This window comes from Felis catus, chromosome B4 (assembly GCF_018350175.1).
Source record: "Felis catus isolate Fca126 chromosome B4, F.catus_Fca126_mat1.0, whole genome shotgun sequence".
In the NCBI taxonomy this organism is placed as follows: domain Eukaryota; kingdom Metazoa; phylum Chordata; class Mammalia; order Carnivora; family Felidae; genus Felis; species Felis catus.
This window is the reverse complement of record NC_058374.1, coordinates 2,414,384-2,702,741: the sequence shown is the minus strand read 5'-3', so window position 1 is coordinate 2,702,741 and position 288,358 is coordinate 2,414,384. Positions and strand designations below refer to the sequence as shown.

Genomic DNA, 288,358 nt, shown 5'->3' with positions numbered 1-288,358 from the left:
AAACCCGTTCTGCAACTTAATGCACTCTTTCCTCAAATCGGTGTTTTGGAAGAGACCAAGTGATCTCTCACCTGTATCCTTACATACTGGTCTTCCTCCCTTACCGCCCGTGCAGGCTGATGACAAGGAACTTTACCAATCATCACTTCTCATCCAGCACAGAGGACGTGGTTCTTTCTTCATGCTCACTATTCTTCAAGATTCTGAGGCGGTTTGCCCTGCACACTTTCCAGCTCTGTTTGAGAGTTTACCTCCGTGGTCACACATTTTGCGGACCTCTGTCTATCCTTTGCTTAACTTCATGTGTTAATGCAGCAAATAAGGCATCATCCTTACCGTGCTCAACGTAACCATTCCTCCGAGACAAGACCGTCTCTCTCACTGTAGACTTGTTCGCTCACGTCCTTAATTTGCCCAGTTCCGTCACGTACTCAAAGCTGAGACCATGAAAACAGAGCAACAATATGGTGACTAATTACGCTTGTCCAGTTGGCAGTAATGACTTGTGAAGGGCATTTACTTAACATGCCCCCTCCGAAGCTTTAGGACGTGATTGCGAATGGCACATGTGACATGCAGTAGTTTTGTTTTTGTTTCCAAAATGTTTGCAAGTTACACTGGGAAGTGAGAACACGGAGGCAAAGTGACAGCTCCCGTCACTTAATGAGACGTTTATTAAGAAACCAGGACTGATGATAAGCTGCAAATTAGCCATAATATAAGTAATCAGCAGAGATGTCACATTGGTGGAGGAAAAATGATAAACAGCCAAATGCTCATCCCTGCGCTCATCAAAAAGTACCTGCAGTTCATTACAGACGGTAATTTGCTGGAATCCCAAGATGTAGGTAGAGGAAGTGAGTGTTTTTTCTAAAGTGCATTCATCAGTGCTAGTCTGTGGTTTCAATGCGGATTTCAGAGATTCCTCAAATCACACCTTTGAGCTTTATAATTTTACCTAAGTACGATCCGTGTGAGTTAGTCTGCTCTCAGTAGACTCTGAGACTTCAGGATGTGTCGATAAAATTTAAAGAAATAATATTCCAGGAAAATAATTCAATAATATAAATATTTTCAAGTACTCCCAGTGGGCACATAAACATATTGGAAAAGAAATCACTAATTGCAATTATAATGGATTTCTAGGCTATGTGTTTGCCCCAAAGAAGGATATAGAAGGGAGAGACGTATAAAATGGGTCATTAAAATCCTTATTAAAGGACTCAAGATTAAGGTGTTCTAGAATGATGGAAGATGTCACAGGTAACGTTTCTTAATTTCCTAAAAACTTGATCAATACCTTTGAAACACTTGCTGGGGCCATCCCCAAACAGCTTCCGCCTGGAAAAATCATGTTATGCATACCAGGCACGTTTCATTTTGTTTGCATTATAAAGTTACCCCAAATGAGTATTCATCCTCCCACCCCTCCAACCTAACCACCTGGCACAGAGCCACAAACGCAGAAAACAACTAACAAATACGCTGATGTTTCCTATGTTGGCGTAATGCTATGGATATGGAGACTGGACAATCACTGTATCCAGCCTTTTACCAAGTGAAATTTATGTTCCTAGAAAGCTATTTATTCAAGCTGAACACTCCTCACTGTTTCAACCCAAAGATATCAAATAAATATTAATTTACTCAAAGAATAAACAAAGGAAAGAAAGTGGGGGGAAAGGAGGAAGGAGCAGATAAATAAACATTAACTAGGTGAAGTCAGAACCACAGAACAGTATTTTGTCTTACCAGTAATTGCTGAACCCCAGTGGTCCCTGCAGTGCAAGGATCTGAAACCAGTGGATGTATTCAAGTCTTCTGCGTATGTTTTTTTAGCTTCCATCCGTAGCCATTACTGAATTATCACTTACTATGTAGTCCCCCAAAACACAATTTTCAAAACTCCGTTTGAATTTGTTAAGTGCTTACTGATCAGTATTTTCTTCTTAGACCAACCTGAGCAAAACCCCCAAAAACTTTCGTAGTAAAGTTCATCATTTCTTCTAGTGTTTTTAAATGTCCGTACAAATGGGAGGGGATTATATAATAAAACAGAGAAGAATATTTACATGTTATGTACACTCTCAAATACTTCCATGTAAATGACATCATGTAATATCATCTATACGACGATGTGTTGTAATTAAGTTGTTATAATTAAATTGTTTTCATCGGAACTCATACTGAAATCATTTCCAGATTGATTTCTTTCACTTAGTGACATGCATTTAAATTTCCCCCATGTTTTTTCATGGCTTGATAGCTCATTTCTCTTTAGCGCTGAATAATATTCCGTTGTCTGAAAGGACCACAGTTTATCCATTCATCTACTGAAGGACATCTTGGTGGTTTCCAAGTTTGGGCAATTATGTATAAAGCTCCTGTAGACATCCATGTGTGGCTTTTTGTGTGGACATGTTTTCAACTTCTTTGGGTATATATTAAGGAGCATGATTGCTGCCTTATACAGCAAGAGTTTTATAAGACTTTTGTCTTATAAAAGGCAAAAGACAAAAGAGTTTTGTAAGAGTTCATTTAAGACTTTTGTGAGTAACCTGACGACTGTCTTCCACAGCGGGTCGGCCATCTTGCATTCCCATCAGCAATGGATGACATCCCCGCTGCCCCACGGCCTCATCAGCATTTGGCGTTGTCAGTGCCCTGGATTTGGGGCATCCTAATAGTTGTGTAGAGGTGTCTCATTGTTGGCATCTCCCTGATGCCCTGGAATGTGGAGCATCTTTCCATACTTGTCAACTGTACACCTTCCTTGGCAAGTTTTCTGTTGAGATGTTTTGCTCGTAATTTAACCGGGTTACTCGTTTTCTTACTGTTCAGTTTTAAGAACTCTTTATTGTCAGTTACGTCCTTGCAAACTGTTTCTAGAAGCCTGTGGCTTGTCTCCTGCTTCTCTTCACAGTGTCTCGTGTGAGAATGAAGTTCAGTTTAACAATTCTTTTTCTCATGGATTGTATCATCATACCCACGGTTCTCTAGATTTCCTCCTATATTATCCCTAAAGGATGCTATGCTTTTGTGTTTTTACATTCAGGTCTGTGATCCATTTGGAGTTAATTGAGGCAAAGGGTGTAAGGTCTGCACCTGCATCTGAATTCCGTTTTGGTTTGTTTGTCTGTCTGTTTGTTTTGACATGGTGACGCACACTTGTTCCAGCGCCATTTGTCAAAAAGACTGTCTTTTCTCCATTGTGGTGTTTTTGCTTCTTGGTCAATGATCTAATTTTACTAATAATGGGCCAGTATTGGCTCAGCAGTTGGAACAAATGAGCCACACCAGTAAGAGAGGACAGTAACGGGGGAGTCTGTGGGGAAGGGTAATATGGCAATTGTCTGTACCTGCAGCCACTTCTTCTATGAAACTAAAACCGCTCTTGGACAAAGCCTTAATTTCTCAAAATGCTGGTGGCAGCATCCGTGCTCTGTCTTCTCTAAGGTCACGTAGATACGGAGAGTGAGAGTGGGCAGAGGTAGCAATGAGGAAGGACGCGTGAGCTGGATCACGTGGCCAAACTTGTGCCACGTTTTCCCCAAGGAAATAGCTAATAACCTGGAAGAAATGATGAGAAGATACGGCATTGTCACACTTCAGTGGCTTCGGACGGGCACGCTGGAATTAGCACAGCCTCCGAAGCACTGCTCCAGAAAAGCCTTAGGGGAGAGCGACGCCATCCAGACCACTTGCTGTGGTGTTCTGTTTACAGTACTCCTCTGTCTCACTCCTGGCTGTAATCCACGCAAAACACCAGCCCTCCACCACAGAAACATAAAGTAGTAAGTGGCACCCGATTCACTGAACTTCAAAGGTGTTACAGAGTTAATAAGCCAATTAATTTATCATCTTCAACCAGAAGAGTAATTAAACTCCAGAAGAAATCTGACTCATAATTGAAAATGAGTAATGAGCAAGCAGGATGTGAAGAAAAATAAATAAGCAAAGTCATTAAGGGAGGAAGTTAGCCTAACAAGGGGGCACGATGTCGAGTATTTGTCACCTACAGCATGGAACATCCTGCAGCGGTGGGGTGGGGACGCGTGGAGGACGTGGCCCAGGGCTGGACGGGGCCGGGGCTCTGTCGGAAGGGGCGAGATGCTGTGGTGTGCAGAAGGCAGGTGCCTGGACACCGGCCACACTCGGCCCTGGACGCCAGTGGGACATTCTCGTCAACAGCCGTGAGCATTTTGTTAGAAAATTACACGCAGCTACTATGCCCAGAAACTGTAACAGAGTTTCTGAACTTAATTACTTGCGACCGGTGACCTCAGCCCACCAAAGTTTCCGCCAGACTTGCTGAGGATGATCTCATGAAAGGCAAGTTTTTGTAAATTTAAAGCTGAATCTGGCATTTTTGGAATTTTGACCAGATTTTGAATACCCAGGGATGAAAAGATGTAATCCGAAAATGTCCTGCCTTCTTTTTGTCAGTTCATGTCAATGGAGCAAATTGGGTCTGGTGTACGTGCCCGGCACTGTCCAAGGACCTTGTAATTCTAAGTAATTGCAATGAAATGGGAGACACAGTTGGGGTAATTAGAAAATAAGATTAAATAAAGCACCAAAACAGTTAAGTAGATAACACCGTAAGCACTTGCCAGGTAGAGGCCGATTGGGTCAACAAGGATTATTTGGATAAGCTCTTTAGACAAGAGACGGGCGTGAGAGATGCTTTAAGGGGTGGGGGCAGTCAAGCCACCACACAGGAAATGTATTTTAATAGGAGCAGGTGCGCCTAAGCAGCCACGGCTGGCTGGTGGTTTGTGTGGACAAGCCGGGTCCGGAGACGGGCAGGTGCACTTTATAGGTGGAAGAGACACTGAGCAGGAGAAGGAGATGAGAAAATGGGAATCTGGCTTCCCTGCGACCGACAGAAGAGGTGATTCCACCTTTCGACCACTGCTGCTGCTTTCCACGTCTTCCCTAACCCCGCAAGAATGTGACTTGTCCGTCTTAATCACCGACTTCTGATTGGGTTACGATCAGTTACCGAATTAGTTCAGAGATGGGTAAATGTCTGAAACACCATCCCATTTACTCTCTTGGCCAGCGATACACGAGTTTCTCATGCCGGGGTTTCTGTTCTTCTGAAGCAAGCCGTTGGCATCAGGGAACCAGCAGCAGGGTATTTCTTTCTCCAATTGTGCCTCTGAGACTCTGCGAAGGGGCTAATCCTCTTAATCGCATGGTAACTTTGACCTGCTTGTACACAGCCTCTCCTTTTCCCAGCCTTTTGTGTGGAACTTGGCTGTGCTTTGAAAAGTTATTAAATTACTCACTTAAAAAAATTTTTTATTCACCACCCACTGCCCTACGCTCTTTTTTGGAAAACGTAGATTTTTATTTTTTATTTTTTGATTTTTTAAATGTTTTTTTATTTATTTTTTGAAGGAGAGAGAGAGAGAGAGAGAGACAGAGCATGAGCAGGGGAGGGGCAGAGAGAGAGGGAGACGCAGAATCCGAAGCAGGCTCCAGGCTCTGATCTGCCAGCACAGAGCCCGACGTCAGGCTCGACCCACAAACCGTGAGATCATGACCTGAGCCGAAGTCGGACGCTCAACCGACTGAGCACCCAGGCTCCCCAAATTTTTAAATATACTCTTCCTGGAATTGCTTTAGATGCACAGAAAAATTGCAGTGATAGTAAAGATTCACCCTACAAGCCATACCCATTTTCCCGTTAGTAACGTCTTGCATCGGCAGGGCACGCTTGCCATGATTAATGAAACAATATTGAATGTTATTACCAACTCCAGTCCATATTCTATTCTGATTTCCCTGATTTCCCTCATGTCCTATTTGGGCTCCACGATCCCATCCGGGAGCCACCATACATTTAGCCTCCGTGTCTTCCGAGGCTTCTCTTGGCTGTGACCTGCCAAATACTGGGAAGGACTAAGATTCCGTACAGAATGTGTACCTGTTGGGGTGGATCTCACATTTTCTCCCGATGAGACTAAAGTTACGGGCTTTGGGGCACAAAAGAATGGAGGCGAACTGCCATTTTCAGCATGTCACATCAAGGTCTACACTGTCAACACCGGCCATCACTGTTGACGTCGTCCTTGCTCCCCTGGCTGAGGCCGCACGTCTGGAAGCTTCCTCTGTTGCAAAGTTACGCCCCCACCCCCTTCCAGACAGCCGGCAGGGCGGGAAGGCAACAAGGTCAGGCCACACTCAGCGAGCCAGGAGTTAGGTTCCAGCTCCAGGAGATTTGGATTATCTGTATAAAAGCTTTAGGGTTCCTCTGCATGGAACGTCTGTTTCATCACGGCCATTTACTTATTCAATTATTTACTGGCATCAGTATGGGCACGAGGCTGTTTATTTTGTGTTCTGCAAAGGAATCCAATGCTACTTTATGAACTTGGTGCTTCCCGTTATTCCACCATCAGCCTTTGGGAGCTTGGTCCGCGGTCATTAGAGATTTCGCTATCACTGCTTTTTTAATTCCAGTTTGTTTCCTTTCTCACTTTTTCACTTTCAGCCACTGCAAGAACCTCCAGGTTCATCTTCTATATTAAATAGTGATATTATTAACGAAGGCTCAGAGTTTGCTCAGGTTTTCTTTGTTTTTATGGGACGGCCTTTGTCCGACCCCCCGGGACCCGTGCTGCCTTAGGCAGAGTGTCGTCTTTCTGCGTGTTTCCTTTTGCTTTCCTCATAAAGGCTCATCTCCAGGTGACCTTCCCTGCGCTGCCTGCCATCACCCCTCAGGGAGGGTGATGTGTGCATCTGCATTACAATTATGTTTTCCTGTCATAGTGCGTATTCACTCCTGGAGCTCCCCAACCTCCAGATTTTTCTTAGTCTGTGTATGCTAAGATTCCCTTTCTGTGCTATAAAGTTCTAGGAGTCTGATAAATGTGTAACGCCATGCACCCACAACTGTAGTGTTACACAGAATTGTTTTCCTGCCTCCCCTTCACCTTCCCTTTCCACCACACGACTGCTATCACTGGCCATTTTGCTGTGTTTGTATTTTTACCTATTCTCTAACGTCATGTACTTGGTGTCATGCACCACGTAGCTTTTCCAGGCTGGCTTCTTGCACGCAGCAATATGCATTTAAGTTTCCCTTCCATCTTTCTGTGGCTTCATAACTCATTTATGTTTATCACTGAATCACATCTCGATGTATACACATGTCGAGATTTGTTTATCCAGTCGCCTATTGAAAGGCATCTTGATTATTTCCAGTTTTTGGTGGTCATGAAGAAAGTGTCAGAAAATACCCAAGAGCAGCTTTTGTGGAGACATACATTTTCAGGTCAGTCTGGTAAACGGTGAGGAGTGCTGAAGAATTGTACACTGAGACTATCTCCTCCAGAGTGGCTGCACCATCCCCCGTTCCCACGGGCAGCGAGTGAGAGTCCCTGTCGTTCCCCACGGTCACCAAGGCTTGGTGTTGTCAGTGTTCAAATTGAAGTCGTTCTAATAAGTGGGCAGCACGCTCTCGTGGTTTTAATGTGCAGTTGCCTAGTGGCTCACGACATGGGCCGTCTTCTCATAAGCGTGTTTGCCAATCTGTGTGTCGTCTACCGCGAGGTGTCTGTGCATGTCTTGTGCCCACCCTTCCTTTATTGTAACTTAACCTAAACTTTACACCTGTTAACAACTCCCCCACTCTGCAAACACCATTCCAGTCTTTGACTGCATGAATGCGACTATTTTATACACCTCGTCCAGGTGGAGTCATGCAGCCCTTGTCTTTCTGTACTGGGTTATCTCACTTAGCGTAATGCTCCAGAGGGCCATCCATGCTGGCTTCTTTGGCAGAACGTCCTTCTTTTTTAAAGCTGGATGTTGCTTCGCTGTCTTTGTGTTTGATTTCCGGCACTTTTCTGAATGTCGAATATGATGTGACCTGATGGTTTTGTTTTGTTTTGTTTTTGATACTTTCACAAGTGGCTAGCTGGGCATCACTAAGTTAGGGTTGCGGACCATTCTTCTGTGAATCTCACCTAATTCCTTAACCATGTTTCTTTTCTTTCTTTCTTTCTTTCTTTCTTTCTTTCTTTCTTTCTTTCTTTCTTTCTTTCTTTCTTTCTTTCTTTCTTTCTTTCTGTTTTTTGCTTTTATTCACCCAAGAGTAAGATGGCAGAACAGCGTTCTACAGTGTATAGGGTCTGGTATGTTGTAAATGCTAAATTTGTGATCATTACAGCCCTGATTCCCACTATTACCATTAGCGAATAAGTCAATGGCAGATTTGTAATTCGCCATTAATTGCTTTCAAGCAAAATAATTTTAGATCCATTTTACTTACAAACGTGCGTGTTTGATGTTTTGATGCCCTGAGAATAACACAGTATCACTTTTGTCCAAAATACGTGACCTCGTTCTAACCATGAGGCTGCTTGAAACAAACACAAATTGAAGGGTGTTCTCCCAAATAACTAGCCTGTGCGCTTGTAAAATGTCACGCTTCCAACAGAAGACAGCAGAGTGTGCAGCGAAGACAGATTAAGGGGGACGAAAGTGTCATGGACACCGAATGCGATGTGTGCTCTGGGACGGATCACTGATGCTTTTTTCTATGAAGACAATTATTGAGGAAATAGGCAAAATGTAATTAAGGTCTGTAATTAGAAAATAGTGTTACAGTAATGTTAATTTCCTGATATAGCTCATTGTAGAAGTCTGCAACTTACTCTTCGTGATTCACAAAAATAATACAGATGTATAGGAAGAACAACGATCAAGCGGACGGGGTAAGTGAACATAGTGACAATTGTGGGATCCAAGCAAAGGGGTCTGGGAGTTCTTGGTATTATTCTTGGAGCTTCCTGTGACTGATGTGATTTGAAAATAAATAATAATATAAAAATATACCGTGACACTGATGTGCTGTTGTCTTGAATTCTGAAATCAGCGATCTTCAGTTAATTACAGCTAGCGTGACGAGATTCTTCACGCTCTGTAACCACCTTTTCCTTTTTTATATGAATACTGTTCACCTGTGAGTTTCTGAACATTTCATTTGCAAAAAAAAGAAGGAAGTTCTACAGCTTAATTTTTGCAATGAAAACAAATCCTCAAAAATTTTCCTGTTAAATTTGCAGACAATGAGATCGTGGTTCTTTATTTACAGAAAGAGTCAATAATTTTATTCTGTTTGATGAACTGTAAAACAGGTTGGCTTTGGTGAGAAGACAATTATTATTGTTATTACTACTATTATTATTTGTAATATACAATGGCACCCTTGAACTCTGCTTTTGTGAAATCTTTTTTGCGGCAAAGGCACAGACACTGGCACACAGACATCCTTTTCTGGTCTTTGACTGTGCCTCTCTCTCTTTCTCTCAACCGAAACACTTCCAGATTGCTGCTGTGGTTACGCCGTGCTGCCTCTTCCCTTGAGTGCCTTTGTCTGGGACAGGGCAGCTCATCATGAAGACAGTATATTCCAAATTCCTGCATAAACACAAAAGGTGAAACTTACTGCCCTTTGGGCCGGTTGGAAATTTTTAAAAATAGATTTCTTTTCCCCTTGTATCTGATGACCTACAAGATTTGTATTAGTCAGGTAGGCTGAAGCTTCACAAGGGTAGAGCCAACTGCCTACAGTAGCTCAGGCTGAAAATTCACGGTTTGCTAACCCCCTAAATTACCTGGCACCCCGTGTTCCTGGTCTCCGCTACACATGGGAAAGAAGCAGACTTTAGGAAGGCAGCGTGGATTTCCAGCAATCTGCAAATGCAACAGAAACTGCTTTGAAAATCAGATTAATCCTTCAGATCGTATCAACGTGCTGGCAAGCCCCAACTTTTCTGGGCCACAATGCAATTTTAAATGCATAAATAACGGTGCTGGAGACGGTCCTTATGTAAAGGATTTGCATGACGCTGCACGAGTGAGGAGGACAGATGCGTACATCATACTTTACCATTGGGAGGACACAACAACGGTCTTTTCAAAGTGGCAAGTGAGTACTTAGCAAACAAACCCGCGTTTAGTTTTCTGTGTCCGTTACTGAGGGGATTGCAGTGAAAATGCAGGTTGCTAATAAATCTGAGAAATTGCATTTAGGATAAAAAGTAAGGAATTTGGAACATGACTGAATCCCAGTTTTGTCACTGCCCGGCTACCTCACCTCGCCTAAGTTACGTAACCTCTCTACCTACCACGTTGAACACATATTAAATGAAAATCCTATAAACACACACACGCATGAAACACTCCAAGATGAAAGTATCTTACACACTGGAAACAGTAACCCGGTGCCACTCAGTATCACCCAAACAAGGAAAGTACTGACCGCCCCACCCCCGGAGCTTCCTGTTTTATGCGTTTCCAAAAACCATAAATAATGTTAAAAACTTTCAGATTTTACAGTGGAGCAGGACCGGGAGGAATAGGAGAGTGTAGATTTCCATTCCTCTGTTGGGCCGTAAAGATTCTTGATTAGGGACTATCACTGCGAAGGCTCTTCCTGCGGCTGCTGCCCCCCGGCCCCCCTCACCTGCTGAACAAGCAGCAGCCCTAATTAGCTGGCGCCCGCCCCGCTGGCCCGGCCAGAGAGGCTCTCTCCCGAACTGGGACTTTTGAAATTCACTGCCATGCTTTGGGAACACTTCATCTCTGGAGCTGACAGGAGTGTGTGAGAAGATGCAAGAGATTAATAGCAGGAGGCAGCTGAAAGAAAACGCGCCTCGTGGCCACAGAGCATCTTTGGGAGCAAAGCGGAATCAAGACAAAACACCTTTTGCTTGGCTGTAAGGGACAGCTTGCTCTTAGGTTTTCTCCCCATCTCATCTCTTCCGCGGCGTGAAATGGATTTCACGGAAATGCTTTTCGTAAATAATTTTGAGTGGCAAGGTCTCTACAGAGTCCCTCCTGTGTCCGGGAGCTTCCGGTTTCCTCAGTCCCTTGACCTGTTTCGCTACAGCCTGCCTGCGAGGTCACTGGGACAGACCGGAGTAAACCAAGTTGAAAGGGTGAGCTGTGACCTCTGACAATGTGGAGAGTCATGTTCTATTTTACGGGAAGGCTGTCACCACGCGGATGAGGGCCGTATTAACGAGGACATGGTGGCCACCATAGGAAGGTCTTTCGAACTTTCAAATGCAGTCGGAACACTCGTTTTTTATAAATTTTTTTTTTCAACGTTTATTTATTTTTGGGACAGAGAGAGACAGAGCATGAGCGGGGGAGGGGCAGAGAGAGAGGGAGACACAGAATCGGAAACAGGCTCCGAGCCGTCAGCCCAGAGCCCGACGCGGGGCTCGAACTCACGGACCGCGAGATCGTGACCTGGCTGAAGTCGGACGCTTAACCGACTGTGCCACCCAGGCGCCCCTGAACACTCGTTTTTATGTGGGCCCATCCTGCTGGCATGTTAGAGGCTGGTTCCTTACACCTGTGTGCAGTAGCAGAACCCCCCCCGGTGATTCCCCCGATGCAATTCACCCGATGATTTTAAATAAACTACTATTTGCAATAGCTATACAAAAATATAAAACTTCCAGGCATAAATTTGAAAAACATGCCAGACTGTGCATCGAAAATTATGAAATCTGGCTAAAAACAGTGAAGCCTAAATATAGGTATTTACATACTACATGCTGGGTACAAAACGATAACTTCCTAAAGTTGTCTTTTCCCCAAACTGACATGTAGACTTCTTACAATTCCACTGTGAATTCAGCTCAGTCGAGTTTGTGTGTGCATATGTCCTGGTCTGCACACATGTGTTGGTGTGAAACTTGACAAGTTGTCCCTTAAATTTATACAGAAAGCCTAACATCAAGAGTAGCAAGATTTTCCAAAGGAGATGAATCCAATCCTGACCCAACTCCCTGAAAACTCCCGTAAAAATGCCCTGGGAACATCTTCATCGAGGCCGGCTCTAGACCCTTTTCCCTCCCCGCTGCGTGCGAGCTGGGATCTGGCTTCTGCTCGCCCCTGAGGGCAGCCCTGCCCTGCGGCCTGTGTCAAGGGTGCATCTCCCACACGTGTCTGTAAGGGTCTGGCAGCCCCCAGACCTCGGCATGTCCACGCCGCAAAGTACCCACGTCGCTCCAGTTTTCGTTTTCTTTCGTTCGAGAGCAGCGTCCACTCTCCCTTTGAGGAAATGTCTGTCCTCCAGCCACATTATTAGGAAGAAAAATCCCTTCTCCTTTAAAAAACAACTTTCCACATTATTTTGAAGAAAAAATAATTCCTTTGTTCTCAACATCTTTTTGGTACATAAAGGCCTAATATCTTTTTTCAAAGGTGCACATCTAAAATATTTTATTCCGGGAGCATCCATTTTATTGTTTATCGGTGTTTGGCTCCTAACGTTCTGGAGAACGTGATTTGAAATTGTCTAAAGTTGCCTAGAAAATGATCATTCAGAGGAATATTTCAATGTACATAAATTTTCTAGAATAACTGGGATATTTGTAATTTGCCTCATACTATTTATCATCAGTTTTGCAGAGCATAACTTCTTCAATATCAGTTCTAATAAAGAACCTCAGAAGTAGAATATCAAGAGATGGTGTATTCTGGTGTTATTCTGTTACTTAATAAAAATATTTGTCTGTTGATGGCCTCATTCTGGTGGTCCTGATGCAGGATAGTGTAAGCAGGAGGAAGATGTAGGTGTAGACATCAGACTCAGAGGGAGGAGCCATGGAGACACATTCCCGAAATCTCGTCCTGGAATCTAATGGAGGCATCATCCCAACACGGGCCTGGCTGGATTTCAGGGCTACTATGGGCCGGGGACTCCTTTCCACTTTCCTTTGGCCCCCATTTTGAGCTGAGCTGCTATCTTACACCTGTTTCACCCCCCCTCCCCCCCCCACTGAGGAATGGGTGGGATGGGAAGATAACGTTGTCTCCAATGTCACATTCAAAGGACAGAGACTGTCTGCCCCAAGAGCTGTACTTGACAGATTACAGCCAGAAGCCTCATCTGCCCTGAGACCTGGTTTTGATGATGAGATTTTGAATTTTGAGTGAATACTGTAGTGGGATAAACTGCTGAGGAGGCCAACACACTTGCATGTGAGAAGGACGTGAACCACTGCGGGTGGAAGGTGGGCTGTGGCAGGCAGACTTCAATATGGCGCCCCCGATGCCCACCTCTTCGTGTTTACAACCTCATAGAATCTCGCCTCCTTGAGTCCGGAAGCAACGTGCAACTTGCTTTCAGCCAACAGAATATGACAAAAGTGATGGGATGTCATGGCCATGATGACACAGTTTTATTATTATTAATTTTTAATTTTTATTTATTTTTGAGAGAGAGAGAGAGAGAGACAGAGTGTGAGCAGGGGAGGGGCAGAGGGAGAGGGAGACCCAGAATCTGAAGCAGGCTCCAGGCTCTGAGCTGTCAGCACGGAGCCCAATGCGGGGCTAGAACTCATGAACCACGAGATCACGACCTGAGCCGAAGGCAGACACTCAACCGACTGAGCCACCCAGGCGCTCTGTTTTTAGATGGGACTCCATCTAAAAAGCCTTATCTTTCTGGCTTTGAAGAAGAAAGCAGCCATGAGTCCTATAGTCCCAAGGACATAAATTCTGCCGAAAAGACAGAGTAAACTTGGAAGGGGACCCTTTCCTGGTGGAGCTTAGATGAGAACCCCGTCGTGACTGACACCTTGACCGTGGTCTCGTGAAGGACTCAGCTGAGCTGTGTCAGGACTCCTGACCCAGAGAAACCGTAGGATAGTAAATGCGTGTTGTTCTGGGCAACTACATTTGTGGTAATCTGTTACACAGCCCTGAACACTAATGCGATATCTGTGGTGGTGCTAGAGAGAATAATACTGTCCACAGTTTCTCACTTGAGCCTGGTGGACATTCATTGCCCACGGCTAACCACAGTTAAGAGGCACTATTTTGTTTCTGATAAGTTTTCTATATTCCTTGGAGAGAAATAAAGCGCTGTTCTGATTGATTTCTGGCCATGAGTTTGGGCTTAATATAAAGAATCTCCAGGAAGTCATTGAAGCAATCAACACATGCAAAATGGTGGCAAAAACACATTAGATTAACAGCTCATCCCCTCCAAGGATGCTATCAGAGAAAACAGCTGTAAACATGGCATAAATTCGATTCAAGTTAAGCACAGCAATCTAGTGCAGGCTATTGATCTTGTCCCTAATAAATTAGTGGGTGAATGCCTGGGTGGGCAGAACAAAGGTTGTTGAAAATTCCTTACCTCTAAACACTCCTGAATGATTCCGAACCCTGTTTTCCCGACCTGATTTTATCAAATAGAGCTTAGGAACTAATTCCCAGTTATTCAGGCAAAGGTTTGGTGTTCAAAGAAAGCAGTGCTTTTAACACCAATTAATGCACGGTTTATAGGGTCCCATATGGCACACATATTGGTGGAAGAAACGCCTGGATTAAACCAGAGATGAGAGTAAGCGAAAGCAATAAGTAAGCAAGCCTTTGCCAAATGAAAATGTGTGTATACTTGCTGAAATACTTCGAGGCAGGGACAAGATTGTAGAAGTACAGGTGGGCTGCTGGTTTATTTATTATACAAATAAATTTGGTCAACTATCATCAATGAAATGACCCGGTAGGTAAAAAAAATACCTTCTGGTCTATACTAGATTCTTCTAGAAAATGAACAAACACAGCTGTAAATAAAAGAACAATACATAAAGTTAGATGTACAACAGTACTTACTCTCCAAATGTGGCCTTCAGCAATTTATTGACTACTGAAAAAAACATATGACAGCATGAAGCCAGCAGGCCGCAGATAATAGACTATCTGGAAAGAGGAGCCTTTATTCTACACACAGCAGTAGGTGATAAATGGCTCTAATGCCAGTGCTTACCATTTTCTTGTCTCCCCCAGCCCCGACCCAGCGTATCTGAGATCAGAGACTAATAGCCCCCCAGGAGGAGGTGTCTTGACACAGCCCTTTTCATGGGTGAGAATGGCACTAATCAAACAACCATCAGTAACTTCCAATGGGGCCAGGCTGAGACTTGTTGTTTGTCTACCAAACACTTGCTATTTCCAGCTAGAAAACAGGGGAAAGGAACGTCGTGTAATTTTTTTTTTTAATTTTTTAATGTTTATTTATTTGAGAGAGAGAGAGAGAGCAGAGGAGGGGAAGAGGGGGAGACACAGAATCCGAAGCAGGCTCCAGGCTTTGAGCTGTCAGCACAGAGCCTGACGCGGGGCTGGAACTCACGAACCATGAGGTCACGACCTGAGCCGAAGTCAGGTGCTCAACCGACTGAGCCACCCAGGTGCCCCCGTTTTCTAGTTTCTTTTTTTTTATTTTTTAAAATGTTTTCATTTATTTTTGAGACAGCACGAGCAGGGGAGAGGCAGAGAGAGAGGGAGACACAGAATCCGAAGCAGCTCCAGGCTCTGAGCTGTCAGCACAGAGCCCGACGTGGGGCTCGAACCCACAAACCGCGAGATCATGACCTGAGCCCAAGTAGGACACTCAACCAACCGAGCCACCCAGGTGCACCTTCGCCATTTCTTTGTGTAAAGGGGAGAGGGTTAATGATCCTGCAGTCAGAGTACAGCCAGAAGCCCCTGTAGTGTTAACTGTTCCTGTTCACAAGGACCCACACACAGTGACGTCTGTCCTAAGGGGGGCCGGGGCAAGTGGGAAACTTACTTCTGAACTAGCTCACGGCAGGCTCATTAGAAAAGGAAGCCACATCACTCTTGATTCACGACACCGCATCGAGGGGACTTCCTTGTGTTCCAGGAGGCTCCGTGTGTGTCTGAGTATTTTACCCGAGCGGGTCCTAACGTCTCTTTGAGACGGTTGCCCACCAGTGCTCACCACCCCTTGCACGGCTTCATCCTGCGCACATCTGCCTGGGCCAGCGGACACACCTGTGAGTGGGCTGGGGGTGGGGCCGTCCCTGAAGGTCATCCCGGTGGCCGGGAAAGTGCTCCCCGCCCCCTTGTCCAGAAAACGCCTAAGGGTCATTGGAACTGGCTCCTGTGTGTTTGCTGGCCTTGGGGAGAGGAGTTTCTGGCCTGTTTCAGAAGGTAATGGCCAGAGCAGGGGGGGTGGGGCTTTCTCAAGAAGCTCTGTGGCCGTTGTTTGGAGGGAAGCTGTGAAGCCGTGTTGAGGAAGGGATTTTAGCGCCCTAATGAAGACGGATGGCAATTAAGGGCTCTTGAATCATTTAATAAAGAGAAGAGATTAAGGAAGGCTGGGACCCCTAGGAAATCAGCGAAGAGCGGCGAGGTGGTTAATTAGCGGCGCGGCCTGCGCTTGGGTGGACCCGGGGAAGTGCGGCCCAGATTCGTTTTGGGGAACGATGGGCTCTTCATTACCTGCAGCGGGGAGTGATGCGGGCACATGGCCATCCGGTGCCAGGCTCCACCGCCGTCTCCCAGGCGAGGAGGGTGGGCGAGACCAAGCCTCTTGTGGGCGGGAGCAAAGTCGGGGCCCCTTCCTCCGGCCCAGGATGGTGTGTGTGCAGGGCCATCCCCTCCCCAGAAGCTGGCTTGGCCGGGGCTCCACCGAGTCCCTCGGACCGTGATGAGAAGGGGCGGCCAGCCCCGGTTGACTTCACCGGTAGCTTCCAGAAAAGCGCACGCGGCACTGAGCCCGGAGGGGAGCACGTCAGAGTTTATGTACTGGGACACTCGTACCCAGAGAGAGGACAGAGCGCCCCGGCAGGGACCCGAGAGACCCTGGAGACGGGGTGTCTCCGCTGCATCCCACGCAGAGGTGGGCAGAGTGGGCCTGGCTGAGCGGAGAGGCCGCGGGCAGAAAACACAGCGCAGGCCTGGAGGTCGCACCGTGGAGCGGGGCAGTGAGGACCCACCAATGAAAGCGTCCCGGGAGGGTCTCTCCCGCAGGCCGGGGCCCATGGTGGGTGATCCGGTCACACTGCTGGCTTACACGGAGCAGCAGGGACGGCCCGTGATCGGTGGCGCTTCACCGTCACAAGCCAAATCGAGCGAACAGTTACAATGACCAGCAAGGTTGGAATGGCAACCAGGGAGTTTCCACCCACAGAAGGTTATGAAGATTGTTTCTTTTGTCTTTTTTAAACTTATTTATTTATTTACTTACTTACTTACTTTTGGTGGGGGAAATGGCAGATGGAGAGGGAGAGAGAGAGAGCATCCCAAGCGGGCTGTCAGCACGGAGCCCGACACAGACATAGGGCTTAAACTCACGGACCGTGAGATCAGGACCTGAACCGAAATTAAGAGTCAGGCGGTTAACCGGCTGAGGCACACAGGTGCCCCGTTAAGAAGATTGCTAATAACATACAGTGTCCCTGGTGGCACCCTCCTCTGTCTGTACAATCAATATAATTAAAGGAGGGGCGATCGGGATGCTGAGGGCAGTCACCTTAATAAAAGGCATAGTCCTTTGCCATTTTCCAAGTGAACCCCAGTTTTCAGGCACAGAACCCACTGCCTGGAGGAGAGGTTAAGCTTTTGCAAGTGCAAAATGAGCACTGTGACGATGTCATCAAATCCTTTCGGTGTCTTTGCCTGGGAGACGGCGCCCTGGGGAGCGGGACAGCCAAACATTTTGAGCACCGTTTGATGCAAATTCTTGTCACCCGTGGTACCTTTAGAACATTACAGAGTGGGGGCACCTCAAGGACATTTAGCAAATGGAGCACTGACTCATGTCCAGCTTGCATTGGTCCCCACTGGGTCATATGCACCTGGTGGTCATTTCCCTGGCTCCCAGATGTGCTTGAAACAACTTCCACACCTGTGCCTTGACTTGTGGGGTGATGGATAGTAAATGTAGGAAGACCAAGTGGGAGCCTCTAGAACTTTCTTCTCCCGGTCAAAATACTGCATCAAAAATAGTGTTATGAGACGGTGGCTATACTCGCGGTCAGCATAGTGTAACGAATTTAGCGACTTGTCCAATCACTAGGTCATACATCTGAAACCAATGTAACATTGCATGTCAACTTTACTTCAATCAAAAAAAAAACAAAAAACAAAAAACAAACAAAAAAAAAAACAGGATTATATCCTGGAGGGAGAGAGTAGAAAATTACTGCCACCACTAAAAACTTAAAAGCTACATGTGTGGTGGATGCCAAGATATCTCCATTTACTTCACCAGGATGGCCTCTGCAGAAACCCACACAGCACCTCGTAGGCATCTGAAAGCATGAGGTCACAGAGGTGGGTAACCAAGGGCGAGGGGCATCCAGAATGGAGAGTCGAGAAGGAGCAGAGTTGTCACCCTCAGAGCCATGACATTCAGGGGCCACAGTTCTTCCCATCGACCTCCCTCTCCCATACTTCCCCAGGAGAAGAGACCCACCCGAACCCTCAGGAATGTCTCCAAGAATCCACACAGAGCCTGTGGCTTGTGCCCATGGTGGACGATGACTATGTGCCCTGAAGAGCCCCCTTAAGGAACGGAGCGTCATTACCCCCACTGCTTGGAATGCATCCAGAAGACCTCCCTCAGCTGCTGCCCATTTCCAGGGACAGCCTGTGCCCCAGAACTGCCTTCCTAGTGTGTTCATACCCCTTGGGTCATGGTGGTCTGAGACAGGTCATGAGAAAGAGCGTTAGTCTCTCCCTTCGACTTGGAAAACTCTGGGTTTATGGGTTTATCTCGTCTCCAGATCCTCTGTTGGATGGGCTGAGGCTGCTCTTAAGACTGATTCACAGCTCAGCCTTCCCTCTCCTCCTCATTTTTCCCCACAGAACTCAGTAGGTAACACCCTTCTGTGTGCAATCCTGTCTTAGGATCTGTTTTCCAACCTGTAGGTATATGATGTGCTGGAGGAATTAGTCCAGTTCCTAAATGCAGTGATGGATTCCTGACCCATTTCCTGTCTCAAGTAATAGCACTTTCTTCATAAAGCACAGAAGTTAAGAAGATCTGAGTGATGGAGAAATCCTTGAGGCCTTGGTTTCAATGGACTGGCAAGGCTGAGAAGAATGTAGAGCTGTGTCTACATGAGTAGAAGCGTGTTCTTATTTATCTAAACCAGACTACAAGGTCAATGTGTCCCTTTGCCTAAACTGTTAATCCCCACTTGCCCAGGAGTTTAAGACACATTGTGGATCTACACCCCAAAGCAAGTTTATGACACACATAATTGTTTTAGAATAAACTCTTTCCAAAGAGGAACGTTAACTTTTCCCAAAGAATGACATTACCTCAGTCCCAGATAAATTTGTACGAATCAGGTGGACTGAAATATCAATTCGCATTCAAACTGGATTTATATGTAACAGAAATATTTGTTATTATCATGAAGACTAAACTTTAACTCCCCTCACATGGTATTTTTTGCCTCGGTCCCAATTTTTCTTTCTTGATAGTACACCTTGCTTCTATTATTTTATAAAATATGGACGGCATCATTCATTTTAATTCTTAAAACATAGTTCAAGGGGCACCTGGGTGGCTCAGTTGGTTGAGCGTTTGATTCTTGATTTCGGTTCAGGTCGTGATCTCACAGTTCATGGGATCAAGCCCCACATCAGGCTCTGCACTGACAGCACCGAGCGTGCTTGGGATTCTCTCTCTCTCTCTCTCTCTCTCTCTCTTCTCTCTGCACCTCCCCTGCTTGCTCTTTCTTTCTCTCTGTCTTTAAATAAATAAAATGAAATAAAAAAATAAATAAATGCAACACAGTTCAATTTAGGGAGTACGGATTGAGCACCGACTAAACAGAATTAACAAAACTGGCCTTTTACTTCAAAAAATTGTGAGATGAGATGTTAGTTGATGGGAATTTCAGGTTGTGTGTAACAAATTCTCATTTTCACCTCGCTGCCTCTTTCCAAATATTCAGATGAGGGATCACAGGTGCATTTGGTTTCCATTCTTGGCAGCTTCCTGGTAGCGTTTCATGGTGGCGGACAGACTGGAATGTTGTTCCCACTGTACTTTCTAACAGGCGCTTGCAAATCAGAGCTGCACCCAGAGCCCCAGAACTCATGCCATATCTGTTTATTGCAACGTAAACCTCCCTGGGGGGTAAGGGGTTATCTCCAACTCTAGCCATCGAGTGAGTCCTCAGATCACAGTTTGATTTGGTTTGATGTTGGAGGCCCTTACATCTCTAAGCTTGGTACACATTTAAAAAATCGCAATTCAGATTTACTTATATATTTTCAAACAGAGCCGTTTAAGCACCCACTGCCTGCTCCATTCCAATCTCTGTGAGAGATTTAATTAATGCACATTAGCAGAGAAAGTCTTTAAAAATGGGCCATTTTCTAAAGACCGTGAAAAGCAATCTTATATTTCAGGTGATTTATTTCAATTTTATTTTAAATCATAATACTTACATTGGAAAGAAGAACGAAATAACTTATGTGCACACGTGTATCATTTTATTTCAGAGAGTTCAAATACATTTAAACCTGCAATATTAGCTATTTCCCTGGAGTTGAATCCTGAATGATCACAAATTTATGTTACAGCTCTTTTACATGCATTTTTCTACTATCTTGTGCCTCACTTTCAATTTTGCACTGATCACAAAATTTCTGAAGCTTGAAAACTTCTGAGTTATAGATGTATCTTCCCCCCCTCCCCAAATCTAGAATCACAATTTTTTGTTTAAAACAGTTTTCAGCCAACAGAAAGAGAGGGAGAGAGAGAGAAAGCAAAGGAAAGACAAGAACATCAATGATGATACAACCTTCTTTCAGCCCCACTGCTTCTCGGTCACCGCCACATCGCTGCGCTCACCAAACTCCTAGTCCGAGTATTTCCCTCCAGTTGTTACAAAGCCATTCTGGTGAGATCGGTGCCCCACACTTCAAAAACTCGAGCTTTGTTAAAGCATCCAACGGCCTACACTTTTAGGGAACTAAGGGTCCAATCTCCACTCTTATCCTTCCTGCTCATCAGTAATACTTTGCATAGTTGGTGATTCACTTCCTTTGTGAATGCTTCCCTCCCCGGCCTCCAGGAAACCACATCCCTGGGTTTTCCTTTGGATTCATGGAATGCCCCAGTTCATTCCTGGATTGCTTCTCTCTTCATTTCCTTGGCGATCACATCCAGAGGGAAGGAGGGATGATTGCTTCCTTTCATTAAACTTTCCAAAGATGGCCTGTTAACCTTATGAAATAGATATTATACCAGGCAGTGTTTAGAATGAAAAAGATGTGTGCAAATTATTTCAGGCCACTTTGTCACTTGATATTAGAAACAGGAGAACAGAACATATGCAGAGACTGATTTCAAACTGTGCAGTGTTTTAGTGTAACTCGTCTGACCTGTATAATTAGCAGAATGGGAAGTGTTCCAGCCTGAGTCCATGGCAAGCAGATAGTTCATGCTAGATGATGAAGCACTCTTCTGGGCTTTAATCCTAAATAAAAATCTTTAGTGACAGAAGTCTCTAGGTTGATATAAAAGGCACATATTTAAGTCGCATCGGCCAAGGCAGGAAGATCATGAAAATGCCGCAGAGTAAGTGGACTTCACTTTTAAGGGCCACATTTCTCTGGGAATCTATGTGTCATTCTACATGAGAAAGTTTGTCATCTGACGATGAATAAATCAATCATCAATATGTAGTGAATGAGTAGCCCTAGCGTGTTTTCAAATTTGCAGCACAACTGGGAGAGTATTGAACGAAGTCAGGTTCCACAAACACTCCACACGGGGCACTCATGCTCTCTTGGGGAGAAGGGGAACCGCCAGTAAAGCTGAAACTGGATGGGTCCTTGCCTGCAGGCATTACCCGTATCAGCCTATCTCTGAAGGAAAACTTACAGTACTGGCCAATATCATAGAACTCACTCAAAAATTTTAGAACTTGAAAAAGGAAGACTGAAAAGTGCCTCCAGGTCAGTCAATATGTGCTTCAAATGAGCTGTAAGAAGCCTGAGTTTTGCACTTACTTTGTTTCCCAGTGAATGGCCCCGGAATGCCACCTACTTAAGTAAGGGGAAAGTCATGAATGAAAATATCAACTGCAAACCAGGAGCGCCCTATGTTTAAATGCGTTATAAAGCTTTGAAATGGAAAGTTGCTGAACAGCTGTCTGTATGGCCAGTCCTGATAATGAAAGAACTGTGAGTCTACTTCTGCATATTTGTTTTAATTGTAAAGAAGGATACAAAGCCCTTCCAAGTGGAGCTCAGCCCTTTGTGTAACTCTCCATTTCCTCCCTCCTTGGAGATAACCTTCATGCTGATCCGGATAAGGCGTGCGGAACACGCTTCTGTGCCTGGGCTGCCTGTGTCTGTAACCGTAAGGGACACGTGATACACCTGTTGCAGACACACTCCTTGTACAAAGGGAATCCTACTGTACAGTATTTCTGCAATGTCGTGCTTTTCCTCAACATTTCACATGTGAAATGTATCCCTGTGTAGAGGGATGAATACACTCAGTTAGTTAATTCGAACGACTACCGTTGACATAAAAATCACACAGTTCCTTCTATTCTCCTGAAGGATATGGATCTCGTTTCCGATCATTCCTATTACAAACAAATCTAAAGCGCCATTTCTCAATTCTATTATGCCCATGTAAAATGTTCTCTAGGAACTTAGAATTTTCTAGAAACATCGAAGTGGATTTCCTATAGCGTCCAATTTAATATTGCTGCACGATGCTCTCCAAAGTAATTTTGCCGAGGCACGTTACCGCCGGTGACGGTAAAGAGCTCCTTTTCCCTGGTCCTTTGTGCCAACTCTCTCTATGTCTCGTATTCTTTCTTGCAGATCTGATTAATAAGAAATGGACTGTCAGTTTTCTTAATTTGCGTCTCTTTGATTACCACTGTGGTTTTAATTCCCAACGACTTCCAAACTCACAGGGGCCGGCCTTGCCGTGGAGGGTTGTTGGGGTTTTAGCTTGAATATTTTCACGGCAAACCTGTGCCACCACGAGACTATCAATTTCCAGCACCGCTGACATACGTTACCGCTTCTAACATCAATTTTAAATCTGCTTTTGTACCTTTGGTCTTCTTATCTTTTTCTTCATAAACAGTGTATGTTGATTCAGCCTGGTTCTCTGTGCTGCTTCGCTTCTGGTAGAACTATCCTCTCTCCATGCACCACAGGGCCGGTGGACGTCTTCAGCCACGAGCGAGTCCGGCACCATTCATTCAAGATCAGTGGTAGGAAGACCTTCTTCCTTTCCAAGCATCTGGCCACCTTTCTAAGGGGAGGGCAAACAACACCTTCCTAAGCTGAAGCCATCGGTATTTCTTCCTCTGTTTCACACAGGGCACAAGAGATCATTCGCCTAACGCAAAGGATCCTGTTCTCACAGATGTACATTTAGAAGCCCCCGTTATTATTGGTTTACATCTGTAGAAGCAGAATGACTAGACTCCCCAGTTGGTGGAGGAGGTCATCAAGGGGACGTGGAGGCCGGTTGACCCATGAGGTGGCTCTGGGTAATCGTAGCCTCCTCACCGCCTCCCTGTCCTTGGAATGTATGCTCTGCCCAAAAGTCACAGCCTTGAGAAAGTAAGGGGCTGCTGAGACGATCTGGACTGAATACCTGCCTGAGCCCAGTTACAGCCTCCATAGAAACTTTTAAGATTCTGGCGGTGTGCCTGGGGATCTGCTTGTCTTGGAGCCACCCAAGACAGCCTCCCAAGTTCACTGGCTTATTACTCTTAGCACCCACCAATCCGAAACAGCTGCCTCTTTCTTCTGTCTTTCCCTGCCTTCCCTGTGCGGAGGCCAGTGTGGAAACCAACACCAGTGGGGCTCACGGTTCTCGTCGGTCACTTGGCACAAAAGTCGGCATCGTTTGATGTAATATGAGGCACGGGTGGGAAATGAAAGACACAGACTGCCCTGCAAAAACAACAACAACAACAACAACAACAACAACAACAACAACAAAAACCCTGTGAAATAGAGAGCCAGCTGGCACACTCCTGAGTGATGAAAGCCGACTGCCTCCAAATGGGAAATACGCCATAAAGCAAGGGCCATTCCTTTCCTCCTTGTCCCTGCCAGGTGGTATCAGACCTTTGTGTACCCATTATGGTGGAATTCAGGGACACGAGAAACACTCCCCACCATTCCTAAGGGGCGGCTTTTTGTGCTCTAATTTTGTTTCTCTGGGACTTTTCATGAGTATTGATATTGGAAGATGGAGTAAAGCCACACACAGCTAGCTAGCCTCCATCTGAAACTTCAAGCAAACAAGTGGGCACTATTAAGTTGAATAATGTCAGCTTATCCCATGAAAAATTCCAAATTACTACTGGAAAGCCACACGCATTCACGTTGAGAAATAATAATAATATGGCGGACAGGCGCAAAAATGATGAAGAGATATCGCCCATGTGCGAATCCCCGCCCCTTACCAGTCTTGTGACATAGAGCCCATTATTTAAGCTGCCATTACTTTGTTTCTTCCTCTATGCAAATAGAAGACTCCAACAGCCAGGTGCACTTCTGTGCTTAATATAAGTGGTTTCTTTTCTAATCTAGAAATAGCTGAAGAGAGGTAACCTCAAGAGATACTTTTTGCTGCCTTTGAAAAAATGGTCATTTCTTGAATATGGATTAAGGTTAGATTGATATTAAAGTTTAGCAGAGAATACTAGCAATGAAAGAAAAAAAATTGGATGATGTGATGAAAACCAGATCCTTTTTGAACCATTGCATTTCAGTAATGTCCCCATACTTAATTCTGAAAGGGTTTGTAAATTTAATGCTAAGACATTTTTCGTTCCCCTGGAATTATGAGCATTTAGTCTTAAGTAGTGTGCAAAGATTTCAAGCTAATGGTTTCTTTTACTGGTTCTGAAGACCCATATTACAAAGTTTCACTGTGACCCTGGTTAACAGAATAAAGTATCCGAAAGAACAAAGAGTTTTATGGGAAAAAAAAAAGTTGAAAAGAAATAAATTCTCATTTTAGCTCTGTCATGATAAAAATGTTGGCCCTGAGCCTTTTCCCCTAAGATCTCAACTTACCTTTTATAAAACAAAAGTAGTCATAATATCCAGAAAAACTTTCTACGTAGCAATTGTTAAGATCAAATGAGAAAACATGTGATGAGATACTTAATGAACATGAATCACAGTGGAAATATGTTATCATTGTATTCCTATCGCTATGGTCTTAAATGCCCATTTGTAACGTAAAGCCCATATTCAGGACTTTCTACTTCAGTTTTTCAGGGTTTGGATTGGGTGACTGTCTCTTTTTTTATTCAATTTTAACTTTTTTTTTTTTTTTTTTTTGCCTACAGTTGACTACCTTTTTGGCTAAGTGACACATTTGTTTTGATTTTAATTAGAACTACAGTTTTACTCTGTATACAGATATTCCTGGGAGTATAAATTCCAGGCATGATCAATTAACCTTAAAAAAAATCACCAAATAAGGTTTAATCGATGAATCTCCAAAAGATGAAATATGCATCAAATTAAATCACTCAAAATTATATTTAGAAAATGTAATGAAAACATGTTTATTTAGGTGTGTGGCTTATGTAAACTCTTGTTTCTAAATGATACACTTTATCCCTGGGAAAATTATGAAGGACACTGCTTATAAAATAATTACCACAGGTTTTAAACCTTTAATTGTTGAAATGTCTTTACCACCAAATGCACTATGATCAATTAAGTTTTGCATTTCATAAGTTCTCTTCAAAAAAATATTAGAAATAAAGATTTGCATTTTATGTTTATTTAAGAGGAAACATGGCCATAAAGTCCTTTCTACTCAACAGCAGATCAGTGGCCTAAATTCTGAACTACTAGAAGCTTAAGAAATAAAGCTTTTCTTTTATTTTTCTTTTCTTTTTTCTCTTTTGGTCTGTTCTTTGTCTTTTTTACCTCAACCTACCAAGTAGCGCTTATTTGTGTGTGTGTGTGTGTGTGTGTGTGTGTGCGTATGTGTGTGTGTGTGTATATATATATATATATATATATATATATATATAATCCTTGTGTTAAATTTTGTTAAACCAAGATAAGCAATTTTAAACTTCAAGTATTCTTAATTAGACATTATTTTGAGGAATAAATGAATGTCTTTTATTTTGAAATTTCGTAAGTCAGAATTTCAGGCTGATGTTAATTTTGTTCTTCTTCCCTCTTCCCCTTACATACCTAGAAAGTTCACATTGTTATTTATTAATGCAATCTGTTTTTAGTGAATAAACATATTTTTTTCAGAGACTTCCCTGCCGCATAGCCTAGCTGATGACCATGAAAGTTAGGAAATGTATATACATCTCGCTGATCAGAGAAAGAAAGGAGCAATGGCAAGAAAGAAGAAAGAAAACATATCTTTTCCCCCCAAATGGCTGAGTAACTGCGAGTAACAAGGTCAAATAAAGGACGGATGAACAGAGGTTAATGGAGAAGGTGCCACAGTCAGGGGCAAGTGGAGGCAGACAGACTGGGTACCCAAGATCTTCCTGTTTAAGGCAGGACTCCCCAACACCCTCATCTGATTGGAGCCAGGGTCACCCGTTTGTCTACTCCATTCCCAAACGGTTTTCATGAAAAATGAATAAAAGTTCAGGAAATTCAAACATGCTTAGAGCTAGAAAGCAAGTCTTAATATACATAGGGACCAACCTTGCTCTCAATTCACTTAGGATCCTGTGAACTTTTCAGCTACCAGAGATTGAATACTTCTGACAGCTGAGGTTATAATATAGCAAAAGGAAATTTGAATTGAATACTGTGTTAGAGTCTAAAACTTTATGTTTAATACATCTTATCTTGAAAAAAAAAAAGATAAACAATGGCTGGCATTTTTTGAGATAAACGCAGGTCCAGCCAGAGGGACAGGAAGAAAGTTAACCTGGGTTAGCAGTTTTGCGACAAAATGTGCCCAATGGCAAACGTGTAGAGTCTGCCGTGGGCGTGAATGCCGTCTTCTGCATAGAGCGAAATGAACTCGTCTCAGTGTATCCCAGAGATCAGCTTTTTGATTTGTGCAAGAAGTGCCATACGTGTGGTCTGTGTGATTTCTCTGACTTGGGCTCACTACGAACAAAAGCGGGAGAAAAGAAGTCCCTTCTGAACCACGAAAGCAGCTATCTATACACCACTGGAAAGTCACTTCATCTGCTCGGACTCAGATGCCTTATCTGCAAAATGAGAGGGTTTGGGGCCAAATGCCCAACACTCTCTATTACCTAAGATCAGAAGTGAATAAAACTGGCTACTCTGAAGAATGATATTTAATAATGCAGAAGCTAATTATGCAACATTAGAATCGTTGCAGAAACAACATAATACATGTCGTGCCTTGGTTTTGGCTTTGCTAACTCTTTCTTCCGAGAAAAGATTATGGCAATAAATCTAAATAAATATTATTCAGTATTAAAACTTAAATAACTGTTCCTTTGAATTTAAGCTTTTTTTTTTTTTAATATGTTCACCAATGCAAGAAAACCTTTAAGGAGCTGAAAGTGCCTGAATACAGGAAAGAGTGGAGGCTTTCCCATGTAATACCTCTGCTCTCACGGGTAATGGGTCTGTGAGGCCATTTCTCCCAGACGCAAAGCAATTCAGAAACGAAGATGTTTATTCCAAAAATGTAGCTTTACTATATTCTTTAGTGCTATGGCTGTATATTGAGTATATCATTAAATGACTGTATTTACATGAATGCAAAAATCCAGAAGAAGGCATAGCCTGATGGAAATCACCACCACAAGACTGTACATAGAAGAATGCCATGGAAGAAATGGAACCATCATCAAGGCAATCACACTTCCTGAATTTTTGAGCCCCAGAACAAGTGGCACTGTGCAAGGGGGGGAGGGGGCGAGAGGGAAGACTTACCATTTGTCCAGAACCTACTCTGGCCCATCGGCTTCTCTCCACCTCACTCTCTAGATTTGCACTGTTAATACGATAGTGTTGCGAAATTTTCCCAGATAAAAAATGTATGAGGGTCAGAGACTTTGAATAGGGCCTCGTAAGGCCGGGATGTGCCAAAGGTTCTAATCCGTATCATCCTTCTGTAAGTCAGGGATGCGTGTGGGCATCTCTGGGGTCATCATTTAAAAGAATGAACACACAAGGGTGTCCATCTAACTGGACAACAGAGCGGGAAAATGGAATAGTAAAAAAAATAAGTAAATAATCCAGGACAAGGGGAGAAAAGAGTAACGGGTACATAGAAAACATGGAAGAAATAGAACACGGACGTGAAATGGTTGCTACAAATCCAAACGCATGAGCACATTTGCTAAATTTAAATAAATGGAAACTTCCAGTTAAAAGGTGGTGATTCTGTTTGAATCAAGCCTGGGAGGCTGCTCCTGGGCCCCTCCTGCTCCCAGATGGTGGGACTTCTTGGTGGTGGGCCTTGGAGGCCACGGGTCTGATGTGGAGGGCGCCCCTGGGATGGAACCAGTGAGGTCTTTGATGAAATTGAGTCACGAAGCTGAAAGCACTGAATTGGCAAATGGGACACTGGCCCCCAGGGGACCAGTCGCAGGGTGGAGTCAGCGTGAGCACAGGCCTCTGAGCTGTGAATGTGGCCCTGAAGGACACAAGGGGCACAGCAGAAGCACCGTGTTCCCTGCGAGATGGCGTCTGTCGCTTCCTCCCACCACATGCCTCGCCTCTGGCTGTGATCTTGGGGGACCTTGACTCTACGCAGGACGTCAGCAAGGAGGCCCGGCCAGAGCAGACTGGGGCCGGGAGGGAACCACGGGCCACAGGGGGTCGTGACTCTGAAGACCACGGCACCGGAATGGTGAGCCATCTGGACACCTTTTTCTGCAGGTGTGGTTTATGTCAGCTTTGAACAGACAAGATAATGATTGTGGGGGGCGGGGTTGTCAAAAATACCTGCATGGTCTACACGGAAGCCATATGCATCTAGGCATACGGGATGGCTGAAAGAGGACAGGGAGAGGTTGTGACAGGCGCCCGTCAGTACGAGACCAGCTGATGTGCCTATAAGATTATCAGACAAACTGGAATTGAAGTCAGGAAGTGTTAGCAGACACGTTATGATGAAAGGTTGACATAACAATTCAGATTGTCTTTGCAGCTAATGGTATAGCTTCAAAATATATAAAATGTAGAAAGCCAATATGACAAAGAACTTTTCAGAAAGCACATCAAAAATCCCTAGAGAAGCAAGAGGAGGAATTGAATCCCACAACAAAAAAGAAATGTTATAAAAGAAACTCTCCAATAAGACAAGGAAGAGCTCTTAGAAAGTCAGCTGTAACTACTGTTGAATATCTAAGGGGCACATCGAAAAATGTAAATGAGGACTTTTCTCAGTAGTATTAAGAACTGTTGGAATGACAGCTACTAGGAAGGAAAATTTAAGACAGGTAGAGATCAATGCAGGGGACCCAGTATCCAATTTACAGGAATTCCAGAAAGACAGATCCAAGAAAGAGTCTAGGCAAGTTTCCAATTTTTATTGACATCAGAGAGCATGTCTTAACACTAAAATACTTCATTTTCCAAGCTGATGTTGCACACCCCATAATCTATTAGGATGAACGAATAAAGACCTAATCTGAAATTAGGAGAATACTCGAAAACCTTCAAACAGAGAAGAAGACGATTGTTCAAATATCAAAAGCCAGAACAGCCTCAGACTTCCCACAGTGGTCCTGGAAGCTGGGAGGTAACAGAGTAATGCCTTCAAAATGTAAAAGGGGGTGCTTTTCCCATTCAGAGTTTCTACCCAGCCAAAACATCAATCAGTTGTGCAGGTAGAAGAAGGGTATTTTAAGACGCGGGCGTTCTCAGAAAATGTATCTCCCACGGATCCTGTCTCTTGTAATGACTAGGAACCACGTTATGGTAAACGTGGAGGTGAGTCACAAGAAGAAAGACAAGTCCAGGAAACAGTGCTCCACACGGAGGACATCCGAGTCCGGAGATGGACCAGTTAGGGCTGGAAGGGTCTCTGAAGCCCCCGGAAGGGTGCATTGCAGCAGGAAGGAGCCCCAGAGACAGAGGCTTTTGTGTTTGGCCACACTTGGAGTGACTTCTCAGTGGAGAGCTGGGAAGGGATGCTGGGAACAGGCAGAGGGGAAAAAGGGAAGGAAATTCTGTGAACTCCAGGAAAAACAAAAGATTTGTAACCACAGAAAAAGGAACAAGATGGGGGCTCCTGGGTGGCTCAGTCGGTTAAGCCTCCAGCTTCGGTTCAGGTCATGATCTCGCAGTTGGTGAGTTCAAGCCCCATGTCGGGCTCTGTGCTGACAGCTCAGAGTCTGAAGCCTGCTTCGGATTCTGTGTCTCCCTCTCTCTCTGCCCCTCCCCTGCTCGCGCACTGTTTCTCTCTCAAATGTAAATAAACATTAAAAACAAATTAAAAGGGAAAGGAAGGAGATGTAATCACAACATACTGCCAGGTGAGTGGTGAAAACCAGTCACAAGGACCACATCAGTTGCAGTGAGTGTGAATTTCAGCAGCCGCCCTGTTTCCATGGATTCGAATGATGGAGACGTGAGCGGGGAGGGAGGAGTATGAGGTAAACCACCTTTTCTGTGAGAAGAATGGAAAAATGAAATGGTCGATGGGGATACATTGCAGAAACAAATACTCAGTATAAAGCGTCCTTGTCTGAGAGGAGACAGGCTCAGATGTTCTGGGTGCCCCGCGGGATCCCCACCGCACCCTTTGCCTCTTTAATGCCTCTGCTGCTTCCTCCCTGGGACAGCAGTAACAGAGCCACAGACCCCACCTTAAACAGAAGAATTCACTGTCTCATATCCTGGAGGTGGGGAGGCGGAGATCCCAGCTGGACAGGGCTGGGGCCTCTCTCCTGGACCTGTAGATGCTGACCTGTCCTGTGTCCTCACGTGGTCAGCCCTGTGTGTGTGTGTGTGTGTGTGTGTGTGTGTGTGTGAGTCCTGATCTCCTATTCTCATGAGGACACCAGTCAGATTGGATTAGGATCCACCCAGTGACCTCAATTCTGCCTTAACTGCCTCTTCAAAGACCCTGTCTCCAAATACAGTCACTTCTGAAATCCTGGGATTAGGACTTCCACATGTGACTTTGGGGGGACACAATTCAGCCTGTGCACAACTTTAATGAAGTAAAGATACGAATTAGAGTAGATGCATAGCAAGTGTATGTATTTACTAAAACACATCAAGTTAGACTCTTAAGTGCATGTAATGCATTGTTTGGAAAACATACTTCAGTAAAATTGATTTTAAGAGAATGTGCATGAGAGATTTGGAGTAAATTTTATTTGAACTAAGTGCTTTTTAAAAATTTTTTAACGTTTATTTTTTTGAGAGACAGGGCATGAGCAGAGGAGGGGCCGAGAGATGGGGAGACACAGAATCCTTAGCAGGCTCCAGGCTCTGAGCTGTCAGCACAGAGCCCGACGCGGGGCTTGAACCCACAAACCGCGAGATCATGACCTGAGCCGAAGTTGGATTCTTAACCAACTGAGACGCCCAGGTTCCTCCTGAACAAAGTGCTATTTAAGCAGCTTTTAGAGATACCTCCTTTTAGGGTTGTCCCTGTTTAAATTATCTAGACTAAGAAAATTAACTCTATATTCTGGGTTAAATAACCAAAATTTTAAGGACCCTGTTTATCCCTTTTTATTCATCCCTGTTTACCAGGCACATGCGCGCGTGCACACACACACACACACACACACACACACACTGAGTAGAAAGGAAGGAGAAACACACCGTTGTGAGTTTATCACCTGGAAAGTCCATCCCCAAGGAGACAGACAGATGGAAAGAGTCCGGGCGGCGGCTGGGGCAGCCCCTCCTCTCCAGTCCTGCCCCATCCATTACCTGCCACACGCCCATCCCTACCAGTCACTGTCGCTGTCTCCCAGAACGAGTCACAGAAAAAATGGGATGAGTCTCCTTCTCCCTCTCCATCAAGCATCAGTGATTGGGGTCACATCAGTTATGATTCTTTGGAGTGTCCTTTTCATATTTCCTGCTTTCTAACTTCTCTCCTGGGATAATAGCCTAAAACGTAAACTCCGTGCAGCTCCCTCCAGATCACCCCTTGGATAACCCGGTATCGCCACGTGGTATTAAAAATATGACAGGTTTCACTTATCAAAAATGCGTCTTAACAATGTTGATGGCCTGAAGTGAGGAAACAGCATCAACACTGACACCCAAGTTCAGCCTCTACACTGACGTACCCTGCAGCGTCTGTGAGTCTGGCTTTTTTCAACTGGAGAGTAAGTAATGAAATAGCGTGTGGCTACAGGAGCTCAGTGTCAGAAGGAGAACAAATGTCAGAGCATGTTCTTTTTCCTAGCCTAGTCATATCGAGTGAACTTGAACCAGTGCTCCGACATTCGTTTAAGTGTGGTTGTAGACCAGCCAGGAGGAAAACGTGTGTAACGGATCCGGTACGGGTCTGTTCACCGAGGCGCCACTGAGGAAGGGCTTTGAGACGAATGTACTCTCCCGACTTAATCCTTTACTAACGTTGACTGAAGAAGTTACAGCTTTGAGTATTTACCGTCTGGTAAGTTCAAGAAACATCCATCAAAAACCCATGGAATGGCTATATTTGGTTACACTTATTTTACTCATCTTATAAAAGAATATTCATTGGCCGTTGGCTGTTTGGAAAGCACTGTGTTCGACGTTCGAGACGCAACAGGGATACCAAGGTCTCTTTAACCTTATATACATTCTAATTAACAACATCCTTACGTACATGTGACACGATCATAAGGCAAAAAAAAAAATGAAACTGGCAAATATCAGGATAGGAACTCAGACAACATGCCGGGAAGACTTCACATAGTGAGTGACACTCTCTATTTGTATGACCAAGAACTGAAATGGTTCACAATCCCGGGACCGACTCCTCAGCTCGTGTGGGCTCGGGCACGTTCAGAAACGACCCAGGCCAAGCTCTGTAAACACATCCGTGTGCACGAACACGCTGACTTCATCTAAAAAAACAGGGACGCTTTGGTCTTCCCACTCGCCAAAAGCTAGCTACTATTTCCTTTGGAGGCGTTCGATCAAATCTGCTAGAGGGGGGAGCATTTTTTTCCCTTTTATTTCTTTTTTCTTTTTTCCATTTAGAAAAATGACCACCAGAGCTCTCTGGACAACGCACTCTGTGACGTGTGTTAAATGAGGCCGGTGAATTGGCAGGTGCCCACTCTGCATGTGGCAGGGACGTGGCTGAGTCAGCAGGGGCCCCCTGCGTTGAGGACCCTCATCTGCACAGCAGCCAGGGCCTCCGTGAGGAGCACAGCTCCCTGAGAAACCGTGCCGTTGCAGTCGAGACGCCTGTCTGGTGTCTCTTCGTTCACTGAAAGTGACAGGAGGACAGCTGAGGACTTCCCGTCTCGTGCACAGAGCAGGTGATGGGGGCTAATTGGGCAGTCACATGATCCCCGGCTTGTAATGCCATTCAGCAGGGCCAGCCGCCTGGAAATTGTGCATGAGGCTCCTGAGCGCCACTGCAGTCTAAGCATCTGTGGGGCTCGTCCCTTCTGGAGGCGACCCGTCCCGCCCTGAACTCCACAACCTGCTTCTCAGATGGTTCTTGCTCTTACCTGGCATTTCCTGTGGCACAAAAGGAGAAAGAAATGGCCGCTTCCAGAAGGTACTATAAGCTGTGTTGCTAGAAGAAAGACCTTAGGTCTGTGAGGTGCTCTTCCTGTAACAGCAAAGACCGTCGGGACCCTGCCCCCCACGTCCATGCGTCTCCGTGAAAGGCAGGGGCTTTTCGGTCTCCCTCTGTCACCATGGCTCCTGGTTCCCGTTTATGTTCCTTCATGCTCTACCCATGTTTCTACCCACATCCCGCCTTCTGGACACGTGCTTTTCTGCAGCTAGCAGTGTCTGTGCTTTGACGTGTAACTGATCCACCATCCTGACTTTTCCATCGCTGCACTTTTCCCACTATCACGACCAATACCAGGGACGCTCAAAGGGTGAGCATACAAGCACAGAGCAGGGCCAGATCGGGTGTCTCTCCCAAATGTAATTGTAATATTTAACATCCGAATACACAACTGTTGTGTATTGCTTCAAATAAATGTCAAGTCAACTTGTGCAAACATTACAATTTCCAGTGTACAGAAAGGGAAACGAAAACAGAAAGATTTTAACATCTTTATCCAAGAATGATGTCATTGGAAAGGGCAGACCCAAAATATCAACTGACGGCTCCCAGTTGTAAAGCTTTCTCGGATTGTGGCATTCTGGCAACCAACTTGCGGGATTCATTTCTCTAAGGATAGAGTTATTGTACGATCACATGTAAAATAAATATTAAGTGCCAAAAGAAATGCTAATCAGCCAATTAAGGAGCAAGTTATTCATAGATCTGTTATAGTTTCCAAACTTTGGGGCACTTACGATGTTTAGATATTACAAGATTTACTTTACATTCTTAAATAAGGACTTTTGGAATATAGCAAATGGTGTAAATTATTTTGTAAGGTAGAAGAAATATCTTACAGCTGAATCAAAACATGTGTTTTATACTCTAAGTTATTAGGAAAGAAATCTAGGGGTGCCTGGGTGGCTCAGTTGGTTAAGTGGCCAACTTCGGCTCAGGTCATGATCTCACCGTCTGTGAGTTCGAGCCCCGTATCAGGCTCTGTGCTGACAGCTCAGAGCCTGGAGCCTGCTAAGGATTCTGTGTCTCCCTCTCTCTCTGACCCTCCCCCATTCATGCTCTGTCTCTCCCTGTCTCAAAAATAAAAATAAACATTAAAAAAACCTTTTTTTTTAAAAAAAGGACAGAAATCTAATATATTAGAAAGAATCTTTATTTTATTCTGTAGGATTTTTTTTAATTACAAAACGTTTTGAAATAAGCATTTTAAATTAGAAGATTTTTAATGTTACAGAAAAAAATGCAAACATAATACAGAGCATTCTTACGTACGAAACACTTTATTTCTTCTGTTAATACCATCCTAGGTGAGTACGGTATGTTTGTTACAACGAATGGACCGCTGTTGGTATACTGTGATTATCTAAAGCCTCTGATCTGTTCGGATTTCCTTAGCTTTTCCCTAGAATCCTTTTTTCTGTTCTGGGGTCCCATGTAGGACACCGCATTACATTTAGTCTCCACATCCCCTTCAGCTCCGTTTGGCTGGGACAATTTCTCAGACTCTCCTTTTTTTGATGACCTTGACAGTTTCAAACAGGACTGGTGTTTCGTAGAATGTTCCCCATTTGTGGTTTCCGGGATGTTCTCTTGTGATTAGAACAGGGTAAGGAGTTCCTGGGCGCAAAGCCACAGAAGTGAGCGCCATTCTCATCAAATCATATCAGAGTATACACGGCCACACTCATCTGTCGTGGCTGGTGACACTGATCCCCTGGCTGCGGTGGTTTCCTGCCAGGTGTCTCCACTGTAAAGTTACTGTATTTTCCCCTTTCCTACACTTACTGAGTGGGCAGTAATAATTCATCCCGAGGGTGGAATTTCCACACAAAGTATTCAAAATTAATCCGAATGGGATGTCTATTTAACCCCATGTGTTTGTTCGGTTAACAATTAATTTATAACCGCGTGGACTCATGGATGTATACAGTTGGCCATGGGCAACTCCTTCAGTTGACTCCCGAGTCCCTTTGACGTACTGTGTTATTGTGATCATTATTATTATTTGTTTGGCCTTTGGTGGGTGCTGGGAGGGCTTGTTGTTACTGGACTGTCATAGTTTTGGGCTCTGTCTGCTGACAGAACAAGGAAATACAGCTATGTGTGCTAAATTGTGTTTATGCACATGCCTGTGAATATTTCTGTATGTAACCCTCTGTGTCTATATTAAGCTGTATGTGACTTCATGTGACGCCTCCACCAGGAATCCATCACCGCCTGGATCATTCTACCCTCCTCCCTGCTCATCTGTCACCTGCCTCCCCAACAATGAGGAACGTGGCTCCCACCATTCACCATCTAGGCACCATCTAGGCACAGAATTCTTCATTTCCAATGTACATGCACAGTGATGTGAGAGCACTTAACACACAGCCCTACGCGAAGCCTCCTTAACAACTAGAGTACAGTGTTCAGGTGCACTTTCTTTTGTTTTAGGTCTTATGGTCTCCACCCCAAAGTTGCTTGGGGCAGCACCCCAAAAGTTGCTTGGGGCAGCAAATGTTCCCGGTCCCTCTCAAGAGAGGGTCTTTTATATTCATTGTCATTCAGTTAGAATGTTTTTGTCACATTCTGGATTCCATTCTGGGATTCCCCCAACCTCCTAAATTTTTTTTTTTCTTTAGTGGACATTAAGGTTCATTCTGGGTGCTGATAGGGTCTACGGATTTTGAAACATGCATAATGTCACGTATCCACCATTACGGTATCATACAGAATTGCTTTTGTGCCTTAAAACGTCCACTCTCTTCACCTGTTCAACTGTCCCCTTTCCCCAAAACCCTGGCAAGCCTTTTTTTCCTTTTTACATCTTTTTTTTCAATATTCTTATAATATCCATAGTTTTGTTTTTCCAAAATGTCATAATTGAAATCATAGGCTTTGTTGTCTTATCGGACTGGCTTCTGTCACTTAGTAATAGAGGAGTCATCCGTGTCTCATTATGGTTTGATACCTTGTTGCTTTTTACTGTTGAATAACACCCACTGTATGGATGCATTACAATTCCATTACTCATTCACCTATTTTAGAACATCTCGATTTGCTTCCACTTTGTGGAGGTACTGAATGAAGTCTCTGAAAATAAGTTTACGTGTGAACAAAGTCTTCGGCAGTTGGGTAAATGCCTAGGAACTCAATCAGCAGATTGGTTTAAGAAACCGGTGAGCCTGTCGCGGGAGGAACGGTGTCACCCTGCCGTCCCAGCTGCCAAGCACGGACTTCCTCTTGTTCCACCGCAGCCCAGCTTCCTCTGGAAGGTGTGTGGCAACATCTCATGGTCACTTGCCATTCTCTCATGCCAAGTGATGTCGGACATCTTCTCATGTGCTTATTTGCATTATCATGTTGTCTCTAGTGAGTGTCTGATCAGATCTTTTGTCCATTTTTTTTTCTTTTACTGAATTGGTTTCTTATTAGTGATTTAAAATTTGTTTAGGTACACTTGTAAACAAGTACTGTAGCAGATATATATGTGTTTTGCAGATGTGTTTCCCAATCTTGGCTTATCTTTTTATTCTCTTAACAGTGTCTTTCATGAGCAATTGTTTTTAATTTTAGTCAAGTCTGTCTGCTCTGTTTGTACTGACAAAATCACGCTTCTGATATCGTATCTGAAAGCACATGACCAAGGGTGCCTGGGGGGTTCGGTTGGTTGAGCATCCGAGTCTCGTTTTTGGCACAGGTCGTGATCTCAGGGTCATGGGATCGAGCTCCACATCGGGCTTTGCGCTGAGCTTGGAGTCTGCTTGTGATACTCTCTGTCCCTCTGCCCCTCACCCCCTGTTCACCCTCTTTCTCTATCTAAATAATAATAATAAATTAAATAAATGAATAAATAAATAAATACAATAAATAAAAAATAAAAACACATAACCAACACAATGCCACCTAATTCCCCCCTGTGTGTTTTTCTAGCAGTTTTATAGTTGTTCCTCATACATTGAGAGCTAAGCTCCATTTTGAGTTAATTTCTTTGAAATTGTAACATCTGGGTCCAAGGTCACCTTTTTCTTCATAGGGATGCCCTCTTGTGCAGGCACCATTAAAAATGAAACAAAACAAACAAGCTTCATATTTTCGATGCTTCTCCTGTAGATACATAAGCCTTGTTGTTGTTATTGCTGCTTTTATCCACTCCTATCGTCTCCGTCATTGGTATATTTAAACCATTCACATTTAAGGTGATCACTGACTTGGTGGATTAATATGCCAATGAAAGACATGGAATCCTCAGTCCATTCCTCCCACCCTCTGAGATGGGGTCTCACTCACTTCACTTATCCATATGCTCTAATCAGTTTTGCTTACTTATACAATTACCTTTTATACCAATAACAAATAGGAAAGCACAGTGTTTAATTTTATTCTCACTAACTCTCTCTTTAATGCTCTTTCTTTTTCATGTAGATCTGAATTTCTGACCTGTATGATTTTGCTTCTGCCTGAATAACTGTTTTTAACAATTCTTACAGAACAGATCTGTGGCAATAACTCCCTTATATTGAGTTTGTCTTGGAAAGTGTTTATTTCTCCTTCACTTTTACTGGATGATTTTTGTCAAATATGGGAATTCTCGGTTGATGGTTTTCTTTCTTTTTTTTTTTTTTTAACATCTCACTCCACTGTCTACTTGCTCCCATGGTTTCCGAGGACAAGTTGGCCATACTTCTAACCCTTGGTCATTTACAGCAAAAGTTGTCCCTAGACTGTCCATAGCTGTACCTTCTCCAGAACTCCATGTAGTTGGCACCTTACCGTACGGAGCCTTTCCAGATTGGCTTTGTTCACTTTGTAATACGCATTTAAGGTTCCTCAATGTCTTTTCATGGCTTGATAGATGATTTCTTTTCAGCACTGGATAATATTCCACTGTTTGGACAATGCTTTACTTATGCATTCACCTACTGAAGGACTCTCTCTCTCTTTCTGCTTTTGTATTGTGGAAAATTTCCTCAGCACTAAATTCTAATTAATTAATTTCCTCCTTAACTGATGAATTTGCTATTTAACTTCTCTGCGTCAATGATTATATTTTTTTCACTAAAAATTCAATTTGGTTGTTGTATAAATCCTTTTTTATAATATCCAAGTTAGCTCATTATTTCTTATTTTAATTCATTATATTAATTTAAATCAATTATCTCTCTTATGTTAGTTTCCTATTTCAGATATTTAAGCTTTTATTAAATTTCTTTTTTTCATATGGTGAATTTAATCCTGGTGGCTCGTTTCCTCACGTAACTTCAAAATTTTACCATGGGTTTATCTTGTCAATCATTTTCTGCACACTGGGTTATTTCCTTGCCCTTTGGACAGTAAAGGTGTTATGCCAAAATTAGTTTTTTGAATGAGCCACTCTGAGGATGGGAGGATATTGATAATGAGAGGCGATACACGTGTAGGGGTCAGGAGAGAATGAGAAATCTCTGTACTTTCCGCTCAATTTTACTATGAACCTAAAATTGCTCTTTAAAAAAGATGAAGACAAAAAGAAAAAGAAAAAGAAAAAAAGTGATGCGTATGTTGGCACTTCAAAGAGTTCACTAACTCATAATCTAGTTTGCATATATGTTTTTTTGCATTTGGAGATTTCAACAGAGATAGAATGTGGAGACTTTATTTTTTAATCACGTGAAGCTATTACTAACCACAAACTTTCTTTTTCCTTCCTTTGTTCAGCGGCTGGAGACAGAATTGAACTGCTCCCTTTTTGCTCTGGAACACGGATTCCATAAAGGTCTGTCAGTTCCACATCTATCTCTCAGGAGAGACTGTCCAGTGTGTGAACTTCAACCGTCATCACTGTGTTCTAGGCTGTGTCCTCAATATTATCTCATTAGAAACCCAGGGCTGGTACTGTATCAACTTCCAGATCTCTAGGGGAAATACAGTAAGAACAGGGCAATATCTTCTTTCTTCTTGGGTCAGAGAATGCTGCTGGGGACATAGCGTTCTGGGAGTATAGATTTTGTGGCAGCATGTGGTAATAGAGATAGAAATAAGAATGGAAATAGACAAAGAGAAGTATCTCTCGGTATTAACCGTAATAAATTTCAATAAGACTTACAATACATTACAAGAATTGCCATCACCTAATGACCTTGATTCCTTTAGACATTTGAGAGAGAAATGATCTTTAAATGTCACACTGGCAGTGAATTGTGTTATTGGTGTGAGGGGAAGGTTCATGACTCTCAGTATTGCAGTAAGTTTTGTAGGAAGTTGAGGCTGAGAGGACAAGTGATTGGGAGGCTCTCTCTGCATTCTTCAGACCATGAGCACTGGGTGGGTTCTACCCGAAGAGTTTCGGAGACAAAGACCCTGGAGATACCCTCACGCTGCTGGGAGAAATGATGTCAGCGTTCACTCTGACAAAGACTTATTTGAACGCCATCTTTTAAAATATATTTAATCATAATATTTCAAGTGTTGTTTCATGTCTCCAGGGCCTCTAGAAACATTAGATGTACAAATAATTTACATAAGCAGTGACCTTACTCTTAAAAAATAACAGCACATCGATAATGAATGGACTCAAATATACTCTGGGGAAAACATATATTAAGAATATGAAATGAAGTCTCATAAGGTTATGAAAAGACCTGGTCATCAACCACAATCATTTCCACAAAGGGATTTTTTTTAAAGAAAGATATGCTTTTATTCTGGCAAAAATAAAATTAGACTCCAAGAAGAGTATACATAAAATGTGATCTCGAGACTCTAGGCAAGCCTGCCTCAGAGTTGATGGAATTGGGCTTTAGAGTGTGGATTTGTCTTGCCCATTAGTGTAGGGTTGGCAACTGAATTGAAAACCCTGAACCGGAACAGAGGCACGATCTATGTGGACCATCACAAAGGAGAATGGGCCAAGAGGCAGTGATATGAGCCTCAGGCAGTGGGACAGGTAAAGGCAGAGTGAGGGACAGAACACATTACAGAAGAGGGTCTATAACATTACTATGGAACACATTTAGCGTGTCTTCAAAATGGGCATTTGTTCATTGGTGTTATTGCTGGTTTGCCCATTAATTTATTCCTTCTTCCCCTCATCTTCCAGGCACTGTTTTAGGCACCACAAAACCGTGGACGAAACCAGACACAGCCTCCATCCAGGAGAGTGGGTGGGAACCAACACTTACGCAGTGTCGTGGGTGAACGTCCTAACAGGTATAGAGACTTTCCTTGGGGACACAGTGGAGTACCTAATCCCCCGGGTTCCTATCATCATGTCTTTAAGTCCCTCAACCCTCTCTTCTGTACTAATCATCCAGGATATTTCTTACCTCCGATGTTAGTTTTCACCGCTAGATATTCCATCTGGGTCATTGTCTATTTCCCATGTCTCCACATGCTCAACCTTTCCCGGGTACTTGCAGGTATGAAATACAGGTACACAAATGACTTCCAATGTCTTTAGTTAGTAATTCTATGATTGGTGCCATCTCTGGGTTGGTTTCCAGTGATTGGTTATTCTTTTCAGTATGGGTTATATTCCTCTGCCTTTGCTCATGCCTGGTAAATTTTTTAAAAATATTCATATATTTTTGAGAGAGAGAGAGAGCCCAAGCAGGAGAGGGGCAGCGAGAGATGGGACAGAAGATCCAAAGTTGTCAGCGCAGAGCCCGACGTGGGGCTTGGACTCACAAATGGTGAGATCATGACTCAAGCTGAAGTTGGACGCTCAAATAATTGACCACCCCCCACCCCTCCGGTGCCCCCGTGCCTGGTAAATTTTAATTGCTTGCGGGACTTTGTGAATTTTTTTTACCTTGTGGGGTGTTCCCACAAATATTCTACAGTTTTGTTCTGGGATGCAGTTAAGTGATTAGAAACTGTTTGACCCTATCGGGTTCTGTTGTTAAGCTTTGCTAAGTGGGACCAGAGCAGTGTTACCTCTAGGGCTGATTGTCCCCACTATTTATGCAACTGTACTCAGTCCTCCTCAAGAGAGAAGACTTTCCAGTCTTGCCGGTGGAATGTGATTGCAGGCCGTTGTTCCTCGAAATCCTTTCAAGCAGTTCTTTCCCCAGGGGTCTGTCTCCTGGCCCACATACGGATCCACCCCCGGGTGAAGATGCAGAGGAGAGACTGCATTCATGGCTCCTGCTCTGTGACCCTCCTCTTCTCCAGTGCTCCGCTCTGTAGACCCTATCAGCCTCGGTCTCCCCCCAACTGCTCTCCCCCCTCCCTGCATGTGGCCTGTAAACCCTCACGAAGCACCAAGACTGGGGAAGCACGCACTCGCCTCCTTCCTTCCTGTCTCTCGGGCCACTGCTCCCTCACTGCCTGATGGCCGATAACTTGAATCCTGTTGCCGCATACATTTTGTCTCTTTGTTTTGTACTAATTTCAGGGGAAAGGGTCCCTGCTACCTCATTTTAGTTGGTAGACTCCCATTCATGCATTTTTTGATGGTAGAACATTGAAGATATAATCCTAACTTAAGATGATCATATAGCATATGATAAAATGCAGAAAACATGACCTGAGATAGAAAGTGCTATTTCCTTTAGAAAAAAAAGTTGAGTGTTACATCTATCATGAGACAAAAGTTTGATAAGTTTCTTCCTTTCTGCTGAATACATAACCAACATTAATCTAGTTATATTCATATTGCAAATGCATTATGTTTATCTTCTCTGGACTCTATATATGAGAATGCTAATTAAAAAAATTTTTTAATATTTGCTTATTTGTGAGAGAGAGAGAGAGAGCATGATTTATTTATTTTTGAGACAGAGGGAGACAGAGCACGAGCAGGGGAGGGGCAGAGAGAGAGGGAGACACAGACAAAGAATCTGAAGCAGGCTCCAGGCTCTGAGCTGTCAGCACAGAGCCCGATGTGGGGCTTGAACTCACAAACTGCGAGATCATGACCTGAGCCAAAGTTGGACACTTAACTGACTGAGCCACCCAGGTGCCCCTAGAGTGCTAATTTTTATTAACATCTATGCACCCTATACAATACTGGGTTTATATATAAAAATACCTACAATGTATACATGTGTTTTTAATTGCCCCATTCAAAAGATGCCCATTTTGGTATTATTTCAAAATAAAGAAGGAGAAAAGTAAAATTTAGGAAAAAAATGGTTTATTAAAATGATTACCTAAGGATTACATAATCTGAGATACAAATCTATTGGTCTAACCCTTGAATATACTCTTATTTTACTAAAATATTATGCCTTAAATATCCTTACTTTTTTTCTTTTACAGATTTGTTTTAAAAGAAAAATAAATTTGAGTAATGAAAATGTTATCTTCCCTGCTGACGTCTTACGTTAAATCTAAGAGGTGAAGCTTAGGTTATTTTATTTTATTGTATTTCTCAAATAAAAGCATTAACAACCTAATGATGTAATTAAAAATCATACCTACAAGCCCTCATTGATGGAACCACAAAGGGAACATTTAAATTAATAACCCATGGTTAGTATTTGAAAGAGAAACTGTTTAAGATTCAAGCTTGACGATAAAGCAAGCCTGTTTCAGTAAAAGTTCTAAGAGAAAATTATGAGTCCGAACTCCTAAGGAGATTATGCTGCTATAGATTGGAACGTAAGTGCTCAAGAAGACAGATGATGAATATCCTTTAAAGTCTGTGAATCTTTAAATGCAGGCTGGAAAAGCAAGGCTGCATTGAGTTTTTATGATAGTCTATCGTTCCCGGATAAAAGAAAGCACAAAATCAATACTTTCACACTGTATCCAGTTCTTACTTGTAATTTCTAGCTACAACTCGATAATTAAATAAATATAAGTGCTTTTCTTTCCAAGCTATTTGGAAAAATTATTTTTAAAAACCCTAAAACCCTAGGTAGATACTGATTTAGATGAATAGCATCATATACACAATCCTGTATAGTACGTTTTTCCATTTGCAAAATTAATAGGAACTAAGATGAATACTAATTTGGAGACATTTGGTAGAATACAGTTCTTTCCTCCATTGATATATGATTAATAATTATCATATGTAATGTCTAAACACTGTCTAATGAGCCTGAAAACACTAAATTAAACAAACATATTAACCTTGTAGCATGAGTTGGTTAGCGGCCTATGGAACCAAACATTTCCCCATGACAAAGTCAATATTAATGGGAATCCAGGCCTTGGCTAAGACAAAAACCTTCTTTCTTCTTTTTCTATTTCTTTCACCAGTGGCTACAAGTGAACATTCAATTTTTTTCTTTCTTTTTTTTAGTTTAATAGAAACTATTTTATTCTGAGCAAAAAGTATACATGACAGTTTTTGGAAGGACATCTCATGGCTGAGAGCCATTTTGACTGTTGACCTGCAAGGGCCACTGAGGGAGAGAATCAAAAGGAAAGTGAAGGTTTTTTCCCTTTAATCTTGGCCGAGGGTTGTTTTCAACCAAGTCTCACGCGCAATCTTTTAAACAAAGTTTTCATCTCTGAATGCTCATGTTCTTCATGAATCTCAAAGAAATTTGGAAATAATTCCACTTGGCAGACAGACACCAGTCTAGCAGGATAATCACTTTTCATTTTTGTATCTGTACCTGCACAGGGACAAACCATCTGGAGAGAGAACTGGAGTAAAGCCAGGCTGTTCTGCTGTTACATTTAATTTAGACAGTTTTTATGTGATGTGAACTGCATCTGAATCCCTGACCACCCTCAAGTCACTGACTAGCAGTCCTCAAGCACGTCACGGTTTAAGCACCGATGGAGTATGTATGTGTACCTGCGGTTCTGACTTAAGTTGCTCATGTAATTCAATAGAAAGGAATAAATTCAGAGTAAATGCAACCAAATGGCAAGCATGGTCTGTGTCTACTGTATGTTGCAGAGTGCAAAAATAAAACACTTTTTCTGCCGCTGGCCCATTATAAACTAGTAAGAAGACAGATGTGCACACAGACACCGCCAATGTAGGGCAGAATACGATTCCGTGTCCGTCTTGAATGTGTCTTCTCCTGAATATGTCCATCACGATGCTAGTGAACTCATTCCTACGGAGGACATTGCTAGGGCCTCTGAGCTGATCTCGCTGGAATTAGTGCCCCCTTCAGATCAGCTGCATGAATTATGCTCTTCAAACACAAACCTCATCTTGCCTTCCTACTGACTGTCAACCTCCACAGACTGTACCTGCTTCAGGGTAACACACCATCTGCTGTAACAGCGTCCTCGCATCCTACCACCTCTGCGATGGCCATTCTTCAGCCACTTCAAGCATCCTACCTATGTCAGAGGTAGTCCTAACACACACACACACACACACACACACACACACACACACACACACTCCTCTAACGGAGCATCCCTGATTTTCCAGGATAGAGTCACTTAATTATTTGTTCAAAGATCTCATTCATCTTTGTATGCTTTCCGGAGTCCACAACATTGTCTGGGGAAAAGTAAATGTTCAGTAGTTTATTATACAAATAATTGTCCTAATAAAAACGTAAACTGGTACAGAGGTACATAAAAATAAATTATTTTTGCAACGGTGGTTAAAGGGAAATTTATTGAAGGTGATGGTGTATTAACTTTGCCTTGAAAAATGAATAGGTGTTCTTAAAGTCAAAGATGGGGGTGTGGAATAAGACAAGGACTCGCTGAAGGAAACAGAGGCCAGGCCCCATTTTCTCTTCTTTCAGACCGAGATTCGCAGCCAGGCCTAAATACAAGCAGCAGTCCGGGCTCCGGTCCCGTGCTGTGTGGACCACGGACCACCCCTCAGCTGCTCCCTGGCAACCTACCCTCTGCTCCTAACTTAAGAGGATCCCAATTTTGTCCGTGGCGGCGAGGTGGCTAGCTAAAATTTTGTCTCCTACATTCTTCTGAGGCTACTGATGATCATTTAACCCACTTCCGGACAAAGAGGCATGAGTAGAATTTTCTAGAATTTCTGAGGACACGTTGCTTTCTGGACACAGATGTTGCCTTGCCTTTTATTTCATGTGTCTCCCCTCCTCTGGCTAAGCTGCGAGGGCCGGCGCTTTAGCCGTCGTTGTCGGAGCATGGCAAGAGATGATAAAAGATGTCACGAGCATGAGTTGATAGGATGATACAAACACCAATGTATTTGCAGATTTCTTGGTGTTATAATGTAAAATTGTAGCCAGATTTGCTTAATTTACTCTTTGCCTCTCACAGCCAAACACAGCCTTTAACGGAAACAGGCCTACAGTGGATGTTGCCATGGATTAAGCAAAAGGAAATGTGATTCTTCCCCATTGCCAGCTGTGCTGATAAAGTATTTAGAGATCCATGCGGCAATTTATAATCCTACTAATAGTCTTGTGACTGTCTTAGGTGCGTACCCAGCAGCTGTTAACATATGGGAAATACGTAGAAGTGTATTGACAAAACGTGCCACTGATTGGCTCTGGCCCCGACGTCAGACTAATTACATATTTAAAATGCGGTATCCACAGAGTTGACCCTAAACACCTTTTCTCCAAAATCGGTAAGATGTGTATTGCTATAGGCTTTTGACAGCCCTCTCTGAGTGGACGGACCAACACAGAAACTTACACCTGGATTAATTATAAACCAACCAATCAGATCCTTCAATTTTGTGGCTTAAACTTTTTGGGGAAAAAAAAATCAAAATCTACAATCATGACACTAATGTGATACTCATTTTTCAGTAGAAACTCCAGGCAAATTATAAAAAGTCCAGGAGATAATTTGAGGTTGGAAAATCCCTGATTTCATACTTTATGCTGGATCATTGAAGCTCATGTTTAAAATTACAACAGGGATTCCCTAACACGAATTGTAGGCAAGACAAACTGATACGTTTGGGGGCGGTGGAGTTTTTACACGTTTTGCGAAGATTTAAATCTTTGGGCCTGAAGGTAGTTGTGGGAAACTGCACGTCTGCAGTCGCGGTCAAGACCGCTGGCCGACAGGGCAGTCTGGAGGGCTGTGTCTTTTATGTCACAATGCGGCTAACTTTACATAATTCCTTTGTTTAAAGTGAACAAAGTCTCTTCAGCATCACAGCTATAGATCTATCTGATTAAGGCACAAAGACTTAATACATCTTTATTTAGTAAAACAAATACACTCATTTTGTCATATCCTCCAACAATCCAGAGAATTTTATATTCTAATCTCATCCTGCATCTGTCCCATGGGCAGCTTTATTTCTATGAATTCTATTTGGGGAGAAGTTAAGTCAGCAATTATCATACAGAGATTGCTGTCGTGTTCGAAACCGAGCTCTTTCTCCCACAGACCGGATCAAAATTATGGTATGAGACACCTTGGTTTTCACGGAAACTGTGTCTCTTGGAAGCGGAGTGTTCTGGCGATTACAGTGCCTTGCTGATTTTCACGACTATAAAAGAAATGCAGGAAATGTTTTTCCCGGAAATGTCTATGTTCTTGTGATACTAACACATTTTTTAAAAATCTGGCTTATAATGTAATAAATGTTGCAAAGTCTCAGGGGCTCTAGGAGGGGTACAAGGACTAAAGCTGGAGTTTTGACCAGGTCCGGCAGAAAGGGACAACAAATGACAACACTTATACTGTTGTCTCCAAATGACAACACTTATACTGTGACGCGCCTGCCCAGTCAGTCGTTAAGTGGCTGATGGCAGAGTCACCCTGGACGAACACACAGAGCAGAAGAGGCTGAGAACTCACTTAATCCCAGAGGAAGGAGGGAAGTATTAGGCAAGATTGACACTATCCCATTTCACATTTGAAGAGGTTAGTTTATTACTCCAGGGTCACAGGATTCAAAGTCAAGTCTTTTGATTCCACATCACCAGCTCCTTAGACTACCTACACCATACGGCCGTCGAAGTTTCCTTCGTAAACCCCTTGCTTTCTTTAACCTCCTGTCCTCGTCCAGAGCACCGTATTCCTACCTCAGCTATCGTGATTTATTTTATCATGTTTTATTTATTTTGTCACATCCTATTTATGTTTATTCATGTGGCTTATTTGGGTTCTCCCACCAGAAGAAAAGCATATTTCTTTCGTTCCTAAAACCTCTGTTCATTCTTGTGAGCCACAGACAGCATGACAAACACAGCCCTCATCGAGAGGATTCCATCATGGTGGCACCTGTTTAGAGATATCTGTAGACACGAATCTTCCTGACGGCCCTGAAACGTCGCCTGTACAGTGAGGTGCTCGCTAAGTGTCCGCGGCATCGCCCTGTGGGCAGTTCCAGGGCGTCGGGGATGGAGGGCTCTGTCTTCAGAATGACACCCAGCATAAGCATCTGAACCAAAAGAAGATTAAATCGATAAGCATTTTGCATGGGAAACAGGCAGTCCAGGCCGGTGCTTGATTTGAATGTGCGAAGCACTCAGCGCAGAGGGAAAACGTTAAGCACGTTTTTAAAAAGCTGTCTCCGTGTCATCAGAAGAACAGGCAATCCCATGCTTCTAAATGCAATCAAATTGGACTCAAGAACACATATCAATAAACCGCTAAACTTGAAGACTAGTGTGTTAGACACTCCACGCACGTCTGCACTCAAATGCCAAGTGGGTGTGGCCGCGTGTACTCCATTCTCCCAGTGATTTCTAGTCCCGAGAGCCCTGGCGTGCTTTGTCCACCTGCGGAGGGGTGCGCTCTGCCTTTGGGTGGGCTCTGCTTGTCCGGGACCGTGCCAGCGCCCCTCGCTCTCCTCTCCCCTCTGGTACAAGAGTTCGAGACCCGGCAACTACTTTCTCTGCGGCTTCTGCTGGCTGAGCTTATGACCGTATCCATCAACGAAGCTTTGCGTCAGATTTACCGAGACGGAAGAGAATCAGAAACCATGTTATGTCTCTTTCAAAAACAGGAGTGCAAAGGACAGGATTCAGCAGCCCTGAAATTAAGCAGCAAGATTGGGTTTTTCCCTGCAGAGATGATCTTCCCGAGTGCATAGTGGCTGCCGTTTTCTGGCCCTGTGGCCACATCCTAGGGCGGTACCTTCCGTACTTTCTGATTTAGGTCTCTTCTGTGGGTTTCACAATCGCAGCATGGGCTCCCGCTGGCCCTGATACAACCACAAGCAATGGAACCATTGACCTCGAACTCCCTTGAATACCCTTGGGATGATCATTGTTGACGGTTGATTGTGTCATCTCCTCGGTGAAATTCCTTAATTTGAGTTAATCCTAAAACATTTTTATCTTTCAGTAAAGTTCTCCTGGCTGAATAGCGATCCTTCACGGGACGAAATTATTTTCTATGTAACTGAACAGCATAGTAAAGGTAAATACAAACACATGGACCTTACAAAGACTCACTCAAAGTCATCATTTACCCGTCATCAGAAAGGAGGTACTGGTGACACGATTCGACCCACACGCGCCTGACTTAGCTTCTCCCAGGTGATCATCCACACAAGGGGTGAATCTGCAACCAGGATGGCATTCCACCGTCCCCATGCATCCTTTTATGCCTGTTTTAGCGCACTCTGCCTCTGATTCAGCTCCACACAGTTTGGCTGAAGGCTGAGGACAGGTCCCTGGGAGGTAGTTTGCAGTGGAGATGCTTGTATACAGCCTCCACGAGGGGGTTCTCTCGGGAGGCACCCATGTGGACTGAGGGAAACAGGAGTGAGTAGAGGAGGGAAATCATCACATGCTGGTTAGACGGCAGTCTAGCCTCTCTCTGTCTGAGCCCACAGGGAGCCCCAGGGTGACAGAGCAACACTGTCCTCCCGGAGGCAGATACACCTTCATATCAGCTCACTATGGGCCCTGGGATGCCCCTGATTGGACTCTCCCGGGCATTTCTGGGGAGGCGGCTCAGGCCGGGGTGAGGGTGACTTTCTGGAAAAGGGTGCCGCTGCAAGCCACGAGCGGGCTCCACTCGCTCCCCCGAGGGTTCAAGGTCGCAGGCTGCTAACAGGGGTCAGAGCAGGTCACCGACAGGATCTGCTATGGAGCTCACTTGTGTGCTGTGTTTGAAGAGATCGCTAATATTTGAATGGTCTCAAAGCCAACAAACTGGATGTAAAAGACATGCGCTGATGAGTCTCCCGGATTCGTCTTTCCCCATCTTCCTCGTTATTTTTAAGATATAAAGAAAGACAAATATGTGTGAGTTTGGACTGTGCCCTTTTTGTAGATCTGCACGATATACAGCAGCGTATGATGTGAGAATCCACCGTTCACCGCTCTTTACTTCGCTTACCTCACAGATATGTTGGCACACAGATATCATCCTTTTTCCTCCAGCTGCGGAGAAATGCATGTTTGGGTGAAATATGACTCTTCCATGCAGTAAGCTCTTAGCAGGCCCTCACTAGAGAGGCGTTAGCTAGTGCATGTTGGTAGAGCTCTATCTCTTTGGATAAGCCGTCATCGATGTTCCTTTATTAGAGATCTGGTATCCGTGAATCAGTCAGTGTGTGGCGTAACCTTGTAGGTATGTGAGGTGTTAACATCTGATCACCCTGGATGTGTGCCGTGAAGAGGCCGATGTGCATGCCGCGGCTGTACCTGTGAACACCCTCCTTTGAAACTCATTTATTGATGAAACTCCTATGAATGCCGATGAGCTTACACAATTTACGAATAGTCCAACAGATGGACTAAGCAACAAAGGAATAAAAAGAACTGCAAAGTCATAAAATGTCTCCTTCTCTACCATGAGTAACAAGAGTTCCCAAGCGCTGCGGCAAGCTCATCTCATCAAAAGTTATTTGATTTATGTCAGTTTCACGCAATCGTAGTCTCATCGGCCTGCATTGCATTATATTAAACTTAATTTGTATCGATTTCAGACCTCTGATAAATCAGCTCTTAACAAAAGTCTAAGAATTAAGGGATATTTTATGATATATCATAACAGAACAGCTGAACTCATTGGTTTCTTATTGGGCCACCATAAACCAAATTCCTGTTGATAACTGTACAGGTGAAATTCTACCGCATGATTTTTCCACCCTTTATTCCACAATGAATAGAACATCTTGGCCTCAGAAACTGCTATGTAGAATCTAAGCAAAAGAAATAATAACAATGATAACCATAATTATAGTTACCTAACGATGAAGAAAACACCATGTCTACGCAAAATATAACTAACTGATAAGTGCTTCAGTGGAAAATGCAAGTCAAAAGGGCCACTTAGCTCGGTGCATTACGGTGTCTGAAGGACTTTTGTTGGTGGCACTTTAAACTACGCATCCTCCTCATGACCTCAACCAAGAGACCTTCATGTATGCTTGTCTTTCGCCCAAGTAGATTAATGAATTCAGGGTAGAAGAGATCCCTGGAGTGATTTGCATGTATTGATTAAATGTCATGAATGTAGTGCAGGAGGGGAAATTACTAGAGACACAGGAAATGGGGAAAGCACAATTGTGACCGCTGTTTAAGTAAATGACTTGGTGATTCTTCCTGGCATGTGATTATATTCTTTATATTTACCCCAACAGCTGTGGGAGCGGTGAGAGGACGCCCTCCAAGCGCTGTGTTTCTGACGGACTCCAGCGCCACAGGGAACCCCAGCTCCAGAAATTGCCTCGTTCCCTTCACAAACTCTGTGATGACTGAATGGTCCCCGGCTGTATGCTTAAAGCACATTCAATAAAAATCACATGCAGTGAAACCTTGGTCTGTGAGCAACATTCGTTCTGGAAACTTGCTTATAATTCAAAGCGCTTGTATATCAAAGCGTATTTCCCCACGAGAAACAATGGAAACGCAGGTGATTTGTTCCACAAGCCAAAAATATTCATATAAAAACGATGACAATACTGTAATAGAATACAAAATAATAAAGAAAATACAAAATATAAAGAAAAATAAACAAATTAACCTGCACTTCCCTTTGAAAACCTTCGTGGCTGGTGTGCAAGAGACAAGAGAGAGGAGGGTTATTGTGTAGGATGACTTTCACTATCACTAACAGAATCACTGCTATCTATTGGCTCCGTGGAATCTTTTTCTTTTCCTGCAGTTTTAACAAGGAACCTATCCAATGACACTTGCTTTTGCCTGCTTTTGAGGATTTAGCAGAAAAGTGACATTGCATTGTCATTAAACAGATTCGTCACTTGCACTGCTACAGCCTTATCCGGGTAGTGATTTTCTACAAAATTTTGCATGGTTTCCCACATTTTAAACATCTTCCTAATCCCATTTGAAGTGAGGAATTCCTCTTTTTCTCCTCCTCCTTGTCAGATGAGATGCAGACGTAGAGTTCTTACAAAATCTCGCAATTTCGGCCACTCGCATACCTCGTTCGTACTTGTCCATGATTTCTTTCCTTCTTAACTCCTATCATAACCATCTCCTTCTCACCACCTTTCTTTTCAACCTTTTTCTGCATGGGGTCCGTTTTATATGCTCACACGGATGTTGTCTACAGTACAGTATTAATAAACTCTTGTCATAGACTGTATTTAATGTAAATGGCAATAAGACAGCAGAGGAAAGTGTCTATATCTGCAGGCAGCCTGACCTAGAATGAAGCAAAGCGTTCCTAAGCTCACTCTTGGATGGAAAAGCAAAGAACGGTCCCGAAGTGCTTGGAAGTGACAAAAATACACTAGTGCCAGTTGTGGGCACTTTCCAACATTCTGAAAAATCACTGATTTCTGCCAAACACTGTGGCCTGAGACGGAGCATCTGAGCATGGGAGACGATCACCCACAATCCTGCAGAGAGAGAGAGAGAGAGAGAGACAGAGAGAAACTATTGGCTCAGTTGTGATCATGTGACATTCGGCATCACGTACTACTCGTATTGCAGGACACTGCTCGTTTATCAAGCTAAAATTTAGTAAATATGTTTGCTCGTCTTGTGGAACACTCGCAGAACAAGTTACTCACAATCCAGGGTTTTACTGCATTTCAAAATGGAGACCGGCACTGATGTTCACAAACAAAACAGAAGCACCATGAGAAGATGTGGGTCCAGGCGGCACAGGAACATCAGGAGGACAACGAGGAAAAGACCCACACACGGCCCGAGAGGTCATCAGAAAGGAAACATTCAGACTGCACCTAAGTGATGCCCAGTGTTTGCTTTGCTTGGCAAAAGAATACATCTCCGTAAGTCAAGGTAAAGAACAGTGATATTAAACATGAGGTACGGGGGACCGCCTACCTGTGCCTCTCTGAGAGTTCCTTACGAGGACAGGGTCCGGGTCCTGCCAAGTCACAAGAGCTCTGGATCCTTTCGTTTATCCCAAATCGCCCAGGAAACACACCAGTTACTTCCCAGCACCAGCCCCTGCCTTCCCCCCGGCGTCTGCCCACCTTATGGCTATCACAACATGCAGTCTTAACTTCTTATTTCTTATTCAGGAAAATATTCCATGGTCCCAGACTTCCCAGCACAAGGGCCTTGCGTATGTCAGAGGGCCGAGGCCTTTCTAAGGATCGGATCTGCTCATGGACTAACACGCCAGGACATATCATCCCATGATTCTTTCTGTAAGGCCACGTATAAAAGAGGAGATGCCAGAAGCACCCATGAGGAACACATCAAAGCCATCACCAAGCAGACAACGGGGACGTCAGGAAAAGAAGTCTGGTGTTACACTCCCAGCAGCAATGGCCTGCCCAGGAGACGGTATGAAAATGCACTTGAGTTCTATGGAGTATTTTCAATATGGAATTCTGTAGAGGAGAGGCTCCTGAATTTTGATTAGGATAAATGAAAACAACAAAAACACAATTCCATTGCCAGCCTGACTCTCTGTGATTTGATGTGCTGCTGGATGGGACATTTGGAAGGCATTTAAGTGAAGTCGGGGACACGAGAGACCGATTGTACCCTGAGTGCTGTCTAGCACATCGGCCCACACCAATTTCATAAATATCGACAGCACGGCATTACCTTCATTTGTCTGGGCTGCTACAACAAAATACCAGAGTCTGGGTGACTTGTAAGCAATGGGTGTCTACTTCTCATCCAGCTGGAGGCTGGTCATCAGCAACTGGAACAGTGCTCTCACAGGACCTCAACTATAGTGGCCCCCTGACCTCAGACTTCCAGCCAGTGATGGGATATGTAGAGGGGCAAGGGGGCTGTCTGGGATCTCTTATAAAGGCACCAGTTCCACTAATGAGAGCCCTACCCTATGGTCTAAGCACCTCCAAGAGGCTTCACCTTCTAACACACTTTTGGGGGTTAGGTTTCAACATATAAACTTGGAGGACACAGACCATAGCAGACATGAAACTCCTGGATCAGAGACAAAGGATGTTGTTGCTCATGACACAGCAGGCAGCCTGAGCTTCATGTTCAAAGAGGTGCCCTTTGTTCCCAAGTCAAATACCAGCAAAGACGAGGGACCAGGTGGGTGCGGCACACATGGGAGGTCCATGACACAGTTGGTGACCTAAGCAGAAGCTTCCAGAAGGAAGTGTAAACTATATTAGGGAACTTCCCCCAAGTCTAGTATAGTTGAAGTCTCAAAAGCAAAAATGAGGCTATGGTAGTACACAGAATGTGACTTGTAAAAGTCAAGAAAAGCTTAAATAGTGCATTAGTAAAGGTCACAGGCCAACCATATATGAAATATGTCATCCAAGGTAGGAGACAAAGCCAACAGAATTCAGGTGAAAATGTAGACTAGAATCATAGTGACAGAATGAATACGGCATCACTGTTTTGTTTATTTATTTATTCATTTATTTATTTTACACATTGACTAGAAACATATTAAGTGAAGAAGGTAATTGGTATATGGTTATTCACTCAATGGGACATAGGTAAGAAGACATGGACCAGAAACCCCTAACCCAATAATCTTTCTAAAGAGTTATGGTTCAAATATAGAGCAAACTGAACTGTGGGTTTGAGCCATCAGTCCTGCTCCAGAGAGAAAAGTGTACTTGAAGGCTCTCTCCCGGGGCTGGAAGCTCAAATATCAACCAAAACTTAGGCTGTGCTAATGATATAAAGGCTGTCCATTGATGTTTTCATTTGATATAGATCTACAGACAAAACATGCAATCTGTTATTTGTCATAAAAAATAATACACATGTGGGGCGCCTGGGTGGCGCAGTCGGTTAAGCATCTGACTTCAGCCAGGTCACGATCTCGCGGTCCGTGAGTTCGAGCCCCGTGTCGGGCTCTGGGCTGATGGCTCGGAGCCTGGAGCCTGTTTCCGATTCTGTGTCTCCCTCTCTCTCTGCCCCTCCCCCGTTCATGCTCTGTCTCTCTCTGTCCCAAAAATAAATAAAAAACGTTGAAAAAATAATACAAATGAAAGTAATTCTGTGAAAGTAAAAAAAAATGGCAGACAGTTGAAAGCAAGAAGGAGGGAAAAGTTGATAATATTGTCATCTTACTAAGTTAGGAATCAGAGCTATTGTGTGATGTTTGCGAGATAAGATGTGGAGGTGTAGGAATAAATTATAAATTATGAGCAGATTCAATATGAACTGAGGGTAATTATGTAGTTAAGTCATGAGGCATGGAAGAGAAAGGGGACAAGACAGTGGTGTAGGTAAACTACCTTGTCATCAACCAGAGAAAGAAATCTATAAGTAGAACTGAATTAAATAATCACCAAGACCTCGTAAGATGGTAACCCATGCGTGAAAAATAAAGGAGACTGCTCCGGCAGCTAGGTCAGTAGTGGGGAAACGGGACGGAAGTGTGGGTTTCAGTATGCACCCTCTGTATTCTTTGGTATTCTGTTTTTTCTTACAGAACAGATTTAGAAGATGAGACCCAGCTAATTGTTTAGAAAAGGGCTAGAAATGGGGCGGAGTTCTCAAAGTCAGGATGGGCTTTCTCCATCGTGGTCATCTGAGGAACTTGTTGGACATGAGAGATCCCCCCGGTCTCACCTGCTCAGTGCCTCCTCAGGAGCCCTGCGATTCTGTCCGCAATCTGCCTTTTGAACACACTTTGGGGTGGTTTTGCTTTCATAGATCATATGGTAGCCATGCCACATGTCTCCTACCCACAGCTATAAGTGTACCAAAATTCACTAATTCCACAGTCGGTGAGAAGTGGGCCCCTCACACTGCTCTAACAACCGCCGTGACATGAATATTGATGTGGATTGACATGCCTGGAGATGCATTCCTTCAGGAAGGTCGTGTCTCGTGTATTTTCTGTGACCCAGGTTGGGTCTGGGAAGGAAGCAGAAAGGGTTAGGTGGTGAGGTTATTGCTCTGTCACTCCATAACTGCTCTTCGGTCCATTGTATTGATAATAAGCAGCGTTGACAATAATAATCGCACAGAAGTGAAAGTAATCCATACTAATCTGTGCCATATGGATACACTTTTTTATCAGCCATCGATGACAAGATCATTCAGAAGAAGCTTTAGTAGTCAGATTTCATCGGCTGCACAGACACAAATAAATGGATTCCCCAAAGGTTTAGCCTACATGATTAATTTTCCTGCCCGAAGTGTGTGTCTGTGTGTGGGGGGAGGGAGTCACTTCCCTCTTTGCTCTGATGTGATCCTTCTTTCTCCTCCTCTGCTTTTGTTTCTTCTCAAGGTCGACCTTAACAATCCTAGAGGTTTGCTCTCTCCAGGTGGTACTTTGTTCCTGCCCTTGGTCCTTGAAGGACTGTTGAATCCTTGTTGGTTATTTCCAGCTTGCTGGACGCGTTCCAACCTCCAACTTGACAAATAATGAGTTCTTTTATGTTTCATGGTAGAAATCAATAAGTGGTGCTTTAATTGCTCAAAGGAAAAGGAAACTCAAGGAAAATTGCAAAGGAAGTTACAAAAGGGTTAATTTCTGTCTATTTGGAGGAGAAGGAGAAAGAGACTCCCCCAGGGTTTCTGCTTCATCTTAGTGGTATTGAAATGTAAGCTGCAACTAACAGTCTGGTTAATAACAATTCACGCCACTGTCAATCTTTTTGACCGATGTCATCAATATTTTACACCGCAAAATAACAACAATTAAGAATCAGGACCAGGAGAAGCACCTGGGGGCAAACGTGTTTCGAAGGCGACAGTGAAATTGACGATGTCGAGCCAGCGCTTCCAAGAGACGGTCTGAGAAAGGTTTGCTCGATTGTATTTTCCAAACAGTGTGAACAATCACTCGTTGCTACAAAGGGACATGATGCACGGGAGGGATACTGCAATTCCAGTCGGCAAAACTCAGATAAAAGTGATTCAGGGTCAGGTATGAACACCAGGAGTAGTTTGCAGGTACTTGGGACTAACACAGGTGAGGCACTAAAGAAACAACGAGTTCACGGGGCGCCTGGGTGGCGCAGTCGGTTAAGCGTCCGACTTCAGCCAGGTCACGATCTCGCGGTCCGGGAGTTCGAGCCCCGCGTCGGGCTCTGGGCTGATGGCTCGGAGCCTGGAGGCTGTTTCCGATTCTGTGTCTCCCTCTCTCTCTGCCCCTCCCCCGTTCATGCTCTGTCTCTCTCTGTCCCAAAAATAAAAAACGTTGAAAAAAAAATTAAAAAAAAAAAAAAAAGAAACAACGAGTTCACAAGTAAAAACTGACTTCAAACAGTGAATCTTGGAAAATTCCTACCTGATACACAAGCCAGCTTGCAAGGCATACCAAAATAAATAAATAATAAATAAATAAAATAATAAACTCAAATCTCTATTTTTCCTCCTCTCGATGCAACTTTGGTAAGTTTTAAGAGAGGTGAAATTGGACTTTGTTTTGTTTATCCAATTTACTAATGAAAAGGAAAGCAAGAAGGCATCAAATTAAAATTCCATTTTATTTATGACACGAGCTCGAGTTGAGCATTTACCCATTTTATGTCATTTCAGATTCAGATTTTAAGCATTAGGTTTTTTTTTTCTTTCAAGTTTATTTTTCTATTTTGAGAAAGAGATTGTGAGCAGGGGAGGGGCAGAGAGAGAGGAAGAGAAAGAGAATCCCAAGCAGGCTCAGCACTGTCAGTGCAGAGCCTGACCTGGGGCTTGAACTCACCAATCGTGAGATCATGACCTGAGCCCAGGTCAAGAGTCGGATGCCTCACCGACTCAGCCGCCCAGGCACCCCCAGGCATTAGTTTCGAAGTTTACAAATGAGACACAGCCAAAAACACATCTGTAGTCTGAGCAGAGTCATGGTCCCTTACCCAGCTGCAGCTCCAGGAAAGGGCCCTTTAGGAATTCAAGAGGGTCTCAGTGAGAGGATTCGGACAGAGCCTCCTGTAGGATGGCGGTAAGGGGGTCTGGGAGGCGGGACATTCTGGGCTGGATACCCTTACGGGTGCAGCCGTGGGTGACGGCTGTCTGTATACACCTCTGTCCCGGGTTGGGAATCATAACGAAGCCCAGGGTCATGTTGCTCAGGAAGCACTGACCACTCAGGACGTCTTGACTGTTTTCACAGCTCTGGTTCTATCTCGTTCATGTTCTGATAAAAACACTGCTTCTGCCAAAGGAAAAAAAAAAAAACAAACAGATTCACCAGGCCCCTTCTCCTTGTGTGGCTTCTCCTGTGGGACCTTTGTCAAAGTTCTCTTGGAGCTCTTACGTGAAACCACTGATAAAAGAGACATCATTTATGAAAAAGGCTCGAGGAGACGGTCACTGGTTTAACAGTTCATAAAACACGTGTGTTTCAGAATCATCATTTCATTAACGTGCACCTGCTATGTTGTCCAACAGTGTTGTCAGGGACATAGTTCAGTGCTCAGGGTTCTCTCTCAAATTCATTTACACTGCTATCTGCCAGGAAATCGAGAATGATTTTCAATCTCCTACCGATTTTGGCCCCTACAGATGGGCCCCACGTGTCGCACCTTCTCTCAGATTATGCACCACGTGGTTACAAAACCGTGTCTCATGGCGTGTGTGTGCATCACATTTCCATTCTTAGCAGTGTGGTGGGAACATTGCATGGAGGAACCTCACTGTTTTCATCTCACTTTCTGGCATGCACTTGGTACCAACACCTTCTCTACGTCGGTCTCACTGATGAGTCAGAGAGGAAGGAAAGACCAGCCAGGGGAGCTGCCCCCTCCCCCGGCTCCGTCATGGGCGTCATTGGCAGCTTGGGCGGGTGGCTGATGGGCAAGCTAACAGGAGCAGGAAAGGAAGGAATGGGTCCTGGGTGGTTGGTGTTTGAGAATGCCATCGCCTTCCTTCCGATCCAGAGTCATCTTTGTCCTGAAGGAAAGCGTGACCGTGGGGATGACAGCGACCCTATTTCGTCCTACATGGAACACACATGCCCGTTCTCCCCATGGTCTTGCAGAGTCCCAGGCACTGTTGGTGCCCCTGGGACATTCTGGGCGCTGAATGTGGATGGGAAGGCCAGGGAAGGGCAGAGCACCTGTCTCCTTCGCCCCAAGAATGCTCATCGTTTACTGGACTTCACTTCCTCAACCAAGTTCAAAGATGAGTTGTTAAGAACGCAAGATGGCGTCAGCAGAGCATGAGCCTGAGTGGGGCCCCCACACACACCCATGACGCTGGCCCTCCCATCAGCGCGTAGGCACACTCCTCTTCCTCCCACAGGGGAAACAGACAGACAAGAAGACCCTTGACTCCACTTCCCCTGCAGCTACCGCTCAGTTTCACTTCTTCTCTTACAGAAAAACCTTTGAAAGAGTTCCGCTCGCAGCTAACCTCCAGTCTCTCTGCTCCCATTCTCTACTGAGCCCGCTGACCCTGGGTTTTGCCCACACCATGGCCACAAAGCTGCTCTTCCCAGGGTCACTAGTGAGCCAAGTCCAACGCCAACTCGGAGTCCTAATCTTGATGTGCAAGCATGTCTTTACCGTCATTCTGTCCCCTGATTTCCTAGATGCCACTCTCCACCAGATCCTTCTATTCTCCCGTGGCAGCTGCCTCTTCCCCTGCCTTCTGAGCCCCCCATGCCCACAGCGCGTGTTGACATGTCCAGAGAGTGTCCTTTAAGCAAGAGGTGCAGGGCACAGCCTTCTCTGCCCCTCTAACATCCCGCTACCTGAAAGTGAATGCAGTCGCTGGAGATCGATTCAGCTGTCGTGGCTCACAAGGACTGTGGGCCACCACCGGGCATAACAAAGCTGGAGCTCTGGGGAGGACGTTCAGGACGTCACCGGACTGTCATTTATCCATGGCTGGTCTTCCTGACTTCTCTACATGAGAAATATAATCGTGGTGCTTGGGGTCTTCTGTAACAGACAGCTGAATCTGTGATACACAATCTGATAAGTTACTCCTAACTGCCACCATTCTCTAGAATATACAGCTTGTTCTCAAGATAAGCAAAACATTCACAAGATGAAAATTCCTTAGGAAGGAGAAGGCCAGTAAAACCGAGTAGGAGTGGGAGATACAACCTAGACATCCTTCTGCCCATTGCAAATAACTCCTATTTCTGAATTTTTGAGACAATGGGCGCTAAGTTTATATTTGAAAACTGATGAAATCTTGCATAGAAGTCTAACTTGAGGTTATATGTAAGAATTGAAATGTACTTTTTTATTATTCCCAAAACATTGGATTACTATTCTCATTTAGAGAAACAAGCCATTTGATATTGAACATTTTGTGTAAGGTGCTAGTTGTCCTCAGGATTTTTTTTCTCACATGCATCTTTTTTTGTTTGTTTGTTTTTGAAAAGCCTGTATTGTATCCATTTTCTTATAATGACAGCTTTGTCACAAATCACATGATTATAGGTCTGCTTCTGAAAGTTACATTTTGTCACTGACTACTGGTCAAATGGTCAAAACTTATACAATATCATACAGATTTGATTATTGTAGCTTTAAAATAAATCTTAGCACCCATTTGTTTATATTTTCCAGCTTTGTTCTTTTTTAAGGTTAGCATAGTAAATTACAGCATGTTCCATTTCCACATAAATTTTAGAATAAGCTTGTCAATGTTCACGACAAACATGCAGCAATTATGACTGAGACTATTTTGCATCTACAGATTTACTCGGTATTACATACTCTTTCTTAATTTTCTATAGTGATTTGTAGAAATATGATGGAATTTACTATGGTGACAGATGGTAAGTACATTTACTGTGGTGAGCATAGCATAATGTATAGAATTGTCAGATCACTACAGTTTACACCTGGAACTAATGTCACATTGTACATCGACTGTACTCCAAGAACAACAACAACAAAAATTGGTAAGTCAATCTGATAAGCTGATATAAGTCAGATCAAACTTGGACCTTCATTTGCAACTTTAGTGAAAGATGTCTTGTTTCTTTTATCTATAGAGATGTGAAGTGAGAAATAGTTCCCTCTCTTTTGGGATTCTTGCTGCTAATAATAAAAATAGCCTTCCTTTGTGTGGTTAACAATGCTCTCAGTTGTGAGGCACCTGGGTGGCTCAGTCGTTAAATGTCCGACTTCAGCTCAGGTTATGATCTCATGATGTTCATGGGTTCGAGCCCCACGTCGGGCTCTGTGCTGACAGCCCAGAGTCTGGACCCTGCTTGGGATTCTGTGTCTCCTTCTCTCTCTGTCCCTCCCCCACTTGCACTCTGTCTCTGTCTCTCTCTCTCTCTCAAATAAATAAAACATTAAAAATTTTTCAAGAAAAAAAGAGAACGGGTTGGCCCTCATTCTTTAAGGCTGAAATTATTATCTCCATTACTAATAAGAAAGAAGGTCAGGAGTCTAAATCAGTTGTCGATGAAAAGACAGTGTCAGAGGTGGGTCTTGAACATAGATCTTCTGACTCCAAATCCAGGGTTCTTTTTATGTAAAGATTGCTTTCTTAAGTAACATATATTTGTATCCAAACTCAGAAATGAACAAAGCAGGAGTCTAATGCCACTTTGACATCTGAATTCCAAGTTTGTTGATTTGTATCTGTCATCAGTGTAATCTGGACCCTGTGGAGTATTAAGAACAAACTGAAACCCTCAAGTCATTACTGAATGTGTCCCATTCGTAACAAACATTTATTTATTACTACCTCATGGACGAATCCCTCCTACTCCCTCCTGGACAAAGATGACAGTTACACAATGATAGCATGAACCGGGCTGTGGGATTTCGTCACACTTAGAGTGACTTAAATCCTATTGCCACACTTAGAGTGACTTACCCATTGCCATGAATGCCTTGACTTATTGGAACCCACTGGCAAAACCCACAGTATTCTGCTAGAATAAGATATTTTCACCGCAGTCAAGCAGAATAATGCTGGTAGGGATGAGAATTGAATATATCAGAATCCCTATTTTTCATGATTGAGGCTAAGGAAAAGTGGAGGGCCAAATCAATTTTCTGACCTGGTAAAATGGCTTCATATCATTTCAGAAATTGAAGACATTATAAATGTAATCCATGTTAAACTTTTTACACCAGGCGTAAAGTAGAAAATATAATTCTTTACTGGAAGTTCCCACAAAGAATCAGTATCGTTTCAGTCGTGACATGAAAATTAGCACGTTAGAAAATACTAATTTTAAAAAACAAAGGCTGCTGGTTCAAATAACCCACTCATTTTGCATATTTACAAATATCTTACATATTGACATTTCATACTTACATTTTTACATTTTATTTACATATTTACGTTTATGATACCTTGGATGAGGAAGAATACTGAACTGTAGGAAGGAAAAGACATGCTGACCAGCAGTTAGAATGAGTCCTGTTGTGAAGGTCTTAGCATCTGCTTGAGGGTAATCTCCTAGCGCTTTCATACAGATTTAGGACCAGGACTGAGGAGACAGGCTTCCAATCTGTGGATTTGAGCCAATCACACAAACTGTTCTGAAAAATAGTGGTTATAGCATTATCATAAGGTAGGATATTTTTCTTCTTTTATTAGAGAGATATCACTATTTTTACTCCAATCACTACTAAATTCAGAGCCATTACATTGATGAATATGTATATTCACGTTATATATATATGTGTGTGTATATATTTATATATATGGTGTGTATATATTTATATATATATGTGTGTATATATGGTGTGCATTTATATATATGGTGTGTATATATATTGAATATAAAAAACCTTGACTTCAAAGAACTTTACTATTTAGAACTTACAGTTTTGTTGAGGAAAAGTGTGTGAAATAAAATTGTCAGTGTCAGTTTAAAAAAAATTTTTAATGTTTATTTCTGAGACAGAGAGAGACAGAGCATGAGTGGCAGAGGGGCACAGAGAGAGGGGGACACAGAATCCGAAGTAGGCTCCATCCAGGCTCTGAGCTGTCAGCACACAGCCCGACGCGGGGCTCGAACTCACAGACCGCGAGACCATCACCTGAGCCGAAGTCGGACGCTCAACCGACTGAGCCACCCAGGTGCCCCAATGTCAGACAGTTTTCTTAATCAAAAGCCTGGGTTATCTACACACGACAATCTTGGTAGAAAAACGTAATATTCATCTCCACACTGTACTGAACTTACTAGAATCTAGGTTGTAGGAAATGCCATTTATGGGGAATTTCTTAAAGCACTAGGAATCTATTTGTCTGGATCAGGGGCTAGTCATTTGGAGCACACATTACCAGACAATAATCAGATTCAGGTATCTGCTTTAAGCCAGAACCATGGTGCCCAGAAACGCTCTATAAATTTTGGGTGTATTGAATCTCCCTTCTCTGGGGAGACACTTCATGCCTTTCCCAGGTCCTCAAAGATTAGAAAAATATAGATGATGCCATTTGGGCTCATAAAATCCCTTTCACCGAATTCTATTTTGGTCTTGTAGTCTATCATGAACCTTACATGCAGAACTCTTTGTGCAACGACCACACCGGTGTAACCACTATATTTTACTGTTGGGATTTCGTTTCATGAAGTTGTGTCCACGACGTGACCACAAAGGAGAATTGTGTCTCACGGTGGAGTGCCAGGGACAGCTGGGACCTTTTTCCTCCTCCGAGAAATGTGTCCCTCTTGTCTCGTGGACACTCGTTGTTTCAACGTGTCCTCATCAGATGCGGGTGGTAGCAGAAACTGCCGTAGGACTGGGGGCCTCGTCCTAGACAACACGATGAAAGCTCTCTTCTTCAGAGAATATCCTTCTTGTGGCTTCACGTATTTTGCTTTCCAGGGACTTACATGGACCCGAGCCATTTTGAAATGCAAAACTTGGGGCGCCTGGGGGGCTCAGTCGGTTGGGCGGCCGACTTCGGCTCAGGTCACGATCTCGCGGTCCGTGAGTTCGAGCCCCGCGTCGGGCTCTGTGCTGATGGCTCAGAGCCTGGAGCCTGCTTCCGATTCTGTGTCTCCCTCTCTCTCTCTGCCCCTCCCCTGTTCATGCTCTGTCTCTCTCTGTCTCAAAAATAAAATAAACGTTAAAAAAAATTAAAAAAAAAAAAGAAACACAAAACTGATGCATTTCTTTCCACACCGTGGCTGTGAGGAAGTCCTCGGCCTCTTACAGGCCTGATGTAGTAATTCTATAGGATTTTACGGCGCGAATTTCCACAAACTCACTTTCTTCCTTTATTCTATTTCCCTTCATCCCAATGTCTTTATATGTTTTGAAACCACTTTACACTTTTGGGGTACCTGGGTGGCTCAGTTAGTTAAGCATCTGACTGTAGGTTTCAGCTCAGGTCATGATCTCACAGTCTGTGGGTTCAAACCCTGCATCCGGCTGTGCACTGACAGCTTGGAGCCTGCTTGGGATTCTCTCTCTCTCTCTCTCTCTCTCTCTCTCTCTCTCACCCTGCACCTTCCCTACTTTCTTTCTCTCTCTCTCTCTCAAAATGAATCAGTAAACATTAAAAAAAAAAAACAACTTTAAATTTTCTTGAAAATGCAGCAACACAATTTAAAAGTAAAGCAATTTTGGTTAATTATCAAGTGATTTAAAGCAGAGTCTACATTCTTACTTTAATAAAAAAGATTTCTACTTGCATTTCAGGGAATTTGGATGTTATATTTGCTTCATTTCTCTAGGAATTTTGAATAACCCAGAATAAAGCCCTAGGTTAAGCAAAATAATTCATGAAAAATCTGAGACTTTTTGAAAAGTTTTTAAAGGATCTCTGCAGCAAACCCAAGTGCTTTACCAACAATTGATTTTATGCAGGACCAGTTACGTAATTTCTGACCCCCAGTGCAAGAGGGAAATGCAGGAGCCCTTGCTCACAGCATGTTAACAATTTTTAGACAGTGCTAGCAGAACATAAACTAAGGTCAGACTGTTCTGGATGAGGGGCCCCGTGTGACATCACGAATCCTACCCCCATGAATCTGATCGTGTCATGGATGTTAAAGTCTAGTTTGTGGTGAAGCTTAATTTTCCTTTTTTTTTTTTTTTTTTTTTTTTTTTTTTTTTTTTTTTTTTTTAGTGCAAGGTACGAGAAGTGCACCTTGAGAGAACTATTTCACAATGGGAACATGAAGACAGAAGTCATAGTGTCAGTTGGCTTAATTCCCACCCTGGGGGAGATCTCCAGGTGCGCCATGATGCCACAATGTTAGCGTGCCACACACTGAGTGCATGACCACCCAAACACACAGAGGGAATGATTACTCTGCTTTCCAAAGAACGGCTGGCAGAGACACAAAGAGGTCCATTGCCGTGTCTTTCAGCATCGAAGGAGCCAGGAAAGCACCTATTCTAATACACTTGATGGAATGACATTAACTTGAACTTGGAACAGGCAATTTCATCTCTTGGTGAAAAGTTAATAATCCTTTTATTCAAATATCATTGTTATTCTAAAGAGTATCATAGGCTGATGAAATACATTTGCAGAAAGTTAGGAAGATCTGAAGAAATTGACCAAAGTTAAAAAAAAAAAATGCTTGGGGCACCTGGGTGGCTCAGTCGGTTAAGCATCCGACTTTGACTCAGGCCATTATCTCACAGTTCATGAGTTTGAGCCCCGTGTTGGGCTCTGTGCTGTCAACACAGAATCCCCTTCAGATCCTCTGTCTCCCTCTGTCTTTTCCCTGCTTGTGTGCACGCTCTTGTGTGCTCTCTCTCTCTCAAAAATAAATATAAACATTAAAAAATAATTCCTGGAACTAATGAGATATTATAGCAAGGAAACCTCTCTCTCTCTTTCTCTCTCTCTCTCTCTCTCTCTCTCTCTCTCTCTCTCTCAAAAATAAATACTAACATTTAAAAAAATTCCGGGAACTAATGAGATGTAGCAAGGAAGCAGAACACAAGGTTCACATACAAATGTCAATCACTTTCTTATATACAGCAATGAAGAAATGGAATTTAAAATAAAAAATACAATACCACTTACATTAGCACTCCAGAAATAAAATACTTAGGTATAAATCTAACAAAATACTTATATGAGGACAACTATTCTGATGAATGAAATCAAACAACTAAATAAATGGAGAGATATTCCACGTCTGTGGATGGGAAGACTCAATTTTGTCAAGATGTTAGTTCTTCTCACTTGACTGTAGATTTCACACAATCTCCAATCAAGATCTCAGTGGGTTATCATGTGGATGTCAACAAACTAACTCTAAAGTTTACAGGTAAAGGCAAATAGCCCAGAGGAGCCAACACCAAAGAGGAGGAGCTAAGTTGGAGACTGCCATGTCTCAATGTCAAGACTTACTAGAAAACTGCCATCAAGACAGCGTGGTAGTGGTTAAAAAATAGACAAATAGATCCATGGAACAGTGCAGATCCACAAATAGAGTAAACTAAGTTTTGACAAAGGAGCAAAAGCCATGGAGCAAAGATAGTCTTTTCCGCAAATGGTGCTGAAACACCTGGACCTCCACGGGCAAAAAATTGATGTAGACGCAGACCTCGCACCCTCCACAAAATGAAGTCAAAATTGATCATAGATGCAACGTCCTAGGAGATGATGTGGGAGAAAAGCTGGATGACTTTGGGTTTGGGCATGACTTTTTTGATATAATGAAAGGCACGATCCATGAGAGAATAGATAAAATTAAAATCTACTGCTCTGCAAAAGACTCTGCCAAGAACATGAAGAGACGAGCCACAGACTGGGACAAAATTGTTGGAAAAGACACATTTGGTAAAATAGACAAAGAACTCTTAAAATCCAGCAATAAGAAAATGAAAACCCGATTTAAAAATGGGCAACTGATCTGAACAGACACCTCACCAAAGAAGGTATTTAAAGTATAGGAAAAAATGTTCCATGTCATATGTCATCAAGGAAAAGCAAATTAAAACAACAGTGAGATTCTACTGCACAGCTATTAGAAAGGTCAACACCCAGTATGCCGAAAATGCCAAATGTTCACGAGGATATGAAACAACAGAGACTCTCGTTCACTGCTGGTGGGAATCCACACTGGTACAAGCACTTCGCAAGATGGGTTGTGGTTTCTTACAACTAAACGTACTCTTACCATAAAATCCAGCCATAATGTCCTTGGTATATACTTAAAGAAGTTGAAACTATGTCCACACAAAAACCTGCACACAGATGTTTACAGCAATTTCATTCATGATTTCCAGAACTTGGACGTAAACAGGGTGTCCTTTAGTGGGTGAATAAACTGTGGTCATTCCAGACAATAGAAATTTATTCAGCGCTAACAGGAAATGAGCTCTCAAGCAGAAACTTAACTTTTTTTTTTTTTAATGTTTACTTAGTTTTGAGAGACAGAGGAGGGGCAGAGAGAGAGACACACACACAGAATCCAAAGCAGGCTCCAGGCTCTGAGCTGTCAGCACAGAGCCTGACATGGGGCCTGAACTCAAGAACCACAAGATCATGACCTGAGCCGATGTCGGACACTTAACCGATTGAGCCACCCAGGAGCCCCAAACACAGAAAAAACTTAAATGCATGTTAGTAAGCGAAAGAAGCCAGTCTGAAAAGTCTACACACTATATGATTCCAACTCTATGACATTCTGGAAAAGGCAAAACTATGGACACAGGAAATTATCAGTGATTTCCAGGAGTTGGAGGGAAAAGTGATGAATGAGTACAGCATATGGGATTTCTAGGGCTGTGAAGGGCTCTGTGTGACCCTATAATGGTGGTGTCATTATACATTTGTCCGAACATACTGGAAGGCTGCCCTAATGTCAAGTATGGATATGGGATGGTGATGATGTGTTAATGTAGGTTCATCAGTTGTAACATATATTCCACTCTGGTGCAGGGTGTTGATAACAGGGAGGCTGGGCATGTGTGGGAACAAGGGGTATTTAGAAACTCTCTGTACTTGCCATTCCATTTTGTTGTGAACCTAAAACTGCTCTAAAAGATAAAGTGAATTTAAAAAATCTAAAAACATAACACACACAAATTCAGTGACCATTATCCTTAACAATGTGAAGTCATTGAAATACTTGTTTATTGTGAATCTGAAATGCAAAGGCCAAGAAGCAGACATAGCCTTGTGCAAAGAATCTGGTTCCAGGCAAAGCATTGTGGATTGGGGTCTTTTTTAGGGTTACATTTTTATGTCTTAATCTCCCTAATTATAGATGCTAAGTCACCACATAAATCTGTTTCCCTTTTCTTCTGTCTTGGCTGCAACATCAATGTTGGACCCAAATGGTATTTTCTTAATTTTACAATTTACCCTCCTTCTGGGACTGGGGAAGGTGCTCACTGTCCCAGGAGATCAGGTGTCAGGCCTAGAACCGTCACCCTCGCATGGAGGACTTCTGAACCAAGAGTCAATAATAATTGTCATCAAGCTCTCCCCGGATAATTGTCCAAAAGCTGAACCAAGGACCTGAGAGCCGCGGCTTTCAGCGCGATTTGTGCCCCTGATTTTTCAATTTGAAAGAGCTTGTCAGATTTCTTGACATTCCAAGAAGATGCTTTTCTCTTTCTACTGTGGATAAATGTTCATTATCCTTAATTGGCATTAAGTGTGAGCATCTTGCTCGGGATTGCCCATCAGTCCACGGCTCCTATATCAGCCTCATTAGGTTTCCCGTTTACACTCACTAGAAGGAAATAGGTTAGAAATATTATAGGCAGGGGCTGAAGGCATTCAAAAAATATTTGCATTGTGTCAAATTGCCAGTTTTTGCACAAGCTAACAATTTATTTTCTCCTCAGCACCGTGAATGCTACAAATTTTGTGGCTTACACTGCAATTTCATTTAAAAGGCATTATAGCCTGCAATCCGAGTTCATTTGGTGCTAGTCTGGTAAATGGCCAACTCTCATATCAAAAATTTCAATCTAAGTACTGATCGGCGGGTTAATATTATAGAAAGTACGCCCCGGGGGGACATAAAGACATGGCTGGATTTTAGGTGAAATAGTTCTCCGCTCCAAAATGGGCACAGTTTAATCAACAACACGTCATGGAGTAAATATGCTCCTTCCTGGTGCCTCAGCGGGAGGGATACTTCACCAAAATCTTACAATTTTTTATCATGTACTTTTGTTTGTTTCAGATGTTAATTTTAAGTTTTTTATGTTTATTGATTTTAGAGAGAGAGAAAAAGCGAGCAGTGGGGGAGGGGCAAAGAGAGAGGGGAAGACACAGAATCTGAAACAGGCTCCAGGCTCTGAGCTGTCAGCACAGAGCCCGACTCAGGCTCGAACCCACAAACTGTGACCTGAGCCCAAGTCGGACGCTCAACACACTGAGTCACCCAGGCGCCCCTCAGACATTAATTTTAAAAGTTGCATTGATTTTCTAGAAGCATAAATTGATACACACACACACACACACCCTGCCCTGCAAATAGATAAAACAAGTTGAAATATTTTTGCAAGTATTTAGAAACCCCGTGAGAGTGTTGCTGGGGTTCACTGTGGGGTGAATTATGGTGGACACTGTCTCCCAGTGTGGTCTTCTACAGACCCACTCCCCCAACTTCTGTACGCATTTGGAGAGGTCCTTTAATCTCATGGTGGTATCGGATGCCTGTGTATTACTATTATTCGTCATCAAGAGCATTTTCCTGCACAGTCATCTTTCACATGGTTGGAGGGACTGCTCCCCAGTGGGCCCACGGCAGCCACACGCCCAGCACATCGAATCCCCTCGTGGGAGCCCCCTCGAGAGCCGCAGGATAGGCCTGATTATCTCCCATGTGCAGTCAGGTGCGGCGGGGCTCAAGAGACAGTCATTTGCTGAGGGTTCTGGGGGAAGCAGTGATGAACCGTGGCACCAGCCCCGGGTGTCTTAGGACTCACATTTCCTCCTGCCTTCACGGGCATCTCTCTGCGGTGATCTACCCTCATGGAGGGGACAGACCGGTTCTGATCTGGACTGGAGTGCGGTCACTGCTCGGAGAGTACAAAGTCGGCACCACGTGGCCCTGACGAAGCTCTGCGATGCGTCGTGAAGTCAGCCCGTGGTCCTTGTGGCATCACTGCCTTGTCCTTCTTTAGCACAAAAGAAGGGGTAGGACTGCCTTCCGAGTCTCCTTCCAAATCGCTGCCTGTGGCGACTTTAAATACTGGGGCGCGTGTGGCCGATGTGGTGGATGGAGAACCGAGAAAATAATACAGAAATAGGTAAAAATAAAAACAGAGTATTCTCTACAATAAGCTCTCTGATTGTGCTGGGTTTGCTGTCCACTCAACCAAACATTGTCAGACTCAACCAAACATTATTTTTGGCAACTCTTTCGAAATTTTTAGTAATTTTTAGTATTTCTGATTGCTTAATTACATTGCAAAATCTTCAAGGTCAATACATCCAATACTACATAGATTTTGCATTACTCTTAATGAATAGTAAGAATAAAACAAAGTGGGATGAAAATGAATAATGAGACTCTTAGTCTCATGCTAGAAATGAGGCACAGACAAGTTAAGTAACCCTCCCAAGGTCACATAGCTGTGCCATTGCGCACCAAAGAGTTAAAGGATCAGTCCTACTCTCCACGGAGTGTTTTTAACCACTACTCTCTGCTGCAAGCTTATTCTCTGCAGTGTCTGACCCACGTCTTACCAATGTATTTTGGGCCTGAAAAATGAGATAGTATTAGGGACTTTCTAATTCATGCTCGAATGAACATACAGATAAAAGCGTATCATTCTACATGAAGCTTCCTGGGATATTTTGTTGAAAAACACTATGCCAAAATCAAAATACAATTTGAGAGAAATAAAGGGGGAGGTGTTTTGAGAAGCTGGAGGACAGAGTGCCTCTTTAAGACTTCATCAAATTAATTTGAAAAACTGTTTTCCAAAATGTGTGAGCCACCCCCCCCATTAAACCAGAACATGGGAGTGGCCCAGCCAGATACACTTTGCAGAAGAACAATGTTACAGGACATTCAGAAAATTTATATTATCTTATTAAACATTTCTGCAAAAGATCCTGTGGTCATTAAATATTCCAGGCAAGCTGATACACAGTGTTGGGAATGCTGTTCTAGTTTGTCGTCAGCCGTTCGTAACACGACATTCCCAAAGACGGCGGCTCGTGGTTGAAGGCAATGGTCAATACTTGAAAGCTACGGCGGCAGCATTTCAAATTATTTTCATGTGTTAGTATCAGAGACAGGAAAATACATCCCCGATTATGTGTTTGTAACGTAAGTCACGAGAAGAGATCAAATGCAAGGAATTAGTACAAATGCTGGTTTAATCCATACGTCTTCATGTGAGGCTTTCTGGGGTCTATCGATGGGGCTGCACAAGCTGATGGGTAATTTAGCATCCCCTGGGCCATCCCGGGCACCCGTCTTCATCCCGGGCACGGCTCCATCCGCCCACAGAGGTGATTGCCTTCCTTTATTTGCTGGGCAAGCCTGACTCGCCTGTTTCATTTTCTCGCTCATTTGCGGCCAAGAGGACCTCCGGAGAAAACCCTTCCCCTGGAATGAAATATTGGCAGGATGTGGGAGAACTTGCTCATTATTTCCAAATTAAATATCTGTCTCTGAGACGCAGGACCAGCTCTGTGCCATGTTGCATATTAAATTCTAGACACACTTGGGAAGGAAGAAACCTCCGTGTTACAGATGGGCTTGTCACCACCGGGGCGAGCAGAAGTTCTCCGTGGCCCGTCTTGTTTCTTATTCTTTTCCTTCTCCTCCCACTGCCCCTTCTCTTTCAAGGGAAGCTCTAAGGCATGTTGTAGAATCCTGACATAAATGCATGATGCCCTGTGTGCACACACCTACGACAGGCCCAGGTAGGTATTTTGGCTCCACATTTGGTCGAATAAATAAATCTTTGACGTTTGGTGCTCAGCCTCGGGAAATACCTCATCCTAGTCCATTTAGGCTTCTGTGACAAATGCCAGAATCTGGGGGCTTACACACAACAGTCATTTGTTTCTCCCAGCTCTGAAGGCTGGGGGCCCAGGGTCCAGGGTCCAGCAGATTTGGTGTCCAGTCAGAACCTGCTTCCTGGCTCGCTAAGTTTTCTGGCTGTGTCGTCACATGGTGGGAGGGGTGGGGGGGGGGCTCCCTGGGCTCTCTTATGTGAGGACACTAACCCCTTGGGGTGGGCGGGGGGGTCTCACCTCCTAATACCATCACCTTGGGGATTCCCTTTCAACATAGAAATTTTGAGGGGAGGGGCACCTGGGTGGCTCAGTCAGTTAAGCATCGGAGTTCAGCTTGGCTCAGGTCACGATCTCACGGTTCCTGGAACCTGCTTCAGATTCTGTGTCTCCCCCTCTCTCTAAAATAAATTAAAAAAAGAAAAGAAATTTTGAGGGGACGCATTGAGACCATGGCTCACCCTAAAGGGACCTAAGGAAGTAAAGGCCACCAGAAATTCACATTCTCCTGTCAAGTCTTTTGCAAATTGGAAAAATATACAGATACTTTATAATTTTAGAAAATTAGTGTTTTGATGTTAAATTTATGATTTTTAAAAATTTTAAATTTTTATTTATTTAGAGAGAGAGAAGGTGAGCATATGTGGGGAGGGGAAGGGGCTGAGAGAGAGAGAGAGAGAAAGAGAGAGAGAGAGAGAGAGAGAATCCCAAGCAGGATCCATGCTGTCAGTACAGAGCCCGATGTGGGGCTCTATCCCACAAAGCATGAGATCATGACCTGAGCCAAAATCAAGAATCAAACACCCAACCGACTGAGCCACCCAGGCACCCCTGTGATGATCTTTCTTGATTAGTCATACAAATGAACATATACATACATACATGGGAGCTGTTACTGAACTACAAAAAAAGAAGTTAGAAATTGACTCTAAAAGATGTTCCCTCTTCCCTTCTGTTCATCTATTGAATAATTCTGACCTAAGCCATGAGGCAGGACAGACAGAGAAGCCTGGGCACAGGGAGGGTCAGTGGGTAGCAGGGCTGGGGCTTGGGGGAAATCCATGACGAGCCAGAGCAGCACCCCACAACACGAGGAGGGAAAGGAGGGCCCCCGGGCGGGCAGCCACCTGTTTTGGGAGAAACAGCCTGAGCGGGAAGAAGCCAGTGTGCTCCCCGTGGGGTGAGCAGCCAGTGTGGACGGTGCCCCGGCAGGGGGGCCGCGTTCCTAGGGCCACTGTTACACTCTACCACAACCGGCTGCTGAAACCACACAGACGTTTCCTCCTTCAGCTCAGAGGCCAGGAGTCTGAAGTGACTCTCTCTGGGCAGGCAGGGCACGCTCCCTCCCGAGGCTCCAGGGAATATCTGTGCGCTCCCTTTCCCGAACATCCCCTGGCCCCAGGGCCCTTCCTCGGTCTCCAAGTCTGCAAGCAGCATCTCGCAGAATCATCCCACCTTCTCTTTCTGGGTAGAATCTCCTTGATGACCCCCAGGGTGCCAGCGAATCTCTCCAAGTGGCGATCTGTCATCACGTCTGCAGAGTCCCCGTCACCACGTAAGGACCTTCATCTTCACAGGACCTTCTGTCTTTGGGGCTCATGATTCAACCATACCAGCGAAGAGCCGGGGTGCCCCCCGCCCCCTCCCACTGCATCTTAGCTGGTCATATAGGATTTCCCAATCATACCACTAAAAATAGCAACATGTGCTTTTAAATTCATGGCTGATTGAAGATATCTTTCCTAATATCTGTAAAAGAAGTGCCTTCCTCCTCTGGACACAGCCTGTAGCTACTTGGGCCAGTTTTTCGGGTGACGTGAAGGCGTCTGCTGTGTAGCACGATCCTTCGTCAGAGGTGCCCTGAAGATTTCTTCTTCAAGGGAGACAGGACAGAATAAAATGAAACACTCACTCTTAAAACTAAGGCAATGTCTGTTCAATAACAGTGAGTGAGGGGACACATTTGCGATATTAATTCCATTCTAAGGATCCTGAATTGCTTGGGATGCTCTCCTCCATCTACTCCCGAACACCGAACACCGGGGGATGCGCCAGTGTAACAGAGGAAAAAAAGAAGCTGCAGCTTGGGCGGAGGAAAACACAGAGGAGGGGAAATTCCCGTGTCGGGGACTTCACTTAAGGCACGGCTCAACGGCACGCTGATGACCTGTGTCACCCTTTCCTCGGGCCCTGCTGACCACCATCTGGGCGAGGAACACTTCATTTCTGGTCACGGATTGAAACCTCCACGCCTTCTCAGATGGCATAAACTCAGGGCTTCCAACAACGTACTCCTTACGGCCCTCTACAGTGTGCAGAGCTCTTGCAGACAAACGCATGGTCTCATCAGCGAGGCACGTCTGAAGCACGGTATGTGGTAAAGCCGAGATTCAAGCACATGTGTTCGTCTCCAAATGTCGACACTATAAACCCTGCCAGAGAAGCAAGAGACACACAAACTCACATCCTGCTTAGAAATCCCACAGTATCCTGAACTAGACCGGGGGCCATACACAGAGTCACCTTAAGAAGAAAGCAAGCCCTCACAGAACCCAGCTGAGCATAATCTGATGAAGAGGATTAGCATATCAACAGAAAGAATGTGTCAATAAGAATTAAGAGATAGGAACTGTGTCCATTCTTCCAATCCTTGGGATCCTTCTGGCTCTGAAATGATGGGTTTATGTGGCACATTCTAACTGCTGTGGGGAAGTGTCTCAGCCTAACCCAATCTCTTCTGTTGAAACCTCAAACCACACGGTTAACTCCCTGCGTCCTGATCCCATTCGAGGAAGAAATCGTCCAGCATTTTGACTTCCCGCAGCAATTTCCTCCAAGGATGGGGCATTCAGGCAGACTCCCTGCCCAGAAAGACCACCGCATTTTGCCTCATAAATTAGCAAAACGACCCTGCTTTTCTGTCAGTCTTCGGACAAACCCGTCACCTTCTAACGTCTAGAGTTGCTTCCATTATTCCACAGCACCCCACGGTCTGATGTGCACCCACTTATTATAGTTATTATTATCATTTTAGTTTGGTCTTACAAGATTTAATTTTGTGCTTGTGAAATTTTCCACTGATGTGATGGAATTGACTCAACCATTACCCTTCCAAACGTATGTTAGACCCCACCTGGTTTACTGCCTTTCTAAGTATAAAAAGACATCCTTTAACTTCTGTGACATCATTTCCAGAAGGTAAGTCCCCAGGGGAGGGATGAATGCATCCATCATGTACTACCCCATAGCTGCCATAACATCAGCTATTGCTGTATAAAGGATTGCATGGAGTTAGACGTGTGGATACTCCATGGCCAATTCAGGCCCCTTCACCTTGCTGTCTTCAGGCATTATCATTGAGCAAATACAAACCCCTGCCACCGGTGGACTTTTATCTTAATTTCTTCAATTATTATAGACGATTCAGTTTTCAGTTTCACCTTGTGTGGATTTTCTGTAGCCTTTCAAATGGCCTCGTTACTTATTTGACCAGATTTCTGAGTACTTGGATAGAAGCATGGCTTGAGGCAGAGATGATGCAGCTGTTATAAGTTCCACGACACAGTGAAGATGACAATGTGGTTCAGGGACTTTACTGAAGTCTTTACATCCTTCTCTGATCACAGATTGAAGTATTTGGAAGGTCTGTAGGTAAATCTCTCATGGTATTATTCAGAACTGCAATGTTTTTGCAGAAATGATCCTAATTCAATGTGCACTGAGACAAATGACCAGAAATGCCAGTAAAATGACATAAAACCACACCGATGACATTGCATACCCCTTTATTAATGTTTTATTAATTTATTTTGCATATATTGATCAGAACTTGGAACTCTACACTTACGTTGATAATCCAGTATCTTCTTATAAACTGGAAAGGAAATTCTTTTTCATCTTTTTATGGCTACTTTTTCCGTAACTTAAAGTTAAGTCAACAACTTAACCCACTTATTTGAGTCTGCTCGCGTGCTTGGGGGCTTCACAGAGTGTTTCACGCACCTGACTGAGGTCTCAGAGAGTCACTCGTGGGCTGTGCCTTCCCTGGTGCCTCCTGACCTCCTAGGTAATTAGTCACCCCCCTAAACCCCCTCCACCGGACACGCTGTCCTGTTCTCTGGGCGGGTTACCACACGCACAGTGAAAAGTCTCTCTTGGGCACAGACAGATTACATGTACTGTCTCTCCTGTGCAGACCTGCCCCTTTGCTACGGAGGGAAATTAAACTGCTTCGGCACATCCATCCCTCCCTGAGCACAGCTGACTATTCTCCACCACCTCACTTTCTTCCAGGTGACTGCACATGGATTCCTTGAAGGTATGTTCCAATTCCTTCCCAACTCTAGAAAATCTAAGCTGACCAGTTCATGATTACGAAGATAAAACTTCTTTAACTTTATGGGGTGCCTGGGTGGCTCAGTCAGTTGAGTGTCCGACTTCAGCTCAGGTCATGATCTCGCAGTTGGTGAGTTCGAGCCCCACGTCGGGCTCTGTGCTGATGGCTCAGAGCCTGGAGCCTGCTTCAGATTCTGTGTCTCCCTCTCTCTGCCCCTCCCCCACTCCTGCTCTCTCTCTCTCTCTCTCTCTCTCTCTCTCTGTCTGTCAAAGATGAATAAACGTTAAAAAAAACATTTAAAAAAAAACTTCTTTAAATTTCTAGAATGAGCAGTGTCATCAGTGCCCCCTGTGGCTTCAGGGACTGTGATTGCTGTGGGTTATCAGACACCCTGCTATTACCTGAGAGTCTGCGGTCAGGGCTCAGGGTCTGGGTCCCCTCCCTGTAAACCCTCTCTCGTCACTTTCTCTCTGCTACAGCCGACTGCAATCCAGCACGTGGCCCTCCATTGCTAGATTTTCTTGTCTTTGTTAAATGTATTGATGTTCGCACATAGAATCATCCATCTGATACCAAAAAAAGAGGGGTCAATTGGAGGAGTTAAGAGCTTTTACAGCTGAAATTCTTTCAGGCACTGGGATAGAATATTCACGTTAGAATTGTGCATATTTTTTTCCAGCGCTGCCTGACTTCCCAGATGACTGCTCAATTGACTACATATGTTGAGATTCAGATCGCCAAATAATTATTCACAGATTGTAAGGAAAAGACTTGCAGGGTTTTTATAGAATCTGTGATGAGGTGTGATGATAGGATTTCAGTTGTGTGATAAAGCACTCTAAAGTCAACAAATGTGTTCAAAGTAGTTAGCCAAATATTCTTGATAAGAAGGCTCCTCTTGGATTTTTGATTAGGGACCTTGGGAAACCATATTATTTTTCTAGTCTGTTGCCATCCAGCGGCTGCACCAGGAACAATTTGCTGAATGGCACATTTGCGTCCTGAACCAAGGGAAACAAGTCACAAAAGCACAGGACATTCACTACTCCCCAGGAAGGGTGGGACCACTGATACCCTCCAGAGCCAATACAAGCTACTGATGTGGTTCCCAACGCAGCACAGCCCTGGAGACCAAATGGTCTTCAAAACCTACATCCTTGCCAGAGTGGGATCTGAAAAAGAACACGAGTTTAGCGAGTAAAATCCTGCCTTATTCATTTCAAGGGCAAAATATTTCCATCTCTGAATCCAGTGTCTAACATGGTCACTGAGGCCTGGAAGACCTCTCTGAGAGCAAGAAAGCTGTGTTTGCACACAACTGGCTTCACCCAGGAATAGGCACCGCCATTTCTAAGAAAGCTGAGTTACAAGGCCAGGGTGGGTGGAGACATTGGCACAGCAAATGGGGAGAAATCTTAAGCACAGTCGATCAGCAACTGCTCATTGTGTATGCCACTCCCTTCTTTCTGTGCATTTGGTGGGAATATATTACAAAAAACCCAAAAGCACTCTGTTGACTATGGAAAAGCTGAACGATCGTGTTTTTTGCGGGGGCATTTGTCCAACCTCTCCTTTGATCACCAGTTCCTGCCTCATTTGATGGGTTGGCGGTGAGGACTCAGCCTTCGACCCTGAGAGCAAACAAATTCCAACTAACCAACCCAGTGACCAACTACACGCCCGCAGGCGCGCGCACACACACACACACACACACACACACACACACACACAACAAAATCAAGAGCAATGGACACTAAGAGCTAACAGGTGTTGGGTGGTCAGAGAAGCTGCTTTTGAGGATGCACTATTTCAGACTAACAGTAAAGTCTATGAGGAGTGGGCTGCTGAGTCGTGCAAGTGTCTGCGTAACTTGGACAGAACTGCTGACTGTTTTCCACTTCCGCTGTGCTCCTCAGCATCCCCACAAGCAACGTGGGAGAGATCCAACTGTTGCACATCCTTGGGTCATTTGCACTCAAAATTGTCAGGCATGTGCTGTGTTGTTTGTCATCTGCCCAGGTATACAGTGGTATTGCATTGAGGCTTCATTTGCATTTCCCTAAAGGCTGACAAAGATAAGCAGCTTTTCCAGTGCTTATTTGCCACGTGATTCTCTTCTCTGCTGCAGTGTCCGAATTGTTTGCCTTTGTTTTACTGGGTCATCCATTTCTTACAGGTGTATACTGAGAGAGTTTTGTGTACTGTCCACACAGGTCCTTCCTCAGATATGCATTCTGCAAACACTCCCAATTTGTAGCTTGGCGAATGGCATAGTGTGTGTTTTCATAGGGTTCGCTGTATCTTTGAAGAACAAAAGTCTTTAATTTTGATGAACTCTTGTGTCATAGGAAATACTCAACAAATGTCTATTAAATGGATAAATAACCCACTATTTCAAATCAACTCTTACCATTGATTTCCACCATTTACTTATTAAAGTTTTCCAGATATGGGTCATGCTTTTTGCGTTATAGAAATTTTTGCCAAAATCCAAGGTCATAAAAATTTTGTCTTAGGTTCTCTTTTCAAAGTTTTAAAGACTTTTTAGTATTTTGGGATTTAATGTTGTGGAAAGTATGTGTTAAAGCTCACTTGTTTTGCAGATGGCTGTTTTGTTGTCGTTGTCCCACACCATTTATTGACAGGGATATCCTTTCTTGATTAAATTGTGTATGCGTCTTTGTTGTAAATCAATTGAATACATATGTAAACACACATGTAGCCATATTTGAAATTCATCTTTGTGTCTCTGCCTTCATCAATATCACATTCTCTTGACGACCGTGGCTTAATAGTAAGTCTTGAAACAAGGTATGAATGATCTACACATTTGTTACTGTTTTTCAAAGTTCTTATGACTATTCCAACATCTTTGACTTTTTTTTCCATATACATTTTAGAACCATCCTCTCAGCATCTACTCGTCAATCATGCTGGAATTCTGACTGGTATTGCTGTGAACCAATAAATCAATCTAGGGAGAATTAATATCTTAACAATATTGAGTCTTCCAACCCATAAACATGACATCTATCCATGTGCCCAGTCAGCTCTCAACACAGGAGTGATGTACATACTTTGTGGGATTATTATCTAAGCTTCAGGGGTTTTGGTGCTATTGTAAATGGTACTGTATTTGCATTTTAATTTTCTTCTAATTTCTCACTGTTTGTATATAGAAAAGATATTGGTTTCCATATATTGACCTTGTATCCAGTAACTTCATAAACTTACTAGTTCTATGAGAGTTTGCAGATTCTTTGGTAAGTACTATGTAGTCAATTATGTTGTTTGAAAGTAGAAACAGTTTACCTCTTCTCCAGACTATTTAAATTTCTTACCTTTTTCTTGCCTTATTGCACTACTTAAAACTTTAGGCACACCACTAAGAGTGATGAAACAGACATCTTAGACTTGTTTGTGATGTGTGTTTTCATTTTTACCCAACACAAAATATTTTTTTAATTTTCTTTCTTTCTCTTTGACCCATTGGCTATCTAGAATTTATTTATTTATATATTTATTTTATTTTTTTAGAATTATATTTCTAAATTTCCAAATATCTGTGGGCTTCTCAGATACCTTTTGATTTCTTTATTTTTCTTGTCGGAGAAAATACTTTGAATGATTTCAAACATTTCATAGTCGCTCTGGGTTATTCTCTGTGACTCATGATAAGATACTTTGGTGAATGTTCTGTGTGTCCATAAAAATAATGTACATTTTAGTGGGGAGGGGCTGAGTGTTGTATACATGTAAATTATGTCAAGACAATAATTTTTTTGTTCAGATACTCTTAATCCTTGCTGATTTTTCATCTGCTATTACTTGGATTCCTGAGACAAGAGTGTTAAAGTGTTCGAGTGAAATAGTGGATTTCTCTATTTCTCCTTTCCATTGTGATGATGATTGTTTCTTTTTCAAAATAATTTGGGGATAACCATTTGCTTTGTTCATTATTAAACAGGGATATTTTTACTGATGGAGAACCTGATTTATACCCACAATTCCTTCTGCGAAACCTTGGGGGCCAGATGACTTCTGAAGCTCAGAATTTTGGGTGTTTTAGAAAGACGATATGGTGCTGAAACAACTATCTTGTAAGGCTTGGAATCAAACACATTAATATCTCTGCAGGGAAATACGCAGATATTGGCACTCAGTGGGTACAGAAAGACGTTCATAAACAGCCTCATTTAGCTCAGTCCATGAGTGTTCCCAATGAGTTAAGACAAAACTTCCAGTTTTCAAAGATGTTGGATTTGGGAATTAGAGATAAGGGACTGTGGGACTGAAGCAGCTTATATTTATAGATATTAATACTATAAATTGTAATTAGATTGCTTGCTATGTTTATTAAAAGCACAGGAAAAAAACAACACAAAATAAAGATTAATAATAAAATGATTGTATCAAGGTGGCTGATGGGAAATACTCATGAGCCTGTCATATCCATGCGCTTATATCCAATATACATATATATATTTTTCCTTTATTATGCCTATGTATCAATTCAAACCTATTCATACCTCTTGTTTTAAAGTGAGAGTTGGGTATCCAATAATGGGGCTATTAAATCTGGTCAATATTAAATTTTCATCGATCATTAAATAACCAGAATTTCCTTTTAGGCTATTAGGGGCAAAAATTATTTTTGTAATTGAGTTAGTCTTATGAAAGCAACCAAAAATCTTTTATTGTTTTACCAGTCTGCCAGTTTATTATGGGGAAACATCTGATTTAACTACATTTAATTGAAAACCACTTTCCAAAAGAAGAATTCTTCACGCTGTATGGAAAGGAGAATCAGGTCTCACCCATGCACCGCCCTCTTTAGATATTTGATGCTAATGACATTCCCTTACCCCCTTCCTTACTGTCAGTGCCAAGACTGGCTGTTTCTTGGCCTGGTCTACTGACCTTGTAATTTGCTTTATAAATGCAACTTCTGTTTCTTGCCATGTTTCTGTGACATTTGAAGAGTTGAAATGAGAATAGAAGCAAACTGATCTCGTGTAAATGCAATTAAGCATGTACAGATTCTCTGCTCTAATGAAAGTATATTGCCAAGTCAATCTCATGTTACGTTTTAACCTAAAAAGCAATATTTTCCCAAATCTGTTTAATCTTCAATTAATCATTCAGAGAGTCTGATAGACTTAAGGCTTAATCCACTCATACGCTTGTTACCTACAAAATGCCAGGTTCACAGGATCTTATTGATGACATCGTACAGGTTATTAACTAATTTAAAAGTTCTTACAAGTTAAAAAGTTTCCCTGATCTTTGCTCATGTGGAAGCTAAACACTCAGAAGTTCAAAAAATGTTCTTGTTGCAACACACACACGCACGCACACACGTGGGTATGCACAGGGTCATACAGGCACACGCATGGACACACACACACACACCATGAGGATTAAGTCCTTCATGTTTTCTTTGAAAACGAAATACCCACATTCTTCTGATTTCTATACAGGCGATTTGGAAAACAGTTTAAACAAACAGCTTTTTCAAGAATAAGAATCCCTGATGATTTAAAGCTTCCGAAATGCCAAGCTTCCTGCACTTAACACGTATTAATTTTTTCTCAAGATTTTGGACTGTCACTTCCGTGACATTTTAATCGAGTTAATGTAAAACCGAAGGACCGAAGAATGCTTGCAGGAAAGGAGATCTAATATTAGTATTTGGAAAATAATTTATTTTCTGTTATTTCTTCACAACGGGTCCTAAGCCTCCATGAATGATTCCTTACCGCGTGGTTGTGACAACAGCACTGTGTCTGAGTGTCTGTTCGTCTGTGTCTCTGCAAGGGTGACGACGGACCCTTCTTTCTCTGACAACATGGGAAAAGAAAGCTCAGCAGCTTCGAGAGAAAAAAGGCACGCGTGCTGAGCCACGGAGACATCGGATCATCTCCTCACTTACACACAAAGCATTTTTGCCACCTGAAGGTAGCTGACCTCGCAAGTTTTCCCTTCTCCGATCTTCTCCACGTGCAGCTAGAAAGTAAGTGCCTGATAAAACCCACCCCGACGGCCTCCATTTGCTGTGAGGACCCCATCCCCGCCTAGGGCGCAGATTCCCCGCCTCTGGGGCCAGGAAACCGAAGAGGGATTCAAGCGATGCTCTCCAGACCTCCAAGGGCCAGAGACACCTGCCGGACGGATTGTAATCTCCAGGCCAGAAATCTGCCTTGGGCTTCCGGAAAGTACACCAGTCGTTTCACAAAAAGCATTTCAAAGCCATGATTTTTAAAAGTAAAAGGAGCATCTCGTGCCAAAGCCCGGGATTACAGAGATTAAGTAAAATAGTGTCGTAGAGCAGTCGGCATGGAACCGCGCACGGGTAACCAGAAGCTGGTACCAGAACGAGGGTTGAGCATGGCGGCGGCGATGGAATCGCGACACTAATGACAGCGACAGTCGTGCGTGAGGGCGGTGGCTTCTCCCTGCCCTGACGCACGCAAGGGCGCACCTGTGGCTGGGGGGACACACGCGGGAGCCCCATGCCCGCAGTCCGCGCTCCCCAGCTTCCAAGTTTCTACTCCTCAAGCCCTGTGTTGCTCGATTCCGGATTCAGCGGGTTGCTGTAAGTCTGGGCCTTTTTTTCAGCGTTCTAAAAAAAGTTATTTCTGACAGTTTCTGCTTGTTTTCCGAAATTTCTGTGGAAGGATGTGTGTCTGCGGCTGCGAGCTGTGCCACGGTGCTAGCATCCTCCTAAATTTATTTTTAATGCCTAGTTTATAAAAGGAAGCTTCTCCTGCACCCCAGGCCCTGCCACCCACTACCTCCAAGCGTGGTGTTCACGTCCTAAGTGACACTTCCTTGTGCTCCCAGAGGAGGTGACACGATTCTCGATGGGTGCCACACGAGCCTTTGCAAACCGCTTTGTGGCCTCAGTCACGCTGCATCAGAATTACGGATTTCAAGTTCTGTTAGCGCGCATGCCCCCTCGGCTCCGGTCCTGCGTCTTATCCACACGTCCCCAACTTTGCCAGACGCAGAACACCTGCTCCCCAGATATGTCTTAGGCGATCAATACATGGAAATTTGCTACATGTCCTTCCATCAAAAGCATCCTGATCTTAGTTACTTTCGCTTTTCTAAAAGATCCAAAGGAATCAACCAGAAACACGTTACCCGTAATGATATAATTCAACAAGCTGTCCATAATGAAGGTAAACATATGCAAACTGCTGTTTCCTCACAGGAAACTGAGGTTTAAAAAAGTTGAGAAATAACTCTTTACACATGCAAACAAACTATAAGAAACGTCTTGTTAAGATATATATTAAAACTATAACCCCAGGGGCACCTGGGTGGCTCAGTTGAGTGTCCGCCTCTTGATTTCAGCTCAGCTCATGATCCCACGGTTCATGAGTTCGAGCCCCACGTCGGGGCTCTGTGCTGACATTTGCGGAGCCTGCTTGGGATTCTCTCTCTGCTCCTCTTCTACTCACATGAGTGAGCGCACGCTCTCTAAAATAAATGAATGAATGAATAAATACATAAATAAACAAACAAACAAAACTCTATCACCACACTAGTAATAGGATGATAAAGTACCTAAGGAATATGCTTCCTGATTTATAGGAAATACCTGTATAAAGACAGTTGTACAACCTTACTGAAGAGAAATGAATGAAAAATGTTATGTCTTCCTTGAGGGTAGGACACAAAATTTAAAAATAAAAATTCTTCCCCAATTCACACATTAATTCCAATAAAATATAAGCATACCTTTCGATTAAAATACCATTTTTATAAAGAAGGTAAGTTTGAGAAACATTTCTTAAATTGAGCTATAACTTAACAGCATGAGAACAGTATTATCTTTACAGTATTCAGAACTATTATTAATAAAGTTTTCACCACAAAGGAAATGTGTTTCTTCAGTGTACCCCAAAAGCAATCACTTAACATTTTAAAATTATTTTTGAAGTTGTTACCTTCCCTTCTGGAAATAATATCAATACTCCTTGGCATAGCAATTGTACAGCACCTATGATAGAAAAGGAATCAATTAAATTCCCTTTCCCACCAATTTCAATCATTTTATTATTTTGTCAGCATTTCTATTTGATCTCTTGTATGATACTGTGAGCATCTATCACTTCTTTTATGACATTTTGATTGTACCTATTGACTCTCTACTGTGCAATACAAGAACTTTATTATCCTTGGCCTTCCTTCCACATTCTCTATGTAACAAAAGTTGTCTGCTGTAACTGTTTTTTACGTTGTCACGGCAGATACCCTCTTACTGTAAGAGCAGTAATTGGCACATAATAAGCCTCGATAAGTGGCATGTACTGTTATGTCAGAAACGTTTAGCGGGGAAGACAGACCTTCATCCCGATGACATAGGAAGTGTCGGATTGCAAACGGTGAAGAATTCCACAAAAGAAAGCAGGACAGGGACACACGTACAAGCAATTGTCTGGAAAAGCAATTGGTGGTGCCACACCTGTGAGGAACAGTGTGGAGGGTCCTCACAACATTAAAAGGAGCACAGTCATAGGGCCGGCAATCCCACTTCTGGGTGTCTGCACAAAGGAATGGAATCAGGATCTCAAAGACACACTGCCCCCCCCCCCATGCTCATCACAGAACTAGTCACAGTAGCCAAGACATGGGACAACCTGAGTGCCCATGGGCACGTGGAAATGTGCAGAGAAGGGAAAGTCTCTCTCTCACACACACACACCAATACTGTTCAGTTGCAAAATCTTGCCATTTGCAATTAACATGAATGGACGTAGAGGGCATTGTGTTCAGACACAGGAGAGATATGGCATGGCCTCACTTATATGTGGAGTCTAAACATGTCAAAGTCACAGAACCAGAGAGCAGTATGGTGGTGCCAGGGGCTGGGGGGAGATGCTGGTCAAAGGGTGCCAAGTTTCAGGTAGAGGATGGATAGGTGCCGGGCAGGTACTGCAGAGAATGGAGACCAGGGTTAATAACATTTCAAGTGCTGTGCACGTGAAATGGGCTAAGATAGTGGATCTTAAGTGTTCTCACCACACATACTCACACACACCTACACACATGGAGAACCATGGAAGCTGATGGATGTGTTACCTAACTTGATTATGGTGATCATTTTCCAGTGTATACAGATAGCAAAATATCACATGGCATACCTTAAATATATACATTTTTTTTTTTTGGTCAAGCAGATCTCAACAAACCATTAAAAAGAGAAAAATAAGGGTTTAGAAAAGTAGGGTGTGGGAGCAGGGGAATGAACATGTCCAAATGTCCTGAGGTAGTAGGAGGCATGAGGTGTTTGAGTAACGAATGTGATGATACATGGCTGGATGCCAGGGACAGTGGGGATGAAGGTGACAATGAGAGCCTGGAACAAACCAGCCAAGTCATGGGAAGGGTTTGATGCTCACACGACGCGCACTGAGCGGACACAGGAGATCACAGCCAGGTTTGGTGGCAGAACAGCACGCGGGCTCTGCTGCGGTGTGCTTGAAGGAACCGGAACGTGGGCACTGGTGACCAGGCGACCGCAAGTGAAAGGAGCGGAGATTTATCTAGAAGGAAAATGTTTTTCATGTTGTCAAGACCCGAGATCAACTCCAAGAAGCAGTAGACAATAGTGACTACATTGACTCTTCAGGTGAATCCTGTTTGATATGCAGCTGCTTGGTGAGGTCTGGTTTCCTTCATGAAATCGATGCCACTTAAGTTCCCACAAGTTGTTCAAAATCCTGATTCATCTTGCTTTTGTTTTTGTTTTATAAGATATAATAACCTGTTCTTTGTTTGTTTCTGGAGCTCTGTGTGGTCCCCTAATGACATGCCTTTTATGTTTATTCCCATTATCTTTGCAGTTCTTACTTATCATCACTGTTGCTTGGACTGTATTTCATTATTATTTTTGAACTTATTCTTTTTAGAGAACGTTGACACTTTTTTTCTTATTTAGATCAATTGCCTTTCAGGCCTACACACTCCCTCATACCAAAGTTGCCTTTCATTGGATTCTTGTTATTTCTACAACTTTTTCTAGGTCATTTTTTTTTATTGGTTTTCTTTTTCCACCTAGCAGGATCAAGTCAAATTTTTTGTTATTTTTTTTTTTTATTTTTCAGAAGGGCAGCTTGTGAGCTCATATTCCGAGCCCTTACATGACTGAATACGAGTGTATCTTTTGAACTTGATAGGTTTGCTTGAGAGAAACTTCTAGAAGAAACTATTTGCTCTTGTACATTTGAGGGTCAAAGTCCTCCCTAGTCCAGAATTTATTATTATGTGTGAACACCTTATCCCTTTTCACTGGTAAGGATATTTTCCACCCCTAGATGCTTTTAGGGCACTTCAAACTTAGTGTTCTTTAAACTCATAATGATGGAGCCCAGGGATTTCTGTTTGCTATTACTACAAAAACATTCTGTAGCAAATCTATCCAGAACTTCAGTGATTAAAAGGGCAATCATTATCCTCATGGTTTTGTACGTTGAGGGAAAGGTCCTGTAGCCTCTGCTTGGCTACATGGCTCTGCTCTATCCTCCTGGTGACTCTCTACCCAACCCCAAACCCCCGCCGGACCGGTGCCTTAATGCACCTGGAGGGGCACACAGTAGCAAGTGCAATCGCACAGGTGTTCTTCAAGTCATAAGACGTGCCTCACACTCACCAGGGCTTGACCAGCCACAGCAACTCACATAGCCATGCCGAAAATTAACAAGGAAAATACATTCAACCCCTTTAGCGGGAGGAACAGCAAAGTCAAATGGAAAATACCATGGACCCTGGTAAGGGTGAGGATTTGAGGCCATGACAATACCCCACTGGATAAGGTTTCCACCACCTCCACCCGTGAACCTAAAAACTACCCCATGAATCTGGAAAAGCAGATGTTTCTAATGTTCAGCGTTCTCAATTTCCACATTCATGGATGACTCCTTCAGCTTGGAGTAATTTTCTTGTATTTTTTTTTTCTGTATCATAGGTATGATTTTTCTTCTCTGTTCTGTAAATGAAGTGTATCATAGTTTTTGACATGCAGATATTGAATCATCCTTGCCTGCTAGGGATGAATCCCACTTGATCTTGGTGTGTGATCCTTCTACAGTGCTGTGGGATTCAGTTTGCTAGTATTGTGCTAGGACTTTTGCATTTATGTTCAGCAGGACTATCGGCTGGTGGTTTTCTTGTGTCCTCGTCTGGCATTGGTATCAGGGTAATGCTAGCCTTGTATGATGGGTTTGGGATTGTCCCTCCTTTATCTTTTGAAAGAGTTTGAGATGCGTTGGTGTTAATTCTTTATATGTTTGTTAGAATTCACCAGGGAAACCATGTGGTCCTGGGCTTTTCTCTGTTGGGAGATTATGGATTACTGACTCAATCCCCTTACTCATTACTGGTTTGTTCAGATTTTCTTTTTCTTCATGAGCCACCTTTTCATCCATGAATTAAAACATATTAACGATGTTGTTGTTTTATCTTGAAATATGCCTCATTTTGGAAAGTGCTATAAACCAGGTCTCAGAATCTCCTGGAATCACATGGCATCTCGCCTCTGTCCCAGATGCTAATCAGGCAGTGCACTGAGTTTCCAGAGAACATGTGTCTTTTTTGTCACTATGGTGATGTTGTCAGTGGCATGGAAAAATAAGATGAGAAAAATGAAATAAATGAGAAAGAGAGGATGCAGGAAGGAGGGGGGAAGGGGAGAGAGAGACAAAGCTACCGCCTGGTCTGGTCCACAACTGATGTTTATTCCAAGATGCTGGCACTAGTAGTAAGTCCCAGGGAGTGATGAGGTGAGGGAATGCAAAAAGTAGACCCCTACAGATAAAATTTGACTAATAAAATTAGCTCAGAGCAAAACGGTTCTTTAGAGAAACCAAAACAGATGCATAATTAGAGATGGAAAAGTACTGCAAAGAGAGAAAATCAACTTGAAATAACATCATCTCTAATGGGTTGTGTTGATGTTTATAAATTGGATGTAAGCTATTTTAAAACACACACACACATTTTGTGACTTAGAGTAGCTAAGTGCCCTAAGGAATTGGGCACACAAATGGAAATATCTACAGTGCAAAATACTGAACACTAAAAGCCAATTACTTCGCATTTAAAATAAACACATCTTAAACAGACTGCCCGCAAGCCTATCAGTTTGGTGCATCTGACGAGTCATGTGTGGCGTCAGTTAGTTACTGAGAGGATGTGAAGATTCATGGGGTAGTTTTTAGGTTCAGGCCACTTACCCGCTCTCTTCCCAGTTTTTGTACTTTGTTAAACAATGGAGAAAGTTCAGCCTTACACATTACAGAGCTGCATTAACTCATATAGCTAATAATCTCAACTTACCTTCTACAATCCTTTCTGCTCAGTGTTACGTGCACTTCGAGGAAACTTTCTGAATACTGCTTATGAAGGTGCAAAGGGCACATCAAGAATTTGAGAATAGGGGCGACTGGGTGGCTCAGGCAGTTAAGCGTACGACCCTTGAGGTGGGCTCAACTCATGATCTGAAAGTTTGCGTGTTTGAGCCCCGTGCTGGGCTCCGGGCTGACGGCATGGAGCCTACTTGGGATTCTTGCGCTCTCCCTCTCTTCCCACCTCCTCCCACCCCCCGCTTGTGTGAGCTCTCTCAAACATTAAAAAATTAAAAAAAAGAATTTGAGAATAGAATTGAATTCCACATTCTGCTCTTCAAGAACCTCATAACATGATGTTACTTTACTCATCCAAATTATTTCCTGATTTAAATTGTTTCCTCCTCAGTGCCAGGATGACCACAGGGGTGCTGTGCTGTTACACACCTCTTCTCCGGAATAACTGAGGCCCAGTCTTCAAGGCCTCACCTGTTTGGTAAACCTCTGGAGCCTCCGAGCCCCTAACGATTTCCACGTCCATGTTACAAAGATAAAGAGGCTGAGAAAGGCAACCCGCCCTCTGTAAGTGTAGGAACTATTCAGTTGGAGGACACACACAGAAAAGTAAAATCAATAGTATTGAATGTATAATGAAAATATTTAAGAGCTTTGGGATTTCAGATATATCCACCGTGTGCACACCTTCCCAGTACATTTTAAAGACTAACCCAAATAATGCAGTTAGTTTTGTCACCCTATTTTACAAAGTAAAAGTGCATACTGGAAGATTTTTAATCTATTGACGAAAAAGGCGTATCACTCATCAAAACCCAGACACATGTCCTTACAAATGATCTTGCCCTCTGGAGTGGCGCTCACGATACGGTTATAAGCCCAGGTGGGCTTTACAGAAGAATCAACACAGAAAAATGTCATACACGATCTCTTGTTTCCACAAGGCAGCACGCAGTTTGGAGAAACAACTGACACATGAGTAAAGCCTTTCACATTTTTTTTTTTACTTATTTTTAACTCAAACCAGTCCATTTCCCTGATAATCCAAAGGTGTGGGGAGAAAACAGCAAATGATGAGGTCACCAGACACCATGGTTAGCCTGGAACCCAAGTCCACATAGCACTTGCTCTGAATTGCTTCCTTTTTCCCTGTGGAGGGTTTCAGAAACCACGTACCGCTGCTTAATTAAATGTAGGGAATTTTAGTAGCTAATTTCTTCAGCTTACAGTACAGAGAAAATATATATTTACTTCATTGGTGACAACATGAAATTTGTGGGTGGAACCTCTTTACAAATTCAAATGTGCACTGTGGAAAGTTCAGTTGATTTAGCGTCTGAGACTGGGAAGACTCCGGAAGTTAGGGGAAGCTAGCATGCCTTCTCCTGCTGGGAGGGACCCTCCCTTACACACATGTGCAAGGAAGGGAGGGAGGGAAGGAAAGATAGAAGGAAAGGAGGGAGGGAGAGAGGGGGGAGGAAGGAAGACTAGGACAACTTTTTAATTTTTTTTAATGTTTATTTATTGTTGAGAGACATCAGAGGAGGGGCAGAAAGAGAGGGAGACAAGAATCTGAAGGAAGCTCCAGGCTCCGAGCTGTTAGCACAGAGCCTGATGCAGGGCTCGAACTCACAAACTGTGAGATTATGATCTGAGCCGAAATCGGATGCTCAACTGACTGAGCCACCCAGGTGCCCCAGGACAGGACTTTTAAGCAAATACCGAAAACCTAGCCACTGCACCAAATCCACAATTACTGCATTTTCCTCATTGCTCTCCAGGCTTTGTCCTCTTGCCTGCATTTCATCACCCAGCTGCAAGGACGCCTTGTGATTTCTACAGGCTGGTTTTCACTAGAGTTTGTGACATAACCATGACCTTCTCATGTTGCCCCATTCACTCAACCCTGGTACACGATGGTGAGGATTTATTCCCGTTTCCTCACCTGGCGTAGCAGATCACCACATTTTCAACTACATCTGTGGGTTTGTATGTATGGGTGGCATCCTGCTGCTTTTAGGGTTCGAGACCTACTTCTTCCATGGGGTTGGCTGGAAGTTTGAACAGATAGAAGGAGAGAGGGTGGTGGGAGCTGCCAGCTGCTGCCAAAACCCCCATCCTCTCGGCATCCAAGCAGCCAGCCCTCGTTATGGAGCCTCACCGGGGGCTCCCAACGGCCATGGAGTTGAGCTTCCCACCACGGACCATGAACTAGAATGATGGTCCCCATGTCCACCACACTTGGGAGGAAACACCAGCCTGGACTTCTCTCCCCATTCCCCACCCTGAGCCCCAAGAATGGCAATGACTAAAGCAAATGGAAAAGGCAGCAGTGAGCGTGGGTAGGTGGTGGTCCACCGGGACCTGTTGTATCTGCACAGGGAGGAGCCACCAGCTTCCTCATCAGAGTGTCCTTGCGCCTTGGATCCCAGAAGCTCACTTCCATGTAACCGATGCACAGGGCCAATAAACACCATCTTTGGGTTGAGTGTTTGACAAATATTATTTGTAGTTCTTTCTTAGGATCTGCCTATGAATCCATTTAAATTTCAGACGGATGTGTCTATTGTCAAATCTGGTTGTATTTTCCTCTCACCTGTGTATTATTCTCTATCCCCCAGGCACAGGCTAGAGAGAACATGAGGAGGAAAGACTGCTGTAGGTGGCTGAGCACCTCTCGGGTCCCAGGTGCCATGTTCGTCTGCAGGAATGGGCACAGAACAAGTGACCGCCTCCCCCACCTCCCTCATTCCTCAGGTTTGTAATATTCTTTTACCGTATTTTATTTTATAAACAAATGGACACATATGCACATGTTTCTAATTATATAAACAAAGTCATATCAACTATGTATTTTTCATTTTTCTTTTCTGGTTGGGCTTCCCCTCTGCTTCTTGTCCACACATTACCCTGAGATAACTCACGCTAATAACCAAGCATTTATATTTCCCAATATTGTCTTTATGTTCATACAATTATGTAAAATCTTGTAACGATACAGATAAACACACACATACATCCACGGTTTTTGTTTTATGAAGTTTCCTATTTTATATACTTTTCTGCATCCGTTTTTTTTTTGTTTTTTTTTTTAATTTTTGAGACAAAGCACGAATGGGGGAGGGTCAGAGAGAGAGGGAGACACAGAATCTGAAACAGGCTCCAGGCTCTGAGCTGTCAGCACAGAGCCCGACGCGGAGCTCAAACTCACGGACCGCGAGATCGTGACCTGAGCCAAAGTCGGACACTTAACTGACTGAGCCACCCGGGCGCCCCTCTGCATCCACTTTCTTAACACTGTCCTGAAGGAGGAATTCTAGGAAATTTTAATAGGTCTAATCCATTCCTTTCAGTGACTGCAAACTATTTTATCCTATGAAAGCTCCGTAACGTGTTCAACCCACCGCTGTTGATGGGAATTTGCTCTAGCAGGTTAGCGAGTGCAGGGCAGTGGGGAAGTGGAATTTAGGAACAAAGTAAACGTGACTAAAAGCTGGGCTGCTTCTATGATGACGATGTCTGCTACTTTCAACAAAGCTGGTGACAAGGACCTCCCCTTGCTGGAGGTGACAGCTGCCACCACTGAGACCTCATGGCTGATCCTCATTGATGACTAGGTTCAGAGCTGAATGGAGTATGCTAATCACACATGGTCACTGACGAGTCATGCAGGCATGATTGCAGCAGAGTGGGACTGTCAGGTCAAAGGCGTGTGCATTTTCTATAGATCTGTTAGAACGTCCACATGCGCTCATTCCAACTTCTACCTTTGTTGCCTGAAGTGCACATCTCCGTGACCCCAACCAACAATGGGAATTGTTGTTTTAACTTGGGCCAGATGGACAAAAAAATTACTAAAAATTTAAGAGCATTTAATTCCCTACCAATGAACTTGAACATGTTTTCACACATTCGACGGCCATTTATTTGGACTTGCTTGATGATTTTTTTGTAGGTGTCAAATTTACTTTTAAATTTCACATTTGGTTAACTATTAAGTTGTAACTGATATGCCAAATGACACATATTTAACGTGTACAGTTTGATGCATTTGTACATATGCACACATTTGTGAAGCCATCAGCACAATCAAGGTAATAAACATATCCATCACTTCCAGAAGTGTCTCCTGTCCTTTCAGGGTGTGTGTGTGGTAAGAACACAACACGAATTCTACTCTTCTAAGCTTTAGGTAAACAAGACATATTGTTAACTACAGGCTTGACTTCATTTCATAAAGATTGCTCCCAAATCTATCACGTTTCTGCTTTGTTGAGGATACATTTTGCTAACCCAACAGATTACAGTTTTTCTATGAATATGTCCACCTTTTCTGGTATTTCTTCTGTGTCTCCAGTCTTGGTCTGAAAGTTCCGCACCCTGAGATTGTCCATCTTTTCCCTTACATGTCCTCGTAAGAATATTCTTGAACTACTACTTTTGCCTTTAATCCAACTAGAATGTCTATTAACATATGTCATAATTTTTTTTTCCTGGCAATCAGTTGCCACAGCACCTTATACATTTTCAATCTCCTACAAATAAATGTTTTGATGCATAACTTACCTCCAACAAAAGGCACCTATTTTAACAAATGATGAGTTTTGACAAATATACTCAGGATACCATGGCCACAATCAAGGTACAGACCATTTGCCTCGGGCCCAGCCCAAACATTCCCTTGTGATTTTGTGCAGCCAATCATCCCTACCCAAGGCTTCAATTTACTGAGATTTGTCACTGTAAATTAGAATGGTTTCTTCTAGAACCCCATGTAACTATGTGATGTGTAACTCATTCTTTTTTATTGCTAAATGGTCTTCCATGACCTGACTAGATCTCATTTGTTTTTAACCCCTACTACACTGCTGGATATTTGGGTTGTTTACATTTTTGGCTATTATGATAAAGCTTCCATAAACATTAATAAAAAGAGTGTCTAAGTAGACCAATGTTTTCATTTTTATTGGGCAAGTGTCTAGAAGTCCAATTGCTGGTTCATACGTCAAATACATATGGAATATCGTAAGAAACCACCACACTGTGTTCCAACGTGTCTGATCTTTTCACCTTCCCTCCGGCAATGTGTGTCAACCCCACAGTGTACAGCGGCATCCCACCGACATTTTGATCTGTGCTAACAGGGTTAAAGATGTTGAGTATCTTTTCCTGCTTATTGGGCTTCTGTATATCATTTTTGCGAATCATCCCTGTGTTGTATTCTAAACAAAAATCCTTTATCAGATACATGTCTTTGCAGACATGATCTCCCTATACATGGTTTGCCTTTTCAGTTACTTGATATTATCCCTCAGAGAACAGTTTTTATTTTGATGCTCAATATGTAACATTTTAAAAATGAATCATGCATCTGTATAATACAAACCACAGGTTGGGCTCACTTTATTTTTCATTTCGCTATCCAATTGTTTCTACACAATTTGTCAAAACATTTTTCCCCACTAGGTTACTCCCATATCTTTGTAAGAAATCAGTTGACTCTGTATGTTTGGGTTTATTTCTGGACTTTATTCTACTCGATTCATCTGAAGACCTAAATTTATGCCCTTTACAATCTTAATAGAGTTTTGTAGTGACTCTTGAAATTAGGAATTGTAATTCTTTCAATTGTGTTCATATCTTTCAAAGTTGTATTGGTTATTCTAGGTTTTTTGCAGATTCATATGGATTTTATAATAGGCTTCTCAGTTTCTATCAAAGTACTCTGAGATTTTTTGATATTACATTGGATTTATAGATCAGTTTAGGGAGAACTGATATCTAGGCAGTACTGAGGCCGTTCATCCATGAACATGGTCTGTCTTTCCAATTTTTAAATTAAAAAAATTTCAGCAAGGTTTTGTAATTATCAGAACATAGGTCTTATACATGTTTTGAATTAATTGTGAAGTATTTTATGTGCATAGATACTATTGCAATCAGATACAAATTTTCCAAATGGTTTTGATAATATTTATAAATAATTGGTTTGCGTATGTTGGGTATTGTGTCACAGTAAATTCACTTGTTATTTTGGCAACTTTTTGTTAATTTTCTGTGGCCAATAATCATATAACTTGTAAATAATCTTTATTTTTCATGTCTAATCTATAGGACTTCTCTTTTTCTCTGCATGTCATAGGCTGGCCCATCCAGAGCAATATCGAGCAGACGTAACGAGTAGATAGGACTGTCTGGGTCCCGATCTTAATGGGAAAGCATGTAATCTTTCACTCTGTAAACTGTGGGGTTTTCATATAAGACTTTTATCATGCTGAGGACATTCTCTACCTTTCCCCATTTTTTAAGAATGGCTGTTGAATCTTATAAAATTGCTTCTGTTGAGATTAAATGATTTGTATTTATTCTCTTAATAGAGTGAACTAATTATATGGATTTTAAAATGTCAAAGCAATTTTACATTTCTAGTATTTATACCACTTGGTTATAATATACCTTTCTATTTATGTGTGGCTGGATTCTATCAATGAAGGTTTTGTGAGGGGGAATGCTGTTTGGACTCACAGGGGATGTTTACCCTTCCTTTGTGTGTTGTCTTTGTCCTATGGAGTCAGGATAATACCAAGCTCATAAAACGAATTAGGAAGTATCCCTTCCACTTTTTTTCTGAAAGGGTTTTTTTTTTTTTTTTAATGTACAATTTAGCAGGAAATCAATGATGAGATTTTACTTGTGGGAAAATTTTAAATGATAAATTCAGTTTTTGTAATTGACTTGGGGCTGATCAAGTTTTGTATTTATTATCCACTTTTATTAATTCATATCATGCAAGAAAGCCTGCTGCATCTAAACTGTCAAATTTATAGAAAGAAAACGGTCTTAAATATTCCCTCAGTCTTTTTCCAAGTCTTTAATGTCTTTGAGGATTCCTCTTCCATTCGTGATCATGGCAATTGGAGTTTTCTTAATCTTTTCAATGTAACTGAAAGTTTCTCATTTTATGAAGTTTGTTCAACATTTGAGTTTGTTTCCTTGATTTTATGTTTCTTGTTTCAATGTTTTCCAATTTTGTTATTATCTCTCCTACTTACTTTGGGCTTAATCTTCATTTTATAGCACCGTTATGTGGAAGGTAATCTTATTGGGTTTCATTAGATCTTTCTTCTTTTTGAATGTAAATATTTGAACCAGGTTTCTCAAAGTGTGGTCTGGGGTTTCCTGACAACTCTCTGAGGGGTTCTGAGACACCAAAACTATTGTCATGACAATTATATCATCCGCCCCATCGTAGAATTATTGACTCTTGTACCTCCGGTCTAAAAAGAAACTGGCGGGTGAACCGTTGGTGCCTTAGCAGATCAGATGCTTTACGATAGCATCACTCAGTGCAATGCACCCACGTTTAAAGAATGACAGTATCAGTTAAGGTTGTTCTTGTAAGAGCAGTAAAATTACTTATTTTGTTAAATGCCAGCCCTAATACACGTCTTTCCAAATATTCTGTGGCATGAAATGGGACATTTGCATAAAGACTTGCTGCATGCCAGAGAGTGATGGTCTTGAGAAAAGCAGTGTGTACTTGAATCTGGGGCCAGACGGGTGGAGATTTTTTTCACTGAGCTCCATTTGACTTCAACCCCTACAGAGCTATACTCACTCAGGCTTGGCTATTTTGCAGACATTTTTTTTCCAAAAAAAGAGCAAAATGAATCTGTCACTCCAATACTAAAATTATTAGTGTCCAGTGATGAAATTTTAAAATTTGAGTGCTTGTCAGCTTCTCAATATTTAAAGTCTTTCCAACGAGAACATAAAGGGTATTAGCGACAATGTGTCAACATCTGGGAGATCTCGGTGACCCTGAACAGATGTTAACTGACCTGTGAATGAAGTTACAGGACCAGATGCTGGGAGAAGACTCATTTCTGGAGGTCGCGGGTCTCTCCCCGCCCCACCCACCTCACGGCAGCACGTTTAGTGCCCTTCACCATGACTGCGACCGCGATAACACAGGGTTCTCAGTCTGTGACATGCTACCAACTCCCGTGGTGCATCCGAGGGGGGCCTCCGTGGTCTGCATGCTCCCCCAAGCCCAGAGAAAAGTATTCTCTTGGTGGTATTTAAGTGACAAATCAATAACCCCTCCCTACATACACTTCTGGTTCCTGAAAAAAAAAAATTAGTGTTTGGCAGCTCAGGAGTAAAGATTTACAATCTGTTTAATGAAATCTTCTAATATAGGGTGTGTTGTGTCCAATTTTTTTTCTTAAGTAAACAAGCAGATTAATTAGTTTTGTGATCAACAAAACGATAAATGCCAAGTAAGACCCTTATGGAAACAAATATATTATTCTGAAGGGGGCAGCCCGTTTTTTCCCCATCATTTTAATTTAAAATTACATAATTATTCATTATTATAATCATTCACCCTCAATATGTCATCATTTCTTTTGTAAATCCTGTCATCAAAAACTCCTCCCGGTCAGACTTCCTACCAGGAGCGTATTTGTGTATGTAACTCATGTGACAGAAAGTTACTTTTCAGGAATATGGAAAATGAGAATTTGACAGTTATACGTGATTGTCCCTTCATCTTGTGCATATCGATTTCTTTCTTCTGCAAAAATACAAGAGAAAAAACATTTAAAACCTAATAAACACTGCCTATACTTATGTCTTGGCCATCTTTTACTGAAGAAATTTGGGAATTAAAACTAAAGACCAAAATTGAGTTTTAAAACACAGCTCATCATTTTGCACAATTTATCCATATATACCCCCCCTTAATGTGCATAAACTATCTTCATATTGTATTTTTGTCGCAGAAGACAATTCAGTTGTCCTGAGTGCTAAGAAAGCCACCTCAATCCCTCTAAATGGCCTTTGCCACAATCATTCCTCCCTAATCATTCTCTTCTCTCTTTCCCGCATGGAAATTTGTCAGTTTACGTCAATGTATCCCACATCTCCTAAAAATGACCCTCGAGAAAGAAGAAACAACAAAGCAGAAAGGTGAGAGCGGGGTTACACAGGAAGGAGGTTTTGAAGGCGTATCGCAATTAGGAAAAAGCAAGTGTTTCGAGTGAACTTTGGAAAATCGCCAGGGCAGGCTCAAGGGACCTGGAAGGGCTTCTACGAGAAACACTCGTTTTTGTTTTTTTCAAGAGAGTATAAAACAAACATCTGGAGGCTATTAACAGAGAAGCGATGCTCCATCTGATTTTTTCTTGTCCTTCATTCACAGAAAACCAAAGTGGTGTCCCTCGGGTGGGCGCCGTGCTGAGGACAGAGTTGTGGTCTGATGTTTCTGGTCCCGTCCATGCAGGAGAACATTGGGATTCACAAATACTCATGCGAACACGCTGCTGTCATCCCAGGGACTCTACAGATCAGATTTTCTTAGGTCTCTCGAGGAAAAGTCCAACCATGGCCGGGTTTCTCCCGGGTCCGTGGTGAGAGAGCACGTCTGTACCCTGGCAGAGTAGATGTAGTCAAGTGCCTTGTCTTATCCTGGAAGGTATGAGCAGAGATGGACAACGTCAGAGCAGGTGCACGATCTTCCACACTTTCTCTTCCCCCTCTGAGGGCGACCAGCACTGCTGCGGATGGCATCTGTGACGGACTCGAGAAGTGAGGGAGAAATCAGTGCTGTGCTCGGAGACGGTGAGGTTTTAGGGCGTCCAGTGCAGCACATCTAAGCCTATCCTGGTGGCCACAGAATCTGAATCAGGCGGAAGGTGCACAGACTCACGGCAAACTCGCATAAGATCTCGTCTTACCCCATTAGTCTGAACACCTGAAGAGATCGAGTCACCTAAGAATGAAGTGGTTCCCCCCCCCCCCCCATTCATCCATTTCAATTCTGGTATTTGGGATTGTAAGCAGATTCTTTTGACTTCCATCCCAGCTTGCTTATTTCTCCTGGTGATACTTCTCACACTCTTGGTAGGAAGCTATAAGCATGAGCGGCCCGTCAGCTGTCCATCTGACACTCCATCAACTTCCCCATGACCCCAGTTCTCCCGGAGCTGGGTGGACTCCGACTAGTTTCAGCCAATGAACTCCAGTTAGAGCAACCTGTATTTTCCTGAGCCTCCAGCCTTCTCTTCCCACTTCATGAGCACCCAGGTGCAGAAAGGAAGTGGAACATCGGTGAGCCTGGGTCCTTGAAAGACCGTGTGGCATGGAGCAAAGGACCACGGGCCACTGACACATCTGTGAGCGAGGCACGTGCCTTAGTTCTATCAACCCTTGGCGATCCGGTGTTATCACTGCAACTTAACCTAGTCACACCGGACAAACACGCTGTGTGAGGGTGTCTGAGAGGAGTCTGTGCACACGTGTGTGCTTGTGCCTGGTGTGGGGTACTTGCTGGAGGTGAGGGTGGGACAAAGTCTCAAAGTCGGGGATACAAATGAAGGACAAGATTCGCTCCCCAGAAGAAAATTATCTATACCCTCTAAGCAGACCAAGACTAGTGTATACGAACAGCAGGGCAACTAACTGCAATGGTCTTGCAGACATTGGGACACTTACCACTGCGGGGTGTTAGGTTCAAAAATTAAGATGTTTGAGGTACCTGGGGGGCTCAGTCAGCTGAGTGTCCGAATCTTGATTTTGGCTCAGGGTATGATCTCAGGTTCCTGCAGAGCCTGCTTGGGATTCTCTCTCTCTGTGCTCACTCGTTCTCTTTCCAAATGAACAAACATTAAAGAAAAAAAAAAGATGTTTAACAAAACCCATGTTCAAGTTGCCCTTTTGCAGGAATGAACATAGTCTTCACCATAGCAAATGTCTGATTATTTTTGAGAACAGTTTTGGAAGCCAGAGTTTTTAAAAATGTAGTTTCACTGAATTTTTTTTTTTTTTCCTCTATGACTGGAAACCATGTTGTAGGTGAGGGCAGGTGAGCTTAGATTCAGGTGTGGTTCCTTGGGACTTTGTAAGTTAAGGGAAACACATAGAGAATCAACCATCCACGGAAGGGTATCCAAATGCCACATTCTGCTGGAGGAATCCAAAATAACTCTGGGGAAGGTCGTGGGCAAATGACAGGGAAGGGGTTGCGGGGAAAGGGCTGTCGGAGAGCTCTGCCTGATTGTGGTAGGAGGTGTATCTCTAGGAGCAGAACCAGAAAGGGAAATCGCAGAGTGAGAGCACAAACAGCACAAAGAAAGCCCAACGGAACACTCGTATGACCCGTGAGGAACGCCACAGCGCAATCTGAACGTAGGTTCCCCCTAAGTCCGGAGTGAGCCACATTTCCATTCCCCTTGGTTGTGATTGCCGTAAGGCCGCAGCAACTTCCCTGAGCCTCCTGTGTCACGGCACACAGGGGTGGGACTGGTGACAAAACCTGAGAAAGACCCCTCAGGAGTGAACAGTCGACGGGGACCTAGCATGTTCTGTGATCTTCTGCAGGCTTATTAGTGGAAAGAAAACCTTCCCCCCACCCCGTCAATTGCTTTGAGCCCAACTTGACATATTTCACTTTCAGACATTTCACTTCCCTTTGTACCACCACTTACAATTTACAAATGATGGTCGCGATTCAAAAATAGTACAAGTTGGATAATAGTGTTAACACATTGCACTAATTCCATGCCCGTGGCACGGCAGTGTGCAATTTATTCTGGTCTCGCAGATCGCTATTTACCCTCTGTTGTATTTGCAGATATACATTTAGTAGTAAATGCTAATTGGAAATGTCAGGATTTTTCAATCTAATTAGTATAATTGCTTACACAAGAGGAGCAGAAGTCTTTACATTTTTGATGTAAATCCATTTTCAGTGATTGCCAAAAAGGCTAGTGTTGCTTCTGTTTCCTAGGTTACCGGTGAGAATCGTGCTTGTCAAGCCTCTGAGTCTCTTGACACACGAAAGCATTTGCAGAGATGAAACTCTGAGGAAGATGCCAGGCGCCTGTCAAAGACCACCCCCCCTTTTTTTTTCTTGTCTCATATGCTCCAAAAAGAATTTGTAAACTTGGACTTCAGGTGTTTCTGCTCTAATTGTGAATCCAGTCATGTATGAGTCAACCCCTGCTTAAACTGTGTTTAAACTCGGAGAGATTTTAAATCTGTCAGAAAGACACAGCTCAGTGTCCGCCGATCTCCATGTAGCAAGCACACAGCAGGAAAGGTGGACATCACAGGTGTGTGTTATTTCGGGGGGTGCGGAAAAACCGAGTTGGCGGTGTGAAAGTCAAGCTGTCTTTTGAGAACTTCATTTCCAAATTGCCAGTAACGTGACAGAAGTTCACTCGGAGAATTTTTTCTGCAAATAGCGTAGTTTCAGAAACAAACCTACAGAACCCGGTTCGGCTACATTTTTTCTTCCCGAGCACCGTGACCTGACACCGTGGATGACAAAAAGGACACGACAAATATCAGCCCCTCCTAATATTTCATCAGTCTGACCAGAGAAGACATTAAAAGCAAAAGAGGAAGATAGGTATTTGATGAGTTTTTGGGCTAGAGCGGCTTTGGCTGGCGCCGTTGTTCCCGTCCCGGGGAGAGGCCCCCGCGCCCTGTCGTGTGGCCACAGTGGAATGCACTCCCTTGTGGTCAGGCAGCACTGGGACCTGCCGGAAGTCTCTGTGACAGTCTCCGTTCCTGAGCAGAAGCTCAAAATATGATTTGTTGGGTTTGTCTTGACTTGTTGCTCTTCTGAAAGAAAGTCTCTTTGCCATGAGAATCGTGTGTTCCGGGTAAAGGATGCTTCCACCTGGGTTCTAGGAGGAGAAGGCTCAGGGACAGAGCAGCAGCCTTGGCAGAGCTGAGAACCACACGTGATCCCGGGGAACCTTGCACGTGATTTGGGACAAGCCTCTGAGGTTGGGGGGGGCGGTTTGAGCCTGGCAAAGTGGGCTGTTCCTGCCCAGAAGTCTTCAGAGACCCCCTCCCACCTCTGCTGCTGTCCGACCTGCATGGACTTACTCACCACTTACTCTCAAAAGCCATGCTTTTGCTTTTAAAAAAAATTTTTTTTAACGTTTATTTTTGAGACAGAGAGAGACAAAGCATGAACAGGGGAGGGTCAGAGAGAGGGAGACACAGAATCTGAAACAGGCTCCAGGCTCTGAGCTGTCAGCACAGAGCCCGATGCGGGGCTTGAACTCAGGACCATGAGATCATGACCTGAGCCAAAGTCAGCCACTTAACCGAATGAGCCACCCAGGCGCCCCATGCTATTGCTTTTTAATGCTTTATAATCTTCTGCTTTGAATCCTTCCCATGATCAAATCTTAGCTCAGACATCCCTTTCTTAGCCAAGGTCCCTGCCTGTTTATAAGACGACCATGAAGTCGATTAGGATTCGGGGACCGGGCTCGGTGTCCAGGTCTGTCCTGGGACCCCTCACTAGTCAGCATCTTTATCTCCAGACTGTGCAAAGTGGAGCTGGATCCTCAGTTTATTTTCCACTCGTGAGTCTTTCCGACTCTTCCTTCCTGAACCTCACATTTAACAGTCATCTTAGAAAAGCAAACTCCAATGAGGCAACTCCATTTCTTTCATCATTCCTATTTTGCCAGGCTAGTCATGAAGGAAAGCTCTGAACTGCTTGGCCGTAGGAGCGTTGCCCTACTGGTCTGCTCCCTTTGCAAGTACAGTGCACCTACTGGGTGCCACTGTTGCTGCAATGAGCCGACAAAACTCCACGAACGTCTGAACTGGGACAGGCTCCTCGGACTCGCCTTCCACCCTGCCTCCCGTGGAGCTGACAAGACAGCCATGAGCAACCTGTTCTCAAAAGTGGTTGGTCTTAACTGCCTGGAAAGAGAGAGAAATGCTATCCCAGGGCCGGGGGCAGCTCCGAGCCCAAAAACCCCACTGAGCGTGTGTCAGGGGAGAAAATAAAGTGAGGAAGGGTAAATCCAGCTTGGGAGGTGAGGTTCACAACTTGGCTAGAGACCCGTGTCGAATTTGTAATCATAATGCGATCAGCAGGATCTGGCCGTGGTTTCATTCAACTTGCAGTCCCCTGAGCACGATTCAACAACTGGTCAACATACTAAGAGAAGCGGTCACTAACTAGCTGGCTTGTCGTTGGGTAAACTTTGCTTCTCTGAACTTGGCCTCCCTCTGCGTGTATTGACTCACAGATAGTTACGTGTCATGTGGTCTGGCACATATCCATTGCTGCTTTCCACCAAAAGTTCATCATCTGAGGAACGATCGCACGTGGTAGGTTTGGGTGGCTGCTTTCATTTCTACCATTTTCAAGTGCACTTGCAAGTTTTTCATACTGTAATGTTTTGGCACAGGTAGCATGGAACAACTCCGCGAAATGAGGTCTTTTATCGGAGGAGCCAAGCGCAAGACGACAGGGAGGCAGGGGCTGTTTGCGCTGCCCTACAGAGTGAAGCCGCACAAACACAAGTTTGGACAAGCAGCTCTGTGTCAACCTGCCAGCAGCCATGCCCAGTGGGGGAAGCTCGGCAGGTGGGGGCGGGTAGAGGGGAGATGGGACGGATGTCACGGGACTGCTGTTGGAGCAGGATGATGCTGACAACTGGAAAAGTCACTAATAACCAGATGGAAAGACAAAGCTAGGGAAGGGTGTAGAGGGGTCACCTGCTGGTCTCAGCGGCTGACGGGGGAACAGGGTCTATGTCACATGGAGGGTGAGGTCAAGACCAGCGGGAAGACACTCACCTACAGCCACCTGTCCTTCCATGAAAAGACAAATGGACCATGAAGAAGCATCAGAGAGCACCATGACTTCACGTTCTCGGAAACCACTTGACTTAGATTTGTCTCAAACGCTTCCGATTCACCGGACGCAAGGCAGTAAAGCCGAAAGACACCTGGAAGCGGTGTGATGCGACAGTGTGTCCCCCCGGGTGCGAGGGTTGGGTGGGGATGGGGGACAGAGCCCTGTGGGTGAGGCAGCTGTAGACCAGGAGTCAGGCTCCGGAAGGAGCTTCTCCTGCAGCTCGCTGGGGCCAGAGGCGGCTCTATCTGGGAGTATTTGTGACATGTGCTATGTCCGAATTCTGCAATTTGCCTTCCAGAAACATTTAGGTCACTTCTTGACCAGAAATTGAAAGGATACTCTTCACAAAGAATGGATCACGGTATGCCCGCACCTGAAATTCTGCACTGCCGGAAGCTGATGAGGAGTTTCCAGCCAACCCTGGTTCATGCCGGCAGGGCCATGGATACGCCTGGAAGCCTCCAGAACAAAGGTGGTAAACAAATCGTGCGTTAAAGGGTCACTTTCAGGAAGCACGTGGAAAAACTCAGGTGTTTTTGGCGATAGAAAGAGTGGGTTTTCGTCCTTGCCCAGAACTATACACACGAGGCCGATCCCTGAAGCAGCAGGTCTCCTAAGGGGCCTGGCGTGAAATGCCAGCCTGATAATTGTCACCATGAGTCACTCGGTTCACGGTATCTTTCAGGTCCAGTTGGCAAATGTGCTTGGGAGGAACGATCTTTGATTGAGGTACACAAATTAGCATTTCTTCTCCTTCTACAGAAGGAGGGAGACAGCTCTGACACACGAAACAAGTGGAAGAATGTGTTGAAAAGAGGGATGACTCTCTTTGTCTTCAAATACACAGATTTTTTTTTCCTGGCTTTTCGAGACCCCGGGGATGAATGTGCAAGAGGTACTCACATCAACAATGGTTTTGCATGAATTGTACTTGTATTTAAAATACGATCACCTTTAAAACTAAGTGGGGGGAATCAGCCTACAAATAACACGTAGCTCAGCGGTGCTCTGGGCAGAAGTTGGGCACATCCAAGCGTGAGAATATAATCTGTCTTTCTTGCATTTCTGCAGAGCAGAACGGCCTCTGACTGTTCAGACCCCTTCTGAAGAGTGCTTCTCTACCTTCCTTCGCAAAGCGTTTTGGCAGGTTTGAGTTTCTGGCTGAGTGGTTCTGCTACTGTGCTTCCCATTCAGGATTTTCTATCAAGTTCTACTGTCTTGCTCATCAGAACCAGGATACTTTATGAGACTTGTATTTGTCACTTCACGTTTTAGAAGTTCAGAAAGGGTAGCAGGTGAATAAATCTTTTTCTAAAGGAAAAGAATATTAGATTTTAGGGGGGGCGTTCATCACTGATAAAAGCATGGAGGAAGTTTTTTTTTTTTTAGAGTTAAAAATTGATTTTTCATGCCATCTACCTAAAATACCATATAGGGTTAGGGGATGACAAAGCATCTGTCAAAGCGCAGCACTTATGTAAATAATAGGAGGAAATCTGGGAGTGAGATGTGTCTGCTTGGAGTTTCGTTGGAACGTCTGGCTCTTGTACTGGGCGCCTGGCTTCACGCCCCCGGCTTCATTTCACTTGAGCCACATCCATCTGACAGCCTCTCCTGGCCCCTCACGCTGCTGAGAAATAAAATTCCATTTCACATTCACAGCGTCCATCACTCCATCAAGTAAAGCAAATACCATGGCCTTTGTAAGAACTTAACGCACAGACTTTTACGGACCTGGGTCACATCATGTTTCCTACAACCTCCCGTCAGGGACCTGGTCTCCAGTGATTAGGCTGTGACACGTATTTAATCCTGCCCCCGGCACCAGCAACACACAGGAGAGACTCAGTATTTCAGCTTCCTCAAGGAGAACACAAACACAAGAACTACAAGGGAAACCATTTAAATTATTTAGAAGAAAGGTACTTCAGGGCTTTAAAACTACTAGTCACAGAACTGTATTACTGTTAAAGAATAATGAACATTTAAGACTTCGTATAAAGCCACGGTAATCGAGACAGGGTGGTATTTATGAAAGGACAAACGGAATACTGGAACAGAATAGACCCTCATAAATACAGGTGACTAGTCTTTGACAAAAAAGCAAAGGCAATACATCAGAGCACAGTCTTTTCCACAAAGGGCACAGGAACAACTGGGTGTCCACATGCAAAGAAATGAGTCTAGACCTGGACCTTCCAGCCTTCACGAGAATTAACTCAAGATGGATGGCAGACCCAAACGTAAAATGCAAAACTATAAAACTCCTGGAATGTAGAAGGAAGTCCAGGGGACCTCAGCTTGGATGATGACATTTTAGATCCAACACCAAAGGTGCAATCCATGAGAGAGAATGGACAGGCTGGACATCATTAAAATGAAAACCTTCTGTTCTGCCAAAGACACTGTCGAGAGAATGAGACAAGACACAGACTAGGAGAAAACATTTGCACAAGACACGTCTGGTAAAGGACCATCCACATGTATTTGTGTACCATCCAAATACAGACACACACACACACACACACACACACACACACACACACACAGACTTACAACTCAACCGTGAGAACACAAACAACCAGATTAACAAATGGGTCAAAGACCTAAAGGGCACCCCACCAAAGACGGCATTCACGTGGCAAGTAAGCACGTGAAAAGACGCTCTCCGTCACATGCCGTCGGGGAAATGCAAAATAAAATGACTGATATCACCACACACGTATGACGACGTCCCAAGTCTGGGAAACTAAAACCACCATGTGCCGATGAGGACGTGAAGCAACGAGGATGCTCAGAGCCAGTGGGAACACAAGATGGCACAGCACCTGGGAACAGTTTGGTGGTTTCTCGCGAGACATACTCTTGGCATACGGTCTGGCAATCGCTCCCCTTAGTGTGCACGAAAGGAGCTCTACGCTTATGTGCACACAAACACCTGCACGGGGATTTTACGGCAGCTTTACTCATAACTGCCAAAATTTGGATGCAACCGAGAGGTCTTTCAGTAGGTGATGGATAAGTGAACTGTGGTCCATCCAATGATTATTCAAAAAGAAATGAGCTCTCAAGCCAAGACATGGAGGAAGCTTAAATACTTATTACTAGGTGAAAGAGTCCAATCTGAAAAGGCTCCACACTGTAGGATTCCTACCACAGGACATCCTGGGAAAGACAACTTTGGAGACAATAAAAAGTCAAAAGATCAGTGACTATCAGGCTCCGGGATGAGACTCTCAAGGCAGTGACACTGCTGTGTGTGATCTTGTAACAATGGATACTGTCATTATACACTTGTCCAAACCCATACAATGTACAGCAGGCGTGAGCTCTAATGTCAACTGTGGACTTTGGGTGATAATGACGTGACATTGTAGGTTCATGGATTGTAACAAATGTATCATCAGGTGGGGGACGTTGACCAGGGATGCTGGGGCTATATGGGAAATATTTGTATCTGCCTCTCAATTTTGCTGTGAACCTAAAACTGCTCTAAAAATTATTATTTTCTAATTGCAACCACTTAAGGTCCTGGTCTAGACTTTCACTGGACAATGGATCTCCACCCCACATAGATGCTGTCTCTCTTGAACAGGGGTTTACAACCTGGAGACCATGGTTTTCACTTCCAGGTGAGGCTGACATGATGAATCAGATTTTGGAAACTCACCTCACAGAACAACGGGAAAGAAACCAGAGACACACCAGGAACTGGCAGAACTTATCTTTGAAAAATCATGCCTTTCAGGTTTTCATCACCGGTCAGACTACATCAGGCCTGCTACTGGGGAAAGGATCAGCGGACACGGTCCTGAGTTTTTCCAAAGCACTTTTGCTGGAGTTTCAGAGCAGTGCAGATGTGTGCCTCTGGGGTCCTTCCTCAGACCCTGCTTCAATCGGCCGAAACGCTGTGGCGATGAGACACAAGGTTTACTACCTCGGACATGGTATGTGTTGGTATGTAAAACAGTAAGCTATGGATTTTCTGACCTTACAATTGCTGTCCTGTGATGGCATTGAGAATAACAGTGCAGAGGGTGAAGGCTTAGCGGGTGTGTGAGTGCGTGGCTCTTCGCAAATTAGAAGAATAAGAATTTTTATAGAAGTTGTGACTATGATAAAAGTCAGAGTTTGTAGGGGTACCTGGGTGGCTTGGTTGAGCGGCCGACTTCAGCTCAGGTCTGGCTCTTGCGGTTCGTGGGTTCGAGCCCCATGTCGGGCTCTGTACTGACAGCTCAGAGACTGGAGCCCGGAGCCTGCTTCAGATTCTGTGTCTCCCTCTCTCTCTGCCCCTCCCCTGCTCGTGCTGTCTCTCCTCTCTCAAAATAAACACTAAAAAAAATTCATTTAGAGTCAGTTTGTAAATTGGAAGAGAAAAATCAGACTGAAATGCAGATATGTAGAGACTGTAGGTGATTTTAAATTTACATTTCTACTTTTATATTTAGCGTTATATATATATTTTTATATTTCCTAAAATGACTATGCTTTTTTATCGGGGAAAAAAAAAACTTCATTGTATATAAACTACCTTTATATACGGTGTTGTTACACATAATGTTCTTTAAGTATGTTTCCGTTTTGCTAAAATGTATAAAGACACGTTATAAATAGCACACAGGTATAACCATACAAACATGCTGATAACGTACTTATAAGCACAGAAATTGTTGCTGTAAGCTGAACATCGAATGTTATTAGCATACGTCATTTCCCTGAACATAATCACCCTGATGTGTACGCGAATCCAATAGAATCAAGATTAGAGTTTTAATAAATTACATTAATAAACTCTGTCAAAATTATACAGGTCTTCTTTTAGCTTTATATTAATTTTTTTTAATGGAAATGCTTTCTAAAGCATTTCTCACATCAGGCTGGTTTTATAATTTGGGGACTCTGGGTATAAAGTGGGAGACTGGGATTATAAGCTTGGATATACGTATTCTTACCCGCCTGCGTGTATTACTGGAATCCGACATCCAGATCAGAACAGCAGCATCTCTACACCACAGACCCAGGTTGGAACAGTCCTCCTTGAGTAAAATCAAAAAGATGCCCAGTTTGCGTGTGGCCTCCAGCAAAAGGAGATCTTCAGGTAAGCGACATGTGACCTCTAGGACTAAGGTTTATGAAAAGAACTGGCAAAGATCAGTGGGGGCACAAGACGTGGAGAGCCAGGAGGGGGCAAAACCAGGCACCAGCTGGCTGGTGGTGAAGAGTCCTGAAGAGGCCTGGCTGGTCCTCAAGAGTCTCACATGAACCCTCACGAATTCACATTTTACACTGCCACTTAGAGAAAGCGCAGGAAAGATGGAAAAACAGAAGTACGTTTCATCAGGGAACAAGTGACCCGACGTAAATGTTATAACCCACGCCATTTAGACTCTAAATAGTTAGCCAGGAGCTTTGGAATCAGCACAGGGAAGAAACGTCAGCCCTGCTCTCTCCTCCTGCCCCATTCCGAGGGGGGCTGCTGGGGAGGGCCATCTGGGGGGCTTCGTTCCTGGGCCTCTGCAGTCAGGCGGGGCCGAGTGACAGAGAGGGGCTTGTGCGTGGTGGACACGGGGATATACACCAGTGCGGGTGGGCCACCAGACCTCAGCGTTCCCTCGTCTCCCACCCCCGGCTGGGCATGAACACCGGGCTGGAAAGGTGAAGGAACAGCCACCAGCCTAGGCCTGAGTTATTCCATGATCAGGTACCACTTGCCCAAAGTCGTTAACAGGCCCAGATTAATATCAGAGGCACTTAAGGCACCCGGGGGCTCAGACAGGTTGAGCGTCCGACTTCGGCTCAGGTCACAATCTCGCAGTTCATGAGTTCAAGTCCCGCATCAGGCTCTGTGCTGACAGCTGGGAGCCCGGAGCCTGCTTTGGATTCTCTCTCTACTCCTCCCCTGCTCAGGTTCTCTCTCAAAAATAAACATTAAAAAAAAAAAAAGCATTAGAGGCACTTACATTTCAAGGTTTACGACAGCATCCAGAATTCATTCATGTAAAAATGGGAAGTAGAGTGCCAACACGGAAAGACGCTGAGGGACACGGCGTTGATGTCAGCCAGAGGCGTAAGGCACTGGTTCGAGATCGGTCTTGCACTGTGGCCAAAGCATTTGGTGAGTCTGCACAACCAGAGGCTGGCCAGGCTGGCCAGGCCCAAAACTCTCAGGAAAAGACCAGAAAACAACCGCATCAGCATGTGCCGGTTGGTGCTGGCTGCATTCAGTCTGGGTTAGAAAAACCAAATGAATTCAAACACAAATCAGCAGCTTCCCATCAGAAGTGAAGAAAACAGGGAGACCAAACGCTGGGGGCCCTGCAGGGTTGGAAAAGGTGGTTGCTTTGAGGACCCAAGTGAAAGGGCAAAGTGAGAAAGGTTTTCAGTGACCCCTCGTGGGCTACGCCAGGCGGCTGAGATCAGACAGAAGGCGTAGCTGCCTCACCTGCTTGCCCCCTGCCTCCCAGCCTCCTCCGCAGCGGGGTGGCTGCGTGATTCAGTTCCTCCACTGGAAGGTAGACGGGTGGGTGCCAGCACCCCCAGACCGGAGCCAGCATGCTTTCATCCCACCCTCTGCTGCCGGAATGTCAACACCCAGTGTGGTCTGAGAAGGCAGAAGTGCCTCTGTCATTCTGGGTCCCTGAGTGTCTGTGTGGAGCAGAGACCCACCCCCGTCAGCCAGACTCCCATCTACTTGGCATTAACTGATTGCGTCAAGCCAGTAAGTCAACTAACACTCAAATTCCCAAGACTAACGACACGGATTTCTTTCACAAAGGTTTTTAAATTATAAAAATGGACAAGCAACATTGAGTTCACCCGTGTGTTGTTTAAATACGCAGATGTCCGGGAGATCGCCGAACGCTTCACGCCAGCAGGGGGATACCATTTATTTACAATTGTTGGGACTAATTCTTGTTTTGTGTTATTTTCTAAATTGTGAATAAAGCCATTTCAGAGTAATTTCCACAATGACAATTTGTATTCAGTAAATACCGTTATTTAAAATAAAGATCCAGGGCGCCTGGGTGGCTCAGTCGGTTAACCGTCTGACTTTGGCTCAGGTCATGATCTCAGAGTCTGTGAGCTTGAGCCCTGTGTCGGGCTGTGCTGACAGCTCAGAGCTTGGAGCCTACTTCGGATTCTGTGCCTCCCTCTCTCTCTGCCCCTCCCCCACTCTATCAAAAAATAAACATCAAAAAAATTTTTTAAAAGTCCTCCTAGAGAACACAAAATGCCACACATACATATTTTTGTCTTTGTTCATTCTGCCACAGGTGAACCACTGTCTCCACAAGTTAACCAATCAGCAAAGTCCACGAAGTCCCACCATTTTGTTTCCTCTCCTGCTTTTCATGCCTTGGTTCCTTCAGATTCTCGTATTATCACTTTTTTTTTTCACCATAAGTGCACTCTTCCATCCCCATCACCTATTTCCCCATCCCTTCACCCACCTATCCTCTGGTGACCATTAGTCTGTTCTCTAGAGTTAAGAGTGTTTCTTGGTTTGCCTCTTTTTCCCAACATTCGTTTTCTTAAATTCCACATTTAATAAATCATATGGTATTTTTCTTGGACTTATTTCACTTAGCATTATGCTCTCTAGCTCCATCTGTATGGTTGCAAACAGCAAGATTTCATTTTTATGGCTGAGTAATATTCCTGTGGGTGTACAGGTTTCATTTTAATTATTACAGATAATGCCACAGAAAACACAGGGTGCATGTATCTCTTTAGTGTTTCTGTATTTTCTTTTTTTGGTAAATACCCAGTAGTGCAATTCCTGGATCACAGGGTAGTTCTATTTTCAACTGTTCCACAATGGCTGCACCAGTTTGCATTCCCACCAAAAGTGCACAAGGGCTCATTTCTCTCCACATTCATGCCAACACCTGTTTTCTGTTTCTTCTAGCCATTCTGACAGGTGTAAGGTGATATCTCATTGTGGTTTCGATTTGCATTTCCCTGATGATGAGTGGTGTGGAGCATCTTTTTGTGTGTCTGTTGGCCATCCATAGGTCTTTGGAGAAATGCCTGTTCATGTCTTCTGCCCATTTTCAAACTGGGTTGGTTTTTGGGTGAGTCCGTTCTTTATAGATTTTGGACAGTAGCTCTTTATTGTACATGTCATTTACAAATATCTTCTCCCATTCAGTAGGTTGCCTTTTAGTTCATAATATTTCAATAGTTACTTTTCGGCCTACACTACATAAAAGGTGAAGAACAGAGATGGATGAGAGCAAGTCATGGTGTGAAGGCATCCTAGATGAAGAGAAAGTCTGGAATCTGCAAAGCACCCTTGTTGGTGAAATGGCTGCTTCAGCTAAGTCTTAGTCATTGCTTTCATTCTGGAGGGTGACATTATCATCTAGTCATTAGCCTACAAACTTTTTTTTAATCTATTTTTGAGAAAGGGGGGGGGAGAGGGAGGGGGGGAGAGGGAGAGAGGGAGAGGGAATGCAAGCAGGGAAAAATGGAGACAGGAGAGAGAGAGGGAGACACAGGACCCAAAGCAGGCTCCAGGCTCTGAGCTGTCAGCACAGAGCCTGATGCAGGGCTCAAGCTCAAGAACCGGGAGATCATGACCTGAGCTGAAGTCAGATGCTCAACCAAATGAGCCACCCAGGTTCCCCTACATGCATACATTTTAAAACAGAAGAGTAGACTTGGTGGCCTAAGAATCCTCCTGGCAACAGATGAGGCACCTAGCAAATATGGTTGGTGGGACAGGACTGCCGGGCTTGTTGGTTTTGGGGGGGAGGCTTGCCACCAGAGTGTAACGGATTTCCTTTGAGGGGCTACCCTGTCCCTGCTACATTCAAACCCTGTCTGTCATCTCCTCGCCTTGCCCTCATGGCACCAGACCATCACAATGTTCTTTGCTGCTCATTCGAGCACATCAGAAATGCTGTGAAAGCAAGGCCTGAAAAGTGAGAAATCTGTCTGCCAGTGGGAAGGAGAAACAGAAACCGTTTTCTGGAGACGGAACCCAGGCTCAGTCAGGAAGGGGAATCGGGGAGAAGGGCACAGCACAGACACAGACCAAGGCCAAGCCGCGTCCGGGATGCACTTTTGGGTTCAGCCTTCGTGTCTTTTGCATTGGAATCCATTTGCTCCCAGTTTACAAGGCAATTTGGGCATCTGCCCCCTTGTTAGGGGAGGGCAATACCATCTGCTCAGATGCTTTGAGAATTCTCGCTGTTGTGTACCATGTGCAAAACCCCCACAGCAGGAGAGTGGATGTCTCGTTTTAGATAACACCTTCTACGGTGGACACCTGATTCTAATCCCAGCCACCCCCACGTGTCTCCTGGAACATGGCAAATGTCACTGGACTTCCCTGTCTGGGGTCATGGCTGCTCTGGGTCCCCCATCTATGCAGCAGCAGGAGCTCCTACAGACAGAATTACTCAGTGGGACTCCCACTCCACACCGTCCAACGGCTTCACAGCTCAGAACGAGGTAAATATTCTCACCGTCTGCACCATCAGGATGCAGACACCCCCCCCCACCACCTGTGGTTTCTTCAGCCCTTTGCCACTCATTTGCTTGAACTTGACCTGGGTCCCATTTCCTTACCTCAGGGATGGGCTCACTCCTCCCCCTAAGGTGAGTGCCTCCCTCTCGGGTTCCCACACCTGTGCTCTAGGCACCACACTGAACAAGCTGCCGACTTCTCCGAGGTGGCCACCTCACTCCTGTCATCCACTACAGACTGTGCTTGGTTTTCCTCTGCCACACTGACTGCTTCCCCGACCTAGCGCAGGCAGACCAGTCTGTCGATCATTGACCCCAATAATGAAAACTACATCCCTATAAGCACAGACACATTCTTCTCTTTACTGCATTCTCAGCACCTACAACCAGGTCTGGCAAACGATGTTATTTGTCAAAGATTATGAAGAAATGCCTGTTCCACAGATTCAGGACAGGGAATTTTTTAGAAAGTATGGAACGCGCTTACTGGCTAACAGAATGGAAAGTAGCCTGAATTATATCAACAGGTGAAAAACGTATGCTGCATTAGAGTCATCTTCAAACTATCCAGGAAGGGCAGACTGGCCTCGAGATTGCTCAGGGACTCCGAACAGTCAGCAGGATTAGGCTCCACTCACTCTCTCAACGACATGTACCTTCCAGCCTCGCTGAGGCCCGTCAGCTCTCCGAAGGAACTAAAAGGTGGTGTGTTAATGCTGTGACAGTGGCATTCTGGGTGCCATCAGAGCAGAATTACAGGAGTTGAAGGCTGATTCTGCTCATGGCATCAGAGGGAATCCTCAGAAAACGGGGGGGGGGGGGGGGGGGGGGGGGGGGGGGCTATGCATCTTCCTGCCAGGGTTTTTGGTGAGGGGCACCGGCCTCGGTGCCAGCTCACAGGAGGGGGGCCCCTCAGGTCAGCAGGGTGGGTGGGCTGGCCTCCGGCAAAGACAGGTTAGGGGTCCGCTCCTGGAACCACACGTGTGGCTCCATCACGGACCCGGAAGAAATGAATGAGCAGACGTGGAACAGCTGGGAAAGTGGGTGATGGGCTTGAGAGGTTGTTTTGGTGCGGGCGTTTGTAACAGACCACAGGTGGTGGCCTACACGGACCGGTTCTCGCGACTCTGTCCTGGGCTCATAGGGCCTGCAGATAGCACCTGCTCCCTGTGTCCTCACCTGTGTGCTCTTCTGAGAAGAGGCTCTCGGTCCTCTTCCTCTTTGGAGGGCACGATCTACAGAATGTTCCCCCATGACCTTTGACCTGTGTCACCTCCTCACAGGCCCAGTGTCCAAACACAGCCACCCAGGGGAGGGCCTTCTGCATAGGAACATGGGGGCACACTCGGTCCATAGGAGGCAGGTGGTCCCAACAGGGTGGAGAATGGCCTCTAGAGAAAGATACACGTGAAGGGAGAGCCCTGGCTGGAGTCTGTAGGAAGGAGTGACTGACTTGGGTTTCTGGGGTCCTGTCCCCTTCAGATGCTGCACTGTGGGTTTGTGTCACTCAGCAACACCAACTGTGCTGACTTGTGGCCTTTTTTTTTTTCACTAAAGAGATTACCAAGGTTTTACATAGCCTTTCATTGTGACTAACAGGCTGGAAAAAACTCTTTCCATGCACACCCGTCTTCCTTCCCCATCTCGTAAGTTTTATGACCTCCTGATCACCTTCTAGGCCTCCTTCTGTGTCTGTCTTGTCTTCAGTCCCTGTTCACACCCTCTCCCACCACATTGGGGGTCCTTTGTCAAATCAGGCACACAACGAAGACAGGACTTTGTAGAAATGGACTGGCCCGGGAGAGCAGACACCTTGCTTCTGAGAATCGCAGACGGCGGACGCAAAGCTTTGGTTACTCGTCATGTAAAGACCAAACCCAAAACCCACATTCATTACAGTTGATTTTCACAGCCAATTTACTCGCATTCATTCTTTTGACTTCCTCCTATGCAGAATTCAAATAAACTCCAAACTTACTAAGAGCAGTTTAACTTTTATATAGGACCATACAGCCCATCCTATCAGAACAGTGATCACTTGAGCATCAATGGCTTTTGGTAAGCCCATGCAAGTGCCCAGTACAAGTTCTAGGTTTCTTCTGATATATAAAAATTTTTGCCCCTCAGGTAAATGCTTCACCTATTTTGGGAAAGATAATGTTGATACTATCAAATGCACACTGTGCTCCCAACCTGCCCCTTATAAAATGAAGGATGCATCAAAATTCAAGGAAAATGGAAGCTAAAGGCCTTATAATTTGGGAAAAAAAAGTTGAATGTAAACCTTATATTGGTAAAGTTTTAAGTGTGCAGAATAGTACATAAAGCAAATATTTTTCAAACCCTAGAGAAAAATAGTACATATATAACTTAAAATCTGCCAAATCTCAGGGCTTTAAAAGGAAAAATTATACAATATAGTAAAAAAAATCACACTGGATCTTCTGGTGGGGGGACTCAGTGGGAGCTCAATGCAGAGGTGGGGATCCCAGATGATGTTACACACATGTGTCCATTAGTCAAACATGTACCGTTAAGACTTGGGCATTCTGATGTATGTACATTTCATGTCAAAGGTTACAAAATACAACCCTCATCATCGTCTTCATCAAGTGAGGGGTGGGCAGCAGACAGCCATTAGAAGCTCGCAGAATGTGAGGGATCGTGGAGACTGAGTGATGCATATTTTCTGCCTGCATTTGTTTAAAATTTCCCATCATAAAAATTTTTTGAACTGCCAAAGCTCTGGTAGGAGGAAGATTTTCAAGGTTTTGCAATAATTGAAGAGGTCATAAAAATGTGGATTTCAAAAATATAGGTGGATGTGATAAATAAGTGAACAGGGAGAGAAAATCTGGGAAACAGGTTTAGAGCAACACAAAGTATGTATTTTCACTGTGTGACAAGTTCCTGTGAATTAAAACACACACCGAACCCTCACTCAGAAGGAGTAGCAAAACATTAACGTACTTCACACGATAGAAACATACTGGTAAATGAACATCGATAGACCCCTGCAAATAAGCAAATGCCTGTAAATTAAAATTTTCCACCTATTTTGTGAAATTTGTTAAAAAGCTTAATACTTGGTGCTGGTAATGATGGAATAAAACGAGCATAATTTTGAGATGAAGATTCACAGAAAGTTTTGGAAGGAAGATGGGGATTTTGTTTTGTAAATATCAAAAGTCCTAAACACATGAAACATTTTTACCCAATAATTCGAATGCTGGGAAATTAGTCTTAGAAAATAAAGCCTTTAGCCTAATTGTGGTTCCATCAACACGTTAAGATATTTAACTACAATTTGGTGTTAAACTCTGGTGCAGACACACTGACAGAACGTGACGTAACCCTCAAAAAGACTTTAATAAAATCCAGTCACAACGTGAAGCATACTTAATCCCCAACAGTTTCAAAAGCTGAAGAAATGGGACTCCACTCACAAGAAAGGAACAGAGTAGGAGACGGAGGGCGCAAATGACCAGATGGGCTCAGTGGCCAGGGAGTCCCCAACAGAGGGCATCCGAGGAGAGAAACAAGACACCAGTGGGACCACACTATGGAGTCTTGAAAATCTCCATAACAGGAGCACCTTTGATCAAGACACCGTACTGATCTGGCACATCCTTGACAGGTCGGAAGCCTGAAAAGCAAGAATGGTTCTAGGAAAGAATTCTCCAAGACCTGCTACTTCTAATTTCCATTCACTTGGGGCACCAGCTCACCAGCTCTGTTTACTCATACCCAAAACGTCCTTTAACTGGGGACTTCATGAAAAACCCCAAGAAGTGTTAAAAATGACTGGCCCTGAACTTTAAATACCTATGAGGCTGCAGTGAAGATTACTTTGCTAACAATTAAAATCCTTGAAATTTACAACAGCAGTAGCAGCCATCAATTTTTTTTTTTTTTTTTTTTTTAAGATTTTTAAGGTAATCTCTACATCTGACATGGGGCTCGAGCCCACAATCCTTAGATTGAGTTGCACTTTCCACTTACTGAGCCAGCCAGATGCCCCTATCAATATTCGGTCCTTTCTGATGTGGGTCTTGGTTACTAATATTATAGATAAGAGAGATAATAGAATACGGCAGATGTACAGGCAAATGAACTAGATTATAGAATGATAATCTTTAACCTGGAATATTTCCTCTGCCTGTGTTTTTCACAACACTGACATTTTTAGGTGTAACAGGCACCCGATGGAATGCACAGATTTTAAGCATACAATTCAAATGAGCGTTGAAACATCATACACCCTGGTTATCGTCACCCTAAGATGCCCAGCACACCTCTTCCCACCCTCCCCAGGAAATCGCTGGTTTCTACCACCACGTTTCTTCCAGCTGTTCTTCAGCCTCATATAACTGGGACCCCACGTGTGCTCTTCCGTATCTGACTTCACTCAGCAAAACATTTTGAAATCCATCTATGTCATTGCGTGTGTCATAGTGCCTTCCTTGTTCCTGCTGGGGAAGTGTTTCTCTGTACGAATAAACTGCTTCATTTATCCATGCGACTGCTCAGTGGACATCTGGGCTGTTCTCTACTCTTAATTGTAAACAATAAATGCTATTTCTGTTTATCACATGGGCATGCACATGCACTCGTGTCTCCACTTTTCTGAGATAGGTATCCAGAGATTGAAGCATCATGACGTACAGATGTGTTAAGCTTTACATGAAACTGTGTTCCCAAGCAGTGTCCTCTCCTCCTGTCTGATGGAGGGCGTGGTGGTGGCACTAGAAGGGCACAGAGAAGCGGGCTCCCCATGTTCTCTGCGTGGCCACTTCCTGTTTGGATTCTAGGCTCCGGGAACACAGTGGTGGACCTACGTCACCTCTGTTGGTAGGACTCTTCACGATTAAACCTAAACCTGTAACGTCGTCTCATTGTGCTCTGCTCTGGCATTTCCTGCCAAATGGCAAAAGTTCTCCCCCCAGGTCTCTAGTTAATTATGTCAACAGAGAAGAAATGTAAACAAGAAATCGGTTAACTATGGCTGCAATTAAGAATACTTTAAAAATTTGCATTAGATTTTTAGTGACCATACACATTTATATAGAACGCTTCTTCTAAACAACGATATGCAGGCATACCCTACTTTGGGTGGTACATGTCATATTGGATGCGGATTTTCTTCGGTAACACTCTGCCCTGTGACAACTATGGGGACAAGAGGATTGGTATTTACATACATTTAAAATTACACGTATAAAAAATTCATCACATGTATACCTCAATCCACCAGGACCCCCACATGGACCTTCAGGAAAAAATGATTTCACCTGACTACTCATGTACTTGGGCACACATAATCTAGGGTTTGCCTAAACTGTGCTAATCCATCCATATGCTCATCTCTAGAAGTTCCGGATAAATTCCCAGAAGGCAGAGATTGATTCAATCTCCCTAGTAGGCTTCTAGCTGCCTTGAACAAATCATCACCATCTCTCTCTTGTACACTTGGATTCAATTTCCAAGAGCCTTCAGTTTAGTTATATGATGTCCAGTTAAGGGTTACATGGCAGAACTGCACACGTCTTATTCAAGGTGTTTTTTTAAGTTGCTAATAACTACTTGGAGACAACAAATCCTGTCAGATAATTAGAGCATCTGTTTCTCATTGTTAGTGCCTGTTCTTTGTCTGATCTCATTAGAGTTAAGATGTTCTGTTTCTTGGTGTGCAAATAATCTTCACTTGCACCCTGGACATTTCAGGCATTGTGCTCAGAGACCCTGGGTCCTATTTAAATCTTCTCTCTTCTCAGGCCATTCATCCTATTTAAGTATAGAATACATGTACCTGGCTGCTTTGGGGACTATGGCTGAAAGGTCGACTCGCAAGGCTGTTCTACCATGCTGGTGCTTGTCCCTGTTCTTAGGCACCAAACCTTTGGCAATGTTGGTTCAACTCCAGGGTGGCCTCAGACTTCATACGCTGTGTTAAAGGACCCTGTATTGTCCTAATATTCCTCCCATTCGGGGAGGGGGGGAGCAGCTCTACTCCCCACTGCCAAGCACACATGGGCATAGGGCTCGACTCTGCTCCCTGTGAGATAGGAGCCCACTGGGGAAGGGCATGAGTGGGGCATTTCCCGGTGCTCAGTTGGGGTAGGCTGGGCACCACTGAAGACCCATCCTGGGGTCCTAGCAGGTCCTTTGGCTAGACAACGTAGGTGTTCCTTGGGCTTTTTCACCTCTACCCACTGGGTTTCAGGGTCAAGGTACATAAGAGGCAGTGCTTCCCATGGTCAGAGGATCTAAAAAATAAAAATCTCTTTCTCACATCCCAATGCCCTTAGTCTAATTTTTACCCCACCTGTAAGAATTTTGTGACATTTGGTTTTTATGTTAGAGTTTTTAGCTGTTTGGAAAAGGAGTGGAATGCATTTACTCCATCTTGCCTAGAACCGGAAATTGCCTTTTTTTTTTTCCTGTACATACAAATGAATCTTAAGACAAAAAGTATCGGGAATCCTAAAAGGGAAGGACGAGAGGTTTCTGGGTTTAAGGCTTTTATTCCAGCCTCTGCCTCTCTCATTGCAGACACGGGGCTTCAGGAAAGCCAGATGCTTAGGGTAAACGTTCTGGACTGTGGTCTCCGCGTGACGCTAAGGCAGCTCAGGGACTAGAAACAGAGAAAAGTGCCAAGAGCAGAGACCAGAGCAGACCTTTGAGCTCCAAAGTGACATTGCATCTTTAGGAGCAGGAAAGGCAAGGAGTCCGGAACACAGAGAACTCCGCTTGTGGGCTTGGGCGTTTCACTGTGGCTTCCAAGTCCTTTGTGTTTCCTCTGGCTCTTCAGCCACAGAATGCCAGCAGTCACAGTTCAGAGGAAGACACCCCTCAAACACAGAGAAGCACAGATGTGAAGAGGGCCCACGGACACAAACCAGCAGAGGGCTGCACCTCCTTCCCCCTCCAAGACAGGCCAGTCTCTTATTCTCCGCCCCTTCTAGCAGTGGGATGATCGTTTTAGAGAATCCTCGTGGCTCCTCCCTCTTACTTGCATTAATTTGCTCCTGACCTGTAATTCAGTTTATGAATGCCCCTCCCTACAGTTTCTGAGGTGTTTAATAACACCTCAACTGGATTATAAGTAATTACAGATCTAGAAGTTCCTTCTGGTTTCATCATCTAGATTCCAATTCTTGGGTAAAATTTTCCACCTTGCCATCTAATTCCCTAACCATATTCATTAGAGTTAAGAATTTGAGACATAGAAATAATGTATGCTTTGCCTGGAGCCTTCCCCTAGGATGCAGTCACAGGCATTGCAGCTCACTGGGATGCACTTAGAGATGGAATGTCTTGTGTCTGCCCATTTTCAGAGTCGTGGGCTACTCTTGAAGCAGAGCCCTGAAGAATCTCTGTGGGAGCTCGTGGTTCTACTTTGCTGGGCTTAGGGTTTAGCTTCCTGGCTACTGTTTTCATTTCTTGGTCATTCACTCCTTAGCAGCTTAGAATATGGTGATTTCAGAAAGGAAATTCCATACAGAATGCCAGGCCTTGTATTTTGTAATCTTCTGGTCTCCAGGGTCTTGCCCCCTTAAGTCCTACTTGCCTTGACAGCTTTCTAATGCTCTCAAGTAGTTGGGGACTTTGTGCCATTTATCCAGTTACTTTGCTTATTCTTGATGAGAAAGTAGGTCTGATATAAGCTGTGACACAGGTGGAAGCAGGAACAAAGTATTTCTGAGAGTGTACACATGCAAGTGTGCAGGGGAGGGACAGGGAGACCGAGAGAATCCCAAGCAGGCTACACACTGTCATCACGGAGCCCAACATGGGGCTTGATCCCACAAACTATGAGACCATAACCTGAGCAGAAACCAAGAGTCGGATGCTTAACCAACTGAGTCACCCAGGCACCCCTGCTTTGTCTTAAATATTGATTTCAATGAAGTCAGGAGTCAACTCTTGTTTATAATTAGGTCACCAGCTATTGTCTTTGATTCTACACATGGCCAAGGTCCCATGTGCTTGAACTTGCTTAATGTATACCTTTTAACAAAGACTTCATTTTATTGCATTTCAATTTACACATTACACATTTATGTATTCAATATATTCATTTATATTTTATATGTAGATAAGATTTAAACATTGCTTTTAATTTTACATTTATTTTTGAGAGGGAGCGAGAGCATGAGCAGGGGAGGGGCAGAGAGGGGGAGACAGAATCTGAAGCAGGCCCCACACTCCGAGCTGTCAGCACAGAGCCCGATGCGGGGCTCGATCCCACAAACTGCAAGATCGTGACCTGAGCCGAAGTAACCAACTGAGCCATCCAGGCGCCCCTTAAACATTACTTTTAAATCTATGATGGAAAAAATTTATTTTCCACTCATACTCCACCCCCCACCCACCATTATTTTCCTTTTGCAGAAAGGACCTTAGTTTTGGGGTAGTTTCTATTGTTTTGTGTCCCCATGTTCCTAAGTAAACTACACCTGCTACTTGGGCAAAAGTAATGAGTTTACTAGAGACAGGGTTATAAATGCAGATAAGAAGTCAGTATATATAGGTTTGTATATCGGTATCCAAGACACCTTCCAGCTGTCACATCCAACGGGAAAGTTTAGTCCTTCCCTGAGTTAGATTAATATAAAGAAACCCATCGTGTTTGCAACATTACAGTGATCATGCCAAAGCAAGGTTGATCTCAGCATAAGACTTCCAGCATCCGGAGACAGATCTTTTCAAAGTGGCTGCAGTCCACAGCAGCATTACAGACACAACCCCTCCAACCTTCCATCCTCCGCTATTGGAATCCTCAACCCCAAAACACCCTGGGTTCTTTCTGAAGCCCTATTGTCCCAATCATTCTTTCCCACCTCCTGTAAGCCAGGACTGGACATGCACGGAGGCTAGACCATGGTGTGACCACCTTACTGCTGGGCCATTATGCCTCCACTCTTTTGCAGAAGTCCCAAAAGCAAACAAGACCAGCTGCTGTTCCATGCATCTATCATTCTTTTGGACACTGACCCTGACTCAGGAAAGGTTTCACCTGCAGACCCAAGTGTGGTCCTCTCTATCCCAATTAGTCTGGGAGGTTTTTTCCATTTGTTTAAATACAATGTAAACTCTAGAAAACAGGCGCTTATTTTTGGCACTGTACCCCAACACTCTATGTAATGTCTATCACAGGACTAAATATTCCTCTGTGAGAGGGTATAAATTAGTATAAACAATCCATTCAACAGCACCAACCTATGGCTCGCCAGTCCATACAGCTAGCCATACACCTGTCCCTTCTTTTCTGTTTCCTCTTGGATTTATGCAGGTTTTCTCTGGATCCCTTCCGTGACTATCACTTCCCTTCTCTTCCTCTTTGCATTGAAGCACACTGAAGTTCTTTGGTCTTAAAAATCAAAACCAAATAAAGCCACCAACCCTTAGAGTCCACATGGCACACTGGCCGCTCACGTCTGTAAGAGATGCCTGCATATCCTAAAATCCTCCACACCCTTCTCCCTATCGTGCTCCATCCAAACTGATAGACACACCAAAGAGTGTAAAATATTGTGAATTCATGCGGGCGAGGTCCTGCAGAATGTGTGCAGGAGTGGATCCTGGGAGCGTGCGAGCTGAGGACAGAGGGTAGATCAGGCTGAAATCACTTGCAGAGGACAGAGTCACTGGTACCCATTGCTGAGCTAGCCCGAGGTGCTCAAATTGGCTCTCAAGTACACAAAGTGACCCAAAGACTTTGACAGAATTCGTTTATCATTTGTGATCAGTAATCCCTTGTTCCCCAAAGGGTCTAGAATTTACTTCTTTTATGAAAACCTTGATAAGAATTTTCTGAAGGGAGTTGCATGATCCTTGAAAAATACCTGAGTTGCTATTGGGCCAAGGCAGAAGACACAGGTGAGAAGAGAGGGTATCAAAGTCATGGGTTGTATTTAATTGTCAGAAGGCAGGTCAGCATGTTCATAACAATGGGACAGGATGGACATAGCGACTCCCTCCGTGTGTGGTGCCTACTATGCTCTCAGTTATCTTAGAGAGTTTGTAGACCTGATTAAATACCCCCACCTGATAGATGTTGAATTAGGTATTTGTTCTTCTACGGAAGAATCGGTTTTCAAACTAGCAGTATTTTTCTAAATCTAAGAGGGTTGATCAATTCAGTTGAATTATTAGAAGGGGTGACATGAAGGTTCCGGTTTCTGGAATAAATGTGGCCCATGTACCAGGTACTTGGGTTATGCTGCATTTAGCCTTCCCACCGGCTCTGAAGAGGATGTCTATCCCTAAACAAGGAAATGGAGACTCAGCACATGCACATCTTATCTAAGTGTGCGCAGTTAGTGTGGGACATGGCAAAGCCCGGCTAGAGCCCGTGTTCGGGACCCCCGAAACCTTCATCCTCTCAACAGAGTGATGCTTCTGCCATTAGACTTTGGAGGAAATTGTTGGCTAACACTGCAATGCAACATCAAAGTCCATTACCTCATAATCGAGCAGGTCCTTGATTTTTGTGTGTGCATGTGTGCAATGCAAGTACTCTCTTGTTAAAAGACAAACATCAGGGGCCCCTGGGGTGGCTCAGTCGGTTAAGCATCTGACTTTGGCTCAGGTCACGATTCTCATGGTTTGTGAGTTCCAGCTCTGTGCTGACAGCTCAGAGCCTGCTTCAGATTCTGTGTCTCCCTCTCTGCCCCTTCCCCAACTCATACTGTCTCTATCTCAGAAGTAAACAAAAAAAAGCAAAAACAAACATCTTTAATGGGGAAACATGGAGTTTTCCCCCTAAAAAGGCAAGGACATCCACTTTTACTTAACATAGTACTAGAAATCCTAGCCGCAGCAACCAGACAAGAAAAAGAAAAGGCATCAAAGTTGGTAAGGAAGAAGTGAAACTTTTGCTATTTGGAGATGACGTGATACTACATGCAGAAAACCCAAAGACTCCACCAAAACGCTGCTGGAACTGGTAAATTAAGTCACAGGATACTAAGTCAACATACAGAAACATTTTGCATTTCTATATGCCAATGACAAAGCAGAAGAGAAATTAAGAAACCATTCCCATTTACAATTGCACCAAAATAAAATACTTAGGAATGAACTGAACCAAAGAAGTGAAAGACCTATACTCTGAAAACTATGAAACACTGACAAAAGAAATAGAGGACACAAATGGAAAGATACTCTCTACTCATGGATTAGAAGAATATTAAAATGTCTACCATTTAGGGGCACCTGGGTGGCTCAGTTGAGCATCCGACTTCAGCTCAGGTCACTATCTCACAGCTCATAAGTTCGAGCCCCGCATCGGGCTCTGTGCTGGCAGCTCAGAGCCTGGAGCCTGCTTCGGATTCTGTGTCTCCCTCTCTCTCTACCCCTAACCCACTCGCATTCTGTCTCTGTCCCAAAAATAAACGTTAAAAAAATGTCTACCATTTAGTAGACCACTTGGTCTACTACCAAAGCACTCTATACATTTAATTCAATCCCTATCAAAACACCACCAGCACACTCACAGAGTTAAAACAATCCTACAATTTAAATGGAACCAAAAAAGACCTGGAATAGCCAAAGTAATCTTGAAAAAGAGCAAAACTGGAAGCATCACAATTCTGGACTTCAAGTTATATTACAAAGTGGTAGTAATAAAGACAGTTTCTTCAACATAGGGTGCTGAGAAAACTGGACCACTTCATTGTATCTTACACAAAAATAAACTCAAAATGGATTACAGGCCTAAATGTGACATCTGAAACCATAAACATCCTAGAATATAGGCAGTAACTTCTTTGATATCAGCTGTAGCAACATTTTTCTAGATATGTCTGAGGCACAGGAAATAAAAGCAAAAATAAACTACTGGGACTTGGTCAAAATAAAAAGCTTCTACATAGTGAAGGAAAGAAATCAACAAAGCTAACAGCCAACTGATGGAAGGGTAGAAGATAGTTGCAAATGACATCCCTGATAAATGGATAGCATACAGCATAAAGAACTTAGAAAATTCAACACCCCAAAACTAATAATCCAGGTAAAAAAAGAGGCCAAAGACATGGACATTTCTCCAAAGACGACATGCAAATAGCCGACACATGAAAAGATGCTCAATGTTACTCATCAAGGAAATGAAAATTAAAACCACAATGAAACAGCACGTCACAGATGTCAGAATGGCTAAAATCAAGACAAACAACAGGTGTTGGCAAGGAAGTGGAAAGGAAGGAACCCCCTGCACTATTGGTGAGAATGTTAATTGGTGCAGCCACTGTGGAAAAAATACTCAGCTTCCTCAGAAAGTTAAAAATGTAACTACCCAGTGACCCAGCAATTGCACTCCTGGGTATTTACCCAAAGAATACAAAAATATGGATTTGAAAGACAGATGTACCCTGATGTTTAGAGCAGCAGCATTGACCATAGCCAGGATATGGAAACAGCCCACGTGTCCACCATTTGATGAATGTATAAAGCAAAGGAGATATACATACACCACGGACTACTATTCAGTCATAAAAAAAAAGTTTGGGGCACCTGGGTGGCTCAGTCGGCTCAGGTCACGATCTCGTGGTTTGTGAGTTTGAACCCCGCGTCGGGCTCTGTGCTGACAGCTCAGAGCCTGGAGCCTGCTTCAGATTCTGTGTCTCCTTCTGTCTCCATCCCTTCCCTGCTTGTGCTCTGTCTCAAAAATAAACGTTAAAAAAGTTAAAGGAATGAGATCTTGCCATTTACAACCACACAGAGCTAGAGTCTATAATGCTAACAAAATGAGTCAGAGAAAGACAAATACCATATGATTTCACTCCTAAGTGGAATTTAAGAAACAAGCGGGGGGGGGGGGGGGGGAGGGAAAGAGAGGTAAACCAAAAAAAAAAAAAGACTCCCTCTATAAAGAGAACAAATTGATGGTCACCAGAGGGGAGGCAGGGGGGTGGGGAAAATAGGCGATGAGGATTAAGGAGGTTAAGTGGAATTAAAATAACGCTATTCAGTGATGCGGTTGAAACTCAAGCACACACAACAGAAAGGGGAATAGCTACAAATGCCTTTGGAGTGGATGGTTTTTGCCTCCAGCAACATGCCGGCCAGGATGAGGAAAATCCTGAGTCGCACAACAGCAGGGGGGAGAAACGGGAAGACAAAGGAGCCTGCTAATACGCACACCCCACGTGGAGAATCCTTTTCTATTTTGGGTTCAAAGTTTCTCCACACCCTCATGGTCTCACACGCTCGTGCACACCAAAAACAATCTGATCTCGCGTTGCCCATGGAGAAGACCTGTGCCCAGCTCTCTGACAGCTTCTCAGCCACGGTCAGGCTTTGGCGTTTTCTGGAATTCCCCAGACAGGGAGCGACCCCTACCACATAGACGGCCGTACGAGCTGCCCAGAACATCTTCACGCGGATGGGGATGCCTGTGCACCATTCAGCCTCCTGAATGATCACGTCTCCCCATCTCTGCTCACCTCTCCTCAAAGGACAGGCTATCAAATGCACAACACTTCCATTGCAAAGGGAAAAATGGACTGCTTTTTCTCTCCAGGGTTTGAGGAAGCCTTCCTGTCAGCCTGAGCGGACTCGGCATGGTTGCCTGGATACTCACTCTCCTTCACTCTTACTCTGATTAAATAGCAATTTAGATTTTTTTTTAAACCGATCTGTCCTCTAGAAATATGATCAGCCCTCCCTTACACTGATTTGTCAAGTGGCGGGTTGAGCATCGCTATTCAGGGATGGTTTTTCAATAGGGTAAAGAAATGGACTCCCCAGTTCCTTTATCCCCATGGAATGTATACAAACTAAACGCAGTGAAGCTTCTAAGGGTAAGTGGGTCCAGCAGATTTTGGGGTTTCTAGGGAGTAAGGAGGGCACAGGTGTGAGCTAAGACATTTTGTTTCACAACTTGAAAAAAAGCATTGTGAATAAATGTCCATCGGAATAGTTCTATGGGTGGGGGAAGGACAGAATCCCTCAAAACCAACATTTTTAGAGGGCTTTCAAAACACTGGTCTCTGATATTGTTATCAACAGACAAGGAAGTCAAAGCCCCAATGTCCAGATTCAGAGGAAATTCGGGATATAAAAATTCATACCTGCGATCAACATATTTACAAAATCCGCACGTGATAGGATATACACATTTCAGGTGCATGATAAACCGTGATAGGATATGGCCTGTGAAACCATTACCATGGGCCAGAGAACCCACACTCAGCGTCCTGTGTTACTGTGAGACATATCCCTCCCACCCTGCTCAGGACCCTCATCCTCAAGCATGAAGAGTCTTTCCCTACAGACCCCTTTGTTTTCTCAATGGGTTTTCATAACAGAAAGAGTGTGCGCTCTTTCTTCAGACTTCAGATCACTTGGACAATCATTCATGCTGTTGAGTGAAGTAACAGTGCACCCCATCCAAGGATACAGATCATGTTCATTCCCTTCAACTGTAGAGACCTTGGAGTTATTTTCAGTGTTCAGCTCTTACAAATGAGGCATTTATAGGTCTCCATGCTCATTATAAGGACATATGGCTACGTCCATGGGAAGTGTAGGCTTAAATTTTAAAGAAGTCGCTAAATCCTTTCTCACAAAGTGGTTGTACGATATATTCCCACCAACACAAGAATGCCAGTAGCTACATATCCATGCTAACATCTCTTCTGGTCTTTTCTAAATTTTTAGTCATTCTAGAAGCCATGTGCATCACAGCTCTGGTCTGCAGTTCCTGAATAATACATTTGAGTTTTTTTTTTTTTAATGAATTTGACATCTTTGATGAAATTTGTTGAACTCTTTTACATGTTTACTAACTGCACTACTTTGACATTTGAGAGTTCTGTATATATTCACACATCTGGAAACAAATCCTCTATCAGATAAAGAGGGCTTGTTCTTTGCAAAAATATCTTCAGGTCTAACGTTTTCACTCCCCTAACAGTTTCTTTCAAAGAATAGTTCTTAGTTTTGGTGTCTAATTTACAGAGGTTTTTAAAATATTACAGACCATGCTGTTGGTACATTAAACTCTTTAAACCAAGATGTAAAGGATTTTTCCATTATTCAGCTCAGGTCATGATCTCACGGGTTTGTGAGCTTGAGCCCCGTGTCGGGCTCACTGATGCCAGTGTAGAGCTGATCCTCTGGCTCTTTGGATCCTCTGTCCCCTTCTCTCTGCCCCTCCCCTGCTTACGCTCTCAAAAAATAAATGTTAAGAATAAAATGAGATCTTTTCAATTCTTAAGTTTTTATTCCTACCTTTTTTGACTCATGTCTGTTCTAGTTTTTCTTTTTTTGGTATGTCTAGTTATCCCGGGGGGCTGTCAGACCTTGTGGGTATTTCTCGAGTGCTGAATTAACAGTTTTCTTATAATTATATTTTGTTCTAGGATACAGTTACATTGCTTGGAAGCAGTTGGATTGTTCTGGCTCTTGCTTTAAGGATTTTTGGACAAGCCCAGAGCATGGGACATTAGTCTAGTTAGATCACCCACCCCCAGGACAGAACACCCTCCCACATTCCTCCACACGGCACCCCGAGTTATGAGGGTATCTGTCTGTGCCGTGGCAGCAGCTACACCTTCTGAACTGGAGCGCACCCTGAGCATGGTTCTTTGATCTTCCCAGGTCCTTTCCAGGTCTTAGTACTTCCCTCCAACACGTGTGGTCCTTTACACTTTCCAGAGCACTTCTTGGGCATTTATTTTCAGCACCTATCGAGAATTCGCGGTCCTGCAAACTGGAGCTGTTCTCACTGAGCTGGAATCTCAACTTCCTCTCCTCACCACAGGGAACCTGCTTGGTCTTGGCTTCAGTTCCCACTCCCTGGACCCCAGCCAGAAAATTCTCTGAAGGCCATAATCTCAGAAAATCATGGGCTCCTTTGTTTATAGTCACTTAGGAAGGAATCCAGGGTTTTTTTTTTTTTTCTTTCTGGTTTTATATATTCATCATTGTGGGCAGGATCATCAACCTAGTCCCGGTTATTCGTCTTGGCCAGAAGTATAGGTTGTCTTTTTTTTTTTTTTTTTTCTAAGAGGAGACTGCTATAATCTAAGAGTAATTATTAAATACCTCTCCACATTATAATCAGCTAAAACCACCATAAATGTTGCTCTCTGCAAATCACTGTGCTTTTATGCCAAATCACTTTGTGGGTTACCTCATGTTGAATGTTATGAGCTCCAAAGTAGGTCAGTTCTGACATGCTAATAATTTGTCTTGGGAATAAACACACAAAATCCGAGGGAACAGTTAGCAAGAGGCAGTCTGTGCTGAAGCAAGGGTGTTGGGAGAAAGCCAAAGGAGGGACAGAGCCGGCGGACAGGGGCAGGAAGAACAAACAAGAGGGAGAAGGAGACAAAAGTAATCTTTCCACTCTGGGGCTCTTAACACACGATGCAAACCATGGAATGCCTGAATGATTAGTCATTGTGCATTCCTGATGCTACGCGTGTACTCAGCCATTTCAATTCAATGTAGTACTTGTCCATTTCAATAATTGACAAACAACATGGTAAGAGGAAATAGAAAAGGCACATTTAGGGGGAAATGTCTGGATTTTAGAGAATCCCCCATGGAAAGCTTTGAAAAAAAAAATCATTTTGGTAATAGTTTCCTAGCCCATATGCCAAGTAAGAAAAGTGGATGGACACTTTTCATTTAACTGGTTTAAATATAATTTATACTCTGTCCTGTCCCATATTGTTTTATGAAGTCAGCACTCACCAGATGGCATTTGAGAACTAGTCCAGTATCACGGTTTATCTGTAAACTAAATATTCTCATAGAAGTTCTAGGCAGTATCCCGTCTCCTATTAAATTGAGTATTCTTCTCAGCATTCCCATATGAATTCGATGTAACAGTTCTCCATTAGAAGGGCTTTAAGACATTGGGGTCAAGTGTGAATAACATTCTATTAAGGTGAAGGATCATTGTCAATAAATAATTTTGAAGTGAGCTGATTTAGTTAAGCAACCATGAACTGGACAGCTGCATTTTATAATTGACAGTAGAGAAACCAGAATAGTAAAGATAATCAGAGATTAAAGGTAGGTACTTCTCTTCTCGGCCTCTATGTACCTGAATTAAGACACCAGTTCCTGCTCCTAAAGAAGTTTAGGGATCAAAATTAAGAGACGTGTCTGCAATTTTGCAAAATTTCAACAAGGTCCCTCAGTTCTGCTTTTTGAAAAGCTCAATTTCTATTCCAAGACATGTAATTCATCATCAAAATTACATCATTAAATAAAGACATGATGGCTACGTCAAGCACTGGTCGACTTTAATTTGGTGAGAGACTAATTTAGAAGTTTCAGGATATTAGGGACAGGACAGAGAGGCCCATGAAACATTGGAATGGACCCTGAGGTGCAGGGACCTTAGTATCATCTAGTGTTAGGAACTAGTTTTGTTTGTTGCTAGGGAGGAATTACATTCAGCCCAAACTCCATTTAGGGAAAAAGAAAAGGCTTTTTCAAGGTCACAGGGTACAGAAGCAGTGGCCATCCCAAAGTCTGATTTTTTTTTTTAAATGAAGCAGAATGTTCCAGCATGGAGATAGGTGACCCCTGTGTTTAACCACAACCCTTCAGCTCTTGGAAAGAACTTCAATCATGAATACAGAGGCTTGCTGGGGCAATCTGGGCTAGATGAGGCATACAGTGGCATGCACACAGAAAGCATTAATGCAACAGCCAAAAGGAGAATTAGAGAAAAAAGGCAAGATGAAACTAAAAGAACATCACCTAAATCAGGCCTCTACCATACTTCGCACTGCACTAATAACAAAACATAATTCTAACCATTCCGACCGCCTCCAGTAGCGGCCCAAGCCCAACCCATTCTTCTCACGGACCTGTGTTCGTTTCTACAGACAACGTACAATACCACCCTGATCTGGAAATCAGGGCAGTGTGGCCCGGGAAGGCAACCAGAAAACGCCATGGAATGTTGGTTTGCCCAAACTGACAAGATCCAAGCATGTTATGAACCACACACCTAAGGACCAGGATGAGAGACTAAGAGGAAAATTACCAGGTGCACTCACAACTGCAAAGAAAAGATTCCTCCCCTGCCACCGCCATTCCCGAAACCAGCCAGGGCGTGCCCGGTTGTAGTCTGACCTAAAGGTGGGAACCAATCAAGTTCTGCTGAGTGGTTTGAAATAAAGGCAGGAACCAAACAAGTTCTGCTGAGCGTTCAAATTTAAATGTCAACCAATAACAGCTCTGTAACCTCAAAAAAAAATCCCTAACTTGTTTGTGCCTGTCTATAAAAGAAGCTGTAAGATCCTTGCTCGGGGCCTCTTAGCGTCACTGGCAACGAGTGCGCGGAGGACCGGGTTCAAACCTGCAATAGACGACCCTTGCCACTTGGCTTTGACTCTGGTGGTGGTTTGTTTTGGGGGGGGGGGGGGTCTCTCAAATCGGGGCATATCATCTGGGGGCTCGTCCGGGATCCCCCCAAACCCACCAGACCCCAAGTCAACGGGTCATCCCTGAGACCGATCGGTAAGTGAGCCGGCTCTGTCCGTTTCTGTTTGTCTGTTAGTTTCTGGCTCTGTCCATTTCTGTTTGTTCATTTTTGGCTCTCCCAGGCAGGATCTGTATCAGTGACTGACACAGCCCTGGCGGACGCGCTATAGGGCAGTCGGTCGGGTCCAGTAGGAGACGTCCACTGGCACCCGTCTGGGGCACATTTTTGGGCCCATTGGAATTTTTCTGTTCGGGTGGCAGACACCCAAAACGTGCTAGCGATCTAAGTGTTGTGTTCTCTATTCTGTAACTTTTAAGTGTTAAACTCCTTCTCTTTTCACAGGTGACCTGGCCTGGCCCAGCCAGAAATCCTCATAACTTTACTGTTTCTCCTTTTAATCCTTTCCTCCACCTCCAGGATACAGATGGGCCAATCTCAAAGCACTCCTCTCTCTCTCTCTCCTCATTGCTTACTTCAGGGATGTTAGAACCAGAGGACAGAATTTGAGTTTAGACAGCCGGTGGGGAAAATTAATAACCCTCTGCCGCTCCGAATGGATGGCCAACCGAAGGAGCTTTCTGCCTCCCTACAATTGCTAAGGTGAAATCAAAGATTTTTCTACTGGGTCGCGAGGGACACCCGGATCAGATTCCCTACATTCTTGTATGGCAGGGTTTAGTGGAAAATCCACCCCCTTGGTTGGCCCCCTTCCTATCCTCGGGAATGTGTAAGGTCCTTGTCATGCAGCCTGCAGGTCCCCCAAAATCAAGGACCCCAGCCGCGCCCTTGTATCCCATATTGCCCGAGAGTCAGGACCTACTATCCCTAGAGCCTCCACCCTATCATCCCCCTCCCCTCGCACCCCAGGCCCTGCCCGCAGCAGCCGCCCCACCAGTAGCCCCGCCAGTTGCCCCCCTAGGGGAACCGGGAGGACGGGAAGTGGCAGCTACGCCAGAACCAGGAGGACGGGAGGCGGCAGCCGCGCCGGGCCCCATTGAAAATGAAACCGACCGCGAGGGGCCAGCCGGCCGAACCCGCGGGCGCACCCAGCGTGAGCCAAACACCCTCGCCTCCCCGACTCCACTGTGGCCCTACCCCTGCGGGAAATAGGAACCCCCGATGAAACAGGCAACCCCCGACTCCAGTACTGGCCCTTTTCCACCAGTGACCTTTACAACTGGAAAACGCAGAACACTCGATTCTCTGATAACCCTAAAGATCCAATAGCTCTTTTAGACAGTGTCATGTTCACCCACCAGCCCACCTGGGACGACTGTCAGCAGCCCCCCCGCATCCTGTTCACCACAGAGGAGCGAGAGAGGATCCAATTAGAAGCAAGAAAGCTGGTTCCCGGAGACGACGGTCAGCCGACATCTAACCCTGACCTCATTAATGCGGCTTTCTCCCTAACCAGACCTCCACAGGACGAATGGGACTACAACACGGCAGAAGGTAGGGGAAGGCTACTCATTTATCGCCAGACTCTGATGGCGGGTCTCCGGGCTGCAGCTCGCAAGCCCACCAATTTGGCTAAGGTATATTCGGTCGTACAGGGAAAGACAGAGAGTCCAGCTGCTTACTTAGACCAATGGAAGCCTTTAGACAGTTTACCCCCATGGATCCAGAAGTCCCTGAGAACCAGGCTGCTGTCATTATGTCCTTTGTAAATCAAGCAGCTCCTGACATTTAAAAAAAAAAAAAAAAAAAAAAAAAAAAAAAAAAAACTCCAAAGGCTAGAGGATTTAGAAGGTAAACAGATCCAGGATCTGCTCCGTATAGCACAACAGGTCTACAACAACAGGGACGCCCCAGAAGAGAGATCAAAGCCACAGAGAAAATGACTAAAGTCCTGGCTGCTATAGTCCAGAAAGAACAGCCACCCCCAGAAGGCATTCAAACAATACGCCCTCCCAGGCAGCACTTAAAGATCAATGCGCCTATTGTAAAGAAAAAGGCCATTGGATACGAGAATGCCCCAGGAAGAAACAACCCCACCCCAGCCAAGGGCAATGGCAGCCTAAAATAGCCCCCATACTGTTTACCCAAGATACAGAATAGGGAGGACGGGGTTCGGATCCCCTCCCTGAACCTAGGGTAACATTGCAAGTGGAGGGGACCCCGGTCCAGTTCCTAGTTGATACCGGGGCACAGCACTCAGTTCTGGTCAAGCCCCATGGAAAAGTATCTGAAAAATCATCCTGGGTACAAGGGGCCACGGGAATAAAGAAGTACCCCTGGACAACTCAGAGGACTGTGGACTTAGGAACTGGGAAGGTAACCCACTCCTTCCTGGTCATTCCCAACAGCCCCTGCCCCCTGTTGGGGAGGGATTTGCTTACCAAAACGGGGGCCCAAATTCATTTCCAACCGGGGGAGCCCACAGTGACTGATTTCCACAACCAACCCATATCTGTACTCACTGTGAAACTAGAAGATGAATATAGGCTCCATCAGGAACCCACTCCTCGGGATCAGGGCATCGAGCCCTGGCTTCAACGCTTCCCAGACGCGTGGGCAGAAACAGGTGGTATGGGACTAGCAAAACATCGCCCAGCCCTATTTAAAGAGGTCAAGCCCGGGACGGACCCCGTCCGCGTGCGCCAATACCCTATGCCCACGGAAGCCAAAAATGGCATCACACCGCACATCTGCCACCTCCTGACTTCGGGGTCCTACGCACCTGCCACTCAGCACGGAATACCCCCCTGCTGCCCGCGCGCAAACCCAACAGCGGGGAATACAGACCAGTGCAGGACCTGAGAGAAGTCAATAAGCAGGTGATGGACATACATCCAACCGTTCCTAACCCCTATACTCCCTTGAGTGCCCTCAGCCCAGAAAAACAATGGTATACTGTTCTGGATCTAAAAGATGTTTTCAGCCTACCACGAGCGCCTAAAAGTCAAGAGCTATTTGCATTCGAGTGGACAGATCCAGACAAGGGCATAAATGGCCAGCTCACTTGGACCAGACTGCCACAAGGATTCAAGAACTCTCCCTGTTCGACGAGGCTCTACACGAAGATTTAAGTGAGTACAGACAACAACACCCTAATATAACTTTCCTACAGTATGTTGATGATCTCTTAATCGCTGCCGAGACACCCGAAACCTGCATCCAGGGAACCGAAGGTCTCCTGCAAACTCTGGGAACCTTAGGCTACCGCGCCTCAGCAAAGAAGGCTCAGATCTGCAAGTCAGAGGTAACTTACCTGGGTTACTTACTGAGAGGGGGGCAACGCTGGCTAACGGATGCCTGGAAGGAAACTGTCCTTCGTATTCCCAGACCGCAGACACCACGACAGGTGAGGGAATTCCTAGGGTCGGCTGGGTTCTGCAGGCTATGGATACCAGGGTTTGCTGAATTAGCAAAGCCTTTATACCAGGCAACAAAAGATCAACAGCCTTTTAGTTGGACGGAAGAAGCCGAACAGGCCTTCCAACGAATTAAGACTGCTCTGCTATCGGCACCTGCCCTGGGACTCCCCGATGTCTCCAAACCTTTCCACCTATATGTAGATGAAAACCGAGGCATAGCTAAGGCAGTGCTAACCCAGCATTTAGGCCCTTGGCACAGGCCAGTAGCCTATCTGTCTAAAAAGCTAGATCCAGTGGCCGCCGGATGGCCACCCTGTCTCCGGATGATTGGGATGATTGCAGCCACTGCCCTAATGGTAAAGGACGCTGATAAGCTGACCATGGGGCAAGAGCTACAAGTCACCACCCCGCATGCCATCGAGGGCATCCTCAAGCAGCCGCCTGACCAATGGTTGAGCAATGCCCGACTCACTCATTACTAGGGACTGCTGTTGAACCCCCTCAGGGTCATCTTCACCCCCCCCAACGGCCCTGAACCCAGCATCACTGCTGCCAGACCCAGACATGGGAACCCCACTTCATGACTGAGCCGACATACTGGCTCAAGTTTATGGGGTCCGGGAGGACTTGCAGGATCAGCCACTATCGGATGCAGACGCCATCTGGTTTACCTACAGAAGCAGCTTCATTCACCAAGGACAAAGGTATGCGCGGGGGCGGCCGTGACTTCAGAGACCGAGGTGGTGTGGGCAGAAGCTCTACCCCCCGGAACCTCGGCCCAGAAGGCTGAGCTAATAGCCTTAACCCAGGCCCTAAAGTTAGGAAGAGACCGCAAGCTAACCGTGTACACTGATAGCCGATATGCCTTTGCCACTGCTCATGTACATGGGGCGATATACAGAGAACGGGGGCTCCTCACAGCTCAAGGGAAAGACATCAGAAATAAAGAAGAGATTCTAGCCCTGCTAGCAGCCTTATGGGAACCCAAAAAGCTAGCGATTGTGCATTGCCCAGGACACCAGAAGGCAACCGACCCAGTTTCCCGGGGCAACAATTTGGCCGATCAGACTGCAAAAAACATAGCTCGGCCCCCAGCGCAATTGCTGACCCTACAGCTGCCAGACCCCGGACCCCGGGAATTGCCCCCCAGCCCTGAGTTTTCAGAAAGCGACATTCAATAGATGAGTAAACTTCCTATGACCTGAATCAAAGATGGTTGGTGGAGAGACTCTAAAAGCAGCATTATACTCCCAGATAAACTAGGATGGCAAGTTCTAGAGCAGATCCATCACAGCACCCACTTAGGTTCCTGGCGAATGTTGGACTTACTGAGACAGACTGGACTAAAAATCAGAAATGTCTCTGATAAGGTCGATCAAGTAGTCACTAAATGTACAGTGTGCCAACTCAACAATGCGAGCAGCAATCCTCAGACAACAGGGGTAAGAAAGAGGGAGCAGACCGGGGACCTATTGGGAAGTAGATTTCACTGAGGTAAAACCAGGAAAATATGGATATAAGTATTTGCTAGTTTTTGTAGATACCTTTTCAGGATGGACTGAAGCCTTTCCAACCAAGAATGAAACGGCACAGATTGTAGCCAAAAAGATCCTAGAAGAAATCCCGCCCCGGTATGGTTTTCCAGTAATGATAGGGTCAGACAATGGACCTGCATTCGTCTCTAAGGTAAGTCAGGGACTGGCTTCCATACTTGGGGCTGATTGGAAATTACATTGTGCATACCGACCCCAAAGCTCAGGACAGGTAGAGAGAATGAACAGAACCTTAAAGGAGACCCTAACCAAATTAACCATGGAGACTGGCGCTAATTGGGTGGTCCTTCTCCCCTACGCTCTGTTCAGGGTGCGTAATTCCCCATACAAACTGGGACTCACACCCTATGAAATAATACATGGCTAACCTAAAAGATAACCTTGTCAAAACTGAGAACGATAGTAGTCTTGAATTCTTGTTCTCTCTACAAGCCCTGCAGAGGGTCCATGAAGATGTATGGCCCAAATTAAAGGAACTCTATGAGACTGGACCCCCGCCTATTCCACATCAATTCCGGCCAGGGGATTGGGTCCTCGTCAAACGTCATCGGCAGGGAACTCTGTGACAACACCTACTGCCATCAAAGTAGACGGAATCACCACCTGGATCCATTTCGCCCACGCCAAACCAGTGGACCCATTCTCAGACCTCATCAGACCTTCAAAGACAACCTGGACCGTTGATCGGACTAAGGACAAACCCTTAAAATTGACCCTACGCCGCCAACAGACTGAGCCGTAACTATGGTATTTGCCCTTCTCTTGGTTGTTCTGCAAATTCTGTCTGTAAATCCAAACCCCCACAACCCCTATAATTTGACATGGGAAATTACTAATTTAGAGACTCAAGAAGTCTACAACAGAACCCTAGGAACTGCCCCCATTAAATACCTGGTGTCCAGATTTATATTTTAATTTAGAAAAAATTAGTCCATTAAAAGAAATGGAAGGAGGTAAATGGAGGCAACTGCAAAGGAGGGTATCAATAAGTAGAAATGGATTTTATGCATGTCCGGGATTTAGGATGGGGGCGATGAGGCGCACATGTGGAGGGTTTGAAACCCTCTATTGCGCAGCCTGGAGTTGTGTCCCCAATGATGGGGAATGGAAGTGGGAAGTAAAACCCCAATTTATTGAAATGTCCTATGTCCAACCATGTACCCACACCAGGTACGATGAAAACTGTAACCTTATTCATGTAAGATTTACAGAGGAGGGGAAAAAGGACAGGCAGTGGGTCTTAGGACTCACTTGGGGACTCTACTTATATCAATATCCCCTCTTTGGGACTGCCATTCAAATAAAAAGTCTCCCCTCTTGTACAACCGGTGGGGCCAAATCAGGTATGAGGAAAAAAAAAAAAAAAAAAAAAAAAGAGACAAGCCTATCCCCAGGCAGATCCCCACTACTCCCTCCAGCAGGACCCCCGTCCTTATCCCAGGAGTAAAAGCACAAGCTGTCCAAAGAAATCAGAACCCAGAAGGCATAGACTCCCTATGGAAATTGCTAACAGCAGCGTATGAGGCCTTAAACCGATCGGACCCTGAGGCCACAAGGGCCTGCTGGCTATGTTAGGATATAAAACCCCCCTTCCACGAAGCCATAGGTCTAGCTGCCCCTTTTTCACAGTCAGGAGAGGAGTCGCCAGCAGCTTGCAAGTGGAATCGAAAGGGCCCCCGCCTCACACTGCAAGCGGTCACTGGCAATGGGACTTGTATAGGAAAGGTCCCCTCTAGCCAGATCCAGCTCTGGGCCCTAATTACTCTATGGGTGAATCTAAATGGACAATTCCAGCTCCTGACAGTTGGTGGATTTGTTCTAAGACAGGGCTCACCCCACGTGTTAGCAGGGATGTTTTTGTCACCCGAATATTGTATCATATTAATATTTCCAAAGGTTATTTACCACCGAGAAAATGTTGTATGATCTGTGTACAGAAGGGACGGAAGCAAGAGAGTCAATAAGAACAAAACGGGAACCCTTTATGGCCATAACCTTGGCCACCTTATTTGGCCTCGGTGCCATAGGGGCAGGAACAGGGATCTCATCACTAGCCATCCAGCACAGAGGGTTCAATAGCCTAAGGGCAGCCATTGATGAGGATATAGCCAGACTTGAGGACTCAATCTCGCACCTTGAAAAATCTCTGACCTCCCTTTCTGAAGTGGTCCTACAGAACCGAAGGGGGCTAGATCTAGTCTTCCTCCAACAGGGAGGTATATGTGTAGCCTTAAGAGAAGAATGTTGTCCTTATGCTGACCACACCAGAGTAGTCCAAGAGTCCATGGCTAAAGTTAGAGAAGGCCTGGCCAAACGGAAGCGTGAACGAGAACAACAAGGCTGGTTTGAGTCTTGGTTCAATCAGTCCCCATGGCTAGCCACTCTGCTTTCTGCTCTAGCTGGACCCCTTATACTCCTCCTTCTCCTCACCCTCGGGCCTTATATTAATAAACTAGTTGCCTTTATCAAAGACCGAGTTAACACAATCCAACTGATGGTCCTTAGGACCCAATACCAACCCGTCATTACCAAAACATTTGAGTCAGACACATAAGATCCAAGATTGGCTCTTAAGGCACCAAAGAGAGGGGGGAATGAGAGACTAAGAAAAATTACCAGGTGTACTCACAATTGCAAAGAAAAGATTCCCCCCCCCCCCCCCATTCCCGAAACCAGCCAGGGCGTGCCCGGTTGTAGTCTGACCTAAAGGTGGGAACCAATCAAGTTCTGCTGAGTGGTTTGAAATAAAGGCAGGAACCAAACAAGTTCTGAGCGTTCAAATTTAAATGTCAACCAATAACAGCTCTGTAACCTCAAAAAAAATCCCTAACTTGTTTGTGCCTGTCTATAAAAGCTGTAAGATCCTTGCTCGGGGCCTCTTAGCGTCACCGTCAACGAGTGCGCAGAGGACCGGGTTCGAACCTGCGATAAATGACCCTTGCTGCTTGGCTTTGACTCTGGTGGTTTGTTTTCAGGGGGTCTCCCGAATCGGGGCATATCACAGGACTCTGGATAATTAGGCTTGTTTGACTCTACTCCACCTTGCATGTTGACATTGAATACTTGAGTCTCTTCAGGCACAAAGTTCAGGGATCAAATTTAAATGATCTGTAACAACACTAGTAATTCTTCACTCGTGTGCACTTTCCTCTGACCTGATACATGGAAGGCCCAGACTCAGGCACAGGCAGTGACCACAGAAGGGGCTTGGGAAGGAGGGCGGGGACAGGGGTGGGCACGAACGTCTGCCACACTTAGGCTCAGGGGCTCCGTATCTACGTTTTCTGGACCAGGGAACTGGATAGTTCTTTGTTGTGGGGGCAGTCCTGCCCACCGTAGGACTTTTGCCAGCATGTGGGGACTCTGCCCCCTAGAGGCCAGGAGCACTCCACAGTCATGACAACCCAGAGGTCTCCAGATAAAGCCAAACATCCCCCAGGGGCAGCGGAGGGACACTTTTCTTGTCGCTCATTAAGACTTCCTGAGTTATTGGGGGCCTCACCCCCCCCTCCTGAGTCTCAGGGATGAGAGCACTCTCTACCTGAGAGCTGGGAGAATTCTCAGCAGGTGATCCCGGCTTTCCTCCAAGAGCATTCGTCATCTGTATTGGGGTGAGGCATTCTCACATCCCTAGGCTTCCTTGATGCTTAAGATATTCGTCGCTGGGACAGGGTCTGTACCCACATGGATTCATTCAGGAGGTAACGTCAGACGTCTCTGTGGCCACTGCAGCAGGGAAAGCAAGACGGTGACACCACCCCCCCCCCCCACCCTGGCTTGAGGCGTTGGAAGGCAAGAGGAGAACGACCCCCCGTGGGTTATAAAAGGCGTTCTGAAGATACTCTCTCGGGAACTTACACATTCCCCAGCTGGGCACGGAGCACCTTGAAGACGAAGCCAACATCACCCTTTGGAGTTCCAACATACACACACTCATGGCCCACACGATGCTTGGTGAGGCTTACATTTGTTGACGTCATAAGCTTTTGAGACAGTTACTGAGAAGATGACCACCACCGAGAAAATGTCACCAAAACTGTACCTTAAACCCAGGACTAGCTACTGGGTCATGAATCAAAAAACCTCCAGAATGTCTTCCCGCTAGTCAGACATAAAATTACAGACAGGGTAGGTCTCCTCACGTCTCCTCATGGTCACTCTAGAGTAACGCACAGACCATGGTACCATTTCTTTCCAGTTAGGAAATAAGAATCCCACATGCATGTACAACCATGTTTCTACCATTAGAAACAACCAACCATCTGTGAAGGCATAAATTTACTTTCTTTCTCGATAAGGAGAATGAAAGGAAGTATAAACAGTCTCTGTAGTACTTCATTTAAGATACAGAGGAATAAAAAAGATTGTTGATAATTAAGAATATGAGTTATACCAGTTGGGGTTTACAAAATGAAAATAGTTTAAAATCCACAAGGTACCTTCAGCTTGTTACATCTTCAAAGCAATCCTAAGAGGTAGGGTTTTTTTTCCCCCATCTTTAATTTAAGACCTGAGCAAATTCAGGTAGTTACTGATGAGCATGGAGTCCATTAGCCACAAATACGAAGATCTGAATCCTGAAATTCCCCCCAATCCTCTGCTCCTTTCTTCCCACTGTGTCCCGCTGGAAAGTAAGTTTCCTTGTTGCTGCCATGAGATTAGAAGGCAGCGACGTGTAAGTAGAGAGGGAAGTTCGCTACTGGACCAGGGTTCCGGAAATGCAGAAGCAGTTCACCGGCCACCTGCGGCAGACAAGGCCCTTGAGGGGGTCCGGGGGTCGTGAGCTCATGAGGGATTCAGAGACCTGCACTGCCTCATCCATTCCTAGGGTTAAATGTGCTCAGTCCCATGGCATGTAAGATTCTGAACATAATGAAAAGGTGCCATTATTGGCTTAGTATCAATTTCTAAGAAACTTGTATGCATTTACATACTTTGACAATCAATGTTCTAGGACAGGCTTTTTCTTTATAAATTCAGTCGAAGATTTACCCTCTCAACCAAAGCCCTCCAATTTCTCCAGTTTTGTATTAATATACTGGATAGGAGATAGAGGATATGTATAGTAAGTTTAAGGCAATTATTTTTTAAGATTCTTTTTAGGCAGTCTCTACACCCAAATAGGGCTTGTGACTATGAGGTCAAGACTCAGACTCTTCTGAGCCAGCCAGGCATCCTCAAGGCAATTTGATGTACCTGGAAAATCCAGCTTTCCTTTCCAGACAGAAGTTTTATAAATTCATAATCTTGATTAAATAGTATTATTCATTGGAAGTTTAGTATCACAAAGGTCTCTTATGATAGAGTCAGTGACAATACCCAGGTTATAGATATTGCCAGAGTGAATAAAAGAGGTCTAATGAGATCATGAAAAAAATCACTTCAGGAGATGAATATCTTAATACCTAATCTACTTAAGGTGATTCAAATTTGATACGTATACACTCATTTTAATTAAATGACCAAATTATAGGGGCACATGGGCAGCTCAGTCAGTTGAGGGTCTGACTCTTGATTTCAGCTCAGGTCATGATCTCATGGTTTGTGGGATGGAGCCCCATGTTGGGCTCTGTGCAGACAGAGCAGAGCTTGAGATTCTCTTCCCCACTCTCTGCCCCTCCCCCCATTCGTGCTCTTAAAAAAATGACCAAATTCTATAGAAAACTTGTTATGTGACACAGTAGGCACTGTCCTTTCATTTGAAAATAAGTAACCTAGAGAATATTTTACATCTTTCACATATGTTCATGAATCATTGTTTTTTTATCCTATTACAGTAAAAAAAAAACAAAAACAAAACACTAGAGATAGCTTTCTCTCTTCAACTTGGACATGGGACGTCTGGCTGCTCGGCACTGAGGCCCAGGGGGTTGACTAATCATCCACGGCCACCCACATGTTACAGGAAAGAGGCCAGGAAGTGACCCATTTCCTTCCCTGCAAAGCTCATATTTATATGCTTATGCCTTTCCTATCTAGGCTCACATTGAGAAAAATGTAGACCTATCCTAGTGAATTTCCATTCCTAGAAGGTTACTAAAATGTTTCTGCCAATTTTATAATTTCTAGAGGTGAGAAACTCCCAGTAGCAGGAATTAAGCAGCAGACCAATAATACAAATCATTGCTCTGAATATGAAGACATACACCCCCTTTTTTTGGAGATTTCCCTGGTCCATAGTTTCCTAGGTTGTTTTAGATCCTAATCAGACAAGTCCTGAGCTTTCCACTGACAGGAATGTTGACTTCCATGACATTTACCAAGATTTGCCCACTGAATCGTTTTTACTTAAATGTAGACACAAATGTCCTTTTATGATGTAAGGTCCACACAGTCTTCATCATAAATTTACAAGTAGTTTATTATGCCCTGTCAGTAGGAAGCTGATCTCTTGGTATTAACTGAACCAGTCACTCTGGCATGTGTTTAAGATCAGTTTTGTCCACTGGGTCTCACAACTTAGGCTTTTGAATCTTCAGTATTAACCTCACAATTGGAAAAGTTTTTGTGTTTGTTCTTACCCAAATTAACCTATGAATCTGGGTTAAAGTCCAAAGCCAAATATTTAATTGCCCTGGCTTTACATTTAGAATATATTCCTGTACTAAAGAACATTAACATGTGGACTATTCCCCAATCCTGCATCTACAATCAGAAAAGATGAATATTTCAACATTTTCTCGTTCAAATGTTGCAAGTTCTACAAATGGAGCCTGATGTGATCCTGGATTGGAAGCATCACAGTCTCCTCATACTATTTACCCCATTCTCTTTGAACTTTATATAGGATTTATTTTGATAGAGGTATTTTGGAGTTAAATGAGAAAGTCAAAAAGTTGAAATCTGACAAATGTGTGAAAGTCAGATGACATACATTTGAGTTAGGTGAATTTGGAATAAAAGGAAAGTGTGAGTTAAAAGTTTTACACACATCTCCCTCTCTCTCTGCCCTTCCCCTGCTCATGCTGTCTCTCTTGGTCTCAAAAATAAAAACATTATTATTACATTATTATTATTATTATTATTTTTTTTTTTTTTTTTACAAAGTTTTACACATAATGTAAAACATGTAAATCGTCAACCCCAATGGTCTGGTGTACAGGAGAATGGATGGAATTATAGACTGTAGTCCATATTAGTGTGACCTTGGTGTCTTTTTTTTTTTTTTTTTTTTTTTTTTTTTTTGCTTTTCTCTCAGTCTATGCAAACCTTTAAGAACCACTTGGAGGGGCCAACATGGAGGAGAAGTAGGGGGAATCCATACTTCCCGCGCCTCTCAAACAAAGAAGTGTAGAAACCAAAGGACTTTGAACACAGAAGCCTGGGAGGAAGAGAGACTAAATCTACTAGGAATAAAATGGGAAAGCTGGAAAATAAAAAAATAAAAAAAAAGGCTGCATGGGCACAGAGGGGAGGGGGCCCCTGCAGAGAGACAAAGGGAAGAGAAAGAGGGGCTAGGGTAGTGGAGGACAGTATCTGGACAGGAGAAAGACCTCAGACTGACACGGAGAGGGATCTGATCTCTAACTGCCGGATTTCTTTGGACTGGGGCTTGGGGCTGGCTCCCTGTTCACACACCTGGGGAGGAGGGGGCCTGGGTGCAGGTGTAGGTCAGGGGCTCAGTCCGCAGATGGAGAAAGCGATTCCCTCCCTGGAGGGCTGTGCAACAGTACAGAACCCGCCTCTGCATAGAGGACAGCAGAGAATCTATTGCTACAGAGATCAACGGACTAAAAAATAGTCATGAGGAATTAAAAAAATGCTATAAGTGAGGTGTAAAATAAAATGGAGACAGCTACAGCACGGATTGAAGAGGCAGGAGAGAGAATAGGTGAATTAGAAGATAAAATTGAGAAAACGGGAGTTGAGAAAAAGATTAAAAAAATCCAGGAGTATGAGGGGAGAATTAGAGAATTAAGTGATGCAATCAAACAGAACAATATCCATATCCTAGGATTTCCAGAAGAAGGAGAGAGAGAGAGAAAGGGGCTGAAGGTGTACTTGAACAAATAATAGCTGAGAACTTCCCTGATCTGGGGAAGGAAAAAGGCATTGAAATCCAAGAGGCACAGAGAACTCCCTTCAGATGTAACTTGAATCGATCTTCTGCATGACATATCATAGTGAAACTGGCAAAATACAAGGATCAAGAGAATTCTGAAAGCAGCTAGGGATAAATAGGCTCTAACTTACAAAGGGAGACCCATAAGACGACTGGCAGACCTATCTACTGAAACTTGGCAGGCCAGAAAGGAATGGCAGGAAACCTTCAATGTGATGAACAGAATACGCAGCTGAGAATCCTTTATCCAGCAAGTCTGTCATTCAGAATAAAAGGAGAGATAAAGGTATTCCCAAACAAAAACTGGAGGAATTTGTCACCACTAAACCAGCCCTACAAGAGATCCTAAGGGGCACTCTGAGTGAAATGTTGCAAGGACCACAAAGTACCAGAGACATCACTACAGGCATGAAACCTACAGACATCACAATGACTCTAAACCCATATCTTTCAGTAACACTGAATGTAAATGGACTAAATGCTCCAACCAAAAGACACAGGGTATCAGAATGGATAGAAAAACAAGACCCATCTATTTGGTGTCTACAAGAGACTCATGATTGACAGTGAAGGAATGGAGAACTATCATGCTACTGGAAGTCAAAAGAAAGCTGGAGTAGTCATACTTAAACAAACTAGACTTTAAAGGTTGTAACAAGACATGAAGGGCATTATATAATAATTACAGGGTCTATCCATCAGGAACAGCTAACAATTATAAATGTCTATGCCCCAAATATGGAAGCCCCCAAATACATAAAACAATCACAAACCTAAGCAACCTTCTTGATAAGAATGTGGTAATTGCAGGGGACTTTAATCATCTAGACATAGGATCAATAAAGAAACAAGGGCCCTGAATGATACATTGGATCAGATGGACTTGACAGATACACTTAGAACTCTGCATCCCAAAGCAACAGAATATACTTTCTTCTTGAGCACACATGGAACATTCTCCAAGATAGATCACATACTGGGTCACAAAACAGCCCTTTATAAGTATAAAAGAATTGAGATCATACCATGCACACTTTCAGACCACAATGCTATGAAACTTGAAATCAACCACAGGAAAAAGTCTGGAAAACCTCCAAAAGCATGGAGGTTAAATAACACCCTACTAAAGAATGAGTGGGTCAACCAGGCAATTAGAGAAGAAATTAAGAAATATATGGAAACAAATGAAAATACAATCCAAATGCTTCGGGATGCAGCAAAGGCAGTCCTGAGAGGAAAATACATTGCAATTCAGGCCTATCTCAAGAAAGAAGAAAAATCCCAAATACAAAATTTAACAGCACATCTAAAGGAAATAGAAGCAGAACAGCAAAGACACCCCAAACACAGAAGAGAAATAATAAAGACCAGAGCAGAAATAAACAATACAGAATCTAAAAAACTGTAGAGCAAATCAATGAAACCAAGAGTTGGTTTTTTGAAAAAAATAAAATTGGTAAAACTCTAGCCAGGCTTCTCAAAAAGGGAGAGAATCCAAATAGATAAAATCATGAATAAAAATGGAATTATTACAACCAATCCCTCAGAAATATAATTAGGGAATACTGTGAAAAATTATATGCCAACCAACTGGACAACCTGGAAGAAATGGACAAATTCCTAAGCACCCACACACTTCCAAAAACCAAGCAGGAAGAAATAGAAAGTTTTAACAGACCCATAACCAGTGAAGAAATTGAATCAGTTATCAAAAATCTAACAAATAAAAGTCCAGGACCAGATGGCTTCCCTGGGGAATTCTACCAGACATCTGAAGCAGAGATAATACCTAGCCTTCTCAAGTTGTTCCAAAAAATAGAAAGGGAAGGAAAACTTCCAGACTCATTCTATGAAGCCAGCATTACTTTGATTCCCAAACCAGAGACCCAGCAAAAAAGACCTACAGGCTAATATCCCTGATGAATATGGATGCAAAAATTCTCAAGATACTAGCAAATCGAATTCAACAGCATATAAAAAGAATTACTCACCATGATCAAGGATTCATTCCTGGGCTGCAGGGCTGGTTCAATATTCACAAATCAATGTGATACATCATGTTAATAAAAGAAAAGATAAGAAGCATATGATCCTGTCAATCGATGCATAAAAGGCATTTGACAATTCAGCATCCTGTCTTAATAAAAACCCTCAAGGAAGTAGGGATAGAAGGAACATACTTAAACATCATAAAAGCCATTTATGAAAAGCCCACAGCTAATATCATCCTCAATGGGGGAAAAACTGAGAGCTTTCCCCCTGAGATCAGGAACACAGCAGGGATGTCCCACTCTCACCACTGTCGTTTAACATAGTGTTCGAAGTTCTAGCATCAGCAATCAGACAAAAGGAAATCAAAGGCATCGAAATTGGCAAAGATGAAGTCAAGCTTTCACTTTTTGCAGATGACATGATATTATACATGGAAAACCCGACAGACTCCACCAAGTCTGCTAGAACTGATACACGAATTCAGCAGTCTCAGGATACAAAATCAATGTACAGAAATCAGTTGCATTCTTATACACTAATAATGAAGTAACAGAAAGACAAATAAAACTGATCTCATTCACAATTGCACCAAGAATCATAAAATACCTAGGAATAAACCTAACCAAAGATGTAAAAGATCTGTATGCTGAAAACTATAGAAAGCTTATGAAGGAAATTGAAGAAGATATAAAGAAATGGAAAAACATTCTGTGCTCATGGATTAGAAGATAAGTATTGTTAAAATGTCACTACTACCCAAAGCTATCTACACATTCAATACAATCCCAATAAAATTGCACCAGCATTCTTCTCGAAGCTAGAACAAGCAATCCTAAAATTTGTATGGAAACACAAAAGACTCCGAATAGCCATAGTAGTATTGAGGAAGAAAACCAAAGCAGGAGGCATCACAATCCCAGACTTTAGTCCACTACAAAGCTGTAATCATCATGACAGCATGCTGTTGGCACAAAAACAGACCAATAGAACAGAGACTCCAGAATTGGACCCCTTTGACAAAGCAGGAAAGACTTTCCAACAGAAAAAAGACAGTCTCTTTAACAAATGGTGCTGGGAGAACTGGATAGCAACATGCAGAAGAATGAAACTAAACCACTTTCTTATACCGTTCACAAAGATAAACTCAAAATGGATGAAGGACCTGAATGTGAAACAGGAAACCATCAAAACCCTGGAGGAGAAAGTAGGAAAAATAAAAACCTTCTTTGACCTCAGCCACAGCAATTTCTTACTTGACATGTCTCCAAAGGCAAGGGAATTAAAAGCAAAAATGTACAATTGGGACCTCATCAAGATAAAAAGCTTCTGCACTGCAAAGGAAACAATCAACAAAACTAAAAGGCAACCAATGGAATGGGAAAAGATATTTGCAAATGACATATTGGCTAAAGGGCTAGTATCCAAAAATCTGTACAGAACTCACCAAACTCCACACCCTAAAAACAATCCAGTGAAGAAATGGGCAGAAGACACAAATAGACACTTCCTATTGAAGACATCCAGATGGCCAACACACATGAAAAGATGCTCAATGTCACTCATCAGGGAAATACAAATCAAAACCACACTGAGATACCACCTCACGACAGTCAGAGTGGCTAAAATGAACAAATCGGGAGACTAGAGATGCTGGCAAGGACATTGCACTGTTGGTGGGAAGGCAAACCGGTGCACCCACTCTGGAAAAGTGTGGAGGTGCCTCAAAACATTAAAAATAGAACTACCCTATGACCCAGCAATAGCACTGCTAGTAGTTTACTCAAGGGTTACAGGAGTACTGATGCACAGGGGCACTTGTACCCCAATGTTTATAGCAGCACTTTCAACAATAGCCAAATTACAGAAAGAGCCTAAATGTCCATCGACTGACGAATGGATAAAGATGATGTGGTTTATATACAGCAATGTGGATGGAACTGGAGGGCGTTATGCTAAGTGAAATCAGTGAGGCAGAGAAAGATACCATATGTTTTCACTCTTATGTGGATCCTGAGAAACTTAACAGAAGACCGGGGGGGAGGGGGTGGGACAGTTACAGAGAGGGAAGGAGGCAAACCATGAGAGACTCTTAAAAACTAAGAACTGAGGGGTTGATGGGGGGGGGGGTGGATGATGGGCATGAAGGAGGGCACCTGTTGGGATGAGCACTGGGTGTTGTATGGAAACCAATTGGACAATAAGTTTCATTAAAAAAAAATCCTTTGGAAAACATACGTTTTAGCATATTTTCCAGTACACGATATAGTATACTGATAATCACCATGCTGTATGGTAGCTGTCTAGGACTTAATCTTGAACAACAAATTTTGGAACCTCTGACCAACCCTATTCCTCCTCCAAGTTCTCAGCAAAAACCATATTGCACCTTCTGAGTTGGATGTTCAGGTTCCTCATAGAAGTCCCACCGGGTAACATTTGTTCTGTGACTTATTTCAGCCGTTGTACTGTCCTCCAGTTCCATCACACTGTCACAGATGGCTAGCTTCCTTTTTTATGGCTGGAATTCCACCGTGTGTACACACATTGTTCTCTATCCATTCATCCATCAATGGACACTTAGGTTGTTTCCATGTCTTGGATACCGTGAAAAACACTGCAACGAACACGGGCTATAGAGATCTTTAAGATCTGGATTTCATTCCCTTTAGATACTTCCAAGTAGAATAACTGGGTCATAGGGGAGTTCTACTTTTAATCTTGTGAGAAACCTCCATTCTGTTCTCCAGACTGGCTGCACCAGTTTGCATTCCCACCAACAGTGCATGAAAGTTCCCCTTTCTCCACACACTGACTTTTTAATATCTGTAACAGCCATCCTGACAGGTGTGAGGTGACATCTCATTGTGGTTTTGATTTGCCTTTCCCTTATTAGTGATGTTCAACATCCTTTCATGAACTTGTTGGCCACTGTAGATCTTCGTTGGGGGAAAACATGTTTATTCAAGCCCTTAAGAGTTCTTCGCCCATTGAACAGTTGGTTGTCTCTTGTGTTGTAGGAGTTCCCTACACATTTCAGATACTGAGAGGGTTGCATCAGATAGACAGGCTGAAGATATTTTCATCCACTACTGCTCTTTGGTGAAGTGGATGGAGGAGGTCTCACGTGGGAGTCAGGACATCTTGAATGGCTTTCACTCCTGTGCTGAGATCTGAACCCTGTCTAGTTTGCCAGAAGTTCCCAACAAGGTCCTTTTAGTTTTGAAGCAGGGGGCAGCCAACAACACACAAAGGAAAAAGTTTTTCTCACACCCTCCTCCTCAAAGCACGCCTACAGTCACAAGACAAATGGCAAAGTCATACAACTGATGTCTGTAAAACCACAATGCTCTGTAACAGACGCTGGCCAGAAAGTTCTCTATGGATCGCTTCCAACGAGCCCCAGATTGAAGAGCAAGGGTTTAGGTACCACAAGCCATGGTTTTCTCCTTATCTGGTGAAAGAGGACTTTTTTTTTTTTTTTTTTTTTTTTTTTTTTTTGGTAAATGTGCTTTTAAACTGTTGAATTGTGGGATTTCTCATTTTAAGCATCTTTTCATTATGTTTATTGCTGACTTGTGGGAATAGTTCTCAGAAGCTGATTTTAGAAGCACAGCTCTGATTTATATTGTGGGCAAAACAGAACACCAGGTAAAGTGCCTTCTCCACTCCTGTTCGCCTTGTTCAAGGTAAACGTTACTGTCTTATTACCTGTGTGCTCTTCTGGATTATAAGAGAACATGTTTTAATATCTTACACAGGCAGGTAGCTGCTGGGAGATAGTCAAAGGTGTGTGTTTTCACACATACTCAGATATATACTCACCCAAGTGAAATTTTACTTTCGTAATTGTACAAACATGTAGTTTAAATGAGAATTAGAAAACGTGTGGAGGATCTAAAATGCATAGTGTCCATATTTCCTCAAAAAGAAATCCCTGAAAAGATTTTTGAAGAAATCTGCATAATGACTTTTAGCATACATTTTCTTCAGTAAGATTTTGAGCATCTACACCAGAAGGCAAAGAAATTAAATCTACAGTTTTAGGAACAGTTGAATTAAGTGGCTTTAAAAATTCTTAGGATTTTAGATTAGTTACTCCTACATATTTGAAATTCTAGAATTTTTTTCAGGTGTTTTATAAATGGATTCAGGTGATGTTTTTCTATTTAACTTATTTGTAAGATTTGTAGTATTAAGGCATGATCCCATCCTCCTCTCTCCTAGATATCGTTTTAAAATGTGCTACAAGACCAAATTTGTAACCACTGAATTAAGAATTTTACATCCATGTTAATAGGAAGGGGTCTGTAAGTCGTCTTCAAATCTGAGTTACTGGTTATTCAGTCTACCACCAACAAATAGGAAGCTGTACATTCACATGTGCAAGTGTCCTATGTAAACCTCTCCCAGGTGCACACACACATTGCCTACATAGTCATGACATTTCTTCTACGCTCTAGGAAATGGAGGTCTCATTTGGTCTTTCTCCCCCCAGATTTTAAGTTCCACGAAGCCATGAGCAACACCTCACCTTGCCGGCCATGGTTTCCTTCTTTTCTAAGCACAGAATGGGTGTTAACACCGACATGTTGAATGAGCAGAAGGTGGTGTGATGGAGGGCAGGTGACAGCTCACATAACAGACAAGCGAACACACCGGCTAAGGCTTTGCCAGGGTCGCAGACTGGAGCCCGGCAGACTTCAAACAATACGCTGTCTTGTAAATATCAGAGTTTAAGTTAGTTACCATACAGTGTCATCTTCGCTTCAGGAAGTAGAATCTAGTGATTCATCACTTACATACGACACCCAGTGCTCATCCCAGCAAGTGCCCCTCCTTAGTGCCCATCACTCATTTAACCCATCCTCCCCATCCCCCATCCCATCAACCCTCAATTTGTTCTCTGTATGTAAGAGTCGCTTATGGTTTGTCTCCCCCCGTTTTCATCTGGTTTTTCCTTCCCTTCCCCTATGTTCATCTGTTGTGTTCCTCGAATTCCACATATAAGTGATAGCATAGGATACGTCTTTCTCGGACTTATTTCGCTTAGTATAATACACCCTAGTTCCATCCACACTGCTGCAAAGGCAAGATAATCAACAAAACTAAAAGACAATGGATGGAATGGGAGAAGATATTTGCAGATGTCATATATAAAGGGTTAGTAACCAAAATCTATAAAGAACTTACCAAACCCAACACCCAAAAAAACCCAAATAATCCAGTGAAGAAATGGGCAGAAGACATGAATAGATACTTCTTCCAGATGGCTAATAGACGTGAAAAGATGCTCAACATCACTCATCATCAAGAAAATACAAATAAAAACCACCATCAGATACCACCTCACACCCATCAGGTCTAAACAACTCAGGCAACAACAGGTGTTAGTGAGGACACACAGAAAAGAGACCCCTCTTCACTGTTGCTGGGAATGTGAACTGGTGCAGCCGCTCTGGAAAACAGTGTGCAGGTTCCTAAAAAAATTAAAAATAGAACTATCCTACGACCCAGCAATTGCACTACTAGGCATTTATCCAAGGGATACAGAAATGTTGATTCAAAGGGAAACATGTACCCAATGGTTATAGCAGCACCATCAACAGCCAAATTATGGAAAGAGCCCAAATGCCCATCAACATATGAGGGGATAAAGAAGATGTGGTTTATATATATAATGGACTATTACTCGTTGCAGGTTAGAAAATTAGCATAGTTTTATTTTTTTTATACTTCTTAAATTTTTTGAGAGAGCAAGCAAGCTGGGGGAGGGCAGAGAGGGAGATAGAACCCAAAGCAGGCTCCACACCATCAGTACAGAGCCAGACATGGGGCTTGAACCCATGAACCAGATCATGCCCTGAGCCTAAATGATGAATCAGATACTTAACTGAGCCCTACCATGTGCCCCCTAAATATCAGAGTTTAGACTACATTCAGTCTTACAGGTCTGTGCTCCCTTCCCCTGTTAAAGGCACGTTGAGTTGTAGCTTGTGAACAAAACACTCAAAAACAAGACACCACAAACAACCTTTCCAACACCAAATTTTCCCCATCACGTTGACAGGCCTCTTTCAATTGATTTGATCAACTGCCCCACCAATGGTTGGTAAGCAGCCTGCAATTAAGCCTTAGCACAACAAGCGTGCAGTATTTGTTCTGAACAGATACAGAACCCCTAGGAGGCCTACAGAAAACCCTTGAAAGTCTGGTGGTCCTGGAGGGGGAGGGAGTTCTGTCAGATGCACCTCTGAGCAGTCCTGCATCCTGGGCGTTAAGGTACATAGCACCCACTCAATGGTGGTGGCACATGGGTGGCCCATGACTGCATGCCCCGAGTGGTAATGCAACAGGAAATGATGGTGCCTTCCTCCAACACTGCATGGAGGACTGAACCACAGCAAGGCACTGAGAATGACATGCATGTTCACTCCGTAACAAGCACAAAACGTAACATACAGACACATTAGCTATAGCCACCCGAGTTTTGTACAGAGGAGGGAAGTGAAATGGACCGTTGAGCTTATTCATCATCACACTAAAAATGAAGAGTAAAAGACACCATAGTGATTTTTTTTTGGGGGGGGGGGATATCTCATCTGGAGTCAATTGACAGTGATTAGAAGCTTATAAACACATGATCTGTATACATAAAATAAAAATACCTATAAAAAATGAAAACCATCTCTCTGAAGGATCCTTATTTCCTCTTTTGTATTCCCAGTGATAAATACTCAAATCCATTATTTCTGGCTTTAAATCATGTCCCTAAATACAAGTTTTATGTTGTTTAACATCAAACACTGTAAATAGCATCCCTACATTTTCAGGATTCAATTAACTTTTCCTTTCTGTAGATTCCTCTCTAAATTAGAGGTATGTTACTTTCCAGTATATATATTTTTTTTCAACGTTTATTTTTGGGACAGAGAGAGACAGCGCATGAACGGGGGAGGGGCAGAGAGACAGGGAGACACACAGAATCAGAAACAGGCTCCAGGCTCTGAGCCATCAGCCCAGAGCCTGACACGGGGCTCGAACTCACGGACTGCGAGATCGTGACCTGGCTGAAGTCGGATGCTTAACCGACTGCACCACCCAGGCGCCCCATTTTCCGGTATTTTCAACTTTTTATATTAATCCTGAATTTTATTTATTTCATTATCTATAGGTATTATCTATTGACTATTTTGTAGGATGGTGACATCAATACCCCCTTCACTAGGAGGGCTCATGAAAACTGCATACCTATCACCTATCTATGTGATGTGATAGGATCACTTTTTCTACACAGAGGCCCACTAGATAACCCGACAAGAAAATAGCAGTTGGTAATAAGAACACTTTTAATTAGGGCGAGTTTTCAGATTCTGTCCTGAGTCAAACAAAAATTTGATGATTTTTGAAACTTAATTGTGAAGCAGGCACCCTCAGCTACCACACTCCATCAGAACAATAAATGGGATTTAAATGGAGAGCTCTGCTCCCAAAGATTCCCGTTTTCTGTCCATTTCCCTGTTTCTCAATGCTTCTGCTCAATTCTTTGTATGTTAAAAACTAGGCTATCGAAATATAATGCCAATTTAAGGTACAACAATTATTTATATTAGCATTACTGGGAAGAAAAAAATGCGATGTGGTAAATTAATCTTTGTGTGGCAAAGTACTTCTTAAAATAGGTTTTCAGCGTGCATGGTAATGAACTATTGCTATCTCGGCCGAACAGACATCTTGAAATAACTATGTCCGAAGTTGTTTAAAATCCGTTCCTGAAAATTTCAGTTTCAGCAACGCAGGGAAGACGGATTTCTCAGTTATAGCACCCAACAACACGAGCCCCCCCTCCCGCTCCCAAATCCTTCACTCCACGCAGGGACTCAATCAGCAGTGACTTTTACATGCCTCCCTTTGACCTTCCCATGATCATGATGGTGCCCGGCTGCCAAGGATCAATCAGCCCTTCATAAAGGCGGCAGCCTCCGGATTCATTTCCTATTATTAATTTTACAAGTTAAAAAGACAAGCAAGACAGGATTGCTCTCGGTGCTGTTTGCTCCCCTAAAATTACTTGCTGTGGACAATAAACAAATTTCCAATTTGGTGAGGCTATAAACGTGCAGGCTTCATAAAAATTAATTTAAATGGATGTGATGGAGTTCGGGATTGTACAGATTAGGCAGACGCCTGTCGTTCTAATTGCCTGCTCGGTCCCTCTGTCACTCAAGAACACCACAGCTGCAGCCGCAGGCTCATCACTGCCTAATTCTCAGATCAAATTCCCATCTTCCATATACCCTTTAATAAGGCTCTCATTCTCCGTCTTTTAGCCTTAATTACCACTCCCTGTCTCCCCTGACAACCAAATTAGAAGGTACATGCTACAGCTCCATAATGATCATCATCATCATAATACTTTAAAAATCAAACTACTCGACTGTAAATCCAGACTAACCTTGTCAAGGTTGGAGGTCTTCTGACAACTAGATTTTCTATGGATAGCTTCAGCACTGGAAGATAAGAAATACAATTATATAATCTCCTATTGATTTTTTTCTTCTCTCCTCCCCCCCTCACTATTATGTACAATTACCTGAGAAGTTGAAGATAGAAGTGGAAAATTTACAGTCACCCGAAGCAGCAGGTTTTAACTCGTGGTTGAGTACAGGAAATTTCTATCGGGTGGGGGCAGGGAATAAGCCATGGCCACCTGTGTGATGAAAAGACTTTTGATTTTGTCACAGGGCCTTCTGAATCTCCACAGGGACTTTGCTTTTTGTGTGACTTTGTGAAGGTCGGAGGATCCGTCTGACATTGCTGGATCTTAAATATCACCAGTTGGCCACGGTACCTTTACAGATACACCAGGATTCTAGTTTGGGGCTGCGTCCTAACAAACAGGTGACCTCTATTTCTCAGGTGTTTTTAACCATGGTTATAATTTTTCCATCAGGCTGCTTGCTTCTAATATTTTGGTTTTGAGATACATAACCTTCAGATCTCCCCTCATGAGCCCCTTGGCATGAACATCCAAATTTGGTTTTTATTCTCTTTATCGGCATCAGGACCTTCCCTCAACCACCTGTCTGAATTCCTACCACCCAGGACTCCCTCCTGACCAGCACCATTTTCCATTAACTCCTACGGGGAGGGTGGTTGGTGGCGGGGAGGGTGGTTGGTGGCAGGGAGCAGAGACCCGTTCGGATGCTAGTGGTGCGTGGGTGGTGGTTGGTGGCGGTCAGTGATGGGGCAATCGTTGGCCATGTTGTTACTTTTGTCAAGTCACATGATAGTCTTGACTAAAACCATGTTTCCTTTTCATTGCTTCTCTCCATGTTCTCCTTCATTTCCTCTCCCCCATTGATCCTGCCTGTGGACTCGTAGTGATGTAGAAACAATCTGGGCTTTTAGAAGATTAAGTCCGATCTTACTGACATCCTGCATAATTTATAGCAAACCTTCCAGCCTCCGTGAGTGGAGATGTCAGAGGAAATATGTCTGAAGTATTTTTCAGCTTCTCACCGGGCCTCACAAATCAAAGATCTCCTCAATACCTAAATATAACTACAGAGTTGGCTTTTGCCACCAGATGTAAAGTAAGGCAATTTTTATAATGCTTTGGGATATGTGTAATATCACATATTCATATATTTGCAGTCGTGCCTATGCTTGGCTGAATTTTTCATTTTTAGTGGAGATATTGATCATCACAAAGGTAGAGCCAAAGCAGAAGCTTCTGAAACTTAAGGGGATTTTCCAGAGTCACTCTGTCAGAAAGCTAACAGATAGGTAAACATAATTCAACAGGAATGCATTTATTCCTCCGGAAGAGATTTACGAGGAGTCGAAGGGAATTCGGTTTAGTACTAGGATAAGAACACAAAGCAGCCGGTGCCGTCCAGTATTACTAGGGTGGGCCGTGGTAATGATTGTAGGAGCAAAGAGCCTTCCAATAGTACACCTGACATAGTCGATCTGGAACAAAAACCAGCAACGGGATCGTTGATTGTGGCTGAGGAAGTCAAGGACGGTGGGAGCAGATGTGCAAGGCAGTGTTTCTGCAGATAAGGGGAGCCCGCCAGAAGACCAGAACTTCAGACCTGCGAGCCTTTAATTACCACGATGCCCATATTGATCCGGGCATCAAGTGCAGAGATGAAGGCCGGGGAGCAGACAGGGCAAGCAGGGTGGCTGGTTTTTTTTTTGTTTTTTAAGCAGTTTATCGAACTATCTGCATGGTCTCAGGCGATTCTCACTCTAATCCCAGGCAATTGGAGGAGCCTTGGGGAAGCAAAAACGCAATGAGACCTTGACTGAGGGAGGCTTCCCTTAGAGATGGAGATGATTTATGGTGAGAAAACACACACAGTCCGGGTCAAAAAGCATCGAGAGAGATTAAAAGTCAAAGTGCTACTCACAAGTGACTGGGAAGCCATCTGAAAGTGACGGGGCATTTGGAAATCACCCCGTGACAACTTGAGAATCACAAACTTAACTCTGGGATAATTGAAGGGAATGCACCAGATGAATACTAAGAAGAGCCACCAAATACTGGCCTGGCCACCAGACAGGTCCCTGTTCAGGAACATCTATACATTAATGTAACTCTCCCTACCGGCTTATGAATTAGAGTCTCTCGCCCACATGCGTTAGCAATGAAGTTAATGGATGTTCAGCCAGAAGAAATTTCCCCACGGACGTAGTTAATAGCCAAGATGGGTTTTTAAAGGACAAGCTGCCACCATATGGAAAAAAGCTGAACAAGTAGGAAAATGCCGAGGCCTTGACAGCTCAGATTTCCGGATACTGTGGTTACAGATGGTTTGAGCAACCAAGGGTCAAAGATGGTCTTATGTAACTGCGGGATATGGAGCTCCCTCCTGTTTGCGTCCGTGTGCACAGGCATTTGACAGGATACACAGGAACATCAAACTCACCTGGATGGAAGTGCGAGCATCCTCATAGTCTAGCCGGATGGCCTTGTGAAGTATTTAACCATGCTGTACCTCAGTGTCCTCATCTGTGAGCCAGAGGATGATTATGGCTCTCTTGCTGCACCGCAACGAGAAGTTAGCGCCTGTGGGGCGTTTGGGAGACCACTCGGACTACTCACACTCCACGAAGGGGACAAGGCTGTCCTTGACGGCCAAGTAAAATCAGCCGCGTCAACACTGGTTCCAGGACCTCAAGAAACGATGCAGCACCAGGAGGAAACGTTTTTGCGCTCCTCTCTGAAACAAGATGGTTGAGGAGGGGACTGGGGACCAGTTCAAATCTGGAGATTTTTTGCATCAAAATTAGCAACTTGCCTTTCATTTGAGCCTCATCCACTCACGAACAGGGGTGGTTATAGTTACTGCAGAGGCAGAGACTCAAAACCACTCCTGTTCGTTCAACCTCGCCAAGCCCCTCACACCAAGCACGCCTCTAGCTTATGGGGATCAGCCTCCCACACCCCCAGTGAACAACTGTATGTGCTCATTTTTATTATTCAAAGGAGCTAAATCTTTTGAGGCTCCAAACCATGATCTGAAATTACTAAAATGCCAGCATAAACATATAGGCATTATAAATGACCCAGCACATTAGTAAGCCCACTGAAATACCAGCACATGCCCTCCCCATCCACACGTGATACTTCATTTTGATTCAAACGGGGGGGGGGGGATTCTAATTATCCTTCTTGAATAATCACCTAGAATTAGAGACCTCTCCCATGCCAAGAATACTTCGATCCTGGTCATAAAAAGCAGAGACCAGGAGAGTCTGAGAGGGACTGCCAGGAGAGCTCTGTTCTGACAGCTACACGGCGTCTCCAGGCCATTTTAGGGGCCCGGCACAGGGCCTGTAACCACTGCCCACAAACCCGCGTTCGGGAAGTCTGGGCTGGAGCACAGGTCTCCGTTCTCAAGGAAGTCTGAGGGGGACTATACCATCAAGGTCACAAAGTTTAAACCACGGGGAATTTTCTAGAACATCCGTCACTTGCAAGGCCTTGGCAGAGGCCCTGTCAAAGGACACACTTGACCAGGTACTCTGTGAGGTTTGCTAAGGCGAAATATTCTCTCTCCTCCTGCCAGTGCCCCTTGCTCGGTCAGAGGGCTGGCCGCCGGTCTGAGCAAAGCCTCTCCTGTGCCATTTCCCAATGGGGGCTGTGGGGACTCGGCTAGGGAACTTCAGGTTCAGGGGGACGTGGCTTTGTGAGAAAAGTCCTCACATCGCAATCCGGTTAGAAGCTAGGGACAGCTTCTAGATCACTCACTGCCCCATTTTTTCCCGTGGTTCTACGGGGCCAGACCTGGAGTGTGTGTGTAGGGCTGGAGCAGGGGGAGGGGGTGAGCAAAAGGTGGTGATCCTGCGGCCCAGGCCAGAGTGAGCGAGCACACACGCACACAGAGAAACAGGGTTTGCAATGCAGCGAGGCAGAAGCCAGCTCACAGAAATCATGCTCAAATCCTATAGCTCGTAAAATGCATACTTGACAGGCTCCCCCCCCCCCCCGCCCAAGTAACAGTCCAGAAATACTTGTAGGACATTACCAACATTTTAAAAATTTAATGCTCATTTTTGTGAGAGAGAGACAGAATCTGAAGCAGGCTCCAGGCTCTGAGCTGTCAGCACAGAGCCCAATGTGGGGCTTGAACCACTGAACTGTGAGATCATGACCTGAGCCGAAGTCAGACGCTCAACCGACTGAGCCACCCAGACACCTCCTGGACAATACCAACATTTAAATGATCTGACATTTCAAAAAATTTCTATCAATGGTTTTAAGACCAAGCTTCTAACTCCCTGTGTAGAAAATCCCGTGAATGGAGAAGCTAGTCCAGACAGCAGCACACACAGGGGAAGTGGGCTCAAGATGTCCGTGAACACAAGGACTTCGTCACTTCGTGTTGTTTGGTGTTCAGTGTGATCTCACATGCTGGATCCCAAATGTACTGCCCTTCCTAAATAATTTCACAATATGATTTTTCTTAAAGGAACCCCCTTCCAGTTATAATGCTAAGAATCAGACCCACCCTTTAAGAAAACCTGGGAAGGTTTTAAAACAGAAGACATACAGTTATTTGAAAGCCAAGGCTACAGAACAAGGGTTGGCAAAGTCCTGCAAAGCCCAGACCATTTCCCATGTGGCCCGTTTTCTGAAAAAGTTTGCTCATCTCTGATAGCATGTGACATGATCAACATCTACGTACAGGCTCTCACTCCTGGGAAGGACCATTGAGAGTCTGCTAAAGTTTAAAAATAACGTTTAAATAAAATGTGTAAAATAAACACCGTATGTTAAATAACCATGCCCCATTATACCTTAGATTTAAGCAGAAAATCCAGGGATGCTTGGGTGGCTCAGCTGGCTGAACTTCCAACTCTTGATATCTGTCATGATCCCAGGGTCATGTCAGTCTCTGCACTAAGCACAGAGCCTGCTGGGATTCTCTCCTCCTGTGCCCTGAACTCACTCTGAAATGAAAAAAAGAATAAAGAGAAAAGCACACTCAAGAGCATGTATTTAGAGCAGGTAAGTTGATTTTCATAGCAAAAAAAAAAAAAAAAAAAAAAGTTGAAGATACCTTAAGGTCCTTACATTCCTGCCAGCTTTAGACCAATTAATCCCATGCTGCCTTTTAAAGGTCTTGTGATTTCCAATCCGAAAAGTTTTCATCCAATATTTTTATGGATTAAAACTCACTTTGCATTTTTTTTTTGAGAGAGAAAGGGGGAGTGGCTGAGGGAAAGAGAATCCTAAGCAGGCTCCGAGCTGTCAGCACAGACACCAATGCAGGGCTCAAACTCGTGAAGTGTGAGATCAGGACCTGAGCTGAAACCAAAGTCAGATGCTTAACCAACTGGGCCACTCAGGTGCCCCACTTTGTATTTTTTTAAATCCAGCATGAAGTCAAAGATGGATATTTGTATAATACTAAGAAAATACATTTTTAATCTTAGTTAAGTGTTTATAACTCTCAAAATCCCCAAACCAAGTCTCCTTAATGGTTTATTCAGGAGGAAATTAGAATTTTCAGTAGAGAAAACACACTAACATGCGACAAACGTGGCCCAGCGTCCACACACTCCCACACATGTGGTTCTGAAATCGTTCTTTATTGCTCCTGAAAATAGAGAAAAAAGATAGCTTCAGAGTGTGTCCCTAATTAGTATAGGCCTTGGCTTTCTCTGCATTCTCAATGTGATGTTAATAAAGGGTCGCTGCTTTCCGACAAAGACATCTCCCACACTTGATACTGAAGCCATAATTAAAATGGAAAAATTGCCCAGCCATGAAGAGTAAAGCAGAATATAGGAGAAAACACATTTTTTATCACCTTGAGGTTTGGTGAGATGAAAAACAGTATTTTTCCCAGAGCCAGTCTCAACTGGTCACAGGACACAGGACACTTTTGCCCACAGATGTGCCACAGGTAGCATCCGGTCTGCCGTCCCAGGAACACAGGTGGTTTTCTGAAGGTCTGATCACAATCCTCTCAGTGTAACGTGAATCCTTTTATGTAACATCTCACCCATCCCGGGCATTCGCTGAAGGATGGCACAGCCTCAAGAAACAGTCTGACTTTAGGAAAGCCATTAAAGCTTTTACAAATCCACTGGGAGGGATCTCTTGTTCAGACCCGCAGTCCGAGTCCTTCTGGAAGCTCTTCACAGGTAATTCATGCTCCCACACGGCAGCTGGTCTCAATATCCCACAACAAAACCCTCTCCTTGCTCTGGGAAGGAGTCCAGATTGGGTTGCACAGCACAAGAGTATGGAAACTCAGAATCAAGGATGTGCCCTTTCTGCACTGAATATTTCTGGAGACTGGAGACAGTCCTGATCAACAGTGGGTCAATATACAAGATTATATAGGATTGTATTCAATCCCAAGTGAACAGCTAGAAAAGAACTTAAAAAAGGGATTTGGGGATTTCTGAAAAATATTTTGGGCTTCTGGGGGAAAAAAGGCAGAGTAGGACCCTAAGCTTGCCTGTCCCATGGATATACCTAGAGAACACATCAGTGTAAATAACCCGGGAAATGACTGAAGATGGGAGAACTGCCCACAGCTGCATGTGGAGAAGAGGGCAGGAAGGGCAGAGACACGGTAGGCAGCTACATGGAACCACGGGACAGTGTGTGGGAGGGGCTGTGCAGGCACAGGGAGGGGTGATGGGAGAGGACCAGACCCCACCCCAGGCACCAGGATCCGCACCGGGAAGAGGAATCCCCATAACATTAGGCTTTGAAAAGCAGAGGGGGCTTAACTTCAGGGGTTCTCACCATCAGTGGAATTAACACCATCAGTAGAATTTTAAAAGTCAGCAGGCTCAGCTCAGGCAGAGCCAGGCGGTGAGAGGAAACGGAGTCCGCGCCCTTAAAAAGACAGAACAAAGAGCCCTACTGAGACGCGGCATAGAAGCAGCAGTTTGAAAAAATGCCTGGGGTCTACAGGAGGGATAGCGGTTTACTAATCTCAGATCGTGGGCTGGAGGGGCAGGAATCTTTGGGAGACTCTTCCAAGAAGAGGGCTGGCTGGCACTATTCCCCACCCCCACTCCCACCTGGATACACCCACACCTGCAGGAACCAGCACAATGTGAAACCTTGCTAACACTGCCCACCCAGACCTTGTTCTCTTCTGTGGACCCACCCCCTTTCCCAAAGCAGCCTGCCTCAGTCCCCTCTGGCAGTGGACACTTCACAGACCCTGAAGACGGTCTGCCTCCATCCTCCGCACCACGGACACACTCCCCCGAGCACTGCAGAGCTTCCTCAAGCAGCTCCAGCACACCCCCCCATCCCCCAACAGACCTGCACAAATCTTGCCAGCACCATGCACTCTGCCCTTGTGATGTCCTGTGGACCCGCCCCCTCCAACGTGACCTCGGCAGGAGTCCATCCAAAGTCACGCCGCAAGCACGGCAGTGCGCAGGCAGCCTCGACAGGGGCCAACACCACTCCACAGGGACCCAGGCCTTGGGGAGAGGGGAAGAGAACCACACACACCAGTCCAACTGCAGCCCCAGCAGGGGGCTGGGGGCAGACATCTGGTGTGACAGCAGGCTGCACCCACCGACAAAAGCCTCTCTGGAGAACAAGGAAAACACGCCGCAGCTGTGGCAGACACCTGGTCAGACTCTGCTCAAGCCCAATGCATCCCCAGGCTGGCCCCCGCATGCAAGGACCAAACCCTCCCCGTAACAGGCAAAGGGAGCCCTTGTAGAGGACCAGACTCCAGGAAAAGTCCACTCAGCCAAAGCTCAGCTAAAAGAGTAGGACACACACACACACAAGACCCTCCTGAAAAGCCAGGTTTTGGTGAACAGGGGAGACCACACTCCAGGGCAGGACAGGACCTCACCTTCAGAATGATGCTACTTTCAAGAACAGGGGCCAGAACTGACTTACCTAACACACAGAAACAGACACAGAGTGAGACAAAATGAAGACACAGAGGAATATGTCCCAAGTGAAAGGAAAGGACAAAGATCATAGAAATAGCAACACAAAATAGAGGTAAAGTAATACGAGTGATAGAGAACTTAAAGTAATGGTCAAAGACACTTCCTGGACTTAAGATTGGAGGACATCAGTGGGACCCTCAACAAAGAGAAAGAAAACAAAAGAACTAGAGACCAAGAACTCAATAAATGAAAGTAAAAATCCACTAGAGGCAATAGATAGACTACAAGAAACAGAAAAAGGGATCAGCAACCTGGAGGAGAGTAATGGAAGGCAATTAAGCTGAACAGGAGAGGGGGAAAAAAATGGAAACAGATTTAGAGAACCCAATGACTCCATTAAGCAAAATAGCACTTGTATTATAGAAATCCCAAGAGAAGGGGAAAAAAATAGTTGAAAATTTACTGAATCTGGGGAAGGAAACAAATCTAGATCTAGGAGGTACAGAGCGCCCCCAATAAAAATCAACCCAACGAAGTCCACACAAAGACACATAATTAAATTGGCAAAACAGTGATCATTTTTAAGCAAAGAAAAACTGTTACATACAAGGGAAACCCCATAAGGCTATCAGCTGTTTTTTCAGCAGAAACTGCAGGCTAGAAGGGAGGGGCATGACATACTCAAAGTTCTCAAAGAAACAAAACCCTGCAATCAAGAACACTCTAACCAGAAAGAAATTCACCAGAACTAAACCAGCCCTATAGGAAATGTTAAAAGGATGCTGAGTGGAAAGAGAAAGGCAATAACCAGATTAAGTATGAAGCACAAAAGCATTAAAGTTTATCTATAAACATCAGTCAAGGGATTCACAAAATAAAATGATGATGAATAGGACACCATCTGCCTAAAACACGGTGGGGCCAAAATAGGTTCAAACTGAAGCAACCATCAACTTCATATAGACAACTATATGTATAGAATATACAAGCTTAGGGATACCCACAAACCAAAAACCACTGATAAAAAACAAAAAAAAAACAAAAAAACAGTAAGGAATCCTCCTACATCGGTTAAACAAGACAGCAAACTGAACAAGGGCAGGAATGGAAGGCACAGACAGGAACCACAAAAACAATCACAAAACAAGAAATCACACAATAGTAAGTACACACCTATCAATTAAGTTGAATGTAACCAAAATGAACCAAAAGCTTCAATCAAAAGACACAGTGTAACTGAATGGATTAAATAAAACAACCTATATGCTGCCTACCGGAGACTCCTTGCAGACATAAAATATACTTTAAAACAAAGACAGTAACAAGAAAGGAGGAAGGACACCATATAAAGGGAACAATCCAACAAGATAGAATTTTAAATATTTATGCACCTAGCATGGTAGCACCTGAATACATAAAGCAGCTAATAAGAAAGTAATCAATAGTAATACAATAGGGGACTTCATCCCAACAAGAAATCGATAAGGTAATGACTTTGAATGACACATTGGGCCAAATGGACAGCACATATATACATTCCATCAAAAAACAGCATACACATTCTTTTCAATTGCACATGGAACATTCTCCTGAATAGAGCATATATCAGGCCATAAAACAAGTCTCAAATTTAAGAAAATCAAAATCATACTATGCATCTTCTCCAACTACAACTGTATGAAACTAGAAATCACAAGATAAAAAAACTAGAATACACACCACATGGAGATTAAACCTTAGGATACTAAATAGCCAATAGGTCAAATTAAGCAATCAAAGAAAAAAAATCAGAAAACACATGGAGCAGCACCAGGGTGACTCAGTTGAGTGTCCGACTTCGGCTCAGGTCATGATCTCACACTTCATGAGTTCTAGCCCTGCATTGGGCTCTGTGCTGACAGCTCAGAGCCTGGAACTTGCTTCAGATTTTGTGTCTCCCTCCCTCCCTCTCTCTCTGCCCTTCCCTGCTCACATGTGTGCATGCTCTTTCTCTGAAAAATAAACATGAAAAAATTAAAATAAAAAGTACATGGAGACAAATGAAAACACAGAGGTCCAAAATCTTTGGGACAGAGTGAAAGCATTTCTAAGAGGAAAGGATATAGCAATATAGTCCTACATCAAGAAACCAGAAAAAACTAACCTTATGCCTAAAAAGGATCTAGAAAAAAGAACAAAGCCTAATGTGAGTAGAAGGAAATAAAGGGCAGAAATACATGATGTAGTGACTGAAAAAATAGAAAATAAGTTGATGAAACCAAGAATTGACCCTTTGAAAAGATTAGATTGACAAACTCTTAGCCAGACTCAGCAAAAAAGAGAAAGGACCCAAATAAAATCAGAAATGAGAAGTAACCACTGACACCACAGAAATACAAAGGATAAGAGAACAATATGAAAAATAATATGCTAACAAACTCGGCAATCTAGAAGAAACAGGCAAGCTACTAGAAACATGCAATCTTCCAATACTGAACCAGGAGTTAATAGAAAATCTGAATAGACCAATTGATTATAAACAAAGTTGAATCAGAAAACAAAAAAACTACCAGACATTGAAAGAATAGTCCATACCCATCCTCCTCAAACTAGTCCAAAAAAAGAGGAAAGCAAGCTTCCAAGTACATTCTATGAGGCCAGCATCACCCCAATACCAAAACCAAAGACACCACACAAGAAAACTACATGCCAATATCCCTGATGAGCAAAGATCCACAAAATCATCCAACACAATCGTGGGCTTTATTCCCAGGATGCAAGGATGGTTCACAAATCAACGTCACACGCCAAATCAAGAAAATGAAGGACAAAAGTCATACTATCATCTCGACAGAGAAAATGCATTTGACAAGACGCAGCATCTGTTTGTGATAAAAACCCTCAACAAAGTAGATTTAGGGGAAAAATACCTCAACATAATAAAGGAGATCCATGAGAAATCCACAGTGAACATAAATACTCATTGACGAAAAAAAATTCGCTCTTCCCCTAAGATCAGGAACAAGACAAGGATGTCCATGCTGGGAACACTGAACAGCCACATGCAGAATGAAACTGAACCACTTTCTTACACCATGCCCAGACTGAAAATGGATTTGGAACCTAAATGTAAGACCTGAGATAATAAAAATCCTGGAAGAGAGCACTATAGGCAGTAATTTCTCTGATGCATCTTTCTAGAGGTCTCCTGAGGCAAAGGAAACAAAAGCAAAAACTATTGGGACCACACCAAAACAAAAGCATTCTGCACAGCAAAGGAAACAATCAACAAAATTAGAAGACAACCCACCGAATGGAAGAAGGTATTTGTAAACAACATAACCAATAAAGGGTTAGCATCCAAGAGTGATAAAGAACTTACGTGCAGAGGACCTGAATAGACATTTCTCCAAAGACAACGTTCAGATGGGCAACAGACACGTGAAAAGATACTCCACATCACTCACCAGGGAAATGAAAATCAAAACCACAATGAGGTCTCACCTCACACCTGTTCGAATGGTTAAAATACAAAACGGTAAGTGTTGGTGAGGGCAGAGAGGGAACCCTCTTGCACTGCAGGTGGCAATGGAGACTGAGGCAGCCTATATGGAGGCTCTGCAAAAAGAATAGAAATACCAATGGACCCAGTAATTGTGCTGCATATTTATCCTCAAAACACAGAAACACTGGGGCACCTGGGTGGCTCAGTCAGTTAAGCGTTCATCTTCAGCTCAAGTCATGATCTCACAGTCTGCAAGTTCGAGCCCCGTGTCAGGCTCTGTGTTAACAGCTCAGAGCCTGGAGCCTGCTTCAGATTCTGTGTCTCCCCCTCCCTCTGCCCTTCCTCTGCGCATGATCTGTTTCTCTCAAAAATAACAAACATTAAATAATTTTTAAAGATACAAAAACACTAATTCAAAGGGATACATGTGCCCGTATGTTCATTGCATTATTTGCAATGAACCAAGTCATGGAAACAGTCTAAGTATCCATCAATAGATGAACAGATACAGAAGATATATACACACACATAATGGATTATTCGCCCATTACAAAGAATGAAATATTTCCTTTTGTAATGACATGGATGGATCTAGAGGGTATAACAGGAAGTGAAATAAGTCAGAGAAAGACAAATACCGTATCATTTCACTTATGTGGAATTAAATGAAAAAAAAAAGACAAACCAAGAAACAGATTCAACTCTAGAGAACACACTGACAGTCACCAGAGGGGAGGCGAGTGGGGGATGGGGGCAGTAAATGATGGGGATGAAGGAGGGCACTTACCTTGATGAGCACGGAGAAATGTACAGCATTGTTAGATCACTGTGTCGTACACGTGAAATAGAACATGGTAGGTTAACTACACTGGAATCATAAATGAAAATATTTTGAAGTGACATTCATATTTAATGCAAGTTAGGTAACATTACTCAGTCCTTTCTGTGACTAAGAACCAGGAGTCCACTGAAGAAGGCTCTCTCAAATATTCCAATGCTAATATAAAATATATCATGCAACTATCATCTTTAGAAATATTTCTAATTCTGGATAGCAAATTCAGATTTTGTGAGCACTATTTTTAAAATGTTTTTTGAATATTTTTGAGAGAGAGAGACAGAGCATGAGCTGGGGAGGGGCAGAGAGGGAGGGAGACACAGAATCCGAAGCAGGCTCCAGGATCCGAGCTGTCAGCACAGAGCCCGATGCGGGGCTCGAACTCACGAGCTGTGAGATCAGTCAAACGCTCAACTGACTGAGCCACCCAGGTGCCCCTTGTGAGAGCTATTAAGCTCTATGTTTCTGCTTGGTAATACCGAATAAACATTAGTTTATGCGTTAACATGTAGTCTAACTTGAAAGTCCTTTACTCAGCTATTTCTAAGTCCTTAGTAACACTTTACTCACTTTGTGGAGAGAGATTTTTTAGTAAGGATGAATCCAGACTAAATACACAGAACATAATCTTAAAACGGGCCAAGTCTCTCAGAGTGTCAGGATCGTGGCACGAATTTAGTGTTTCACTGAAGATTCCAACAGACATTTGTAAAATATCCGGTAACAGTACCTAATTTTAATCGTTTACATTAATTTCAGTCCACAGTCCCTAAGCAAGAGCTTCATGGTCCCCTCCAACACAGGGACAGAAAAGTTTCCAGTTAGTGTTTGTTGATCAAATGAACGACTCTCCAATTACATCAGCTGGTTCTGAAGTGTTTACCAAAGTGATTGTGTAGAACAGCACATGCGGAAAGCCATTACACATTTCGTCTTTCTAAAATTTAAGAGGTCACTGTAGGTTTTCCATTAACAGTGAAACTTCAGCTGGCCTGTTCTCACAAGGTTTCACTCGCTTTTGCTGAGTTTTTTCTGATAAGCAGGCATCGGCCTTGCAACATGACAGAGCTAAGTAACCCTGCTCAAGAAAAGTATTGCAGAAGCTTTCCGTCTTCACACATTTCTCTCCAAGTAATTGAAATGGAAAGAAAAGGTCTTCGGGGCACCTGGGCGGTTCAGTCAGTTAATCTGGATCCTCAGTCCTGCTCTCTCCCAAAAATATTTTTAAAAAAATTTTAGGGGTACCTGGGTGGCTCAGTTGGTTGAGCGTCCGACTTCGGCTCGGGTCATGATCTCACGGTTGACAAGTTCGAGCCCCGCGTCGGGCTCTGTGCTGACAGCTCAGAGCCTGGAGCCTGCTTCGGATTCTATGTCTCCCTCTCTCTCTGCTCCTCCCCTCCTCATGCTCCCTCTGTCTCAAAAATAAAAAAAAAAAAAAATTTAAAGGAGGAGTCTTCAGAAACCTGGTCTCTTTCCATACAGCCCTACACAGGGATATGGTTTAGGGGCTGGCTTCCTCCATTATGGGTGTGGACCCTGAGCTGCTGTACTAGACACACAGATGGGCCCTGGGCTGAAGCACAAGGTCTGATGCTGGTTTGCAAACCGGGCCCCACAGGAGGAGGCTGGGAGAGATGTAAGAGGCAGGCCCACTCAGAGGTAGGTGGCAGGTTTAGTAAGCCAGGGAACTTGCATACGATGGTGTCCTGGGCAGCAAGAGGGAGACATCACAGTCTCCACATAACAGACGATTACAGAGGCCTTGATGGGGTCTTGTCCCCTATACCAACTGCGTGACCTCAACAGCACGTTGCTCTCTCAAAATTGCATCCTTGGAACAGCACCGGCCATGGGAATAGTGGGCAGTCGTGTCCTGTCAACGACGACCTCCAACAGTCCACCCCTCGTGACCAGCTCCTGCAATCTCAGATGCCCGCCCCTCCTCATCTACAAGGATGGCCCTGAGCTGTCAGAAGCTCTTACTAGCTGGGAGATGCTCATCTGGTGGCTCTGTGGCCGCAGCAGAGGCACAGCAACAACACAATGTGTGAGAGAAAATACAGATCGAGATCGTGATTCCCCAAATACTTCCCTTCCCACCAAGAGTCCCCATGACCCAAATCAGGGGTTTATTAAGTCCCTTGAGCTGGGGATCAGAGGACTCGGGGGATTCTTCTGTGTCCTCAGGTGAGGAAGGAAGGAAGATACATTACACCCATCAGGTACGCACACACCACATCCTATTTGAATAGCACAGGTGCCTCTTGGGGAGGCAGTGATAATGTCCAAACCCGACCTATTTTGGAGAACAGCTCTTCTCTTATAGACATTTCAGTGCTCGGAAGTGACAGGCTGTGTGGACTCTCATTCCGGGTTTGCTGGTGGATTTCGTAAAGGCTTCCACGAGTGCTCTAATGTCCTCCAGGCCAGCGGGGGAATATGGTGGCCAAACGATCCTAGGAGTGAACCAGCAAAACCTCCCCACCCAGCCTTGTGGGGAAAAAGGTCGGCAGCGTTAGGAATCTGACCAGGTTGCTCACACCATACCTGCTGGTGCCGGGGAGGGGGGGGGCGGGGGGGCTGCATGCCAGGTGTGAGGGGACTGGGGACAGGATGTGCAAGACCAGGACCCCCTCCCTCCTCCCTTTTGATGGTGCCCATTCCATTGCCCATCTAGTACATTTCCACAGGACCACCTGCAATGGGACAGGAGGAGCCCAGTGGAGACTCACACAGGGGTACCGAGTAACTCACCCCTCCCAGGAAGACTTGCCAGTACAAATTCCAGTAGAGGAGATCCTTCCCAGGTGTGAGGCGGCTCACCGCTCCCAGCAGCATAGCCATGGTTTCTTAGGACTTCCCGAAGTTTATGGTATCGGATGCCCAGAAGGGGGCCCAGTCTGGCCTGTGGGGCAACAGCCCTGATGCTGGTTGTGCAAATGCACTAAGGCCTGAGGTGCTTTGCTAATCCACTCAGTAAAAGTGGTTTTGTGTATTGGTAATTCAATCTGTAGTGTTCCGTTTTTCCTTTCCATTAACCCTGCTTGCGGGTTGTAGGGGAGACAGTACTTTCATTCAAATGTCCTGGTTTTTGCCCAACCTTGTACATGATGATCTTTGAAATGTGAAGCCCCCAATTCAGTGAAGGCACCCATATATGGCACTCTACAAACTAGGAGATGAGAAAAGCATAGTGAGGAAAGCTTGGGTTGGTGCCCACGTAGCATCCACACAAACCAAGACCTATTTAGAACCCTCACTTGGGGGAAGGGGGATGCAGAACCACGCTGTCAATCCCTCGCTGGCTCGGAACTCCGGGGGATGGTCCCACACACCTGGAACATTAACCAAGTCTCTGCTTCAAGGGCAATCTGGCATCCTTGGCAATAGGCAATCCCACCTGGGTGTTACAGCGGCCGCTCCTTCTATGTACCTGATCGGCTGGATCTACCAAAGGGTCAGTAGCCAGGACTCCCACCCAATGTACGGCTTTAGCTTCCTGACCGCAAGGCAGGGTCAGCGACTTATGAGCCCTAAGGCAGGGAGGATGCCTAAGGCTCTTGCAGAGGAACACAGATGTCTTTCCACATACATTCTGGACCCACGAGGGCTTTTTCAGGATCATCTACCCCTCCATTTTCCATTATCCAAGCAATAGGGTCAGTCCCTTTAGAGCTGTCAATGCAACAGGCCAATGGCCAGGGTTCATGGGGGACCACCAGCCAGACCGCTCTGAGCTCAGCTCCCTGGCCGCTGCACTGGCTGCCATGTGAGAGGGGAGCTCCTGTTCTGTGGGGGCAGCTCAGGTTTCTGTCCCCTTCCAGAGGTGGGACTCAAGTCCCAGGGCACAATCTCCTGTCTCTGCCACGGTGCCTGACCATATCTTCCAGAGTCACAGACGCATCTAACTCACGGCAGCCCTGCTCAGGAGCTGCCCACAGCTTTAATCTGTTTTACTAGTTTTGCCCTCTCAAGGTGGCTTGCTACTCTGATCCCATGTCCCACGTGTGCCCTCTCTTTGCCAGGCAGCATAAGGGACAGGAACACTGTCTGGTGGCGAAGCAAAGTCCACTACCCTCCCCCCCCCCCACCAAATCCCTAGGACAGCTTGCACCTTAATCCCAGCTTTTGGGCCAACAGGGGTCTTCCCCGACCAGATGACACCCCAAATCATACAGCAGTGCACATACCTTCGATTTTCCACGTTCACCACCTATCCTCTCTCTCACAGAAGTTCCAGCAAAGCCTGGAGGGTGTCCCACAGCAGACACAGATCTTATGTTAATGTTAGATCATCGGTGTAATGGGCCCATTTCACTACACGGGGTAGAGAACAGGTCTGGGGCCACCATCCCGTGATGTGGGTGGGGGGGGACTTGCAGGTGGTCCTGGGGGAGCAATGGGAAGTACATCACCACCCCTCCCACATCAAGGCACCAGGCATCTCCTTGAAGATGAAGCCACTCTGCAGGCAGACTTTTGCAAAAGCATCCGAGTACAACAGTAACTGCAAGTGACAAATCTTAAAAATGGCCATAATTAAAGATCTGATAAGTTCACTGTAATGCCATGGATACCGGAATTTGATCTCTGTGCCACATAACACTGAGATCACGGAAATTATAACTGGTAACATACCAGGACCATACTAGATTTTCAAGAATTTCGCATAAATATAACCTAAAGAAAGCTTAGCATTTCTTATTTGACAACACTTCTCATGTAATCTAACAAAGAAACCTAATTAGCTCTCTTCTATATTGACACAATACAGATTTTGAGATATTCCAGGGATCTGGTGGAAAAACCCCCAAGTTAGTCCAAGGTCAACAAGACTTTAAGATCTTTTTTTAAAGTCATTTATTTTGAAAGAGAACAACAAGGGGAGGGGCAGAAAGACAGAATCCCAAGCACCACACCATCAGCACAGAGCCCAACACGGGGCTCGAACTCATTACTGGGAGATCATGACATGGCCGAGATCAAAAGTCAGACACCTGACTGCACTACCCAGGCACCCCCTATGTAGAGTTTGACTTTTAAAAATGTTCAAAAAACATCAAGAGACTTTAAAAACTTGATTAAGCAGGATCACAAGGCACTAACTGTTGTTTATCCATTTAATCCAAACGACAGACTTGGCAGGCAAATACGGAAAGTTACCTCGTGTGAAAAGAAAGTTAACTCTTTCAATAAAGGCTGTTTTGCAGAGTCATCAGGCTCTTAAGTCAAGAAAACACAAAGCACGGGAAAAGCACACAAGACATGCAATCTGTTTCCCAGGTATGTTAAGGAAAAAGCATTCACGCTCCATACACATAGTCCGAAACACATCCATAGTCCAAGAAAGCTGCATCCTTCCAGCAGGTAAAAAGACTCAGCTGTAAATATGTACAGTATCGGTATTAAAGCTTATTTTTCTGTAAGTCAAGTCAGCAGAGCGCCTTTAAAAACGGATTTTGGGGGCGCCTGGGTGGCTCAGTCGGTTAAGCGTCCGACCCTGGATTTCGGCTCAGGTCACGATCTCACAGTTTGTGGGTTCGGGCCCCACGTTGGGTGTCGCCCTGCCAGTACAGAGCCTGCTTGGGATTCTCCGTCTCCCTCCCCCCTTCTCTTCACTCCCTACTCATAGTTTCTTTTTCTCAAAATCACCTTTAAATACAAAAGTTGAACAAAACCTGGTTTTGGCACCCGGAGGCAGAAGATCGGATGTGTGGCGTCTCCACAGGTGTTCACGAGCACACGGACCTCAGAGCTTTCGTCACAAACTTTCAGCCACGAATCAGTTGCGACGACACAAGCGACTCATCCCTTTAGGACAGTCGGCTCCAAACGGCGCACCTGGTGCAAGGGAGCGCTTGCGGTCTTCTGCGGAGGGCGCCTCGGGTCCTTGCTTGGCCTCCCCGAGCATCGGGAGGCCGAGCTGCTGCCACCGTCTGTGTTCTCCGAAGCCTCTCTGCCCTTCAGGCCTCTGGCCACCCTGGGCGAGGCTTTAATTTGCTCCTGGCTGCTTACACTTCAAACGCGAGACATACAGCTTCCAGACCGCCAAGTTCCCTCGCAGCCGTTGGGGCTGTCACTCTACCGTCAGAGGTCCAGGGTCTTTATGTTAGAAGCGTCCCCTTCTGTTGGGGTGGGACAGCACGGAGCACCGTTTTCGCTTCCTCCTCCACCCGCGCAAAGACTGCCCCCTGCTTGTACCCTCCCAGGGTCCCCGGCCAGGACGTGTCCCACACACATACCCCCTTCGCCCGGGGCAGCTCAGTCGTGCCAGCCCCGCACACCGGGCCCCCAGCTCACTGCCCTGCCCCCCTCAGGCCAGACTAGCAGACGCCCACGCGGCCTACGAACCTCAGCTCTTCTCCAGACCTTCTGTTCAGAGCCTTGGTGTCCAGCTGGGCATCGGCGGCCTGGCCAACACCCACCGCAGGGCCTGCCCGCCGTGCCGCTTCTCAAGCACGTTCCATCGGCTGGCACCAGAGGGGCCCCCGTGCTCTCAGGGTGATCCACAAGCATCCAACACAGAAGCCGCCAGGTCTGGACGGCCACCTCAGGATGTTCCCCACGGCCGCCTCTTCCCCGAACCGTGTCTTCAGTCTCAAGCCTGGCTCAGGCTGGCCCCTACGCGCAGAAGTCAGGGAGGCACCGGAGAGGGGGTCACTCCAGACTGGTAGGTGGCACGTTTAATGGGCAAGGACACTCACATACAAGGTAGTCTTGGGTGGCCACGAGAGGAGTGTTGATCCACCCTTACCGACCAGAACCTAAAGCTTAGGGACCCCTTCCCCCTGGGTTCGGTCCCACATACCATACAGGTGGGTCCTGGCACCTTGCTCTCACAAGGTGCATCTGTGAAAATGGCTCCTGCCCTGGGAACGGTGGGCAGAGCTATGTTCCAAGGATGGAGAAGGCGAGGGGCCTCCACCTGCCTAGGACCAGCTTGTGGGGAAGGGTGGTCACGTCCTCTCCGTGACCCTCAACAGACCAGAACATAAGCTATGGACTTACTGTTCTATCAGAACTTCGAGAGGACCGAGTGTGTCCACACAGTCCTAAGCTTGGTCCCGAGGGCCCCTGGCTTACACGGGCCAGCTCTCTGGTCAGCACCACCACCTCCCACAAAACCCGACGTTCAGCTGTTTTCCTGGACACCGCCTTCCCTCCGGGTTCACGTCCCCAGAGGCATTCCCACGGGATACCCCCATCATCCTCCCAACTTCTTTGCTGTAATGGACAGCAGAAAAGTAAACGTCCCTACAAAATCCAAACAAGGGCCTGATTTATCTCCTGAAAACACTGGTATTAGGTACAGATCAAGAAAACAATGTAAGTGCATTAATACGGCAATTACAAGGATCAAAAGTTTTAAAACTTTACACTGGGAGATCAATGGAGTTAGGCTTTTTTTTTTTTTTTTATAAATGGCATATGGTGTTTGGCAGGGATCATATAGATGAGACATGGAGAGACTTACCTTCAGACATGGTTGTGTGTAATTATAAGTCAGAAAAGCCAAAGAAACTGAAGAGAATCCAACCAGCACATTAATAGCGGTTGAGAAGTTTTCCATGTCTTTTTATTTCTGCAAGTTTTGTAGTTTTCTTTACTTCTGACTGACCTGAAATGCTCATCTTTTCTTATCTCCAAGAGCAGCTTGGGACCCTGAGGCAATTAAAATATTGATTAGCCATTGCCTAAGTTTTAGCATTACTGTTAAAAATGGAGGCATGTTAAAAATTTTAAGAGTTTATTTGAGCAGAAATCGATTGAAATTGGGCAGCACAGAGCTGTGAGTGGGTAGGAGCCCCCCACCAACAGAAGACTTTTGTAGAGAAAAGGCAAAAGCAAAGGGGATTATTGACTGACTACAGCTGGAAGCCTAGCCCACCTGTGATTGTTTGTCCTTGGGGGGTCTCCGTCCAGTTACCTTGAGGGATCACAGGGCTGGGGTTCGGGTTTGTGCAGAGAGTTGGCCACGGCCTTCGAGCCATCTCAGGCTGCTGGGCTCTTGGACATAACTTAATTGTATTTCCTCACAAAGCCTCTGCATACTCCCACGAGCACTGTATTTTATGTCGTTGGACAGGATCCACAGAACATTTGCTTTGGCAAAAAAGATGAAAGGTTGGCTGGAAACAAAACCTGATGCCCCTTCTGTCTTCAACTGGGCTGTTATCAATCACTTCACCCATCATTAGCGCTCAAGTGCCCGCCTGCTTTCACATGTGCTCAAAGGGACGTGTGGATCCACATGTACCAGGGAGGACACTGGAACTCGGCCTGTGGCAGCAACGAGATGACAGTTACTGAGCGCTTGCTGGGCGTCCAGAGCACCTGTGTTTTTCTTCCAGCAGCCCATTTAAACAACAAACCGTGTGAAGGTATTTGTCCCAACTTATAAAGGGAAGCAGGGAGGGACTTGCAAAGTCACATGTCTAAATAGGAGCAGGAAACATCCGATACCTTTTAGAGGTTTAGTGACTATTTAAATTTTAATCCTCAAGGGGCACCTGGGTGGCGCAGTCGGTTAAGCATCAGACTTCAGCCAGGTCACGATCTCGCGGTCCGTGAGTTCGAGCCCCGCGTCAGGCTCTGGGCTGATGGCTCGGAGCCTGGAGCCTGTTTCCGATTCTGTGTCTCCCTCTTCTCTGCCCCTCCCCCGTTCATGCTCTGTCTCTGTCCCAAAAATAAACGTTGAAAAAAAAAATTAAAAAAAAAATAAAAAAAAAAATTTTAATCCTCAAAACAAAATCTCACACCCAAGCTCTATGGGGGAAGGTCTGACCATGTGTTCAAGCACGTGCTTCAATTCCAACTTGACCACTTTGGATTGCATTATTTTCCCCTCCAACTCACTCATTCAGTACTTACCAAAGTTCCATGCTAGAATTAAATGGGTTTCCAGAAAGGGCCTCCAATTCTAATCCCCGAAGTATCACATTTTGGGTCCCAGATTCCAAACCTCCTGAGAAGTTAGATTTTTTTTTTTTTGGGGGGGTCTGATGAATAGGTTAGTGTTTTGGACTGAGCAAGCCCCTTTATCCCTCGGAAAAACGGCAAGTGCTGGGAAACCAGCGAGGTCATCCAGAGTAACTTTGATACAGATGTCCCTTAAGGGTCTCGCAGACTAGGGAAGATGTGCTATTTAATGGATTTCTTGGTTTTTTCTTTCACTTTGCTCCATCCTGTCCTTGCCATATTCCCAGGAATTACACCATTGCTGGAGGAGGATTATGACGACCTCCCTGGAGGAAAGACTGATTCCTGGGGCAGGTTTACTGGTGCCCTGCTTCATCTATACTTTTATGGATTCCAGCAGGCAGCCCCTACCACTTGGGGGGCAGGGAATGTTGGGTCCCAATAAGCCTCTTTGGGTGGGGCTCCTTATATTATCACATAGCTTTTTATTTCAGTTGACCTTACATTAGTTTCAGATCTACTGACTAGTGATCCAACAAGTCTAGGTGTTACGCTCCCAAGGGTAGGAACCATCCATCCCCATAGAACACCTCTACAATCCCCGACTCTATCCACCCCTTGTATTTCGTGAACTATTCACTCCCTAACTAGAAACCTGTACCTCCCACGCACCTTTACCCATTTTGCCCAGCCCCCAACCCCCCTTCACTCTGGCAACCCGATTCTCTATAGTCCAATTCATGCTTTTTGTTCACGGTTTAAACCCCACATGTAAGGAAAAATCACACAGGTCTTTTTTCACTTACCATAATACCATTTAGGTCCATCCATGTCATTCAAGTGTCAGGCTCTCCTCTTATTATTTGCATAATATTCCACTGTGGTGTGTGTGTGTGTCTCCAATCATCCATATAGGCTTTTAAGCAGTCTTCACTGCCCTGGTTTCTCCTTCCTGTCATCTAAGATGGTTGTACCTTCCAACACTTTTCCTTAGACAATCACTTCGAGAGTTCATTCTGTACTTATTTAAGCCATGAACAGGAGCACCACCTGTTTCCTGGTCTCAGGTTTTTGTTTTTGAAAAATCAAGGACATAAGAGTAAAAGCAAGTCTGTGTACTATTTATTCAACATAAACAGAATTTTGATAAGCCTCTAAGATCCTTTTTGATCAAGAACAAATAGGATTCTGGGTAAAGGAGCTGAAATGGTTGAAATAATGTGAAGTATTTTACAAAATCTCACTTTTGTAAGTACTATTATTTCAACCAACACCATCTAGACTAAAAAATGTTAACATGGTTGCTGTAACAAAATACCACAGGCTTATGGATAGAAATTTCTCCATTCTGAGGCTGGAAGTCCAAGATCAGGCACCAATATGGTGTCTGAGAGCCCCCTTCCTGGTTCATAGGTGGACTCCTCATGGTGTCCTCCTATGTGGCAAGGGGACACTCTGGGCTCTCTCATATCTAATCCCAGTATGGGGGCCCAGCTTCCTGATATAATCACTTACCCAAAGCCCCTCGCTCCTATACCATTACTGGAGGGTGGAGGGAAGGATTTCAACATGTCGATTTGGGGAGATATAGGGGCCAGAAAGTTTTCCCTTCTCCCCTCCCCCGGCTTCTTTTGCCAGTCTAATTAAATTGGCATGAGATCAAATAGCCAATTTCATACATACAGGAGCCTCAAAAACAGGCTCCCAGCATCCAGGAAACAGACTTATGTGCTATCCCAAGGGGAAGAGTTCCGAGGCTTCCAACAGGAGGAAACCCACGCTCAAGGAAAGAAACAGATCTGCGAATCCTTTGTGTCCAGTCATACACACAGGTCTTCCTGACATAACAAGCCATTTCCGGGAACAAGGTCCCCTAACTGAATTCTTTTAGGCAATTAATGGAGAGGTAACTAGCTTTTCCCAAGTCTACTGGGTGTTACCAACCCACACGTCAATGGTGGAACCACTTGGGGTGGCGTGGTCAGCTCCCCCCCAGCCCCACCACTGAAACTTCTCCAAGAAGAGTCCTAGTCCAGAAGCTGAGGTGGCAGACTGCTTCATCTCATTGAATTAGTCCTGACAAGAGGTCAGTTCAACTCCTCTCAAGAGGTGGTGATTTAGGCGGGCTCCCCAAAGTAGGCCTGTATCACACAAGCAAAACAAAACGATGATTCGTGCTCAGAACCATACATCCCATACCATTCCAGCATCCCATTTAAGGCAGTCAATCCATTTTAGAGGTCAGGCTTGAACCATCTTCAGGTGGAGTGGGGGCAGGTATGGAAGGACAATGCTCTTTGTAGTTTGAAGGTCTCCAATGACCAGAGCAGCCACAAAAATCATCTGTACAGGAGCAGTTTGGACGGGTTCTCCCAAGTTTGTATCAAGTTGTCTAGCTATAGACTTGCTGGGCTTCAGGTAAAGGGCAGTTGTATTTTGTGATTCCAAGTGAGGAAGGTTGGGGAAGATAGAAATGGTAGTTTGAGGGGAAGTAGAACCAAATATTGAAGAAACTAGGGGAATTCAGGATCCAGTTACTTTGTGGTAAGAAAACAAAACCTCACAACAGTACTAGAATCTAATATCCAGAAAGAGTATTACAGAAACACCATCCCCCTCCAGTTACCCAGACTGATTTCTTTACAAAGTCTCAGTAAATTTGGCCTCAAAGTGCAGCATGAATACTGAATGTCCAAACAGGCTTTTCTAGCTCTGCTTTGCTCGAGATTTTTTTTACATTTATTTTTGAGAGAGCACAAGTCAGGGAGGGGCAGAGGGAGAGGGAGACACAGAATCGGAAGCAGGCTCCAGGCCCCGAGCTGTCAGCACAGAGCCCAACGCAGGGTTCGAACCCACGAACTGCGAGATCATGACCTGAGCCGAAAGTCGGACGCTCAACCGACTAAGCCACCCAGGCGCCCCTTTGCTGGAACTTTTCACAAGAGAGGTCAGATTGGCTTGGCTTCCCATCCTTGAGAGCCTTTTAAAAATCCAAGGACTTACCATCAGATTTCACCCATCATATATACAGATTTAAGTGAATTCCTGTCTTCTCAAGGTCCCCCCAACATCCTGAAGTCCCAGGGCCTGTCAAATGGAGACTTCACCAGTTGTGAAATACGCATCCAAGGCTTGCTATTTTGTATTTTGGCAGCAATGTCAGTGGTCAAGAGTTCTTCTTGGTGGGGTCTTTCCCATAATTCTCACTTTTGCCAAAGCATCTAAGTAAAACTGTAAACGATAACACTTTAAAATGTCCATGGTTAAAGTTGTGATGAGCATTCATTTTATAAAAAACATACGGGGGCGCCTGGGTGGCGCAGTCGGTTAAGCGTCCGACTTCAGCCAGGTCACGATCTCGCGGTCCGTGAGTTCGAGCCCCGCGTCAGGCTCTGGGCTGATGGCTCGGAGCCTGGAGCCTGTTTCCGATTCTGTGTCTCTCTCTCTGCCCCTCCCCTGTTCATGCTCTGTCTCTCTCTGTCCCAAAAATAAATAAACGTTGAAAAAAAAATTAAAAAAAAAACGTACAGATTTCTGTGGCATACAACCAACTAAGGAACTAACTAGTATTGACAAGCTTCATATAAACTCCCAACAATTTCCAGACTGTCTTAGTGGCATATCCACACATATAACCCTAACGATACTTCCCACCTAGTATAACATACCCAATAAACCCAAGTTATGTAAAATCTCAATGTTAGTTTGAGGTCAGAAACTCCACTTAGAATTAGGTTTTGGGAAAATGTCAAACTCTCTGAACATGTAATTAAATAGGATCACAGTTCATTAGGAAATAACATTTAGTTATTTAACCAGAGTGAGAAGAAGGTGGTAAGGCAAATACAGAAGGCTATACAGATGTGGAACACTACTCAGCCGCCCCCACATTCAGAAGATTGGGTTTTCTTAGGAAATCAAAGGCCTGAGAAAGACTATGCAAAGCACAGAACGTTATTTTGATAAGTAATCTCCCAGGACAGCAAAGATTTTTGTCTTAAGAAAAAAACTTCAGCTATAGTTTCTTAGAACAGATCAATAATCTAAAAACCTTGTCCTTTCAGAAGAATCTTCTAATTTTGTACCAGTGTTCTTTTGAAATTAAAACTAATGCTTTGAAAACTGAAATCCATTCCAATCTTAGTTTGGCCACACATAACATTCCTTTCCCCCCGATTCCTTGGCTATGAACCTTCCACAACTTCTCTCCATATTTTGTTCTAGGTTTTTTCCTTTCGATTTTTCATTACTTTTCCTCTTTTTATGCAAGAACACAATGTTAAAGCTTTAGGAAAAAAAAAAACAAAACACGAATTTCAGTTAGCTTGACCACATGAGAAAAATTCTTTCTCCCCTGGCCATCTATATTTGTTTTCCTTTCTCATCTGAAATAGTCCGTGTATTACTCTTTCCTTTAACAAAAACACATCTTCCTAACTCAATGTTTCTTCTCTAAAACACATCCCACTTTCCTCACAAAATTTTTCCCTTATTTCTAGTAATCTTAATTACATTACAGTAATTAGCTCTTCAGAGTTCTTTATCACTAGTGAGAAGTCAGCAATTTTGAACTGTACAATTCAACATTCTTGAAATCACCAAATATATTTTGCAATTTCTGGAAGCATGTCCTTTCAGTACATTTTTTTGAAATATGGCACAAGACCTGTTTACTCAGATTCATAGATCTAGCTTTTCTGTAATAAGTACCCCAAAGTAGGTAAGACCATGCTCAGTACTAATACATCAGTATGTTATTTAGATATCTTGTAGATGTTCCACGGATTTCCATCATTTAAATTAGCAGCCCTCGGGGCACCTGGGTTGTTCAGTTGATTGAGCATCCAACTCGATTTTGGCTCGGCATTGGGTTCCTCACTCACAGCGAAAAGCCTACTTGGGATCCTCCCTCCCTCCCTCTTTCCTCCACACACACTCTCAAAATAAACGTTAAATAGAAGTAAATAAATTTGCAGTCCTCTAAGGGCAAAATTTACAACAAAAAAATGGGGAAACTAAGACATGCCATAAAACACATCAAGTGTTAAAAAGTTCATTTATAAACTTTTATTCCACTTACATCTACATAATTAACTTGTTCTTTTATTCCACTTACATCTACGTAATTAACTTGTTCTACTTCGATTACTCATGAAAAGTTCATGAGACTTTCAAATGTGAACTATGTTACCTTTCTTGTGGACATTTTGCAGCAGAGGTGACAAGCTTATTTGATGAACAAACGCACATGGAATGGGAGTTGTAGGCCTGCATTGTATTTCCTCTTGAGAATTCTGAAGACATGTCTTTTAATTAAGCCAACCAATGAACTAGATTTACTGAGGATTATCCCAAATAATGTTCTTAAAAAAGCAATTGGGTTAGCTCCTATTGTATTTCTGAGCACCTAAAAATAAGTTGGTGAGCATGTATGCTTCTTTAAGCTACCTAAAGGCAGATTAATTTTGGTGTTACTGTCCAAAGGTAGAAAATACTAGCACAGGCATACCTTGGAGATACTGTGGGTTCGGTTCCAGAACACAAAGCAAATGCAATAAAGTGAATCCAAAGAATTTTTGGGGGGTGGGGGGTTTCCTGGTACATATAAAAGTTATGTTTATGTTATACTGTAACACAATTCTGCAGTCCATGATGTACTATAGCAGATCTTAAATACCTTAATTACTCAAAAATGCTAATCATGATCTGATAGTTCAATAAATGGTCATTTTCACTGGTGGAGGGGTCCTCCTTGCAGGTTGACGGCTGCAGACTGACCACAACTGAGGATACAGTTGCTGAAGGCTGGGGCAGCTGTGGCAATTTCTTAAAAACAAAACTTGCCACATCGATGGACTCTTTCATGGGTTTCTCTGTAGTGTGCAATGCTATTTGACAGCATTTATCCACAGAATTTCAAAATTGGAGTCAGTCTTTTCAAACTCTTCTGCTGTGTTAACCGAGTTTTGGAATATTCTAAACCCTTTGTTGACCTTTCAATGATCCTCTCAACACCTTAGCCAGTAGATTCCGTCTCAAAAAACCACTTCCTTTGCTCCTCCACGAGAAACAACTCACGTGTTCAAGTTCCATCCTGAGATTGCAGCCATCCAGTCCCACCTTCAGACCCCACTTCTGATTCTGGTCCTCTCGCTGTTTCCACCTCCTCTGCAGTGACTCCCTCCCCTGAGGTCGTGAGCCACTCACTGTCATCCTTGAGGCCTGGAACCAACTTCTTCCAAACTCCTGTGAATGTTGATATTTATACCTCTTCCTGTGAATCATGAGTGTTCTTACTGGCATCTGGAATGGAGAACGCTTTCCAGAAGGTTTCAGTTCACACTGCCCAGATCCATCAGAGGAATCACTATCTAGGACAGCTATAGCCTCATAGAACGTATTTCTCACGACTTGAAGGTTGAAGTGACTCCTTGATCCACGGGCTGCAGAATGAGGTTAGCAGGCATGAACAACATTAATCTCGCCCATTTCCATCCGAGCTCTTGGGGGCACTGTCAACAAGGAGTCCTATTTTGAATCTTTTTCTGAGCAGGTCTCAACAGTGGGCTCAAAATAAACCATGTTGTAAACAGCTGTGCTGTCATCCAGGCCTTGTTCCATTTACAGAACACAGGCAGAGCAGATTTGGCAGAATTCTGAAGGGTGCCGGGATTTTCAGAAAGGATGAGGAGCATAGGCTTCAACTTAAAGTCACCAGCTCCATTAGCCCCTAACGTGAGTGAGGCTGTCCACTGAGACTTTAAAGCCAGACATCGGCCTTGCCTGGCTGGTTGGGATCCTCCTGCACCACTGTCCACCTCCACCCTCCGGCTGGGATCCTCCTCTGCACGATGACAGCCTCCACCCTCCGGCTGGAATCCTCCTCCGCACCACGTCCGCCTCCACCCTCCGACTGTTTCGTCTACGTTGATCATCTGGGGAACTTGCTGCTTCACCTCTCACTTTTCTCTTGTGGAGGAAGCTTCTTTCCTTAAAGCTTAGGAGCCAATTTCTGCCAGCTTCAAGCATTTCTTCTGAAGCTTCCCCACCTCTCAGCCTTCATGGAGTTGAAAAGAGGTCAGGTCTTGCTCTGGATGAGGTTCTGGGTTAAGGGAATGTGGTGGCTGGTTTGATCTTCTATCCAGATCAAACTTTCTCTTTATCAACAGGAAGGCTGTTTCGCTTTCTCCTTATTTGTGTGTTCACTCCAGAACTTTTCCTTTTCTTCAAGCGCCTTTCCTTTGCATTCACCACTGGGCTGTTTGTGCAAGGTCCCTAACTCTTGACTTACGTCGGGTTTGACACACCTTCTTTGCGGAGCTTAATCGTTTCTAGCTTTTGATTTAAAGACGAGTGACGCCACTTATATGTGAAGACCCAGAGGCCGTCGCAGGGTCACGAGCTGGCCCAAGTTCATTATTACTGTAGCTCAGGGAATAGGGAACCTGAGGAGACGGGCAGAGATGGGGAACGGCCAGCGGGCAGAGCAGTCAGAACACGCACCTTTATCGATTAAGTTCACCGTCCCAAAGGGGGTGTGGTTCACGTCTCCCCCAAGTATAGTAACGTCCAATAACACAGATCGCAGGCGACCGTAACAAGCATGAGGAAGTCTGAAATACCGGACGATCCCCAAAACACAACAGAGCCCAATGCTAGTGGAACAACGGTGCCGACAAACTGACTCAAGCTAGTTTGCCTTAAGTCTTCATTTTAAAGAAAAGCTCGATCTGTAAACCACAATAAAGCAGAACCCGGCACAGGAGTACGCCCTTCTATGCAGGACACACAAAGCTGAAAACACAGAGACCCCACAGCTCCCGTGGCAAACTCTCACCACGGAGCAGGTACAACACGCAAAGCACACGGTTTACAACCACGAACTGAATCCACCTTTGTCACTGGCAGATGTGACCATACGCTCACACGGCTAACGTTTCAGTTTTTACTAGCGTTTACGGAGATGACTTTTCAGGTAGGTATTTGCCTCCTGCCACTAATCTTATGGAGACTGCCTTATGATTTTGGTAGTTTTTATTTTTAAAAAGCCTTTTTCCTCTTGTATTCACTTATAGGTGATGTTCTCAGGGCTTTAGTTACCTCCTGGGGTATTTATATTTCAAAGACCTGGGGAGATTTACATCTTCAAGGAACAGAGAGAGTGTAAGTATACCCCTAGGAGTTTTGAGGTGTAGTTCTGTACTATGGGAAATCTAGGGGGATTGGTCTTTAAGGCTCTATTAAGAGCAGTGCAGGTCTGTCCCCGAAGTCCTCCCTTTTACAAGGTCTACAAGCACAGAGGTGCAGAGGGGTGGTTTTAAGGATGGCAGCAACCGCTCTGAATCGTTCCTAGAGCTGTATTTCTGGTTTTGTAGCAATTTTGAGGACAGTTACTTTGGGTTCCTGAAAGCACTGGGCTGCAGCCTGAATGATACCAAGGGCTACATCTCCAACTACATTACTTTCCATCTGCTTCTTTAGATCAGGGAGTAGATCCCCCAACCTGACAAGTGAAAGGATTTCTGGGTCTTGGAGCTCTTCAGGGTTGGAGGGAGTCCACCTCTACGAGGCCAGAGCCTCTCATTGTTTCCCTTTTTCTGAGTGTTTACCTCAACCTTGGAACAACCCCCCCTCAGGAGCCAAAGCCTCAGCTACTGCTTCTATCATCCCTGAACACTGGCCTCCAAAATGATGCGTTTCCTGACATTTGGAGGAGGGCCTGGGAGATTCTGGTCCTGGGTCATGTGCTTCCTCCGTGAGGTGGGGGCCACCTGGCTGGTCTCAACTTCAGTATAATCACGATTGTAGAGACCATTCTTTAAACAGCTAGTCAAGTTCCCTGGATATAGGGATGAGACCCTGTCATTTTAATTCTTCTCTGGATAGAGGAGGATCTTCTGAGGACGTGTAATTTCAAAGATCTGCTGCTGGCCACAGGTCACAAATTCTTAAAACCGGGGTTGGGGGTGGGGAGGGAGGTCCAGGAAATGCCCATGAACACCACCTGGGAAGTCCTGGGTTACTCCTGTCCTAGAGCTTCTGCTCAGCGCACCCCTGAGCTTTCAGCACTGACACAAACACCTGCTTCCCCAGGTGTGGAGATCAGCAGGAGCGCTCTGAAAGGCCTACAGGGACAGGGGAAAACAGGCAGCTTATAAGGGACCATTTGGGCAGGGTGGAGGACTTTGGAGGAGGGAATGGACGTTGGATGTAGACTTTAATTGTTGCTCTATAGTGTCTGTCCTTTGGTCTTGTTATGGAGTCTCCCTAGACTAGTGATTAAATGTTCATGTCCATTGTTATTTTGGTCTTTCCACTGGAACCAATAAGACACTAGTTGAGGAGACAAGTGCTCACAAAATGGTTCTCAAACAACAATTCAGGGATTCCACCATCTGGCCATTAGAAAGTAGGATATTTTCTTTTTAGTTTTTTTTTTTTTTTTTTTTTTTTTTTACAGTTCTTATAGAGAATTTGAGCAGAGAGAGAGAGAATCCGAAGCAGGCTCCAGGCTCCGAGCTGTCAGCACAGAGCCCGACGTGCGTCTCAAACTCACAAACCGTGAGATCATGACCTGAGCTGAAGTCAGACACTTAACCAAGTCAGCCAGGCACTCCAAAAGTAGGATATTTTCTTAACCTCAATGCAACTCCAACCAGTAGGATAACAATTGACACAAAGGGCATCCCAGAAGGGTGCGGAATCTGTGGCCTCAGAAGATGTAAGAGCTCACGTGGCATAGGTAGTAAGAATGACATCCTATAAATGGTGTCCCCCATCCCCCAGAGGATGAGACACCCCTCCAGTCACAGACTCGCCAACCTGGGAACCTGGGGCCCTGGGAAGGTGCTACTGGGATAGAACCTTCCCAGCATTAACAAGACAACATGGGTCAAGACGACAAAGGCCCTTGCAGACCAGGACCCTTAGGACAAACCCCCGAGTATCAGCTTGGCCAGACAGAGTGCTACTGGTGACTTCCTGTCTGGGATCTCAATCTACTCAACTGGCCACCAGGGTCACCCCAGTAAGCACACCCTCCAGATGACAGGGGCCAGAGGGCATATGCTCCCTGATCACGGAGCCCAGCTCTCAGACACAGAGCACATGGAAAATTTCATCTGGTTTTGACAGAGGGGACCTGCAGCAAAGTTGGTCTAAACAGACACCTGTCTGGTGAGAACTGTGAACTCACCAGTATGGGGCCCAGCTCCAACAACAGGCTAATGGGGGTGTGCCATGCCTTCTGCCCCATGGTGTCCCTCCCTCGTGACAAAGGACACAAGACAGACCAAGGAACAGGGTGGCCAGCTCTGGGAGGAAGCCATAGTAACTCACTGTACTCAGACTTTACCAGAGTCTGCCTACCCAATACACTGGCTACCCCAAGTATTCCCTCCAGCTAATCCTGGTTTGGAGAAGGAAAAGGGACTCTCAGCAACCCCACTGCCACCAGACCCTGCAGGCAGAGATCCAGGAGACCCACATGGCAAGAGTTCTTGCTGTCTGCCAGCAGTCCCAGGATGCCTCTGCCTACAGCGCCCCCAGAAAGAGGGGTCCCTGGTGGAGAGAGAGAAGTTGCCCATCTGTCGGGCTCCTTGGTCTAATCAGGAAGACCGACGGACAGGAGACGAATTCTGCATGTATGGGAGGCCCCTACAGATAGACTCACAAGCACTCAGGCAACTGAGCCCCATATACCATCCTTAGGTAAGAAGGGGTAGGGGTCCAGGGGGTACATGGTGGGGGAAGAATCCTCAGGAAAAGGAGAAAAGCCGATGTTTGGAAATCAGACATCTACCACCCTCCCCCACCCCCCAGAACTGGGATCACAAGAACTTCTGAAAACAGCTCCTCCTGGCGTGGAGTGAGCTGTAAATTCCTTCAGGCCATCAAGAGTCAGGTAAGCACCTTTTCCAGAGTGTGCTGGGTCTTTGATGCCTTCAGCTCCCCAGCAATCCACATGCCAGCACGGAAACCCTTGGGGTGAGGTGGTATGCTTCCCCCTAAGTCCCACCTTTGAAACTTCTCCAGGTAGAAACTTCTCCAGAAGCCCATAAGGCAGATGGCTCCATTTTGTTGACTCAACCCCACAGTGCTGATAAAAAGTCACTTCAGGAGGGGCAGGTGGGCTCCCAGGTTCGGTCTATACTACGCAAGCAATCCAGTGTTTAATAAACCACATTGTATGGAAACAAAAGAAAAAAAACCACTAACGATTGAAACAGCCCATAACCCAGGTTCTGAGTCCTGAGTGCAGCCAGTCATGAAGCACCCCAGACGTCAGGCCAGAAGCATCTGCATGTGGAATTAGGGCAGGCAGTGGCCATCTGACAGATTTTGCTGGTTCTGAGTTTGAACTGCTCTGGTGATCTCTGGGGGTACACACAACAGGCATGCAAACGGTCTATACAAGAGCTGTTAACTCACGTGGTTTTGCTCAAGTTCATATCAAGTCTTCCCCTTCAGAAAAAAGGCATTCTTTATTCTCAGCGACTCTAAGACATAGGAGTAAATTATAAGTCTGGGGAGAGTTAGATACAAATTATTAGAGAAACTTGTATAGGAAGAAAACGGTACCCTCGAGAGACTATTAAAAGCCTTAAGGTCATTAAATAATTTTTCTACAATTACACTTATGCTATTCAAAGATAATCAAATTAACAGGATTGCTGAACAGCCAAACATGGCCTAATCATGTGTATAAATGCAGCAAAGAGAGTGGTTGACCATATATAGCTGCTCTTAAATCTGCTTTGCTGGATTTTTAAGGAATGTCAGATTGGAATTTTTAAGTCTCAAGGGGAGGGAGCCGATCCAAGGAGACTCACCATCAGACTTTGCCTGCAACAGCTATAGACTTGGGTTTTCTTCAAAGTACCCCAAATATCCAGAGTTTCCTGAGCCTGCCTGGACATGACCTTCCTTATTTACTTTGTCACGCTGCTGGGAACCCTGTAAGCAATGTACCAGGCTGATTTTTCCAAGGGGTATTATTGGCTCCAAAATTCAACTTAGTTCCTTAAAACTGTTGGGTCACTGGAGTATGTATGCTTTCTCAAACCGGACATCCTGGTCAAAGTCTTGCCCACATAACCGATGTTTCCATTTGTGTCCTGTTAGAGGACATACTCTTATTGTACTTTTGCAAATAGCTGTATCACCGTGAAAATACTAAGCTTCTGCGTTCTGGAGAGATCAGGAAAGAAAAAGATAAATGTTCTGTCTTTGTTCACATAGGTAGACTTCACCCAACTGTTGACAGCTTGAGAGAAAAATGGTTTCTATAGTCTGGAAAAACAAAAGAACCAACAATGCTTTTAAAAAAAAGTCCTACGTATTTTAATCTTTATCAGTTCATTCAGGCTCATGTAATTAATTCTTGTTGATCTTCACCTTTTGTTGGCAATTGTACAAAGCCCTCAGTTTCTCCACTGGGGTTCTGCAATCCCTTATCCACTCAGTGGTATGATCTGAGAGTTTTCAGAAACCTGTCCTTGTCAGGGTCCTTTCCAGGAGTCTCCCTGAAGACAGAATAGTTTACATACACACTTTCCCAATAGTATCGGAGTAAAAGTCACTATAAATGACAAAGACTTTAGAATGGCCATGGCTAAAGTATTGGTCAGAGTTCACAAGATAAAGGAGTTATTTCTGAGGCAACAATTAAGCAGCAATTTAAGGCACTAGTTGGACAATATCAAGTTTGTATGAACTACAATTTCTAGAATACCTGTATTAGTAATATATCCACATATAGAACCACAGGTTTATCATTACTTGACAATGCTTCCTACATAATTTAGCACACCAAATAAATCTAGTTAATCTAACATCTCTCTGACACGTGAAAGACAAATCTTTGAGATTATCCAGTGGGTCCCTGGAAAATCCCAAAAGTTAATTTGAGCTCAAAACAACTATTTAGAATTTGACTTAGGAAAAAGTGAACACTTGATTAAATAGCATCACAGATGACAATGATCTACTTGGCTGAAGTGGCAATATAGGAGATTGTAAAGGCAAATACTGAACTAAGTAGGTGTGAAACCACTTAGCACCCCTAATCACAGAGACTGCGTTTTCCTTAAATCAGAGGATAAAAGACATGAAGCTAAATTATTAGATAAGACACAAGTTTTTTGCCGTCCAGATTGCTTAAAAGGAAAAAAAGGGCTCCTATTAAGGGAATATCAATAATCTAAGAAAACTTTTAATTAGAAAAACCCAAATCCTAATTTTGCACTAGTGTATGGATATCAAAACTCTTCTTGAAAACTTAAAATCCAATCCAATCTTCACTCAACTACACATAAAATTCCTTTCCCACAAACCTCCTAGAGTTTTTTTTTTTAATGTTCATTTTTGAGAGAACACAAGTGATTGGGACAGGGGGGGTTGGGACAGAGACAGAATGAGAACAAGAGTATCCGAAGCAGGCTCCAGGCTCTGAGCTGTCAGCACAGAGCCTGACGTGGAGCTCGAACCCACAAACTGGGAGATCACAACCTGAGCCGAAGTTGGGACAGTCAACCGACTGAGCCATCCAGGCACCCCTACAGCATTTTTATATATGTTCAGGGGTGGGTGGGTGGGTGGGTGGGTGGGTGGGTGTGTGTGTGTGTGTGTGTGTGTGTGTGTCTTTTCCCCTTTCTCATTCTGGAACAAGCCATCATTCCATCTTTGTCTTCCTGTACCCTTTCATATACAGGTTTCCTTTCTCTGATTTCAAGGTGGTTTTAAGTACCTATATGGACTACAGTTTTTAACTCTTAAAATCCTTAATTCCTAGTGGAAAATAAGAAAGCAACTCTGGACATCACACTGTGTTCTGTGGACTGGCAAACTTATAAACACACTTCTGGAGTTGCACAAAAGCACGTAATTCCTCACAGTAAATTGTCCAGTGTGGCCCTATTTTGTGATTTTAGCCTCTCGGTAAATAATGTCGTGGCTGGACCAGCCCTTGTGGTTCTATGACTTCAAGACCCCCTTCAGCAATAACCATCAGGAAACCTTGGGAAAAAAAAATACAGGTTTATTCCTTACAAGATCTGGAAACGACAGAACACACTTGGGGTTCCACAAAGAGGCCACAAGTTGAGGGACAGCACACCCATGGGCCTGCGGCTCTGCCTCTTTTGAGGGCAAGGGTGGGGACCTAGGGCTTCCCAGGCACATGGTTTAATGGTAAATTTAAAACCCAAGAGCAGTAATTTAAAGCATGGGAAGAAAAAAAAAAACCCAAGTGGCCCAAAGGGTCAGTTACCAACATCAACCAAGATCTCCAAATAGAGAAGCCTCGCTGTGGCGGGGAGCCTGGCTCATTGAGTCATGTGGCTGCAGCGTGGTGACTGGAGAGCACCATCATTTCCGTGTCTGAAGGCAGGCACTCACGTTACAAGAACGGAGTGTGCACAACTCTCGGGGCTTACACACCCAGATAGACTTTGCTCCTCTGTAAAAGGAAGCCAAGAGTGGATATGCCTATTAACGTTTCAGTATCTCATTGCATTCAGAAATAATCGACATAGTCAGTGACTAGAACTCTAAGGTTGAGTCACAAGAATTCTGAAACTCTTTCGAGGCGACCTACCACAAAGTTTAACTTCAAAGTTTGCTTGTGAATTTCCACCTTTCAGCTATGTAATTTACTCGTTCACAATTAGGTTTAGGTTGGTCACGAAAGTGTCACATTAAAAGCCAGCTGTCTTATCTTTCCTCCTGAAAAACAGAAAATTCAGTTTGATGCTGGTAATCCTGAAGACATACCCATTTTTAATTGAACCAACTTAAACTAGCTTTTATTTACCAAAGATTATTCTAGATCACAAGATTCTGAAAAATATAAAAACGCTTGTCCTTACTCAAAATAGAACTCCTCACAAGTTTTGGTGAGCCCATCCAGAGGTGGAAATCACATTTATAATCCACATAGCCATATAGAATTATACAAATGGAATCAGATTTCATCTTAAAAATTTTAGCCATGAGACCTTTACAATAACGTACAACTCGCTAATCTATAAGAAACAGATGGCTTCACACTGCAGCTTCTGGCAGATAGAGTAAGTTTACCCGCATAGACAGCTAATGCTTTTTGGCTAATGGTGGTGGAAGAGACTGAAGACATTTCATGAGGCCTCATTTTCCAAGCATCCTTTTCATTTTTTAAGCTTCTGGAAAGAATAACCTTGTTTCTAGAAAAAAAAGGTACAAAGAATGCCAAGTTCCATCAAGAAGGACTTCTGTTCCCCAAATTCAGATCTTTTATAATATCTGAAAGCCTTTTGATAGGAGTAAGGGTGGTTTTGGCAAGAACGCCCACCGAGCCAATTACACGATTCTTCAGTTGGCTTCCTTATATCAGGGAGAGGACCTCAGAGGGAAGTCAGAAGATTCCTACATTCTAGATGTAGAGCTGGGTTTCTTTGTAAATCTTAGGAAGTCTTTCCTCAAAAGGCTTAGAATGTTTTTCCTTCCTTCTTGGTTGTACAAAGTTTTATTTTAGCTTAGGGGACAAGACAGAAAATAAAGTTCTTATCAGGCTGTGCATGTAAGCTTCCAGTCTGGCCCACTTCTGACCTTAGAGCCATTTACCAACAAAACGAACACCTTTCAAAACAGTACAAGTTCCTGGCGATATTCAACAACTCCTTGGATGCAAGAGGAATCCCTAAAGAGGATGCAAACACACTACCTTCCTCAGACCAGAGCGACTCCCAATGTTACCCAGAACGATTCAGATAATTCCCCTGGTGGGGGTGGGGTCCAGCACAATTCGGTAGGGCCCCAGCACAGATGTAATACAACTGACCTCCCTGTTCAGCGAGATTTGGGGGGCCTTCCCCCAACCTAATGGTTATCAAACCAAGTTCTCAGTACACAAAGCAAGTCAAACAAGGTGGCAGTAACTATCTGGGAGTGGGGTGCAAAACGACCAGTGGCTACCTGAAGGCAAGTTCAGGAGTCATAATTCAAAGATTTAATTCTTGCAAGTTCCCCCCCATCCCATGTAAATTTGGAAAGGAGGGACAACAGGAATCTTACCTTCCTCTGGTGGCCCGGCAGCACCACCACAGAGATCCAGGAGAGCTGGCTTGAGTAACAATGGTCACTTTTTGCTGGCTTCTGCCATTTTTCCCCACAATGCCATCAGGAGTGAGTGGTATGTCCAAGTGGGTCTCATCCTGGTCAACCAAAATACGTGGAGAAGGAAAACTAATTTTCCCTTTTTTCACTATGGTGAACATTTTGCTAAGACCCCTTTACCCCTAGGATACCTCAAATAGGGAGTAAGCTTATCCAGGCTGAACATTCTCCTCCGTGGCCACTCTAAATCAAGATCTTTCATAACGTTGACCTGCTTGTTCACCTTAAAGCAAAATTTCATTCACCTCAGGCTTCACAGTGGATCCACCCTGTGTAGGATATGGTCTTTGTTTTTAAGTAGGACCCAGTCTCAGCTGTGGAGCTAGGATCCAGGATTTGCCAGACTTACCCGTGACCTCCAGAGGTGGTGAGAAAGCACTTAGCTCAAGGGGCTCAATGGGTACCTTTGCCTGGCTGCTTGCCACTCCTAGGGGCCATGGGGAGACTCCTTTGGTGTCCTCTTCTGATACCAGCATGGCTTTAAAATGCAGCATATTAAAATTAAGTCTATTTTTGCTCAAAACACCCTTAAAAGTCAGTCAACATTCCATCTAGCAAATAGGAGTTCAACCTGTTACATAAAACGAAAGACTTTTATAGGCATAAGGGAGGCAGAAAAGTAGGTTGGTGAGTGCAAGGTCACTTTCCTTGGGGATAGGAGTCTGTCAGGCAGATGACCTAAGTCATGCAGATCAGCAATACCTGGTTGAGAGGTTTAAGATTCCATTTCTGGAAAAGGTACAACTTTAGTCTTGATTTGGTGACATGGAGTTCAGCATAAGGTACTTCACTTTGGGTCTGCCATCTTGTTTTTAACAAGGAAACATTCACAATCTTAAGAGCAGGCCAATAGTCCAAGAAGTTCATCTTTCATCCCTGAAAGCATAGAGTTTTAGTTTATAAAATACATTGACACTAAAGCTATAACAGCCCTGGAGCAGGGACCAACCACCCGTGGTGCCCCAGCTGCAGGGGGACCAACTGTTCCCCACTAGCTCCTTTGGGCTGATTATTAGTGGTCATTAGCAGACGACAAAACAGACTCCTAGGCAGCCAGGCTGATGCTGGCCCAGCCACAAAGTCTAATATAAGACGTTAAGCTTTGGGAAGACCCTCTTCCTCATACAGGCCCCTTGTCTAAGCTTTACGGTTTTTAAAGGGGGGGGAGAAGGGGAGTTAACAAGCTCTGAGTTTGCTGAGTGTTAATTGCTCTCGCCCCAAAGAATCCATGTTCTTTGAGATCTGAAGTGACACATCTTGGACAGTAGGTCGTATTCTCTTCTCAGGGGACACCACACTCAGTCCCTAGTGTAGTGTTGCATGCACAGAATACAAGCAGCAACAGTACCCCTCCCACACGCCCTTCAGGTTTGAGCACACAAACTTTGGGGGACTTTCCGTCTACAGCACTTAGATTTTAGGAAATCTGGTTCCTGTTTCAGCCTAGCACTAAACATTAACAATACCAATAAGGGCAAAACATTTACCTCACCCGTGTCCTAAGGTGCTGTTGTCAGAATTGGTCATTGGTCCAATGAGAATTAGTCATTGGAAATGTGTGAAGAACAATACAAGATGACCTCTATTTTGGATTACTACGGGTCCTTCCTTCATCTGAAAGAATCTCCCAAATAAGATACAAGCATCATGGTTATTTGAGAAGACACTGAAAGGAAAAAAAAAAAAAAAAAGTGATGCATATATTTTCTGTGAGGTTGATCAAACTTCCCAGCTTGAAAAACCAGCTTGTCAGTGGCTACCTTGGAGCTGCAAGCAACCTCTGATTATCGTCAGGAAAGGGTCACTACTCAGCAGGCATCTTGTGGAATGAGACCAGCTTCAGCTCCGGGCTCCACTGTTCCTGGCTTGTTCTGGAGGCTTCTCTAGGTCTTACTTTTGTCATCTACAAGTTTAAGGACAGGTTACAACAACAGTATCTTAACTCCTAGTTAAAATAAGTAGGAAAAAATCCTTGTACAAGGTCTGTTGCAGAAACTAGATCCATTTTAGCTATTAGAAGAGGTAGCCTAGTGGTTTAGGATTGAGACCCTGAGCCAGACACAGCTCCATACGCAGGGCCTGCCCTTCACTATGCATGTGGTGATGAGGTTACTTGGACCTTCTGTCTCTATGCTGGTTAATTCATAAAACGTAGACAGTAGTAATGAAGCCTACATCATAGGACCATCGTAAGAGCTGTGTTAATATCTGAGCTCTGAGAACAAGGTCTGGCAGGTGCTATCCAGTATATAAATGCTAACTACATGGTTGTTCACAGGAATCCATCTTGAAGGAAGGTCCAGAGGATCTTATAGAAGACCAGCAAGTATGCAAAGTAGAGACAGCACTCCCTATCCCAACCTTGTAAGGGTAAGAACACCCATAGATCGATACAGATGTGAAGATTTAGAGCTCTATATGGATATCGATAGGTATATCACCATATATGTGTATATACGTGTATCTACACCATATAAGATACGTATATACACACAGGACTATATCAATATATGTATATACCTATACATGTGTATCAGCAAGTGCTAGAAGAGGTCTGAATGTGCAAAAGGGCAAGATCAATTCTCATAAACTGTACCCTCAACTAGAGAAATTCATACAGTAATTCAATATGCCTCTGAGTAAACTTCTAAACTTCTTTAAAAGCTGAAACATGCTAGAAAGTATATAGGAGATAGTCCTACTTATAACATAGGTCTGAATCATAAGATAGGACAGTACACAAAATCATCTTTGTAAGAAATACCTGAAAGCAAACCTTATACACGAATGCATTCAATATCAACTCAAATGGTGAAAATTCTAGTGTAAGAGAATCGGGAACTTTAACGCTTTCTGGTGTGCTTCTGGGGGGCAATCGGATTGGTTTCACTGAATTTTTGCCAGGAAAAAACTATGAAACGTGCTGAAGGTTTACAAAATCTCCCCAGGCTAGAGAAACAGGACATCCCAGAATGTCAGAGACCCATAGTGACATGTTTGCCCCGATTCTCCTTTTGTTCAGTTTCAAATGTGTGCCTTCAAATTTTAATACTAACGTAAATGTACTCACCTTTGATGACACTTAAATGTTGGGCAATACTTGTTATGGCAAATCTCCCGAAGGCTCGTTCATGACCATTCATCTATTTCTTGATTTTTATTAGACTCATTTTATCTTTTAAGATAGAATTTTCTATGTTTTGAAACACAGAAGGTTTTTGATGTTCCATAAACCACTGTAATTTAGGTCATATATGTCTTTAGGTTTTTTTTTTTTTTAGCCATTTAAAAAAAATTGATGTGCCTAGGTCCTTAGGGTTTAAAAAGCAAAAGGCTTTAAGTTAGCAGGAAGTTAAGACAACAGTGATAATTAAACCCCAAAATCAATTTAAGACACACCAAAGTTTTACAGGCACCGGGGTGGCTCAGTCAGTTGAAGTGTCCAACTCCAGATTCAGTCATGATCTCGCAGTTCACGAGTTCAAGTCCCGCAAAGGGCTCTGTGCTGACCGCTCGGAGCCTGCTTCGGATTCTGTCTCCCCCGCTCTCTCTGCTCCTCCTCCACTCTCTCTCAAAAACAAACATGAAAATTTTAAAACACACCCAAATTTTAATGTACAAAATGAATTCTAGCATCCAACTACACAGCCATTCATCAATAACTCAACTACAGCCCAAAGGTCAATGACCAGTACCCCTTGGAATTTTGAGCACCTGGATCCAGGCTACTTACCCCTTTATGTTAGAATTATTCTTGGCAAGCGTGTAGGACACAGGAAAAAAGTTGGTCTTGATGAAACAGCATCACTGGATACACATGTCAAATTGATTCTTGATTTCATACGTAGAAGGTACAGCAAACACCTTTTCCCCCCACCATGCTGTTTAAGGAATAGAATTAGAAGTACACCTCTGAGGGACACCTGGGTGGCTCAGTTGGTTAAGTGTCTGACTTTGGCTCAGGACATGATCTCACAGTTTGAGAGTTTAAGCCCTGTGTCAGACTCTGTGCTGGCAGCTCAGACCCCGGAGCCTCTTCAGATTCTGTGTCTTTCTCTCTGCCCCTGCCCCACACACACTGTCTCTCAAAAATATTTAAAAAATTTTTAAAAGCACACCTCTGAAACTCCTTGTTAACTCATTTCTATCATGACCTTCCTCAGAGTCAAGGTGCACCATTATGAATTTTGGGTCAAATGATTCCTGTGTTTTCCCTTAGAGTTTTACTACCTATGTATGCATTCCTATTAATAGGTTAAGGTTTTTTTTTTTTTTTTTTTTTTAAGTTTTCTGTATATCTACATACATTTATGCATGACATTCAGATACACACACGAGTTCATGCGTATGTGCTTATATATACATGTGTATGTAGTTTTCTGTAAGTATACACTGCATGAAATTTTCTACAGCTCATTTTTCCTCCTCCCCCAGGGCCTTGGGATTCACTTATATCAATGAGGGAAGATGAAGTTCATGACTGTCATGCCCTTCTGGAGTTTTCATTGAAGGGGTAGGTCAACTGCTTATTTTAATACAAATATATTTAAGGTGTACAGTGTGGTGACCCGATACGTAGATTGACATGATCACGACTGTCAAGCTGATGAACACCTCTCCTCACATAGTTACCACCGTGATGGGCACACCTAAAACCTACTCTTCGCACAGCCAGTATTCAGTACAGAATTGCCAACCGCCATCCTTGTGCAGTTTAGGAGCTCCCAGGACTCCGTCATTCCACAGAGCTGCCACCTTGCGCCCATTTCCCCACCACCTACTGTCGGCTTCTACATGTTCAACTTTTTAGATTCCATGGGAGAGGTTTTTCTTCTGGGTCCGGCTTATTCCACTTAGCATGTCCTCCACATTCATCCACGGTGCTGCAAGTGACAGGGTCTCCTTTTTCACAGCTGAGCTTTTCACTCTACCACAATTTCTGTATCCATCTGTCAACAGGCACTGAAGTGGTTTCCTGATTTAAGCTATTAGGAATAGTTCATTTGAACTTGAGGGTGAATTCCAAAATCCCGATTTCATTTCACCTGAGTAAATACCCAGAAGTGGTGGGCTAGATCACCTGGTAGTTCTGACTTTTTGAGGAACCTCTATACTGTTCTTCACAGTGGCTGCACCAATTTACACGCCCCCCCCAACAGTGCATGAGTGTCCCTTTTTCTCTATCTCCTCACCAACATTTGTGATCTTGTATTTTCTTAACGGCATGAGGTGATGGAGCTCACTGTAGTTTGGACGGATACTTCCCTTGATCAGTGGAGATAAGTCCATTTTCATATCCCTGTAGGACATTTATACATAATTAAAAATGGGGAGACATTTCTCAAAATAAGTTTTTCCCCTCTTTACAGCTATTGATCCATGAGTTCGTTAGACATTTTGAATATTAACCCCTAATCGGTTACAGGGCTTGCAAGTATTTTCTCCCATCCCGCAGGGCGACTTCATTTTATTGACGGCTCCTCCTCTTGGTAGGTCAAAGTTGGTAAGTTTGATGTAGTTGTGCTCATTCACTTTTGCTTTTGTTGCCCGTGTCTCAGTCACCTCCCAAGAAGTTACTGCCAATGCCAATGTCAAGGAGCTATTTCATGCTCTCTCAGGAGTTTTGATGGGTTACTATTTACATTTAAGTCTTTATTCTGTTTTAGTTATTCTGCATGGTTTAAGGGTCCAATTTCATTCTTTTGCATGTGGATACTCGGTTTTCCCAGTACCACTGAGAATATATTGTGTATTTTTGGTGCCCTTGTCAAAAGCTGGTTCACCGTATTTACTTGGATCTCCAGGCTCTCTATTCCCAAAGTCTATGCTAGTTCTCATGCCAGCGTCCTACCGTTATGATTAATGTTCACTTACAAAAAGCCCACAGCTAACGATCAACAATGGGGAAAGGTAAAAAGCTCTTCCTCTAACACTCAGCCCAAGGCAAGGATACTCACAGCACTTGTATTCAACACAATACTGTATTTGAGAGCAAGGGCTAGCAGGCCAAAAAAGAGAAGGTATTCAACTCAGAAGAGGAGTAAAACTATGCTTGCAGAAGACACGATCTCGTAGATAGAAAACCTTGAGGACTCCACAGAAGCACTGCAACCAAAATTCTATGAAGTGGAAGAACAGAAAGCATACAAAAATAGTTGTCTTTCTTTACATAAATAATTTCCATTAAAAGGAAACCAAAAACACTCCCATTTAAAGTTGTATCAAGAGGAGTTCTGGCTTAAGATGGCAACATAGGAAGAGAACTCCTCTCCACAGAACAAACCAAATTCCACCTACTAACCAACCATTCCTCCTGAAGAAAAACCAAGGGCAGGACAAAAAGCTTCCCAACTGAAGAGAGAACTGCAAGGGACGTGGACATGGTATTAAGAGGAACCCCCAACACTGCCACTGGGGATGGACAGTACGTAGGGACCAAGAACAGATCCCTCCCCGTCCTTGGGCAAGAGAAAAAAAAGCTGCAGTATTCAAGAGAAAGTAGCATGCAAAAGAGACAACACTAGGAACTCTGGGAAGCAGTGGAGAAGTTGCAGGAAAGTTCTCCAGGTCAGAGGGACTAGAGAACTACATGGTTTATGTTCCCACCTGACCTCGGGACAGAAAAGCATTGGTCAAAGAGACATGAAAAGGAAGCTGGGTTGCAATACATGTATTTGACAAAATACTTGAAAAAAGGCTCAAGAGACAAAGGAGGATAATATATAATCCTGAAGGGAATAATCAACAAAGAGATACAACAATTTTAAGTATTTATGCACCAATATATAAAACTAAGAAATAGCAACACAGTAATAAGAGACTTTAACACCCCCCACATACATCACTGGATAGCTCAAACAGAAAACAAGGAAATGGCGGCTTTGAAGGACACATTCCACCATATAGATCTAACATACCTTCAGAACCATCCATCCTGAAATAGAATATACATTCTTTCTGAGTGCACATGGAACACACTCCAACATTCTCTAGAATAGATCACCTAGTAGGCCACAAAACAAGTCTCAACCAGTTCATCAAGATTGAAGTCATACCATGCATCTTTTCTAACAAGGCTATGAAATTATCAATCACAAGAAGAAAAATCTGGAAAGAACAGAAACACATGGAGGTTAAATAACAGTTTAACAATGAATGTCAACCAGGAAACCAAAGAGGAAATAACAAAACACATGAAGACAAAGATGAACACACAATGGTCCAAAATCTTTGGGATACAGCAAAAGCTATTCTAAGAGGAAGTTTATAGCAATTCAGGCCTACCTCAAGAAAGCTCTCAAGGTAACCTTACACCTGAAGCAGCTAGAAAAACAAAACCGAAAACAGTAAAAGGAAATAAAGATTTGAGCAGAAATAAGCAAAATAGAAACAAAAATGGATCTATGAAACCAGAACCTGGTTCTTTGAGACCAACAGAATTGATAAATCTTTAGCCAAAATCCTGGGCTGGGGGGGAACCACACACAAAAAATTCCACAAAACTCAAAATCAGACTAGACCACCACAAAACTACAAAAGCTTACAAAGGAGTATTATGAAAAATTATATGCCAATCCAGAGAAATGGATAGTTTCCTAGAAAAATATAAGGTCCCCAAACTGAATTACTAAGAAATAGAAAAAATTTTAACAGTCCAATTGCCAGCAATGAAACTGAATCAGTAATCAATTCCCAACACCACCACCACCACCACCCCAGGACCAGACCACTTCACTTATAGACCACTTCAATTATACCAAACATTTAAAGAAGAATCCATACTGCAGCACCTGGGTGGCTCAGTCAGTGAAGTGACCCACTCTTAGTTTTGGCTCGGTTCATGATCTCATGGTTTGTGAGTTTGAGCCCCATTTTGGGCTCCATGCTGATGGTGCAGAGCCTGCTTGGGATTCTCTCTCCTCCTCCCCCCTTGTCCTCCCCCAAAATAAACTTTAAAAAATTCTTTTTAAATATTTCAAGAAAAATCTATACCTGTTCTTCTCGAACTATTCCAAAAAATACAACAGAAAGAAAAGGAGAGCTTCCAAATTCACTTTGTGAAGCCAGCTTTACCCTGATACTAAAAGTAGATAAAGACACTGGAAAAAAAATTCTACAGCAGGTCACGATTTCTGATGAACATAGATGCAAAAATCTTCAGTATTAGCAACATAAATCCAACAACATTAAATCATTCACCAGATCAAGTGGGATATTCCTGGAATACAAGAGAGGTTCAATATTGGCAAATCAATCCACATGATACATCACATCAACAAAAATAAATCATTTCAACAGATGCAGAAAAACATTTGACAAAGTATATCAATTCATGATAAAAAACCCTCAACAAAGTTTAGGGGGAACATAACATGGTGAGGACCATCTATGAAAAACTCATGACTATCATTCCTCCTCTATGGTGAAAAACAGAGCTCTTCCCTCAAGATCAGGAACAAGACAAGGATCACATTCACCACTGTTTCTAAATGTAATACTGGAAGTACTGGCCACATCCAGCCAAAGAGGGATTTTGATAAAGAAACACTATCACTATTTTTAGATGACTGAATAGTACACATAGAAAATCCTAAAGATACTATATCAAAAGAAAAACTACTGGAAGTAATAAAATCAGGCAAGTGGCATGATACAAATTTAACGCCCAGACACTGGTATCATTGGAAACATTTCTATCCCTTAACAAGGTTGCAGAAAATAGAGACAATCCCATTTACATTTACACCAAATATAATTACCTAGGAATAAACTTAACCAAAGAGGTAAAAGACCCGTAACCCCGAAAACTAAAAACAAAATAAGCACCAGTGAGAGAAATTGACACAAATGGAAAGATATTCCATCTGCATGAATCAGAAGTCATGATGTCAAAATGTCCATATTGCCCAATCTACAGATTCAATGCAATTGCTATCAAAATTCCAATGACATTTTTCATAAAACTAGAACAGATTAATCTTAAAACTTGTATGGAACCACAGAATACCCCAAATAACCAGAGCAATCCTAAGAATAAAGCTGGAGGTAACATTTCTAGATTTAATATGTTACACAAAGCCATAATAATCAGAACAGTATGGTGTTAGCACAAAAATAGACACATAGATCAATAGAACAGAACGGAGAGCTGAGGAATAAACCTACAATTATATGGTCAATTTGTCTTTGACAAAGACAACAGAGATGGCCTACGGACACGTGATGAGCAATATCGAGCAACTTCTCATCAGGGATATGTAGAACAAAACCACAATACTACATTACCTCACAGCTGTTAGAATGGCTACAATCACAACCAACAACTGATCCATCCATGTTGTTGCGAATAGCAAGATTTCATTCTTATGGCTGAGTGAAATAAAAGTCAGGAATAGCATGATTTCACTCTTATGCAATTCAAGAAAAAAGAACCCCCCCTCAAAATACCCCGACTCTTAACTATAGAGAACCAATGGTTATCAGAAGGGAAGTGGGTGGGGATATGAAGTATGTGGAGGGTATTAAAGAGTACTTGTCATGAGGATCACCCAGTAATATACAGAATTGTTCAATCCCCAGATTGCACACCTGAGACTCATGTAACACTGTATGTTAATTATACTGGAATTAAAATTTTGAGACTGAAGTACTTAATACAGCCTCTTCAGATAACCACAGTAGTTGTGCAGCAAAATTAAATTGAAAGGAAATGGCCATAAGTGGATTATAAGGAAAATATGAATAAAAAGGTGTAAAATATGACAATGTATATGTAAGATGTGGAGAAGTAAAAAAGGGAAGTTTTTTTTTTTTTTTAAGAATAGGACTGAACTTAAGTCACCGAATTAATATGGACCCCTATTTACTTAGGTTATGTATGAACCTCATGGTCTCCACAGACCCAAAACCTAGGATATCCCCCTAAAAAAAAAACAAAAAAAAAAACAAGTCTAAACATTACACTCATTGATTGGAAAGAACAAGATGAAACTTCGTGCAAAACACAAGAAAACAAATTTTTAAATGGTAATTAAGTACATATCAAAAAATACTTTAGATTATCTAAATTCTTGAATCTAAAGACAGAGTGGAAGAATGGAGAAAAAAAGGATCTGTATGCTGCCTATAAAAGGCCCACATCAGACCTAAAGATCTATATAAACAAAGTGAAGGAACATTCACCATGCAAACTGAAGTAGAAAAGGAAAGCAAGAGTAGCAATGCTTATAGCAGACAAAATATACTCTAAAACAAAGACCATAACAAGAGACTAAGACAACCACTACATATTGAATAAAGGGACCTAATCAACAAGATGACATTACATTGTAAATATCACAAGTGCTCTCCTTAATACCCATCATCCATTTAGCCCATCCCCTGAGGGGCACTGGGTCTTTTAGGTAAGAGACGAATCACTAAATTCTACTCCTGACGTCAACATTACACCATATGTTAGCTGGAATTTAAAAACTTGATACAAAAAAAAATGTAAATGCCTACGTACCCAACCCTGAAGCATCTAAATACATAAAGCAAACATTGACAAAAACTAGTAGCAATGCAATAGTTTGGGACTAAAACTGCATTTACATCAATGGGTAGATAATCCAGAGAGGAAATCAATGAGGCAACAAGGTCTTTGACACATTGGATCAGATGGACCTAACATATCCAGAACATTCCGTTGAAAAATGGAATACATATTCAAGCACAGATGGAACATTTTCCAGAATGGATTCAGCTGTAAAACAAACCTCAATAGATTTAAGTTTGAAATCATACTATGCTTTTTTCTGGTCACACCTGTGTAAAACTAGAAGCTTAAAAAATAGGACAAAAACCAAACACATGGATACATGGAAGCAACCAATGGGTCAATTAAGCAATCAAAGAAGAATTTAAAAAATACATAGATACAAATGAACAGTCTGAAAAACCTCTGGGACACAGCAGGAATAGTTTCAAGAGGGAATTCTAGAGCATTACAGGCCTACCTCAAGAAACAAGTTCAAACAATCTAACTTTACACCTATAGGAAATAACAGACTAAAATACAGAAAATTAGTGAAATCAAGAGCTAATCCTTTGACAAGGTTGACAAACCATTAGCCAGACTCAAGAAAAGCTCTCAAATCGTATCACACAAATACAAAGGATTATAACAATACTATGAAAAATCATATGCTAACAAACTTGGCAACCTAGAAGAGATGGATAAATTCTGAGAAACAATCTTCCAAAAATGAACCAGGAGGAAATAGATCTGGACAGACGGATTACAAGTAACAAAATTGAACTGGTAGTCAAAAAGCTACCAAAAAACAAAAGTTCAGGACAAGATGGGTTCACAAGTGAATTCTACCATTTAAATATGAGTTCACACTTATTCTCCTCAAACTATTCTGAAAAAAAAAAAAAAGAAAAGGAAAGCATTACCCTGATACCAAAACTAGATGAAGACCCCACACAAAAAGGAAACTATAGGCCAATTTCCCTGAAATAGAAAAATCCTGAGCAAAATAATGGCAAAATACCTAAAACAATACATCAAAAAGATCATTCACCACAATCAGGTGGGATTTATTCCTGGAATGCAAGAATGGTTCAATACTCACGCTATTGGGTATTTACCCAGGAAAAACAAAGCCATTAACTTGAAAAAATATGTACCTCTACGTTTATTGCAGCATTATTTGCAACAACCAAGACCTAGAAGCAACTTAAGGGTCCATCAACAGATGAATGGATAATGATGCGTGTATATACAATGGAACATTACATAGCCTTTAAAAAGGAAATCGTGGCATTTCCAACAACATGGATGGACCTTGAGGTTACTATTCTAAGTCAAATAATACTAAGACAAATACCATATATGTTTCTACTCATAAATGCAATCTAAAAAAGGGAAAAAAAATGAGAACTATAGAGAATTGATGGTTGCCAGAGAAGAGAGTGGAGGGGGAGGGGATGATCAAAATGTGTAGAGGGAGATACAGGCCTCCTTGTGGATTAAGTTCCAGAAATAAAAAGCAAAGCATAAGGAATACAGTCAATAATATTGTAATAGCAATGTAGTAGGGCAAGTGATAGTTCTACTCATGAACACAGTATATGGTATAAACTTGTCTCATCACAAAGTTGTACACCGAGAAGTAACTGTATGAACTATACTAAAAAAGGCCATTAGCATAACAAGTTGTATGAAATAGACATTTAGGAGTCCATTTATCCAAGGAAGATCCATACACTGAAAATTATAAAGACGACTGATTAAAGACATTGAAGACACAAATGAAAGATCTCCCTATTTCATGGATTGGAAGAACATTATTAAAAAAGTCCTTCCTATGCAAAGCATTCTACAAATTCAATTTAATTATCCAAATTCCAAAGAAATTTTTCACAGAAAATTCTAGAATTCATATGTAATCATAGACCCTGAATAGGCAAAGTAATCCTGAGATAAAGAATTGGTGAGGGTGGGGGCGCCTGGGTGGCACAGTCGGTTAAGCGTCCGACTTCAGCCAGGTCACAATCTCACGGTCCGTGGGTTCGAGCCCCGCGTCGGGCTCTGGGCTGACGGCTCAGAGCCTGGAGCCTGTTTCCGATTCTGTGTCTCCCTCTCTCTCTGCCCCTCCCCCATTCATGCTCTGTCTCTCTCTGTCCCAAAAATAAACAAACATTGAAAAAAAAATTTAAAAAAAAGAATTGGTGAGGGTGAAGATGGCAGAACAGCACGGGAATTTTTTTGCGTCTCCCATCCATGAAATACAGCCAGACCGACACTAAACCATCTTGCACACCTAGAAAACTGATCTGAGGATTAACACAACAATCTGCACAACCTGAACCACAGAATTGAGAAAATTTTTTTTTTCAATTTCTATTAAAAATATTTTTCCTTAAGTTTTTACATTTTTTGCTTTTATGTAATTTTTTCAAATTCTATTTTACATCCTTTTTTTTAGTCTACTACAGTGTTCACTTTTTCAAATTTTAAAATGATTTTTTCTTTTTCATTTTTCTTGAATACAGAAAATTTTTATTTTTAATTTTATTAAAATATTCTTTAATTTTTTCCACTATATTCTTTACTTTTGTGTAAATTTTTTCAAATTCTATTTTACTCCCATAATATTTTAGATTTCTCCCTTTTCCTGCAATCTTTCAAACCACTTTCAACACCCAGACCAAAACACACCTAGGATCTAGCATCACTTATTCGATTTTGTGTATTTTTAATTTTAATATTTTTTTTAATTTTTTTTAAATTTTATTTTCTACCTCAATTCCTTTTCTCCCTTCAAAATGACAAAGCAATTCACCCCAAAAGAAAGAACACGAAGAAACGACAGCCAGGGATTTAACCAACACAGATAGAAGATGTCTGAGCAAGAATTTAAAATCCCAATACTACTAGTTGGTAGTCAAAAATAGATTAGAATCTCTTTCTGCAGAGATAAAAGTAAAAATAGCCAGAACAAAATTAAAAATGCTCTGAGCTGCAATCACGGATGGATGCAGCGGCAGCAAGGATGGATGAGGCAGAACAGAGAACCAGCGTTATAGAGGACAAACTTCTAGAGAATAAGGAAGAAGAAGAGGGAGATTAAGTCCAAAGAGCAGTATATAAGAATTAGAGAAATCAGTGACTCATTAAAAAGGAACAACATCAGAATCATAGGCATCCCAGAAGAGGAAGAGAGAGAAATGGGGTAAGAAGGGTTATTGGGAGATCATAGAATACTTTCCTAACCTGGGGGAAAGACACAGACATCAAAATCCAAGAAGCACAGAGGACCCCCATTAAACAAAAACTATCCACAAGGCATATCATAGTCAAATTCAAAAAATACTCAGGCAAGGAACCACAAAAGCAGCAAGGGGAAAAAAAAAAGTCCCTAACCTACAAGGGAAGACAGATCACATTTGCAGCAGACCTACTGACAAACTTGGCAGGCCAGAAAGTAGTGGCAGGGTATATTCAATGTGCTGAATCAGAAAAATATGCAACCAAGAATTCTTTATCCAGCAAGGCTGTCATTCAGAATTGGAGAGAAAGTTTCCCAAACAAAAATTAAAGGTGTTTGTGACCACTAAACTAGCCCTGCAAGAAATTTTAAGGGGGACTCTCTGAGGGGAGAAAGATGGAAAAAAAATATATATATATGTATTCAATGGGTGTGTGTATACCAATACACACACACCAAAAACAGCAAAGATTAGAACACCACCAGAAACTCCAACTCCGTAAGAACACAATAGTAATAGATTCATATCTTACAGTACTCTCTAAATGTCAATGGACTCAACCCTCCAATCAAAAGACACAGGGTAGCAGGATGGATAAGAAAACAAGCTCCATCTATATGCTGTTTACAGGAGACCCACTTTAGACCTACACACACCTTCAGATTGAAAATAAGGGGATGGAGAACCATCTGTCATGCTAATGGTCAACAAAAGAAAGCCAGAGTAGCCATACTTTATTTTTTTTTCAATGTATGAAATTTACTGTCAAAATGGTTTCCATACAACACCCAGTGCTCATCCCAAAAGGTGCCCTCAATACCCATCACCCACCCTCCCCGCCCTCCCACCCCCCATCAACCCTCAGTTTGTTCAGTTTTTTTTCCAAATTTTTTTTTGGGGGGACAGAGACAGAGCATGAATGGGGGAGGGGAAGAGAGAGGGGGGAGACAGAATCGGAAACTGAGCCATCAGCCCAGAGCCTGACACGGGGCTCGAACTCACGGACCGCGAGATCGTGACCTGGCTGAAGTCAGACACTTAACCGACTGCACCACCCAGGTGGCCCTGTTCTCAGTTTTTAAGAGTCTCTTATGCTTTGGCTCTCTCCCACTCTTTTTTCCTTCCTCTCCCCCATGGGTTTTCTGTTAAGTTTCTCAGGATCCACATAAGAGTGAAAACATGGTATCTGTCTTTCTCTGTATGGCTTATTTCACTTAGCATCACACTCTCCAGTTCCATCCATGTTGCTACAAAGGGCCATATTTCATTCTTTCTCATTGCCCTGTAGTACTCCATTGTGTATATAAACCACAATTTCTTTATCCATCAGTTGATGGACATTTAGGCTCTTTCCATCATTTGGCTATTGTTGAGTGCACTGCTATAAACATTGGGGTACAAGTGCCCCTAGGCATCAGTACTTCTGTATCCCTTGGGTAAATTCCTAGCAGTGCTATTGCTGGGTCATAGGGTAGATCTATTTTTAATTTTCTGAGGAACCTCCACACTGTTTTCCAGAGTGGCTGCACCCATTTGCATTCCCACCAACAGTGCAAGAGGGTTCCCGTTTCTCCACATCCTCTCCAGCATCTCTAGTCTCCTGATTTGTTCATTTTGGCCACTCTGACTGGCATGAGGTGATATCCGAGTGTGGTTTTGATTTGTATTTCCCTGATGAGGAGCAACGTTGAGCATCTTTTCATGTGCCTGTTGGCCATCCGGATGTCTTTAGAAAAGTGTCTATTCATGTTTTCTGCCCATTTCTTCACTGGGTTATTTGTTTTTCAGGTGTGGAGTTTGGTGAGCTCTTTATAGATTTTGGATACTAGCCCTTTGTCCGGTATGTCATTTGCAAATATCTTTTCCCATTCCGTTGGTTGCTTTTAGTTTTGTTGGTTGTTTCCTTTGCTGTGCAGAAGCTTTTTACTTCATAAGGTCCCAGTAATTCATTTTTGCTTTTAATTCCCTTGCCTTTGGGGATGTGTCAAGTAAGATTGCTACATAGAGTAGCCATACTTCTATCAGACAATCTAGACCTTAAAATAAAGACTGTATCAAGAGATGCAGAAGGACATTATATCCTAATCAAGGGGTCTATCCACCAAGAAGACCTAACAATTGTAAACATTTATGCACCAAATGTGTAGCACCCAAATCTATAAATTAATCACAAATGTAAAGAAACTCATCAATAGTACTACCATAATAGACTTCAGCACCCCACTCACAGCAATGGACACATTATGTAATCAAAAAAATCAACAAGGAAACAATGGCTTTAGCAGAATATACATTCTTCTCCAGTGCACACGGAATGTTCTCCAGAATAGACCATATACTGGGACACAGATCAGCCCTAAACACAAAAAGATCAAGATCATACTGTGCATATTTTCAGACTACAACACTATGAAACTCAAAATCAACCACAAAAAAAAATTTGGAAACGTAACATACTTGGAGACTTAAAATCCTACTAATGAATGAATGGGCTACCAAGAAGTTAATGAGGAAGTTAAAAAGTATACAGAAGGCAATGAAAATAACAACCCAAAACCTCTGGGAGGCAGTCATAAAAGTATATAGCAATCCAGGCCTTCCTAAAGAAAGATCTCAGATACACAACCTAACCTTATGCCTTAAGGAGCTGGAAAAACAGCAAATAAAACCCAAAACCAGTAGAAGACAGGAAATTATCAATAAAGATTAAAGCAGAAATTAATGCTATTGAAACCAAAAAAAACAGAACAGATTAATGAAACCAAAAGCTGGTTCTTTGAAAGAATTAAAATTGATAAACCACTAGCCAGTTTTATCAAAAAGAAAAAAGACCCAAATAAAATCAATAATGAAAAAAGGAGAGATCACAACACAACAGAAATAAAAACAAGAGAATATTATGAGCAATCATATTCCAACAAAATGGGCAATCTGGAAGACAAATTCCTACACACACATACACTATCAAAATTGAACCAGGAAGAAACAAATTTGAGCAGACCCATAACCAGTAAGGAAATTGAATTAGTAATCAAAAATCTGCCAAAAACAAAAGTCCAGAGCCAGATGGCTTTCCAGGATAATTCTACCAAACATTTAAGGAAGAGTTAACACCTATTCTCTTGAAGCTGTTCCAAAAAACAGAAATGGAAGGAAAACTTCCAAACTCTATGAAGCCAGCATTACCTTGATTCCAAAACCAGAGACCCCACTAAAAAGGAGAACTATAGACCAATTTCCCTGATGAACATGGATGCAAAAATCCTCAACAAGATATTAGCCAACCGGCTCCAACAATACATTTAAAAAATTACCACGACCAAGCAGGATTTATGCCTGGGATGCAGGGCTGGTTCAATATCTGCAGAACAATTCACATGATTCATCACATCAATAAAAGGACAAGAACCATAAGATCCTCTCAACAGATGCAGAGAAAGCATTTGACAAAATATAGCATCCTTTCTTGATAAAAAACCCTCAAAGTAGGGATAAAAGGAGCATACCTTGAGATCATAAAAGCCATATATAAAAGACCTAGTGCTAATATCAGCCTCAATTGGAAAAAAATGACAGCTTTCCCCCTAAGGTCAGGAACAAGACAGGGATGTCCAGTCTTACCACTGTTATTCAACATAGTATTGGAAGTCTTAGCCTCTGCAATCATACAACACAAAGAAATAAAAGGCATCCAAATCAGCCAGGAGGTGGTCAAATGTTCACTCTTCGCAGATGACAGGGTATTTATATAGAAAACCCAAAAGATTCCACCAAACTGCTAGAATTGATTCACAAACTCAGCAAAGTTGCAGGATATAAAAATCAACACACAAATCAGTTGCATTCCTATACACCAACAATGAAATGACAGAAATCCAGGAATCTATCCCATTTACAGTTGCACCAAAAATCATAAAATACCTAGGAATAAATCATAGAAAGCTTATGAAAGAAATTGAAGACAACACAAAAAAGAAATGGAAAAAGATTCCACACTCCTGGACAGGAAGAATATTGTTAAAATGTTGGTACTACTCAAAGCAATCTACATAGTCAATGCAATCCCTATCAAAGTAACACCAGCATTCTTCACAGAGCTAGAACAAATAATCCTAAGATTTGTATGGAACCAGAGAAGACCCCGAATAGCCAAAGCAATCTTGAAAAAGAAAACCAAAGGAGCATCACAATCCCAGACTTCAAGCTATACTACAAAGCTGTGAACATCAAGACCGTATGGTACTGGCCCAAGAACACTCAGATCAATAGAACAGACAACCCAGAAATGGACCCACAAACATATGGCCAACTCATCTTTGACAAAGCAGGAAAGAACATCCAATGGAATAATGACAGTCTCTTCAGCAAGTGGTGCTGGGAAAACTGGACAGCGACATGCAGAAGAATGAACCTGGACCACCTTCTTACACCATACGCAAAAATAAGTTCAAAATGGATGAAAGACCTCAATGTAAGACAGGAAGCCATCAAAATCCTTGAGGAGAAAGCAGGCAAAAACCTCTTCAACCTCGGCCGCACCAACTTCTTACTCAACATGTCTCCAGAGGCAAGGGCAACAAAAGCAAAAATGAACTACTGGGACCTCATCAAAATAAAAAGCTTCTGCACAGCAAAGGAAACAGTCAGCAAAACTAAAAGGCAACAGAATGGGAGAAGATATTTGCAAATGACATATCAGATAAAGGGTTAATACCCAAAATCTGTAAAGAACTTATCAAACTCAACACCCAAAAAACAATCCAGTGAAGAAATGGGCAAAAGACATGAATAGACACTTCTCCAAAGACGACATCCAGATGGCCAACCAACACATGAAAAAATGCTCAACATCACTCATCAGGGAAATACAAATCAAAACCATGAGATACTACCTCACACCTGTCAGAATGGCTAACAATAACTCAGGCAACAACAGATGTTGGCAAGGATGTGGGGAAAGAGGATCTCTTTTGCATTGTTGGCAGGAATGCAAGCTGGTGCAGCCCCTCTGGAAAACAGTATGGCAGTTCCTCAAAAAACTAAAAATAGAACTACTCTATGACCCAGTAATTGCACTACTAGGCATTTATCCACAGGATGCAGTGTGCTGTTTCAAAGGACACATGCCTCCCCATGTTTATAGCAGCACTATCGACAACCAAAGTATGGAAAGAGCCCAAATGTCCATCAACAGATGAATGGATAAAGAAGATGTGAGATCACACACACACACACACACACACACACACACACACAATGGAGTATTACTTGGCAATCAAAAAGAATGAAATCTTTCCATTTGCAACTACATGGATGGAACCGGGGGTATTATGCTAAGTGAAATTAGAGAAAGACAAAAATCTTATGACTTCACTTCTATGAGGACTTTAAGAGACAAAACAGATGAACATAAGGGAAGGGAAACAAAATATAAAAACAGGAAGGGGGACAAAACAGAAGAGAGTCAAATATGGAGAAGTGAGGGTTACATGAGGGGTTGTGGGAGGGGGGATGTGCTAAAAGGGTAAGAGGCATTAAGGAATCTACTCCTGAAATCATTGTTGCACTATATGCTAACTGATACAGATATAAATTTTAAAAAGTTAAAAATTAAAAAAAAACAAAAGAATTTGTGGGGTACCTGGGTGGCTCAGTTAAGCGTCTGACTCTTGATTTCAGCTCAGGTCATGAATGTCACGATTCACAAGCTCAAGCCCCATGTTGGGCTCCACACTGAGCATGGAGTCTGCTTGGGATGCTCTCTCCACCCCTCCCCTGGCTCTCAAAAAAACTTAAAAACAGGCTCTGTGCCATAGGTCTTGGTAATGAATCTTTAGGTCTGACACCTAAAGCATAAGCAACAAGGAGAACTACAACTAAAAAGCTCCTACACAGTAAAAGAACAAAGTGAAAGGGCAACAGAGTGGCAAAAAAATATTTTCAGACCATATCTGATAAGGAGTTAATCTACAAAATGTATAAAAAAAACTCCCACAAAAGCAGGGAAAAATAATCCAATAAAGACACTCTACTAATAACCAACAGGTACACGAAAAATGCTCAACCATTAGAAAACACATCAGAACCACAACAAAGCATCACCTCACACCTGTTAGGCTATACAAAAGGGGTAACAAGATGCCGGTGTTGAGAAACAGGAAGTCTGTTTTTAAGGTTATTTGGGTGGGGGGGGGTGGGGAGAAGCAGTAAGGGAGGGAGAAAGAATCCCAAGCAGGCTCCACACTGTCAGTGCAGAGCCCAACGTGGGGCTAGAAGTCACAAACTGTGAGATCATGACCAAAGTCAGACACTTAACTGATACGGTATACATACACCTGCCCCCTAGAGTATTGCTCAGTCCTAAGAAAGGAGGAAACATGGCTATTTCCAACAGCACGGACAGACACTGAGGGCATTACACCAAGCAAAATAAGCCAGAGGAAAACCTGCCTGACATCACAGTTTGCATCTAAAAACAAAAGCCAAACCCATCAGATTTGTGGTTACCAGAGACCCGGGCCAGATGTCAGGGAATGGAGGAAGGTGGCAAAAAGGCATAGGCTTTGAACTGTAAGATAAGCAAGCATTCACGATGTAATGTAAAAACTGTTTACCTCTGCTGTATGATGTATGCCCAAGTTGTTGGGAGTCAATCCTAAGAGTTCTCATTCCAAGGAAAGACTAGAAAACTTCTGGTTTTATCTTACCTATAGGAGATGACGGATGTTAGCTAAGCTCATTGTGGTAATCACGATACACGTTGTCAAACCTTTCTGCTGTATGGTTTATTAAATTCAGTATTGACCCTCATGACTCTCTGGAGACTGGCAAGACCAGGATATGGCTCACGGGCACCATCCCCAACGTCATCCATCACCAACATAGACCACACGTCAACAAACCCCAGTGCCAGCTTCCCAGAAGCCATTCTTCCACATCACCCCATCCTGACTTTTACAGAAATCACTTTTCCGTGTTTTACCCCATCACAGGTGCTCAACACCAGTTCAATTTTGAGTTTCATGAAAGCGCGGTTTTGAGTTTAGTTTGCTGTTGTGCAAATACTAACACTCCACTGAATGTCCTACAACACAGGTATCTATTATGCTTTTGAGGCATTTTTCCCCCAGTCTGTGGCTTTTATAAATAACGCCTAAAGTACTCTTTAACATGTATACGGACACATGGTTCTGTAGGGAAATAGGTTTGAAAGGCTTTCCAAGTCAGTCTTAATTTATGCAACTCTAGTGGCCTATGCCAAATTGTTCTCAAAAGTGCTTGAAAAGGATTCAAACTCCATTTTCTGCATATGAGAGCACTGCTGGTTCTATATACATATTGCAAATACGTGTTACCCCCATGGTATGTCCCTTTATTCCAGTCTTTCAATAAACACAAGTTCTTAATTATAATGTCCAATTAGTTACTGGTTTCTCCAGACTTTTCTCCACAGTTTATGAAAATGTTCTAGAATTGAGAAGGCTATGCTATTTTGTATCCACAACACTTATGTTTGCAATGATACAGAGCAGCTTTTTCAAATATGGTTCTACAAGTAACCAGTTTCTGCAGGCCCCCTACTACATTGTATTTTTCCATCCTGGAGTAGTTTATCTTAATTACAGTAACTAAAAAAAAAAAAAAAAGCTACAGTAGGAGCACCTCAGTGGCTCAGTCAAAGTGTCCGACTCTGGCTCAGGTCATGATCTCAGTTTGTGAGCTCAAGCCCTGTGTAGGCATCTCCCTCTCTCTGCCCCTCCCCTGCTTGTTCTCCCAAAAAATATTAAAAAAAAAAAAAGCTACAGTAATCCAGTAGAGGAAGCTTTCCTACCAATTTTCTCCTAGATTTTTGGCTATTCTTGACCTTTCATCCCCATGTAGGTCTTAGAGTCATCTTATCAAGCTTCATAATCTGTTATTTTCATTAGAGATTCAAGTAGTCTATATTTGGAGGGATAATTAACATTTTCATAATCCCCTTTGTCTTGTTTTCGTATTAAGGCAATCCTGGCCTCAGACGGGTGGGGTTTATTATCTGAAAGTTTCAAATTTGCCTTTATATTTTGTAGAGTGTCCTGAAATATGGCCTCAGAAATTACTTCAGGTGTGTGTGGTGGCTCAGCTGATTGAGCGTCCGTCCAACTCGACTTTGGCTCAGACATGATTCACCGTTCACAGGTTTGAGCCCCTAGTCCAGCTTTGCTGACCGTGCGGAGCCTGCCTGGGATTCTCTGCCCCTCCCCCACCGTACTCTCAAAAACAATGTTTTAATTAGTTTAGATTGCATTTTTCTAGTTCTATATTTGATCTGAATTTAAGGTAATTAAGTCAGTCAAGACCTTAGTTTTATCTCAGTCCATTTGTATTTAACATCACCACTGACACGTGTTTAAATCTTTTTCGTTCTACTTGAATTACTTGTTCTTTGTCCCGTTTTAGTCTTTTAAAAACTTTTCGGATTTTCCTTCTATAGTCTATTAAACACAATGTTTGAAGAGAGCAGTGAGACGATTGGGTTATCTCACAACCAACTTCCACCTTTCATTTATCAAGCTGTAAATTCCATGGGACTTCTGGCTTGCCCAGATATTTGCCCAACCACGATCCATTCATCAGAGAATGCACTTAGAAAATCCAGGAACATTTAAAGTCTAGAAAAACCATTTGCAGAGGGATCAAGAGTAGGAAGGCATCAGAGTTCTTAAGTTTACCTGAGCTTTTTAGATAAAAGATGTGAGGCAGACGTTTAAGAATGAACATCGTGTAAAGTTCTTTTCCAGGGAAGCAGGAGTACAGGGGAGGCAGCGTGGAGAAGAACCGATGAAGGGAGGTACTGAGCAGACCCCAGCATCAGGGACAAGCATGGCTGACTGCCCAGTGTCCCAAGACGTTTTCACAAAGACCTTATGCAGGAGATTTAGAACAGGCGATCTAGGGAAACCAGAGAAGGCAGGCTCCAGCTCTGCCCTAATTCTCCCTCCTCCCATAGGTCAAAGGTCACCACTCTACACTTTCACATCACATCGCCCCTCCAGGAGGGCCCTGGAGAACCCAGGAATCCACTAAGCGCAGGACAGCCAGGAGACAGGGGCAGCGGTCTCACTCTGTCCATCTGCTGCTGTGTGTGGCTCAGATTCACGGCAGGAGAGGCCCAAACATCAACCCTGCTCTGACAGCTTATCGAGAACACCAACTACAGTGGTCTGGCCAAAACCCAAGTCTCAGGGAGAAGGGGAGACATGTGAAGGTCCAGGAGCAGGGTTATGTGTGGGACTGTTCACACTCTTCCTCAGACCTGCTGGACCCTATATCACACTTCTATCAGGGCCTTGAAGGGGATGCCCTCCATTCTCGCCCCCAGGAGACCTACATGTTCGATGCCTCAAGTGATGGCATGCTGTATTCTCCTACAGAAGACAGTCGGCAGATGCTAGTTCCCCTTACTGTAGGTGGTGCCGTGTTGTAAATGCTACCAATTACCTTCCCCCACCCCTGCCAGCTCGTTTAGATTTGCCCCACCTTTAACCAAAACTCAGGCTTGGGCTACAGGGGTGATGGGAGCACCGTCTTCTAGTCCCCTATCAGTTCTGATTGCCAGGATCTCCCTCTCAGTTTTGGTGAGCTGAGTACGCAAGCACAGAGAGCTGGCCTAGTGAATAGCAGACTCCCCCACGTCGGTCTAGAAGTCCTTTGTAAATGTGATGCTCGGCTGGGTTCTCTTCCCCGGTTTTCAGATTTTAAATTTCCCAGTTATGGCAAACTCTGTATGCTTTGCATTTATTTTGTACTTGACTCCTAGGACTTTTTGAATCCTGAGAGTATCAGCCTGGGAAAGTTTTTAGTCCTCTCCAATCCGTTGTTCCAATTTACCTGCTTCTCCAACTACATATACACCAGAAGTTTAATATTCATGACCTCTTTCATATTGATCATTTTAGAAGTTTTTTTCTGATATGTAATTTCACAATCATCCTACATAGCTCTTGTACATTAGGTAGAATACTAGATCTTATCAAAGTGTTTGAAGAATTATGGTTCTTCCTTTTTTAAATATTTTTGAAAGAGGATGCACAAGCAGAGGAGGAGCAGAGAGGGAGGGATACACCGAATCTGAAAAGCAGGCTCCAGGATCTGAGCTGTCAGCAGAGACTGACATGGGGCTCGAAACCCACGAACGAGGAGATCCTCACCTGAGCCAAAGTTGGAAGTTAACTGAGCCACCCAGGCACCCATTTGTCCTATTTTTAGACAATGTTTTGTTTCCAAATGTGTAAGAATGCTTAAAGGCCTTATCCTTCTGATTTGTTGTACTATGTTTTTAGGTCACATACCCTCAATGCAGACTTTTTGCCAAAACTCCTGGTCCTTGAAGTCAGATAGGAGAGACAGCAAATGTAACCCTTTACTAACTGTATGGTTACCTTTACCAGTGTTCTTTGCAGATTCAAGTTCCTCTCTAGTGTCTTACTTTTGCCTCAAAGATTCTATTAGTTCTGGAAGAAAAGATTTAGCAACTTAAGCGTTGGGCTATTTTCCCCATTTTTTTAGGTTACTTGTGATCCTTATTTTTTTTCCCCCTCTGATCTTCGAATATGGCATCCCAAGGACTCCCGGCCTCCAGAGTTACTGAGGAGAGCTAGGAAATAGGCTGGATCAGCTTGTAGGGGCTCCCTCAGAGACGAGGAGTCCTTTCCTCCTGGCTAATAATTGCTTTGGTTTTTGACAAGTAAATGCTGCATGCGTCCAGGTGTGACTCACTTTTGGTTTATTTCACTGGAGTTTAACATTTTTAAAGTTTCCAGCCATTTCCTTCAAGCATCCTGTTGTCCCTTTTCCCCCCTCTAGTACTGCATTATGCACACGTTTATGTTGAATAAGATCTCATAGGGCTAAATCTTCATTTTTCCTCATTCTTGGGGTTCTTTTGAGTGAATAATGTCAAGTATCTTCAAAATACTGATTCTTCAGGGCACTGGGTGGCTCAGTTAAGCATTCGATTTCAGCTCAGGTCATGACCTCGTGGTCAGGGAGTTTGAGCCCCGTGTTGGGTTCTGTGCAGACAGCTCAGAGCCTGGAGCCTGCTTCAGATTCTGTATCTCCCTCTCTCTGCCTCTCCCCACTCATGTGGTGGTCTCTGTCTCTAAAAAATAAACGTTTTTAGAAGTTTCAAAATACGGATTCTTTTAACTGCTCAAATCTGGTGAGCCTTTCCGTAAAATTTTTACCAAGTGTAGCTCCCATCTGTCACCACTCAAGGCTACTCTGACTATATTCCCTATACTGTACCTTTCATCCCTGTGAATTATTAATTCTGTAACTGAAAGCCTTTACCTCTCCAGTATCATTTCCCATACCGCCCCCACACTTCAGGCCACCATTTCAATAGGATTCTGTGACTGAAACAATCCATTTGCTATGACCCAGTACAGGTGATATACTTCATTGTATAAAAACTGAAGATTGAACACATGTCTCAAGAGGTGAATTGAAGTCCTTAAGTTCAACATTTGGGCTTCATGGATGATGGTTTTATTGATTTCCCCTTTGGGTAGTATTTCTTTTTAAACTTTTGGGGAAAAAATCCTTTCAAATAGTACACGGCAGCTCTAGAGATTTACCATCTCAAGAATTTTGTTTTTTTAGCAAGTGTCTTGAATCTACTCCATGTCATTGTGGCCACTGAACTTTCTGCTCAGCTCATTGGTCATCTAGTAACATAAATGCCTGGAATCACGAAGTCTCCCAGGCTTAGTGGAATCTGTATGTGTACAGAGGTATGCTTTTAACACTCAGGGAGCTGAAAACTCTGGTTTAGCCTTCATTTCATCCTTATGTGCAACCACCAAACCAGAAAGCCTCAATCTTCTAGCTTTCCTGAGCACACACATGGCCTAGGCATACACGAGACCTTCTGTGTGGTCCAAAGACTACACCGGAGTTTTTAGAGGATCCCTATGAATACTGCATTCCCCAGATTTTGCTTTAGGGTTTTTAACCCATTTTTCTCTGAAGTCTTTCTCTCAAACTCAGAACTATGATGTTTAACAGCAAGTGTCAGTTTTGTAATCAACTAAGAAAAGGCTCTTTACATTGGGCAACATTTGAATCAGGTCAAAGAAAGGGATAGACCTACAACTTGGAACTTTGAAGTAACCTCCAAGACAGGTCAAATGATGAGTCGAAGAATGGGATTTTAAAATAGCTCCAGACCCATTATGATCCTTTGGGCGGCTGCTGGGCTCCTAGTTTTCATGTGATTGCAACTACTTAAGACTGAAAAGGAACTTGGAAGGCTACTGAACAGAGCAAGTTAAAAACACCACAAAGTTCACCCTTCCAAGATTTTTTTTTTTTGGCATAGGTTTCAAGATTGTGCAAGTCTTTGGTTATTTTCTAGATTTCTACAGAAGTTTCTTCTGACAGATTCTGAAAACGTTCTCATTTTTGTGGAGATTTGTGGAGGTCAATATTCTGCAATTGTAGACACGCTTTAAGTCAAATACTTGGATCTACTCTTCAAGTAGTTACTACTCAGTGATTAAGAAGGAACATATGAATCCTAGGAGTCCCAAAAGATGGAGAGAAAAAGGGGAAGAAGTTTTATCTGGGCAAGTTACAGCAGAAAACTTTCCTAATATAGGGAAGGACACACACATTAAAATCCAAGAAGCATAGAGAACTTCCGTTAGATTCAACCAAAACTGATCATCACCAAGGCATATTATAGTCAAATTCACAAAAGAGACAAGAATTGTGAAAGCAGCAAGGGAAAAAAAGTCCTTAACTTACAAGTGAAGACAGAGGAGGATCACAGATCTGACCACAGAAACTTGGCGGCCAGGAAGGAGTGGCAGGATAGACTCAATGTGCCGAATCAGAAGAACATGCAGCCAAGAGTTCTTTATCCATCAAGGCTGTCATTCAAAATAGGAGAGAGAAAGAGTTTCCAGATACACAAAAACTAGAAGTTTGTGACCACTAAACCAGTCCTAGAAGAAGTTAAGAGGGGGACTCTTGTTTTGTCCTTTCTCCAAAAAGCCCAAAAAGCAAGAAAGACTAGAAAGGGCCAGAGAACTTCACCAGAAACACCAACTTTCCAGGCAACAGAAGGACACTAAATTCTTTCAGTACTTACTCTAAATGTCAATGGACTAAATGTTCCAATCAAAGGATACAGGATATCAGAATGGATAAGAAAACAAGACACATCTATTTCCTGCCTACAGAGACTCATTTTAGACCTAAAGACACCTGCAGATTGAAAGTAAGGATGAACCATCACGTAATGGTCATCAAAAGCAAGCTGGGGTAGCCATACTATTATGCAAACTAGACTTTCAATTAAAAAATGCTATGAGGTGCAAAATGGAAGCGGCCACATCACGGATTGAAGAGGCAGAGGACAGAATAGTTGAGTTAGAAAATAAAATTATGGAAAAAAGAGATAACTAAGTGATTCAAATGGAACAGTATCCATATCATAGGAATTCCAGAAGAGAAAGCCAGAAAGGGGCTGAAGGTGTACTTGATCATAGATGAGAACTTCCCTGATCTGGGGAAGGAAACAGACATTAAAATCCAATAAGCACAGAGTACTCCCTAGAGACATAACTTGAATTGATTTTCTGCAGGACACATCATAGTGAAACTGGCAAAATATAAGGATAAAGAGAATTCTGAAAGCAGCTAGGGAGAAACGGGCCCTAACATACAAAGGTAGATGCATAAGGGTAGTAGCAGACCTATGCACTGAAACTTGGCAGGCCAGAAAGGAATGGCAGGAAATCTTCAATGTGATAAACAGAAAAAATATGCAGCTGAGAATCCTTTACCCAGCAAGTCTGTCATTCAGAATAGGAGAGAGAAAGGTCTTCCCAAACAAAAACTGAAGGAATTTCACCACTAAACCAGCCATACAAGAGATCCTAAAAGGGATTCAGTGAAATGTTGCAAGGACCACAAAGTACCAGAGACATCACTACAAGCATGAAACCTACAGATATCACAATGACTCTAAACCCATATCTTTCAATAACACTGAATGTAAATGGACTAAATGCTCCAACCAAAAGACACAGGGTATCAGAATGGATAGAAAAACAAGACCCATCTACTATTTGCTGTCTACAAGATACTCATTTTAGACCTGAGGACACCTTCAGATTGAAAGTGAGGGGATGAAGATCTATCATGCTACTGGAAGTCCAAAGAAAGCTGGAGTAGCCATACTTATATCAGACAAACTAGACTTTAAATTGAAAGCCTTAACAAGAGATGAAGGGCATTATATAGTATTTAAAGGGTCAATCCATCAGAAAGAGCTGACAATTATAAATGTCTATGCACTGAATTCGGAGACATCCAAATATATAAATCACAAACATAAGCAACCTTATTGATAAGAATGTGGTAATTGCAGGTGACTTTAATACTCTACTTACAACAATGGATAGAAAATCTAGACAGAAACTCAATAAGGGCCCTGAATGATATATTGGATCAGATGGGACTTGACATATACTTAGAATTCTGTATCCCAAAGCAACAATATACTTTCTTCTCGAGTGCACATGGAATATTCTCCAAGATCACATACTGGGTCACACAACAGCCCTTCATAAGTATGAAAGAATTGAGATCATACCATGCACACTTTCAGACCACAATGCTATGAAACTTGAAATCAACCACGGGAAAAAGTCTGGAAAACTTCCAGAAGCATGGAGGTTAAAGAACACTCCACTAAAGAATGAGTGGGTCAACCAGGCAATTAAAGAAAAAAATATATGGAAACAAATGAAAATACAACTCAAGCGCTTTGGGATGCAGCAAAGGCAGTCCTGAGGGGAAAATACATTGCAATCCAGGCCTATCTCAAGAAACAAGAAAAATCCCAAATACAAAACCTAACAGCACACGTAAAGGAAATAGAACAGCAAAGGCATGCAAAACCCAGAAGAGAAATAAGATCAGAGCAGAAATATAGAATCAAAAAAAACAAAAAAAACAGATCAATGAAACCAAGAGTTGGTTTTTTGAATAAACAAAATTGATAAACTTCTAGCCAGGCTTCTCGAGAGGACCCAAAGAGATAAAGTCACAAATGAAAATGGAATTACTACAACCAATACCTCAGAAATGCAAGTAATTATCAGTGAATACTATGAAAAATCATGCCAACAAACTGGACAACCTGGAAGAAATTGACAGATTCCTAAGCACCCACATGCTACCAAAACTCAAATGCAAAGAAATAGACAAATAACTAGAAGAAATTGAATCAGTTATCAAAAATCTCCCCGAAAATAAGAGTCCTGGACCAGATGGCTTCCCTGTGGAATTCTACCAGACATTTAAAGCAGAGATAATACCTATCCTTCTCAACCTGTTCCAAAAAATAGAAAGGAAGGAAAACTTTGATTCCCCAACCAGAGACCCAGGGGGGGAAAAAAAAAACAAAACTACAGGCCAATATCCCTGATGAATATGGATGCAAAAACTCAAGATACTAGCAAATCTAATTCAGCATATCAAAGAATTATTCACCATGATCAAGTGGGATTCATTCCTGGGCTGCAGGGCTGGTTCAGTATTCACGAATCAATGTGATACATCACATTAGTAAAAGAAAAGAACCATATGATCCTATTTATAGATGCAGCAAAAGCATTTGACAAAATACAGCATCCTTTTTTAATAAAAACACCCAAGAAAGGATAGAAGGAACATACTTAAACATAAAAGCCATTTATGAAAAGCCCACAGCTAATATCCTCAATGGAGGGAAACTGAACATTCCCCCGAGATCAAGAACACAACAGGGATGTCCACTCTCACCACTGTTGTTTAACATACTGTTGGAAGTTCTAGCATCAGCAGACAAAAGGAAATTAAAGGCGTAAAAACCGGCAAAGATGAAGTCAAGCTTCCACTTTTTTGCAGATGACATTATACATAGAAAACCCGATAGATTCCACCAAAAGTCTGCTGGAACATATACATGGATTCAGGAAAGTCGCAGGGTACAAAATTAATGTACAGAAGTTGGTTGCATTTTTATACACCAATAATGAAGCAACAGGAAGAGAAAAATTGATCCATTCACAATTGTACCAAGAACCATAAAATACCTAGGAATAAAAACCAAAGACATAAAATCTGTATGCTGAAAACTATAGAAAGCCTATAAAGGAAATTGAAGATACAAAGAGATGGAAGAACATTCCATGCTCGTAGATTGGAGGAATATTAAGATGTCAATACTATCCAGAGCAATCTACACACTCAACACAATCCCAATCAGAATTGCACCAACATTCTTCTCAAAGCTAGAATGAACAATCCTAAAATTTGAGTGGAACCACAAAAGACCCTGAATAGCCAAATACTGAAGAAAACCAAAGCGGGAGGCATCACAATCCCATACTGTAGCCTCTACTACAAAGCTATCATCAAGACAGTATGGCATTGGCACAAAAACAGACACATACACCAATGGAATAGAGACCCCAGAATTGGACCCACAAATGTATGGCCAACTAGTCTTTGGCAAAGCAGGGAAGAGCATCCGATGGGGGGGGGGGGGGGAAGACAGTCTAACAAATGGTGCTGGGAGAACTGGACAGCAACATGAAGAATGAAACTAGACCACTTTCTTACACCATTTACAGAAATAAACTCACAATGGATGAGGGATCTGAATATGAGACAGGAAACCATCAAAACCCTAGAGGAGAAAGCAGGAAAAAACCTCTCTGACCTCAGCCACAGCAATTTCTTACTCAACACATCTCCAAAGGCAAGGGAATTAAAAGCAAAAAATGAACTATCGGGACCTCATGAAGATAAAAAGCTTCTGCACAGCAAAGGAAACAATCAACAAAACTAAAAGGCAACTGACAGAATGGGAAAAGAGATTTGCAAAGGACATATCAGATAAAGGGCTAGTATCCAAAAATCTATGAAGAACTCCCCAAACTCCCCACCCAAAAAACAATTCAGTGAAGAAACGGGCAGAGACATGAATAGACACTTTTCTAAAGAAGTCAGCCAGATGGCCAACGGGCACATGAAAAGATGCTCAACGTCACTCATCAGGGAGATACAAATCAAAACCACACTGAGATACCACCTCACACCGGTCAGAGTGGCTAAAATGAACAAATCAGGAGACTATAGATGCTGGCGAGGATGTGGAGAAACAGAGCCTTCTTGCACTGTTGATGGGAATGCAGACTGGTGCAGCCACTCTGGAAAACAGTGTGGAGGTGCCTCAAAACATTACAAATAGAACTATCCTATGACCCAGCAATAGCACTGCTAGGAATTTACCCAAGGGATACAGGAGTGCTGATGCACAGGGGCACTTGTACCCCAATGCTTATAGCAGCATTTCAACAATAGCCATATTATGCAAAAAGCCTAAATGTCCATCCACTGATGAATGGATAAAGAAATTGCAGTTTATATACACAATGGAATACTACTTGGCAATGAGAAAGAATGAAATCTGGCCTTTTGTAGCAACGTGGATGGAACTGGAGGGCGTTATGCTAAGTGAAATCAGTGAGGCAGAGAAAGACACCATGTTTTCACTCTTATGTGGATCCTGAGAAACTTAACAGAAGACTGGGGGGGGGGGGGAGGGAATGGGGGAAAAAAGTTAGGGAGGGAGGCAAACAACCTTAGAGAACCCTGAGGGTTGATAGGGGTTGGGGGAGAGGGGAAATTGCATGATGGTCATTGAGCAGGGCACCTGTTGGGATGAGCATTGGGTTTTATATGGAAACCAGTTTGACAATAAGTTATATTTAATAAAAAATAAAGACTAACAAGAAATTAAGGGATTTATATCATAATTAGGTGGTCTATCCACCAAGAAGATATAACAATTGTAAATGTTTGTGCCAACTTGGGAGCACCCAAACATATAATTTGTCACAAAGAAATTCATTTGTAACAATAGCAAGGGAGTTAAACACCCCACTTACAATAGACAGATCATCTAAGGAGAAAAACAAGTAAATGATGACTTTGAATGACACACTGGACCAAACAGACCTGATGCATATTCAGAACATTTCAACCTAAAGCAAATACAGAAGATCAAGTTCATATCATGCGTATTTTTAGACCACCTTATGAAAACTTGAGATCAACCATGAGGAAAAATTTGTTAAGATCATGAATACTTGGAGATTAAAGACAATCCTACTGAAGAATGAATGGGTTAACCAAGAAATTAAGAAGTACATGGAAGCCAGCGAAAATGAAAACATGACGGCCCAAAACCTCTGGGACGCAGCAAAGGCAGTCATAAGAGGAAAGTATATAGCAACCCAGGCCTTCCTAAAGAATGAAGAAAGGTCTCAGATATACAACCTAACCTTACACCTTAAGGAGCTAGAAAAACAGCAAATAAAACCCAAAACCAGAAGACAGGAAATAAAGATTACAGCAGAAATCAAGGATATTAAAATAAAAAACAGACCAGTGAAACCAGGAGCTGGTTCTTTGAAAGAATTAACAAAATTGATAAGCCCCTAGCCAGACTGATCAAAAAGTAAAAGGAAAGGATCAAAATAACATCACGAATGAAAGAGGAGAGATCACAACCAACACTGCAGAAATACAATATTATGAGCAATCATACGCCAATAAATCATGCAATCTAGAAGAAATGGGTAAATTCCTAGAAATATGTGAACTACAAAAACTGAAAAAGGAATAGAAGATTTGAACAGACCCATAACCAGTAAGGAAATTGAATCAATAATAAATCTCCCAACAAACAAGAATCCAGTGAGGACAGCTTTCCAAGAGAATTCTACACATTTAAAGACGACTAGGGGCACCTGGATGGCTCAGTCTGTTGAGCGTCCAACTTCGGCTCAGGTCATGGTCTCAGTTTGTGAGTTCGAGGTCCATGTCGGGCACTGTGCTGACAGCTCAGAGCCTGGAGGCCTGCTTCAGATTCTGTGTCTTCCTCTCTCTCTGCCCCTCCCTGGCTCATGCTCGGTCTCTCTCGCTCTCTCCCCCTCCCTCCCTCCCAAAAATAAACATTAAAACTGAAAAAAAAAAAAAAGTTAACACCTATTCTTTTGAAGCTGTTCCAAAAAACAGAAATGGAAGGAAAACTTCCAAACTCATTGTATAAGGCCACGATTACCTGGATACCACAACCAAAGATCCCACTAAAAAGGAGAATTACACACCAATTTCACTGATGGGCATGGATGCAAGAAATAACTCAACATACCAGCAAACTGGATCTAACAATACATTAAAAAGAATTATTCACCACAATCAAGTGGGATTTATTCCTGGGATACAGGTGTGGTTCAATATCCATGAGTCAATGTCATTCATCATATCAATAAGAAAGGGCAAGAACCACATAACCCTCTCAATAGGTGCAGAAAAAGCACTTGACAAAATACCTTTTCTCGATAAAAACCCTCAAAGCAGGGATGGAAGAAAAATACCTCAAGGGCCATACATAAAAGACACACAGCTAATATCCTCAAGGGGGAAAAACAGCATTCCCATAAGGTCAGGAACACAACAGGGACGTCCACTCTCACCACTGTTATTCAACATAGTGAAGGAAGTCCTAGCCTCAGCAATAAAATGCATCCAAACTGGCAAGGAGGAAGTCAAACTTTGTCTTCACAGAAGACAGGAGACTGTGGAGAACCCAAAAGACTCAAAAAAAGAAAAAGCTTCTAGAACTGACCCAAGATATAAAAAATCAGTGTACAGCAGTCAGTTGCATTTCTATACACCAATAACGAAGCAGCAAAAATCAAGGAATCGATCCCAGTTACAATTGCACCAAAATCCATAGAATACCTAGGAATAAAAAGAGGTGCAAGATCTGTGTGCTGAAAACTATACGACACTTATGAAGGCAATTGAAGAGGACACAATGAAATGGGAAACCTTTCACGCTCATGGGTTGGAAGAATATCGTTAAAATGTGTTATCCAAAGCAATCTACATATTCAATGCAGTCCCAGTCAAAATAACACAAGCATTCTTTAGAGATCCAACAGACAACTCTAAAATTTGTATGGAACCACAAAAGACTCAGAAAAGCCAAAGTAACGTTGAAAAGAAAACCGAAACTGGAGGCATCACAATCCCAGACGTTAGCCTTTATTACGAAGCTGTAATTAAGACAGTTTGGTACTGGTACAAAAACAGACATGGATCAGTGCAACAGACTAGAGAACCCAGTTTACCCACAGATGTACCGCCAACTAACTTTTGACAAAGCAGGAAAAAATATCTGATGGAAAGAAGAGTCTCTTCAGCAAATGGTGCCGGGAAAACTGGGCAGTGACATGAAGAATGAACCTGGACCACTTTCCTACACACATGCAAAAATAAAGTTCCCATGGATGAAAGACCTTAATGTAAGACAGAAAAGCATCAAAATCCTTAAGGAGAGAACAGGCAACAACTTCTTTTGACCTCGACTGCAGCAACTTCTTGACATTTCTCAGGAGGCAAGGGAAACAAAAGCAAAAATGAACTTTTGGGACCTCATCAAGATAAAAAGCTTCTGCACAGTGAAGGAAACAATCAGCAAAACTAAAAGTCAACTGACAGAAGATGTTTGCAAATCACATACTGGATAAAGGGTTAGTATCCAAAGTCTATAAAGAACTTAAACTCAACACCCAAAAACCAAATAATCCAGTGAAGGGATGGAAGACACAAACACTTTTCCAGAGAAAACCTCTAGATGGCCAACAGACACGTGAAAAAAAATGCTCAACATCAGGGAAATACAAATCAAAACCACAATGATACACCAACCTCACACCTATCAAGATGTCCAACATTAACAACTCAGGCAACAACAGATGTTGGCGAGGATGTGGAGAAAGAAACCCTTTTGCACAGTGGTAGGAACACAAACTGGGGGAAGCCACTGTGGAAAACAGTATGGAGGTTCCTAAAAAAGTTAAAAATAGAACTGCCCTAGGACCCAGCAATTGCACCACTAGGTCTTCATCCAAAGGATACAGAAATGCTGATTCAAAGGGGCACACACACCCTGATGTTTATATATGGCATTTATAGCATTTACAATAGCCAAATTATGGAAAGAGCCCAGATGTCCACTGACTGAAGATGTGGTGTATATACATATATAGACAGACTATTAACTCAGCAATCAAAAAGAACGAAAGTTTGCCGTTTTCCATTTGCAACAACATGGATGGAACCAAAGTGTATTATGCTAAGCAAAACAAGTCAGAGAAAGACAAATATAGGATTTCACTCATGTGGAATTTAAGAAACAGATGAACACAGGGTAAAGGAAGCAAAAATATAAAGACAGGAATACGAACCACAGGAGACTCAGAATGGAGGGTTGCTGGCAGGGAGGTGGGTGGGGGATGGTCATAAAGGAGGGCACTTGTTGGGAGGAGTACTGGGTGTTACCCGTCAGTGATGAATCCCTAAATTTGACTCCGGAAATCATTACTCTATGTTAATTTGGATTTATGTAAAAAAAAAAAGTTCAAGTACTTTTAGGGTTTGCAGGTTTTTTTGGGGGGGGTTATCTTTTGAGATGCTCAATCTTTTATATCCTTGAATATATAAAATATACAGACAATAGTATCTAAGAACTAGTATTTTAGTTCCTGAAGTTCCATTTATGCTTCCTGCTTATTTCTTGAATTGTCCTCCTCTCCAATTATTCTCTAATTGGTACTAAATTTTTTTTTTCAACATTTTTGGGACAGAGACAGAGCATGAATGGGGGAGGGGCAGAGAGAGAGGGAGACACAGAATCGGAAACAGGCTCCAGGCTCTGAGCCATCAGCCCAGAGCCTGACACGGGGCTAGAACTCCCGGACCGCGAGATCGTGACCTGGCTGAAGTCGGACGCTTAACCAAGTGCACCACCCAGGCGCCTTTTTTTTTTTTTTTTTTTTAATAATTTGTAAGAGGCGCCTGGGTGGCTCAGTCAGTTAAGTGTCCGACTTCAGCTCAGGTCATGATCTCTCGGTCTGTGAGTTTGAGCCCTGTAATTGGGCTCAGGGCTGACAGCTCAGAGCCTGGAGCCTGCTTCGGATTCTGTGTCTCCCTTTCTCTGTCCCTCCCCCACTTAGTCTCTCAAAAATAAAGTTAAAAAAATAATTTGTAAATACCTAGTAGTGCAATGGCTGGATTGCAGACTAATTTTTAACTTTCTGAAGGACAGATAAAAAGATGCAGTGTATGTACACAATGGAATACTACTCAGCCATAAAAAGGACAAAATCTTGCCATTTGCAACGACATGGATGGAACTAGAAAGCAAGAAACACTATTATTTCACTCATATGGCATTTAAATAAAATGAGCAATGGGGGAGGTAGGAGGGGAGTCAAACCCAGAAACAGACTCTTAACTACAGAGAATGGATGGTTACCAGAGGGGAGGTCAGCAGGCGAATGGGGGAAACAGGTGAAGGCAGCTAAGGAGAACACCTGTGATCAGCACGGGGTTATGCATGGAAGTGCTGAGTCACTATCATATGCCTTAATTATACTGTATGTTAAACTGGAATTTCAATAAAAACTTAATCTGTAGTTTACAATGTGTGTCTCATGAGCACACCTTTGTTACTACCTAGAAGCCCAAGTGCATCAGATCTCAATCCCTTCCACTCTTCAAGGACCGAGACTGGACTCTGATCTCTAGTTATGAGAGTATTTCAACATCTTTGTATTAAGAAATTTGCCCCAGTGGCACCTGAGTAGTTTAGCCAGTTAGGCATCTGACTTTGGCTCTCAGGTCATGATCTCATGGTTTGTGAGATCGGGAGCTCGACGCTGAAGGTGGGGAGCCTGCTTGGGAATCTCCCCACCTCCCCCCACTCGTGCTCTCTCTCAAACTTAAGATTTGCCCCAAGTTATTTTTGATTAAGCAAGCCTGTAGAAGATTTTGTATCAAGTTATTACAAAATACATTCTCCTTACATACACATACTTCACTTTGAAATTACTACCTACTAGAACATAAACCAAAGCCTTAATTTTTGAGAAACTAGTTTTGTGCAACACAGTATCAGAAGTGGTAGCCTGATGAGTCAGGTAAGAAATAGGGCCTCCAAATGGAAAATAAAATGGTCACTACAGAGGACGTCATGTATAAAAAACTCAAAGTACCAAAGAATTGAGAAGTTACATACTGCAAAAATCATCGTACAAAAATCTGTTGCATTTCTAGACACTAATGAATTACCCGAAAAGTTAACAATTGACTAAGATACTTAGAAATAAACTTAACCAAGGAGGCCAAGGAGCTCTACAAGGAAAACTAAGATAATGAAAAAAAAAAAAAAGGGAACACAAATGGAAAGATTCCATGCTCATGGATTGGAAAACTCTTAAGATGTCCAGTATCCAAAGTAACCTACACATTCAATGCAATCCTTAACATCCTATTGGCATTTTTTCACAGAAATAGGAAAGTTTCTATGGAAAGCGATTTTAATCGAAACAGAGTGGCATTGACTTAACACCACACAGATCAAAAGCACAATACATAACCCAGAAATAAACACACAAAGTTAGCTTACAAAGGAGGCAAGAGAATACAAGTCTATTCAATAAGTGGTGCTGGAAAAACTGGCCAGTACCATGCCCAAGAGCACACCTGGGCCACTTTCTTACACCATACGTGATAATCCAACTCAAAAGGGATCAAAGATTTGAACAAGGTCCAAAATAAAATCAGAAGTTACAATTGACAGCAAAGATTCTAATAGACTACTACAATTATATGCCAACAATTGGACAAACTGGAAGAAATGGATAAGACTCTACAGACAATACTCCCAAGACTGGATCTTTCAAACGTGAATTCCACTCATTTTGGGAAACAGTTAATACAGATCCTTCACAAACTATCCCAAAACACTGAGTAGGAAAGAATGCTTCTAAGCTCACTTTACAAAGCCAGCAGTACTGACGCTAAACCCACATAGACACTACAAAAATTATAGCCCGTTTCTGATGAACAGATATAAACATTCAAGATTACACAAATCATATACAACAATGTATGGAAGAAATCATGCACCATGATCAAGTAGGATTTATTCCAGGGGTGCTAAAATGGCTTAACACCCGCAAAATGAATTAACATGATAGACCACAGTAACGAAAGAAAAATCCAATGACCATGTGAAATTCAGGAGCATTGGACAGAATTCAACATATGATAGAAACTCTCAGCCAAGTTACATAGAAGGAAAATAGCTCAGTATAATATAGGACAAAATAGGTAACAGACTTCATGTAAATCTGAAAGCTTCCCCCTTAATATCAGAAACCAGACAAGAATGCCCACTATATCACTTTTAGTTAACATAGTACCAAAAGTCCTAGGCATAGCAATCAGACAAAAGAAGGCATCTAAATTGGTCAGGAAGAGGTAAATGGCGACAATTTTCAGATGACAGGACACTATATATAGAAAACCTTAAAGATTATACCTAAAAACTATTCAGTTTAGTTGCAGGATACAAATATATAGATATGTTGAGTTTCTGTACACTAAGAAAATGTCACAATTGCATCAAAACTAAGTACCTCAGAATAAGTCTCAGAGGCAAGATGTTTCTGCTCTGAAACTAAGACATTGATCAAAGAAAATGATGAATGGAAAAGATATACCATGCTCATGGCTTAGGAGAGTATTAATAGGTCTGTACTACCCAAAACAATCTACAGATTCACTGTAATCCCTATCAAGATATCAATGGCATTTTTCACAGAACTAGAACAATCTTAAAATTTGTATGGAACAAAAAAGACCTCAAAAAGCCATCTTGAAAAACATACCTGGAAGCATCACACTCTTTGGTTTCAAACTATACTACAAATAAAATATGGTACTAGCACAAAAAACAGCCAGTGGAACACACAGACAAGAAATAAGCCCACACTTACATGGTCAGTTAATCCATAACAAAAGGAATAGGCGAGAAAAAGTCAGACTTTGATAAATGTTGAGCAAAACCAGTTACATGCAAAAGACTTTGACCTGGTCATTCTCTTACACCATACACAAAAACTCAAAATGGACTAGAGACCTATATGTAAGACCTGAAACCCTGAAACTTCCAAAAGTATATACAGGCAGTATAGGCTCTGACTTTTTTTTTTTTTTTTAAACACCAGTCTTTCTCAGGGAAGGGCAACAGAAGAAATTTGACTATAAACTGAAAACATTTTGCAAATGTTATCCAGTAAAGGGTTCACACCCAAGATAAAGAATTCATGGAAACACACGCCCCACTACCTAAAGGGAATAGAGCACCTGAATAAACATTTTTCAGATGGCCAGATATGAAAAGATGCTCAGGATCACTAATCAGGGAAACGGAAATAAACAGGGTCACCTCACACCAGTCAGAATGGCTGCTATCAAAACAAGCAACAAGTGTTGGTGAAGACATATAGAAAACCATGGCGCATTTAGGAGAATGCAGACTGGTGTAGCCACCACAAAGAACAGCACGGAGGTTCCTCAAAAATGGAACTACTCTACCATCCAGTAATTTAAAATAGGAGTATTTATCTTAAAACATTAACTCAAAAAGATATATGCACCCTTCTGTTTGCTGCAGCAGTGTTTACAATAGCCAAGATATTGAAGCAATCTAAATGTCCAATCATGAAAGGATGGAGATGTGATTTTATATATACATACATACATATATACACACATATGTATATGTGGACTGTTAATCAGCCATAAAAAGATCGCATTACTTGCAAAAACATGGATTGACCTGGGGGTTTTATGGAAAGTATAAGTAGTACTGGAAGTTTTAGTCACAGCAATCAGATAAGAAACAAAAGGCATCCAAATTGGGAAGTACAATTCCCACTATTTGCACATGATACTATAGGAGAGCCTCAGGAGTCCATCAACAATCATTAGAATAAATCAACTCTAAGGTCACTGGCTACAAAAATCAATATACAGAAATCCATTGCAATTCTATACAGTAATGATGTATAAGTCATTAATAATCTAATTTATAATTGCACCAAAACACCTAGAAACAAATTTAACCAAGTAGGTGAAAGACCTATACTCTGCAGTCTATAAAACACTGAAGAAATGGAAAAGATTCAATGCTCAAGCATTGTGCAAAACCAGTATTGTTAAAATGTCCATACTACCCAAATCTACAGGTTTAATACAATCCTTATCAAAATACCAATAGCATTTTTCACAGAATTAGAATAATCCTAACATTTGTATGGAACCACAAAAAACCCCGATAGCCAAAACAAACTTAAACAATGGGAGGGGTCACAATCCCAGATTAAGATACACTATACAACGTAGTAATCAGAACAGTATGGTACTGGCACAAAAAGATCAATGCAAGAGAATAAAGAACACAGAAATAAGCCCACATTCGTAAAGTCAATTAAACTTCAACAAAGAATATCCAATGGGAAAAGGACAGTCTCTTCAGCCAACGGTGTTGGGAAAACCAGACAACCACATGCAGAAGAATGCAACGGGACAACTTTCTTACACCATACACAGAATTTTAAGATAGGTTAGTGACCTAAATGTGAGACTGGAAACCATAAGAATCCTATAGGAAAACACAGTAACTTCTTTGACATCAGCAGATCAACTTCTTTCCAGATAGTTCTGAGGCACAGGAAATAAAAGCAAAAATAAACTATTGGGACCCTTGTCAAAACTCTTGCACAGCCAAGGAAACCAAAAGCACAGCAATACCACCAATAATCCAATGACAATTGTGCACAAGACATGGACATTTCGGAAGATATCCAGAAGGCCAACAGACGCATGAAAACAGGTTGAACATCACTAATCAGGGAAATGCAAATCTAAACCATAATGAGATTTCATCTCAAACCGGTTTTAATGGCCACAATCAACACAAGAAACAAGTGTTGGTGAGGATGTGGGGGAAAAGGAACCCTCGTGCACTTTGATGGGAGTGCAAGCTGGTGCAGCCACCAGGGGAAACAGTATGGAGGTCCCTCAAAAAATTAAAAATCAAAGTACTGCATGACCCAGTAATTCCAGTACTGGCTATTTACCCATAAAAACAGTAATGTGAAACATGGAATGATCTAGAGGGTATAATACAAACTGGATTCAAAGATGAATACCATGATTTCACTCATGTGGAATTTAACAAGAAAAAAATCCCAATAAAACTTGAGAAAAAAGCTGATCACTAGAGGAAGGTTGGGGGATGGGTAGAACAGGTGGAGAGGAGCACAGAGTAATGTGAATTGTTCAATCACTATGTTGTACACCTGAAATAGAACACTACATGTTAACTATGATAGAACTAAGACTAAAGTACTGAAGGTAGCCTCTTCTGATACAAGAGGCAGTTGGGTAGCAAGAAAATGTTCAAAACGCTTCTTCAAGTGAAAAGTGGCCCTAACTCGGCATAAAATGTGGAAAGATAAAAAGACATCAAATGCAGAAAGGCAAGTAAAATAGCAAGAGGAAAAATTTTTGGATGTACTTGAACTTAGATAAAATTCATACAGACTATGGACTTGCTTAGAGATCTTCTATGAACCTCATGGTAGCCACAAATCCAAAACCTATGATACACAGTAAAGAAAGCCAAACAAAACACTACACTCACTGATCACAGACCAAGAGAAGGAAGAACCACAACCAGAAACCATTTTTTAAAATGGCATGGAATACATACCCATCCATAATTAAATGTAAAGGACCTAAACACACAAAGAGTGGCAGAGTGGAGAAAACACAGGACCCATCTTTATGCTGTCTACAAGGGACTCCTCAGACCTAGTGATCTGCATTAAGTGGAGGCATGGGAAAACATTCTCCACTCCAATGGCAGGGAGAAAAATAAGCTGAGATAGCAATACTTTTATCAGATAAAATAGACTCAAAGACTTGAACAGGAGACCGAGAGGCAGTTTATAATAAACCAATCCAAAGAGAGAAGCCCATTGTAAACATACACCTAAAACTGGAGCACCCCAATACATAAGCAAATATTAAGTGATGGTAGTACAACAGTAGGGGGACTTTAACACTCCACTTACATCAATGGATAGATTGACAAAAATCAATAAGGAAATAGTATCTTTGACACACTGGACCAGATGGACGTAACAGACACAGAACATTCCATCCAAAACAATACTTTTCAAGTGCACATGGAACATTCCACAGAATAGATCACCTATTAGGCCATAAAACAAGACTCAAATTTAAGACTGAGATCATGCCATGCATTTATCCAACCAGTGTTTGAAACTGGATATAAATCCGTAGAACTGGAAAGTAACAAGCAGACAAAACAGGATTCTCAACCACCAACATGTCAATGAAGCAAAGAGAAGGTCAAATACGTGGATACAAATGAAAACACAATGGTCCAAAAATCTCTGGAACACAATGAAAGCAATCAAAAAGGAAGCAAATAGCAATACAGGCTTACCTCAAGACAACTCCAGCTAACCCTACGACCAAAGCAACTGGTGGACGGGGGTACTCCAAGTGGAAATAAATGGCAGAGAGACTGAAAGTTATAAAAAAACATTAATGAAACCAAGAGCAGATCATTTGAAATGATAAACAATTGACAAACCCTTAGCCAGACTCCAGAGAAAGGACCCAAATAAAAAAGGAGAACAGACACCACAGAAATAGAGGATTATAAAGAGAAGGCTATGAAACATAGGCTAACAAAGTTGGCAACCCAGAATAAATTCCTAGAAACCTAGTCTTCGAAAAATAGAAAATCTTAACAGACCAATTGCAAGTAATGAAATTCAATTGGGTAATCAAAAAGCTACCAGGAAGTCCAGAACCAGATGGACTCACAAACGAATTCTAACATTTAAAAGTTAATGCCTATTCTCTATTCCAAAAAATAGGAGGAAGGCAGGCTTTCAAATACACCATAAGAGGTCACCTTTACCCAGATACCAAAGCCAAAGACATCAGACAAAAAAACTACAGGACAATATAACCGATGAACATACAACCAAAAATCCTCAATATTAGCAAAGTGACTACAATACATGAAAGATCATTTACAAGCAGGCGGGATTTCTTGGGATGCTAAGGTTGTTCCGTATTAGCAAGTCAGTGTCCTAAACCACATGAAAATAGCTAATATGATCTTAAGCTTAAAGGATAATTCCAGATTTCAAGATATACTGTAAAAGGTTGTAGTCAAAACAGTATGGCACTAGCAGGAAAATGAGTCAATGGAACAGAATGGAGAGCCCAGGCAGAAGTCTGCATTTATATGACCAATAGTCAAAGGAGGCAAGAATGTGTGATTAGAAAAAGCCTTTTCAACAAATGGCACTGGGAAAACTGGACAGCAACACGTGAAAGAAAAAAAACTACACAAAAGCTCAAAGGGATTAAGGACCTAAATGTGAAGGGTGCCTGGGTGGCTCCATTGGTTAAGTGTCTGACTTCAGGCTCAAGTCATGATCTCACGGTTCAGGAGTTCGAGGCCTTGCATCGGCCTCTGTGTGGATGGCTCAGAGTCTGGAGCCTGCTTGGGTTTCTGTCTCTCCTTCTGTTCCTCCCTCACTCACACTCAGTCTCTCTCTCTCTCAAATATTTTTAAGACAACCTAAATGTGAAAACACCAGAAAAATGCTAGGAGGGAGCACAAGCAGTGATTTCTCTGACTTCAGCCTTAGCAACATTTCTCTAAATAGGTCTCCTGAGGCAAGGAAAATAACAAAAATAAACTTGGACTACATCAAAAACAAAAAGCTTCTGCACAAAAGAAGCAATCTAAATGGGAGAAGATATTTGCAAATGACATTCGATGAAGGGTTAATATCCTAAATATATAAACTTCTATAATCCAACACCAAAAAACCACAAATAAGCCAATTGAAAAAAAAGGCAGAACATATGAATCAATGTTCCTCTAAAGACATCCAGACGCCAACAGTCACGAAAACATGCTCAACATTGATCAGGGAAACGCACACCAAAACTACAAGGGGCTATCACCTCACACCCATCAGGATGGCTAAAATCAACACCAGGAACAAGTGTTGGTGAGGATGTGGAGAAAGGGTTGTGCAGGGTTGGTGGGAATGCAAGCTGGTGCAGCCACTCTGGAAAACAGTGCATAGGGGCCTCAAAAATAGAATGACGCCACGATCTAGTAGTTTTAATACTGGGTATGTACCCAAAGAATAGGCAAACACTAATTTGAGAAGATGTATGCACCCATGTGTTTACTGCAGTATTTGCAATGGCCAAGATATGGCAGCAACCCAAGCATCCAGTGACTGACAAATGGATAGAGACAATGTGGTGTGTGTGTATTCACACACACAATTCAGCCATAGAAGAGTGAAATCTTGTCATTTGCAACAGGAAGGTTTCTAGAGGATGTAACACTAAACAAGTCAGAGAAAGACAAACACTATGATTTCGCTCTTGTGAGGTTTAAGAAACCGAAAAAACAGACTCAACTACAGAGAATGGATGGTTACCAGAGGGGAGGTAAGCAGGGAGGGGGTGGTTAAACTCATGAGGGTAATTAAGAGGACACGATGAGCACAGAGCAATGTGCAGAACTGTTGGTTCACTATATTGCACATGGGAGACTAAACGTTGTATGTTAACTATACCAGAATTTTAGAGGAGCAAGGATAGAAACTATGAACAGATACAGAAAAAGTGAATATTCAACATCAATTCATGAGAAACTCAACAGATTTAGACTTAGAGGGAACTTACAATAAAGGCCATATTTATTTTGAATAACTTATTGTCAAACTGGCTAACATACAGCATGTACAGTGTGCTCGTGGCTTTGGGGGTAGATTCTTCTGGTTCATTGCTTACATACAACACAAAGCTTTTATTCTAACAAGGATTCCCACTGTCCTTTTATTCAACATAGTACTGAAGTCCTAGTTGCAGCCAAAACAAAACAAAAACGCATCCAATGAAACTTAGACACCAAAGAACTGTTAGAACTAGTAACCAACTAGTCTGAATACCAACATCAGCGATCTGCCATGTTTTTATAACACTGAGAAAAATGCCCCAAAAATAAATACGTAGGAATAATTTTAACCAAGGTGGTGAAAGATCTGTACTCCAAAAACTACAACATTGATGAAAAATTGAAAACAAATGGAAAGAGGTCACACACTCAGGTGTTGGGAGAGCATTGCTAAGATGTCTTAATTCCCCAAGTGATCTACAGACTTGGCACAATCCCTATAAAGATACCACCAGTATTTTTCACTGGATATTTCTGTGGAACCACAAAAGACCTTTAAGCCAAAGTGATCTGAGGAAACAATACCAGAGGTATCAATCTGATTTCAAACTATCCCACGAAGCTGTAATAATCAGAACAGTATGGTACTGGCACAAACACCAGCACAGGTACCTGTAACAGAGGCCCAGAAATAAACCCACAAGTTAATGGTCAGTCTACAACACGAGAGGTACAAGTCTATAATGGGGGAAAACATGGTCCCTCTAGGAAGTGCTGGGACAACTACATGCAAAAAAAGACTGGAGCACATTCTTACACCACACACAAACATCAACTAAAAAACGATTGAAAACCACAAAAATCCTAATAGAGAACAGTGATCTTTTGGACATTGCCCTTAGCAACATTTTTCTGGAGATGTTGGCTTAGGCAAGTTAAACAGAAGCAAAAATCTTACGGGACTACATTAATGTAATATTTTGTAGTGCCTGTAGCAAGGAGCAGGCTACAGAGGAGTAAATAAGTCAGTTCTAAGGAAAGTCGAGCAAATCCTTGAGGTAAAATAACAAAAAACTTAAAGTATTGAAGATGGCGGTGTAGGAGGACGCAGGGCTCACCGCGCGTCCTGCTGACCACTTAGATTCCGCCCACACCTGCCTCAATAACCCAGAAAACCGCCAGAGGATTAGCAGAACAGTCTCCGGAGCCAAGCGCAGACAAGAGGCCCACGGAAGAGGGTAGGAAGGGCGGCGAGGCAGTGCACGCTCCACAGACTGGCGGGAGGGAGCCGGGGCAGAGGGGCAACCCGCCAGCCAGGCAGAGCCCCCTGAGTCTGGCTGGCAAAAGCAGAGGGGCCGGAAGGAGTGTGTTCCGACAGCCAGCGGGACTTGACATCTGGAAGGTTATAAGCGAACAGCTCTGCTTGGAGAATGGGAGGGCTGGAGGACAACGGGAGGGAGAGTTGTTGAGGCCCGGAGGATAGAGAGCATCTTGGCGGGGAACAAAGGCACTCGCCAGCGCCATCTCCCTTGACCATCCCCCAGCCAAAATCCCAAAGGGAACCAGTTCCTGCCAGGGAACTTGCTTGCACCGCACAAACACCCAATGCTGTGCTTCTGTGGATCCACCCCTCCGGCAGGTCTGACTCCCTCCCGGTGCCACAGGGCCCCTCCCAAAGCAATCACCGAAGGAAAAGTGAGCTGAGCCTGCCCCTCCCATCCCTGTGCACCTTGCCAATCCACCCCAGCTAATACGGCAGATCCCCAGCACCACAAGTCTGGCAGTGTGCAAGTAGCCCAGACAGGCCACGCCACCCCACAGTGAATCCCACCCCCCTAGGAGAGGGACAGAGAAGGCCCACACCAGTCTGACTGTGGCCCCAGCAGTGGGCTGGGGGCAGACATCAGGTCTGACTGCGGCCCCGCCCACCAACGTGAGTTATTCAAGACAGCACAGGGGAAGTGCCCCACAGTTCCACACTACTCCAGGGACTATCCAGAAAGACAAAATGGAAGAATTCCCCTCAAAAAAACGTCCTGGAAATAACGACAGCTAACGAACTGATCAAAAACAATTTAAACAATATAACAGAAAGTGAATTTAGAATAGTCATAAAATTAACCTCTGGGCTTGAAAACAGTATAAAGGACAGCAGAGAATCTATTGCTACAGAGATCTAGGGACTAAGGAACAGCCAGGAGGAGCTAAAAAATGCTATTAGTGAGCTGCAAAATAAAATGGAGACAACCACAGCTTGGATTGAAGAGGCAGAGGAGAGAATGGGTGAACTAGAAGATAAAATTATGGAAAAAGCTGAGAAAAATCCAGGAGTATGAGGGGAAAATTAGAGAACTAAGTGATGCACTAAAGAGAAATAATATACATATAATTGGTATTCCAGAGGAGGAAGAGAGGGAGAGGTGCTGAAGGTGTACTTGAAGAAATAGCTGAGAACTTCCCGGATCTGGGGAAGGAAAAAGGCATTGAAATCCAAGAGGCACAGCGAACTCCCTTCAGACATAACTTGAATCGATCTTCTGCACAACAACATGTCATAGTGAAACCGGCAAAATAGATAAAGAGAAAATTCTGAAAGCAGCTAGGGATAAACGTGCTCTAACATATAAAGGGAGACCTATAGGACTTGTGACTGATCTCTCTACTGAAACTTGGCAGGCCAGAAAGGAATGGCAGGAAACCTTCAATGTGATGAACAGAAAAAATATGCAGCCGAGAATCCTTTATCCAGCAAGTCTGTCATTTAGAATAGGAGAGATAAAGGTCTTCCCAAACAAAGACAAGGAATTCGTCACCACTAAACCAGCTCTACAAGAGATCCTAAGGGGGATCCTGGGAGACAAAGGACCAGAGACATCGCTACAAGCATGAAACCTACAGACATCACAATGACTCTAAACCCATATCTTTCTATAACACTGAATGTAAATGGACTAAATGCTCCAACGAAAAGACACAGGGTATCAGAATGGATAAAAAAAACAAGACCCATCTATTTGCTGTCTCCAAGAGACTCATTTTAGACCTGAGGACACCTTCAGATTGAGAGTGAGGGAATGAGGAACGATTTATCATGCCACTGGAAGTCAGAAGAAAGCTGGAGTAGCCATGCTTCTATCAGACAAACTATACTTTAAAGGCTGTAACGAGATAGAAGGGCATTATATAATAATCACAGGGTCTATCAGGAAGAGCTAACAATTATAAATGTCTATGCACTGAATACAGGAGCCCCCAAATATATAAAACAATTACTCACAAACATAAGCAACCTTATTGATAAGAATGTGGTAATTGCAGGGGACTTTAACACTCCACTTACAGAAATGGATAGATCTAGACACACAGTCAAGAAAGAAACAAGGGCCCTGAATGAGACATTGGATCAGATGGACTTGACATATATTTAGAACTCTGCATCCCAAAGCAACAGAATATACTTCTCAAGTGCACATGGAACATTCTCCAAGATAGATCACATACTGGGTCACAGAACAGCCCTTCATAAGTATGCAAGAATTGAAATCATACCATGCATGCTTTCAGACCACAATGCTATGAAGCTTGAAATCAACCACAGGAAAAAGTCTGGAAAACCTCCAAAAGCATGGAGGTTAAAGAACACCCTACTAAAGAATGAGTGGGTCAACCAGGCAATTAGAGAAGTTAAATACATGGAAACAAACGAAAATGAAAATACAACAATCCAAATGCTTTGGGACGCAGCAAAGGCAGTCCTGAGAGGAAAATACATTGCAATCCAGGCCTATCTCAAGAAACAAGAAAAATCCCAAAACAAAAATCTAACAGCACACCTAAAGGAAATAGGAGAACAGCAAAGACAGCCTAAACCCAGAAGAGAAATAATAAAGATCAGAGCAGAAACAATACAGCATCTAAAAAACTGTAGAGCAGATCAATGAAACCAAGAGTTGGTTTTTTGAAAAAATAAAATTGATAAACCTCTAGCCAGGCTTCTCAAAAAGGGAGATGACCCAAAATAGATAAAATCTTGAATGAAAATGGAATTAGAATGAATCCCTCAGAGATACAAGCAATTATCAGGGAATACTATGAAAAATATGCCAACAAACTGGACAACCTGGAAGAAACGGACAAATTCCTAAACACCCACACGCTTCCAAAACTCAATCAGGAGGAAATAGAAAGCTTGAACAGACCCATAACCAGCGAAGAAATTGAATCGGTTATCAAAAATCTCCCAACAAATAAGAGTCCAGGACCAGATGGCTTCCCAGGGGAGTTCTACCAGACGTTTAAAGCAGAGATAATACCTATCCTTCTCAAGCTATTCCAAAAAAATAGAAAGGGAAGGAAAACTTCCAGACTCATTCTATGAAGCCAGTATTACTTTGATTCCTAAACCAGACAGAGACCCAGTAAAAAAAAAAAAAAAACTACAGGCCAATATCCCTGATAAATATGGATGCAAAAATTCTCAAGATACTAGCAAACCGAATTTAACAGCATATAAAAAATTATTCACCATGATCAAGTGGGATTCAATCCTGGGATGCAGGGCTGGTTCAACATTAGCAAATCAATGTGATACATCACATTAAGAAAAGATAAGAACCAGATGATCTTGTCAATCGATGCAGAAAAGGCCTTTGACAAAATTCAGCAACCTTTCTTAAAAACCCTCGAGAAAGTTGGGATAGAAGGAACATACTTAAAGATCATAAAAGCCATTTATGAAAAGCCCACAGCTAAATCCTCAATGGGGAAAAACAGCTCCCCCCCCCCGGAGATCAGGAACACAACAGGGATGTCCACTCTCACCACCGTTGTTTAACATAATGTTGGAAGTGCTAGCATCAACAATCAGACAACAAAAGGAAATCAAAGGCATCAGAATTGGCAAAGATGAAGTTAAGCTTTCACTTTTTGCAGATGACATATTATACATGGAAAATCCAATAGACTCCACCAGAAGTCTGCTAGAACTGATACATGAATTCAGCAAAGTTGCAGGATACAAAATTAATGTACAGAAATCAGTTGCATTCTTATACAATAATGAAGCAAAAGACAAACTGATCCCATTCACAGTTGCACCAAGAATCATAAAATACCTAGGAATAAATCTAACCAAAGACAAAAGATCTGTATGCTGAAAACTATAGAAAGCTTATGAAAGAAACTGAAGATACAAAGAAATGGAAAAACATTCCATGCTCATGAATTGGAAGAATAAGTATTGTCAAAATGTCAATACTACCCAAAGCTATCTACATAGTCAATGCAATCCCAGTCAAAATTGTACCAGCATTCTTCCCGAAGCTAGAACAAGCAATCCTAAAATTCATATGGAACCACAAAAGGCCCCGAATAGCCAAAGTAATTTTGAAGAAGGCCAAAGTAATTTTGAAGACCAAAGCACGAGGCATCACAATCCCAGACTTTAGCCTCTACTACAAAGCTGTAATCAAGAGAGCATGTTATTGGCCCAAAAACAGACACATAGACCAATGGAATAGAATAGAAACCCCAGAACTAGACCCACAAATGTATGGCCAACTCATCTTTGACAAAGCAGGAAAGAACATCCAATGGAAAAAAGACAGTCTCTTTAACAAATGGTGCTGGGAGAACTGGACAGCAACATGAAGAATGAAACTAGACCACTTTCTCACACCATTCACAAAAAAAAACTCAAAATGGATAAAGGACCTGAATGAGAGACAGGAACCCATCCAAACCTTAGAGGAGAAAGCAGGAAAAGACCTCTCTGACCTCAGCCATAGCAATTTCTTACTTGACACATCCTCAAAGGCACGGGAATTAAAAGCAAAAATGAACTACTGGGACCTTATGAAGATAAAAAGCTTCTGCACAGCAAAGGAAACAACCAACAAAACTAAAAGGCAACCAACGGAATGGGAAAAGATATTTGCAAATGACCTAGCAAATGACCTATCAAAGGACTAGTATCCAAAAATCTATAAAGAGCTCACCAAACTCCACACCCAAAAAACAACCCAGTGAAGAAATGGGCAGAAAACGTGAATAGACACTTCTCTAAAGAAGACATCCGGATGGCCAACAGGCACATGAAAAGATGCTCAACGTCACTCCTCATCAGGGAAATACAAATCAAAACCACACTCAGATACCACCTCATGCCGGTCAGAGTGGCCAAAATGAACAAATCAGGAGACTAGAGATGCTGGTGAGGATGTGGAGAAACGGGAACCCTCTTACACTGTTGGTAGGAATGCAAATTGGTGCAGCCACTCTGGAAAACAGTGTGGAGGTGCCTCAAAAAGTTAAAAATAGACCTACCCTATGACCCAGCAGTAGCACTGGGATATGGGAGTACTGATGCATAGGGGCACTTGTACCCCAATGTTTATAGCAGTACTCTCAACAATAGCCAAATTATGGAAAGAGCCTAAAACGACCATCAACTGATGAATGGATAAATTGTGGTTTGTATGCACAATGGAGTACTATGTGGCAATAAGAATGAAATATGGCCCTTTGCAGCAACATGGATGGAACTGGAGAGTGTTATGCTAAGTGAAGTAAGCCATACAAAGACAGATACCATATGTTTTCACTCTTATGTGGATCCTGAGAAACTTAAACCCATGGGGGAGGGGAAGGAAAAAAAAAAAAAGGTTAGAGTGGGAGAGAGCCAAAGCAGAAGAGACTCTTAAAAACTGAGAACTGAGGGTTGATAGGGGGTGGGAGGGAGGGGAGGGCAGTGATGGGTATTGAGGAGGGCACCTTTTGGGAGGAGCACTGGGTGTTGTATGGAAACCAATTTGACAATTTCTTTTTCCAATATATGAAACTTAAGTATTTACACATAAAGAAAAAATATTTTGCTAAGTGAAGGAAACCAACAATTCAAAGGGTGACCTACTCAATGGGAGAAGATACTTGCAAATGATATCCGATAAGGGGCGTTCTGCAAAAGGCAGAACCAATTCACCTAACTCAGCACCAAATAAATACAATGCAATTAAAAAATGGGCAGAGAATCTGAATCAAGACGTTTTTCCAAAGAGGATATCCAGATGGACAACACATGCGTGAAAGAAGCCTCAACACTGATCGTCAGGAAAATGCAAATCAAAACCACAATGAGATCCCCTCGTACCAGTCAGAATGGCCAGTAGCAAGACTGCAACAATTCCTGGCAAGAATGTGGAGAGAAAAGGACCCCGTACACTGTTGGTGGGCACGCAAACTTGTACAGTCACTATGGAAATCGGTAGGAAGATTCTTTCAAAAACAATTACCATGTGATCCAGTCATTCCACTACTATTTACTCATACAAATTAGTTCAACAAAACATGTGCACCCCTGTTTATTGTGGCATTATTTACGATAGCCAAGATATGGCAGCAGCCCAAGTGTCCATCCGTGGATGGATAAAGGGGTATGTATACAACACAGGATTACTCAGCTTTAAGAAGAACATGCTCTTTCCATTTATAACAAAGTGGATGAATCTAGGTAGAGGGTATAATGCTAAGTGACATTGGACCGAGAAAGAAATACCATGATTTCGTTTACAGGGAATCTAAAAAACAATCAACAAAAATAAACATTCATAGAACAGATGGTTGCCAAAGAAAAGGGGGGGGGTGAAATGGGGGCATTAAAGTACAAACCTCCTGCTAAGTCACAGGGTGAGAAGTGCAGCATAGGGAATACAGTCAGTAATGCTGCAATATACTTACAGCAGTGAGCATCTTGTAACATACACACTTGTTGAATCACGGTTGTATACCTGAAACACATTACAGCTCAACTACAATTACAGGAAGGGCAGGTAGTTTTTAATAGTTATACACACTGTCCTTTATTTACTGTATAGACCCAATGCATTACCATGAAAATCAAGGAATCCCTCAAAAAACTAGACTGGGTCCTCAGGTTTAATGGTCATTACCAGCAAAAACCTTCCTAATGTGCAATGAGAAAACATCCTCTGATCCCGATCAAGACATACAGATGGCCAAACACATGAACTCAGGATCACTAGTCAGGGAAACGAAAATTGAAACCACATGGAGTTATCACTTAACAGCTGTCAGAATGTCTAGAACAAGAAAGAAACAGCAAGTGTTGTCAAGGATGCAGAAAAGGGAACCCTCTTGCACTGCTGGGAATGTAGACTGGTGCAGCCACTGAGGAAACCAGTAGGGAGGTTCCTTAAAGCAAACCTAGAATTGCCTTACAATACAGTTATCCCAGTGCTGGGTATTTACCCAAAGAAGGGAAAACACTAATTTGGAAAGAGATACACCTCGTTTACTGCAGTGTTTACAATAGCAAAGATACAGAAACATAAGAGTCCATCCATAAGTTAATGGATACAGAAGATAACCCACTCTGTTTGTATATACGTGGTGTATGTATTCAGTGGAGTATTACTCAGCCAGAAGAATGATCTTACTATGTTACAACATGGACAGGCCTAGAAGGGATAATGCCAAATAAGTTAGAGTCAAATTTTTACTCATTTGTGGAATTTAAGAAAAAAAAACCCCAGACTCCCCAGTACACAGAACTGGCAGTTACCAGAGAAGAGGTGGGGGGGGGGTGGGGATGGGTGAACTAAAGGGACTAAAAGTACACTGAACTCAAGCACAGAGAAATACATGAAAATGCTGAATGATTATATTGTATACCCGAAATACTACATTAGTTATAACTGAAAAGAAAATACAAGTGAGCTGGAAAACAAAAACCAAAACCAGCCATGAGGATAGCAGGCAGAGAAAAACGGAAGCCAGAGACTGAGCGGCTCCAGAGGCCTTGCTGTAAGACAGGTGCACTCTGGAGCTGAGGGCAGGTTGGGGGGGGTGCTGTAATGCTAGTAGGGCTGGGGATTCTATTTGAAAAGTTGGGTATCCTTTTCAAACCACTTCTAAGACCACCGTCAAGGAAGTTAAAGGCTTACACAAAAGGGAAGTTTTTAAATACCGTAGAAGAACGATTTTGTCTTGACCCTGGAGAATAAATTTGTATTAGAATTAGTGTATTTGAGGTGCTCTCAAAGGTTTTAACACATCAATACTGTGAAGACATTCCATTCCTCCAAAGAAACAAAACAGCAAGAACATGAAGTAGTAACTGGGGAAATGGATTTTCACCTTAAGATGTTAGAGAGAGGAGAGTGCATGCAGGGAGAGGCAGAGAATCCCAAGCAGGCTCCACGCTGTCAGCACAGAACCTCAAGAGGGGCTAAAACTCACGAGCTGGGAGATCACGACCTGAGCCAAGATCAGGAGTCAGACACCTAACTGGGCCACCCAGGCACCCCTATTTTCACAATTTTAAAAAAGTTTTACTAACTCGTAGATAGAAAGCACACAGATCAGTACAGGAAAAAGAATAGAAGGAAAAACACCCATTTAAACACATGAAGGACCAATGAACAGGAGGATGTTTGACATGGTACAACTTCAAAGTAACAGTAATACATGTTTTTAACTATTAATTTGGCAAAAGTAGTCCAGTATAACCATACTACAGCCAGAAAAGCCCATTCGTGTTATTACTGGTGTGAAAGGAAATCTTGGGCAGAGGTCCTGAGAACTTCTAATCCTTTCACAAACTCAAACATGTACATCCCACGTGCTCTTAGTAACATCCCTCCCAGAGGGGAGAGGGTCACATAGTGAGCACAAAACAGGCTCAGGAACCTGAGCCGACAACAGACTACACAGGGAAGAACTCCATTAATGGAAAACTGAAAACACCACGTGTTCACACGCTACAGCCGTGGAGGTGGAGTACAGCTATACATGAAAGGGGACAGATCATGGGGTTGGGCACTAGAAAATAAAATTCAGACTGCACATAGCCTAACGCCAGTCATAGAAGATCAAAGGGTAGAAGATAGATGGTCCTACGTAGGATGCACACTTTGATAAAAACAAGAACAAAGGAAAGACACAATCTGGGACATCCCTCCAGGTCAGATCAGACAGGACAATGGGTCTTGACCACAGCCTGCAAGTACCTTAGTGGTCTTGCCAATTACTTCTTAGGTGTTGAGATCATAGGTATTTTTGTTGCTTCTTCTATTTTTTCCTCCAAATTTTTATTTACATTCCAACATGCCATTATTAATTTCCAGTGTAGAATTTAAGGATAAATCACTGAAGTATTAACTTTATTATGCTTCCCAACTGATAGATCATTCTCAAATGCATTAGTCATCACATATAGCACACATTAAGATTTCGTAAATGTATCAGTAATAACAATGACTTAATGTCACCTTTTACTATGAGTGTAAGAACTAATTGGAGAAATAAGTTACTAAAAGTATGTTTTATTGTATAAATAGGTAAAGTAACCCCAACTGTATCTTAAGACAAAGTTCTGATTAGTCCAGTTATAAATGATCTGGAAAGATCAAGATGCTAAGAAATGCTCTCATAAAAAAAGTGTTCAAAGTGAACTAATCAAGGCCTCTCAAATTATGACAGGGACTGAAACCTTGACACAAATTTGTTTTGACAGTAGTCAAGGGATTCCGAATAGAAGTCTATAATTTAACCACGTAATTTCAGAAAAGGAGTCACAACCAGAAATACTCTTGCACACCACCAGCAAGGCACCCAGTGGAAGCAGGGGATGCAAACAGCACATGGCAAGTGATGGAAGTTTGATTCTGGGGAAGGAAATCAGCCTAACAAATTAAGATAACCCCCCTGAAGGGCAGGAATTTCCTAACGCACTTATGCAGATTTTTTAATCTTATAATCCTGCCACCCACCTTAGCAGCTTATCCACCAGATGTTATGGGTCCAAAATACCTGAAATGCTCACTGAAGAGTAGCCTACATTTCTGACACCAAAACCCTCAGCTTCAGAGGACAAGGCATTGCTGCTACACTCAGGTTGTTTTTTTTTTTTTTTTTTTTTTTGAGTAGCAAAATACACCTTCCAGTTTAGGTGAAATTAGTCATTAGGTATTTGAGAAGACTAATAGTACACATAATTGAAGGACTTCAGTCCATTTGGAATTTTCCAACTTTAGTTGAAAAATACAGTTTAACATTCCTTAGTAGGATCTTTAAATTTTGTAACTATTCCAATACCTTCCTCTTAGGGAGTTTTAGCCTTCAGCCTTACACAGGAACGACTGTAAGAACACCCACCTACAAAGGAATAATCTTTGTACACACTCACATACACAATATTTGCACATGTGCATAGGTGTCATTCTTGAATGTGTTGTGTTAATTCTTCAGTTTGTGTTCTTACCTAAAATTCCGTTATCAACTCTATGCCCCACACATAGCATGGTTACTACTACAACTTAAATACTTAGTACATTAAATTGGATATTCAAGTCAAATTTCAGGGTTAGTGGAAAGAAATCTATAGAAATCCTTTCTCCAAGTCCTCGGTACTAAAGACATTGTTTTAATATTTTTTTTTTTCCGAGAGCAAGCGTTCGCACACATGCAGGGGAGTGGCAGAGACACAGAATCCGAAGCAGGCTCCAGGCTCTGAGCTGTCAGCAGTGAGCCAACATGGGGCTCGAACCCACAAACCGTGAGATCATGACCTGAGCCGAAGTCAGACGCTTGACCAACCGAGCCACCCAGGTGCCCCAGTACTAAAGATACTTTAAAAATATAAACCCACAGGGCACCTGGATGGCACAGTCGGTCAAGCACCTGACTCAATTTCAGCTCAAGTTTGGGAGATGGGAGCCCCATGCTGTCAGCATGGGACCTGCTAGGGATTCTTCCCTTTCTGCCCCTCCTCTTGCTCACACACTCACTGCTCTCAAACTTTAAAAATTAAAGGTGGGGGGGAACTGGAGAGAAGAAAGCCATAAGTCTATATATTAAGGTCTGGAAGGAAGATGGGGAAATAGTAACCCATCTAGCAGATACAAGAGGGCATCCACAAACCTACAGGGAAGAAGGCCGATATAAACGTAGATTCCTCAAAAGTTCAGAAACTAGGGCCTCCAGTAACACTGAGTTGATGAAGGGGGCAAAGTCAAAAAGGTGGCTTTTGATGGTTGTGTTGACCACAGTATTCTTAACCATTTGGTCCAACAGAATTCTAGGGATGTAAGGGCCTTTCTGGATGGAGAAAACACTTAAGCCAGTGACACTGACTGAATCCTATAGGGGGCGAAAGTCTCCAATCAGAAGCCCTGAGTAGAACACTGACCCCTCCCCCAAGTAAGAAAATTCCCTCTGCCCTCAAACTGGGACAGGAATTTTCCCTTCAGCTATTTCCTGGGTCTCCAATTTATGACAGATCTTAGGACTTTCCAGCCTCCATAACAATAAGAGCCAATTCCTTCTTATAAATCCCAAGTATGGATTTCTATGCATGCACATCCTACTGGTTCTCTTTCTCTGGAGAATCCGAATACAAGTCAGGGTTGCTTGGAGTCTTGAGAAGCAATGTGCTCCTCGGATGTTTTCCTCATTTCCAGGCTCCTGCCCCTGCCTTCCACTCATGCAAGTCTGCGAATTTATTCTATGTGAGGGGACAGAGGCTCAGGACTGGAAAACCGTCACAATTAAGGTCATGGCCCTCCTGCCAGGAGCAGTCCCGCCTTGCTCACTGGAGGCTGCTGCCTAGTTCTCCCAAACTTGGCTCACCAATCACTGTTGGATCGGGGCACCTGGGGGGCTCGGTCAGGTTAAGTGTCCGACTTCGGCTCAGGTCATGATCTCACAGTTCAGGAGTTCGAGCCCCACCTCGGGCTCCAGGCTGACAGCTCAGAGCCTGCTTCCAATTCTGTGTCTCCCCCTCTCTCTGCCCCTGCCCCACTCATACTCTCAAAAATGGATGAACATTAAAACTTAAACACTTGAATGGATCCCTAGATTTAAGATTATACTTAAGAACCTGAACCCCACCAACAAGACATTTTGTTTCGTGAAAACACGTTTTACCCACCAGATTACTTCGTCAAGCTCAAGACTCCAAATACCAGTTTATTCTATTATTTTCATCTACAAATACTCATGGCCCAATATCCAAGGAAAGTCTAGGACCCGAAATATAAAGCTTCTTAAGAGTTCAGGCAAGTAGTACACAACTTTATACAAAGAAAAATTCACAAGCCAGGTCATTAAGTTGAGTGACAACACACGTCATCGTACACCTGAGACAAGGCACTTCTCAAAGACATTCGGACAAATCTCCATATTTGTTATAACGAAAGCTCAATAGAAAAACCAGAATATAGATGGACTCGAACAGAAGAACAGGTAACAGGAAGAGGGAAGGCACTTGAGGGATTAATCCTACACAGTTCAACATCTCCACGTCCATGATGAGGGAGCGTGGGGCAAGCAGAGAGCACAGCACAAGCTAACAGCACACCCCTCCCCCAATAGGTGGGATGTGTGTGTGTGACTGTGACATTCCTCGGACACTCTTGGCCACCCAGAACAGGGGAAAGGAAGAAAAGCAGCTGGTTGACCAACAGATCAGTCATGCAGGACAGGAGTCTCCAAGTTTACAGGCAACTTAGTAACCTGCAAGAAAAAGGCAATCTTACCCAAAGCCTAATTTCCAGAAACCTACAGACTCCGTTTCCTGGAGCCCTAATATCACCCTCAGCAAGATGTAAGGGGGTTTAAGTGCTTGCCATGGTGATGTGGGAAACTCAGGCAGATGAAAAATTCCTTTACTGCCTACAGCCCAGTGACAAGTCCTTGAAACAGAGTGACCTCCCCCTAGGAGCTCACCGGTCTCGAGGAGGATACCTTGCTAGGGGCATAAGGGAATCTTGGCTTAACATGATCCTGACTCCCCCCCCCCCCCCCAACCCCACGAGGAACCCGTAAGCCTACTTTAACCTGCAACAAGCTTCCTTGGGAAACTTCCTTTACCTCACCCTCACCCCAAGATATATGCTGGTAATCATCCTCCAAGCTTAGGGGCACCCCCCCCATATACATCTGAAGGGTCTCATAGACTAAGGTTTTCCTAAGTGGTAATGGCTTGTTTTCCTAACAATACCCAGCCCCTCAAGGTCCTGGAAACCTTGCTTCCAAAGGACCAGAGACTTACTCTATCCTTAACCCCTAACCTGACGGCATGTAATCAGTTACCTACCACAATCCCAGTGCAGCTGTTTACAGGTTCTGTTCCTGTGCTTTTATAGTCACCTTTTTGCACCAAAGAGGTCTTCAAGAATTTTCTTGGCCATCAGCTTCAAACCACCCTACCATCACCCCAAAGCTTTGTCAGGAACTTCCAAAAGTGGGTGAAGGAAACAAACTAAACCCAGAAAGGGGAGCCTCAAGAGTGAATGGTTTCCTAGTCAAAATGGCCCACTCCAGCAACTCCGTATTTAAAGCTATATACTTCCACACCAAGACACCTCAATGGTAAAATCCCAGGAGAAAAAAAATCTAGTCCTACTGAAGAGAATTACAACATCCTTAGATTTCTCAATAGCAACACTGGAAGTTATGAAATCATTTCAACAGTGTTTCCTAACAATGAAAAGTTATTTGTAACTTGGAATTCTACCCCCAAACTATTAGTCAAGGGACACAATGGCACAAGTATTCAGGAGTTTTAGAACAAAACCTCGTTTCCCATAAATTTTTTTGCCAGAATCTACCTGATGGGCTTCACCAGAACAAGGGCAGAGATGAAACAGAGGATCCCAGAAAACAGAGTCAGGAGACAGAGAAACCAAAGAGGATATGGAAGGCAATTCTGACCTCCCATAGGCAGAATGTACAAAGATTATTCCAAATTGGAGGAAGATTGATAACCTTGAGCCAGGAATGCTGCAGGCATTTGTATCCATAATGGTTTCCTTCCAATGGCCACTGAGAATTATAGTGAAAACAATTAGGGCCATGAATCTCAGATCTTGGATTGGAATGTGCCTGACAGAATTTCAGAGGTCACCACGAGGCTTGCTGTTAGTTTGCTAATCAGCTTCTTGGCCAGAGCATTCCGATCTCCAGAGAGAAACTGGCCAGACCCAAACAGCAGAAAAATATTTCAGTAAATAACTAGAGATGGAGAACTGTGAACCATGTTTAACAGTGGCTTTCCCAGGACGACTGGAGCATCAATGTACCAAGACTGAGCACTCTGGTCATGGATGGTGTAGAGGGCTTGGGATGGATGCATAAATGGTCTCCATCCATAAATCAAGGTCAGAGACCAAAAGTGACCCTAATGACCATCTCAAACTGCCTTGTTTACAATCATGCATCGTTTTCAAATGCAGTTTATTTTACAGTTTTGCTGAAATATGTATTACTTTACCCCTATTGGATTTTATCTAATTCTTAGTATTGTGCTTGGAGCTAACAGCATGAAACATCATGTGTGCACATTTCTTGTACGGGCAGGTCAAAAATTTAGACTACGTGGTCGAAACCTTTGAAAAATTGTTTTTGCAGTGACACCATGTACAAACATGTCCTTCGGTATCCTCCCTCCAAAAAAAAAAAATCCTCCACTGCCCTTGATGGTACTTTTTAAGACATCACTAGTCTGGGCCCAGGGACTGCAAAGTTACAGAAGTATTATGAAAAGCCTTTTGAAAATGTTAGACCAAGTTGCTAATCTGCAATGTTGAGATGCTAAATCCCCAAGAGAAATGGATCTACAAAGAAGCCTGCGTTAAGCAGAGTGAGTGATTTACAGTGTAAATCAAGTAACGTGCCGTCCCTAGCAGATTAGTTTCTAAGACCATCTAAACCATCGCCATTCAGTGCATGTACCAGCCACTGTTTTGCAAGGTTCTGGGCACAAGAAAAAGTAGCTCTTACCTTTAAGGAGAGAATACAAAGTGAAGGGGGTAGAAGATTCCATGCAAATGGAAAGCAAAAGAAAGCCTGGGCAGCTCTACTTATCAGAAAATGGACTTCAAAACAAAGACCACAGTAAGACAATGAAGGGCATTACATAAGGATAAAGGGGTGAAGTACAAGAGCATGTAAATATACTCCCAACAAGGAACCGACATATATAAAGCAATCACCAACTGAAACAAAGGGAGAAATGGCAGTAATACAGTAACGGCAGGGGACTCCAACACCCACATAGGCCAATGGAGAGATCATCCCATTAACGAGGGAACATCGGCCTTGAATGACACATTAGACAAGATGGACTTTATATACAGAACATTCCATCCCAAAACACATCAGTACACACAACATTCTCCAGGGTAGAGGTTAGGCCACAAGACTAATACTGAAATCCTATTTTTTTTGGCAGGTGGGGGCAGGGGAAGATAGGAAACTAAAAAGCAATTACAAAAAAAATTAAAATCTACAAACTATGTGGAGATCAATAGGATAATGAAGCAATGGATGAAAGAAACCAAAAAACACCTGGAGTTAAATGAAAACAAAACTTACAGGATACAGCAAAAACAGCTTAGAGAGGGAGATTCATGGCCTTAAGCACCATTTCAAGAAAGAGGGGGGGGAAAAAAAAAAACATCTCAACCTAACTTTACACTTCAAGGAACAAAAAATGAAGCCAGTAGTTATACCAGAGCAGAAGTGAAATCAAGAATGGAAAAGACCAACAAAAGAGTGGTTTCTCTCCGAAGGAACAAAATTGACACACCTTTGGTTCGACTCAGCCAAAAAAGAGGGCTCAGGGAAAATTACAATGCACACAAAAATACAAAGGATTGTAAAAGGCCATTGTGAAAAGTTATACACCAACAAGTTGGTCAATCTAGAAGAAAGGAGTAAATTCCTATACCTTTACCATCTTCCAAGACTGAATCACAGAGAATCTGAACAGACTAATTACTAGTAAGGAGATTGGAATCACTAATCAAAAACCAACAAAAAAGACTGTCTAGGACCAGAGGGCTTCACAGGTAAATTTTCCCCAAACACTCGATTGATAAGGATTCTCTTCAAATCCTTTCATAACAGAGGGGAACATTTCCAAACTCCTATGAGGCCAGCATTGCCAGGACAAAACCAAACACGGACACAAGACCTACAGGCCAGTATCCCTCATGAGCACAGACACAAAAATCCCCAAATTATCAAACCAAGTTCAATACTACATTAAGAGGATCATTCATGTTCACGCAGGATTTATTCCAGGGATGCAGGGATCCAGGGTTCCACATCCACAAATCAGTCTGTAGGATACCCTAGAACAAAATGATCTAAAAAATGTATTTCAGTAGATGAAGAAAAAGCTTTGGACAGAATCCAACATCCACTTATGTTGAAAAAAACTCAACAAATTGGGTATAAAGAGAAAAAGCACACAGCAGACATACTCAGTGGTGGAAAGCTGGGATGGTTTCCTCAGAATGTGGGATCCTGGTCTTGGTGATCTGTTTTTTTACACCGAGTTTTAAGTCCTAGCCAGACTAATTAGGCAAGAGGAGGCATCCAAATTGGAAAGTAAAACTGTCACTATTTACATATGACATGGGGTTTTATGTAGAAAACCTAAAGGACTCCGCCAAAAATCTGTTCAAGTGAACTGTGAAGTTGCAGGATACAATAGCATTCTACAATAACCTGTTGTGTTTCTATACACAAACCATCAGGACTTCACTTGCAATTGCATCCAAAAAACCCCACAAAAACAAAAACATCTAGTAATAAGTATAATCAAGGAGGTGGAAGAGCTACACTGATAATTTTAGGAAACCGAAGAAATTGGAGGAATAGGTTACATGTTCATGGGTTGCGAGAATATTGTTAATGACGTCCACCATACCCAAAGCAGTCTAAGAGTCAATGCCTTGGAAGTTTTCACAAAATAGAGCCTAAGATTTGTATGGAGGCAAAGATACTGAATAGCCAAAGTGACATGAAAGCAGGAGGCATCTCACTCCCTGATTTCAAACTGTTACAAAACTACAGTAATTAAGACACTGTAGTATTGACAGGCAGCACACCACTCAATGGAGTACAGGGCCCGGAAATAAACCTGTGCATTTGTGGTCGATTAGTCTGCAATAAAGCAAAAAAAAAAAAAAAAAAACAGGGAAAGGACAGTCTCCATAACTGGTGCTGGGGATTTTGTATGTGGACAGCCACATGCAAAAGAAGGAGACCAGACTGCTATGTCAGGCAGTACACAAAATTAACGCAAAGTGGGTTAGAGCTCTGAAACCACAGAACAAGCCAAAACAGATGGTAAGCTCCTTGACACTGGCTTGGCAAGGTTTTTCTTCTCTGATGTCACAGGCAATGACAAAATTCAACAAGTGAGACTATCAAATTAAAAGCTCCTGCACAGAGGAAACAAGGAAAAGGCAAACCACTGAATGGAAGAAAATATTTACCAATCCTATCTGATGGGGGTTAGATTGAAGATATACAGAACTCCTAGAATAAAAACATGCAAGCACAAAAATAAAAACATCAGATTAGAAATGGCAGGAGTATCTGAATAGACCTCTTCCCCAAGATACATGCAGATGGCCAGCAGGTACCCTGGAAATGTGCTCAACGTCCCTAATCAGGAATATGCGATCAAAACCACAAGGTGATAGCGCACCTTTTAGGAGGACTATCAGAGACCCAAGAGACAAGTGTTGGAGACTTGTAGAGAAGGGACCTTGTGCACTGTTGGAGGACATGTAAATTGGTACAGCCACTATGAGAACTATGGGGGGCAGGTTCCTCAATTAAAAATAGAGCTGCCATATCCAGCAATCCCACTTGTGGGGATCTGAAAAATGAGAACACTAATAGGATTACATGCACCTCAATGTTCACTGCAGATTTACCATAAGAAATAGCCCACATGTCCATTGATGGGTGGATAGAAGGGTATATGTGTATATACACATACTTTTCAACCATAAAGGAAATCTTGCTATTTTCCAGGACACAGATGGACCTTGAAGGCATTAAATCAGAGCAGGACAAACACCAGATGATGCCACTGACATTAGTGAGCTCCTAGATACAAATGGGCAGTTGCCAGAAGTGGAAAGGTGAAGGGGGTCCAAACTTCCAGTTAGGAGTCACTGGGATACAACGTACAGCAGGACTAGTTTATTCTGGACCAAGTATTTGAAAGTTGCATAGGCCTTAATAGCCCCAGTCACCAGAAAAAGTCAATTTATAACCATGCATAGGGACAAGCATTGAGACAAATCCCCCCCCCCTCGATGTAGACAGATACTGAATCATGCCATACAGGTAACCTACACCTGTTGCAGGTCCGTTATACCTCAGAAAAGGTGAGTGTGACAGATGTAGTTGAACATGGAATCAGGCTCTGGTGTGGTTTTGGTCTCCCCTGAAAGGTATAGCAGAACACACGCACTGGCCAAGACAGACAGACACACCCTATGGATTTGAGGACGTTCATACCCTCACGTCCCCCTATGCTGTCAGTTTATGTATACATTGTGTTTTGAGAAGAGTCCCCAAGTTCAGCATTCTCGCACATGCCCTGCAAGAAAGACCAATACTCCTACTTTAAGCAAAAGAAAACCAAGAACAATTTCCTCTAAGGTGTGACACCTGCAAATAGGTGCAGTTTAACGAGCAAATTAGCGAGGCGATTTGAAACCGTGGCCTTCAGTGACCCCAAGGGAACACAGCCCATATTACTTCCGGTGAGAACGGGGTAGCCCGTAGCTCTGCTGGTGACCTCGTCCATTTTTGCTGTGCTTTTCCAGACTTAGATTGCTCGATCACAACGCCTGTTTTCTAAATACCAGCAAAATCCAACAGGACTCTAACAAGGACCATTGCTGGGGCCATCTGTCCTCCCCAACTCAGGCAAATCAGGTCCTCAAAGTGTGAATTACCCCTAATGTGTAAATATTTGAAAAGTCAGGAAAACTTGTTTTCTAAGTAAGTTCAGCATGAACAAGTGGAATACTATACCATAATTCATAGCAATCTCAGAAAATAAGCTTGATCTCTTGTACAGAAGTTAGTGTGGTGGATCCATATGGTTCCGTTGCTTCTAAGTCTGAACATAAGTGTCTTACCTATCCGTGAAGATTGCCATCTGAGATAGAGAATTGAAAAGAAGTCCCGCAGAACATCGGCGCTCTCCAAAAGAGCAGCATCGATACAGAATTGCAACGCCAAGACCGTCTGCACATAACGTGAGATGATCCGATAGGACGTTTGTAGGAAATTCAGGCTTTTCCCAAGGAAAAGTCAACACAGATTACATTCTTCCTCCCAGAAAACCGCCCCCTCAGCACCCCCGGTGAGTCAGGAAGATCCCCCGGGAACATCGAAGGTCTTGGTCACGTACTGAGCTATAGAATGTCTGAGGACTCCGCTGCAGTATGCCAGCCGCCGTCAGGAAGGCACTCGCTGCATCCTCGTCCTCAGCAAGGAGTACCAACATGTGGTTTTTCTGCCCTTTGCTGGCAGCTGTCAGATTTGTACCCCGTAGCGGCCAGCAGCACATTATCGTCCCCGAGAAACGGCCCATCTCTGACATTGCAAGATCTGACCCACTGCTTTAGTGTTTTTTTTTTTAATACCTGAAATGACAGCTGATCTTCCCCACCCCTTTCTGCACACCACAAGCATTCTAAACTAGCTGTGGAGCCAGTCAAAATTCACTCAAATGTTGCCTAGATACTCTTGGATTACGAAGGGATTTGTACACAATGATTTAAGATTCTGACTTAAAGCATGAAGTTTCCCAGAACACAAAAGGAATGAGAAGAAACACATCTTGATGTGGAAGCTAGATATATTCTTAATCTGCCAGTTTCTGAATACTTCCTAAAATGGTCTACCACTTTAGTAATTAACCCCACTGAACACGGACTCAGACCGAGCCCACTAGGCACACACGGCATTAAACTGGAGCCCCGGGTCTACCAAGTACAGCCTAGGTTACCCTGTTTTTCCAGACAATACCCGACAGCTTTGACTTGAAAGAGCTGACCCTTAATTTTTCACCATCCTGCCAAAACAGTGATGATCCAACATGGCAGGAAGAGGTCTCTATGCCTTCCATACAGGATCTGAACCGCCAGAATTCCCTTCCTTCAGATCATTTCGAAGTTGACCAAAGCAAATCACAACAGCCTGAGTTTAGGGGGCTCATGTCATTATCAAGGTTTTTTTTTAATTTGCAGAGTTTCTTATGGCTAACAAATACCTCCTACCCCCTACTTCATAGGATGTAAGAACAGATGAAAGTAGAATGGTCTTGATCCCATTAGGACACCAGCATTAGCGCGGGAGCAATCATAGAAGTAATTGACCATACTTTACCGGCACCGGGAGGGGTTCATTGTCAAGACCCATCCTGCTCTGGGTTAATGCCGAGATCCTCCGCCTTCTGCTGTGTGCCCATGTGTTAGGTTTTCGTCCCTCGGAGGCATTCAGCATTTCTGAGAGTCAAAGTGCAACATGAGCACTATCTTGGAGGGTCGGTTACTGCTGCCTGCAGTTTACTGCTCACATCCCTGCTCCCTCAGAGAAGCCAAGCACACGACTTCCATCCCGACATTTTTAGGATTATCTGAAAACCTGCATAAGAAAGGCATATATTCCCTCTGGTGATGTGTAACTTAGGGACTTCGGTACATCCAGTAAAGCTTTTATCGGTAGTATAGATTAACTCCCAGGGTCTAAGGTTTACAGTACAAGTAACATGACCCAATTTTAAAACACATTTTAGAGGTTTCAGGATTATAGAAACAAACCTGAAAATACTACCAAAGATCCCAAGGACCCTACAGAAGACATTATGGTACATTTGTCACAAGTAGGAAATGAAATGTTCTTTACTAACATCCATAGGTTTCTTCCTATTTGTTCCTCCCTTGTGTCCTTTTTCTGTTCCAGGATCCCACAAAGGACACATTACACTGGAGTGTCCAGTCTCCTTAGGCTTCTCTTCGGGTGTGGTAGTTTCTCACACTTCCCAATGTTTGAACACCCAGGCAATTTTGAGGGGTGCTGGTATTCGGGAAGCTCCTTCAAATGGAGTTTGAGGTCTTTCTCAGACCGGGTTAAAGACCCTTGAAACCCATTGCAAGGTTCCATGTGGTTGCCATGACTGGTCACCATCAGCATGGACCTTGGTCACCTGGCCAAGGTAGTGTTTGTCCACATTCTCCCATTCTTTCTACACTCAAGTGATATTCCACTAAATACTCCTCCTGGAGGGTAGAGTATCTACTGGAGTTTAGAATTCTGCACAGATCTCTACCATTTATATGTTCAATAACTTTATATCCCTACAAACTCAAGGACACTTATGTTCTACTTTGGTTTATAACTTAGTTGCTCAAGTTATTCAAATTTGACCATTTGGAGGTTTCAGTCAGCTGTGTCCCTTTCATCTACTCGATGCTTGTTAGCACTTTTTCCCTGGAATTATAAGAGGCATCAAGCTTATGGAAACTCCCTTCTCTACTTTTAGGTTCAAGCCATTTCTCTAGGAATCCTAAGATGCTTGGATTAGAGAATGGGATTAAAAATGAAGATGGGGGTCACCTGGGTAGCTCAGTTAAGCAGCCAACTTCAGCTCAGGTCATGATCCCACGGTTCATGGGTTCAAGCCCCACGTTGGGCTCTGTGCTGACAGCTCGGAGCCTGGAGCCTGCTTCCAATTCTGTGTCTCCCTCTCTCTGCCCTTCCCCACTTACATTCAAACTTAATTTTTTTTTTTTAAAGACATTAGGCATTGGACATGCTCATTGCTACTTAGGTTGCTTCCGGATTTTATTAACTGACAGTACTAGATCTATTCTAATCCCTGCATACACCAACATTTAACTACTTTATATGTAGAGCTAGGCAGCAAAACATCATGCTTAGGGGCTTATGTGTTACATGATCATTCAGGGGTTCTTTGGAGTTTATAGACACATCTGGCCTGTTCCCTGTGGAAGCTGGATCAGCAAGAGCAGTGTTTACAGATGGTGCCCTGGCCTCCAGTTGCAGATTCCACGATTTCCAAAGGTACTTAAACTGGTACATCCCCAGCCCCAGGGCTTTCAGGGAGACAGACCCAAAGAACATTTTTGTACAAATTTCCATCCCAGGCTGCATTCTATAAACATGTGCTCCCCACACACAAGGGGGTGGGCTTTTGTAGAATCTTCTGTCCCAGGCTGCATTCCATCAACACGTGCCACACACAATGGAGTATTTTCTGTGTGCCACATAGCCACCATGACCAGAACATCAAGGATACTTCCACAGCTGACCACCTTACAAGAATGTTCTAGGATATATTGTTAGAAACTGAACTCACTGGGAGAGGATGCTTTGGTATGAACAGCTTAGCAATACATCTCCAACCTTCACTAGGACACAAAGTTTCATCAAAATACCTTAATTTTAGCCTAAAATTCTTGCGAAGATAAGGAATCTTCTGAGTTCATTTAATCCTTTTCAGTCAACTCTCACCAGACCGGAGAAAGGTCTGAGAGGGTCAGATGGGAACACTTTGGTCTCCTGCACCAACATCTTGAACAGGCTCTAAGTGGCCCCAGAGGTCCTAGATAAGAATCACCTCTGAACGTAAGGGTGGGATTTCGTCTGAGCAGTAGAGATCTACACGTGTCTAATACACAAGGAGTTAGGACACCAACCTTTCTTTCCTGTGTTTACCTTCATATGATCTACTCACACCAGTGAGAAGACAAGGGGAACAAGGCTCAATTATGTTCTGACAGTAAAATATAGCAAAATAGGAATAACCAAAGAGGTGAAAGACAAACACTGAAAACTACATATAAAAGTTGAAGATAACACACATGGAAAGCTATTTTCTGCTCTACATTGGGATATGGTTAAGCTTTCCACGTTACCCAAATTTATAGATTTAACACAATCCAATGGAATTTTCCAGAAATCTGAGAATTTATATAGAAAAAAGAACCCTAAAATGCCTAAGGAAACTTAAAAATAAAGCTGGAGGAATCACGCTCTGATACCAAGTTATATCATGAAACTACAGTGAACAGTAGGATATTGGCATAAATTAACACACACACCCCAGAAATAAACCCACACTTATACAGTCAATTATCTTATGACAAACGAGCAAAGACCACACAAGATACTGTGAATTCTGGACAGCCACAAGCAAATGAATGGGATTGGACCACTATTCCACCATATGCAAAAATTAAGTCAAACAGGTAACAAGTGGGACTACATCAAACTATAAGGATTCTGCACAGCAAGGTAAAATCGTAAGGCAACCTACAGAGTGATGTTTGCAAACTATCCGATAAGGGGTTAACATCTGAACTACACAAATAACCACAACTCAAGAGCAAAAAGAAGCCTGATTTAAGAGCAGAGGAGCTGAATAGTTTTATAAAGACCTACAGGTGGCCAACAGGTACATGAAAAGATGCATCAAATGGGGAAGACGCAAATCAAGACCACAATGCTATCACATCACACCTGTCAATATCTAGAATAAAAAAAGCAGGAAGTGCTGGCAAGGATGCAGAGAAAAGGGAACCTCACACACGGTTGGGGGGAGTGTCAGTTGGCACAACCACTATGGAGAGGAGTACAGAGTTCACTCAGAACGGGATCCAACAGTTCCAATAATGGGTATTCAAAGACACGAACTTGAGAAGATACACCCACCCCCATGCTCATTCGATTTACAGCAGCCTTATACTGAAACAAGGACCTACTGGTGGACAGACACATGCCATATACACACAACACTCGGCTATTTGTGACAACACAGGATCTCAAAGGCATTAGGTAAGCGAAGCAGATCAGGAAAAAGTACATGATCTCACTTTTATGTGGAAACTAGAACACACAAATTCAGAACAGATAGGTGCTCCCATAGGTGGGGGGGGATAAATGGGTGAAGGGGTCAAAAGGGACAATTCTAAGTGCAGCTGTATAGAAGTCACAGGCAAGTGATGCACAGCAAGGCTGCTATGGTTAGTACCCCGTTACATATTGGTAGGAGATCTTCAGTTTCCAAAATTTGTTACTATGTAAAGTGACAGGTGTTTGACTTACCATGGGGATCATCTTGTAAGTACATAAATATTGTGTTGAACACCTGAAACCAATCTCCTGGGTCTGTTATACCTGTTATTTTCCAAATACAAAACATCAATGGCAGTTATTCTCAACAAAACTTTCCACTGATTTTCTTCTGTTTTACCAACGCCTTAAGAACTTTAGACAAAAGGGATTTTAAAATAGGCTATGTCAGAAGGCCATATAAAGATGGTCACAAAGGGATTAACCCTCTCACACACACACATGAAGTATCCATAGTAACTTCAGAGAAACAGACATTAAAACATGGAAGATGAAGGACCAAGTGGAATTCCACGGTCATGAAGAGATCAACTCCCTAACATTCCCAAACAGGTCTGCACCCAACAGAGCTCACGAATACACAAGGCAAAAAAACCCTTAGAGCCAAAAGAAACGGACACAACCACTCACCATAGTTGGAGACTTAAACACCTCTCCAGTAACTGAGGGGTCTCACAAAAATGAAGATGGCAGGAGGAAGAGAGCAAGGGAAGGAGTCACTAGGCTCAGCTCAGACTATTAAGTGTAGATTCAGTTCAGTAGATCAGGTAATTGGTCCCTAACCTTACTCAAAAGGGCATACAACATGCATTGTTACTGGAATTTTGGACGGTTTCAGATGGTTTTTCTGTATAACAAGTGAATAAACTGTTAAGTATTCTAGAATTAGATACAGGTAAGTGTAGGATGTGACATGGAGCCCAGATCTTAAGAACAAGGCCAATGCAAAGCCACTGTAGGAACACTTCCAGGCAAGGCCTCCTGTATACCCTATAATAGAAGCACCCCAGTATTTAACAGCCAATTCAGAGTGAGCAGGGTGGCCATACGGGCTCCTCTGAGCACCAATGTTGGTGTGACCTGGCCCCCAGCCTGTCACCAGCAGCTCAAGAGTGAGCACGGACTGGCTACCTGTCTTCAGTGAAGAGCCTCTACCCGTCGAGTGGGAGGCCCCCCCCCCGGAGTTGGAGGTAATAGCCTGGAGCCTAAGTGTAAGGGATATAAGGTAAGGTCTGCAGTTAGATTGCACAGTAAGGCAAACACGACCCTCATCTCACAGGACCACCCTCTTGTGAGGGTGAGAACACGAATACACTGCACAGCTCACACACATGCACCGCCCAGTGTGAACCACAGGTGTGGGGCCACACACCCAGTCCCTGGGACTCGTAATGAAGTCCCACCAACCTCTTTTCCCCCCACCCTCCAGCCCCATCCCAAAGTTCTAGGACCTCAGTCTGACTCCACACATGAGCTCACAAGGTCCTGGGCTTCCAGAACTGTACTCAAGCCAACTGAACCTGTCACCCAGGAGCCCAACTTGCAGGACAAGATGCACTCTGTTGTGTTCATGTTTACCTGTAGTATTTCTATGAAGCAAGTTCATCCACAGGGGACAGGGTTTCGCCTCTGCCAGGTGCTCGGGAAGACCCAGAGCCTACATTGTGGTTTTCCTAGCACCTGTCAAATGGTTTATGCACTTTTAGGAAATCTAAGGGAAAGAATACTCCCCATCCAGATCCTTCAATCTCCCTGTAATCTGCTGCCATAGGTTTTTTTTTTTTATTCCTTCTAAGGTTTTCCCAGAATCCATCTGTACATACAGACTAGAGGTTTTCTGAACCAAAAACATCAGTAAATCTTACAGGAGACCGTTTATTAGACCTTAAAGTGAAAGCCTGAGAAGTTTTTTTTTTGGCTATAGTACATCTGGCCCGTCTTTCATGATCCCGCTATTAGTCCTGGGTGACAGGGTCACTAGACTCCTCTGGGCCATTAAAAGCCAGACCCCAATTCAATTGCAACACTCCCCCCTCACAGGTGAGGGGAATCGGTCACTGGTGAGGGCAAGGGGGGCTGGCTTCCTGAGCCCCTACAGGTGTCTCCAGAAGCCAGTGATGAAAACGTGGGCCCCACCTGATCTCCATGGCAAAATTCCCACTAGGCAGCTGAAGCCTCCGGGAACCACAAAATCCCCTTTTTCGGCTCCCTGCTCGGTTTTCACCCTTGGGGATGTCCCGGATTACTTCCTAGCTCATCTGACTGGTTAGATTGGACATTCTGGGGTCTCTGGGAAGAGCACCCTCAGAGTAGCTTGGAGAAGGTTACTTCCAAGCTGGTAGGGGAAGTCACAGGCCAGCAGTCCTAGGACACCAGCAAGTCGCCAGTGCTTGAGGGCATACAGTCGTCTCCAACTACCCACCCCCCAGCTGCAAGCCGCTGCTCCACAGGGACCCCAAGTCGAGGTGGCACAGGGGAGACCCTCTGGGGGTGCCTTCCAGGGCATCCCGAACACAAACCCGGCCACCCAACCACCACTCATGTAGGCCTAAAGTCCCCCTCCCCCCCCCACCGAGTGATGCACAGACTTCAGGACAAAGGTGCCGGGAGCCCGGTAGACAACTAACCACACCCAGGTTCACGTCATAATGCTGGGACACCCCACCTGGGCCTCCTGAGGTCCCCCCAGGCCAGGGACCTTTCTGGAGGGGACCGGGAGCTGCTCCAGGCAAAACTGGTGGGCAGCGTAGGAGGAAGCACAGGAGCCCTCTTCCGAGAGCACAGCATGACAGATACAAGCAGCTGACCTCTGGTCCGAGATTAGATCCCAAACCGGGAAGGCTGTTTTCTCTAGGCTCTAATACTGGGACAAGTGGTGAAAATGAAGCGTGAACTGTTGAGCACTACACTGGTAACTTCCTGCTACTAATTAGGGGCAGGGGTGGGGAAGGGGGACTAGATTTCATTCCCCTGCATCTTGGTGTTTGGCTTTAAGAGATGAGAGTTTAAGAGATGAGAGCACCACGCACACAGCACAAGTGGAGACAAGCACAGGGAGAGAAAACTTGACTTAGAGGTGCCCTTGCTCACTTTTGTGATTCTCCTACACTCATGGAGTCCAAAACTAGGTATACTGGCATTACTAACCCAAAGTAAGCGAAACTCAAGGCTGTGAAGCTTTGGGCCCCCATCTACCCAGAAGCCCCCTTGGCTAGTTCATACTGGCTCTCTGATCCTGGGATTGCCAGGCGTCTGCTCGGAGGCTTGTTAAATTAACCCATTTGTTAAATGATCCCAAGCTCCTGGAAGTTGCCTAGGCCTCTCTCTAAATGCCAGGCTTTGAGCAAGATTGACTCAGACTGGCATTTGCATTCCAGTGAAAAGGACAAGTTGATGGAATAAGAGTTTATAGCTGGTGGAAGTTTCCAGAAGTCAGACACCAGGGGCCTGAGGCTGCAAGTATAATATGGGCCGGGGGAGGGCCACGGGTCAGCAGGGTCGTGAAATCAGACGGGGCCCAGGTTTTTATCACTGGCTCCTCCTACAGACACCTGCAGGGACTCAGGAAGCCGTGCTCCCCATGACCCCACCGGTAACCGATTCCCTTCACCTGTGCAGGGGGCAGGGCACCACTGGTGTCTGAGTTCAGGGGCTCCAGCTGGGGTCAGGCCCAAGGGGCTCGGGCTGAAGCTCTCCGGAGTGGGAAGGGTCTTCAGACAGGCTTCTAAAACACTCTGCAGAGTTAGAGTGGGGAGCAAGGGGCACTAGGGGCCTGGGGTGACCACACGCACAGGCCTGTGTGAGACCACTGCAGCCGGGCTGAACTCCGGGATTCCGGGGGGCTCTCCCTGTGCCTCCCCAAGCAGCCAGGGTTCACAACCAGATGAGAGAAGCCACCAACCTAGGTCTCTGAGCAACGGCAGACGGGTTTTTGCCATTTCCTAAGAACGGAAGGTCTGCGACACAGGAACAGTAGATCTGGTTTGGGGCAGATTCCATTTGGAACAGCCCAGTCAGCAGGGTAGCCCAGGGAGAACGGAGGAGAGCTCCGGCCAGTCCAGCAGGCAGATCCGTACACAGCAACACTCTAGAAAGAGAGAGGACACCCTTACCTACTGCCTGTTTTCACCGGTGAGGAAAAGTTACCAGACAAGGATTAAAGTTTAGTCCTCCGGGGTTTTGGTATTAAACCCTACAAAAGTCCCCAGTGCGATTCTCGGGGGGGAGAGCATGAACGGCTCCCCCAGGGGAAACCAGGGAACCAGCTCCCAGTTACCTCCTGTGCAGCAAAGACTAGAAAATTCCAGGCCGTCTGGAAAGGCGAAGACCCCTGGCGTGCCCCTCTCTCAGGGGCCCCCTACGAATTTGCCTTGCTCTGGGGACCCACAGCAGGCCCACTGGCCCCAGGCCACCTGCGCGCCAGTAGCGGGGGAATAGCACAGGAGAGGCGCTGACCAGGGTGCCTGCTCCTAGCGGGGCCTGAAGCCAAGGCTCACAGTCCTAGCCCAGCAACAGAGGTCCCCGACCTGGGCTTCCAGGCAACTAGCACTAACCTCAGACACTCGTGGCAGCTAGAGACTCAGGGCTAAGGCCCAGTGTGGGGGTCCCGGTGAAGGCCGCTCCCCGGTGCAGAAACGGCGTCCTCGCAGGCATCTTCCTTCTCGTCCACACCCGGGAGAGAAAGCAGTCGCTGGGCCTGGCTTCTCTTTATAAGGGATGCACCACGTGTCAGAACTCCTGCTCAGAGGGATGGGCCCGAGGCTCGGGCTCCACGGGCTCCACGGGCTCCACGGGCTCCACGGGCTCCACGGGCTCCACGGGCTCCGACCCAGGGGGCTGGGCCCGAGCACAACGGGATGGAGCCATTCACACAGCTTCTAACAAGCAGTCCGATTGGGCGTCTGCGTTACAGGCTCCTGCGGCCACGTGGCCTTCCTTTGCTCTGAGGAGGCCCCCACCACCTCCCCGAGGGCGCCGCCCTCCCTCTACCACCGCCAGGGCTCCGCCCCCACGGGGCCCACCCGCCCAAGGTGATGGACGGTGGCCTCACCTGGGGGGGTGAAGATTCAACACCGCAGAGGGGGTCGGGGTGCAAACCTCCGGTCTGCGGTGCCCCTCCCGAGCCCCAGACAAGCTTCCTCCCCTCTGAAAGCAGTCCTGATGAGAGAAAAGTGCATCTCGCAAAAGCCTAAGTAAATTCCACTTTTAAATATCTGTGTTCCAGGCAAGAGCACAGGCTGAAGTTGTAAAAATCAATCGGGAAAATGGCCCGTGTGTCCTGAGTGAAGACAGGTTTGACCCAGTGTCTCCCCCCCCCCCACCGAAATGCAGGTGCGAGGGCCTCAAGGGCTCCTCAGAACACTGGCTGGCTGGAATTCACGGAAACGCGTGACATTTTGCCTGGCACGGGGAGGGATCGGCACGTTTAATGTCACCTCGTGAACTAAGGCCGTGTAATTAAGGGAGAATATGAGTAAATAGTGTTCGTACGATGTCCAATTAAAATCACAGCTTCCTGGTGCTGGTGCTCACTTAAACATATTCACCTGTTCCTAATGGTGCTGGTTAGTCCTGGCTCATTGAGTCCATCATCTGTCCCCTCTCTCTGGCTCTCTAGAAGGTACCCAAGAAGAAAAATGTGGGTGAAAATGTGAAAATTATGTAAGACTTTTTATTCATTAACCTGTTGTGGTTTTTTTGTTTTTGTTTTGTTTTGTTTACAAACTGGTTTGGAGATAATACTATACAGTTTGGTGGTAAACACTGTAATCTAGTTCTTGGGATACCAGGATTCTACAGAAATAGGGGGAAGACACGGCCATTCCCAACAAAAGTAGTAGACACTGGTTAACGTGCTTCCTCAAACAGATGCTCTCTGGAATGCTACATGAGGTAGCCTGACCTTGGCAGCTTAGCTGGGAGCAGGAGGGGGAGATGTGCAGGTCCAGGACCTGAGTTCCGGTTCTGAGACGAGGCATAGGCTGAGTCCCTGTGCGCCTCACTTCCTGCAGCCTCTGACACATGGCTTTTCTGAGGACTGAACAAGAGGCAGAGGAAATGCTTAGAAACGTATGTATTAACCTACCACAGGGTAACTGCTCAATGCACGTTGAGTTTACATCAATCACCTCGTCAAAGAGCATCACAACAACTGCTACATGTTTTGCCTTCGCAGAGAGAAAATCGTGACTCAGAGGAACTGGGCTTTGAAGGTCACACAGGAACAAGACCACAGTGGGCGTTCGCCTGGGTGCAGACACCTCCAAAGCCTGAATTTTCTACACGATACCTGAGAGATGTTTATGACCTTGCACAGATTCTACAAAATTCTAAACGTTCTAAAGTTTTGGGCACTAATAAGATAACACTCAACTTCCTTCTTAAAAAAAGAACACTTGTACTTTGATTTTTTTTCCTGCTCCACAAAATAACTTCTCCCCCCACAATTATGATTTTAAAAGTGAGTACGTGCGGGAGAATAATTTGAAAGATAACATCAACGTCAGGAAGTTCAAACAGAGCAATTATGCATGCAGTTTTTCAGGAACTCTCTGAATGTGAGAGTAATATTGGCGGCAAATGTATCACCCTGACGTTGCTTGGAGAGTACTGGGAATTGCCCAGTACAGCAAGCGTTCTGTAGCACACGACAGCCCTGTGTGTGTGTGGACATCTGGGTAGTCAGAGGGACAGCCCCGGCGTCAGAGGGCTCCCCTCAGCTCTCCCCTTGGATGTCTAGATTCTACGAATCCCATTCTGCATGCACGTGTCACGACCCGTGGCTGATAAGCAATGATTGCAGCCTTTGATTAATACAGGTTGTTTTGGCCAAGGGACTTCAGTGCTGAAATCCCCACCGGTGAAGGAAAATTAACAAAGCCCATTCAAGGTCACGCTGACAGTGCAGGTGGTCTGTCCAAATGCAGTTGGCAACTTGGCAAAAACAGAGTTACGCCCGTGGCCGGGACGTGCCGGAGTAAACCAAGCCCGCCCTCGCTCCTGGGTGCCACGAAGCCATGGGATGATTTCTGCAAAGTGGCCTCTCAAGAGTCCCATTTGTAAATATCTTCCATGAAAAGACTAGGTAACACCAGGACGTCAAGCTCCTCCCCTTTTCGCCCTAAACAAGCAATTATCTCTTGTGATTTTCCAGACATGAGCTAAAAACATCTGAATGATCAAAAGGTTCCAAGCCCCAAACTGATCGCCCCACCTCTTCCCAAACACCGTGCGGCACACGTGTTTCTTACTGGAATTTTCAGCGGGCAACACTTCTTCCACGGCTTACGAATTTGCCGTGACTTCAGAGCAGCACATCACATCTGCGGACTGCTCAACACCACCGTTTCAGTTGCTGAGTTGAATTAGAGAAGACAATTGGGGAAAAAAAACATCTTGAGCGGGATGTTCTAAAATGAATTTTTAATCTCCATCTCTTATGTTAGTCTTGATTTACCGCCAAACGTGGTGAAACTTTCAGATTTGTAAATTCATCAGCGAGTGGTTGGCCTGTGAATGTAAAATGACATCCTTGACGTTCTTGAAAAGATCGCAACTTTTTTCAACCTTTCGCCGGTTCGGCTGGTTCGAACTCTGCTTTCATCACTAGTATTTTTGCTTAAGCGGACAGATCTGGCCGCTTTCCATGACGAAATTAGATCCGTAAGCGGAGCCTGCACGAGGCAGTGGCGCATTCGCGCTCGGCTGTTATGGCCAGCTGCAACGCGACAATGTACAAGTGGCAACTGCTGAAAACAATAGCCTGGGGCAATTACGTACCAATAACCGCGCTCAGAAACAGCCACACCTGCTCCCCATCCATCCTTATTAACAAGCTCCACACAAAAGCACAAGTGCTAGAAAACAAAGTAACCATTACCAGCTGGCGCGTGCAGGTGTCGAAACAAACAAACGTCACTGAGCGGGAGACCTGAATTCCAGAGAACCTGCCAACAAGAGTGCTCCAAGTCCAGAACTTTCCTTGACTGATTATGTTGGGACAAGGACTTTTCTTTTTCTTTTTTTTTTAATGTTTATTTATTGAGAGAGAGAGAGAGAGAGAGAGAGAGAGAGAGAGAGAGAGAGAGAGAGCATGAGCAGAGGAGGGGCAGAGAGAGAGAGGGAGACACAGAATCCGAAGCAGGCTCCAGGCTCCAAGCTGTTAGCACACAGCCTACTGCAGGGCTTGAACTTGTGAACTATGAGATCATGGCCTGAGCCGAAGTCGGACACTTAACTGGCTGAGCCACACGGATGCCCTGGTTTTTATTTTCAACATGCAACAGTCTACCATGGTTTGTGAAATGACAGAAAGAAAATTTACGAAGAAAGCTGAACGGTCCAAATAAGAGCTTTTTATCGTTTTTTTTTTTTTTTTTTTTTTTTTTTTTTTTTGAGACAGAGAGACACAGAGCGTGAGCAGGGGCGAGGTAGAGAGAAGGGGAGACACAGAATCTTAAGCAGGCTCCAGGATCCAAGCTGTCAGCACAGAGCCGGACACGGGGCTCGAACCCATGAACCGTGAGATCATGACCTGAGCTGAGGTCAGAGGCTCAACAGACTGAGCCACCCAGGTGCCCCAAGAGCTTTTTATCTTTCAGGAACTTCTCACATTAGGGTTTGGAACGGGCCAACTTGCTTGGGGAGAGCAGCAAGGGGTGGCACCCATCGTCTCCCAGCTGGGAGGGCCGGCGTTCGTCATCCACGCAGACGATGGCGTGGGAAGTGATCGGCTTGAATTACACACACACACACACACACACACACACACACACACACACACACACACACGTCTGTTCACATTTCAGTATTTTCTTGATTGAGAGTCTTTCCAAGGGAGAGACAGGAAGGCACAGTATCGACCAGTCTTTTTTTTTTTTTTTTTTGCAGCTCCCAATTTGGGTTCATTCCCTGAAGTAAGGTGTTTTGCTCAACAAAACGTGCTAAATGATACCACAGGGTCTAGCACTTAAAGAAAGAGCATGAACGCTGGTGAAGAATCAGCAAAGGGTTAAATAAGCCCAAATTGATTAATTGCTAACGTGTGATTCTTTACAAATTTAATCCTATAAAATAGAAAGGTCTCAGAAACAGTTTTGTTGGATTCTGCAGTTCTTTCAGGTGGGCAGGAGTGCCTCAGCCCATAGTTTATTCTTCTCCAGAAAGGAAGGGTTGGTGGTGTTGAGCAGGCAGAGGGTTAACACCAGGCAGGGAGAGATCAGGGCCTCCGGGGAGGCTGCAGGGGGCAAGTGGGAGGTGAGGAGGCAGCAATGGCAGAGGAGTTTGGAAAAGAAAAAGAGGAGGTAAACGTGTCCCGCACCTGCCCGAGCTAGGGGCCATGCACAGACTTGCACAAACTTTCTGATCAGGTCCCAATAAAAAGTCAGGGACAAAGTCCTTGGTGGCTGCCCAGTCGGGACCTCTCTCACTCTTGACAGTTTGTACTTTCTCTCAATAAGCTATTGCTTTGCTCTCTCTCTGTTGCCCATGAGATTAATGCTTCGATTCCACGAGACAGGGACCAGCATGTCTCCCACCCTCCTTAGCAATATTAGAAACTGTGTGTGCACATGTGTGGGTGTGCATCTGTGTACAGATTTGTGTGGGTGTGTGCATGTGTGTGCATCTGTGTACAAGTGGGTGTGGGTAGGTGTGTCCAGGCGAGCATGTGTGTACACAGGTGTGCATGTGTGTGGGTGTGCATCTGTGTACAGGTGTGAATGGATGTGAGGGCGTGTGGGTGTGTGCATGTGTGTGTGCATCTGTGTACAGGTGTGCATGGATGTGAGGGCGTGTGGGTGTGTGCATGTGTGTGCACAGGTGTGCATGTGTGGGGGTGTGATCTGTGTACAGGTGTGCATGGATGTGAGGGCGTGTGGGTGTGTGCATGTGTGTGCACAGGTGTGCATGTGTGGGGGTGTGCATCTGTGTACAGGTGTGCATGGATGTGAGGGCGTGTGGGTGTGTGCATGTGTGTGCACAGGTGTGCATGCATCTGTGTACAGGTGTGCATGGATGTGAGGGCGTGTGGGTGTGTGCATGTGTGTGCACAGGTGTGCATGTGTGGGGGTGTGCATCTGTACAGGTGCGCATGGATGTGAGGGCGTGTGGGTGTGTGCATGTGTGTGCACAGGTGTGCATGTGTGGGGGGTGTATGCATATGTGTGTGTGCATCTGTGTACAGGTATGCATGGATGTGAGGGCGTGTGGGTGTGTTGCATGTGTGTGCACAGGTGTGCATGTGTGTGTGTGCATCTGTGTACAGGTGTGAATGGATGTGAGGGCGTGTGGGTGTGTGCATGTGTGTGCACAGGTGTGCATGTGTGCGGGTGTATGCATATGTGTGGGTGCATCTGTGTACAGGTGTGCATGGGTGTGAGGGAGTGTGGGTGTGCATGTGTGTGGGTGTGTGCATCTGTGTACAGGTGTGCATGGCTGTACGTTGTGTGCACGTGTGGGGGGTATGCATGTGTGTGGGAGGTGTGCACGTGTGTGTGCACCCGTAATTACAGAGTTGTTAGCAAAAAACAAGAAATGTGCTGTGTCCACACTAGATTGTAGTGACTCATGGACAATCTACTAAAATTAGTGTCCTTAAATCCAGAGTTTATAGGAAAAGTGTAGAGAAAACAGTATTTGGAAAGCAAAAAAAAAAAATGAAGAAAGTGTTCATGGGAAACATCAGTAAAGTCAAAAGACAAGGGACTTCAAGAAACTGAGAATATTTCTATCTTTACTTAATGGCTTCATGCTGAAGGGCTGCTTCTCCTGGGAAGCCTTCCAGGGTTATTACCTCATTTGAAAGGGCAGATTTCTCACTCACCACTATTCCTTTGATGTCCTTCCTCGCCACCATCACTATTTGTCACCAGACAATTGTTTTTGTTTTGTTTTCTTTTCGGATGGTCAATGGCAAGTCTTTCCCACCAGAAGACAAATGGGAAATAGATCTTTCACATCGCTGTACCTCTAGTCTACAGGACAGCCTGAGACCTACTAATTCAGGGACATGAGGAACAGATAACTGGTGCAAGCTCCCAAATCCTTCTACGGATTCATAGCGACAAACGAATGAACCTCCTTTCCATGCATTAACAAACAAGGCATAGAAACTTCCTTTTTCTGCCAAAACTACATCTTTCACTTAGAAATGTTGCAAACCTCGCACCAATTATTTTTGGTACTCGTCCCTGATGAAAGATTAGATTGAAAGCACGGATTCGCCAGGGTTTCCCATCCCTTCTGGGAGAAAAGCGAGTTCATCATTTTGGCGGTGGCTTTGCACTGGGAATTTGCATGTCCTTGTTCAAATCCAAAACAAACGGAGACCAGCCTTGAAAAGTCCCTGAGCAGACATGCTTTTAGTCCCACAAAGTTTAATTTAGTTTATTTGGCAAGACTGACCTGACCTGGGTCATTCGTTGTTTATGCCACTGAAAATCAGAAGCGAAACTTAAATTGTTTCCCAAGGTCGGTGGGAGGTAACCACCGACCAATTCCCTATCATTTAAGAAAATTCTTCTCACCTGTCACGGTGAGGCACACATAGCACCTCCTCACCATGCCGGGGTAGAACAATACACCCCAAGCCCCGCTCTGGGGTGCAGTCGAGTGCCCCCCCAACTCCAGCTGCCTTTCTGGTGCATGCACAATAAACTTCCACAAATTAGGACTTTAGTGACCCACTGGGTTTACTTCTGTCATTTCCGAACTTTTGACAACCTTCCAAGCTATTTTCAGTTATTGCTTTTTCCTTAAATCTGGACACATTGCTACTATGGACACCACTTCAAAAATAGAGAATTATGCACACTAAGTGCAATATCTTTTAAAAGAATGAGTAACTGATAATCAGGATGCCATAATAAAATATAGTTATATGTGATTTTACCAAAAACAAAAAACCCTTGTAATTTTGATACATTCATTATCGCTAGATGAATTTTGGTCTTTCTGTATTTTGTTGTAATTACATTTGACTTAACAATCTACAATTGAGATCGTTAAGGACGTCAATCAATATATACTTGTGAAAAGTAGTACAAATATGAAGTTGACTTGAAAGTTATAAATAAATGCCTTAAAGAATGTGTTCGCCTAGTTTTAAAATATAATAAAATCATGATGATGATGATTTAAGCTAACACTTAACAGGTGTCAGGGTCTCTTCCAAACACTACATTTTTTTTTTTTTTGAGAGAGAGAGAGTACAAGCAGGGAGTGGGGCAGAGGGAGAGAGAGAATCTTGAGCAGGCTCCATGCTGATGTGGGACTTGATCCCATGACCCTGGGATCCTGACCTGAGCCAAAATCAGGAGTCGGACACTCAATCAACTGAGCCACCCAGGCACCCCCCAAACACTACATTTTTATTGTTTGTTACATATATATACATATATATATATATCTTACATGTATAATTTTAAAGCTGACCAAATATTTGTATTTCATTCCCACTTAAAAAATAGCTAAGCATTAATACAAATTTTAATTTGATGAACATGCTAATGAGTTCAAAATACCAAGTTTAAATGTCGTGCCTGAGCTGGGCCCCAGTGACTCATGATGGGGCACTAGACCGTGCTCCATTTTGGGACACAGATGTAATGTTGAGTAAGATTAAACCAAACTGAGCAAAAAGAGTTATGGGTCCACGTTGGGACTCCCTTTCCTGATGCATGTGAGCAGGTAGTTAAAAGCGTCAGGATCTGTGAGAGGATTAGCCAGGAAGAGCTATCATCACTCTGTAATGAACAATAAATGTTAAAAATAGAAACCTTAATTCAAAACGTGAGTTCAAATTTACATGTAAATACACTCTATAATATAAAATAATCCTATCACATATCTGACATATATTACTCCGTCTAAATTATTTATATTTTGCTCACAAACAGTCCATATTCATAAATATCATGTTTGGATTGATTTATTTTTGTCTTTATACGCAGTCTGTTCTCCGAGCTCCAGGCTTTTAATTAATCTGGATTTGGGGTATAAATTCTTTGTGCCTTGATTAATACCAAACAGGCTTTATTTAATTAAAGAGACAGACTGGTGAAAGACATTTTAATCAAAAATTTCATATGCATATAGTACATCTGTATTTAATACTTGCAAAGGAAAAAAACCTGATTTATTGTATTTATTTTTTAAATGTTTTGAATAAAGCAATAGTTCCTGTGATGAATGCCTTGGTGTTCTACTTCATCTTGAAGCCATCACTACGGAGAAGAGAAAGAACACAGAGGCCCCCGAGAAAGCCCCCGGCATCCTGACTCGCTTGATGAGGAGTGTTCTGGCATATCTCGAAGCAATACATGAAAACAGAAGAGGTTTCCTTCATACTTTCTTTGTCGGTTCCCGGCGGCTGTGTTCAGGCCCTGTGAGGCCATCGAATGGAGTGGAATGAAATCCTAAAATTTGAAAAACTATTTTTGAAATTCGTGATTTATGCTGCTGAAAAGGGGTGTCCTCTTAGAATGTTCTGCCTGTGCCTGCCCGCTGTCCTGCACATGTCAGATGTCAGCAGAGCAACATACAGTCTCATGCAAATGCCACAATTTACTGCTGGTGGACTCTCACGGAGGAAGGCAGGACGAACATTGCAGAGGACAGCAGCCGTGAGACCTCCTGCAAAAACCCACAAGTTACCTTCTGTACAGCTAGAAGCAGCGAGCTCCGAATAGCAGTAAGGTGTGTGCGCAGCAATCGTGGGGGAAGGAGTTTTCTTCGATGTTCTATATTAGAGGGCCCTCAGATTTGAGGCCACACTTCTCCACACCGCTTCCCTATCGGGGGGGAAACGGATACCTGGGGCCACAGAGACAGAACTGGAGAAAATTAGAAATACACTAGCTTTCTAAAAAGGGAGCTTTGCTTTTTAATGAATTAACTTAAATTAGCTAGAGGGTGGTTGGGGAGACACGAAGAAGATCAGCGTGAAATTTAAGCAACGAGAGTTCTGGTGGCTAGATGTAAGTCCACCGTAGCTGCGAGAGCACGTTTTCTTACGTAAACCAGGACTGAAGACTGCGCGTAGAGCATCAAAGCAATACTTCTTGGCAACATGTAGACCTGAGGTTAAAATTTGTGCCGCCACCCTAAGCGGTAACGCATTCTGTACAAGCATGTATTGTAGTGCTGTTAGCCACGGGTGGTTCTTCGAGACAGGTTCAGTGTTTCCTTCCTAAGACTGTTCTACCAGAACCCCAAACCGGGTGGGCGTGGTGGTCGCTACTCACAGAGAGGGACCCAAGGGACCAGCCAGTGCACCTGTCACCTCTCAACTAGCGCCGGGAACAAACCCTTGAGGACATTCGGTGGATCGCGATGTACACGTTTCCAAAAGACACGCTCGTGTTGAAGTTTGTCAGATGATAAAAAGGACGGTTGGGGGAAACGGATGGCTGTTAGCAGGCCGAGATCCTGCTGCTCTTTTGCGGTCAGTTCCCTGTGTACGTGTGTGTTTACTTTCCGTGTCTACAGCTGCTTTCGTCTGATTTTACAACGTGTTTGAACACTTGCCCTCATTAAATTAATGCATCCATCGTGGGGATGTAATCATTCCCAAAATCAAAATTGTGAGGGAATGTCAACATTCAGGGGAAACGAGGCCACTTCTGATTCAAATATTTAGAAAGCCCTGGAAAGTATGGACCCAGTTATGTAAAATTGTAGGAATTAAAATATTTGCGTGAAACTTCTTTCTTTGCGAGTTTAATGTACTCAAAGAATATAGGTGTGTGATCCGGAATAATACCGATATTAAATCAACAGAAAAGGAGACAGAGTTCTTTTGCCATTTTACGTGGGTTTTATATGTGGAAATGTGAATTACTGGGACACAAAATATTAACAGAATCTCGTTTCTCTGTACAAATGTTGAAATAAAGGATGTCTATATATCTTTAATTGATGAAGACGGCACAGTTTCTAACCTACCAATTAAATATGTTATTTGTATTTCTATGATTTCTCCGTTGCCCTATAATAATAGTACTTTGGCTAGTGAATTGAAATTTTGCTCTATTTTGTAGGAGCTGGTGCTTACATAACTTTTTCGCGGGTGTGATTTGACTTTAAATTTGTCGTCAGAGCAAGCAGGAACCATCTGATGACGTTTTAGGAGCTAGAAGGGCAGCGAGCCACGGGAAAATACACATCTGTGTAGCTGACTAGCTGAGCAATGTATCCCAGAGCAACACTTTGGGTTGGGTGTAACAGAAAATCTGACAAATGTTAGCTAAAAAATAGTTGATGTTTTCACACAACAACTTTAGGATAAATGACTTACCATGGGTTTCGATATATCCGAATCTCCGATTATTTTTTCCAGATGTTTCCCAAGTCGCTGCTCCAGCACCAAGCGTGGTATCCGGGTTTAAAGCAGGAACCAAGGGATGGGAAGAAATGGCACCCATGACGCTCGGTCAGTGCTCATCAGGGGAGCGTTTCCCTAGACATCTGCCAGCCCACAGCCCAGTTTCCATCTCTCTAGCTTGTAATGCTAACAGAGCCCCAGGCTGTCTTTAAAGAAGTGTCCTGGGGCGCCTGGGTGGCTCAGTCAGTTAAGCGGCCGACTTCGGCTCAGGTCACGATCTCACGGTCCGTGAGTTCGAGCCCCGCGTCGGGCTCTGTGCTGACAGCTCAGAGCCTGGAGCCTGTTTCAGATTCTGTGTCTCCCTCTCTCCGACCCTCCCCTGTTCATGCTCTGTCTCTCTCTGTCTCAAAAATAAATAAACGTTAAAGAAGTTTCCTTATTACAGCACACTCCCCCTTAGTTCCGATTTCTGTACTCACTGAGGTAAAGAATTCTGGTTCTTGAAATAAATGACGTGGTTTAACATCAGCAACTGTACTCCTGGCTCTCCTTGGAATCCAGTGTAGCTGGCCGGGCTCGGGGCACGTGCCCACACCCGGCCTCAGCAGCCCGTGTCGTCCGTGAGTCGTCTCTTCCGTTGCCTGAACTTCAGAAGACTCCACCGGACCTTTCGCTCAATGACCCTTTTGCTGTATCTGCAAGGCTTGGGGCAAGCAAAAAAGTCCACATAGTACACACCTAAATATTTATAGTGATAAATCAGGAACTAACTGTGCAGGGCATTTAGTCCCCTACCTTGACAAACATACAGCTATACTCTTTTAAAGGACGGATTTAACCGTAAATTCTTAGCCCCCTTGCATTGTGCCAAAATGTGGTAGTGAACGGAGGAACAGCCCTTGACCCCAGTACCCGGCTCTCACTCTCCACCCCAGCTAGTCTCCCTTCTCCCTACCCCCCCAGATTCCATCAATGTCACAAAGGGCCATGTTTGTCCATTTGTACACATGTAATCCCCATATGTAGGCAGGATATCCCCTTATGCACACAGGCAAACCCCGTGTGGACCCATGCAATCCCCGTGGTACGTACGCGATCCCCGTGTGGATGCATGCGATCTCCGTCTGCCTACCCTGCCAACAACACTTGATCTCCAAAGCCTGGGCTGCCGAGTGTGGATGTTGACCACTGGTCGTCCCTCCAGGAAACGGGCTGGAGAAGAGGACCCAGCATGTCCTGGGCACTTGCTCAGATATTTAGGCAGGCAATGCCAGGGCTCCAGCTCCCAATGGCGACTTTGCTTCATGCAGGAGGCAGCCACAAAAGAGCCTGAGTGAGGCCTTTTCCGTCAGGGTCCAGGCCGAGGCCCATCAGGTCTGAAGTGGTTTAGGGAGGACCAACAGGAAGCACACACACACACACACACACACACAGCACACACCACACCTCTAGGCTTCTGTAGGAGGAAGACACACTGGTGGCACCGGCCCCTTCCACGTCTGCTTCTGCTGCAATTCAGCCACGGTGCCCAGCCCAACTGCAGGGATGCAGGGGAAGCCTGGTCTCTGTGCCCAGGAAGGGGGGACACAGGCTTGCTGCACACCTGCACGGGCAGTACGTCTCCGTCACACGAGGCCGTGCAACGGCGCCTCCCTCGGGTGCTAAGTTACAAGGGCAACGCTTCGAGGCATAAATTAAAGTTCTGGTGGACACTCCACACTGAGGTTCACGCAGCCGCTGACGCCCACCTTGGTTCAAGAAGGAGAGAACAGGTGCGCGACCCTGTATTCCCGGGAGGGGATACTAGGCGTCCCCCCCCCCCCGGCTCTGTGGACCACAGCCCTGGAAACACATGGGCGTTGTGGCACTGTTGGGGTTACTACGGGGTTTTTAAAAGATTTTTTCTTTATCATCCACCTGTCTTAGCTCAGGCTGCTATAACAATGCCATAGCCTGGGGGCTTGTAAACAATGACCCTTTATTCCTCAAAATCCTAGCTGGAAGCCTCAGACTCAGGAGCCAGCAGACCCGGTGTCCGGTGAGGCTCACTTCCTGGCCCAGGCGGTGTCTTCTCGCTATGTCCTCGCCTGGCCAAGGGACAAGGGGGCTCCCTGGGGTCTCTCCTGTAAGGACCCATCATGGGGGCTCCACCCTTATGACCTCCCTCCCAAAAGCCCCACCTCCTAAGACCATCACGTTGGGGTTCAGTTTCAACACAGGAATTTGCAAGGGACACAACTATTCAGTCCACAGCAGTAGCTAAGTCATGTTTTGCTGAATTTTACAGTTTTCTTAGAGCTCTCCATTCTTGTCATTTAGATACTCTTCGGTGTACAGCCTGAGGAAGTGAGTATGTGTGTCCATGTATACGCACAGACGCACACACGTTTATTCCCCTGTTCCTACTTATCTCCTCGTTCAAGAGAGATCGTTGGATGCGTCAACATTTGTGCACCAGAAAATGCACAAATGCATATTTTCGATTGGATTTTTAAGTCCACGCGGATTGAGTCTATCTGACCCTGGCACGTGACGGACCATGTCCTGGATCATTTCTGTGAGGGCGGGGTCCAGCACCGCCACCTGGGGGTTCAGCGCTGCCCCCATCAGCAGGTGCACGTCTGCAGAGCCTCGGGCCAGAGTCCGAAGTCAGACACGAACACAAGCCCTTCGCTCAGAACTGTGGCTCAGGAGCTCCCCGAGAGCCTCTGGGGGGGCGTGTGAAGTTTTTACCGTGGAAACACGGCGAGCACACACATAAACCTGAGAGGGAAGGAAAAGAGAGTAATTGTACAGCTAGAGGCAAGAGCTGTGTTGTTAAAAATCTCCCAGAGGACCTCCAGGCATACAGGGCTCCTGCCCAAACAAAGAGGCTTAACGGACTGTTTAACCAGAAGGATTGTGTCGGCTGTTCGCTCAGGCACTGACCAGAGATAGAGCCGCCCGAAAACAGTTGTCCAAACAGCTTAAAGGCACAGCCGGCCACACGTGGCTTTCTCCCCGAACCCTGATCCGGGGAGAACACCACAGGAAACAGCGGCAGGAGCTCACGACTCACGTCGAGTGTTTTCAGATCCCCACACGTTTCTGTGCGTAACACCCTCATGGTCTTGGACGACAATTAAGGAGACCTTATTCCCTCTGTGGGACATACTCAACTCGGTATGCCCACAAGCCTAGGACTTTTAAAATGTTCCCAGCCACATCCCTGTGTCATCCATAAAATACACCCAACACCTGCCTCAAAATCTAATCAGATGTGTGTTTTACAGATCGGTTCGTGAAAACGTTCTGCCCACTGGGCTTATTGCCATGGACAGCTCGACGCTCAAATCAGAGACCAAGGCTGCACGTCCTAACCCTTTGTAAGTAAGTCACACATTAACTTCTTCAAAGTCATGTCTACGCCTTAAAGCACGTAACGTGTGAATAGTGGCACACGGCAGAAGATACCTGGACTGGAGAGGAAGATGACGAGTTAAGTGACCGTAGCTGAATCAGAATGCAATACTGTGGGTTCAACAGGAGACCACGGCATCGTGGGGGGCTCTTTCCAGCCCCGGGCACATGCACGCGCAGAGCAGGGCGGGTGGGTGTTACAGTGCCGGGGTTCGGGCGGGGTGGCCTGCAGAGTGGGGAGGGAGGGTGTGGGAGCCCAGGTGCACAAGGGTGAACCTGATGAGTCGTGAATCTCACGCAGCGGGGTGGGGAAGGGAGAAATGGAGCGGGAGGACTGAGATACCACATCACCACGGCCGTCTGGGCCCCACGGAAACACCGTGGGGCAGCCATACGGTCCTGGTGCGTGTGCGCAAGGGAAAGGGGACGGGGGTGCCCGGGACACGCAGCTCACCACCTGCCTCTTCCCCCGTCGTGGACTGGTACCCTTACCACGGAGACACCACGAAGAGCCTCCAAGAAGAAGGAAAGGGAAGAAACAGCAGGCCTGGGGCCCCGGAGCACACGCTCCTACTTTGCCCCATGAGTAAGATGTGTGTCTTTAAAAACTATACAACTGTGTGATTTCACAATGACAGAGTGCATCCCTGGTCCTCTCTCATGGAGATATAACAGTTCCTATATTCTGATACAGAAAATACAAAATGTCACTAAAAAGCATAGGCGGGCCCCTTCCGGCTCTAATCCGTAGGGATAGAGGCACATATGCGGCCGCACGATTATCAACGAGGTATGTGAATGGTTTACAGGGGTGAGTGAGGCAGGGCTAGGAGATGCCTCATCCTCACTGGCCCTCCCGTGCCCACCCCAGAGGGATCTCTGGTGGGATCCACACACATTGGAGACACGGGCTTCCGAGGCGTGTACCTCGTTTCGCTCCGTGTGAATCAGTGGCCCGGCGTGCCCTTGCCAGGAGCAGTCAGCAGGTGCCCAGAGCGGGGAGAAGGCAAGGGTGATGCTCTCTGGTTCTGGGCCCTCCTGCTCCAGTGTTCCTGAGTTCCGCAGGAAGACCCAGTGTCTTCGTGACGAAGGTCAATTCTACTCCAAGGCAAGGAGACTGCTCTCCTGTCACTTGCAACCGCAGAAATCCTACAAATATGGCCCATTAACCAAGAAAACAAAACAAAACACATGTCACAACACTCGGAAAATAATCGTCATTCTAGAGATTTAAACCCTCTTAAATCAGAACAGAGAGCAGGCTGATTAAAATGAAAAATCCGTGTTTAAAAATTCATTTTTATAAAGACGCTGTCCGTGTTTCTCGTGGTTCATCTACATATTCCAGTAAGGCCCAGAAGATTCACTCCTGCGTCGGCCAGGGCCCGCGGGGAGCTGCACACGGACCCGCAGGCTCGGGCGGGCTCCACAGTGTGTACTCAGCGTAGGTGACAGTAAAGGAAGAGGGCACCATTCAGCCAGAGGAAGAGAGCAAGGCAGTCCCCGGGGTGGACACTCACTTTCTCGGCCCCGGGGCTGGGCAGCGTCCACATGCATCGCCAGGAACTAAGTGAGGTGTCCCGGCTTCAGGGGGCGCCAGGGGAGGGTGTCGATGAGGGCTTCTCTAACCTTGTGTGCAGGCAGTCAGGCAGGCTGTGTAGCCAGTTAAACCGGGTAAACACGAGTCTAGACATGCAGACACAGCGAGGCGATGTGGCAGGGGGCCTCCAGGGAGGTCTCCGACTGTAAGAGCCACATTCCGGATTGACAGCTAAGCCCCTTCATCTCTACCTTGGGCAGCACCAGCGCGAGGAGGCCGGACACCCCTGCAGGTTAAGTGTAGACGGATGGTTCATTTTCTGTGCCAACTTGACCACGTCACGAGGTGCCCGCGTATCTGGCTGAACATTACTCTGGGTGTGCCCGGGAGGGTGAGTCAATGTCCGTAAAGCAGATGCCCCGCGTGTGGGGGTCCTCATCTAGTCCACTGTGGCCCTGGACAGAACAGAGGGGAGGAAGGAGGAGTTTTCCCCCGCGTCTGCCTGAGCATCTGAGCTGAAACGTCAGTCTTCTCCTGCCCTCGCACTGGGGCTCACCCATCGGCTGCCCTGGTTCCCAGGCCCTCGGACCCACGATGAGTGACACCACCAGGGTCTCCGGCTTGCAGAAGGCACCTCGCACAGAAAGACTGCGATCACATTTTTGCTAAACTGAGTCTCTAATACGGGATATTTATCCCACGTACTAAGAAATGTCACCTCAAGAGTCTGGCTAAGGAAAAAACTGCGCATACGTTGACAAATTTACTTATTTTTTGTAAAATTTTTTTAATGTTTATTTATTTTTGAGAGAGAGAGAGAGACAGAGCATGAGTGGGGGAGGGTCAGAGAGAGAGGGAAACACAGAATCCGAAGCAGGCTCCAGGCTCCGAGCTGTCAGCACAGAGCCCGACGCGGGGCTGGAACTCACGGACCGCGAGATCATGACCTGAGGCTCAGCAGACTGAGCCCCACCCCCAGGCGCCCCTATGTTTACAAATTTAGATGTTTAGAATTTCATGGGCCTTCTCGATCATATTCCATTCTAGTACAGAATGTACAATTATCAAAACATACAATTCTTTCATTGAAAACACAGTTCCAACGAAACATTGTCCCCACAAGTGAGACATCACAAGTGACAGAGCATCTCGAAGTGAAATATCACACACCTTTGAGCTTTCCCCATGGAGTGAAAGCAAGCCTTTGGTCCATGCTTTGACCTTGTTTGGATGAACTACCATATTTTTCCTTTTTGCAAAGTTTGATTTTAGTATTCCAGGGGACAAAACCGTTCCAAGTGGTAAAGTGTTTTGGAGTCAGTTCATTGAATACCTGGATTAAATAATTCCCCTATTTTGACTGAGATGCAAAAAAAAAAAAAAAATCAGTGTTTAGTTTTTAGTTCTGAATAATAGTAATAGAAAAATGATGTCATTGTAGGAAACTGCAGAAAGGTGGTCGTTCCTCACGTGTATTTTACACACTTTACCCCATGTGCGCAGAGATGCCCACCCTGGAATTTCAGCCTGGCAGGTTTCTGCACCCCGTGTCTTTCCAGCCGCCACCAGCAAAGCCTTAGCATGGAATGCCTCCCGCCCCCAGGGCCATAGCTGCTCACGTAGGAGCCAGGATCCCACTTGCTCCCCTAAAGGGGAGGTGCTCCTCCATTCATGGTGTAGAAAGAGAAGCTGGTCATTGTTGCTCGTCATTTGGGTTTGGCCACGAGTTAAAGCGATATCTTAGCCCGCGATACCAAAACACCACAGGCTGGCGGCTCAAAGAACACACGTTTACTTGTCACAGCTCTGGAGGCTGGACATCGGAGATCAAGGTGCCTGCAGATTCCATTCCTGGTGTGCCTGTCTTCCTGGCAGACAGACGCCTCCTCTCGTCTCCTCACTTGGAGAAGAGAAGGACCTCCATCCAGCCTCTTCCTCATCTTATAAGGGCACCGATCCCATCCTGGGGGCCTCACCTGCACGGCCTCATCTAATCCTACTCTCCTGCCAGACGACCTGCTTCCAAACACCATGCTTTGGGGGTTAGGCTTCCACACGTGAATCTTGGTGGGGGAAACACGTACTCAGTCTAAAACAAGTGAGAACACTCTTCCCTCCTTACAGATTTTAGTGGCTGATTTGGAGAGAACAAGTCGGAGGCCCTCCAAACCCGTTCTGGATTACGACAATATACCTTCGGCGCTCAGAGTTAAGCCGGAATACCTGGATGTATATTAAACGCAAGTGTGCCAGGGTTTTCACCAAGGAGCCCAGAAAGTGCGGTGACCACAGATTCCCTTCCAGCTGGGATGGGGGAGGCGTTCTGTGTCCTGAGGAAAATCCAGCACAGCACCCAGTTCGACTCTGTCCTCACCACAGAGGACTAAGTTGAATTCAGGATCATGCATGGAGTGTTAAAAGACAGAGAGGGGCACCTGGGTGGCTCAGTCAGTTGAAAGGCCAACTCTTGATTCTGGCTCAGGTCATGATTCCAGGGTCGTGGGATCAAGCCCTCCATCAGTCTCTGTGTTGAGCGTGGAGCCACCTTCGGATTTTCTCTCTCTCTCTCTCTCTCTCTCTCTCTCTCTCTCTCTCTCCCCTCCCTCTGCCCCTCCCCTGCTCACTCTCTCTCTCTCTAAAATAAAAGGTACATATATTTAAAAATAACAATCTAAATTCCTTACATACATTAAAAGCAAAAGCAAGGTTGGCTTTACAAATGTCACCGAGCGTTATGTACCCTCACCGGTCCCTCCCACGCGGACACTTTGTTGTAGATTTGAGAACAAAAAGGAGCAGGGCTTAATCTGCTCTACTGTGTCCTAGTCTCTGTGGCATTTCCCAATTCTGGAAATGTAATTTAAACGCAGGGCGCACACACCACAATTTCTTTATCCGTTCATTTGTTGCCAGACATTTAAATCGTTCCTCTATCTTGACGACCGTGAGTAACGCTGCAGCAAACACGGGGGTGCAGACAGCTCTTCGAGGTACCGGTTTCATTTCTGCTGGATACGTGCCCAGGGGTGGGGTTGCTGGGTCACAGGGTAGCTCTAGTTTCAACTCTTTGCGGAACCTCCGCGCCGTTTTCCACAGTGGCTGCAACAGTTTGCATTCCCACCAATAGCTCACAAGGGTCCCTTTCCTCCACGTCCTCACCAACACTTGTTATCGTGTCAATAATAGCACCTGACAGGGGTGAGGTATCATATATGGAATGAAATATTATTCATCTTTAAAAGAGGAGATTCTCTCATCTACAGCCGTATGGATGCACCCAGAGGACATGATGTTAGTGACATAAGTCAGACAGACGCAGACAGAAAGAAAAAAAGCATGATCTCACATGTGGAATCCTTAAAAAGTCAAATACAAGGAAGCAGAGAGGAGAAGGCTGGTGACCAGGGGTAGGGAGGGGGAGAAGAGGGGAGGTGAGCAGGAAGTTGCAGCTCTGTAGGGCGAGAAAGGTCAGGGGTCTCACGCACACCATGAGGACTACAGTTGGGAATCCTGTTCTGAACACTGGAAATGCTAAGAGTGGATTTCGGGTGCACTCATCACACACACACACACACAAAATGTGTATGTATATTGTCATCATGGTGTACAATTCAAGTGTTTTTTTAATGTTTATTTTTGAGAGAGAGAGAGAGAGAGAGAGAGAGAGAGAGAGAGAGAGAGAGAAACAGAGCATGAGTGGGAGAGGGGCAGAAAGAGAGGGAGGCACAGAATCCGAAGCAGGTTCCAGGCTCTGAGCTGTCAGCACAGAACCCGACACGGGGCTCGAACTCATGAACCGTGAGATCGTGACCTGAGCCAAAGTCGGTCGCTCAACTGACTGTCACCCAGTTGTCCCTGTACACTTTAATTTTACAATTTCTATTAAAGTAAAACAAAGCAACTTTACAAGAGCAACAGAAAAAGAAAACCACAAAAATATAAACACTGCAATAGCTAAACAATTAACTACATTTTAAATGCATTCCTTGGTCTTTAGCTGGTAATAATTTGTTTTAATGTAGATTACATTTTCCCATTTAATGGGGAAGAAAATTTAGATTTTGCAAGAACAACTTATGTTGGTGATATTCCATGAAGAATCTTGCCAGGATTTCAGGGGAGATGGAAAATTACCAAAACCAATGAAATCAACGTTTACTTACGATGGAAATCATGGTGAAACCTTTCCTTTCGTATTTGTTTCTATTTTTGTTCTGTGCACACATGAACATCTCGGTCTCAACGGAGCTATTCTACACCAGTGTCCCTGTGTTGATAAGATTCACAGGAAGAACACTGGATGAGGAAATGTGGGTGTTGGTCCCAGCCCGTCTCTGCTGCTCTTTGGCTGTCTGTCCGTAGCTCCCCTGCTCAACCTCATCATCCCGCCTTCAATATGTGTCGACGTCCCCAGAGTTATGCCTCCCGCCCAGGCTTCTGTGCAGACCTCCAGACTTTACATCCGGCTACGCACTCAATATTCCCGTCTGGACTTGGACAGAAGTTTCAAATCAACACGTGCCACGGTGAACCTCTCACCCGTCTCCTCTCTTGAACTTGTTCTGCCCGGGGTCTTCAACATTTCAACTCTTCCAATTCTGCCTTTCAATTCCTTGAGGTCTCCCCACCCCAAAGAAAACTGTGTTTTCTTTCTTTCTGTTACACTCAACCCTTCAGGAAAGCCTTTTTGCTCCATCTTAAACATAATTCCAGAATCTGGTCACTGATCTGAAAGCCACCATCATATGTCACGTGGCTTACTGCATTGGCCTCCTCCTTGAATGTCTCAGCTCCTTCCCTCCACCCGTGACAGTGTGCCCTCTCCAGGCAAGAGCCAGAGTGGTCACAGTCCCAGAATGTCCCCCATCTTGCCTGCAATAGAACTGAAGTTCTCAGGATGGACTGACACCTGTGTCACCTTGCCTGCCCACTGTCCTCCGAGCCCTTTCTCGTTGCTCCTCCCCTGGTGCCCTGTTCCAGTCTCACCGGCTTCCTTGTTGTACTTCAAACACCCCAACACCACTCACTCCTGCCTTAGGGATGCACCGGGGGTATGTATGTATCTTCTCACAGATAGCCATTTGGTGGATCCCCTGTCCTTTGTTAAATCCCGTGTCAAGTCTCAACTTTCAAAAAGTCCTGTGCTAACCACCCTACCTAATCTGGAAGACGTCCCTTCTCCCAAGCCTACATCCCTCATCCTCCAGACTCTTCTGTGCTTTAATTTTCCATTACACTTCCTATGTTCTAACATCATTTACAAACAAAGTGTCTGTCACGCTCAGAATTCGTTATGTGTCCGCCCTGCTAGGGTGTAACATCTAGGAGAGCTCATGCCTTTTATGAGAATTTCACTGATACTTCCCAAATGTTTAAGATTACGTTTAGCACACTGCAGGAACTCAATAAATACATGTTTGTAAAAGTGACTGAATAAAAGAATAAATGAGTGGATTTGCCAAGAATTAGCTGTCTGACTTAGATAACTTCTTTTTCTCATCCAAATAAAAAAACAATAATAATACCACAACAGACTCAAAATATACTTAAGCGTAACAAATAAAATAATTGCATAAGTGATTTAAAATTGTTAAGGAAAATACAATAGAAACGCAGGGTCCTATTTTTAAGTTCAGCTCACTCTCCTGTTCAATATGGTCCCATGTTGACGAGCTCTAATTCAGGCTGGGGAAGGTAGGAAGACACCGTAAGGGAAATTTCCGGTGTGCTTAAGGCATCCGGAGGCACCTGATTCAACCACACTCATGGTTTGGATTACCTGAAGGAGCACAGCAAACTTAAATATAACAACCATACAAAGAGGTTTAAAATTCTGTTAATGCTTCTAAATCCCCAGCCCACAAATATCTGTAATTGTGGTCACACCTAACATCCATCTACCACCTTTGCTTTTAAATTCATTTAAGGATTTTTAAATAATTTTTTTTGTTTTGGAATAGTTGTATATTTACAGCATTACTGTGGCTATATTACAGAGCCCTCACACAGCCTCCACCCAGGTTCCTCTGTTATTAACATCTTATGTTAGTAGGTACGCTTTTCAAAATTAGTTGACAAAAATGAATATATTATTATTCAGTAAAGCCAGGGATTCATTCAGATTTCCTCAGTTTATTATTTTTTAAGGTTTTATTTATTAAAAAAAATTTTTTTTAATGTTTATTTATTTTTGAGACAGAGAGAGACAGAGCATGAACGGGGGAGGGGCAGAGAGAGAGGGAGACACAGAATCCGAAACAGGCTCCAGGCTCTGAGAAGTCAGCACAGAGCCCGACACGGGGCTCGAACTCACGGACCGCGAGATCATGACCTGAGCCAAAGTCGGACGCTTAACCGACTGAGCCACCCAGGCGCCCCAAGGTTTTATTTATTTTTGAGAGAGCACAAGCAGGGGAGGGGCAGAGAGAGAGAGGGACAGAGGATCTGAGGCAGGCTCTGCACTGACAGCAATGAGCCGGATATGGGACTCGAACTCACAAATCACGAGATCATGACCTGAGCTGAAGTTGGATGCTCAACCGACTGAGCCACCCACGTGTCCTCTCAGTTTATTCTTAATTTCCTTTTTCTGTCCCAGGTCTCACCCAGGACATCACACAACATTTACAAGTCACATGGCTGTCTCACAGACTTTCCTTGGTTTGGATGACCTTGACAGTTTTGAGGAGTGCTGGTCAGGTGTTCTATGGAATGCCCCTCTGTTGGGATCTATCTGATGTTGTTCTTTTTAAAAATGTTAAAAGTTTACTTATTCATTTTGACAGAGAGAGAGAGAGAGAGAGAGAGAGAGAGAGAGAGAGAGAGATTGAAGATCCTAAGCAGGCTCCATGCTTCTGGTGCAGAGCCCACTGTGGGACTCAAACCCATGAACTGCGAGATCATGACCTGAGCTGAGAGTGAGTTGGATGCTTAACCAACTGAACCACCCACGTGGCCCTATCTGATGTTTTTCCAAGGTTAGACCAGGACAATGTGTCTTGGGAGGTGACTGCAGTGGTAAAGAGCTGCTCATCGTCTCGTGTATTACCTTCCCCAAGTTGGAGCCATCCCTTCTCAGATCCTGGTTCCTTTCTTTACAGAATGGTATTAGAACCCAAGACGTGGGAGCTGGGGTGCTCACTGCTACCGAGTGTCCTCGTTTCTAGGCCTTCGGCCGGCAAAGCGGGGAGATAGGTGTTTCTACAACCCCAGGTACTCACATGTATCGAAACATTTTGGTATATAAGCATCTATGTCTACACTAAGC

General features: G+C 43.7%; 4 long non-coding RNA genes across 27 annotated transcripts; 1 reads left to right on the top strand and 3 right to left on the bottom strand.

Moving 5' to 3' along the window:
• Nucleotides 1-96,350: 96,350 nt before the first annotated feature.
• LOC109501269 lies at nt 96,351-107,116 on the bottom strand. 2 transcript variants are annotated; one of them, XR_002159200.3, is made up of 2 exons: nt 104,603-107,116; nt 96,351-104,498 (listed from the first exon to the last, which is right to left on the bottom strand). It is a non-coding gene; the product is annotated as an uncharacterized LOC109501269 (long non-coding RNA). The 2 variants fall into 2 exon arrangements; XR_006600237.1 differs by having other exon boundaries at nt 96,351-104,495.
• A 40,739-nt stretch (nt 107,117-147,855) lies between these two features.
• LOC123386417 lies at nt 147,856-166,672 on the bottom strand. 3 transcript variants are annotated; one of them, XR_006600235.1, is made up of 11 exons: nt 166,393-166,672; nt 165,605-165,718; nt 160,998-161,090; nt 160,048-160,550; nt 159,766-159,834; nt 159,295-159,542; nt 159,032-159,184; nt 156,658-156,951; nt 154,314-154,430; nt 154,176-154,230; nt 147,856-150,435 (listed from the first exon to the last, which is right to left on the bottom strand). It is a non-coding gene; the product is annotated as an uncharacterized LOC123386417 (long non-coding RNA). The 3 variants fall into 3 exon arrangements; XR_006600236.1 differs by lacking the exon at nt 147,856-150,435 and adding an exon at nt 153,055-153,794; XR_006600234.1 differs by lacking the exon at nt 147,856-150,435 and adding an exon at nt 153,055-153,715.
• A 1,297-nt stretch (nt 166,673-167,969) lies between these two features.
• LOC123386414 lies at nt 167,970-266,008 on the bottom strand. 21 transcript variants are annotated; one of them, XR_006600217.1, is made up of 24 exons: nt 265,881-266,004; nt 265,384-265,535; nt 264,732-264,917; nt 257,282-257,539; nt 195,248-196,813; nt 194,585-195,082; nt 193,275-193,417; nt 193,002-193,180; nt 192,217-192,390; nt 191,864-191,992; nt 191,646-191,783; nt 191,413-191,552; nt 189,959-190,086; nt 189,636-189,820; nt 187,759-187,886; nt 186,793-187,653; nt 176,169-178,583; nt 174,332-174,723; nt 173,918-174,105; nt 172,795-173,064; nt 172,122-172,568; nt 170,634-170,689; nt 169,198-169,615; nt 167,970-168,899 (listed from the first exon to the last, which is right to left on the bottom strand). It is a non-coding gene; the product is annotated as an uncharacterized LOC123386414 (long non-coding RNA). The 21 variants fall into 21 exon arrangements; XR_006600218.1 differs by lacking the exons at nt 167,970-168,899; nt 169,198-169,615; nt 170,634-170,689 and adding an exon at nt 170,696-170,831 and having other exon boundaries at nt 265,881-266,002; XR_006600227.1 differs by lacking the exons at nt 167,970-168,899; nt 169,198-169,615; nt 170,634-170,689 and adding an exon at nt 262,409-262,510 and having other exon boundaries at nt 170,850-172,568; nt 265,881-266,006.
• On the top strand, nt 263,486-267,222 carry LOC123386416. Its single transcript, XR_006600233.1, has 2 exons — nt 263,486-263,741; nt 267,006-267,222. It is a non-coding gene; the product is annotated as an uncharacterized LOC123386416 (long non-coding RNA).
• The last annotated feature ends 21,136 nt before the right edge of the window (nt 267,223-288,358 follow it).